The sequence below is a fragment of the Xiphophorus maculatus genome, chromosome 22 (genome assembly GCF_002775205.1).
Source record: "Xiphophorus maculatus strain JP 163 A chromosome 22, X_maculatus-5.0-male, whole genome shotgun sequence".
Lineage (NCBI taxonomy): Eukaryota > Metazoa > Chordata > Actinopteri > Cyprinodontiformes > Poeciliidae > Xiphophorus > Xiphophorus maculatus.
In genome coordinates this window covers 5,782,117-6,070,474 of record NC_036464.1, presented here as the reverse complement: position 1 = coordinate 6,070,474, position 288,358 = coordinate 5,782,117, and the positions used below count along the sequence as shown (strand labels likewise).

Genomic DNA, 288,358 nt, shown 5'->3' with positions numbered 1-288,358 from the left:
TGAACTGGCTGTCGGCTCCCAATCGCATCCCTGAGAAGATCAAACTGAAACATGCAAACAGGATTTATCCACCAGGTCCGACTGTCGAGCACGGCATTTTAATGATTCAAATTCAAAGTTTAATACAAATTTATGGCAGATTTTTATACAGCAGTCAGGATTTAAACTTGGAACCTGAGAAGAAGCAAAGAAGAAAGGACACAAGGATAAAAAGGAGGTAGGACAACAGGAAAGAAGGGAATGAAACAAGGAAAGAAAAAAGGAAGAATGCCTAAAGGAAATGAGGATAGAGGGACGGTCAGAGAAGAGGGAAAAGACAAGAAAGGAAAAATACAAAAAAATCAGGACATAAGAACACATGGGAGGATCAAAGAGAACAACAACAATGGATGCAAGGAAAGATGGCATGAAGACAGAAGGACAGAAAAATAAAGGAGGGAGGGAGGGGTGAAAGAAGGAGGGAACTGACAAGAAAAAAACAAGTAAATAAAGACAAGTAAGGGAGAAACAAAAGAAAAGGAATGTAGGAAGAAAGGAAGTAAGTAAATAAGGAAAAAAGGAAGGAAAAGAAGGAAAGAAAAAATAAAGAAAGGAAGGAAGGAAATATGGAAGGCAATATGAGGAAAAGAGGAACAGAAGGAAGAAAGGATCAACAAAAGGAAAGATACAGAATCTAGAAAAGGGGAGGTGTTTAAAGTCCAGAACAAAATTATTTTCCTGATTAATAATTTCTTCTCCAGACTAATACTGAAGTCAAATTTATTTATTTTTTTCCAGGTTGTGTCAGAAAAGTCAGAAAAAGTTCAGAAATTTCTATCAGAATTTTCAAAAACTGAAATAAAATGTCAAACTTTTCCAGATTGTGAAAACGCTGTGAGGAGGAAGACAAGCACCTCACTTCACTAAACTATGTCCACAAACTGGCGTAGAAATGTAGAAAATATTGCTACTTTGTGTTTGTGTGTGTGGATGCGCGGGGACGTGCATGTGTGTGTGTGTGTGGGGTGTGTGAACGTACTTTCCCTCAGAACTGTAGCTGTTCATGCTGCCATCAGTGGACTCCCTGCTGGCCTGGCGGTTCATGGCTGATCCTCCTCGGGGAAACTCCACCGCCATCCCCGTCTCCACGCTCCTCTGGATGGTGCTGCTGCCCGCCTTGCTGACCTTCTTCCCCGTCGGCGCCTCTGTGGCAAATACAGAGACAAGCTATTAATCCAGGAGCGTCTTTACACCGAGACTCGCATCAGTTATCAGGCCTCTGGCCACATCTGGCCAACACCAAACCAAACCAAACCCGTTTCCACCCAGCAGAAGCCCAACAGAGGTTTAGGCATTAACGGCTCCAACAGAGTTTTTTTTTATGACTTTATTGCAGAAATGCATTTGAAAAAGCCTGATAACTTGAGGCTGAGCTTATCTTCACGCAGACCAGCCCATGCAAAAAGATTTCCCCTGGTGACCTCACCAACATCTCAACAAATATCAAAAAATTTAATTATTAACACAGAAAAGGTCTTTGAATCATTTCCTTCTTCCCTTTTGTTAATTTTATTGATGAGGTCACTGAATGGAGATTAAAAAAAAAAACCTAAAACAGGGGCCCAGTCATTCTAGATGAATGCTTAGCAGGAATAAATAAATAAAGGGGTGAAAAAAATAAAAACTGTTGGGGGAAAAAAAGTAAATTTTAAAAAGGTTGCTTTCAAGTCTCTCGGATTTAGTTGGTATTTCACACCAAAAAGATCAGATTGAGTTGATTCAGGTTTAACTCCTGTACAGAACCTTGCAAAGGTATTTACGCCCTGTGACCTTTGTCATTTCTTTCCATTAAAACCACAAATATTAATGTATGCTATTGGGTTTTTATGTGGTAGACAAAAACAAAGTAAAGAAAAATTATTGATCCATTCATTTTCTATACCTACTTATTTAAACTGGGTCAATGAGAGAGAGGTGGGATACACCCTGGACACAAGTTTTTAAAAAGAAAATCCTTGCAAAATTGAAAATTCCACTTTACATTTATATACTATTTGTGTTTTGTCTGCCACATAAAATCTCAAACTGAAGTGTAGTCATGACAAAAGATGAGAAAGATCAACGGGTGTGAATACTTTTAAAAAACACCGGAGAACAGAACGGAGATGCGAGAGGAGGGTGGGGTAAGGGAACGTGCCAGAGACAGAGACCAGGAAGTTCTTTCTAACTACATATCAGCTTCCGCAAGTGCTCAATGTTTCCATGACTATCTTTGTTTACACCAGGTTACTAACGCTAAGTCAATAGCTTATAACACCCACACTAAAAAAACACAAAACCTTAGTTATTTGGGTCTAGTTTCTAGTGCAAACATCTTAATAAACTTGAAATAAGACAAAACTAACTTAAAAGTAACTCTTTAACTAGAGGCTTGTTTTAGGTCAATATTTCCTTAATATTGATGAAGAAGTACTTGCTCTAATATGCAGATTACTTCACTCATAAGACATTTTGCCCTTGTATATTGTGCTAAAAAGTTACTTGTAAGTCAGTTTTGTCTTATTTCAAGTGTACTAAGATATTTGCACTAGAAACTACACCAAAGCTTGGTAAGATTTTGTGTTTTTGCAGTGCATTACCAGGAAGTCTCAGAAAAAATGCTTTTATTTCAATTTCTAAATGTCCATTGCATGCACCATGCTGCATGCAATGTAAAATTGCATGCAGCATGGTGAAATAAAAGCAATACAAATGAACTGAAATGCTGTATTTATGATGATCTTATAAACTCCAAGTTCCCATAAACATCATCCCATCTCAGCTACTACTTCTACTCAACTATTTCTAAACTTCCTATGGTTGGACTTCCTTCCTTTTGCTTTACCTTTCTGTCTGTCCGCCGCCTTACCCGCTGCTTCTGAAATAACACAAAACAACAACAAAAGCAATAAACAACAACACTTCCACAGTTTTTTGGGATTTTTTAATGCGTCCTCATGATTTGGTGACCATTCTCATCATCCTCTAATTGACAAAAAATAATGCTTTAAAGACAGGAGAATAACATTAAAGTTAGAATTTAATTTTTAAAACCTTAACCTGGAGCTGTGTCATTTTGTGAAGTCTGATTGGTTGCTTGGAAATCAATTATGTCCATTTGTGCAAAACTAGATTGCTTCTCTGGAGCTAGCAACAGTTTCAGGTCAAATTTTATTATTACTCATTATAGGCATTAATGTCATATAAATTTTTAGTGATTTATTGTAGAACTAGAGAATTGGTAGTGCAAGTTTCAATTTATTTTAGATTTAGATACAAATTATTACAGACTCAAATATACAGTGCATCTATCCTCCTTTTATGTTCCTTTAAAAGTTGTCCTTCAAACACATTCTTAACCTAATAGCTTCTACTTACTACAGTTGTTTGCATTGATCATCTTTGAATCTACATTTGTTTAAAAATGGCCTCAAAAAAACTTCCTTAGCTCGTACAAATCAACGATTGTCCTTAGATTTGTACCAAGTTCTTCAAATGTTCACATTGTCCTGCAGCTGCACTCAATCCTGATCCTTGGCAAGTCAAATTAAAACAAGGAGATGAAAACTGGAGAACCATCATTTCCATCTCCTGATTTGTTTTTCATCTCACCTGTCGGGCTGAGCTGTGAAGTACTCCGGCTCCGTCTCGACGGCAGGATGGCAACGACCCGTTGGCTCAGACTGGAGCGCCGTTTCTTGATCCCGCTGCCCAGACTCCCCAGGGCCGTGTCCGACTGGCTGCCGTCGGCGTGCTCCATGCCGTAGATCTCACCGCTCACACTGGTGCTCTTCAGCATGTGGCGGCCCGACGCACGAATAGCTCGACTGGTGGGCGACATTTCAGAAACAGTCAGGGTTCGTATACCTTTACCAACTAAATTCAACTCTGGAAATAAAAGCAATACAAATGAACTGAAAATGACAGTTTCAATTCACTATTATATAATATCATTTATTACTCTTATTGATAATATCTTGTGATGGTAATTTTACATTCTGCAGCAGGGAGAAAGTCAATAAAATCTTACAAAATGTTATGTTTCAAAATGTCCCTCTAACACACAACCTATACCATCTGACTGGTCTGAGAACAAAACATTAATTTAAAAAAAAAAATCCCGCAATTTTGATAATATTGTTTAACATGAAACATAAGCCAACATTTATTTCAGTTACACAAATCAATAAGCTATTGAGCCACAAGGAATAATAAATATTCATTACAATAAAACAATCAAAACAAATTGTGTTAAGGTAAAGTACCTTCCTTCTCAAATTAAAAGTTTAAACAAATATACAAAGAATGTTACAAAAAACACTCTAGAAAATGTTGTCTCTAAGTTTTCTGACTTTTAGCAAATAGAAATAATTGTGGTAATTGCATCAGACCTAAAACAAAAAAAGTTTAGTGTGAATTAACCTCAGACAGCGAGAAAAAGAAGTCTTTTCATTGAATGTATGAAAATATTTGGCGTAAACTGTAAATAAAACTTTTCAAATGTAGGTTTTTAATCAAATATTACATTGTACTTTATTACAAACTGTACAGTTTGAGTAGGAAGCTCTCATAAGGACTGTACACAGAAATCAATCACTTTATAAACAGTGAAAACACCTGATTGAAATTAAAGGAATAAAGTCAAGTCAAACTTTATTTATATAAACAGCCTCAGCTGACCAGAATGCTTCACAACAAACACAAAAAAATGATCAAATACAAAATAAAATTAAAAATACCAAAAACTAATAACATGAATAAAAACCAAAACAATACTTAATTTCAGCTGCAGCAATTTTCTTCCCCCTCTACATTTTCTCTTTAATTGGTGTTGAATAGATGAGAATAGATGTGTTTTCAGTCTGGACTTAAACTGACTGAGAAAGCTTAAATAGGAGACTGTTCCTCAGTCTGGGTGGATTTCAAGCACCTGTTCAAACCCTGGTTAGAGCTTTATTGATGGCCAAGTATGTCGGTGTGTGTATGCGTACCTGAAACGTCCCCGGGGTCTTTCTGACTGGATGGACATGTAGCTGGTGCTACTGATGCGAGAGGCACTGCTGGTTCGAGAGATGGCTGACACGTCACTGACATCACTGTCTGAGGACTTATGGGATACATTTTCACTGCTCCTCCTCTGGTCCTTGTAGAGCTGAAGGATGAACGCGTTAGAGGAGACAAATAAATATTCCAAACTTCAGATTCAAGGGGAAAAGTGATGTTAAATTGTGGCAATTCTGATCTGACAAGCTGACTGACGTAAAGGCATGATTTAGTTTTTAAAAAATGCTCTTTTAGCTTGATCCAAGAACTTAAATTAAGATAGAAACCCTTTCTCTAAACTCCGTAGAGATCAACTATGCTGTTGTAAAAGCTAAACCTTTAATCAGATGACAATATTAGATATTTTTTAATGGCAGGGGTGTTCAAAGTGTGATCCTGGGGCCATTTGCAAAATGATTTTGAGAAGCAATGAACTCCAATTCAAGAAGGGAATTAATTTGTTTCTTTCAACTCAGGTGTTTACTGCACATAAACGTAAAAAATATTCATAAGGTGCAGTTTTCACTGGTCTTTCAAAAAAAAAGGAATTTCCAAACTAAAAAAAATTTATCTTTTATGAACCGTAATTTGTTTTTTATACATCAAATTTTCTTTGGCAGTAAACAAGATTATATTTCTTAAACTTGGCTTAAAAAGCAAGCAATAGCTAATAGTTGTTTGTGACAAAAGGTTTGGACACAACAAATTTAAGGCAAAATATAAGGCTGATTATCAACATAAACTAACATAATTTAAAGTAGCCATCAGGCCTGCCACATTCAGAGGTACCTCTGCATGAACATTTAACCTATAGCCAATTTTCACTTTGAAAATAGCAGCCATTTTTAAGACAGCAGCCATGAAAGTGATTTATTATATACACATAGAATACATCTATGGAGATGCTACTTCCATTTACACCTGCGCTATTTTACACTGAGCCTCAGGCCAAACAGAATTCCGGCAGCAGTGGCACCCCATAGAATATACAGGGAATGACAGAAGTCACATCTCTGTATCTCAATTTGCAATTAAAATGAATGAGTCTACCGACAGTGGCTTGGATTGTTATTCAAAATGTAAGAAAATCTAAGCTGGGCTGCAAACAGAAGCATTTAAACTTTTTTCCCATTTTACACAAATCAGCACATCCCCATCGACTCCTTTGCCATATAGCTACCGTTTAGGATCTCAGGATGCTAGTTGTGTGGAATACGAGAATATCTTAACACCTACAGTGAAGCGCAACAAAATAGAAACTACTGACCTCTCGTTTGTTCTTGAGGGCTCGGTCCAGGTCCTGTTGGCTGGAGGTGGTGGCAGCTGAAACCCGGTTAGAATGAACCCTCATCTGGAGCTGACGAACACGCTCCTCTGCTACCAGGGCTGCATGGGCAGAAAACACAAACAAATTATTAACTTCTATTGAACTATACACTTCAAAGTTATCGTTTTCTTACACTTCTTAACTTTTTAAAAAAATATATAAAATTATGATAAAACTTACATCTTAGGAAGAAATATAATGTTTAAATGCAAGAATTGAGATAAAACTAAATATGAGTGAAATCTGTGTTTCTGCAGTACTCAGTGCCTTTTTTGTCTTCTGTATACACATTTACTGTAGTCACCCTGTTCAAATGTCACAGCAGTTCAGTACTTCAAGCAAACAAAAAGAAGGCTTGTCAGAACTGAACAAATACCATTTACCTCAGAGTTAATGTTACACATTTAGAGTAACAAGCATTTTGGATTGCTTGCTTTGATATTGAAAAATTACGCATTACAGTTCACAATCATAGACGTTTTGAAATGTTCAGCTGCTCTGTACTGTTTAGATCTATGTGGACTAGTATTTTTTCTGAACCTGTCTTGCTTTAATGTTATTCAATGAAATGTCTTTAAAATGCTACCATTAAAGATATGAGTCATCTAAAGAAAAATAGAGCACAAATGCACAGCAAAGAAGCTGCAAGATTTATCTTGTTTAAAACTCTTAGCATTTTTTATGGGGCGGTGACGTTGACACTGCAAGAGTGTTGATAATCCTTGAACTTTTCCAAACTTTTCCACCTTTTTGGAAAGTATTAAAGGCATAGCATTCCAAATGAGTGAATATCTGCAAAAATAAGTAAATAAATAAACTTTTTTGATCATCATATTCTCATCAAAAATAAACCTGGAGTGTTGTTTTAATTCTTTTATACATGTTTGGTGAACTTAAAAGTTTATCACAGGCCATGTTAGGGGTGCAGCAAACATGTGGAAGTAGGTGCTTGGATCAGATGAGACCAAAATGAAGCTTTTTACCGGACAGAAAACTAAATCTGAGCAAACCACACCAATGGTTTTCTTTGGTCAAACTAAGAGATATTGCAGCGCGTCTTTTCTAGTACCTTGATCTACAGAGCTGCTCTGGGGTGGAAGCTGTGGCAGCTGCCTCACTCTCCGTGCCGCCGAGGCCGCCGCCGCCGAGGAAAGAGATGCACCACCGTGCAAATGGCCCCTAACATAAAGCCACACGAGAGTCACAGCAGACAGGGAGACAAAGGAAGAGTAGAAGAATGAATGATAAAAAGGAGGGAAAGTTGTGGAAAAGTTATACAGAATAATTCAATCAGCAGAAAACTAGATAAAAATCCCAACAAAGCAACTGCAGGTAATAGACAAAAAAAAGAAAAACAAGAAAAACACACTTTTATCAACACCATCATGTTCACAATGGAAAAGGTGAAGCTTGTTCACGAGTTGGGGGGGAGAAACAACACCAAAACATTTACAAAACCAGACACACAAACAAAAATGTCCACAAGAAGACAGAAAAACAACAGCAGCAACATCCAGCCCCTCGTTGGGAAATTTCAGACCAGTTCTCTTTCAGATAACACCGTCTCCGCTCACAGCAGGCCAACCGGGCCTCAAGAACCTCGCAGCGTGACGGCGGCCAACACTGTGGCTCAAACTCTACGGTCAATCAGTAGTGCACAATCACACAAATGCCATACAAACCCTGCAATCTTTAAGCAGCAGCATGCAAAACAAGAATGGAACGGAGAAAAAGAAGAAGAAAAAATAATAATGCTTAAAAATGTTGAATGAGATCATATGTAAACTTTTGTAGTGAGGTTTAACAATAGTGTAATGTAATGTAAACAATAGTGAGTTTACATTAAAAAGCCTAAGTCTCCTAAAATTACACTTTGTACTCAATCCATAAGGTTTTATGGGAATGCTTTGAATGAGCAATAAAAAGTAAAGACATACGTTTTGTTGAAATGACAAAAATAGGTGAAAAGAAGATGAAATTTTAAACCAGGCTCTTACATGCTACATTTGACAACACCATAATTTTCTCAACTTAAATATTCTGACCGCATAGACAATCTTCGTGCATTTTTCATTTAAGCTCAGTCTTGTACTCCATGCTTTTTACAGAACGTTCGAAAACTTTGGCTGCTTTTTCACCAAATTTCCGTCTGGTGTCTGTTGCCAGAAAAACATTTGAACTTTCACCTGCAACTGATTCAGGCATGAAAAAATTAATCATTGTTGCTTTTCCACATAACACACAAAAGGATACAAATCTCAAATAGTTACAAAGAGTATTCTCGAACAGAAGGTAATGCCTTGTTGCTGAAATGTGTCATACAAATAAACTTCATAGACTGAATGCATGACACAAGAATTTTTTAGATTTCTATATAGTATAGCTTGTTGCATTTTACTTGAATTGCCCATAAATAAAGACAGCAGACATCTAGAGAAAAACTTAGACTGGGCCGACCTTCAGCTGTCTGACTCATGGCTTCATATTTGCCTCTAAAATACTCTTCTATGACGCTGTGCATTACAAATTAACATCTCTATTTAGGTCTCATCTACAAAGACCCGTATTGCAGAAGTTATCTGGTTCATTCTGATGCAACTTTTCAAACCTAAGTTGTGCTGCCATATTGTCTTTAAAGAAAAAGGTTTTCTCCATCAGTTCTTCCAAACAAGTCAAACATGTTCAGTGGATTTAATTTGAAGCTTTTACTTTTTTCTCGGCACTACACGGTCTAATCCTGACGTAAATATGCTGGGATGTCCACTTGGCAGCTTTCTTAGATGTTTTTCCACTTTTTTATCGATCCTTTGGGATCAACAAAGTATCTTTGAATTTGAAGAATCTTGGAAACAGCTTCTAAAACGCTACAAGCTCGTCCAGCAGAAGCAAGTCAGTAACTCAATGCAATCTGCTGGATTTCCTTAGAAAACTTTTTAACCAACTTCAATAATGAATTGAACTTCACTGTTTAACATCTAGGATCAAAGTTAAATGTATGTAATTGACTATATACAGTATATGTTGCATAATCAAGTTTAATTTCCTTTTTTTTGTAAAGTGGCTTGAAATTATATTAGCTGCAAATTGGCATTGAAGTGAATAAACTGAAATGATTTACTAGTTAAATAAACAGGTTTGACATCTGAATTTATACAGGTCACCACTTCCACTCAGAAAAGACAGAAACTGTCCCAGCAACCTTCACAAGTTGCTTGTTTCAAACTGGTGGTGCTGTTGGGGGGGTGAGCTCGTCCCGTCTCTAAGCATTTCTGACATGTGCTGAGTCCACAGTACATGTCTTACCTGCCGCTGTCAGACCGCTTCCTGCCAAGAGTCTGACATTCAGGGGCTTCCAGGGTCCGAGGCTGCCTGGGGAATGGCCGACAAGCAAAGGAAACAACACAAAAAAAGAATAAAAACATGAACGGATGGATGTGTGGATGAGAGAAAGATTTAAAGATCTGTCCAGCCTGAAGCAGAGACATGTTGTGATGGATTGTGTGTTGGAAGGAATAAAGTTGTCACATAATCATGTTTCATCTGAGTTTGTGTGTATACGTGCGTGCTCATCGGTGTGAGTACCTCTTCTTTGTACTGAGCTGAATTAAAGTCTCTTGAGAGGGAAGTAGCATCCATATTCTCCAATCATGGACATGAAGACGACAAGGATGATGTACGTGGCACCACACACAAAAACACAATCACACTTATGATATGAATTATGGATGTCACATAATCTCTGAGCACAAAGGCTTGGAAAAAAAGCTAAACAAAAAGAAACCAAAAAAATAAATAAATAAATAAAAAAACAGCGACATTCTCAAAGATTGAGAGGAGCCGACGAGAACACAGAAGCTGCAAATTCCCAGAACTGAAAAAGTGAACTGTGGGAAGCAAACGCAGCGGGAAAGCGCACACCACAATCAGCTCCAGCGACGCCAAGATAAAAGCGGCATAGAAAGTCGTGAAGCAAAGAGAGAAAGTCAAAAGAAAACTAAAAACGACAATAATCACAACCAAAGGTTTCTGCTGCTTCTACTCATCCAACTACAAACTGAAGAACAACACCGGCACATTAGTCTGCACAAACATCCCTTCACAAATTATGAGAAGCACTTTCTAACTAAAAGAAAGATTAGCACTCATCTGTGCCTGGGAAGGCACAATGAGTTCAGCATTATGTTGCAAGTTCATACAGACTGCGCTGAGTTCGGCTATCACCTCACAGTCTACAGGAGTTCAAAAGTATAAAGAGTAGCTTGCAAATGTATCTTGTATCTGTCTTCTTCATCAATGAAAGAAGATACAAATTAGATCTGGAGCTTACTTATCAATTTTTAGAATGCATTGTCAAGTTATTGTGGACTAAATGTTGTGGCATCATCTGTCAACAGAGTGACTGTTGGATGGTTCGGGAGCTGCCTGACAACACAACCCTCCAACTTTTGATGCCACCACTTTTGCCCACCGTTATCTAAATGTACCAGACCCTTGCCAATTCAATTGTGTAAAATATTATATCCAAATCAGCTCATTCATTCTAGGTGATTAACACTTTTTTCCATTTAAGATAATGAACTAATTTGGACAGAAAAAGCATTAGATTATTTTTCCAAAAGAATATTTACCCCAAAGACTGAATGCGCAGCTAATTAATTGCTGCTATATTGTACTTTATGTATGGGATACAAGATAAAGTCACTCGCTACACGTTTATCAGAAAAGACAAATTCAGAAAAACATCTGGAAAGGTTTACTACAAGCTATTCACAGAGACATCAGTTCTTAGCAAAGGATTGGAGCAAACATCATGTAGAGCTTGACATCTGCCTGAACCCACTAAGGCCAACTGAACCAAAGAGATCTACATCCACTTTTAGCAAAAACAAATTGCATTTAAAACATTTAAAAGAAAAAAAACTACACAAAGTTATAGTTCTGAGAAAAGGAAGGTAAAACCAATATTTTTACCCCTTTAATGAAATTAAACAGAAAACCTTTTTAATCGTTTGGGTCATTCTGGTATCAGATTTTTAAGGCACAAGTCAAGCTCCGAAAGGAAGGAGAGGAGCGTCCACAAGAGGCTACCTGTCATCTTCAGGGGAAGCATGTTGGATAAGAATCCTGGGACTCGCTGGACGTCTTCGAGGCAGGGAGTGGGAGAAAGATTTTCTACATATACACATACAAAATATGTCATACAACATCAGAGTGCAAAGCTATTATATCATCAATAAAACAAAAATCTTGATTTGTGACATGGCTGCCAACAGGTTTGAGACTCAATGCAACCAGCAGAACAAAGAGGACTAGTGTTCACAGGTTTTTTGGGGGGGTTCATCAGAAGGTTTTTAAATACTGCAGAAAAAACATTCAAGACACTTTAAAAACGAAGACATAAAATGAACGTTAAATGTTAGTGCTCCATGGGAAGCATGAAAACAGTGAAGGATAGTGAGCCACAAGTCTTTTAATGTTGTCTGAAATGTAAGCAATGTGTGACAAAGTGAGATAAAACCAATCCTATATTCTCGACAAAGCATGATAATGTTAGGAAAGGTTATGTTGACATTAGGAGGGAGTGAAGCTCAGGTAACACCATGTCAACCAACTCAGAACAAGACTGCATCGTTTCTATGCAGTTTTTAAAGCAGGTGAAGTGTCATGTAAGTGCAGCTGCTTGCTATTTCATATATATCAACGTAACTAACAGCTCAGAAAACAGTTATGTAGTTTAACAGTTTTGAAACCTAACCAAGCCAACCACTGAATTGTATTTCTAAAAGTTACAGCAGTGGGAAAAATAAAGAACAACCCATGAATCAAAAGCTTGTGCAAATACATTTGGCACCAATAGCTTGAAGTGGTCACATTCTTGATGTCTCTTTCTTCTTTGTGACTTTGCTTCAGTATGTTGAGATTAGTCTTATTCTCCACAAATCTCTTAAGGCCTTACCATAGCATGTCAATCAGGTGGAGCTCTGAACACTGATCAAGTAGTTGCCATTGCAACAACTTAATTATTTTGTGTTGTAGATATGCTGTTGTTTTTAGGGATCCTTGTACTGTTAATGACCGAAGTTTGGGCCAAACTTACACTACTGGACACATTTGACGCTGTAATACTCTGCTATACATAGCGGTCCAAATGACTGCAAAGTATTATTGTTGTACACCAAGCCTGTATTACCGTCCTTCCTCTACCATGCTTGAGAGTTGGTATGAGGTGTTCGTGATGATTCGAGGTAGATTCTTCCAAACATGCATTATGGGCAAGCATACAATGTTCAATGACATTGTTCCAGAAGTTCTGTGGATTATTCAGATACAAAATTGCAAACTTAAACATGCTCCATTTTTTTTAAATAGTCACACTTGTTTAATGTTCTACTCACTCTCCTGTCAACAACACCCAACTATGGCCTGTAGAGTGTGAGATTGAGCTCTTAGTCTTTTTGTGGCCATTACTGGAACAATAGTGGCTACGCTGGAATGAGTTCATCCTATAATCGGTTTCCAGTTCGGACTCTGACTACGTCTGCCTCGGTCACTGTGTCCTTGGGCAAGCCACTTCACCTGCTTTGCCTGTTGGTGGTGGCCAGAGGGTCCGGTGACTTGGTACATGGCAGCTTTGCCTCTGTCAGACTGCCCCAACGGAGCTGTGGCTATCATAAAGCTTACCACCATTAGCGTGTGAATGTGTGGATGAATGGATGGATGGATGAGAATATAGTGCTGAACGTTTGGGGTTCCCTGGACTAGATGCAGCGCTGTATTAGCATTATTCTGAGCATTAAACCATCCACACTTGAAGAGAATTTGCTCGAGTATTTGTTCCTGAGAATCCTGGCAATGGTCTTAAATGTTTCCCCCTCCTGTATAATCCTCTTGATGTGATAAGATCATATTATCACATCAAGATTGATGTGCAGCAACAGTTGAATGTCTCATCATCTTGGCATTGTGGTAACACACCTGTATGCTCCAGACCACCCTATTTTTACAGAGTAGTCACACATGCTGATAAAACATTATTCAAGTTAATTTGAATGGCAGATCAGATTTTTTTTTTCACTCAAACTATATGGAAGCAACAAGGATATCCAAAGTTTTCCCATTGCTGTACTCTCTACAACTTAATATGCAACGTCAAGAATTGAGTCAATGTGCAAGAACTGCAAGAGAAATACAGAGGTGCCGAAAGAGTTAGGTAAGTGATAAAGGGGAAAATCTACAAATAATGTGTGGGATTTACAGCGAGGAGGGGACTACAGAAAGCAGGAGAAACTAAAGGGTACTACAAGGATGGGGTGGGAGCAGAGGCTGGTACCTTTCAGTCTCTGGTGAGGGGGCATGATTGTCTGGAGTGAGACAGTTGGTGCTAGCACTCTTAACCCTGTCCAGAGATGGCTGGAGATCACTAGATGCACCACAGCAAAACATGCCATCCAATGGAAGAAGAGAAGGAGGAAGGAAGAGGACACGAAAGGACAGGACAGAAACAAACAGAAAGAGAAACAATGGACAAACAGAAAAAGGTTTTTCAAAGAAAGTTTGGTTACATTCCAAAATGTTAAAGCTAAAGCATGACTGGAAGGAATAAGGATGGGAGCGTGCCTAAATTCTGATGAAGTAAAGCTGGGAAAAATGTCACTTGTCGTGATAATTATTACATTTGTGTCTTACCAAATTTTTAACGAAGCTCAAGATGGAGCACCATATTGCTCAGACCACCTTTGTTTTTATTGCAGCTCAGCTTTTGTCATGCATGAAGCGAAAAACTAGTAGCAAAACATGCAAACTATTCTACTGTACCAACGTGGCTGTGGAAATACTCACACCAAAGTTTAGACACAGCCTTCTGGCTCCTCCTACTCTGGGTAGGAAGGAGTTGCCCATTTTACAAAGATGCACAAATGCAATGAGGTGCAAGGATATGAGGCAGTTTCAGTGAAATCATCAGATAAACACCAAGTGTACAAATTAAGTTTAACTGGAACAGCTAGTCAGAATGGTCTTACAAGAAAAAACATTCTGTTAAGAGAACTTCTAAGTTTGGGTTTAAATTACACAAGTAAAGCCAATTCACCAGATTTCACTGTTGACCATTTGTGATTTTTACAGTTACTTTATAAATCTCTATTCAACTCAGTATGCCACATAAAGTTTGGGACAAGCCCAGATTTTCTATGATCCTGATATTTACATATTCTAAATGTCCAAGCTAGCCCAGTAATCTATATTTTATAGAAAATGCATTCAAAAGGGAAAACCTAAGAATCCCAACTCAACAGCTTGTAAAAACAATAACAATAAATAACTGTTCTCTACATTGTTTTACCAGTTTCTGATACTGTTGTGGTGGATTTTTTGCTTTATAGCTAAATGAGATTTGTGGAATATCTAAAGTTAACTTGGTAAGATGCCTCCTAGACACATGGGAAATCGGAAATTATCATTATTTATTGGTCTTGTTTATTTAAAGTACAAAGACCAGCACCGGATCGACCTACCTGCGAGTCTGTTTGAAGATACCATTGAACAAAAGCGTCACCTCAAATTAATAAATTACTGAGTAACAGATTTTCTAATGTGAGCATGCATGCAACAGATTAAAATATGCAATGGAGGAAAGAGTGTAAAAGGTGAGACAGTTGACAGGTGAAACATCCATTAAAAAAGTGTTTTGTATTGCATATTTTGACACAACTGATGCAGAGAAAAATGTTTTACAGCAAGGAAAGTTAAGTACTCTACAAGTAAAAGTCTTTTTTGAATATTTTTGTTGGGCCTGCCTATTGATAGAAAAGTTCACACCAGATGTCTGTAGAAACGCAAGTAGCACATATATAGATAGAACTAAAAAACAACGAGCCCATTGAGTAAGTTATGTTTGTTTATTTTCTTTCTCTAATACCAGTTTCCTTGACTTTGTCTTTAGGTTTCTAAATACTGGCACATTTAAGCTATTTTTCTCAACTTTCAAGCCCGTCTAGTTTCATTTTATAACACGAACAGTATTTATTTTTATCTCTTTGTATTGAGAAAAATAACTAAGTTCCCACAGATATCTGGAGTGAATATCAGGTGAAATCAGTGGAAAAAAAAAGTTTACGTGCACAAGACTTATTTTCCCCAAAGCAAGGTTGATATCTCAGAAATAAGGCATTTCTGTACATGCTGTAAAATACCCAGCATGTCTCTAAAGATGAAGAAAAATCACTGGCAAAGTCGGAGTAAGCAAATCAAAAGCAGCATACATGTCTGAACCTGTCAGACACGCATCTCCATCAAACACATCTGTGTATGCGTAAAGTCTTTAAGCTTCCTCATATATCTTCAGAAAAAAACACAGATGAGTTCTCAAGAAATAAACTTACCTTTCTGTCTTTTTGCTCAAAAACTAATATAAGATCACTGCACAGTATCTATCAGCAACAATGTTTTTGTTGATTAAACAGGGAATTGAATGCAAGACAAGATGTCTAATCTGGCCAGTAATCACCCAATGCTTCACCCTCAATGTGGTCTTGTAACAATACAATCAAAAAGCTTTGGTGCCCCCTTGTGGACTTGAAGCAGAAGAACAGCTAAACATCCCGGGGATTCCCTCTAATAATTATGGGTCTGGCTGTGCGTTTTTTTTAAAGAAGCCATTAGTATGTTTTCATAGATCCGATTTAAATTGGGCATTTAATCAGACATATACATTGATATATATATAACTGTCAAACCAATTCTAAGCAAGCATTATTTATCTGTCTGTGTGTCAAAATGTTATTGCTAGGAAAATATGTGCATATGGGCATTTTTTGCAAACCTATCAAACACAATCTTTTGTTAAATTTAACGCAGCATTACAACTTTAAAGTTTTTTAAAGAGACAAAACACAAAGCACATGAGAATGCAGCTCATCTGGAACCCATATGCCAACAACAGGTCAGGACTGGCCAGTTTACCTCGTGTGCAGGCACTCAGCACTTTTGCCTCGTATTGACTGGTGGATCAAGATGACCTCACTGTGGTTACCATGGGGATGGATGATACATGAGGAAATTAACAACAGTCAACAAACCAGAAAAGCAGAGGAAGAAAAGGATGTGAACAGGACAGTGAAACTGTGTTCAAACACATTCACAAATGGCACAAATCTTCATTAGCGACAGCGGGTTTTTATGTCTTTAGATAAATCGCAAAACCTTGCAATCACTTTACAGCTGCAGCACCAAAACACTCAGGAAATAAAGACAGCAGGCAAAAAAACAGGGCCACTTTTTTAAACAAAACCACATTCACACCTACACACCTGCAGCAGGCTCACAATCATCAGCCAAAAAATAAAACTTATTTGAAAAAACAAATAACCGAGCGCCCCAGTGGCTTCATTTAGTCTAACTATAGTGCCTTGGAAGGATTTTGCCCCATTTTAACCACAAATTTCTATGTATTTTTATGGAACTGTATACAATGGATCGTCAAGTATTTAGTAATTGTGGATTCATGGTTTTCCTTTTTTTTCCTTTTATTTTTTGCAAATAGTTATCTGAAAAGTCTGCCGTGGATTTGTATTCAGTCCCTTTTCCTCTTTTAAGATTAGCAATACAGCAATAACAACACACCATCTCCACGGTAAAATATGGCAGTGGCAGCATCATACTTTGGGAATGCTTTTCCTCAGCAGGTACAGGGAAGCTAGTCAGAGTTGATGGAGCTAAATAAACAGTAATCCTGAAAGAAAATTGGTCAGAACTTGCAAAAGACTTGAGAGGTTCACGTTTTGACTTTAAAGTCATTTCTCTGGGGGGTTGAATACAAATGCATATGAAAGTTTTCAGATTTTTGTTTGTGAAAAATACGGATCTTTTTGTCTTTTTCTAAACACATAAGCATTACTTTGTGTGCTTATTGTAATAAAATCCTGATTAGTTTGTGGATGCAACGTGGCAAAATGTGAGACATAAAGGAGCATGAATACTTTATGTCGGGGTCAGAGTGTTCACACATTTACACGAACCTGTCGTCCAGGTACTCTTCCCCCTGACGGCGGCCTCTGGAGTTGTCGCCGTAGCGGTTTGGAGAACGGGAGCGGCGAGAGTGAGGAAGCTCGTCGTCCAAACTCCTGAAAGACAGACGGACCTCGGTCAGGCTGATGGTCAGCCTGGGCTGCAGCAGCCGCTCTGCAAGCCTCATTTGGCTCAGCCTGTAAAAGCAGAGCTGGCAGCACTGCATGTTCTGCATCACGCTGTCATTTCATTAGCAGATGGACTCCACTTCCTGGCTTCCGACAAAATCCCATCTCTTCTTCATTAATTGTGGCTTTGTCGTATTAAAAGTGACCATTGACCATAGGGCAAGGTGTGAGATGCTAGTGAGAACATGAAAATGCAAAGCCTTGTCCGGGGTTCTGACCTCTGGGTGGGCACGTTGGGGGCTCGGGAGCGGATGGTGCGCCCCTGCTCCTCGCGGTGCGGGGACACGGAGCGGGAGCGGATGTGATGGGAAGGCGTTCGCTGCTGATTAGGAACCTCCAGGGTAGACGAGGGCTCCCGTTGTCTCTCTCTACCACGCCCGTCTGCTGCTGGGCACAACAGGATTAGGCACATGTGTCCAATCAGAGGTAAATCTGAAAAGTTTTCATATCATATATCATATATATTTTAAATAGGTAAAAAGTCTTTAAATTAAATGCAGTCGCAGACAATTAAAGTGATCTGATCAGTATCCTTAAGGATTTTGAAGAAAGTAATGATTTATCCTATGTTAAAATGAAAGTTTTCATAGAAAAGTCGTGGAAAACCCCTGAAAAACTGAAAAATGTTTGTGTGATTTAAAAAAAAAAAAACAAGACCATGATAAATCACTTCAAAAACTTTCCAACTTTAATGTCACACAAATTTAACTGAAAAATAAAGAAATCCGTCTGAAGGTCAAAATCTTTTTAAAAAAAGCAGTAAGTTGGGTGTGCACACCCTTAAACTAATACTTTGTTTAATCTGCTATAATTGACTTTTATCAGTCAGTCTTTCGTAGGAATCCATCTGCATGCCACATACTGACTTGGTTTTCCACTTATTTGTGATATTATTGCTTTCCAAAATTTTACTTTGCAGCCAAGACAACCCTAAATGTAAACAAATAAAAAATAAAAACCAAAAGCTCTGGGGGGAAGTGCATATAACCACAAAAAGGGTCCCCACCCACCTTTAGAGACTACTGCTGTATGCTCATCAAACTCAGGCTCTGTTACACGCTGAGAACCTAAACAGTCATAAATACACACACATGCACACAGAGATATGTAAATGCGCTACAGACATACAGATGCACGTTTTCCTGGTAGAAAGAAAGTATTAAGGAAGGCTGATAAAAACAGACAATAACACAGAGACATTTACACTTTGCTTAACAACATTAATTAACATGCACATTCACACACACACACTCAGGTGGGAAATATGAGCGTTATTTGTACATGTGAAGAGTTTGGCAGGCTCAGACTTACGCTGCAGCTTCTTGCCAGGTGCGTCTGTGTGTCGTCGGGGCAGGAAGGGGGACGGCCGGGGCAGTGGGATCGATGAGACGTCGTGGGTTTGGAGGGGATACCAGTGAGGCTTGTCGTCAAGTAAGGCCGTCTCCAGCTCAATCAAGATCTGCTCAGGTTGTCATGGAAACACACATAAGCTCTTCAGTGATCCTGTTCGTTAATTTGACCAAAGCCTTCACATGTTGACATACATGTCAGAATCTGGACTTTACCAAACGATTAAGTCCAATATCAAGTATAGAAAAACATCAAACAGATTCCTCTCTCCTTGTTTCATAAGATTCAAAAAGAAAAGTAGCTGAAAAATAAACTCTATGTTTGATCATTAGCTCCATAAAAGCAGGAGTTTTGGTTTTACTCTGGAGATTTCCAAACACCAGGCCAAGGAGGAAACTAGAAATTAGACAAGCAGCTGTTGCTGCCCATCAATCTGGGAAGACATGTAAGGCCCAAAGAAACTAAAATTCGTCATCCTGCAGACTTTTCACTAATTTAAAACTGACAGCATGACTGTGGTTCACAAAGTTGTATCTGAATGAACCGCAAGCATTTTCCTCAGGAGGATATGTAGCAAAGCCCAACTTATTAATGAAATAATTTACCTTCTATCACTAAATGGAGTTGCAGAGTTAGTAATAATGTTCTGTAGTAATGTCTTTAAGCTACCTCTCCCATAAAGGTGCTGTCCTCCTCAGGTGACCTGGGTTGGTCCCACACCGTCAGCTCCAGCATGTGGTTGCGGAAATCCCTGCGATGGACGTGGGTGTAGACGAAGGTCTGGTTCCACTTGGGCTCGCAGGTCTTCTTCATTGTTTTCGTCCTTCGTTTGCTTTTGTCACTGCATAAAACAAAACTCTCAGTTTCAGAGAACATCTGCTGCATATCCTCCAAGCTAAAAATAAAACTTTAACCAGTTTATATGCACTATCAGCCTGAAAGCATCAAAAGGAGACTTCAGAAACATAAGAAGTATGCTGTAAGTAAGTAATTTTAACAATGTAGGTCCTTTGAGACGGTTGGCTGGCCTACCTGCGGTCAGGGAGGAAGTACATCTTTACATAAGAACTCCTGGGGCGTCCATCGGGACGAAGAGGAAGCTCCGCAGCCTGCAGCACGTTGACTATTAGCTGGTGACCTACTTTGTCGTACCACAGCTTCACCTGTATGAGAAATGCGCATACACAGAAGTTCACGTCAGGACTCCAAAGCAGCCCGGGACAGTAGCAGCACACACACTCACCGATAGCTGCCCTGGCATCAGCTGAGGAGCATCTCGGAGCATCCCAGGACTGGAGGGAGACAGGACATTTAAAGATGGTCTCTCCATCTTCTGGGACTCAAAAGAACTGGAACCTGCTAGGAAAGGAAATTAAATGTTTGTAATCCAAGGAGAGGAAGAGCAGCTGTATTTAAGAGGAGGCACAAAAAGTACGGACAGATGAGAATAAAAAATAATAATAATTTGTATTATTAGCAATAGCTGTGCTGGAGGGACAATAGAGTTTAGCCTTTAATGATGATGGATGATATTGAATCTGTTTTACTTTAATTCCAGCAGGCTTGTTGTTTGGTGTGTTTTATACCACATTACAGGTTAAATGAATAAATACACAAGAACAACTGAGTCCTGAGTTGTCACTGCTGTCAGAGGAAATATGCATTAAAGATGATCACCACCCAAATTCTACAGATTTTTTATATTACTTTGTGTCAAGTTCAAACAGATAATATCCGAAGCTCTCCACACCAAAACAGTGCAAGAATGACACACAGGAGACTGAAATCCCACCTGCTTCTTATCAAATAGTGCTAAAAAGTTCAACTTTTTTCCAGAGATCTAAGTCTACAGTGGTGACTTATGGCGGTAATATGGAAATAATTCATGTGTTTTGTAACACTGCATCTGGTACTAGAACAGCTTTACACCAGGTGAGTGTTTACCATTTCATGTCTTTATTTTTGTTCAGATCAGGACAAATTATTCAGATCTATACTGACTTTTACTTTGAACAAGGTTAATGAAAAAAATATATCAAAGAAATCTTTAAAGTAGTGAAATATCTCTCAATTATTTCATAAAAGAACCTTTGTCTCATTACTTTATGAGTTTTTATAGACATAATGAGGTAAACATTACATTAAAAGTTGAAAGTTAGTTAAATTAATAGAAAGATTAGAAGGAAGAGAGAAGCATGTTAAAGCGGATACTTACTGGATTCTAATGGAGGGTGGGACGTGTCGGGGATTCTTGGGATATCACTGAAAAAGAGTTGAAAGCAAAACACCTGTCACTCACATTTTGCCTCCCCTAAACAGTTCAAAGTACGTCAGAAATGAAACTGACAAAAAGTGCATGCAGGCATTTAAAAAAAAAATAGCTGCACTGTAACTGAATTTTTGCGATGCTCAGATGGAAAGTATCATGAAGAAGCAGAGGGGAAGATGTGAGGCATGCTCCTGTTGTGACTGCATATTTCTGGAGGCCATGACGGGATCTGAATTAGGACTGGACTAAAACCAGCAGCTCGATTCTGTCAATGGCGTCTTCTGTCCCCTCTTCCATTACCCATGGGAAACATCAGTATTTACTGCACCCAAAAGGAAAACCAGCAAGCCGTGAAGCACTTATCAGTGTCAACTGATTGATTGTTAGATTCAATTTTTTAAAAAGGGTTAGATATGAGGCTGTTGGATTAATAGAGCCTCTTTTTCAGAAGTTTTGACATATGAAGCATGAAAAACAACAATTTGGACTTTAATGAGCCTCAGAAAACAAGATTTTATCATGCAATTGGTTAAAATACAGAAACATGTCGAAGAATCTCAATTCATCCAACTTTCAGTAGAACTATAAACCACCATTGCATAAATGGGCAGTTCGATCAAATTGATTTTGGCCTCTGAGTCTTTACAAAAGATCCATTCATATTTTTTAGGTATTATTTTGCAGATTTGCAGCGGAGCTTGGGATCACTGCCTTTTAGCAGTAATTGAAAATATTGGCTAAGTTGTTGCTGCACATCTGAGTTTAAAATATTAAATTAGGTAGACTCATGATAGAAATTCTGATATCAAGGTGTTTCAGTCTTGTGTCTAAACCATCAGCCTTCCACTACCATGTTTAACATTAGTAGTAGGGGTTTGTTTTTGACACATCCCAAGTCTGGAATGGTGTTTTTTTATTTTTTTTAATCTAAGGTTTAGTGTGAATTTTATCATATTTTATAGCCAGAAAACCTAAAAACAGAGAAATGCATGAGCCATAAACAAGTAAAAAATCAGGGTTTCTATTTTTTTTCTGATTCTATTGAAAAAATTAAGGAAATCAGAATCAACTTTATTACCTAAGATTCTGCGCACAAACAAGTAACTTGACTTCGGCTTCACTCACTCACAGAGTACACACATTAAGCATAAATATATATATTTACAGAAAATATAAGATAAAGAAACAATATGTGTATGAACACCCACAACATGGTAAACCACACCTCTATAAAAAACAAAGCATAGATCAATGACAAATCATTATGTAACAGCAGGACAAAACTACTACTGCCAATTAAAATAATTTCAAATATTAAACTGATAAGTGTTTCATGAACCATGAGCTGCTTCTGAGTTCATTCCAAAACCAAAATACAAAATAACTTAAATATAATAATAATTTTTTTTTAAAAAAGCTTGCTTTATGACTCCTAATGCTCCAGCAGAGCTCACCAGTCACAGAGATGTTGTAGGTGCAGGATCTGACTTTTCTGCACAGGCAACCTGAAATCTTGCAAAAGCATGGCTAAAATGATGAATGTTCCCGGTGGCCATTTTGGATCTCATGAAGTGAACTTGACCGAGAACATTTTATCTACTTTACTTAATGCTGCACACAAATATTCCGACAAAGGCTCGCAATTTCATAAGTGCTAGATAATATTCAGAATAGTTCATTAGGAGATACAAAATGGCACCTGTAAAGCCAAAATAGTTTCAGTGAGAGGATTAAAGATTCCTTAAAAAACAAAATTACTTACTGATATTTTCTATAAACCCTTCGTGAGTGTTTGGAAAGAAAGTATTAGATTCAAAATTTCAAATATTTTTCTTCTGCTAGTATATTAGGTTAAATCTAAGTCAGTGGGAAAAACATGGTATGTTGTGTAAACAACCTAAACAACATAAGCATTTATGAAAACTAACCTTCATTTATGTTTCTGTGGGAGATTTCTTTGGTTTCAGAGCATACATTCTGATAATCCAAATCCTTATGTACTCCACTAGGGATTTGAAAGTCAACTTCTACGTAATCAAAATGTATTTGATTACGTAGAAGATGATTTTATGCCTAAATGTAAAATAAAACTTCTTAGTTTTCAACAACTAAACTACAATTTATCAACTATTTCCTCAAATGCAAAGTAATCAGCGATGAAGTCCATTTAATTCACGTGTTCATTTTACATATTTAAGAAGATAAATACAGCAGTCAAGTATTTACATCCATGCAGCACTTTTACATACTTTTAGTCACTGGTCTCCAAATATTAAATGTATCTTTGTAAAGTACAGGTATGCATTTAAGATAAAAACAGTTGATACAGATCTTCAAGCACGACTGCGCACCAAGTCCCCAAGATAAAATCAAAGTGATCAATCATTCAAACATCAGAAAATTGAAATTTGAAACCATCCAAGAATCTCCAGAATTCACAAAATTGAGTTGGATAAACAGGAAAAAAAACTGATCAGCTCCTCCAATTATTGCCAGAAGAAAAAAGAAAGAGATTTGACCAAGGCGTTGATATCCAGAATGTCAAGAGCGGTTTAGAGTAGCAACAAAACTAAATATTTTTGGTTTTGATTTTTTTTTATTGCTTATTTGATGGGAAAGACAGAAGAAACATATATCAAGACAATTTGATGCCTGTTTATAGCCATAGCTACTTCGCAACATCAAAGACGACCAATAAAACAAAAGCATTTAAAACTTGATGAAAAATGTTTTAACTGCTCTCTGTTATACAATAGAGGCTTCAAAATATTAACTTTGGTCTTGACTCCACAGACTAATGTAAACTAGTGTCAGCAGTTTTTGTGTTTCTCTCCAGACTCACCCAATAGGCCTGGACACCACCAGCTCCACCTGAGGTTCGGCTTGAGACTCCAGGATGATGTTATAAACTTCCTTCATGGTCGCCCCTGGCAACAGCTTCCCGTTCCACTGCAAAACTTCATCCCCTGAAATCAGGTGTCAATGCCCACGTGATTGCTCATCATAACTATAGCTCAAATTATTTTTATGTCAGGTAGGAGCGCCAACTGTGTGTGTGCATGTGTGTGAAGAAACTGGGAGGTTATACAAATTCTTTTATGAGATCGTAACAGTTGAATCAGGACAGCGGAGAAGGTTTGGCATCTACCTGCTCGGAGATGTCCCACAACGTCGGCCAGGCTGCCCTTCTTGACTTTGGTGATGAAGGCACCTAATCTCCCTGACTCAGTGACCCTCCCTCCTACCACCTGGAGAGGTTAAAACACACCGAGGAGCTGTTATTCAAGCCCGAACTCCCAACCGCATGTTGCGCAGACAGCCTCTGACCTTTAGCCCGAGCAAAGCCCCAGCCTCCTTAGGCATGGTAGCACTTCTCTTGCTGAGGGTGATTCGTCCAATTAGATGGTCTCCCTCTTTGGACGGCTGCCAGGTTACAGGATGCTGCAGGATGGAGACGGCACACCTTAGACGGCAGTCTTTGATAATAATAAACATCTGGCAACATAAATCTAGTGGAACCTGCAAGATCATTTAAAAATGCTAGACTATAACAGAGATGGAAATAAAGCTTTTAGGATGTGCTACAGCAAGCTAGCTTTAGTTTAATTCAGTGTTTTAAAGGCACACTGCCCTGCATATTTTAGTCATTTCCCTGGTTCAGCAAACGAGATTTCAGTTGATATCACTCCAACTCTTTTTGTAAAAGAGTATGCAACATGGATTTTCTTGACATGTCTCAAAACCAAAGGTCATTGACTTCTTAGAGGTTATAAAAGATTATTGGACTGGCCAAAACTCAATCAAAAAAAAGTTTAAGGAACTCAGAGAAGATCTAATAAGACCTGAAGATTCACATAGGTTGGAAAAGTCTTTTGGAGCCTTATCCAAAAGCTGCAGCTGCAGATGAATTTGTTCAAACAGTTGTGCCTAATTATAAATTATCCAGATGTGTCAACACTTTGTTACCCTGTGTGGATAGGGGATTGTGTCCCCAGTTAATATTTTTTTTAAAATGATTGAAGTTGTTGTATCTTCATTACATCCTGAAAACAGAACAGTTCAAATAAACCATTAAAAGTCCAAACTTAACCTGCACCTCTGATAACCTGATGAGTTAACGCTCCCAAATTTAAATCCTGAACCGCATTGTGTTGACGTAAAATCTATCATAAAAGGAAAAACTAAAAGTGACTTACATGCCACCCTGTGGGGTCATGTGGATTGCACTCCCAGTCTCCTGCAACAAAAAAAAACACGATTTCACACACTGAAGACATAGGAGTTAGCTCAAGCTAGCAGCTCCTAGCCATGGCATCTGCTGACAGAGAAGGACAAGTTTATTTAATATTTACGTCTGAGATGAGATTAGAATGCATAAAAACAGTAAGACATTTTGAGTCACTATGAATAGAAAAACAAGACCAGATAATTCTCTGGTTTATTCTCTAGTCAATGAACCAGAGAAAGTCTAAAGCTGTTACTCCGATTATTCAAACATAAAACTGGTAACTATACTGATTAAATGATTTACAGTCAGACAGCAGGAGAACTGCATGAAATGAAGTTTTCTTCATCAAATTATGGTTTGGAAAAAGGTTGACAAAGTTTTAATGTAGACAAATAAATGTAAACCGGAGAACTGGAGCAGTTCGGTGACCGCAACGTGTGCAGAACTTCAGGAACAATGTTACAGAAGGAGTAAAACAGAACCAAGCATTGTCAGTAGCAGGGAAGCTGTGAACTTAACAAACTGCAACCACCATCAGTAATGTTCTGAAACCTTAACGATAATGCCTCTGCCTATAGATTATTATTGTTATAACTCAGGCATTATACTGAGTATAAACCTACAGGTGAGGATGGATCACATGCTAGAAGAGGCGTGTTTTTATGCAAATACATTCACCTTTCATCCCAGCTTGATTAAAGCTTAATCTCAAACAAAAAAAAAAGTAAAATATTCAATTAAAGAGCATTTATTGGGAAAAAGTTAATGTTAGAGAAAAACTACTTTAATAGTAACCACTGGTGCCACAGTTATTGGCACTCCTTACAATTTCTATAAGATAAATGGAGCAAACATTTTTGCAGTTTCCCCTTTTCCCTGGGCCACATAACCATTCTTCAAAATGGGAAAGACTTGTAAACATTGAAGTCAAGTAGACATTAGTCTAACACTTTTATAGTATGATAACTTTGACTAAAGATGCCACGGCTTCAGTTTATTTTCATAAAAATGTAAAATTAAAATCTAAAAGATTTTCATTCAAGACAGAAAGGCAAATGTTGTTGTAAGTAAAAATAAAAGCATGAAGATTATTACAGATATAACAATGTAATAGTATTCCAAACATAGCAGATAATGATACTGCTGGAGGCTTCTTCCTGTTAAAAGATGACTGCTTTTTTCCATTGCTACTATTTTTCAGCTCAGGAAAAGGGATTAGTTTGACATTTATGACAATTTACTAAGACAGACAAGTTTATAAACTGAACTTGTTTTTGAAGAGTAAGTGCAGAAAAAGGAGAAATGGGCATAGAAAACATTTTCTGCTATTTTAAGCAGAATCAAGAAAGCAAGACAAGAAGAATACAGGATTATCTTCCCAAAATAAAAGCCTTCTTTGCCTAAGTTTGGAGTTAAAATGATTACAAACATCTTTTAAGTAAAAAGAAAAGCAATATTTAGTAGTCAGAGCAATAACACTGGAGTTATTGTTACTTTTAAGCAGTTATAATCACTGTACTGGTAACATCTCCCAATCAATCTCACACAGAAAAGAAAAACATTCAAAGACAAAAAAAAGTGCATAGCTGGAGTAATATTTTTAGTAAAACAATACAAGAGTAAAAGTTATAGAAAAGATTAAGTCAGAGGTCATGTGTGTTGAATGTTTTATCGCTCCCTTCCTGTTGTTTTGGAGGATGTGAAGGATGTATCTGTGTGTGCACATATGCAGAAACACGCATGTACGTTTTCCAGAAATAAAAAAAAAAACAGACATGCTGTGCTGCGAGCGTCTGCATATGAAAGAATGAGTCTGAGTGTTTTCCTGCAGTGATCTTGCGAAGATTTACTTGCCTGGGTGCTTCTCTGCTGCCAGCATCCACATCTCAAAGCTGATCTGATCTCAGGCTGAAGATTAAAAAACAAAAAAAAGGCAACAGCTACTCACAGCTACAGGGGTGTATTTAAAACCTGGCCTGACCGGAATTTGGAGAGCCACGGTTAATGGATGTCTCCTGATGATGCAAGTGCATTTAGCATAAAACTGTATTAAAAGTTTCAGTTCAAACTCGTGTTAATATTAGACATGGATACCTTAAATATCCATTTATACCTCAAATAAATACACAAAGAAGTTTTCAAATGACAATTTATTAAGGGAAAAGAGCTATCCATACCAACCTAGACCTATGTGAAAATAGGCAGTTGTCCTCTCAAAATTTGTATTTACCCTGTTAGGTCTGTCTTTTAACTTTTAACAGCACAACTACAAATATAAAACATTAAAAACCTAAAACCTCTCAATCCATAACTTGTCACAAATGGAACAGATGATCTGACATAATTCCCAACATTTGAGAAACGTTTTATCAAAATTTAACTTGTTTATTTTTCAGGTTAACAAAATCACACTTGCCTGTCATGCTTCCCCTGCAAACCCTTCAACAGTGAGCATTAAATGCTCCAGTGCATTGTGGGATTTGTAGTTTTATTCACATATTAACTTTATGCCCACCAGAGTTGGGTAATAACTAGGAGTAGGATAAACTTGAGTAACTTTTTCTATTTATTAATATTTCTAGGAGTATTTTTACTTTTACTTGAGTAATTTTATTTAGTATTTAGTAGTAACATACTTCACTCGCTGTGAGTAACTTCACTGAATGCTCGATTTAACCAAAATTCCACCAGACACCGACCTATTATTTTTTTTGCTAAAGTTTCATATATTTAAAATTTTAAATAGAAATTAATTCCAATTTCTTTTGCCTAATTTTGTTAGTTTGTAATAACGTTATTTTGGTCACTAAAATAAAAAATTTCCACATAACTTTATATTTTGGTCTGTCTGATGATGTAATTTTTAAATATTAAAAAAGAGACACATCTTGTCTTAATAAATACACTCTACGGTTTAGTGCGTGTAAACTAAATTCAGCTTCTTCTTTGTCTATGATTTGAGCTGTTTTTCATAGAAACACATAGCAAGCAGCCCCAGTGGCTTTTAACAGTTGGTAGGACAGTGACATGACCCTGCTGAACCGAGCAAGGTTAGATAGTGTGTTTTAAAGCAAGCAGATGTACAGCTGGTTATGTGGAATGACATGGGGCCACATGGGGTCAACCCTGGGATTTATGGAGGCCAAACAGCCACCCGATGGCCATACTGCTCATAATGTTAGACCACGCCTCCTCTGGGCTAGGATGAGAACAATTTAACATGACAAATAATCAGGAAATGATTCATGTGCTAACATGCACTTTCTATAATAATACCATAATAATTTGACAAAAAGCCTATATTCACAACATGCTGGTTTTCGACGGGAAATATAACATTTTGCAGAGCCTGTTACCTTATTCTAAATCAATATGTTCTGATTGGTTGGTGGCAACCATACTGAATTAATAAATGAATGAAGAAGCTGCTGAGTGCCAACGTTAGAAGAACTCAGAAAATGCTGAGTCGCTGGTTGCCGTGGTGATTTCTGCCTCATCAATGGCACAGGGTGAATCTACAGCACCACTTTTTGTACGGCAAACATGCATATGATTTATCTCTCAAACAAGAAATATCCAGTGCATCTAAAACATGTAAACCCAAGAGATATTATAGGTTTAAAAAGTCGTTAATTCCAAGTTTTTAAATATATATTTTAGTTTAGTTAGAGTTTAAATATGACAGGAGTGAGTTAGAGTTTGGGTGCACACACTTTGCATTCTGTTGAGTTGAGAGAAAAAAAACATAATGGGGAAAACACTGGGTGAAAGTTGACAAAAATGCCATTGTTTTAGTGTGCAAATTGCACTTTTTGAAGTAAGCCAAATTAACTTGAGTATGTGGCATCATCAAAGTCTCAACTGAACATGCAATAGAAAGAATAAATCAAAATCAACAAACCTTAAGAATAAAAGTATGAAAAACATAAGAAACTGTCAATTCAGTCAGATAAAGCCCAACTTTTAGAGACCTACTTAAACTCATTCAAATGCCTCAGTTGTTGATAAAGAAAATTGTTGCAGTGTTGTGAAAATTTTGTAAACATATTGTTGTCAAGAAACACGTTGTAGCATTCATGAATCAGCTGTGACTTGTGTATTTTACACGTATGTTTTTCATAATCACAGAAGAGGGGAAAGTGAGCAGAAAGGCATTACTAAAATAAAATAAGAATCATAAGAAGTAAATCAGACGGAGTCAAGGTGTCGAGGGGATCCATTATGGTGGCCACAGGATCAGGTCTCTGCTGTCATTTTAATTAGCAGGACATCTTCACGACTCGAACCCGGATTAAGTGGAAGATAACGGATGGGCGAACAAATGGATGATGGAAATCACCACCACCAAGGTCAGAAACCTTTGGTTTTTGGTTTTATCAGAAGCTGCACATTCTCATTAAATGTTCTAAACTTAAATTCAGAAAGAAATGTGTCTATTAGTTTACAAAAATACATTACCATCCTTTTATGTTCTCAATTCAAATATCTGTGTCACTAATGGATGGAATATCAAGTCTACAATCACCTAAACAGTTTAAACAGATGACTCTGCAGGTTTGTATCTATAAGACGGATTATAACCAATCATGCATCCAACAAACCATCTGCAAACAAGGAAAACGAGATACGTTTACAATTTCCCCTGACTGTTCAGGTTGCAAACTGTTAGAATATTGGTGAAAGCTCTCTTCAAGGGAACAAGTTACAGCAATTAATAAAGTAGACACAGTTCACAAAAAATTAAAGGGGAGGAGTGGAGTAAAGTAAAACTGCTGAAAAGGCAAAATGAGAAGGCTTTGGTTTTTGCTTAATTTTTTTAAACAAATTTCATCCATATTATTATCAATTCATCAAACAACAAAAACAGAAATATTATGATGAACCATCTTTATGTTTTAGATAGAGTATTTTGTAGGATGGGTTATGACAGATATTTCATGTGACTAAACAGAGACTTTAGAAATTTTAACATCTCACCTCTCTCGCTTATGCTTTCGATCTCAGCGTCGTCGCAGCTGCTGTACTCTGGTGTAGTTCCACCTTCCTCCTCCGAACTGCTGACAGAAGTTTGTCTCTTCCCCCCGGCCCCCAGCCCTCGTTTGGACTTGTAGGGCCGTGGCGGAGGCGGCCGCAAAGATTCGGACTGGTCGGAGCTTAGCGAATCATTGCGCAGCATGCTTTCAGCCTTGTCTCGCTTGGTCCGTTTCACCCCGGCACCCGGGCTGAGACCTGTTTCAGGTCCCGAAACTGAAGGTACTCTGAGTTCAGGAGGAGGGGCTTTCTGTGAAACGGCCGGTGCCCCGCCCACCGTCCTCTGTCCAGGTCGAGTAGTGTCCCCGACCTCGCCTGACGCGCTCCCCGTGCCTCGACCCGGCACAGCCTGACCCCTGCCTCCTGAAGGGAAAGGCTCCGCTTGTCGAAGGGGACCCCCGCTGTTGCCCACCTGCTGATAACCGCCCTCCCCTGTCCTTCTAACGCTGGCGCCTCCTCCCACAGGGTCGTGCTCCAGAGACCGCCCCTTTGACAGCTGCCAGCCTTCCTTGCGCTCCCCTCGAAGGTCCCGGTCCATGGAGACCTGGGTCTGCAGCCTCGGATGGCCTGACCGCCGCTCCCCCCGACCCGTCCCACTGCCTCCGCGTCCATTTCTCCTGAGGAGCAAGTGACATTTTGTATTAACCAAAGAAACTAAACATCATTACTAGGATAACTATTTAACCCTCTAAGACACAATGTTGTAATATTAAAACATGTCTATTTCAGACAAATAAGTAAAATGCTGACTTTCAATCTAAAATATTGACTGAAATCCAATCCAGAACCACACAGCATCCTGGGAGATGTAGGCAGAGGAGAGGCTTCAGCTGCTTAAACTCTCATGGCCAGCCTAGCCAGGTTGGTGAAATCAACTAACTCACGCATGCTATAGTTACCTAGCAACTCACTCACTCTTTGGTTACCTAGCAACAACCTGTTGAGTAACTACCGCAGCAGTAGTTTCAGGTTTAGCCGCCATACCTCTTAGCTATTTAAAAATAACAGAATGGAGTGAAAACTGTGGATAAAACACTGAAGATTGTCCCACCAGTATAGCTGTATTTCCTATATTCAAAACAAAAAACTAATCAATAATTATCAATATCAACTGATATGAAACACTTAAATTTTAATATGTTTTTCAGCAATATAGTCCAGCCCTAGCAGAACAGATGGACCTATGTAAATTGGGTTTAGATCATCATTTACTGGCCATTTATTAAATAGGACCAAAATGATTATACTTTTTTTTTTACTTTATCACTAAGTTATTTCACATAAATAGCAGAAATTTAGATAATTTGTCACTGGCAACCAGCGTCATTTTCCTTAACCTCAGGAAAGAGGTTTGGAGATTGCAAAGCGCATTTGAGAAACTTCCTGACAAGTTTTATCTCCTGGAAGCCATAAGAATGTGTGGGAGAGAGGATGAATTAAACCCATCTTGTTTGACTTTCCCTACAGAATCTATTCCAGATATTTACCAAATCCAGTTTCAGATAATACAACAGACAAGATTTGATTGATATTTTCTGTGCATCCACTTCACCTATTGTTCAATTTGAGAGAAAAGCCATAACTCAAACACATAAAACCTAACATGCAATCCTCTCTGACACTTTTATTGGAAAGCCTCTCTCAGGTTTGGTCCTTTATCTTACCTGTCCCGAGGTGGCTCACTAAGTGACCGAGCGTCTGTCCCCGGCGCGGTCCCCAGCGTACTTGCTCGGTCTTGAATTGTCCCTGTTGAGCCTGTGGGTGCCTGGGAGCGAGATCTCAGTTTATCCAGAGACACTTGGCACACAGACGGCTCGCTGACAGCAGAACCGAGACCGGAGGGCTTCCCTGGGGGACCAGTGAACCAGTCGCCTGGCTTGGTGAGGATCTCCTGCTGCTTTCTGCAGTTATTGCACACCCATATCACCTACAAAACACAGAAGTCAGCCATTTGACAATCAGATCATATAAAGCAACATAAGGCACAAGGCCTTACAGAGAACTTTAGATAAAAAGGTGCTTCTGAAACTATGTTGTACTGCAGCAAGTGAAAACAGCCATTTAGTTTGCTATACACTCATCTGAGGCCAAGCCTCAATTGCAGTGAAACAGGAAATGGGACAGTGCACTTCCTAAAGACCTGCAGTGATGCCAGTGAGTCATCCTAGGGAAAGAAATGCTTTTATGGAAGCTTTTTAAGATTGAAATGATGGAAAGCGTACCAGAGAGCAGCTTGCCTCTCCCACTGTGGGCTGCCTTTGGCCACAAAATAAGGAACATGGAGCCAACTGTTAAATTAAAGGACAACAGGATTACTGTCAAAATAATATCTCCATTTCTCTTTCTAATTCTGTCATTGCGCATATGCACACCAACTGTACACTGGCTGCAGAGCACAGAGGAGTGTCCAAATTCGTATTTATTTTTTGAAGCACTTATGGTACTTTAATGGCTAATTTGAAGATGAAAAGATGAAATGTTTGCTGTGGGTCCACAATCTATGACAGAAACAGCTACTGTAAAAACACAAGCACTCCTGTTACAGTCATGGTAAAAAGTAAGAACAACGTCAAGGTTTCTGTATTGACCTGTTATTGTTTATTAAACACAAATGAAGATAAAAATGGAAAAGCTGTGTGTGGAAAATCAAATCCACCCCACAATCTAACATCCTGCAGAGGTTTGAGTTTATGTGACTCTCACATCGTTGTGGAGAAGTTTAAGATTAGTTGAGAAATGGCTGAAAAACATATCCCCATATTGGTTTCATATCAGTCGATAAAAAATTATTGATTCGTTTTTGTTTTAAATACCTGAAATCCTACCAAACCGGCGATTTGACCGTTCCTGTTTTAATCACAATTTCCTCTCAAACTCCTTTCACTCCACACCATTCTCTTTAGTTTTAAGTCATTATGAGGCACGGTGGAAAAACATGAAACTGCTGCTGCGCATGTTACTCAACAGGTTGTTACTAGGTAACCAAAGCGTGAGTGAGTGAGTTGATGACACCAACCTTTCTTAGCTGCTTGTGGATGCTTCAGTAGCTCCTCTGCCTACATCCCCCAGAATGCTGTTCAGTTCTGGATTGGAGTTCAGTGAAATTATTTAATATTTTATTGGACGTGTTATCTATTGATGCGTTTATCACAATATATGTTGTTATTGACTTCTTGTCCAGCACTATTTCAGATGTTGCTTCAGCTCATTGATTTGTTTCTGCAAAACTCTCTGAAGGTCCCATCTCACCAGTTTACTCAGATTGAGGTCTGGAATTTGACTTGATCATTGCAAAAATTATTATTATTTCTTCTTCAGCCCTTCTATAGCAATTGTCCTTGTATTTTTGGGATCATTAGTGACTCGGTTTGGACCAGCCCTCAGATGGCTGAGCTCCACAATATTTTGATAGACATTGGAGTCATGTTCAACTCAATGAGTGAAAGGCACCTGGGTCGCGTGACCACCAAATGTTTTGTCGTTTCTTCCCAAGCTTTACAGTTTTGGAAAGTAAAGTCGTGCAAAAAGCATGACTTTATCATGGGACATTTTTATCCTCTTCAAGTTTTGCAAGGCCGGCTTCCTGTGCATCACCATCACCATCTGATTGTTCTGCTCAGTGGACCTGGACGTATTGAAAAAAATGGAAAATTGAGGCTCAGAGATCTGTGCAGCTTTCTGAGTCAGTGAGGAAGTATAGATGGACTGAGGATGTGAGGTTGGGTGCGAAATAAAGATACTGAGAAGCTGAGCCTGAGGATGGGAGAATCAGTTCCACTCCTGCAGCCACCAGGGTTCTCATTACTCCTGAACACTCCCCGATGACTCTTTAAAGAGAGCTAAAATAAAATACTCATCTCTTCCTCTTTCCATCCCTCCTTTCTCTTTTTCTCCCTTTCTCACCCCTGCTTTCCCCTTCCATTTCTCCCTCCTCCAAATTGCTTTTGATTAAAGCTACAAAAGCCGAGGAGAAAACAGCTTTACACCAACGCAGCTATATTTATCCTGCCAAACACCCCAGCACCACCGGGGAGAGAGCGAAAACATGTGCATACACACACACATAGAGACACTCAACAAAGAAAGCAAAACACCACCTTATGTGGGACGTTATAGCTTTGGTGAAAGCATCCACCAATCTGTGATTTTTCTGCAGCCGGACCAACAAGGTGGAAGGCAGCCAGGCCGACAGAGAGGTGCGAGTCTACGGATGCAGGATACTGAAGGCATTCTTCAGGAATCAACTGGAGATTCTTTATGTCTGCTTTGGTGGTTTAAAGGAGCAAAAGTTACTCATCAACACATTTTGGGCTACAAAAACCATAAATCTCGCACAGAAACATGTTAATCTTCACTTTCAGCAAGTCTAAATTGACAAGAGAAAATGACATGGTTAATTCAAAGCACTGCAGAAAGAAACTGGAGAAGAGAGTTTTGTTAACTCTGTGATAGTGATAGTGATAGCCATCACTATTACAATCAGTGATGGTGATGACTATCACTATCACTGATTGTGATAGTCATGTTTTTATTATTTTTGTAAAACTAAACAAATCTATTTCTCTGATTGAATGTAAATGCTGATACTTGTAAACGATACTACTATCTTGCCAGGTCCCGCTTGAAAAAGAGATGTTAGATCATAATGAGGTTTATTATCTAGTTAAATAATGGAATTATTATTCCAGATTTTTAGCAGAACTTTTTTGCTTTATTTACAATTTCTGAGTAAAGAAAAAAATCTATCGCAGATCTGCCTGGAAATCTAACTTAAATGTTTTTGTTTCTGCTTAAATGTTGGAAATTTATATTTTTCAAATGAGAACCAAACAAAATTAAAATTGAATTTGTGAAGTTGAAGATTTCTCCCAAGCAGATACAATCCAAGCTGGCCATCAAAATTGCTGACTAAACAGAAATATTGCATCATAAGATTTTTCTATGTTGGAATGTAAGTGAGTTTCTCACTTTTATTTCCAAACTGGAATGAGGAGATCTAAATTGGGGGAAAGGTAAAGTACTGTCACCTTGTGGATGTGATGCTACAGTCAAGTCCTGAATTCTGACAACAACAAAAAATCCTATTGTGACTAAAACTGCAGTGACGAAGGAAGTGTGAGCAAAACACAACCTTTAAAAGGTGGGATGTGAATTAAGACTGAAGGTGCTAAAAACACAGAAATGAGCAACAGAGTGCCAGGTAGATACTGTATATGATGCATAGTTAAAAATAAAAATAACTAAGAAAAGGATGATTTGGATGTCCGCAATGCTCAAGAGTCTATAGTTGAAGATTGAACTTTGGTGCTTAGAAAGCACTGAGTGATAATATTTGGAGAGTTTTTCTGATCCAGTAGGAAATACAACACAAGCCAGAGCTAATATATTTTACCCTTATTGAAAGCTTTGTGATGTGACTGAACAAACAGGCAGAGATTTGAAGTAGTGAGCTGTTCCTTTGTTTAAGAGACTCACTTAATCTCATGGTAATCCTTGAATTAGATCACACTCTGATGGTGAAACAGAGCTGCTTGACAGCAAGCACACACACACGCACGCCCTACACACACACACACATACACTTAAACATATAAGCTGCTTCTTCACATAAACAAAAAAAACAAGTATGCTGTCAAAAAATATAAGCATATGGGCAATGACACATGCATCCACAAATCAAATGACTGCTTTTTTTCCAAACGTATAACATCTCCAACAGCAGAAGCAATGCATCACATGACCACAGCGGGACAAACCCCCCCCACGCCCTCTCGCCCCAAACCGCAAGATGAGTTTATGAGTGAAGGAGAGAACAGTGAGCAAGAGAGAATGGCTTCTCCACAGATGGAAACTAGGACACCGAACCCCTGAGTGTGTGTTTGCTTCCCGCTGCTTCCGCATGCGTTTGTGCATGTTCATCTGCGTAAACGTATCAGTCGAGGAGCATGACTGTGCACAGTTGTCCCATCGCTTCTGAGATACAAATGAATAATCCAGCAGTCGTTTTATAAAGTCTGTTTAGTTGTCTTGTTTCTAGGAAAAGTAGATCATTTGTGACTTTGTAGCAACAGAACTTAGGATTTAGTTAATTCTCTTTTGATGAAATGAATAAGGCCTTTATATCAGACAAGCACCTTTAGAAAAACATGTCTTTTAAAAATGTCTGCTGCCATTGAGAGTGTATTGAAAATGCAAGTCAATCAGAAAATGGTTTGGAAGAGCAAACCCTCACATTTTTGAAATATGTCACTTCTGATGCACTTCCGTTATAAATAGTACACGTGTATCAGGATCAGTTTTGTGGAATGTACAATGTTCCATCAGGACTCGGTGTGTAACCTTAGTCTTGATGTCACTGTCTTGTTTTATTTTCCTTTTTACCACATCGACTAATCAACTGATTGAGACTTTTCTATAGATGATAATTAACTCAATTAATTAGAAAGTAGTTGTAGAATCTCTGCAGTGTAGATGAGGAAAATAAGTTTAATAGTTTTTACCCATTTAGGGACAAGGCTTGACATTGCAAGTTGGTCTGTTAATTTTTTAATTAACATGAGTCACAAATATATTTACATCCTCTTGTGGTTAAAATTTTAAAAAAATTATTGAAATAAAAGAAAATCCTTACTTCTCACTAATAATTCTAATTTAAATTCCCCTGTTAACCACAGTCTACATTAACGTGCTATAATATGCATAAATCAGTCTTTTAAAGCACAATAATCAGATATTGTGTAGTTGCACTGTGACCCACTATCATTGCTATTAAGACACAAAGGTTTTGTAGCACTGATGCTTATTGTTAGAATTATTATATTTTGTCATCACTCTTATAGTAGTAGTTTATATTACTAGGCTGTTTTTCATTTAAAGGTGTAAATGAAAAGGAACTTGATGAATTGGAGAAAAGGAACTTGGTAAACTGGGTGTAAGACATAACTAACCTTTCCCTTAACCTCGAGCATGTTGTTGCAGGTGGTGTCTTAGGGTGTATTCAGTCCGGTAGACTCGGTTCGATTGGGGACTAAAATTGCAACATTTGGTACGTTTTCAGAATTGTAGTTCGCATTCAAACTGCACTGAGTAAAACGGCTAAAACTAAATGCACCAAGAACTACTGAAGGAATCGGACACAAAAACCTCTGAAGAGTGCAAGTACTTTTCTGTAAACAAAAATGGAGCTGCGAGGAGTTTTAGTAGTTTTAGGATTTCTATTTTATCTGTGGCCTTTACCTCCTCTTCACTCCACGTCTGACCACAGGCCTTTTTTTTTCGCTAATGGTGGAAACGCGTATTTATTTTGGTTGTATTTACCCAGAATGCCCTGCGCAGTAGTCCATTTCCTGCTTTTGGAACGGTCTATAGTCAGGTTGCATTCAGAAAGATTTTCTACCGTTTTAGAGTCCATTTCAAACGGACCGAGACCTAGGTTTTCAGGCGGATCAGAGTCCGTTTTTTCAGTACATTTTGGAATTCAAATATGCATTCAGACCTCCCCAAAAACTCGGAATTCCTAGACAAATGGATTAGAGTCTGATTCAGGACTCTAATTCTGGGTTGGTCTGAATACACCCTAAATCTTCTTTAGGAGATCTTCCTGAGATACTCCTTAGTTGTAAAACTGTCTGCGTGTAGAAATTAGTTTCTGTGTTCCCCCTTCCTTGTTTCAGGATAGCCCTCCCTGCTGTCAAGATCCCTCTCCCACATTCCATTCACTCCCTTCCCTGCTAATAAAAGACAAGCTGCTGCACCAGGATGGCAGAACGCACGGTAAACGGCTTGTAGAAGCTGGTTCTCTGTGGCTTCTCAGCTCTTGTAAGAGTTTGTTTGAAAACTAAGTAAGGTTGTTTGTGGTTCTTTTTATATAGGCTGAGAAAATAACTATCACTTATCAGATGAGACCATTCAATGCTTGTTTCAAAGGATGAAAGGGGACTTCAAAAGGGGCGGGATCAGACAGTAGCATCCGCCAATGGGAGCATGATGCATGGCAGCAGAAATATGCAGAAAAGTGCAACCGAGAAGATCCATAAATCTTGCACTAAGGATGAAAAACTGCCACAAAGGAGATTAGTGCCCACAGCAGCTAATGAGGTACTATATCAGCGCAGCTCAGTGCTCAAAGCAGAGCACACACGCACACACACCATATATATACACTCAACAACACAGGCTCAACTACAGAGAGCTCACACACAAACACAGCGTCTCAGCAGGAATACAGTCTGCTCAGCTGTCCCAAGCGGACAGTATTTGTACAGTAACCCAAGACATACTGGTCTTACAAAGAGCGGCACACATTTTCTTGCATGTCAAAGCTATCATACGAACCTCAGAAGTCATATTTACAGCTGAAGTGAGTAACTGGACCACTTAGCGCTGTGGTAATATTTCATATTCTTTACCGACAAAGAAACAAGTCATCAGCTCCAGCTTCATTTTAATGCTGTTTATCATTCTCAAAAAAATACCTATTTACGGACAGTGATAATTGTATTTGCAGATTTTTTTTCTCCTTTTAATAAATAGAACATGTCACCAGCTGTTAACCATAATGACATTTAGGGAAAGGCTCTCTTTGTTCACTTATTGAAGTGTTTTGGTTTCATCATCACTTTTTCTTCAAAAGTGATGATAGGACTGAGCAAAAGAAACATTGTCTGCAGTAATAACGGTGTAGTCCAGGTCAAGAAATAACTGATGCAAAAGTTGAGCTCTCAGTTTATTTGGACATCAACAGTCCAACTCTTACTTGTGGTCATCGGAGAAAAGATTATACTTAAACTTTAGCGGAATGTATAATAAAAAACATGGAAAACAAATCTTTGGGACATGAAAATGGGTAAGGATTTGACAAGATTCAACACAAACCAGGCGTATAAACACAGAGGAGGGTGACTACTGTGACAAAGATCAGGTCAGACTCATTAACTACATGTGAAAAACTAAGAGAGGATGTAATAGGAATGATACCTAACTAACCAAAAGTGAGCACTAAAAAAACAGCAAAATCCTAAATTAATAACAAAAAAATCACAGAAAATCAGAACTTGAAAGAAACTAAACTTCAAATCCAACAAAAAAGGCAAAAACTGTTACAATTACTATTCTGACATTGTAACTGCATGATGAACATAAGACTAAAGAGAAAAAAAAATAAAATTTGACAACAAAACTGTGGACATCTCACATCTGTGCACCACAGTCTGTTCTTTTCTGTGCATATAGATACAAACTGGGGTTTTTCTGTGTGCGTGCGTGCGTGCGTGCGTGCGTGCGTGCGTGCGTTGTTCTCAAAAGGGTGTGTGCAGCAACAACTGAGAGAGAGAGATGACACCCTTAAGGCTAGTCAATGAGAGACGGACGTGAAGACAGATACAGCTCGCAAGACTGCCGATCAATAGTAATCATGGAGTGGTGTGGCATTAACAGCAGATGACACATCGCCCAGCTTTTCTGCTGTGCAAAACCCTGACACAAAACGGCACCAAGCCATTAATCCCTCTGGACCTTGATCAATAGTTACACATTTACACAAGCATAAAGGCTATAGAAGCATGTTTGGGGATTCATTGCTCATTTATCTCATGGTTCAAGACTAAGTTTTGCCACAGCTGCCAGCAAATTGTTAAAAGCTCATCCTTTCACCCAGCCCTGCACTCCTCTGAACCAGCTGAAGAAAGCATGACAGACTGAGTCTCTGACCCCGTAAACAACCCCCAGGGGGCAAAGGTTGGGATATATAACTATGTTAACATGATGTCCAGTTAAGAAGATCTTTGTGATAAATGAATGGGTTAAACATCTAGGAATACTTGAAAGTAGGCGTTTACTGACAGAGCAGAAGTGGATAACGGAAAACTTATTGCTGAAAAATATCAATGTCGGAATAAACATTTTATTCTGCTGTCGAATGTTTCAGAAAATGTATCTCTTACTTGATATGATTGCTTAAACTCTCCATCTAGTAGTTTCATAAAATACAATTCCACTTATTTTTCAACTATTTAATGGATCGCTGGTGTCAGATTTGAGCCTTTCGCATTACGTGCATGTCAAATGTACCAAATCAGCACTTTTTAGTAGTGGTACTTTCTGCTTCCCATACAGACCTTCACAGAAAGGTTTAAGCTCAGGTCAAATTCAGTTCATGCTGCAGAGAGCCTACGTGATTTAGAGATTAGATGTTTTAGCAACCATGCTTCTGTGACATCAGTACATTTTATGATTAATTATTTCATTCAATTTCATTCAGTAAATTGAATTTATTAATGTCAGTACCATCTCAAATTAAAGAACTGTTAAGTGAGAGTTCGTTTTATTCTTTTAGCACAAATTCACTCAGTTTCTCACCACTTTTCATTACCATTGAGTTTAGTTTTTTTGCAGTGAAAAAAGCATCCTGAGCAACTTTTCAGCAGTGCTGCAAGGAACGATTAATCATTCCTGCAGTAATTTAATGAAGCCATGTCAAACAGTAAATCAACCTGTTTTGCTGTCTTGCTACGCGGCCAGAGCTACATAAGGCCCCAGTTCTGCCAAAACTATTCACTTTTGGAGCCAGTGATTGCTGTACCAAGCTTCAGCAAGGGAGTGGGACTGCTATGTACAGCACAACAAAGCAATCCTGGAGAGCAATGTTGTTCAAGTCGGGCCAGGAATCATCAAAGTGCCCATTTGGCAGCTCATTTTAAGGCAGGCAGCCAAGGCCAAGGAAGGTTCTCAACCTGACACAAGTATAGAAGTAGAGGAAGGTGTTAAAAGCATGTCCACTGGGTAGACTGCTCTACCCAGCGGTAGAGCAGGTTATTTGGATACTACGGTATCCAAATAATCCTGATGTATCATTTTCTTATAGTCTTGCTTAACCAGGGTGCAGCTGTGAGAAAAATATACACCTTTCACATCTGGGGTTTTCTTTTTCCTCCAGGTTTAGGTCAATTATTTAACCTAAATATATATATATATTTAGGTTATAGGTTATATATAACCTGAATATATATATAAGAATATATATTCAGATTAAGACAAAATGGAAAAGATACACATAAACAAACAAGTACACCAACTAGTAAAAAAAAATATTTGTAAAATTAAATCGTAAAATTAAAAATTAAATAAAAGCTGCCTGTTATCTTAGATTTTAACTGTTTTCTTGTAGATTTTTCTGCAGTTTGGGTCAATCTCCAGCTGTCAGCTAAATGGTTCCAAATTTGACCCAAGAATCACTTCCTATACAGAAAAGTTCTTGATCGACTGTAAGGTGCCAAGATCCAAGCCCAGATCATCAATCTTCCCCCACAATGTTTAATACTGTAGTTGATGTAAGTTTTCTTTTGTACTGACATGTTGTGTTTTCTTCTCTCTCAACATAATGTTGTAGTTCACTTAGAAACCATGATTGTTAGGAGAAAACAGACTCTCCTGTTCAGTCTTTCTGAACTTTACCAGTCAACATGCTAACTAAGACGAGTTCTATAGACATTTTTAGTACATAGTCTGTAACTTGGAATAGATTTGTTAGGATTTTCTGAGAAGACCAGCATTTGTGTCAAATGACGGTCACTTCTGAATATTTTCTGTGTACAGCAACTGACTTCAAGTTGTTTGGAAATTACTTTACAAACCCTTTGCAGATTAATAGGCAGCAACAATAGCTTGACTGTTTGATTAGCAGCAATAGGGGTGTACACTGTATTTTTTAATAAATGACAGTGATGATCTGTTGTGTGTTTTCATCCATTAGAGGTCAACCTTGTAGAGCCTTTTAAATACTGGATTAAACTTATCATGTTCTGATACCTAAAAACCAAGAACTGAAAGAGGGTTTCCTTTCCATAAATCTCTCTCCAGCATAGTAAAGACATTTCTGTAGCTCAATCTACTCAGATTTGTGGGATCAGGTTATCATCAAAACAAATAGTTTGCCAATGATGAGTGACATTTAGCCTTTTGCATTCACACAGGGAAAATAGCGAGGAACATGATTAAAATGTCAAAAGGTCAGATTTCGTTGCAAAAAATAAACTGTCTCAAGAGGGAAGTTAATTGATTAGAGGCAACAGCAAACCACCGGATTAGAGTCGTTGTCTCAGATCAATGAAGCAGTGCTAACCATGTAGGAGACCTCATTCTGCCCGAACCACCTGGATCTCCTGCCCTGCAGCGAGGATGACGGCGCTGTCGGACTAATCCTCTGGAACAGCAGAGTCCAGACAAACAGACTGCAGCCAGGAGCATGGAGCTCTCTGCAGCCACTACGGTCAAAGCTGAGAACGTTTGTAGCAGCGCTCTGAGGCTAAAGGATTCAGCTTTTAAAAGCCGAACTGGAAATGGAGCATCTTGGTCAAGAAAAGGACAACAATGATGGTCATCGAGTCTGAAACACAGAGCTGCCTTCTCTCCATTCAGATTTTATCCTTACCGCTACATTTAACGCAGACACATTCTCCTAGAAAGTCTCTCTAATAACAAACTTGAAGTTTAGCAAACAGCATTAAAAAAATAGCAATACCTTATTCGTCTGTACTCAAATAATGATAAAGTTTGAAAGGAAATCTCCTCTGAGCTCCTATCATGAAACCAGCATACTTTGCAACAAAACAAGTATTGCCATCAAATATTTCTGGAAGGATACATTTACAGTATATTGCTTGTAGTGAGGGCAATGAACATAAGAAGGGACATGGGTTACAATATACAAGTGAACATGTTCCAGGTCAAAGAGCCATGAGGTAAACAGCACTCACCACTTTGTCCTCCTGAAGCCCGGTCAGTCAGGCATGCAGAAAAAATAGAAAGAGAGTAAAAAATGTAAATAAGAATGAAATAAAAGCATAGAGAACTCTTACTTCCCCTGCCAGGAATGAACTGCGTAATATGGTGGCTTGTGAAACCATTCATACACATTTTGTCATGATACAGCCAGAAACCTCTATATTTTATTCTCATTTTTGCAACATAGCTGGTTTGGTCCATGTTAGGGTTTATCCATCTTCCTAAGAACAACTTCCCTGTCCCTGCTAATGAGAAGCATCCCCACAGCATAATTCTGCCATCACCCAAGTGCTGAAGTTTTTTTTGTCTCTCCATTCTTTCATAAAAACTGGATTGGGAGAGTGCCCATATGAATTTATACTGAAATTAACTTACGCACAGAAATAGATTACTTCCAAATTCTGTTATTTCTGACAGCATTTAGATACAATGGTTTTCATTTAGTGGTATCAGAGTAGAGAGGGCTGAATATAAATATCAGAGGTCAGACTTTGTTTTTGTTGTTTTTTAAATCAAGCATGCTGAATGTTGGAGCAGTATCGCTCCATTGTGGAAAAGCATCGCTGCTTTGCAGCAAGAAGGGTTCAAATCCCAGCCAGGTGTCATTCTGTAAATTCTAGGTACTCCGACTTCCTCTCACAGCCCAAAAAATTACTATTAAGTTAACCGAGTAAAGTGTCTTTAGCTATGAGTTTGTGTGTTTGTGTAATTGTTTGTATTGAATGTGTCTGTATTGGTGACCTGGACCCCACCTATCGACCTTTGACTTCTGGAGATAGGAACGACTCAACCAACAGAAGCGCTACCAACTGTGCCACCCATGAAATCAACACACTGTCACCACAGCAACACCTCATCCAGTTTGAGTATGTTTATTTATTTAGAATGAGGGACTTCAAAGAGTTTGTAAAGGACCTTATTACCCCTGACAGATTGATAGGTAACACTAATTGGCTTTGTGCTAACATACAGATTCTTGCTATAAGCCACCAAATTCTCTGCTTTTGTAGAGGTGACGATCAATTAGTCAAATGACAATCAATTAGTCAAATGTTTTTTAGTGACTGTATTCAGAATGATGAGGCTTAATTTGCCTTGTCTATGGTTTTATCTTCCTTGTAGGCGTGTTGGTTTGCTAACTTTACTCTCCCAGTGGTTGCAGCGGCTTCCTCCACCTGACCGAACCCCACAGCTGAACACTCCCGACAACTAATTAGGATGTACTTTTAGATGTGTGTGTTTGTGCCTTTGAGAGGTCATTAAATGCCACACCGGTAATGTGGGGAAGGAGGCCAGACACAGACCGTCACTTCTTTAAAAAGAAGACTCGCCTCCTGTTCACACACACACAAACACGCACACACCCCGCTGTGTTGCTTATAGGGCACCTCCGGACCCCTGGGAGACCAAGACAGAGTAGTAGACCACCCCCTCAGTCCAAAGCTCAGCCTAATGCCCAATTAACCTTTACCAGGCCTAGCTCGGGTCACACCGATTCATGCACAGCTCACACATGGGTGGAGGCATGCAGAAACACACACAGTTCTTGAATGTGGTATATTTTAACCACGGTGACACACATACCGCCACGGCTCATCACCTCCACCTGAGCTCCAACACCTGAGGCCCAATCCGATGTACAGCATTTTGATTTTGTGAACAGCTGTGTGTCTTTACAATGCCCCTAAAACAAAACAATGACATTTATGAACCAGTTCACCTTTTCGCTGTGTACTATATCCCAAGGCAGAATGTTTTTTTTTTCAACTTACAACTGATAAAAAAAACTACTAGTGTGTAAATCTTAATCTTCAACATTTCTAAATGTCGAAGATTTAGACAGACCGACAGGGCCGGCCTGACACGGCCGAAGCCTTTCAGGGGCCCTAAGCAGATTTTCACTTGGGGTCCCCCATACCAAAATGTCAATACCGGATTTTTTTGTCATTCTTGAACTACTCTATATGTAAGATGTCTATTAACATTAGCATCATTTGTAATTAGCTTACATGATTTTAACCTTGCAAGAATAGTAATCTAAAGACAAAAATATTTGGATTTTGAACTGCAGAGCAGTATTTAAGTGTGCCACATTATTTTAATTATTTGAAAATAACATCAGTTGATACACACAAAGTTTATAGTAACAAGTTAACAAGTTTGATATCTTATCCTAACAGTGGCAGTAGCCAACACCAGGAGGAGATTAACCTTTTATTTGTGTAACAACTATAAAAATATAGAAATTGTTTTTCAATGTGTAATACTAGCATTTTGTTTTTATAATTCAATGTCATTTTAAATATACATATATATATATATATATATATATATATATATATATATATATATATATATATATATATATATATATATATATATATCCATCCATTGATTTTCTGTACACCCTAGTGGGGTTGGGAGGGGTGCTGGTGCCTATCTCCAGCGAACGTTTCGGGTGAGAGGCGGGGTGGACCCTGAACAGGTCGCTAGTCTGTCGCAGAGCAACACAGACACAGACATGACAAACAAACAACCATGTGCACCCACACTCACACCTAGAGAGAATTTAGAGAGACCAATGTACCGAACAGTTATGTTTTTGGACTGTGGGAGGAAGCCGGAGTACCCGGAGAGAACCCACGCATGCACAGGGAGAACATGCAAACTCCATGCAGAAAGACCCCGGGCCGGGAATCAAACCCAGGACCTTCTTGAGTCATGGCAGCAGTGCTACCAGCTGTGCAGCCCTCACTGTCATGTTTTATACAAATAAAGTCAAAATAGAAAAGCAGTGTGTGAACATATAAATACACCCTGTAATCCAGGACCTTGTAAGTAACTGTAAGCCCTAAAGGAGGGTGTACTTTCTATAAGTGTATTTGTAAAATGTTTCTGTTTTTATATCAGAATGAGCTCTTCATATTATGGAGCTCCACAGTACCTTTACAAATTAACAAGACGCTCATCAGTTATAATTATTACGGGGGCTTGTAATTTGCAGCTTCACCACCAGATGCCACTAAATCTAACTTCCACTTAAATCATAACAGGTTTTGTTAAACAAATTATTTGCGATCAGAATGAAACAGAAAAAGCATGCAATGTTTCCAAGGCAAATGAAAATTTCAGTCAACTTTCATGGTGGTCATTTTCAGATCACAATAAAAGCAGCACAAGCAAAACCTTCTCTCACCGTATTGGACCGCAGGGACACTCTTCCCCCACAGCGAGCGCAGAACTTGGTCTGGCAGTACGAGCACAGGTTCCCGCAACCATCCGCAAACTTGGTCTTGTGGCAGATGCCGCAGGTTGGCGCGTCATCCCGATGAACGGCTGAGCCCGCCGCCGCCGTGGCCTGCCGGATCACTGTCTCCCGGTAGCTGGAGAGCTGCTGCTGGATACCTCTGGGAGAGAAAAAAACACCAGATAGAAGCATGAAGATTGTTTTATATGTGACTGCAGGATTTATATTAGAACTAGAAACACTCGATAAAGTAATGGTGCAAGTGTTTCTTTAACGTAAGGGTCGATTTAAAGGTAAATGATAATCTATTTTTCATTCATCTGTGCGCTTTCTAATGGCTAGTCCGCAAACAGCCGGATATCTGGGGAAAGAAATGCCCTTTTCGGTGTTTTGGTCTTTAATCCGCACAAAAATTCCCCTTAAAATCACAAAAAAAACAATTATTTCTAACAAATCCTAATTGTTTTGAGTGTGTGTATGAGAAAACAAAGATTTAGGGTCCGCCGCGTAACAATCTATCCACATACTTGCTTAGACATGACCCCACATCGAGATTGTACTGTGCCTTACAAACTTTATATCCTAACACACAACTTAAAAGTTCACTTCCTGTCGTCATTTACTAATTCTTAACAGGACGACATTGTTGTTTTTAAGCATTCTGATTGGCTGACGGGTTTTATCTTTGCGCAACACTGCCCCCTATGGGTTTGGTATGTTTAAAACAATACTGGGCGGGAAGTTTGTGTGGATTCATGTGGATGAAACTGGGCTCAAGCTTGTCTTCATCAGACTAAAACACACTCTCCTGCATGGTTGAATCAAAAGGTGGTCCAACAAAGTATTATTATTATTTTTATTTTCTTCCTTATAGTATATTTTGTTTTTCAGTTGAATTGACCAGGAAATAAGTAAATATTTCTGAAAAGTCAGTTTTGGAATGATTTATTATGGTCTCTCAAACACCTTCCATTTTCAAACGGGTGTGTACACTTTTGAGAGCTGATGTGAGTAACTTAATACAATATACATGCTAATATATTTCAATAAACAACAACAACAAATAACTGGAAGAGTGAATAAGACCATTTTTGGCAATTGTCAGTTCATATCTAAGTTCCATGCAATTAGTTCTGTGTATGAAATTGTTACAGGCCGCGTTGCCAGCACAAGAAACTCCTCAAATCGATATTTCAAAGGGGGGAGGAGGAGTATTGGTTTTATGTGGCGTTACAGTAAGCTGATTAATTGGATTTCACGCCGTGGAGATAGGAGAGTGAATACAGATGGGAGGAAAAAGAGAAAGGGAAAGGAAGATGACCGTAGCAGCAACTCTTCAAATTAATTACAAAAATACTGAGGCGACTAAAAGAGACTGAAGTGACTAAAAATCAGAGCTCAAGCCAAACTTTCTGACATGTCATGCAAAATATATGAGTCTGTTTCACTAATCTTTATTGCTTCTGAAACGATCTTTAAAATCACTTTAATAAATAAATAAGGCCAGATCTGAGTCATTCCATGTCATATTTAAGTAATGTTAGCTCAAGATGAGGACTTGCTTATGATTATAAAATAGAGAACTAATATAATTCAATGTTTGAACACATCAAGACCCCACTCATCTGAATGCAGATGGCTATAAAAGCTCGACTTTGTCTGAATCTCACAGTCGCCGTCGTTGTTGGGTACTTACAGGCTGGGGCTCTGCGGTGCCGACTCCTCGCCCATCAGCTCAGCCAATCAAAACTACAAATCCCAGCAGAGGTCAGAGGAAAGAAAATCCAACATCCAGCTGTTTGCTCCACTTTTCAGCATCGCTGCTGTAGTCATAAGAAGCCAAACCCTTCCTGTAAACGCAGCTTTCAGAGACGCCAAGAACCCAACGGGTAAAATACAAGCTACCCACAGAAGAGTTAACGCCTTACGTGGACACACACACAAACATTTGTTACACTCTTATATGACTAATACAGACACACACACAAAAAAAACCAAAATGCAAACCTGTAAAACCCACACAGGGATGCACGCTTCCTGGGAGAGATAAGGTCACGAAGAGGTGACCTGCTGCTGCAGCACAGCAGGAATCACTTCCTGATCCATGACTCTCGCTGAGTATTCCCCAACTACCGGCTCTGCTCTGCTGCTAACAGAGTTAACCCTCAGTAAACTGCAGGCCTGATATTTGGAACCTGTGTGATTGATTATATGTTAATGCTAAACTGACAAATATTACATGGGTTCTCCTCCTCATGAAAAAGCTTTGACCAGAGCTGAATCTGGTCCGTTGGTTTGTTGCTGTGAAGCCTCATACCTACTTTGTTGTCTCAGAGGCGCTATGCTGATGCCATGGCTTTAATCCAAAATGGCTTTTTCTAGTATTAGGCCTAATAAATCCACTGCGGCTGGATGTAAGTAAAGTCAGCCATAGAGGCAGTGAGGCCCTTCCTCAATGTCATTTTCTGCTTGGGTTCATTGAGTATGTTTATTATTTCCAAAACTATTTGCTCCATCTCTGCTGTTACAGTAAAACCCCTACTGAGAATAGCCATAAAAAAATTCACATTTACCAATAAAAAGTGTGACTGAAAAATGCAAATTGAAGCACGTTTGCACCTAAAAGAAGGGAGAATCTTTCCTTTAAAGAGGGAACTTCAAGTATTTTAATGTTTCATTTATAAATGATGGCAGGTTGGAGTGAGAAATGGATAACTAGCTAGATAGCTAGCAAACTAGCTAGCTGAATGAATGGATCAATCAATTGATTGATCAATGATTAATAGATACCTCACAGGGGCCTTTTAACACCTAAGGTTTTGATAAAACAGCAACTAAATAAATTAAGTTTGGCTTTGGCAAAGTTACGGCTAGAACAGGGGTGTAAAACCTGCGGCTCTGGAGCCACAAGTGGCTCTTTGGACCTTCCACAACAAGGCTTAATACCTCTGGCTTTGGAATCAACTGTTTTAAATACAAACTTATTAACTAATTTTAATTTAAGCTGTTTTTGTCACGTAATGAATTGGTTTTCCGAGACATAATGACACTTTCAGATCTATGTTTTTGTCATTAAGTTGAAAACAATGTACTTTTTTAATTTCCATTTGCCATAAACTTTCAATATCCCACAGGAGGGAATGTATCCATTTTCCTTTCTGCAAAAAAATGTTTTTTCTTCATTTCAAATTCTAAATACAGAAATAGAATGAGGTTGTTTAAAAATTACAACAAAAAGGCAGTAGCGTAGTTACTGGAACATCAGAATTTGTAAGCATTAAACCTTGGTTTAAATTGATCTAATGATTTTAAAGTAATTAAGGTGTTGTGTAAATGTTTGTAAATTCATTTAGAATGTTTGGTTGAGAGGCACAAGATGGAATATATGAATGCTGAATGTATTTTTATTATTGTGTCTGACCACAGATGGAAAGTAGATTTAAGCTAAATCTGGTGTGAAGCACACTAAATAATAAAACAAAACAAAAATGATTTGGAATACCAAAGTTGAAGGAGGGATAGCCTGGTCACCTCAGGCTATCATTAGAACATCTTTAGAAAGCCCAGAAAGACTTTACTTTTTAGATTACTTTTATACATTGTTATGCAGAGAGACTTCTGTTTTTGCTGCCCAGAAAAGGAATTAGGACAAATGTAGAATCCAGGAAGACTACTTCCAGAACAGGAACATTTAGGTTTTATTACTACTTAGAAACTGTGGAGTACTTTTACAAAATTAGAACATACTTAGAAAGTCCAGACGATACCTACTCACTTGTACTTTAGCAACCCAGAGCAGGGATTAGAACAAACTTAGAATCCAGAAATATTACCCAACCAACTCAGAACAGGAATCAATACTACAGTATTACATTCTCTTTCTTTTGCTCTTGACCTTTGTTTGTTATTTTGTTTGTATTTCCTTATTAATCCATGTACAGCACTTTGAGTTGCCTTGTTGCTGAAAATGTGCTATATAAATAAAATTACCTTACCTTACCTCACGGGTTAGCTGAGGACTCATCTGTAGGCTAATGCTATCAACAAGAGTCTATCCTGTCTCTTTTATCAGCTGTCTGCAGCTGGTAAAAGTCAACAAAATAAAACTGACAGAAAAGATATTCTAACACTGCGGCAAGTTCCAGTTAACAATGTTTAGTTGTGTAAAGGCTCTTTCCGATGCTTGCTGTCTAAAACTGACAGAAGCAGGAAGTACGTCAAGTACCTTTCTACAAATTAGTCAACCACAACAAGCCATCAAATCTTCTGCTGCAAGAAGCAGCTGGTTCTTGCAGCATATGCAAAAACCAGAAACGTATGGTTTGAGGGTAGCTGCAGATTTTAATTAGGATAGAGGGAAGGGAATGGAAGGACGGGGAAACGCATGAAGGCCAACATCAGAAAGAAAAATACACAGAGACAAAAAAACACAGAGCTCATTAAAGAAATTCAGAAATATTATATTCAAATGAAGCCACAACGTTAAAGCAAAGTGAACATAATTCCTCAGCTTCTTGCACAAGCATAGAAACAAACCTCATCATTTTTCCCAACAAAATCTTTCACTTGCTTGGAAAAGCTGCTGCTTTATATACATTTCAGACAAAACCTTCATGATTCAACATTTAAAGTGTAAAGAAGCTGGGAAAGTTTGGTCCGTGATGATGCAAAGTGGCGTGTGTTACAATCAGAAGATAAACTTTAACAAGTCTTCTGCATAGAAATTATATTCCATATTTGAGTGTTGTATTCTAGCTGGCATATTTACATTTTTGAATTGCTAAATATGTCTGAGAACAGTAATGCTGGATTTCTTTTGGCTTTTTGGAGAAAGTCAATAAATCTCTTAAACAAAGAAGAAACAAAATGGTTTTTTTTTTAGATTGCAGGAATTGGTTTACATTTTGCAAACCTAGCACTACTTAATATACAACTGAAACCAGAAGTTTACATGCACCAAATAAAAAGACATCCTCACTGATGTCACTTTATATTTACACCCATGGAAGCAATCCCAAGGATTACTAATTAAACACTGATCAATCTAAAAATGAAGGCAAAAAAAGGAAATTAAAATGATTTTGGCTACCTTTGCATCATATTATAGAAATCAGTGTGTCAGTGGTGATTTTGTTAAAACTATTTCTTAATGTCGGTTCTAAGCAAATGTTCTCTAATTGAAGTTTTGCATGTGATTATGCTTCAGCTACAAAAAATTAAACAACTTTGCCAGGAGTGCAAAAGTAAGGGTGGAGTCTGAGTTTGATGCTTCTGTCATTTACCTTTTAAGCTTAAGGCTATTTTCCTTTAAAATAAAAATGCTCAACAAATACTAAACCTGTTGTATAAAGATGTTTTCAGAAAGAAATAAAAACAGTTGCATCTATGAGGGACCACCTGAAGAAGCGTGTATTAATACAAGATGCCTTCTCCTGTCACTATTTACAATGGCACAATAGCATGCACAGCACTGACTCACTATAAACAAGTATGTTACCAAGAGAAAAAAAAAAGACCATTTACCCACTTTTTCTCGCTGTGACTCACTAGTGTGTTTTTAATGGTTATTGGATGATAGAGTTTGTGGCAGAAAGGAAAGAGATATATTGGGTTCAGGATATTAAGTGAGTTTGAGGGAAAAAATACTGAAGAAGATAGATAGAGATGCTGTGAAGAAGAATGGGAGAGCAGAGGGGAAGAGCTTCTGCAGGACGTTTATAGAGCCGTGACAGAAACTGCAAATAGCTGTAACTCAAAGCTGGACAGAACCGAGACCTTTTAGTGGCAAGGACAGGCCAAGACGACACACAGGGCTTTCACTGTTGTTATTTTATTATTTCAGACTTTCTCTTTCAGTCTTAAGTACTACAAAGAAAAAGATCTGAACTCTTGGAGTGTCTACTTTGAACCAATTATGGAAAAACAGCATTTAGTTTTTAAGTTTCACAAATCTGGAACAAACTTCCGGTAAACTACAAAACTGCTGAAATACTGAATTCATTTAAATCAGGGCTAAAAACTAATTTATTGAGCGTCACCTTTGATTTATAATAAGTGGAACTTACATTAACTTTTCATTTCTTCTCTTTATCTTCTTTTTTGTTTGTTCTTTGTTGATGTTTTTATCTTGCAAAGAAACTCAAACTGTCTTATTCCTGAAATGTATTATACAAATAACATGATTCTTGCCCATTATGATCGATCTCTCCCTGCTCTGCATCCATGGAGCCTCCTTTCCAACTCCTCTGGGATTTAAGGTCATAGTTCAGGTGTCATTTGTGCTTATGAGATGCTGCTGTAAAAACTGTAAAAAAAAAAACAAAAAAAAAACCTTGTTGCCATGGTGATGAATAACAACAACTGTCCAAAAGTGAGAATGTGTTGGAAATTAAGAGCAAAAATCCTTCCAGCTGCACAGCATCCAAAACCAGACGGAATAGTTGTCCAAACATGAAATTCCTCAATCAAGGACATTATGAACAAACTTCAGGATGCAAAAGAATTTAAATTTGGGAGGACAATACAATACAATACAATTACACACCAGACTAGAGATTTGTATTTGTTAAAAAAATTGGGGAAATGATCTAATTTGTGTTGACGTGTCAACTAAGTGTAAATATGGTCATACACAAATAAAAATGTTCCTCAGGTGTGAACATTTTGTAAATCACTATTTCTCACATTTGTGAAAATACAACAAAAAAAAATCATTCAAGTAATGATGACTTTGGCACATAAATATTTCTTTTTACTTCAGCTGGTGATCCCAGTTTGATGGAGATTAAACATTGCAATGATATGTCAAACAACCAGAAGCAATAGTTCAATTTGGACAGATTTTTCAACACAAACCAAAATAACCAGCTGTTTATCCTTTACAAGCTATGCGTAAAATATTTCAAAGATTCAAAGAACGTAGCTAATCCTTATTAGCCACCGCAGCGTTTAAAAAAAAAACTTTGCACATTGATTTGACCCAAGAAAAGTGCCAGCAAACCTTTCCTCCTTAGCTGCCAATTTACTTAAGTCTTAAGAACTGGATTTGATGATCACACAAGGACGCTGCTTCGGGCAGAGAAAAGATAATGATCTCACAATGAGAACATATTTCATACAATAGCCAAAAGCCATTTTTCACATTTATAAAACATAATTTAAGCTTCTATATTCCAGAACTAGCACGGGGTAACTCACTTCTAACCAAGCACAGTATTTGAAACATTAAAGACACGAAAGCAGCAAACATCGATACTGTACAATTTATTTATTCACTCAGCCAGAATCTAGCCTAAGTTAGTATGTTTTGTATGAACTAATATGATATAATTTGACACAATAAGTTGAGCCTATCTTTAATGATCATTATGGGACGAATTTGAACCAAAGACCTTCTTGCTGCAAGGCAACAGTGATGCGAATTGTGCCACCATGCAGCCCAGTTTGCAAAAATACTACTATTCTTGTCAACATAATCATTGTAAAAATCTTTATTACTGGCTTGGAGGAATCAAACTGCTCTTACTGAATGTTTCTACAGGTTGGAAGGACAACCAACCATCACCTTAATCTTTAGAGATCATCTTAATAAATTAATATTACAGGAAAAGTGTCAGGATCTGTGTTTTCTGTGTTCATTTAGAGTTTTTTGTGTCCTTAAGTCTCTTCGTTGTCCTGTCCTCCCCTTGATTGTTCCCAGGTGTGTCTCGTCTCTGTGATTACCCTCCCGTGTATTTAACCCCACCTGTGTCCCTTGTTCCTCGTCGGGTCCTCGTCAATGTAGCGTCAATGTTAGCTTCTTCGTCGTTCTGTGTTTCCTTGTGCCTGCTGCTTGTTACTGGACTTATTTACAATTAAATTCATCATCACATTCATCTTACCTGGGTCTACAGCGTCTGCCTCACCAACCCTCACCACACCTCATGACAGAAGGACCCGACCAGGACGAACGGTGAGGCACGCTATTTTTTAGTTTTACATCATGGACCCAGAAGATATAAAGGAGCTGACGGAAACGATCAGCGAGTATAAGGAGGCGATGGCCAAGCCGTACGCTGCCATCCGACGGCTCGGTTTCGCCATCCGCTTGGGGCTCCTGTTGGACTACTGGGTTCCTCGCTTTCCGCACCCGGGGTTGGTGGAGTTGCAGAGGGAGGCAGAGTGGGAGCGTATGGCGGCTCTAGCCGTCATGGCTGGCGAACCTCTGCCTCCCAAGCCGCACAGTCTCTCCGCCAGCCCGGATCCAGCTCCAGCTCCGGGACCAGCACCCCCAACCGGTGCGGCCGGCGCACCCGGGGCCGTTTCAGCCGGCGTTCCAGCCGGCGCACCCGAGGCCGTTTCAGCCGGCGTTCCAGCCGGCGCACCCGAGGCCTCAGCCGGCGTTCCAGCCGGCGCACCCGAGGCCTCAGCCGGCGTTCCAGCCGGCGCACCGCAGGCCGAATCAGCCGGCGTTCCAGCCGGCGCACCCCAGGCCGAATCAGCCGGTGTTCCAGCCGGCGCACCCCAGGCCGAATCAGCCGGTGTTCCAGCCGGCGCACCCCAGGCCGCCCGGAGACAGCGACGTGAGCCGCCGGTGGACCCGGCCCCTCGTCGCCTTCCGGAGCTGTCACCTCCGCTGCCGGTTCCCAGGCTCCGCTGCGGCTCGCCCCCGCAGCCGGTTCCCAGGCTCCGCTGCGGCTCGCCCCCGCAGCCGGTTCCCAGGCTTCGCTGCGGCTCGCCCCCGCAGCCGGTTCCCAGGCTTCGCTGCGGCTCGCCCCCGCAGCCGGTTCCCAGGCTTCGCTGCGGCTCGCCCCCGCAGCCGGCCCCGAGGCTCCGCTCCGGCTCACCTCCAGCCGGCGCACCCGAGGCCGAATCAGCCGGCGTTCCAGCCGGCGCACCCGAGGCCGAATCAGCCGGCGTTCCAGCCGGCGCACCTGAGACCGAGACTTCCTGTGTTCCTACCGAGACTCCCTGCGTTCCTCCAGAGACCCTGACCTCCAGCGTTCCTCCAGAGACCCTGACCTCCAGCGTTCCTCCAGAGACCCTGACCTCCAGCGTTCCTCCAGAGACCCTGACCTCCAGCGTTCCTCCAGAGACCCTGACCCCCAGCGTTCCTCCCGAGACCGAGACCCCCAGCGTTCCTCCCGAGACCGAGACCCCCAGCGTTCCTCCCGAGACCGAGACCCCCAGCGTTCCTCCCGAGACCGAGACCCCCAGCGTTCCTCCCGAGACCGAGACCCCCAGCGTTCCTCCCGAGACCGAGACCCCCAGCGTTCCTCCCGAGACCGAGACCCCTTGTGCTCCGACCGAGACCCCCTGTGCTCCGACCGAGACCCCCTGTGCTCCACCAGAGACCCTGCCTCGGGGGGCTCGTCGTCGCCGTCTGTGGGCGGCCCCCGGGACTCATCGCCACCTCCAGCGCCGCGGACGGCCGCCGGACCGCCTCCGTGGTTCCCGCCTCCAGCGCCGCGGACGGCCGCCGGACCGCCTCCGTGGTTCCCGCCTCCGTGATTCCCGCCTCCAGCGCCGCGGACGGCCGCCGGACCGCCTCTGTGGTTCCCGCCTCCAGCGCCGCGGACGACCACCGGACCACCTCCGTGGTTCCCGCCTCCTTTGCCTCCGCCCACCCTGTGGGTAGTTTTTTGTTTGTTTATGGACTCTTGGCCCTTCTTGTGTTTCCGCCCACGATGGTGGGTAGTTTTTTGTTTTTCTGGACTCTGGCCCCCCGTCCAGCGCCCCTCCGCCCACCCTTGTTGTGTTTTTGTTTTTTCTGGACTCTGGCCCCCCATCCGGCGCCCCTCCGCCCACCCTTGTTGTGGTTTTTTTTTTTTTTTTTGGGCGTCTGGTAGCCGCCCTTGAGGGGGGGGTACTGTCAGGATCTGTGTTTTCTGTGTTCATTTAGAGTTTTTTGTGTCCTTAAGTCTCTTCGTTGTCCTGTCCTCCCCTTGATTGTTCCCAGGTGTGTCTCGTCTCTGTGATTACCCTCCCGTGTATTTAACCCCACCTGTGTCCCTTGTTCCTCGTCGGGTCCTCGTCAATGTAGCGTCAATGTTAGCTTCTTCGTCGTTCTGTGTTTCCTTGTGCCTGCTGCTTGTTACTGGACTTATTTACAATTAAATTCATCATCACATTCATCTTACCTGGGTCTACAGCGTCTGCCTCACCAACCCTCACCACACCTCATGACAAAAAGTGGTTCACATCAACTCAATTTGCCTATGAATAAGTTAAAATGATCTTCTGGCAATCAGCATTAGTTTTATAGACTTCAGAAAGTAGATTCTGACATTTGCAGATCTGGTTTTTTCTCCCCCGGTTGGGCTTAATAGAGCACACCCATTTTCCTAATGTCTGGCTAACACAGCGCATCAAAGATACCACAGAGAAATGTTTCCCAGAGCAGCAATCAATCGATTTTTTGAGAAAATTTAAGATGAATAAAAGTGATCAGCAGTTGATTTGAGGCATGGCTCATGTTTTAATCTTAAGAACACAGAGATCACAAAAAGCAATGGTGATCACTGTGGCATCCCCAGGAGAAGGAAGGACTTCCCTCAAAATGAAAACCCAAATGCAGATTAATTTACAGCTGAAACTAAATCCACAATAACTACATTTCCTCTCACTTTGTCAGCCATTTATGAGGTAAATTAATTTGCAGTAAAACTTTTCTATGCAGCACAAGATACAGTATTACTTATTGTAAAACATTTTAAGCAGATTTTCCAGTTTATTGAAGACACTGTTAGTTTGAGCCAATAATTGTTACTGTGTGCCCACTCCATCTCACCACTTTCTAACAGGCTCACAATTAATTTGCTTTCCAATCTCCCAAAATAGCTTTGGACCCTCCTCCGCCACAGCTTGTCTCCTGCATTAAAGTGTGCACTTATGCTTAAAACACCTCCAAAACATTAAAGATCCCCCTTACTTGACGTGACAGTTAATGGGTCTAAAAATAAGGTAGATAAAATAGCTGAGTCCTGAAGTCCTTGAGCGTCGTTGTTGTTTTCAGGCCAAATGTTGGCGCTGCCTCTTCCGGTCCCGGCCACTCGTGAAGCAGAGCGGCACCGGGTTGGGAACGGGAGCCAGCTCCCTCTCTTTCCCTGTGGTGACTCAGGCCTCTTTGGCCGAGTATGAGTCACTCCTCCAGTTCCGGGATCGATATTCAAAAAAGCAGGCAGACATGAATCAAATAACAATGAGCAGTTTCAGAGAAAATCACCTCGCAGCCATTAAGAAATTAAGAGCTCCAACTTTTCCGTCTCATTAGCAAGCAGCAAGTTCACTTTTGTCCCCCTGCCACGGACTTCACCACGTCCAATTTTCAAACTTATCATGGTGTCAGCATTGTATGTTTCTTCCTACAACCTAATTTTACTCCGTTTTCCAATCTAGCACACACGCATATATATACAAACGCACACATGATGCGGACAGGTCATCTTGGAAATTGATTGAGACTCGCCAAGTGTCCCATAATAGATGAGTATTAAAAACGTTTCCTCCCTCTCGTGCTGTCTGTGAAATTGAATGGAAAGTAAAATGCGAGCCAGAATTAGAAACAGGGATCTGGTCTGCAGCAGCTGTGTGTGCGTACAGAAAAGGTGTTTGTGGAAATGCAATGCAGAGCCTCCTCAACTCTTTTTAACACCTCATTATTTGCAGAAAACAGTTTGTCGCCTCTGCAGGCTGATAGAAATCTTTGATGACTCAGATTGTTATTAAAATATCTCCCATACTGGACAGTTATTGATAAATGCACACCACACTCAAAAAAAAAACTGCTTCTGTCTCTTTGAGGTAGGACAAAATGAGTTTCTGAAGCAAAGAAAGTACAGTGCATTCAAAATATTACAAGGATATACCTAATTATGGTCACATAGGTTGGAAAAGAAAGAAAAATATATTTTTTTAACATACCTTTGAAAGAATGGACAAAAGGCCCTGAAATGTGTGTGATAAATTAATAGAACTAAAAAATTGATTTCAAAGAAACATTCCTCATCTCTTCCTTATTTGGCTCCTCAACTTTACTCTTCAAGTTAAATCCCTGAAAAATATACCTAATATACAACAACATAACAAAATAAAATAACGTTTCACCACAATGTAGCCATGACTCAACAAAGATAAAGCTCCCCAATCCTTCTGGTCAGTGAATGCACCACTACTAATTCCATCTGACTGTGTGGAAAAGCACCGAATCTCTCTGATCCAACCAAACTAAACAGCTGTTTATGGGAAACAGGGCTCACCACCCAGGGTGTTGTACAGTCTGAGAGTGGTTACCAAAACAACAGTCAGCACAAAGTGTTCTGTGGTACAAAATGGCCAAAACTACAGAAGTACAAGAGCGAAGAGAAATCAAATGACCATCAGGTCAGGACAATTCCAGTTGCCAAAACTGTGTAACATCCAGAAGCATGAAAATTATTCATAATGGCAATGAGTTTAACAATGAATTAAGAAAAAGCACAAAAGGAACATGTAGGATCATATGAGCTAGCACAAGCCAACACTGACCGTTATACTTCCGGCTTACAGTACCAGAAGCCAAAGTACGGTGTCCATTAAAGGACATACCACACCAACTGCCAAAACCCAAAGAACAAATATCTGCTGACATATTGAAGCCACTGCCCTATGCTCTCAATAACTGCACACTATCAGGCTTAATAAATATGGTTAAAATGGAAAAAGTGGAATTCAGAGCTTTAAAAAAAATTGTGGAAATTGATTTGCAGACACCTCCGAAATAAAATGCTTCTCTTATTACTGACTTTGGACAAATGTTGCTGTTTTCATGTACATGTTTCTGGTCGCTTCATTCAAATGTGCAAACCTCATTTGACATGAACGACTCGCTGCAATCAACTTCCCACCTCCACCACATGCTTACTCTGCTGCTGCAAAATCAATGACTGTGTGCAGTGGCTGTGCTTCCTTTTTACCAGTTGGCAATTTAAACTCAATTTGACACTGTTGGATTATAACTAGGATCAAACTGCTTCTTTAATTGGACTGTACTGATTTGATTATACATTTCTGGACATGAATTGGATCTGTTTATCTTCAGATGATGCTTCTGCAATTTGGTGCTAAATAAATAAACTGAATTGCATAAAATGAATTGGGGGTGGGAACTTAATGTATCATTTATCATTTATTGTGAAAAAAATTCCTTATCATGATAAGAAATTTGATTTGTCATAACATTGTCATGATACATTTCTGTTTGTGTATTGATGCACAGCTCCAGTATAATGAAACCCACATGTTTATTTAGACAAAGATTTCTGGATTAATATATTTCTCTTTCTTTCCTACAAGAAATGCTGCTTGCATACCTCTCCGTTTGTGCCTGCATGTGCTGCGACGTGGCCTGGCTGCTCACCATATGGGTACGGGGACATGCAGCATCTCTCACTCGCTAGTCGTCTCTCACTGTGCCAGAGCTCTGCTGCTTCTCCCTCATGCCACCACGCTGAACTGCCGGGGTGTACTCTCACCTCCCCTCTCTCTCTGCCTCCGTCCCACCAGCACTACCTCTTCCTCATACATCATGCTCCGTCTGACGGGTGCTACAGGTTACCGGAGAGGGGAGATTTGCCGTGTTGAAAGCACTGAGAGCTTTTCGCCTAGAAATCCAGTGCAGAAGAGCACATGCAGGATTCGGGGGAACCCCATTAGAAAAGAAACGTGATGATTCATCCCCAAACTGACAGCAGTAATTTCATACACAATAGCACAAGTGTACAGTGTGCTTCTTAGCTAACCATCTCTGTCATGTAGACTTTGCTTTTCTCCTCATTTCTCCCTCCCCTCTTCTCACCTCCCCCTTCCTCCCTTTCCTCTTGGTATACTTCTCTGACTGCCTTTCCACCCACTCACTGCTCATCCTTGCTTTTTCTCTCCCTTTCTCACTTCTTCCTCTCCCTCCTGCTCTCTCTCTTTCCCTAAACTCTCTCTTTTGTAGCCATTTCGATCCTAACATCAGGAAATGTGTACAAGTAGATGGTATTGTTAATAAATATTGAATTTAATTTAAATCAACCTTCTTTGTCACCGGTATTAGGATTAATATAACATAAACGACAATAAAGAAAAGCCCTTCATATGAGGGAAAGTCCAGGTAAAACATATGATTTTATGCGATGAAGAGAAAGGCGTTCCAGTCAGTCTCATTTTATCTGTTTTTTCTAGATATGATAATTTTATAATCAATATCTGCTGGAAGATCATCTGTGTTGAAACTTTCTTTTAAGTCAATACCAAAAGTACCAAATTAGAGAAGGTTTAAAAACTACTTTAGAAGCTGCATAAATTGAAATATAATTAAAGTTGGAGTAGATTTTCAGCTCCGCCAATATATTTTCAATAGATTAGAGCTGCCAGCCACTCTAAAACTCTAACTTTGTTGTGTTCACGCTACTTTGTAATCAGAGGTGGACAGAGAACCCAAAAATTATACTCAAGTAAAAGCAGTACTACTTCCACATATTTTTACTCAAGTAAAAGTAAGAAAGTCTATTCGAGTACCAAGTAACCGATCAAATTATCAATCATTTAATATTTTAAAATTACATAATAAGACAGACCAAAATATAAAGATAATTGGAAATGTTGGATTTTTAAGGACAAAAATTACAATAACTCCTATAAATAGCAAAAAATAAAATCATGCAAAAGGGAAAAAAACTTAACAGAAACTGCAGGTGTTTTTGTCTGGTGAATTTCTGGTTAAAACATGTTTGTTTTTTGTTCAGTGGGTAGAAAATCCAAAAATTTTACTCAAGTAAGAGTAAAAATACTTCATAATAAAATTACTCAAGTAAAAGTCACAAGTAAAAATCCTCCTAAAAGTAAGTTTATTCAAAAAAGTTAAATGTAATTGATAAATGTAACTAGTTGCTATGTTTGTAACTAATTTGGCTACATGTGTAGGATTCATGTCCATATAGAAATAGAATTTAAATTTATGTTTTCATTTCTGGACTGCTGTCTTGAGAAGTTTCTTCGTATTCCCACATGATACGACAACGAGCTTAAATCAAAGGTAGCCGGACTTTTGCTCAGTTTTACCCCAAAGACATTTTGATGCCTATCCAGGAGAATAGTCAGTTCTGGAGGATCGCAGTTGAGATACTCACAGTTGGTAGCTACATCTGGTTTTCCCCCCAAACAATCGGTGGAATCCAGAAAACCGCCAGTCATATGTTTTAATAGTCACATGAGTACCAGAGTCATTTTAACAAATTTTGCTGGATGATAAATTGTCCCAAAAGTAATTGAGATAAATGACAATATTGTTGTTCAGAGACAATTTTCAAGTAATATAATGGTGATAACATAATAATGCAAATGCACCCTCCCAAAGATCTATAAAATTTAATTTCTAATGAACATTTAACTCCGGAACTGTTAAATATCCAAATTAATAAACAAAACAACAAATAAAGTCTTTGTCAATAAAATAACGTGGCTAGTTGAAACCACTGCACCAAACTGAAGTCTTTTGTCATCCAAGTTTTGGTAGAAACAAAAAAACAGTCATGCAAATGGAAATTATTGATCTTGTTTTAATTTATTACATGATGAATTGATTTATTACTTATTGCAACAGACTTACTGACTCTAGTATGGAGGAAGCTCATTTCAGCCGCTTGTATCTGTGATCTATTCTTCCTTTTATGATCAGTATGCTATGGACTTAGGTGAGAGCTGGAACATGTATAAACTTGTAAACTGTGATCATTACTGCTAATCATTTTAATGAAAATTGAACTTTACACAATATGTTTTGCTTGGTCAAGGAGAGGGTTAGACCTTCAATGCCAGAGATTTGGAGATCCACAGGCACTGTGTAAAAGTCATTGAGACAACAATGGATCCCCAACTAGGCTTTTGAGTAATTATTGTCTCCAAACTCCCAATCTGGTCCTTCTATAAATAAGCCAGCAGCTGTTTAGGGCCAAATTAAATGTGCAGGACCAGATCTGTATCGCGGCAGCACTCAAAATGCACCGGAAACAAGAAATACAAAAAGAACGACAAGGAGAGACTCGACTCTGTCACTAATGCTTGCAAGCTAGCATATAAACACAGGCAGTTGTGATCAAACAGAAAACAGGAAGCGGGGTGTTGACGAGTGAGGGTGAGCAAGAGTGAGAAGCAACCAAGCTGCAAGAAATGGAAATAAAAGAAAAGGCGATGGAAGAAGAGATAGGAGAGAGAAGGAATGGACAGATGGAGAGAGCACCAGAGCCAACAGCAGAGCTAAGTGGGTAGTGTGCTCCCCAGACAGCGCTCCATATGGCCTGGCAACGCCACGCAAAACACATAGACACAGCATGTATATGCACAAACATGGACCCAAATATACCTCCACACAAACAAATGAAAGTTTCACAGGTAGTGTGTGTTCACACATTAATTACCATGTACCCACGGCTTAACAGAGTACAGTGTCCCACTCATTACATTTGAGATTGAAACAAATCCTGTTCCGTCTGTGATATCCATCCATTTTCTTACACCCTTGTCCCTAGTGGGGTCAGAAGGGGTGCTGGTGCCTATCTCCAGCGAGACATTTCAGGCGAGAGGCGGGGTACACACTGGACAGGTCACCAGTTCATCACAGGGCAACACAGAGACAGACAGGACAAACAACCATGCACACACACACACCTAGGGAGAACTTAGAGAAACCAATTAACCTAACAGTCATGTTTTTGGACTGTGGGAGGAAGCCGGAGTACCTGAAGAGAACCCACCATGCACAGGGAGAACATGCAAACTCTGTGCAGAAGGACCCCAGACCAGGAATCGAACCCAGGACCTTTGTGCTGCAAGACAACAGTGCAGCCCTGTCTGTGATACTGGCATATAATTTATAATTTTAAATTTATATAAATTTTAAATTTATTGTTTATTATTCGATAATCTGTATCTGTATTGGTTCCGATATTGAAAAAATTCTAGATCAGGTATCGTGACAATGTCTCCGATTAATAATAATATATCTATTTGGTTTAATTCTATGCGTTATGATATCATGCTTTATTATTTATTCAACATTATGTTTAAAACTCCTAACTGCACTTTCTGAACCGTTTGAAAGAAGGTTTGGTGCAGTTTATTTTTAGATTTGAGCATCATAGTTGTTCTTTTGTTTTTGTCAGTTTCAGTTTCTTTATTATTTATTTTCCATTGGTTGTTGGATTCATAATTGCACTGACTAAACAAAGTAAAGTTGGGTTGTTTTTACATGTTATCAAATATTTGTAATTTGTAATTCAATACATTTATGTCTGTGTTTTTAAAAAAGAAACGCATTAAGTCAGTTCCGCACTGCTTTTCAGATATCGGATACTAAATCTCAGATATTGGTATCAGAAGTGAGAAAAGTGGATCGGTGCATTCCTAATTTGAATTAAATAAACTTCACCAACAATAAACTCTCTTTTTAGAAATAACAGCAGATTTTAGATTGGAGTGCAGGGGGACTTCTGAAAACCTGTTTGCCCCAGTTGTGCCATCAACCTTTTCTTCATGGTTAGAAGCAATAATGAGAAGACGTGACAAACTGATCTAGGAGTCCAGTTGTCTCCTGGGACGCCTCATTGACCCAGAGCAGACAGAAGGTGCAGACACAGGCTGCAAGCCAAGACGTCATCATCAACGGTGGACATCTTTCACCCCCATGCTTGACATAACCGCACTGGAAAGCTACTCCAGGAACCGACTGCTGCATATGGAAGGCACTAAGAGCGATCATCCAAGGTCCGACCTCCCAGGAGCAGACCGGCTGTACATCTACAATCCTCTGCCTCCAACAGACAACTTGCAAAATGGAAAGTGTGTTCCAATCATTTGACCAAATATATTTCGTCATACACCATCATAGAAACCTGCTCATGCAATAGTCAGTTTTTAGGCATGACATTGATGAAACTATTGCCTCCAAAAAGTGGAGAACTATTTGCAGGTATCTTCCTTTTAGTCATAATTAAGTGTTTCAGATCAATATTTCATCTGGTTTTTCTTGAAGTTCAAGAAAAAATTGGACATAATCACACATTTTCACCAAAATAATTCATAAATAAATTACTGAATCACACATATGAGATATTGTATTAAATAAGAGGGGAGAAAATATGCATAATTGTCCAAAATGTAAATTCTCTTTTTCTGTAAAATTTGTGAAATTTATTAAATTAGGATAATTTTTTAACATTTTTATTGAACTACAACTTAAGACGGTGAAAGATCAATTTTAAGAAAATTACACCCAGTGAATAAAAAATAAAAAAGACAATGAGATGAAAAGTAAAGGAATTTAGCAAAAAATAAAAGATAAAAATAAAATACATGAATAAATAAATAAATTATTGAGCCCTTAATGTATTTTCTTTAATTTCGGTTATTACTATTTTTTACTTTTACAGTTTGGGTAGTTTGTAATTTGTAGCCATCCTGTGTGAAAAAAAATAACTTTATAGGATAATTTTCCATAATAAAAGTAAAATCCACTGGCTACTTGTCTCCAATAGATAATATCGATTAGTGGGAGGTTTCTAATATATTATACTCATTTTATTAGAAGGTTTTGACAACACAGAAACTCAAGCACAGCCTTTCGCCTCACTATCTGTGTTTCAACAATCAATTCATAATGCTTCCTGGAAAAACCATCCAATATTGGCCAAATACCCCAGGTTATGGTTATAGGCCAAATACGCTTAAAATAACATACGTTTAGATGATAATATGATATAATATTCAATCAATACATCGGTTTTCTACCCAGTGAAACCTAATTTCTGTCTCATCTAAAGACTAAATATGAAACTGAACCCTTCAGAAGAATAACTGAGAGTTTGGTCAAGTGTCTTCCAGATACCAGCTGGAGCAGAAACTCGTGGGAAGACCAGGATCGCAGCCAATCCCTGAAGGAAGGCAGGAAGTGACTCCTCGCCAATCCCAAGGCTCAATGAGGTTACTACAGGGCCGCTGGGCTGTCGCCATGGTACCCTGCTAACAGGGGACACCTGGCCAATCACGTTTGTTGATGTGAGGCGTAAACATCCTTCCACCATGCTACCCTTACATCAGAAGGAAGGAGAGGCATGGACTAAGATCCAAACATATTAACTGACCCATTTAATTATCCGGTTCCAATATGTTTTTAAATGTGATATAAAATAATTGTTTCTGAATGCATTGGCTTACAGCATTTTAGAAAAGCTCCTTTGATTAGTAATTATTAAGCCTGCAATCAGTCAATTAAATTATGTCTTTCAAAGCCTTTGTATGGAGATTAGCTAAAGTAACACTTGGTCTCGTACACACTGAAACTTCTGGAAGTTTTGGTCTTATTAAAAGTTGAAACCCCGCTGAGATTAAGTCCTAGAAGTACGCAGGGGTTAAGTTTAAAACAGGCAGTGTTCTCCGGCGGTCCTTTCAGACTGCCAACGGCTTAGTCAACAGATCAAAAGAGGTCCGCTTCTGTCTGTACTGAGCCGATCAGACGCACAAAAAACGCTTGGCAGGAAATGACCGTCGGCTTCCAGGTTTCTCTGCCCACATTATTTCTTACACATTATGAAGCTTTTAAGTGAATCATTACCAGACGTTGAGTAATACGCAACATATAGTGAAGGAAATAACTATTTGATCTCCTCTTGATTCTTTAGGTTCATAAGAAATATGAAGAAGTTTAGGTAACACTTTATTTTACAGGGTGTGCATAACAATGACATGATACTGTTAAACACCTGGCATAAAGATGAAGAAGTCTTCATGAATGTTTACGACTGTTGTCATGAAGTGTCATTCGATAAACAATGACACTTTTAATGAAAAGTTGCATTAAAAGTATCATTATTTGGTAACTAATAATACTTTTAATGAAAAGTTGCAATAATACTTGTATTAAAAGTCAATTAAAATGGGAAACTTTGCATTAAAAGTGTCATTGTTTACCGAACGACACTTCCTGACAACAGTTGTAAACATTTATGAAAACTCCTTCATCTTCATGACAGGTGTTATGTCACATTTATGACATTGTCATTACAGTCTTGTGCACATCAGGTCAAGTATAGTGTTACTGAAGTTTACATATCAGCATGTTACAGTGAAATTTGAAGTCTAACTCCAAAAAACTGGGTATGTACCAATGTGCCGCTCAGATTTCAGCCATTCAGTTCAAGATGTTTCAGAGGTGTGGCAAAATTTATTTTTTTATGAAAATTTTATAATTTGATTCAGGTCTATAACCAAAGTTATACTACTTAAATAACTCCTTATGTTCTTCAATTTACATTAAAATCTGGAGAATATTACTATCCAAAATCACACAAACAATAGCTACATTTTCAGATCATTTATTCATATTGATATTAACTTTGATGACGGTTCTGTCAGCTAAGTGATTTGTAATAGTCCCTTTTATTCAGCCAGCGGTCATGCTTGTTACTTTAGGATCAATATTTTTGCTGAACTATTTATAGATACCCATTAACCAAACAGTTATGGTTTTGGACTGTGTGAGGAAGCCAAACTACCCAGAGAGAAGCAATGCATGCACAGGGAGAACATGCAAACTCAGGCCGGGATTTGAGCCCAGAACAGTCTTTCTGCATGGCCACAGCGCGACCAGCTACATCCCACCAATAAAAACAATAAAAGTTGATCATTATTTATTTTTAAAGTGGAGTTTTAAAGTAAACGTAGTGAAATTATGAAATAATTTTTTTTTCACCTGCTGATGAAACAGAGAGAAGAAATAAAAATGTCAAACTGCTACAGAGTTTTATTCAGTCTTTCTGAATAAAAATATCTTAGTCTTTGATTTAAAAAGGCTCAGGTGAGTGTAAAGAGAAAATTTAGGAATATAAGAATTTTTTATTAAATGATTAATTGATAAATTAACTTTTAAATTATATTTGAATTAAAATTTTCAGGTATCCATTTTCTGAGTAAATTTGAAAGATATGGTCTCTTGCCTTTCCCATCATAAACAAGAATTGTTCTGAATTTCTATAAAAAAAATTAAAAAAGAAAAAGCAGTCAAATAAAAAAAATCTAAAATGTTCAATTTGACAGTATGCACCTAAAAAAGAAAAAATAATAATAGTTAATTCATGTTAATTAAAAACAGAATACCCTCATTTTCAGGCTGCAGTTCAGTGAACTGATCTCTTTTTTATGGAATAATATGAAAAACATTGTTTCTATAAGTAAATAAATACTCTCCACAAACAGATCATTTACTCTGAAAGACAACTCTTAAAAACAAACTATGAAATAATCTCTTGCATCTCACACAAAAAGAGCACATAAAATATCAATCTTTTATTATTATGGTGTCAAAAAACTAAATTTCCAGCTAGAAGAGTCATTGAAACAAAAAACAATTCACAGATGAGTCTTCAAACAGATCAACATCAAAGGATAAAAACGATTAGATTCAAGCAACCCTGACAAATCAAGTTTCCATTACTGACCATTGATATAAAAACTGCCTTAACGTAAATATGGTAAAGGACAGAGTATCACTGAGTGGTTCCATAATAAATAATTGCTTCAGACCACAACATCAAGCTTCTATCTCTGCTAATTGGAGCAAAGATGGAAGCTTTATTCCAGAGAAGGCTAAGAGCATGTTATTAGGAAAGTTCAGCTTAACTCCTAATTGCAAACTTTACATCAGACAGCAGCTTCTAAGAACAGGGTTTACTCTGACATGGAGGATTTGACTCCCTGTGACTTCATAGGCAAATAATGAATTTGAAAATTTTTCAGTTCTAGCTGACAACATTTTCCTTTTTTGTTTTCTTTGCTGCCCCCTGAATAATGGCATCCTGGATAGCTGCCTCAGCTGGCTTTGTCAGCTAAATAGGAAAATGTTCCTTTAACTTTCATAACGTTTGATTTAAGTATTGATCAGATTTTTTTTGGTATATGTCTAAGTAAAATGAACATTGTTCTTTTATTTTATGAACTACAGACAGCATGTCTCTGAAATTCCCAGCAAACATTTAGTATTTAATTGCAAAAAAAGAGAAATGGTCAAAATAAAGAAAAAGATGCAGTGCTTTCAGACCTCAAATAATGCAAAGAAAACAAGTTCATATTATTTTAGAAACAACAATACTAATGTTTTAACTCAGGAAGAGTTCAGAAATCAATATTTGGTGGAATAAGAGGTTTTCAATGGGGTTCGGTGCATTTTTCCAGAGCTGAATGCATGATATGTTGAACTTTTACTTCATTTAAAATGGAACAATTTAAAACTCAAACATGAATATTACCATCTAATGCCTTGTACTAAATCAGTCAAATGCAATATTTACAATCCAGAGAGCCATATTTGCTAAATAACACTTGTTTAGAGCCACAAATGTTGCATGACTTTAAAAAGAGCAACAGTATAAAATGTTTGATAAATATTTACTTCAGGTAATTTGTTGTCATTTTTAAAGAATCCAATTTTATTTCTGTTCTTAGGTTTTCTTTTCTGCTCTTTTGCAGAAAAGAACATGGATATACAGTATTTCTATGGAATGTTGAAATCTATGGAAAATTAAAATGCCAAAATGAACGTAACTTCCAACTTAATGACAAAAATATTAGATCTAAAACAATATAACTGATATTTTTTGTGTTATGAATAATACATTTACCACAGGAAAAAAACTGCTTGGATCAGAATTTATTGTTAAATTTATATTTAAAGCATTAGTTGGCTTTTTATTATTTTAAGCCAGAGTTAACAGTCATTGTAGCAAATCCAGCACTATATACCTATAGCATTTATATGGATCAGACATGCTATAATCTGTAGATTATAGCAATTAGCTTATTCACATTTACAGCCCCCAAATTTTAACATTTATTAGAGAGAGAGGAGAGGACAAGCTTAAAAGGTTTCAGCATTATTATTACAACAGCAGCATTATAAAAACTACTGGAATTCAGTTACAGCTTTTAATTTTGTTGTTCCCTCCGCCCCAGTTTTTGCAACTTTTCTTTTTACAACTTTATTGAGGCACCGCTGGTGCTGTGAAGCACTGTAAGGAAAACTTTTCCAAATCAGTTTCTTTCTATATAAAACTTATTAAACTTAGCAAAAACTGTGGGGCTGTGTGTAATTTTTGGTAAAACGTTAATCACCGTGAGTAGAGTAACCAGACATTTTTATCAAGTAAAAATAACAATAATAAAAATAATTTAATAATAATTAAAATTAGATATTATTAATTATTATTAACATGTTATATATTATTAATTTATAATTATTATTTAATAATATCATAGTAATAAAATTATTCAAGTAAAAGTACAACATAGCAAAAATACTCCTAAAATTACATGTTTTCCAAAAGATTACTCACGTAAATGTAACTGAGTAAATGTAACTAGTTACTGCCAACCTCTAGCAATAAAAACTCTAAGTTCTGCTTGCCTGGGAATCTAAAAGGCCCAATCAAAGTCTACCATCAGCTCACCAGGTAAATGGAAACCCCTCGTTTGAGATAAGAAAGGCTAAATATGGGAGGAAAAGAAGATATTACCAGCATTTAAAAGTTTAAAATTGTTGCTCAAAAGCATACCCCAACATTCACTGGATCTACTGAGAATTTAAAGAAACCCTAAAACTGGATGTGAAACAAGTTTCCAGCCAAAACCAAACTGAGTTCTCAGCCAGCGACTTCACAGCACAGGAAGGCATTGGACGTTTTGTTGATGACTCAGCAATACCAGGACTAGACTAAACTCACTGACCGTGTCCGTCTCAAGATGGACTCTGTGGCTGCAGTGTAACAGATGACAGACAGCAACCTGAACAGGGAAGTATTCACAGCGGGAGAAGCCAATCAAATGGTAAACCAGAGCAGCTTTCAGTGGATCTTTATCAGTAAGTCTCCTTTATAAACGCCGGAGGTGAAAATATTCAAATCGAACCGTCACATTACAGGCCTCATGTTGCGCTGATCGGAGGTGTAAAGTAGATTTCACAGCAAAGCTTCAGGTGGGTGGGGATGAAGAAGTTTTCCACTCACCGGACGTCATTTTGCGGTGGAGGCTTCGTCTGTCGCACCAGGTTCACTGTCCTCGCTTGAATCGGCTTCTCCTCCCTGAAACAGACAAATTTTGGAAAAATGGTTAGAGAGCCGATGTAAAATATGCAACATTTGGTAAAGAACCTAAGCTTTTAAAGAAAACAAATGTTTTCTTTAAAAAAAAAAAAAAACATCCTAAAGACATGAGGGGTTCTTCTGATTGCCCATAAATGTCCAAGTTAAAACTTTTTGACACCTGCAAGCATTATTTTATGCCTATATGAGTACATATTTTAAAAACTAGCGTTTGCTTAGCCCATATGTTTTCTCTTCAGCTCAAACATGGATATGGAAAGTTTGATTTGGTTTCCCCATTTAACAACTTTTCAACTGTGCTGAAATATCAACAGATAACTTTGTGTAAATGTACTTTTCATTTAGTGAGCAAACAGTCTTTTCTACATTGGCAATAAGCCGTTTATCTTTATTCACCTCTCAGTTTTTATCCATATTGATATATTAACAGCCCGACTCTGAACCCTCTCAATGTGGAATAACATCAGCTCTGTTTCCACCTTTCCCAAGCTGATGAAGCTCCTCTATGGAGCTAAACTGGGGCCATAAAGTTTGGGCAAAAAATATTTTTCTGAAATTGAAAAACAAAAAGATTTGAATCTGAAAAAAATGAACTGAAAAATAATATTAAAACTGAAAAAGAAAATCCAAACTTAAAAGCGATTTTCAACCTGAAATAAAAAGTTTGAAACTGAAAAAAATGAACTGAAAAATAATATTGAAACTGGAAAAACTGTCAAACTAAAAAACTAAATTTCAACATGAAATAAAAAATGTAAAATTGAAAAAAAAGTTTAAAGCTACTTTTCAGATTCACGTTTTTCCATTTTCAGTTATTTGTTTGAAGTTTGAAAAAAACTTTTTTTCAAACTTAAAACCCCAATTTAGCTCCATAAGCAACAAACCTTTTTCTGTGAAGATATTTTTCTGCTTTTTCTGATCAAACCAGAAAAAGCACACACAATACCGTTTGTATATTGCTAATAAAGCAGCTCTTCACCTTTAACCTTTCATCCATAATTGGATGCTTGTAAGCATCACTCCTTTTCTATGACATCTTTTTAACTTGTACCTGTTTAAGATTGCACAAAATGCAAGCCTGCCTCGTCCAAGTTTTCCAACAAAGTTTTTCTTGCCACTTCTTCAACGGTTCGAATCATGCCTCAAACTTTCATTTACTCTCTTTGATCTTATCGCACAGCTCGGACGCTTTCAGGTGTTGATGACAGGCCTCAGACAACAATCACATGATCTCAATATGTCCAGTGACACATTCACAGCGTGTTTCAAAACTCCCTCATCAATAAACATGAGCAGCGCGCTCTGATTAGTCTGATCACAGAGGGAACTCAGGAGAGATTTCCCTGCCAACACCCACGCTGTCTAAAACAGAAGACGTGTCTTTTCATTGTCAGCACTGTGGGTACCCCACTCACTCGTTATGAAACAATCTGAGCAACTTTAGACGTAGCAAAGGATTCTGTTCTGGGATTTTATACGGAGCTAATAAACTACTGATTACAGGTCAGTTTCACTGGTTTGTTCATGAAAAACACTCACTGTGCTACCAATAAAACATCTCTGTTCCTCACAGAGATGAGATGGTCAGCGCACAGGTCGCTTTGAACAAAGCCATGTGCAGCATGTCCATTGAAATATTTCACATATGTCATACCATGTGCAATGCTAACACACATTTTTGATGCTTACTGTGGGACAGAAGCAGCTACGCTGCAAAAACACAAAATTTTACCAAGTATTTTTGGTCTAGCGTATTGTGCAAATATCTTAGCACACTTGAAATAAAGCAAACTGACTTACAAGTAATTTATCAGAAATAAATATGAGCTTGTTTCATATTTAAGTTAATCATTCCTTCATATTGATGAAAAAATGCAAGTTCCACTGGCAGATTATTTCACTTATAACTAGGGAAAAATGAAATAATCTTACATTAAAACAAGGACTTTTACATCAGTAGGAATTACTGACTTAAAATCCTACTGTTACCCTGGTAAACCTTAAAAGCAGAGTTTGGTTTTAGCATGAATGCCACCAGAGAGAGCACTTCTTATCTACTTTCTATGATTTCACAAATAGTATAAAGATTTAATAAATCTTAAAATCAGGATAAAATATCTGTTTAGGTTTGCCAATGTAGGTATTTCTGATTTTGAACTAGAGCAGGTAAAATGCAGTTTTATCAACTATACATCTGATATGTAAAGCCATATTTTTATGGTGTTTTGTTGCAAGTACATGCTCCACACCCTGACGTAACAGTGTCCTGAGTTGTGAGCCATAGCAGCCAGACAGAAAGTTTCCAGTATAGCAGCTCCGGACAGAGATAGATGTAAAGTCGGCCATGTTGGAACACCAATCCATTGTCGTTCATTGACAGACCAAAGACCAGCAGGTTTCTCCGTCCAGGCTGATGCCAGGCACCATGAGAGCTTTAAACGTTCGTTGTGGGTGAAAACTGGTTTTCACAAATTCTGATCAAATTTTGATTTATCGTTCACATGATAAGTCTCAAATAATGATGTGTTAAAAACTCCTAAAGCTGCCCATATGGTCAGGATAATTTTTGCTATTTTTCTCCACTGTAATAACTATAAATAAATATGATCAAATGCAGTTACTGTGAGCACTTTAGTGACATGAATCACACTACTCTATGTGACTAGTGACCAAAGGAAGTATGTTAAAAATAGAGCAGTATTTGTGTTTGCGAGGCAACAATTGCTCTGTCATACAGTTACCTAAAAAGGAAGTAACAGTTCTTATCGTGACTTTTATCACTATCATAGTACTACCACAAAATATTGTGATAAAACTTTAGATGATCCCCATCTAAAGTCCACCCTTACTGACATCTAACCTACACAAACAGGGGAAAGGTGTTTGCCAGATTATGGTTTGATATATGGACAGACGGAAGGCCAAGCGTATTGTAATAACGTTTTTTTGTCAGATAATGAAAGACGTAAAGGTTGTATCTTTTCCTCGTAAAAAACCCCGGTGAGAGACTGGAAAGCTTTAGGAAACCAGAGATCAATTCAGGAAAGACCATCACTATGAACTGAGCTGAAAGTAAGGCCAGCTGTTCCATTTAAGACCATTTATTCGGTTCCCTCTTTCAACATGAAATTACTTTTTTCTCTCTCTAGAAAGCAAAGTGTGAGCATCGTGTCTGACCTCTGGCAGATGTGGCAGATTCAAGAACATCACTAAACCGTCCAGTCAAAAAGCAGCACTGGCTAGTGTGTGCAAAAAGACAAACTATAGCATCTTCTACAGGCTTATCTTTATCTAACTGCACTAGTTATCAAACAGCTAGCCACAGAGATTTTTTATGTAGAATGCACCAACTTATCTCAGAGAGCACACGGCTGTGTGACGTAGCCGAAGCCCTCCATAGTAAGCTAGCCCCACATTTTATGTAATAAAAACTGACCGAGTGTAGTGTAAACTCTGCCTCTCTGCATCACAGCCCACGCTACCATACAGCTAGTGTATTTGGCATGCATGTATTAGCAAACCAGTGCACCCTTTCTGTTCACACATACATCACTTCCTCTCAATGATCCCCATCTAAAGAGTGGTGACAGCAAACAGTGGAGGCACTAATGTGGGTTAGGACATGACGGCCTGCCTTATTTTCAGCTGCTGCGCTATGACATGACTACATTTAATGTATTAGTTGCAGTGATGCAGAGCTACTTAGAGCGAGAGCTATGTATTGGACATTTCCTTCTTTAGATGCAATGAATCGATCTTCCGTTCCAGTGCTGGGCCATCAGTCCGTACAGTGGGCTTAAAATAGAACAGGGACGTAGAGCTGGAGGAGCGCCTCACTAAGGTGGGTCGTTCTAGCTTTCTATCTGCTCATCTCTGCATGCAGCTTCTATGCAGACTGTGCAGAAACACTGAGCTTCAAGTTGATGGATTTTCTAATCCTGGAGTATACAGTGGTATGGCTGCAACTCTGCACATCAACTGTAAACCCTCAGTCTTCCCTACATGCATTTTTTTTGTAGTGTAAAAATAAAAGCAGATTCCACTGGTACCTCTTGAACCGCTGCTAACAGCCGACTGCTTCTGTAACAGCCTGTGAGATGTCTATTGCAACAGCATTGGCCTACATACGGTGTACAAGGCTGGGAAAGGCTCAGCCGCACCCCAGAGCTGAGAACAGCAGCTGTTGAGATGGATGCTGCACAGATAAAACCCAGCAGAGGGAAGATTTTACTTTTACTGTTCTTCACTCTAGCTGCAGCATCTACAGCTGAGAAATATGACAGGTATTGCTCAGTTACTCGCTGCCTGACTCAGGCACAAACTGTGCATGTAAAAGTGCAGATTAGAAAATTTGCTCCTCTTTTGAAATCTGTGGAGTAGTTACAGAGCGTCAGCCTCTGCTCTGTTTCCCAGCAGTCACTGGGAGTACATGAGGACCTGATTTCATCCTTCTGCCCCATGCACGGTTCCTCCTGCGCAGAGCTCCAGCCTATAAGAGCCTGTGAGTCAGTGAGTTCTGTGTGGAGTTTCCAGCAGGACGCACACACACTCACACCCCCACACGCACACATGCGTGGAAAGATCCAGTGTGGAAGTCCTAATGAAACATTCAGTCCAGAGAGATCTGAGGTGCTGGACTTCTCCAAAATGACATTAACACACACACACACACACACCCCTTCACACACTGATTTTTTTCCTCTTTTCCCTCCCTTACTTTAACATGGCCTCATCCTTAGCTTCCTCCTCCCGCTGCCGAGCCAGCACAGACATGATGATGTCCCTCTCCTCCGCCGTCAGATGGCTGAGGTCCGGCTCCGGGATGGCCGGAGCGGCGGCGGGTGGGCGCGGGCCGCCCCGAGGGCCCACCGAGGCGAACATCTTCCCTGCCACCACCACCACCACCTTTCTTCACTCCCGGCTCCTCTTCCTGCTCCTCCTTCCTCTCCTCCCTCCTGTCGGATCACGGATGAAAAACCCGCTGGAGGAGCCCACGGATCACGACATGGCCAACTGATGGAGCGGCGGTCGGAGCGGCTGATGTGGAGTTCCCATGGTGGTGGCGGGGGCGCCCGGGGTGGTGTTAGCTGCGGTGGCTGTGGCCTTAGCGCTTCGGTTCCCGTTGCCGTTTTCAGCCTCTCCTCCCTCTTGCTGCTCCGCTGTCTTCTCCCCCCACCCCCTCCCACCGCCCACCCGCCCGCCTCTCCCCTCCACCACCTCCGTTTTACGGTGAGCCCATATCTCCGGCGGTCAGTCGGGACGCTGGCGCACGGGAAAGAGGACCTCGTTTCCGTCCTTGTGGCCAGGCAGAGGGGGAGGAGGGCTCCCTGAAGACGGCTCTCTCCGGTCGGCGCGCTCGGCTGGCTCCTGTGGCTGAGGGGCGAGGCGGTAACTTCTTGTTTTCCAGCTCCGCCGCCGCTGCTGCTGCTGCTGATGCTGCTGTCAGGGAGACGGAACCGTCAATGGGACCGCAGCCCCTCAAGCGCGCTCACTTGCCGTGCCGCGGGAGCGAGCAGCCCTCATTTGAGAATGGGGGCTCCACTCGCCGTCAGGATGCGCGCTCTCGGCGGTCCTTAGCGCACACACACACACACACACACACGCACACACACACACACACACACACACACACACACACACACACACACACACACACACACACACACACACACACACACACACACACACACACAGGAAATACGTGGTTCCTCAAGGATGCACTGTGGCTTTACGAGACCACATGATGCTGATAATACCGTAAATTACATAAATTAGTATTATTGTTTCTATATTAAGCAATATATACCAATTAAAAAATCAGCTTTTTATCACGATTTCATATTAAATCTCTTAAATAAGCATTGCTGTTATTTACTAAGCAAAGACAAAGAAAAAATGGAAAAGTTACAGAAAAATACAGTAAAGTCATATTCAATAAAACAGAATATTGAAAAAGTTAATTTAGATATTTCAGGATCGAGATAAAACAATAACAAATTTTGCTGGACGATTAATTGTCCCAGAAATTATTGCGATAAACGATATTATTGATGTTTTGAGACCATCTTCAAAGAATATGATGGTAATGGCATAAGATTTCAAGAACACTCTCAAAGATCAATAAACTTTAAATTCTATTGAGGATTTGACAGTGGAACTGGAAAACATTTTAAATATCCAAAATAACTAGATAAATAAACAAAACAGAAAAGATAAATAAAATGATTTATGAAGTTTCTGTAAACAAAATCTTCAAAAAAGAGCTAGCTTTTCCAAATCATCAGACTGAAGACTTTTGTCATTCAGCTTAAGGAGAGAGAGAAAAAAAGAAAAACTATAAATACAAATTCAAATTATTACGCTCATTTTGTTTTACTATGCGATTAATTGATTTATTGCTTAATGCGACAGGCCTATTTATTTTATTTATAATGATTTTTCCTTTTACAGCTAATGCAAACAATACATTTGACATTAGAATATGACATTATATAATAATAAATAATAATAATAATAATAATAATAATAATAATTTAGTTTTATCTGACAAAAGGCACTTTCCAGTTCCTTAATGCATGGCTTAAGCTGCAATAAAACATTTCCAGCTGAATAAACCATAACAGATGAGACTGTCAGAAAGATATTTGTTATTTGATATTTATAAGTTGTTTCCATTTGGAGGAAACAAAAGCAAGTTTGTTAAATAACGTTATTACTGATGAAGGTGATTCAGCAAGCTAACTAAGCAAAGATAGAAAGTTATAAACTATGACATGGTACTTTAGGAAAATAGTACATTTAAGTGGAAATTTTTACTTTATAGAATTGTATAAATCTAGAAATTGTATACTATTTTCTTTCTTGTTACATAATCTGCTGAGAAACTATTCTGGAGAGAGCCTGAGGTTTCCTATATAACCACACCATACAGCTATATGACATTTACAGTATGTCACTGAGCAATATTATAATTATAGCCCATGATGGGACTGCTCAGTGGTTAGCAGTGGTCAAGTGCAAACTAAAACATGCAGGCGTGCAGATGCTTCCACAAACAAGGAGCTGGAGGCTGAATTCATCAGCAAAAGATTTTAGAATGACATCTGGGGCCAATACTTTAAATACTGGCCCCATTATTTATATTATAAATTTGATGAGCTTGCTTTTAAGAGTCTTTGAGCTACTGCTAAAATTACTGATCATATGATTGGGCAATGCTGTAAATTAAAAGTACAATCTGAAATCTGCCTAATTCAGCACCATGGTCAGCTCACTGCAGCCGAGAGGATGCTCCATAATCCAGCTTTCTAACTGCAATTCTAAGACTAATTTCATGAACATTAAACAAATAAACAATACTGGGTAATTCCCAACTTTTTGCACAAGAATACCTTTTGCTATTTTACAAACAAATATATTTGTGCCGATATTTAATTCGTCAGCTTTAATTAAATTAAGGCTAACATTTAGAGAAAACCACAAAGTGAAACTAGTTTTTCTAAATATAGACATTGAAGATGCCTATAAATGGCTTGCCGAAAATAATACATATTCTAATTTGTTGATTTGTTCTTGGCAAGTTTGGCTCTTATGCCAACATAGATATGTTTGGAAATCGTATTTTATTCTATTTTACATTAATCCAAACCACAAAACTTACTCAACCTTCAGAAATATATCAACAAACGCTCTTTACCTGTTTCAACTCAACTGATTTTCTTAAAATCACGTCTATTCTTCACATTGTTAAGCTAATTCTGTCAATTAACAAAATAAAAGCTGTGTCAGATGCAAAGGGCTTTTATTTTGAACGGCTCGTTGTGGAGTTCCGGATGTACTGCTGCTAGCTGCTAGCTCTCCTTCTGGTCACGGGGATATTCTGGTAAGAAAAAATCTATATTATTCCGTTTGTGTTAGCGATATTTAAAGGTTGTGTTGATGTAGATGTGAACATTTGGTGAGTTGCAGTTATTGCGATGCACGTCCTGCATTCAGAGAGCAAAAAAGGGAATTAGGTCAGTCTTTAGAGTAAGGTTTCATTGGAGACAGCAGTGTAATGCAAACCCTGCACTGCCTGCTGTCTTTTTCTCTGTGTCCTTCTTTCTCTGTTTTATGTATGCATTTTATTTTTTTTACATGGTAACTGTTTATCGATTTTACCTAAATAATGGCTTTAACGTTAGAAAATTCACTTGTTCTGAATTTGCAAATGTGCGTAAGTGTGGTTTACTTACGGTTTGTTGAATCAAAAGGCTTGTTTTGGCACAGCCAGTATAACCAGTGTTACCACTGTGACGAAAACAAAATTTATTCATCTTTGAAATTTACTAGTCTGTACAGGTGCATCTCTCTTTATTAAACTTTTTTTTTTTAAAAAGCATTTCAAAAAGGAAAACTGATATTTGGATTTATATGGAGGACAGACCCTGCCAAAATTATCAAAAAAAAGTAAAAATGCCATAAAAAAATTACTTGATAATGTAATTAATGTGCTCAATAGTGTATAAGAAATAAGAACTTTCCCATTTTTTTGTGATTATACAGTAACATAAATTGATATTTGCATATCATTTTCAACAGTATTAGTTTAACATATTACTTTTTTATTTTATTTTTAATCTGTCAATCTTAGTTTTATTAGATTTGATTTTTTAATTTCATTACTTGTTTTTTCTAATTTTTTCATGTTCGCATGTGACTTTTATGTTATACATTAATTTTCTCCTGTAGATTTTTCCTCTAGCCATTTAATTTTTTGCCTCCTGTTTTCTCATTTGTCTGTTTATTTACAGATTTATTTCTATTTTCTTTGTGTTCTCTTTTGTTTTTCTCTTCTGACTCTTTAGATGCAAAATAACAGTAGGAAAAGGAGGCTGCAGCGGGTCCTGGTGGGTGGGAATTCAGAGCTAGCTTCTCTCCTATTGGTCAACGTAAAGATCCAATCTCTGTTAGGAGGAGTGGGCCAAAATTGCAGCTAACTATTGTTAGAAAGAAACACCAAACGTTTAGCCCAAGCCATTTAGTTCAAAGCCAATGCTACCTAAAGCTAATTGTATGTAAACACCTAATTTTGAAGACATTAATAAATATTCTCTCTCTCATTATTGTGGGATTTACCAATAATAATAATTTTGCTAATTGAAACTGATCTAAAACAAGGGCAATTTGCACTGAATCAACTTTAGAGAGTGAGGAAAAAAAGATGTACGTGTGTGTTTTTATTCGGTGTAAATCTGAATAACACATTTGAGATTTGCAATGTATTTTTCCAGGGGACTGCCATGTTGCCAGTCGTGGTGGTCCATGGGGGGGCGGGTCACATCCCCAAAGAGCGTTCAGACCTGTCCACCTCAGGAGTGTGCTCTGCAGTGAGGTCAGCGTATGCACTCCTGCAGGGAGGGGGCAGCAGTTTGGATGCTGTGGTGGAGGCTGTTCTGCTACTGGAGAATAATCCATCTTTTAATGCAGGTATTGTAAAAATTAGATGGCCACCTAAAACTAGCTCCTGCTATACAGGATTTTTAAAAAATATATCTATGCAGCAAAAAGCTGTGTGGTGAGAATTCTCGTTGTCTGTAGAGTATTAGAGCTAAATCAAGTTTAAATAATGACTTGTGTTCTCATGTTCTGCTGCTAAGAATATTAAAGCTTAAAAAAGCAGTTTTGTACATTATTAAAAATATCAAGGAGAGAGATTATAGTAATTGTTGGATTGCAGAGTCCTGTTTCTACTAATACAGAGCTATCTTAAGCTTGATATATTTTTTAAGGATGTGGTTCAGTGCTGAATATGAAGGGGGAGGTGGAGATGGATGCCCTCGTGATGGACGGGAAAACTCTGAGCAGCGGCGCCGTGTCTGCCGTCCGCAACGTAGCCAACCCAATCCAGCTGGCCAGACTTGTCATGGACAAGGTGATACCATCTGGAGGCTTTTGTTTATTTTAAATAGACAATTATAAAACTGTTCAAAGTGATTCCGAAACTCGTTTTAAAAAGAAAAACATACAGTAGAAGGTAGCAGTATAGTTGCAGAAATGTTTGGACTCTCCTAAAAGTGTTCAGGAAACATTGACTGTGAATGTAGGTCACCAGTGCGACCTTTGATCCCTCCTTCAGACCAGCCATGCCTGTCTGACGGCGGAGGGTGCCAGTCAGTTTGCTCGCTCTATGGGTGTTCCCGAGGTTCCTCAGGAGTCCCTCATCACAGAGTATTCCCGAATGCGCTGGAAAAAAAACCTGGCACCAGATGCCAACCCTGTGGAGTGCCAAATGTAAAACTCAACACTAAGTAACTTCTTCCGGATTTCATTAAAGATTCAATGCAAAAACACAAAATCTTAACAAATAGTTTTGGTCTCATTTTTAGTTAAAATATCTTAGTGCACTTGAAATAAGACAAAGCTAACTTAAAAGTACATTTTTAGCAAGATATAGAGGCTTGTTTTAAGTACATGATTTCTTGATTTTAATGAAGAAGTATTTGTTACGTTGGCAGATCATTTCGCTTATTACAAGACATTTTCCCTTGTTTATAAGTTAATTTATTTGCTAATGGAACAAGTATTTTTTCATCAATATTAAGGAAGTATTTACTTTAAACAAGTCTCTATGTTTTGCTGGAACGGTACTTTTGAGTTAAGTGTCTTACTTCAAATGTACTAAGATATTTGCACTAGAAAGAAGACCAAAAATACTTGGTAAGATTTTGTGTTTTTGCAGTGTAGTAGTAATTGAGATAAATGATCTCTTTTTTGTTTTTTGCCAAAAGTGATTTTTTTTTTTACATTATTTCTATTTACATTTTTTCGTTGTTGTTTTTCACCACATTTTTTAGCACTTCCTAACCTGTGCTTGTCGCATGTCATGACAAAGTATGATAATCAGAAACATCTGCTGCTCTTAATCTTTGCCATCATGACAATAATGATGATTAATGAATAGTAACACTAATACAGAAGTTGGAGCAGATTATACTCCATGAAAAATGTTTCTTTACACTTCATTTTAAGAATCTAAGCTAAAAAAAAGACAAAATGTTTCTGAAATTATATATAGAAAGCTTTTGTCCATATTTGATGTTAATCTAAATTAATCTCTGCTGACCCGTTTCCTCGTTTAGGGGGAAGATGGGGACGGTTGGAGCGGTGGCAGTCGACACAGACGGCAACGTAGCGTGTGCGACTTCCACCGGAGGAATGCTGAACAAAATGGAAGGCCGAGTGGGCGACACCCCGTGCATCGGTCAGTCCTCACACCTGCAGCTGATGATGAGGTGACCCGGTTTTGGCCTAGCTTCAGCTGTGAGGCAGACGCACAAACATTCGACTCCAGAATACTTTGAGGATTTTGTGGTTCGCTTCATTACTGCAGAGTTTTGTAGATGCAAAACCTCATATCACTGGCCTTGCATTAACACACTTTTAGAGGTTATGAAGTATGAATGGATGATAGTTGGCATTTGGAGAGAGAACGTTAAGCAATAACTAAATGCATCTTTTGTTCTTCCTCTCGTAAAACAATAAATGAAGTCAGCTCAGAAGTTTTTATAGCAGAGTGTTCCTCTTTCTCAAGACTCTGTTAAACTTTAACCAGCAGATCTGGACTGTTGTTCTATAGGATTAGTTGGTAAACAAAGCAGAGTCACAGTTCAGCATGTTAAAACATGTCCTGTAACCTCACACTTATAGAGAAAAAGACACCCCATCTTTCATTTCCTAAACAGAATTACATATTACACTTTTCATTATGTTAGAAGCAAATGGCTCCAACAGTTCAATAGACTTTTGACTAAACAAAGAGTAAATATGAGCCTTAAACATGCGCCCATGTTGTTGTGATGTTTGTTTCAGGCAGTGGAGGCTATGCTGACAATATGTCAGGAGCCGTATCGACTACAGGCCACGGAGAGGCCATCATGAAGGTCACGCTGGCGAGACACATCCTGTTCCACATGGAGCAAGGTAACGCTCACATCCACTCTGAACAGGGAGCCTGTTCAAATAAATCAGTTCTGAATGGATGAACTGGGATTTGTGCACTGTGAAAAACGCAACAATCAATCAAACTATATTAACAGACTTCATGTCTATAGTTAAAATTAAAAACACAAACATGCAAAACAAAACAAGGAATATAAAAACATCTTTAAAATCCAAAATCATAAAATGAAACATGCTTTAAAGGATAGAAATACCAACATCTACAAACATCTGAGTGGCTCTTCCTCCTCTTAGCATACAATGATTCTCATCACATTCAACATGCAGCTTCTTCATGCTATGTTATTTGCAAGATGCCCAGAGGGGGGCAGTATGTAACAGTGTGCAATAAACTATGAAGCTGCAGAATGTAACTTTTATAAAAATGTTTTTCTGCATATTTGTTAAAATTGTCACTATGTTTTGATAGTGTAATATGAGACAAAATGTGAGAAAATTCTCCCAGAAACAACCAATCAGGTACAAGAGGAGGGTCTTAGCGCTGTCAATCACCCTTGTGTATGTGCTGTTAAGAGGAAGTCTTCCTGTTCCACTAAAACAAAAACCAGACTAGAGAAAACTAAGTGTGCGTTTAGCTCTGACTGGTGGAAGTGAACCACAGGATTGTCGTATTTTTTGTAACACTCTGCTCTCTCTGCCCAGGCCAGTCAGCTGAGGCTGCCAGTGATCTGGGTCTGGCCCATATGAAGTCCAGAGTCGGGGGACTTGGAGGGGTCGTGACCGTGGACCCGCAGGGCAATTGGGCCGCTCGCTTCTCCAGCTGCCAAATGGCGTGGGCCGCGGCGCAGAAAGACACGCTGCACTACGGTCTGTACACGGGAGAACACTTCACCCAAATCATCGAGGATCATCGAGCCTGACACCAGGCCCAGTTTGTGTCAGTAGAGCTGTAAACTAAGATAATACAGCTGAAGGTGGGCTTCAGGTAACCAAATAATGATTGATTTGGTTTAATGTTGATGCTTAAAATCAAATAGAAGACAAAAAGAGCAACAAAATTAATTAGTTTAGTCAAAAAAAAAACAATCAACTGTGCGCATATCTGAGCCGATCCAAAGAAAAGCAAGAAATTTCCAGAAACGCTAATGACACTCTGTGATTCTTTGTAATAATCATTTGAAAAGTCATTGCAGTGTTTCTGTCGCTAGAGAAACTAGAGCAAAATGATCAAATACACATCAGATATATAACTCGCTGCTCAGTTTTTAAGCTTCTCAGGAAATACTTCCTGAGAAGTGTTTTACAATATTTAATTTTTTACAAACTACTGGACAGTTTTATGCACACTGAACACTTTCTGATGATCTGCACAAAGTGTGTTTTTCTGTTCACATCAGTACTGGTGAGCAGCAGCTCATCATTTGCTGACTTTTGGTGAAGAAAAACCAAACCAAAAAGGTATTTACTGCAATGTGAGTGGCATTTTTGTCTTAATTTAGATGATTATAGTTTACCACAACTGAGTTTCTCAGATTGAAGTATTAAAAAGAGCCAATAAAACCATTTTTGTCAGATTGTTGGTGGTACATCTCACCAACAGACTCATTTTTCTTCTTGGGCTTTTAATTTACTGCAAGCCACAATAATCCAAGTTAATAGACATAAACACCTGAAATATATTGCACTGTCTGTAATTAATCTTTATTATTTGTAAATTTCACTTTTAGAACTTAATCACTCAAATAAATTAGTTTTCTGTCATATTCTGATTTATTGAGAAGCTCTTATAAGCCAGCATGTGTTAATCTGTTATGAACGCCATTTATGTATTATTCTGATGAGTAGTGTTGACCTGTCTGATCCACTAGGTGGTGCTGTTTTCTCATGCAGACAAAATGCAAAACTTGAGATTTCCTTTTCTTTAACTGAACTACTTCTAGGCTTGCGTTGTGTAATTGGTTGTAATTTTTTAAAATGTTTTATAGAGTACTTTATAATATTTACTTTAATTGTGCAATACCAGCCTTAATGTATTTGTGTCATTTTCTATAATAATTGTTATAATCTGTTTGATTTGATAAAGAATGTCTCGTTCATATATCAATTCATTCCTGTGTGCAATTGCGTTGTACAATAAAAACAATGCAGCTCAAGTCTCAAATCACACAATAAATTATTTTATTGGTAATTTTCACGTGGTTGCTGTAAACATTTCTTTGCAAAAAAAACAATTTAGTTGAACACAAAATCCATTATAGCAGCTTATATAATGCATATGCATTAAGATCTTTGTTTGTGCTGCCAAGATATTATTAGCACAGGTAAAGCTGTGAAAAGGTTCTTCAGAAATCACTCCTTTAATGTAATTAGGGATAAAAAAAAAGTAGACAAAAAAGAAAGAAGAGTCACAACTTTTTGACTTGAATATTTCCAAGTTTTCTTCTAGAAAATATGTGAAAATTTCTAAACTTGTGTCTTTTCTCACAAAATTTGTACTACGTGGCTCAGAAATCTTTTGGTTTTTTGTCTAGAAACTTTCTGAGGTTACTCTGGAAATTAGATTTTTTTTTTCTTGCAAATTTACGATTTCTTTCCTCATTTTTTAAAGAAAATTTCTGAGATTAATCTCAAAATTTCAGAGTTTTTTGGCTTATATTTACTGCTTTTTGTTAGCAAAATTCTTATGAATGTATTACCTGAATTAGCTACATCCTTCAGTCAGAGGCGTCTCCAGATTTGATGCAAGTCTGACTGCTACTGGCCGAGCTGGACAGTAAATAGTTACATTTACTCAATTACATTTACTTTATGTTTTTTTAGAAGAAATTTACTTTAAAGAAACTGATTTGGAAAAAAAATATTTTGTTTGATTTTGTTATGTTTTTAGTTACTTATATAAATTATTGTCATTTTTGTCCTTAAAATACCAAAATTTCCACTTAACTTTGCGTTTCTGTTTGTCTGGTTATGTAATTTTTAAATATTTTATTTAAAAATGAAATACAAGAAATTGCTGGTAGGGATATTGCAGTTGTAGGAAAATCCTCTAATTGAACAAGAAATTCAGCTTCAGTGGGAAAAGCTTCAAGACATCCAAGAGAATCCTGCATTGGCAGCAGAAAAACATCCAGAAGAGACTGAAACTCAGAATCATTCTGATTTTTATTTAAATCTGTAGAGAAAAGAGTCTTCATAAGTCTTATTTGGAGTCAATAATGGACTTCCTGATGTAATGGATTTGTGTGTTTTTTGTCTTTAGCTTGAAAAATCTCCAGTTAGTCCAGAGTGGGATCATGTAAGCTTGGTGTAATGTTGCAGTATACAGTATTTAGTGAGGGCAGACGGTAAAGGTGCTCCTTAATAATAAACCTAAGTATGTAATTAATTTCCACTGGCTCTACTGGAAACAGCTCAATATGTCGTTAGTGTGCACGTTGTGTAGGTCACCTATCTGAACTCTGTTTTGAGTGGTAACTCTCCACTTGTTTCCCACATCCTGATGTGCTTGGAGTGTAAACACTTTCAGGTGTTTTATCTAGACTCGGATCCTGACAATGAGGGGTTGCTGCTTAAGTTTGGACTCTAAACAGCAGCGATGTGGGTGATGGAAAATACCAGGCAGCCAAAATGAGTCCTCTCATTTAAGGCAGAAATCAGCTGCACTGTGTTTCACAGTGCAGCTAAAAACTCTTTTTAGGTCATATTATTTTTGGAAAAGAATTCAGTTTTTGTCAACTTAGCTCCACCTTTCCTCATATTATTAATGACTGTTCACTGTACCATAGTACACATAAGATGCTGCCATCTGGATGTTTTGTATTCTTTGTCTGAGAATCTTTTGTAACTTTTAATCTTTGCAAATGACCAAATAAATGATGCTAAAATGATGTCAAATAGGTTCTGACAAGTTATTATAACCAGGTCATTGAATCTTCTCTAAATTTCTAGTAGATTTGTTTTTCAGTTGTAATTGTTACTCTAAAGCATGTGTGTCCAACTCAAGGTCCAGGGGCCAAATCTGGCTGCCTCAGCTCTTCATGTGGTCCTCTAGTCTCCAGAGGAACGCATAAATAGAACTGTCAAGACAATAGTTATGTGCTTGTATATTATCTCATCAATCAAATCAAAGTAGTTTTATGTCTATATGCCCAAATTACATAAATCGGTTTCTTACAGTTTTTCATGACTCCATGTTTGTGGAAATTCACACAAAATCAACAGATTGACGGTTTTTTGTTGTTTTTTTTACTCGAATGCATAAGTGTAGTGCAAATGTCTGGGAAAAATTTAGTTTAGTTTGACTTTATTCAATGTAGTGTAATAAAGGAAGAAACAAAATTGAAAATAGATTTAAAACAAAAGCAAACAAGAAAAAAATGTCAAAAACATTTGGTTTAAAGGATTATAACTCTGCTCTGAAGGGGGCAGTATTCCTTCTACTGCACTGCTGTCTCAGTCTTACTTCATATCAAAGTAGCTGATGAATTTAAAGTCACTATGAGCGCAAATGTCACAAAATTCCTTGCAAATATTTCTAAATTAGCAAAAAAAATAAAAAATCACAAAAATAATTGGGAAATCCTGAAGGCAATGCTGAAAATCCTGGATTTTCAACATTATTTTATTTTAAGAAGTGCTACTGCTTACTTTTACAGCAATTTATTAACATTATAACAGTTTATTAATGGGTTTCTATCAATATATCCTGGCACAACTGACCCGTGGGAACATTTATGATCTTGATATGGCGTCCCTGCTCTAAGGATCCATTTTTCAGGGATCTGTGCGCTTTCTGAGATTCACTGTGAAACTGAAGAAGCGTCTTTTCATAACTAACTGTGCGCAGAAAATGAGCCAAGCTACTGAATCACTGTAAGCTGATCGATGCAGAGTGAAGCGCGCAGCTGACCTCCCAACAGTCCGCAGAGTGAAGGACGAACTGATGAAGGCTCCAAGGTGACATAATCTGCTCCGTATTCCTTCCTCTGGACCCGATCCTGATCATTTGCTTATTTATTTATTTTTTTGTTTATTTTTTGTGTCTGATATTGTTGCATGAAAAGCACAATTTGCATAAGAATAAGAGGCATCAGGCCTGTGGGTTGAGTGGACGTGTGTGACCCGGAGCGGACTCTTTCAAAGGGAAAAAGTCATTATTCTTTTCATTTGACGTCACATTGGAGTCGCATGCGTGTGCTTTGAGCGCGTGGGTTCTTTATCCTTTGGGTCCCCAAGGTGAGAATCCAAGGTGCTCCAAGTTAGACGCATCTCATTAAGCGGTCCCGGAAGTACAGCGTTTTCTTTCAAAATAAAACTAACAGTACCGTCAGTTAAAGAAAAAAAAAAAAAAAAAAAGTTAATAGATTTATAAACTCATGTTTTTTAGATGTATTAAATGGTAGCTCTGTTTCTAATCACTTCTAGATTTAACTTTGGATGAGTTGTCTCGTCATCTGCCAGGCGCGTTTGGGAAGCTGTTGCTGCGTAAAAGTAACTTTACGAATTCAGAGAGGAAATAAAAATGGGCTGGACTCTGTCCAGCGACAAAAAACCTCGACAGCTGACAGAGAGCAGAACCGTTTAGGACAGGAGACCCGCTTCTACGCTGAATACAAGAAAACTAAAAGAGGTAACAGCTTCCACATATATTTATTTTATTAACAACTTTATTGTCTCTTTCTTAATCCCGCTGTTTCAGAGAGATCTGCTGTGTGAGATTATCACCTGACCCTCAGCAGATCTCTTTACATTTATGTCACAGTTGGGTAAAAAAAAAAAAGCAGAAGTAAAAGGTGTTGCTTAAAGGTTTAAATCCATCTAGAAACCCAAACATGTGCAGAACTGAACCACTGGGAGCCACTCAGCTTTAATGCCGAACTGTGGGGGAAAGAAGGTTTATGTATATTTGCATTCGTCATAGAATAAATGCGTTAAATTATAAATAAAACTTTGCGAGTTTTACTTATACCCAATTGTTGAGACAGATCGGTTAGGAGGAACAGAGAAAAACGAGAGCAGACTTAAAACTGAACGAGAACCCTCAGGAAATAAAGAGTTCAGGAACTACCACACTGACAGATTGTTTGTGTTTGTTTTGTATCATAAAAATGAAAAACTGACAAAAATCGTACATGTTTGCATATCAAAACAACTGGTTTCATTTCTTTACGATAAGATTATCTGAAATCATGTAAAAATGCATAAATCTCAATCTGGTGGCACAAAATCATTGCAAAAAATTGTTTATCTTCAAATTGGCTTGATGTCACAAACATAGCTGCAATGTTTGGCTAATAGATTCATTTTGTATAGAAGTGAAAATTGTTGAGCTTAAAGTTGGAATAATGACCTGAAAGTTTCCATAAAGTCAGATTTTCTAGTAAGTAGAGATTTCTCACCAACAGTAGTAACACAAAAAAAAATATTGATTTGCTGATTTACTTATGCAACATACACTTTCTGGAATTTAAAAGGAATTTTAAAAATAAATAAATAACCTGATTTCAAAATAACAAAATCAGGCTGAAGAGGCACACACATACACACATATATGTATTATTTAAAGATTTTGATATCAATACTTATGTTATAACACTGCACAGTATATATACTGCTTATTATGTAATCATCTGACTTCCAAATATTGATGTGTTTTATTTTTACTTTAAAGTTTTACTTTGGAGAAATCAACTGGAAGTCAAAATGTGAAAAATCCCCAATCAGCCCCAACCTCAAAAGCCAAGATGGCTGCCGCGCTTATAAAACAGAATAACAGCCGACAGACTGCTGAACTCAAGCTGCACCAAATTTAGCTTCATCTCATAAATTATTTACACACACACACACTTAACTATTTATTACATAAATTACTTTGTTATTTTTTAATTTTATTGGTATATTACATTTCTTAATCTGGGACCTGAGTCCAAATTCCGCACCACAAACAAGCAAAGGTGGAATGACAATAAAAAATCCTTAAATCCTTGAACTTTTTAGTAATAGTTGCAGACACAACATGTTCCTTTGGTGCTTAAAATACAGAAGAATACACTGTTGTTGGCTTGTTGCTCATTATAGCAAGCATAAAATGCTATTTTAAGCTAATTACTGTTAACATAAAAGGCTAATAGTAGCTCGTTTGGTCACTTTGCTCAGGAATCCTACTTCTTCTGACTTGTAGCTGTGATACGTTTACGTCTACGGCACGGGTTGGTGAGGTTCAATTCATTATTTTCTCTGTTTCCATTGTAAAAGTTGCATCACATCACATGTTTGTCACAATGTTGGGCGTTTAGGTTAAACCCAAAGGTCCAGTGAGAACGCAATTGGTGGTGGAAACGGTCTCCTGAATACGCCAGGCCACAAAATAGCGTACCAAACCGTACCGCTCAGTAGGAACGAGGCATTAATGTGGCATATCTATCATATCCAACTGCCATAGTAATAGGTACATAAATTTTCTGCTCTCTTTCTTGTACAATGACAATTAAAGGAATTCTAATTCTGATTTTGGTGTACATTAAAAACGACATCTTGTTCAAATTTGGTCCAAAGGTTTTGAAAGATGGGCTTAGTCTAATCATCAGGAAGAAAATGATTCTATTTTCTCACATTTCTAACTTTAATATTAAAATTCTGACATTTTCAAAAAAAATTAGCAGAATTCTGACATTAAAATAATTGTGTGTTAATTTCTTCAGCGGCCGGACCGGGGGCGCGGAAAAAGATTACAATTTAGTGTAAACTTGTAAGATTTTCCACAGATCTCAATGAATTTGGATTGCATTTTATCATTTATAGCTCAAAATCTTAAATAGTTTGACTAATCGTACTTGAATACTTTGACCAGATATTTAGTAAAACACAATTTGAGATTTGTTTATTTACTTTATTGTTTACCAAAACAGAAGAAAATCATCTTTTTAGTCACTTTACACTTGAGAGAATTGTTGAATCTATATGATCTGTTTACGTTTAAGAAATCGGAAGCGTAGTCATATGAGGACAACATATTACATGCATGTTTTTCATTTATCCTAGTTTTTGTCGTAAAAACATCTACCCAGAAGTAAAACTTCAACTTTCCGGTTCTTCAGTAGATCACTTATTAAAAGTAATCTGTAATGGGTGTGTAAAACATAAGCTTTCTGCCTATTTGTGTCTTTCCTCCCCTGGGAGGAAAGACACAAATCATCTCCCCTGGGATGAAGGTCGCTTTGGTTCCCAGGCGGAGATGTGTGTGGCTGAGGAAAAGCTCCCACTCCGAGGAGAAGATTCACTCTGGCAGTGAAAGTTTAAAAGTTGGTGCAGCAGATTCAGCAGCCGATCGAAACTTCTGATGAATTTACAAGCTAATTTAATTCAGAAACAGCTGTTTGGGTGAACTGGTCCCAGTTAGCAGAGCTGTGAGAAGCTGGTGGAGCACCAGGCCGATTATCAGATCAGATCCCATACATTCCAACTGTGCATCTTCATGCAGCACTTTGAAAATATGTGGTTGCTATAGCGATTGTGCAGGAAATGCTTTCGTACGCGGAGTGGAGTGCAGCTCATGTCTTGTGACTGTGCTTGCTGTTGAGTGTGTATGTGTGTGTGTGTGTGTGTGTGCATTAGCCTGGTTGTTTGTGTTGATCTAGGCCTCTGAGCTCTTTGTGTTTGAGGAAGGGTCTCCGGCCTCTCTGGGCTGACCTCAGGGTTGCCATGGAGACAGCAGGAGCCACTTCCTGAATTCTCGGCCCATCCTGCAAGCTGGGCAGGGGACACGGAGTCAAACTCATGACTGGAGTGGAAACAAGGCAGGAAAGGCAAGCCCCCGTGCCACTTTAACCGACCCATTCTAAGAAATCTAGAATTGCAGTTAGTTTGCATCAAACTGAAGCAAAAGGGAAAATATTAGTTGTGTGGACACGACCAATATTTAATATTGTGTAAGGATTGTAAAAGCTTCAATTTGCTCATTGCAAAATTTCTACAATCAAGACATATTGAGGCTGAACGAGACGCAACGGGACAGACTTCTCTGTCCCCCGACGTCCTGATCCGGTTGCCAGTACAGTCAATCTGTGTGCTGAGAAGTTTACTTTCTGAGAGAAAATGGTACAAAGCGTCCTTCCATTGTGGTTTAAACAGCCATTAATGTCATCATTGTTGTCTCTACCTTCCACTGTTTTAAGCATTACTTTTATTGAAAATTTTAGTTATAGCAGTCCAGCGTAAACAGTTACTGCACCACTCATGAGTATTCTGTAGTCATTTTCACAGATGATTTATATTTTATCTACATTTGTTTCATCATAATTCCAAACTTTGACAGAACCTCATCTTTTCCGAAGCGATTGCATGATATTTTTCCACCATGAAATAGACGGAAGCTAATCACTGACACACTTTGGCATTATTTCTCTCCTGGTCTCCCAAAAGAGAAAGTTTGCTATGTCCTTATATCTTTTCAATGAGTCGGGTAAAAGTCCCAGCACACACAGTAATGCATGAGGGTTTAGCTGCTGTCCGATCACACTGCTGATCTACACCGCCTGCCAAAACTGTCGAATCTGAAACTGAGTTTCGTTTTTATTTATAATATTCAACATTAAAACATTCAATCTAAAGACTAAAATATTAAGTCTATAGAAAATTTGATTTAATTATTAATTTAATTTCCACTAAAAATCTCTAATCTAAAAACTTTTCTAGAAAAAAACCCACAAACTTCTGAGCTCCAAATGTGAAAAACTTGAGAAAATTTTTAGATTAATTTTAGAAATTACTAGAAAAAATCTAGGAAATTTTTGAGCTTCAAAAGTAAATTAAAATGCTTGAAAAAATGTAGCATTTTCCACTTTTGAGACACAGACATTTTCAACCTCAACATTTTTTTTCTAGGAAGTTGACAACTTTTCAAACTCAGAAATTTCCAAGCTTTCTCTAGAAAATTTCTAAAATTAATCTTAAAATGTATAAATTTTTTCTTGCAAATCTCCGACTTTGGGAGCTCAGAAATAACCCTGTTTTTTTTCTAGAAAATTTTTACATTTTTGCTCCTTTTTGTCTATCTAGAATGGCCCTAATACGCCGTTGTACTGCTTTACCAATAATCTTTGAAGAAAATTAATGGCGTTGCTAGATTGGCTACCCAGCAAACATTTGCCATTAGTGAGTCAAACAGCATTGCGCCTAGGTAGGCATTTTCTTTATAATATTTTAGGTACACATTACAAAAATACTTACAAATAGTTGAATCCGCAAATATTGAACCATTAATAGACAGGTGATACTGTATTTATGACTAAATTCTAACATTAGATTTTACCTTTTTACTCCACTTTCCCTTTAAATTTAAAAAAGTCAGACAGATGTAAAACATCCAAAAATGCTTGTATTTAGTGGTGGTTACTGATTAGGTTTTAGCTTAGCTGATCACAGGTAGGATACAGAGGTTTGCTGCCAAACAGCACTTAGTGCAGGGATCTTGTATTCAACACCCCCAGGACTCAGGGAACATTAACCCACAGATTTCATCCTTAGTGAGTCAACAGGGTTAATAAAAGGAGTTCTGGTTTCACGACCCATGGACCCTGTAAGTATCCAGGACTCTAGTTGGAGTATCTGTTGGTTTAAGATGTTAAGGAGACGGTAGCTCTGAGATACAGGAAAACTGCTGCTGCATACTGCTTATGAATATTAGAAGCTTGAAGAATGTATGACAAATACGTCTCAAAATCTCAAAATGTTGCACATCTGAAATGATCTGACCTTAGGAGAGACCAAAGAGAGCATGTCAATGTTAAACCCTCCAAGCTGAGCACTAACCTCCTGAGTTCATCTTGACAGTTCAGGAATGTAGTTACTCAGTCACCAATCTGTGTGGGGTTGGAGGTCCTCAGTGTCCACTCTGGTTGCTGTGGAAGCTAGCAATACGAGCTAGCAATAGGAGCTAGCAATGGGAGCTAGCAATGGGAGCTAGCAAGTCTGTCTGTATGTTTTGAATTTTACAAAGAAGCTTTTGATATGCTGTAACGTTATGATCATTTTTGACACTTCCTTTGTGACTTATAGTTGTGGGAAAAACTAATTTTCGTTGCTATGTGGCATTGAAGTTCTGCTAATCAAATGTACTTGATCATGTTGTCACCAGTGAGTGTTAGCATCTCAATGAAAGCAGAGGTTTTTCCACTTTGCTGCTCTGAAGCACAATTGCAGAAGGAATTTTAGTCCATTCTTCTTTACATCATTGCTTCAGTTCATTTTCACTTATATTTCAGTCAAGTTGATGTCTGAACTTTGACTATGCCATTCAACATCTTGATTCTTTTCTATTTCAGCCATTCTTTGTTAGTTTCCTTGAGGTGTTTCTTGTCTTATTGGTGACCCAGTTTGGACCTAGCTCAAGATTACCTCACAGCTAACTATAAAAAACTTTAATTTACAATTGACTCAAAGACTGCAAAGGTATAAGTATCAAACAAATATTTACTTAGGATCGATCTGATACTTAGTAAATCCAGCACTAGTATCTGTGATACTGGTGCTGATACAAATACTTTTAATTCAAGGTTGATATATCATTAAACTTTTGACTTTTTGTGTTTTTTTCTTTCATTTTCATTGTTAAAACCTAGGACAGAATTTGGACCAAATACTTTAATAACATCTTGACAAAACAAATAGAAATATCTGAACACACACACATGTTCTTTAAATCTTAGCTGTAAATCTGTGTTGATGCCCACTGAAACTGGATTACAATAAAATCCCCCCAAAAAAGAAAATCAACTGGGGACACACATCATTCAACCAGACATAAACCTACACACATATTTTGTTTTCAAACTCCACTGAAGTTTATTTCACACTTCAGGTTGCAACAAAACAAACTACAAACCATCTTTACACTGAAACACTTTTGTGTAACTGTTTTTTTTTCCTTTCAATCATCCATACCTCTTCCTGCAATGGCATTGCATCCCCCCAGGGGGCGCGCCCCACATTTGGGAACCACTGCAGTAATATAACACGAACACAGGGACTCCTACTGGCTTGCTGTACATTTAAATAAAATCTAATTTCGGCTCATATAGAACATACAGTATAACTTCAATATAATAACACGGGGAAAAATACATATCCCCACCTATGAAATGGTGAATTAACCAAGAAAAATGTTTTACATCTGGACCGATAGTGCTGCACATCTTACCTCCTGCTAGCCCAGCGCAGCATTTTACTTCCTCCACGCGCATCCGGCTACATGATTACGCTACTGAGGTGCGTTGAAGGGCAATAGGAAAAACTAACTCCTCTCTTCAAATAAGTACTAATAAAAATAAATAACTATTTTACATAACGAATAATGACTGATTTGGTTGGAATTCGAAGCTTAACTTAAAAGTTATGTAATTAACTTGTTACATTAGTAAGGTCAGTTCCTTGGCAAACAATAACTTTATTTTTTTTATGGAACTAAAAGGAATGTTTTGTTAAATAAAGAGCAGCCACAAACAATGCTCTGGAGAAAACAAATGCCTTTTGCTGTTTGCTAATCAAACTTCAATTGTTCACCCTTTTGACGCTTTGTAAATCTTGACTTGACTTTTTAATCATGTTGGTAAATTTGTGGTGTGAGACAAGTGACTCTTTAGGAGGTAAAAAAACAAACAAACACTGAGACGACCAATCATTTTCAAAGCTTGCTTTGTAGTAATTGTAGTCATCTGTATATCGGCTTTGACCGCTAAGTCACCTCTGTTACCACACAGAGCTGACAATAGCCTTTTTATGCACTGACAGATTTCATGGAGAATGAACAAATTGCTCCAGACGTTTTTCATGGTTTGTGGCGGAGAAGCATATTGAAGCAGGAGAGTGTAAGAGAGTCAAGACATTGTGCTACAATATACATGCTTACAATAAGTTTTGTACAAATACTTTATGACGTTTATTAGTGAAAAAGAAAAATATTTGCTTCTCTGAAAAAGGCTTAAAGCTACCATTGTTTATTTGTTTGAAATTTTACTTTATATTGATGGACTCTTTAAATTATATCTCAAGCTAATTTTTCACTCAGCATCTTTAGTGATGCCATAACCACAAAGTTTCATCTCAAGCTTGTTGAGATTTTAGGATGAAAAAACATGTAGTAAACAGTTGTGAAGTGGTGTGAATATGCTTTCATTTCCTTTTGTTGATGCTCTTAAACAAGAACTACAGATTGAAGAAGTCACCTTAGTAGATAAATAATAATAATAAAAAGTAGAAGAAGAAGATTAAATAATTTAAGTATTTAAAAAATTCACGCAGCGCTATGCAACCCTTCATCTAGACATGAACCTCCACCTGAAGGGGCAGTGTTATGTAAAATTTACTTCTTTGGAAGTCTGGTTGGACCTAGCTCCGCCTTCGAAACACAGCTCCTCCTCAGAGCTGCAGTTTCCAAGCTTCTGCATCACAGATCAGCTTTCCCCTGCAAATCCCCCACTAGGCTCCTTCAGACTAGCCAGGAGTAATTAGAAAATACCTGGTAAAACTGTTCATCTTCTGAGCTCATTATATGATCTACTTCTCAGTGTAACGCTGGTAAGAATGTTGTTAAAGGGTTAAGGGTTATAGTAGAGGAGTCATATTGGGATGACTTCCTGAAGGTGGAGTTTCAGAAAGCCCGGAGTTTTTAAAGAGACAGAGGCCCAATTTCAAGGCGTTAAATTACTAACTAAAATTCCTCTTAAGTCATATTTTATATGTATAACATTTCTATAACGACTAAAGTTAGCATAGTGACTTGATTATGCTACAAAATTGAACTATGTGCCCGGAAAATCAGAGGAACTTCTGCGCAATTTCTTGGAAACTTGATGTTCACAGAATTTCCTCCTCCACTCGAACTGAGCATGAGCTATCCTGCAAACAGTGAGGTAAATTTCAGCCTCTTCAAAGCTGATAAAGACAGCTTCAACTTCACAATTATCCACTAATTTCCTGGAATTTATTGGTACCACTTCAATAAAAATACACTGAAGTTTCTGGTTGTAATGTGACAAAATGTGCACCCTCCTATAAAAACGTCTTCCTGTCCAAATCCTGGACAAAGTTCAAGTAGACGGAGCCTGCGAAGCTTGAGAAACTTATTGTGCATCCTGTGTAAAGTTTCTGCTTCTTTAGTAGTCCTGGACAAAACAAAACGGGTTCAGTTCTGTGGAATTTTTGCCTTTGACAGTTTAAAGATATTTTAACATAATCAAAGAATTTAAGAGCTGAAGGAAACCAGTCGTTTTACCACAAGTACATCTCTGGGAGAAATTGAATAATGTAATTATTCTCACACTCTGTCCCTAACTTCTATTCACCGCCTTGTGAAAAACCCTTCAAATGTTCCCTTCAGTCAATCAAAGCTCAGTTTAAAATTTCCAGCTTCCTCATTGAGAGTTTATACTGAAATCTTCAATTTGTCTGAAACAATTCAACCCTTAAAAATAACCTAATTCTCCAACACTTTGCTACTTGAAGAGATTTCTTCCCACCAGACTGCCACAGCCGTTTTGTCAGCCAGTTGAAATCTTATGAAATCGGAGTCACTCGTGAAGGTGAACACTTTTTCTGATAAGCCTGAAGTTGTTGTACAGATTTTGAATTATTTTACCCTTTGAGTCTTTGAAAATTTTCTTTAAAAAATGCATTTTTTTTCTCACTTTTACAAGCAATTCATTACCACCCTATATAATTATCTATTAATAAAAGTTTTTGCCTCTTATGATTAACTTCATATTGTTCCAGATTAGTTGTTGGGGTTTTAACCTCGAGGTTTTTCCAGTTGTTTTTAGTGTTTTTCAAACGGTGAAAATTGCAAAGTAGCCAACACTTTATTGTTCAGACGTTCTGGGGCTGAACTTTGTTGCTAGATATAGGCACTTGTATTAAGTAAATCATTCCTTAATATTGATTAAAAAAGTACTAGTTCAATTGTCAGATTATTTCACTTAAGACATTTTTCCCATGTTGTAGTTAATTTATCTGCCAATGGAACAAGTACTTTTTCATCAATATATCTTGTTTCAAGGTTACTTGTAAGTTAGTTTTATTCTTATTTCAAGTGTAATAAGATATTTGCAATAGAAACTAGACCAAAAATACTTGGTAAGACTTTTGTTTTGCAGGCTGACTAAACTTTTGGACCACCCAGAAAGAAATGAACACATTTTTACAAAACAGACTGGCAAACTGTTATCTCAGAGGATGCTTTTGTTTCCTCTCACATGCTGCCTGGCTTTTTAGGCAACGCTGCAGATTCCTTTCAGACTGTATGAGGAAAGAGTAAAAGCGAGTATGTACACCTGCTTTTATTTGCCCTCCCTTTCTCCTCCCTCCGCTGTCTTCCGCTTGCCTTCCTCCTCCTTTTTCTCTGTCCGCTCTGTGTGTTAGCTGGTTGCCAAGTGCTAGGAATCTGAGGAATGCAGGATTGCAATGTCCTGATAAAGTTTGCTTTGTTCCCTAAGTGACCTGGAAGAGAATAGTGCCCAGAAGTCTACATATGATACACAGCACACGAGTGTACATTTCTTTTTTTAATAAAAACTCACGATGTGGGCGGATGCCGAGAGGAGACTCACAGTAATTTAATAAGTGTTTGAATGAATTTCTCGGGAATCAACAATTGAAAGAGTGAGCGGGAAGTTGGTTGATTATTTGGAGTAAAACAAAACTTGATGAAGGTTTTAGATTTATTCATACAAGGGAGAATTTACCAAACACTAAGAAACTGGTGATTATTTGTTTTTTTGTAAGTGGAGTTTTGTGTGGAGTTTATTAGCCGTTAGTATCTTCTCTGCAGTAGAAAACTCTCAACAGCTTCAATTTGTATAAATATAAAGAAATTTTGACCAAACAGATGAGCTAACAGCCGGGTAGCCACCCTAGATCAACACCACTCCACCACCAAGCTTGACAGTTTGAATTGGGCTTCTGTAAGGTTCTGCTGAGACCGTATGAACAGTTAATATCTTCTCTGCAGTAGGTGACTCTCTCAATGATTTCAGTTTGGATAAAACTAAAGAAATCCAGATTGAACGGACAAGCTAACATCCCACCTAACTCAACAGCAGTCCACCTCTGTGTGCTTTACAGTTGCTGTGATTTGTTTCTACTGATTTGCTGCATTTGGATTTCTCTACAAAATGGAAAAAGTGGAGTAAACTGAAAAAAATCTGAACTTTTCTTCCTAGGGACATTTATTCAAAGGCCTTTGACTGGGTGCAAACATAGCTTGAAGAGGGGATTCTGTGGGGAGCATAAGGGCAGTTAGCATCTTTTCGTCAGTTTAGAGAAAGTCTGGCAAAAAAGAAATTAATAAGATTTTCTTATTTATTCATAATAATGCAAATTTTTTGAAGGCTCAGGTACTGGCTATAATTTAAGAAATAGAATTACTTCTAACTATATAAGCAGAATAATTTTTTATGCAGTTCATTGGCGTGTAAATGTATAAATAAGAGTTTTCTTTTGACTCGTTGCTGCTTTCCACTCTTTGATTCACAAGTTATTTATGCTATTAGTAACCCCGCCCTAGACGAATCTCTTTCTTAATTTTAAAGCTTGTCATCTTGTTCTGCCCCTTGCTTCGTACACGGTGTCCTGCTGGCAACACTTCCAGACTGAAGTCATTTTTCTGGCTCAGCGGCTACTTCATACTCGAGTTCTTTGTAAATGAAGGCTTCACTGCCGCGAAGCAGAAAAGAAATTCCTAACTTTATCTCAGCGCAGAACGCACATGTGATTACATGCTCTCTATCAGTCACACACGCATTTTATCTCTCACTTCTGCTATCTCACACGTTCTGAAAGCTCACACAGCTGATTGTAAAGCTGCGCCTTTTTGCTTTAGAGGAGAGAAGAAGAAGAAACAGGAAGCAAGCATTTAACTTTTGGGAGGAGGGTCAGGCAGGGCAAAATGGGAGACCTCCACACTCATTTGCGTGTGAAGAAGTGATTATGTGTGTGTGTGTACATATGCTGAGCTGTGGGAGTGTGTATGATGGCTAAACAGAAGGGCCAACTTGTGTTTACATGGTAAATGAGTGAATGTGTGTGTATGTGTGTGTGTGTGTGAGTGAGTGTTGAGGGAGTTAAGGTTGTGGAATGTCACATGCTGACACGATGCTTACGAGACAACAAAAACAGTTAAAGGAAACATGGTGGAAGTCATTAACGATGCTGGTGGCTGCTCAGCACTTAGCTGTATGTACAGTGAGGTTGCATTCACAACAGCCACGTTTAATCTGCTTTCATCGAACTCTAGTCCATTGGTCTTAAAAGTCCGGTTCATTTTGGGGAGGTGTGAATGCGTAATCAAAGCGCCTAAAAACCTCGGTCTCAGTTCGATTGAACTGAGCGCTTGTTCGAATGCCTATGTGAATGCCAAGCAGACCGAAGACTGCTCCAAAGGCAGCAAATAGGCTATAGTATAGGGCATTCTGGGTAAATGGGAACTAAACAAACACAAAAGTCTAATGCTAAATGGAGAAATGGCTTTTAGTATTTTTAATAAAGACAGAAAAGAAATCCTACAATCACTAAAGTCTGACGCCACTCCATTTTTGTATGAGGTATGAAAGCTAAATGCACCAGCCGAATATGTATAAATATGTTGAACTGAGTGGTTGCTGAAAGGAAATCATGCCCAGAGTGAAAAATGGCGGTGGCAGCATCATGTGATGACATTATTTCTCAGATAGAGCTGAGATTTTTTTTGTCAAGGTGGAAGAAATCATGAACATTTCCTAAGTTAGTTAGTAGATGTCTAATAGAAAGGTGAAGAGTGATTTCAACTAAAGAGACATAATGAGAATAAAACAAAAGCAGAAGATATGTGTCACAGTTTTGTACTGAAAGCATTGATTTTTAAGTTTTATTTTAATACTTATTAAACTTATTGGCACTATTGTCTGCAAATAGTGCTGGTTTTCATCTTTTCCTTGATCATTTATCAAATGTTTACCCCAAATACAAAAGAGGCGCCATCATTTCCTGTAATTAATCACAGGAGCAACGTGAGCGGCGTCACCGAGTAACTCACTTCTCCGTCAGCAGGAGACGCCGTCATTCATTCATTCATTCATTCATCTCAAAGAAGAATGACACAGTTTGATTACAGGCCAACTATGAAAATAAACAACATTTTTAAAAGAATCAGTTTGTTTTTACTCCTGTTTCTCTTATGCGCCACATGTTTGCAACTTTGATAAATAAGAGCTAACAGAACTGTGTGTTCACAGGTGCTGCGTCCCCTCGGGCTCGGTTGGCAGTCAGGGCTACTGTAAACATCCTTGACTGGAAGCTGGTGTTAAGTTTTTGGGCTTTCAGTCGGATGTTTGCAGCAGCCAACTGCCCTTACCATCTCAGGAAGGTTTCCACATCGTAGCATCATTTAACTTTACAAACAGAGATATAGGCCAGTTCACTCCTCTGACTTGAATAAGGTAACTGTTTTACTAACAATCTTTTCCCTAAACCTTGTTTTCCATGAATTGTTCTTGTTGTAGTTCATTTTCACAGTCTGCAAAACCAGTTTTGTGCAACGAATGAAGCCTGGCGCCATGACAGTTATGCATGTAAACAAGAGCTGTGTTTCCACTGAACACAAAGTAAAATTACGAAAATAAATTCCCTTAAGGGAAACACGACAATTTTGAGAAAAATCATGTTTTTTGATAAAGCTTTTGCGCTAGGATGAGGTAGTAGTAAAATAAAGTTTTACTACTGGCAGAAAAGAAAAAGAAGATGACAGGAAGTAGTAGGAGAATTTTTTTTATGGCTTATAGCATGAACAAACTTATTCACGAGGGATTTTAATTGTGCTTCTTATTTAAGGAAATTTCAAAATGTTGTTTTTTTGACATTGGCGAAGTATCACTAAAATTTTGCACAGGTTTATAGACAGCTACTGATGCTCCAGAGCACTAGAAACTGATCTTTCCTAGCATGCTATGGGATAGACTTAAGTGTTTTCCTGAAAAATGTCTCCCTATCTTTCCAGTTGTAGCTTCAGTCTAGGTTTGACCAGTCTTTGTATAATGGTTTTCTTGCTTGTCTCAATCTAATGTGCCCCCCATTTTCAAGAGAATTGATACAGATGGTATTTACAGACCAGTTTTCAGCATTTTTCACCCGCGTTCAATGTGATTCTGCTACTTCACCTAATGATGTCACTGCCTAAAACTTGCTAAAAATGTTTTTTTTTCTAATACCTTTCCTCAACAAGACCTTTTAAGATTGTAGATATATGCTCATTATATATGCTTTTACTCTTTTTATATTTGTTGTCATTAAAAAAGTGGGGCACAACACCTTTAAAAGAATCTGTGTTCAGTATAATTTGTTAGCTAGCAGTGCTATATAGCTAAAAGCTTTTAAAGCGCTTACCTTGTGCCCACTACTAGACACTAACCGGACATGCAAAGAAGCAACAGAAACTCATTTAAAGTGCAACTGACACCTTTTTATTGCTTAAAAGTTTGAGAAGGTGCTGTTTTGGGAAAACTGCTCCTCCTGAATAAGTTTTCTCTCCTCCCTTCAACAAAGAGAGCCAAGAGGAAGCGGGTGTAACACACACCAGAGGGCCACAGACAAGGAAGGAAGGAAGCATTTCAAGATCACTCCCTCCTCCACCCCTACATTCATCATCCTATTAATAAAAAACAGGCTTGTTGCCTGAGTTGGGGATTAAATATCAGCTGTGTTCAAGCCATGAGTATAAAACATTCTGATGAAACGAACAGATTAAAACCGGTGAAATATTCCAAGCATAAATATTTGACTAATCTGAGTTTATATGCTGATATTTAGAAAGGAGGAGACCAAAATTAATGCTTCACATCATAGTTCAGGTTTTCATCTAATGTCGATCTGAGATCCAGGGAATGTAAACACCCTACACTCTCGGCGTGCGCCTCCTGGTGGCCGGGAGTGGGACTGTTTGCACTGCTTGGCTCAGGAGCACATCCCACAAAACCTTCACAAGGTTATAAAAACATAATTTGTCTGAACAAATGAATATAATGTACTTCGTGTTCATTCTGGAAATAAAAAGATATTGACAACAGTTGCTTTTTGGGTCATTTTGTTTCGAGATCTATTAAACTTTTTCTGTGGAAGAAGGCAGCAGCTGTTATATTTAACTCGGAGTAAATGAAGATCTATTTTCAAGCTGAGAAGTTGTGCTCTTCCTCTGACATCCTGAACGGGACTGCTGGGGACAGTTGGCCATCCGGGAAGGAAATGAGGAGTGGCTCTATTCTCGGTCATGGTTGTCCCACTGGTGCTCAAACCCACACACACACACACACACACACTAATCTACGCTCAGGAGAAAAAACTGCGCTTTCCTTTCTTTTTAAGGTTTCGTCCATCGGAACATGTTAAAAATCTAGTCTGTATTATGTTCTGAACTTAAAAATCTATAGTTTTGCTGCTTCTACTCTTCTAGGACTGAGTAGGCAGAATGGTTTGAGAAGTTTATGTAAGTTGTTTTATGCAGTGTCCTATTTTCTGCATGTTCAGATAACCTATTAATCTAAAATTAACTAAAAGTTAAGAAATAGTTCAAGTTTAAATACAGTTAATTAGTTAAATATGCGGTAAGACAACTAAACATGCATTGTTTTGTAGCATAAATAACCTAATAAAAAAAATCCCCAGCCTCTGACTTACTTTAAACCCATTGTTCATGAATTGAAAGGAAAGCGCCACAAGATGGAGCCAAAGTGTCACTCCTTCATTTACCATTCACTAAGATTATTGCTTCATAGCACAAGAACTGCAGCAGAAAAAGACCAGATCCCAGTTTTACCATCCAGAACTGTAAAAAAGTATTTTATTGGTTTATGAAACATTCTTTTGGTTCAGTCTTGAATGAAACCAAAAATATAAAAATATCTTTAAAGAAAAAAAACAAACTGTCATATATTCCATCTAACAGCTAAACAAAAGGCGATTGAGAGGATAAAAAATACCTTAAAATTGCAAATAATTCATCTCAACACTACAAAAAACAGAAAAATATTTAAAAATTTAAGATTAAAACATGTGAAGCAGAATTTTGTCAACCAAAAAACAAACAAATAAGCATACAAAGTCAACATGCTAATATAGTTGGAAGGCAGATGTGGTGAAATATTGTCTATAAATGACAGTGAATTAAAGTGTTAATTTACTATACGAGTGTTTAGACTGTTTAGCATCATGTGATCTGTCCAATTTAAAATTTAGGAACTAAAATTTTAAAAAGCCCAATACTCTAAGGCTTTTTAAAATCCAAAGAATATATAAATTCCCTTCTCACCCACCGCGGGTGGTTCTTATCCTCTGAGCTCGGGTCCTCTACCAGAGGCCTGGGAGCTTGAGGGTTCTGCGCAGTATCTTGGCTGTGCCAAGGACTGCACATTTCTGGACTGAGATGTCTGATGTTCTTCCTGGGATCTGTTGTAGCCATTGGTCCAGTTTGGGGGTGACTGCCCCGAGGGCCCCGATGACCACAGGCACCACTGTGGTCTTCACCTTCCAGGCCCTCTCCAGTTCCTCCCTGAGGCCCTGGTATTTCTCTAGTTTCTCGTGCTCCTTTTTCCTGATGTTGCAATCGCTTGGTATTGCTACATCTACCACAACGGCTTTCCTCTGTTGTTTATCCACTACGACAATGTCTGGTTGGTTTGCCATTACCATTTTGTCTGTCTGGATCTGGAAGTCCCACAGGATCTTAGCTCTGGCGTTCTCCGCCACCTTTGGGGGTGTTTCCCACTTTGATCTCGGGGTTTCCAGTCCATATTCTGCACAGATGTTTCTGTACACTATGCCTGCAACTTGGTTATGTCGTTCCATGTACGCTTTCCCTGCCAGTATCTTACACCCTGCTGTTATGTGCTGGACTGTCTCAGGGGCCTCCTTGCACAACCTACACCTTGGGTCTTGTCTGGTGTGGTAGATCTGGGCCTCTATTGCTCTGGTGTTTATATATATATATATATATATATATATATATATATATATATATATATATATATATATACAGTATATACTGTATATACTGTATATATATATTTTTTGGCAATAACATAGTTGCTTTATTTTCAGGTCAGATATAGGACAGTTGCATGTAAAAGAAAAATAATAACAGGTTCTGGTTCTGGAAACCACAAAAAGCAGAAGTTCACTTTTATCTCAGCATGAGTTTTGGCCGAGACTTTACTGGGAAAGCCCCCGAAACCGATACTAAGTCCAGCTGTTGCCTCCCATTGAGACTGAAGCGAAACTCCGTGCAGAGACAGAAGTTGCCCAGCATGAAACTGGGGAAGGAAACTGTAAGCAGTAGAACAACAACACATACAGTGTGTGTATCAAAAAACACTCCAGTGTCATTCTGACACTGGATTACTGAAGCATTTAAAAATCAGCAGCAGTTACTAATACATCAAGATAATGAACCTTTCAGAAAACCAAATTAAGAGCAAACTTTAACATTTATATGTAAGATTTTAAGGAGCTGGCAAGTTTACTTTGTAAAAGTTCGAAGAACAATATTCATAGTTAAATTGTTTTGTTACCATAGCATCAATCTGATGCTATGAGTTAAATCTTTTAGTTTGAGCTTTGTTTGTTCACAAATACAAATTAGTAAACTGTGAGTATAACTTATTGCTTTTTAGGTTGGCCAATTAAACTACTCCCCCTCTCCCAGATTTCACTAAATCTAACACAGAAGCTGTTAGAGATGCTGATGTTTTTAGCAGTAAGAGGAGCCCATAAGTCAAATTCTGCTCCAGGGATCATACAGCCTTGGACCGGCCCTGCATGATGAGTTAAATCCGCTGCACAAACAGGAGATTTAATTTAATGCTGCTCATGTGGCTTTAGTAGCTCTTCCATTTTGTGTCTGTTGAGTTTTTAACAAGGGGACACAGAAACTATTTTGGTTGGTCCAGTTTATGGGACGAGTTTCTCAGATCTCCGCGCAGCCGCGTGCATTAACTCTGGCTGGACAAAGCATTTGATATGGTTTGATGCATCATGTAACTGGAAAAATAACAATAAAAATAATAATAAAATAATATAAAACCAGCGTGATGCGTGACTACGAGGCGAGCGCGAAAGCTCCTCACCAGGCTGAACCTGCATGATGAGGTTAGCACTGGTTCATTAACCACTAACTCTCCGGCCAACCGGGAACACATACATAAACTTTACCAGCATAGACAAACACAAAGCCACACGCTAGGCAGCGTGTTGATTTGTAAAAGCTGCACAAAATTATTTGTCCATAAATAGAAATTATTCTCATCGCTTGCTCAATATGCACTTCTGAAATCGCCACTACAAGTTATTCCTGAGGTTCACGTAGAGCTGTGCCACCAGAGCTAACGCAACGGGTTTTAAACTCTTACCTTGATCAATAACTCTGGAAAGAAACAGAATTCCTCACAGGGGGTTGATGTAAATATCCATACAGGTCAGCCTGTGTCCAGTTTGAGTGAAAGGAGGCGTGCGTGATCTGCGCTGAGGTAAACTTAAGACATCCAGCTGCTGCAATGCGCGAGGCAACACACAGAGGCGCCAGCGGTGTGATTGGTCCGGCTTTAGATGCACAAACTATAAACCTATCTTCTATAAACATATCTTTTAGCTTTTAGGAATAAATCTCCTTTGACAGTGAAACACTCAGAGCAACAGAGACGCTTGCAATACAAATAAAAAAATTTAAAAAAAGACTTCTTTTTTCCTAAAAGCATTAACAAGAAAGGCTTAGCCTGGCGGTGGGGCTAGTAAAGCATGGCGGGCTGCCAGGCCTATAATATACTTGGGGAAACCCTCCATTTCCAAAATGGAGTCTGGAGAAATGCAGCCTATCTCTTGTTTAGTTGAATGAAACTGTGATCGACCGCAACTACCAAATGTTCGTCTGTACAAACGTAACTGGTTGTAAACATCCAGTTTTTTTGTCAGAGCGACAATTATTGATAATCAAATCAAAGATCAAAAAGTGAATGTAGTTATGCTTGATTTTATGTGAGTAAATTCAAATGTTAGCTCTATGGCTGCATGAACACATGCTGCAGTAACTGTTGTATTTACATGTAAACACCTTTTTATGCTAATGTTTATTTTTTAAGCATTTTCCAGAAGGCAGATTTTCACAAGCCAGTATTATTTAAGTTATTACTCACCCGCTTTCTGTGCTGCAAATACGTCCATCAAGACAAGCGTTCACACTCACATCCATTGAAACTGTTTTCCTCTGGCTGAGAAAAACTTGGGCTATAACGTTGATTTCTCCATTGAATCCCGCAAATAACCTTTCAGACCTGATGTAGGACTCCTGAGAATCGTCTTGCCTGTTGCTTTGTTCTTCTTGTCCATTATTGCGGATCACAGGCAGGTTCATACCGCCACCTACTGTACAGGAGTGTAGCATCACTACTTTACATCCATCAAATATTATTTGTCATCTTTGCCTCGGTGTTGGGTTATAAAACAAAAATTACTCAAAAAATGGGTTATGGTTAGATCAGCTTTCTGACTTAATCTTTCAAGCCAATCATGAGCAAAAAGGATCAGTTTTCTGTAAATAAATAAATAAATGATCAAACAAACTGAAGCAGTAGTGTGTTGAACAACCTTTGTCTTTAGATTTGCTGTAATTGAATGAGAGCTGGTAGCCATTTCTGTGCCATCATTTCTATAAAAGAAATGAAAGAAAAACATTTTTTTTTAAATGTCACTTTGAAAGCATAACAACGTTCTCTGCACAACCCTGCATGAGGAACTGGAAGACAAGAGACAGGAACCACATGGAGACGCCATCTGTTGTTGGCCAACACTGCAGAAAAGGTGCCAATCTGCAGACAGACACATATAAACACCCACACTGCACAGAGAAAATGGTAAACAGGAGAAAATCACAACACAGAATATGGCAACAAGAAAAAAAAACAAGAATTCAAAAAGATGAAGAGTTGGTTGCTTGTATTTAAAGCCAGAAATTCAACAACAATTCCTTATTATTCTAAAGCAACATTAAATACTTTTGTATACACATTTATTTATTCTAAGTTTTATCTCCCTCCTTAATTTATTCAAGAGGAGACATTGTTAGTTATACAGTTTCAAATTGTAACTATTTATTGGCTTATTTATTGATCTCTTTTTAGTCTTAGCAGATCTGTGAAAGCTTTAAATTACACATTTTATGTTTTTTACCATCCATTGGTGGTAGGAGTGAAATTTAGGGCTACTCATTTTAGTTAAATATTAATTGTTGTTTTAATTGTAACTTGATATTAATATTAATTATCACTTGTTACATACATAAAGATCTGACTGAATTATTCAACTATTAGAGCTGTAAAAATGTTGTCTATGGTGATTATTTATATTTATTTTATTGTCCACAGGCAAACACAATCAGCTGTTTTACTGTTTATTACCATTTTAAGCTATGAGATTGAAAATTAGTTCACTAGAGTGCTAGCAGGATTTTTTTTTAAAGAATATTGTGATATTTAAAAAAAAAACAAATGTATACAGTGGTAGAGAACATAGGCAAAAAATATATATATTTTAGTAGTATTTGTTAATCCGCTTTAAGTGACTATTTTTGCCAGCTGTTCTCACATTTTTACTTTTTTTTTTGCAAGACTTGACCAATACTTTTATTGATAAAAGAACCAACATTCAGAAGCTGCAACCCGACTTAGCCGCTGTTTTCAGAAGACGACAGGCGTCTTTATGCTCAGGCGACATCTGTTTAAATTTTACCTCATGAACCGTCTCCTGGTTTCTTTGCAAGGCACAGTTGTTTAAGTTTGTATTTCAGAAGGTGCATCTCTGTCTTCAGCTCTTTTCTCTGAAGGCTGTAATCCAATTATTCGGCTGGCAGATCAGCTGCAGCAGATGTGTTCTCTGTCCTGGAAAATTGCACTGGATTTCTTTCCTGGCGTCTCTCAAGAAGCTCCTGAGATTGTTGTTTAAGTCACCCACAGGCAAAAATTTTAGCATCAATAAAATGTCAATTATTTCAAATGATTTTAATCATATGAATACATTTGTTAGGCTTATTTCTATTTTTTGTGTTTATTTGTCATTATTTACCTGTCTGAGAAATATGCATTGAGGAATTGTAGGCTGAATGGCTTATGGGTTTATGTCAAAATGCACCGATTCACTTTTCACACTTCTGATACAAATATCTGAGGTTTGGTATCGGCCTATACTGAACCAACACAGAAAAACAGTTCTAGATTGAATTGAATTTTAAACACAGACATAAATGTACAGAATTACACATTTATTTCATAAGTCTGTACATGTACAGCACACTTAAATACACCAATGGCTTCACAAGTTTAGTTAAACATGTAAAAACAACCCAACTTTAATTTATTCTGTCAGCGCAATTAGAAATAAAACAGCCTGTGTAAAAATAATAATAAACAGAAAGTGACAAAAATAAACTGCAATTAACCTTCTAAATGGTTCAGACAGTACAATTAGGAATTCTAAATATAATGTGAAATAAATGATTAGACTGAATATATCTGCCCTTATTGATCAGGAACATTGTCACTGATACCCATTCTGGAATATTTTTCAATATCAGATTGTTGGATCTTTAATTTTATGCATCAATGAATGTATTCTGCTTTAGATCATAAGCAGTTAAAAATCTAAAAATATGCAAATTTATGAAGGCTTAATTTGATTTGTGAAAAAAAAGTGATTTTAGTGTTTGTTTGGCCTTCGGATTTTCTAAACTAGCACAAAAAAACATAAAAAAGGACATTTTCCTACCCTTTCTGTAAAACAGTAAAAAAAAATGTTTTTAAACATTTAATCTTCTTTTGAAGGAAAAAAAAGGTAATGTTCTTTTTTTTATAACAGAAAACTTGATCTCTACACCAAAGGAACAAAATCACAACGCTGAGGAAATATTCTGTAGAACAATCACGTTTTATTGCAGAAGCCAGATACAAATATTTGGAATAACTTGTCCTCTATAGTGATTCTTCCTAATAGGTTTATTCCTGCTGTACATTATTACCCATAGAATATATGATTACAAAGCAAACAATAACTTAAATATCAAAATGCTGTACAAAAATCACAATGTACAAGAAGTCGGTGTAGACACTACGCTCAGCATACAGGTATAAATAAAACATACAAAAGAGGCACTTAAGAATATTAGAGATACCTGCACACACACACACACACAATACTGTATGTTTACATATTAATTTCACAAAAAGTCAACATACTTGAGTCCATGTTATCATACAATCTACCTGAAAAGGTACTTTTACAATTATATCAGATACACTTGGCTGAAGAGTGATGTTGAAACCTTGTCAGCAGGAAGAAAATCTGATTAAGTCAGGAAGAACTGCTTAACCCTTACATGGCTTTTAATTTCACAGATTTCTATCTATTGCAAGCAGAGAATATTTAATTAATTACACTAAACCTGCCTCCAAGATGAACAACTTCAACATTTCCCTCTATGGCACTACACACTACGTCCTTAAATTATTACAATATTTGTGCAAAATTATTATTTTAAATTAAAATTCGTATTTATTTGAGCAAAAAGAGCATCAAACTTAGCCCTAAAGAGTGGTTTAAAGTCAAATTCACAGGCTTAAAAACATGGTCAAAAACCTACGCATGAGGTTGGAGTTCACGTTTTCACATTAAGGTAAATTATGGCACAAGTTGACCAGGTGTTGTGTTTATGATGTGCAGCAGATCAGAGAAACCTACAGTGTATCGACTCAGGAAGACAGATTGTCAAAAACATCAAACATACACATTTCAGTCACAATAACTTCAGTCAAAATCCATTTTTACTGTATTTTTGTTTTTGATTTAAGAACAAAAGGCTTATAGACGACAATACATCCTGTGGCGGCGGCGCTGATAATCTGTTTTCAGTCACAAATGAACAAATAAATCCTCCTACACTAAACCTCACCATTTCTGGAGATGTGTAAAAAATGTTTAAATTATTAAATTTTTATTGCAGGAGCACAAAAATTCAACTTAGCGCCTCATCAAATCTTCTTAGTAGCATGTTTTCATTTTCAAGAGTAATAAAATATGAATTCATTTGCAAAAAAAAAAAAATCTGCATTACTTTAGTAGCATGTTCTTATCTTTTTCTTATCTTATGTTTGAAAAGTATTAAAATATATGTTCACCAAAAAATAAAAAATAAAAAATCTAATGATGTGGAAAAACTTCACATGCATCCACAGTAAGTGAATGGAACTGAAGCTTTTTTATTTTATTATGATTTATTATTCATTATTATTTTATTTTCATTTATTGTTTTACTCTTGCCAATTACTTTTCAGTTAGGAATCAATGACCTCGTGTTTCCCTCCGGTATGAATATAATGAAAACCAAGGGCCATTACTCTCAGCCGCTCTTCAAAATGGGAAAGATGAGAAAACATGCTATTAAAGTAAAGCAGGAAATATCAACTTGTCCGTCTCTGCAGTCAGAGGCAACAACCGAAACTGTGAAAAAGAAGACCTGACGACATCCTGGGTTTATCATTAAAAATATTGCCATCATGTTGCCATGACAACCATTAGAGACAATTTTTCTCTCCTACCATCACAAATGCGAACTTTTGCTATTTGCTACTCAGGGACTTTAACTGGAATTGTTTGATTTTAATCAGACGAGATCAAGGTGGAGTTTTTCCCTGCAACAAACACTCCATGAAACAGGGGACAGACGTCTGGAAAATCCCCTCACTCACCAGAAGACTTGAACATTTTCCAAAATATTTGGAAAAAGCAACAGAGAAAATAGTTCAGCAGACGCATAATTTACCTTTATATGTGGAAATCTCAAAAAAATTGTAAGAAAAAAAAAACACTCATATACGTTAGGTTCTTCTACATATTTAAGTGTGATATTATGCTGCTGCAATAAAAAAAAATATATTTATACAAGGGGTTTTTACATATCTGTACCAGGGAGGACAATAAAGCACAGAGAGGCAAATTATTTATAAACCGTTTTATGTCTGAAAATGTTTATACGCTTGAGGTTAGATTTAATTTAGAACCTGACAAAGACTGGATCACATTTCAGACATGTGACTACTGTCTGTATACCACCAAAAGCCTTTCAATAATTTTCTTTTTTATTGCAACCCAAAGGTTCGTTTTTCTCCTTCCTTTTCAGCTGAAACAGTAAAAAATACAGAGTAGATACAGTTTTATTTGATAAACAGAAATGAGGCTCTTAGGTCAATCTAAAAAACGTTTTCAATGTATTGCTCGTCTTTTCCCAAGATGTAGATGCACAAACAAAACTCTGTGTTCATTTGTCTATTTAACAATGTTTGCCTTCGCATGTTAGCTTCAGAGTAAATCAGTATGTAAGGCAAACATCTCCCCCGTTGTTTCTTTTGTTAAAAGTACAGTCTTTTAGACAAAAGTAATATATTGTCTCTACTGGTCTGAATGATTTTGAAAAGTAATCAGAAGCTAGATTAAAATAAAAAGGCATTATAATCCTAAATATGTGTAAACTGTTTTGCAATTAATTTCTAAGCCCTTAACCTGAATTGATTCTAATCCCATGTTTATTAGTTAAAATGTTTCATTGATGTCTTCCTGGGTTTCAGTGTCTTATACGCTGCAAAAACACAAAAAATTACCAAGTATTTTTGGTCTAGTTTCTAATGCAAATATCTTAGTACAGTTGAAATAAGACAAACTAACTTAAAAGTAGCTTTTCAGAAAGATGTAGGAGCTTGATTTAAGTCAATTATGTGTTAATATTCATTTTTTTACTGGGAGATTATTTAACTTGCAACAAAACATTTTCCCATTTATAAGTGAAAGATCTGCCAGTGGAACAAGTACTTTCCTTTAAATCAATACTATTTACTTAAAACAAGCTCATATATCCTGCTGAAAAGTTGAGTTTTGTCTTATTTCATGTTTACCAAGATATTTTCTAGGGGTGCACCAATTTATCGGCCAGCCGACTTATTGGTTTTGATTTCCTTAATTTTGGGAGATCGTCGATCGGCTGATTTTCACACGTGAAGCTGATCTTATACTTCGATCTCATCTACCTTGGCAAAGGTCTAAACGTCTTTGACAGACAGACCGGCCCACCAGGTCATGTCTGCATGTTTACAACAGTCACCCCACTGTTACTAACTCTGTGACTTTCCCTCTTGCTATATTTGGCGACATTTCAGACAAAACAAATTATCAGCCAAAATCGGAATCTGCAAGTTTTTTAAAAGATCTGTAATCGGCGATAGGCCAGAAAACGGCAATTATTGCACCCCTGATATTTTCAATAGAAACCAGGTAATTTTTTGAGTTTTTGCAGTTTCCTCTCTGAAGGAAGAAGCCTAGCTGAACTCACTCCTCTCTCTTCTCCCGCTAACGAGCATCAGCTGCCCCGGCACCCCGGCCTCATAAGAACCAAGGTCCGGGAAGCCCTTAATCCCTCCACCTACCAGGTCCTGGCACATTATGGCATCATGGGAAGACACATTGATCCGGCTACTTGCTGTGTTCTCCTCCCCCCTCCTGTGGTGCTCTGGTGTGGGAGCAGGAGCTCTGATCCCGCTGCTCCCGCCGCCAACACCACCGCCGCTGCAGGCTCCCTTCTTAGACGGCGGCCCCCAGAGGAAGGCGTGGGCGGGCCTGTAGTGCTTGCGAGCGAACCGAAGCAGGCGTCGCCGCGTGGCCGGCAGGCGGATGGTGTAGACGAAGTACTCCAGCACGCTGTGCTGCATGTTGGGAAGCGTGCCGCTGCACAGCGACTCCTCCAGGAAGAGGCGAACCAGCGGGGCCTTGAACGCCTCGTAGCCGAGCTCACCGAGGGACTTCAGGATGCGGGTGATCCTCAGGTAGTTGTGGTGGGATCTGAAAAAACAAAACGGGAGGAGAATGAGTTTGGTTGAGGCGAGGAAAACATGCAAATGAATTATTTGCTTTCCTTCTGCTGGGCTGAGAAACAAAGTGGAAAGTGCAACAATCTCTGATTTGCTTGGGAATTTTCTTACTATTCTTTATTGCTTTCAATATTGCCTTAAAGATCAGTAGTTGCTTTTCCATTACAATTTCCACAAAACTCCACCAATGTCAAAAAACCACAATTACTTTATGCCTATTAATTAAGAAACGCACTTAAAATCCTACATAAATAAGTTTGTTCAAGCAAAAAACAGACTGCACCATCATCCTCCTACCATTTCCTATTGACTTTTTTGTCATTTCTGCCAGTAGTAACATTCGGTTGTTGATCACATGACTCGTGTGACGCAAAAAGTATTTCTATTGCAGTTTTGCAGAACACACTAATTTCAATAAAGCCAAAAAACCACCTCACCCTAACGTAAAAACGTATCAAATTTTTTTTTTTTTTAAATTGCTGTGTTTTCATTGGGCAAATTTATTTTCATAATTCCCATTTGTGCAGTTATATGTAGTACTTTCTTATTTAAAGTACTTCACAGTCAGCGCTACTGTGTTCAAAATAGTCTCGTTCCAACTAACTGACTGGATTATAAATCAGTTAAATTAATAAGAAAATAAAAGTCAAAATGTTGACCTAATATGTTGGATAAACATTACATAACGGTAAACCTTCATATAACACCAATACCAAGAATCCAGATACTTATTCTATTGATAAAACTTTATTTTTTTCCTGGTGCTTTTAACGTTTCCCTAAATAAAATCTGAAAGACTAGTCCGCCACTTGAAGAAACTTTTGCATATTTTGCCTCAGAAACAACAGATAATTGTGTTGCACATGCAGGTGTTTGTTTCTGGAAGTAAACATGATGACATTTTACACTCCATGAAACAAACTGAATCTCAAAAAATTTAAGTCTGTCTCTTGAATTAAAAACATGCTGCTTCGCATTTGGCTCCTGACGGGGGAGCAATCAAGATGCATCCGAGTTAGAACCATTACCTTCCTAAAACATGGAAAACACAGCAAACGGCGAGCCAACGATGGGCTTCCCTGCACAAACTCAGCAATCCATCACCCAGCGCCTGCTGCACAGCGTGCTTTGTGGGCGTGTGGGCTTACTCATTAAGGTGCTGGAAGCGTTCCTGCCAGTTGGGGGCCCGAGCGACGTTGCCGCTTTTATCTAGCAGTTTGACGCCATAAAAATCCAGCATCATGGAATAGGCGGCCAGGAACCTCCGCTTTGCTTCCCGAGTGCTTTGGAATTCCTGATGGGTTTAAAGACAGCGGGTCAGACGAGCGCTGCGTTTTGTTTCACAGCAGCTAATCGAAACAACGAAAACGAAAATGGAGCTACTTACTTTGATCTCCTCCTGAGTCAGTTCATGTGCGTAGAAGTTGAGCCCTTGTTCTCTTAATGGGAACAGCCTGGGACACGAGAGGAAAAATCCAGGTTACAGAAAGTGGATGGGAAGATGATTACTTAGGGAATAACACTGGTAATTGGTTGGAGTGACGCTTCTCAGCACTTTTTATTGCTGTTCACTGTGGAAGGAACAAGATTTGCTCACTCATCCTTTACTAAGGAGGCAACTGCAAGTTCATCTTTTAAAATAACAAACTCTAAGAGTCACATCTCACATATTAAACCACCAAAGTTTGAACCCTAATCTGAGGTAGATTTTAGTGATTGAGTTACCTTAGTTACAAGATAAGTCATTTTAATTACCTTGTTAAATGTTAGTGGGTACTATGAAGCGGCTCATGAGTGGCAAAATCTTTTTTGAGAACTTTGCCACGTTTTATTTTGTGGTAAAATTTAAAGGGTTTTCCACTCAGGACTGAACAGCCGTTACAATCTAATACTTTTAAGAAAAGATATACTCGCTCTAAACTTAACTGTCTAAGTTTAAAAGTTACACTTTGACAATTTAAGCTTCAACCTGCCCAAGAAACTCACTCACTTTCTGGTTGCGTCCCAGTTTGATAATAGATAAATGCCCAACCTTAACTGGGAAGTGCTGCAGATTTCCCTAAAACTACGCACAAGTAAACGGTTTTCAACATAAACATAAAATTTATTTTAATTTCATGTTTTTCAACATAATCAACAAACATAATCATTTTTTCATTTAACAAAGCTCCACTCACCACTGAATGTAGGTGTGATTGTGCTCCAGTTTGTCGTAGTCGCCTCTCCACTTTGAAAGAATCTCCTCGATGTAAATACCTGAGAAGAGGAAGAGGATGAGCAGCTGTTGCACGCGTTTCTTCATCGCTCACGTTTCTGCTGCAAGCCAGAGTCAGTCTGCTAACCTGCCGGGCTTTTTAACCTTTAAACCAAACAAAACTCAGTAAGTTCACAGCTTCTTACCATCGGGCACCAGGGGGATCTTGTTCATGTAGAAGCGCAGATTTCGATATTCGTTGGGCTGCCGGGACTTTCTAAAGTTCTGAAACAAACACATAAAAACTGGATGTCTACATGCGTATGTGTGTAGGAAGAAGAAAGGAAAATATATCATCCACGTTTTTTGGGAACATGCATGGGTGTATGAATGTACCGGGTAGCTGTGACGGTATTTGTAGAGATCCCTGGCGGCGTAAAAACTCCTCTTCATCTTCGGAGCAGACTCTGGGGAGTCAGTCAGCTGAAAGAGGAAGACGGAAAGGAAGACGATGAATAAAATAAAGACCAAATGAAAAAAGACAGTTGAAAGAGAAAAGTTTAAAAAAATGCAGGTCCAGAATAAAATAAATAAATCATTCCTTGTTAGAGCAGATGGAGGATAGCTCTTATATGCCGTTCAAATGATTTAAAAGCATTTGCTCTCTTTTGAGGTCAAGTGCTGTCATCATTTATCTGTTTCTCAACAGCAAAGGAGGCCAACTCATATCAGTGCCGCGCTGAAGGCCCCACAAAAAGATCCTGCATGTGGATTATGGGCGTATTTAACTACTTGAAGGGATTTACTTAGCTGAAACCTGTTAATACTCTGCAAATCATCAAGAAGTGACTTTGAACAATACTTTCTCTGATAGATAGGGTATCTGCGGACTGGAGCAGTGGTTTTCTTAACAAGAATGGGTACCAGAAGAAGGCTGACCTGGGTGTTTTATACTTTTTTAGGTTTTCACTGGAATTTTGTTTGAGTTGGAAATGTTTACAGCTTTTCAGAGTCAATGTAAAATTATTCTTTTCTTAATAAATAAACTCGTAGCAACTGGATTTTTAGTAACGCTAGCTGCGCTAGTCGCCTATATAATTAAAGAAATCCTACTACTAGATAAAAAAAACTAAATGTGTACCCAGTCTAACAATAATAAGCTGTTTTATGACAACTGCTCTCTCATACATGTAGCATGAAATTGACTCTGGTTTGCAGAAAACAAAACTCCCTCAAAATACTCTTAATTATGGTACATACATAAAAACTAAAACTTTCCATAAAAGGATGGAATTAAGTGACAAAATAGTAATTTGTGTTTTTTTCCCCACACATCCCTAAGAAAGTCACTTATATTTATAATAGCACATTAAAATTTTATCAACATTTTTTAACAAAATTTACTGTTTTTGTCATTTTTTATAAGTGAAAAATATTGACAGCTACCTTTGTGTTCAAAGAGACTGTCTGACTTTAAAAATATAAAGTTCTCAATAAAAATTATGGTTATTGTGTTAATCATGTTGGTAAACATTATTAAACCTGAAAAAATACAGTCGAAATTAAAAGGCAAAAAAATAGCCTATGTGTTTTTGTCTTGTACATCAGGAAAACTAATTACTGCAATGCAATGTTCCAAGTCTTGACTGCAAGTTTTAGCTTCGCAGCAACTAGGAATAAGCGTAGCACAGATCTCAAGAGCAATTTCTGAGTTCCTCAGAATTTGAATGCATGTTATTCAAAATGTAGTATCATATCAAACGCCGCAAACATGAAGATTGTTATTCAACATAATTGTTGCCATTAACTTTGCTTTTCTTTCCCTCACACAGTGTGGTTCTTTCTTCCTGTTAACACTATATTGTTGCTCTCCACAGTCCCCCCATGCTTGGATTGTTTTGTTTTACAAATGTAATGAAAATCCAGACATTTACTGTCATCGCATGGTTCACTAAATCAGACTGAAATTAATAGAAATGTCAGCGCTAAATTATCTGAATCATCAACCGACTCTGAACTGATCCAACTACGGTTACATTTAAACCATTATTCTATGAATAATGAAGTTTGCCCTCAGCTTGGCCTTGTCGGAACACAGTGCGCGGCTGACGGGACACACGGTACCGCACCGTAACCCTCCTACAACCCCACCGCCTGCATCACACTCCCCTCCGCTTCCTCCGTGTACCTGCAGGGCAGCGTCCCCGCTGTGTCCCGCGGCTCGCTCGCTCTCCGCCGGGCTGACGGAGTCGGAAATGCCGCTGTCGTCTTCAGCCGTCGGCTCATCGCTCTCCGAGTCCGATCCCCACGTCGAGTCGCATTCCTCAACGGTGCTCGGCTCCTTGAAACGCCAGCTGCCCACCAGGTTTCCCATTGACAACACATGCAACTCCTGCCCTCTCTTATTGTCCTTTCGCCTGCACAGGACGCTACATCGTTGAGATTAACGCTGCCTCGGTGCTGGGGCTTCAGTGCGGGGCTTTTAAACGGCATAAAAAAGGGGGAAATTCCACATCGGCAGCTATGATGCGCGTTTCGGTATGGGGGGTGATTAGTGCCGCCGAGAGGAAGGGGGAGGTCTTAAAGCCACAGACGTCACTAGCCGATGAGGAAGAGAGGGCCAATGAAAATAGTAGACTAGAAGAGCTGCAATCTAATAAATAGGATATTAATTTATTATTTGAAAACATTTTGAATTAAATGAAACTTTGTTTAAAATATTTTGCATTAGATATGTAGGTCAATGTTAGAAATGTGAATTTATTATAAAACTATGACCCATAAAAGAGAATATCAGGTTCATTCTGAGGATGAGGGGACAAAGATTTGTTTGTAATATTGAAGATGAGGCTTTCAAACCTTAAAGGGCCAGTGTTATTCCTTTTTATAGCATAATCAAGGACCTATGTTACCTTCAGTTGTTATAAAAATAATATATATACAGCTCTGGGGAAAACAAAGAGCCCACTGCACTGAACCCCATTGAAAACGTCATGGTTATTCCATCAAATATTGATTTCTGAACTCTTCCTGAGTTAAAACATTAGTATTGTTGTTTCTAAATGGATATGAACTTGTTTCTTTACATTATTTGAGGTCTGAAAGGACTGCATCGTTTTCGTTATATTGACCATTTCTCATTTTCTGCAAATAAATACAAAATTTTTTTCTTGGAATTTCAGAGACAGGTTGTCAAACATAAACATATAAAAGAGTAAAATCAGAGAAATTGATCATTTTAAGTGGTCTCTTAATTTTTTTCCAGAGCTGCACATACTGTATATATCTTATCCCTTATGCGGTCTTAAGAGATGGGGTCATTTAGACCCAGTGGGATAGCACTGACCTTGTGTGCGTCTTTACAAGTTTTTTTGTGTGTGTGTGGTTTTGGAAACTGGAGGTCTGACGGGACAATGCCACCACTTCCCCACTGTCCGACCGTAACATTTGCTGCGCTCCTCCTGAGCGTCGCATTAAGCCCACAGGAGAGTTGAAAGAAATTTTGCTCCATACTTTAACGCTTTGAAATTTGGCCTCTGTCTCTTTAAGAAAATCATCACTACATTGCTCCACTATTAGCGCTTTAACAGTGCTAGTCAGTAGCAATTAGCAAACACCTGGTGGAACTGCCCATCTGCTGAGCTCATTGTACAAGCTACTTTTTAGTGCCGCATTGGTAAAAACATAGCAACTGAATTTAACATTGTTACTTGATTCTGCTATAAGATGTCATTATGTGCCTGGAAAACACATAGTAGTACCTCTTTAATATGTAAGGTTCTGTTAAAAGGTTTATAAATTGTTAATATTTTACCTGCATTCATGTAAAAATTCAAATTAGTGATCTTTGGAAAACTAAATGGGGCCAAATTCAAAATGGATCCTTTTAATTAATGGTAATTCTGAAAAACGTCATTGTTGTTAGTAGAAAATTATATTTTAGTGTTGCAATAGCTTTCTGTCAGATACTTTGACCAGAAACATGTAACATGTTTCCTTCCCAGTCGATGTGTCATAGAGAAGGTCAATGGTGTTGCATCAACTTCTATGTAAATTTCTCATCTAAATAATCATGGGACTTTATTGTATATAAATAAACATCTAATCTTTAATCTGACACCTTAAAGTTGTAAGGATTTCTCATGAAACTCTTGAGAAAAAGCTGGACAGTTTTACTAAAGATAGGGAGATTGGTTGGGTTCGCCAACGATTCCTTAGTAGAAATCTGACATACTATCAAAGGCAAGTTTGTTACAAATCAGACTTTTTGAATCAACCTTGAAAAGTACCCAAGAGCTCAGCGTAACAAACATTTTTTTTGTAGTTTAGCCAACCTGGAGGCTGGAACGAGGCTTCACCTGTAGGGTTGGACTGTGGCAGTTGGCAGACTCAACCTCTAACATTGACGTGACTTTGACCATAAGGTCTGTCTGGCCACCCTGCTGCGGCTTCGGACGCTGCTGTGATGAGAGAAACTAAGTGTTTTCCTGAAGTCACAGTACAAACTTAGCTTGTGTTAAGGAGAAGAAGAAGAGTCTGAGAATTGTGGGAAACCAAGTGAAACTGGGGAATGAGACAGTCGAGACTTGAAGGACCCTAGAGTATCATCGGAGTGGTTTTTGTTGTGTGAGCAAATACAGGAACTGGAGATTCAGGAGTTTTGCTTTTGTGACTGTTACAGGAAATTTCATCTGATGACACTAAAACATGAAGCAGTTTAGTAAGGAACTGTCATTTTTAACAAGATAATCCACATTTATCTGGTTTTCACAAAAAAAACATACAATAAGTCAGTGTCATTTCAATAACCTGCGGCACTGCACATGTTTTACTGCTTCAAATGAGCCGTGAATTAAACGTACAATAATTTAATGTAGTAATGTATTAATTTAACACTCGGTTGAGGTAAAGCAGTTATTTCCTTTTTTATGTTCTGATGACCAGAGGATGGTACAGACAACATGAGAACATGAGAGCACTGCATTTAAATGTGGAGATCCGGATTTGATTGCACAAAAGTAAACTCAGCCTGAATTTGTTGAGATATTGTGAGAATTTTTTCAAAGGTTTATGGCCAAGTACAAATCTAACAAAGTATTTCAGAAAAGCAACAGGGTTGCTTCACTTGTTTGAAGTGAGACTGAAATGAACATGAAGGAGCCTTTATGAATGTTTATGACTGTTGTCATGAAGTCTCATTTGGTAAATAATGACATTTTTAATTCAAGATTTAATTAAAATTGTCAGCTTTGCATTATTCTGTAAATGGCAACACTTTTAAAGCAAAGTTGCATTAAAACTTGCATTAAAGTGTCACTTTGCATTAAAACTGTCATTTTTTATCATTTCTTCACAGCCATAAACATTCATTAAGAGTCCTTCATGTTTATGACAGTGTCATGTCAACATTATGCTAACCCCTTCAAATAAAGTGTTAGCAGCAAAGATAACTGAACAACTAAATATTAGATTTATTTTGGTAGTTTGATGATCTCTGGTAGTTTTCAGAAAGCATTTATGGCTTTGATGCAAAGTTCAAAGCCATAAGTGTAAATGTTTTGTTTAACATATTCCATATTAAAAGTATTATTTATAGTCTTACCACATTAAACACACTAACTGATCAGATTTCATTTTACATATATTTGAGGTCATTGCTCTCCAAGTCAAAACCAGAATCTAAAATTGCACTTGATAATGAACCAATCAACCAATGAAACTGTAGAGATGTAGTCAGGAATCTAGCAACAGCATAAAGCCAGAGAACTATAATTTACAAGTTATTACAATCTAAAAATTTTGCTAATATCAACAAAAGGTATAACAAACACTATATATAAATATTAAGTCAAATCATTTGAAGCATGTCTGATAAACTTTGGTTTTTTATTTTTTACAGCAGTTTTATTTCACATAAGAGCAATGTGTCAAATTTTACAGTGTTGAAACGTCAAAGTTTAATTTGACCATCAAAAGTTGAACTTTAACCGAATGAACTGGTGTTTAGACACCTTTTATGTATTTACACAAACAGTTTAAGCTTTATTTGTCTATAGATTTTACTGCATAATACTCATGTTATTTAAATCCTCTGAAGGTTGTAAAAACAACTGATGTAGTAATTATAACTCTGATTGACTCTATTTATTTATATTTCATCTAAATGTTTCTAGCTTGTCTTCAACAATGTACATAAATGCAAATTATAGAAATGTGGCCATCAAAACGTTTTGGTAAATTCAAACTAAAGCAGTTTAGTAAAAATTAACAAAATTTCACAATTATAAAAACTAAAATAGCTTAAAATGACAATATTGCAACATAAAGTTGTTGAATCTATAATTTATACATTTGTTTCATACATTATCTGCAGCTTGGCTTGTTTTTTTAATGATTAGTAAATTTATTTATGATGTATCATGTAGTTTTTGAAATTCATTAAAAATATAGCCACCTAATTTTAGGATTTGACTGGGATATGCATAAAAACATCTATGAGGGAAATTTAAAAACGACAAAGATTACTTATATTTTAGCACAACAGCAAACAATTAGGCAAGAAAGTAAACACATTTAGAAATTACATAAAATAGCTACTTAATTCTAAGGTTTTATGGATCAGAAGATTATTAAAATAATCCCGTCTTTACCAGGTTAGAAATAATTATCGCACAAAGACGATGTCAAATTGGAAAAAGGTTTTCCACATGATTTAAGAAGACATATGCTGCGAGTCAAAATGCATTGATTAACTTAACTATTAATATTATCTCTTTGACAAACACATTCTGTCTATTTGCTTTTCTGAACCGAAGTGCAAAGCCTCAACATTTCTATCTCTGTAGGCCACAGTTTGCATTTTAAATGTTACGTTTAATCTGAGAATAACTAGAAAAAGACTGAATATGTATGTTTTGAAGGAGAAGAACAACATTAGTTGCCATTTTATCCAAAGAAGCTAATTTTACAACATCATGGTACAAGAAGACTCTTCAACTTTAAATCAAATAAATAAAATTTGGTCACAACTGATTATTACAACAGCAGAAGTTGTTTTGGAAAAGATAAAACAGTTTAGTTTTTAGTTTTTTATTCATTTACTACGTCTGAACCATAGGTCTATGCTTATTCTTTATTGTTTTTATGTATTTTCTATCTTTGTGCTTGTGTCACTTTGCTGCCTTGGCGCAGAATTTTTCCCTTTATTGGGTCAAATAAAGAATATTTTTCTATCCTATTGCTTTAATGTTGCACTTACCCCGTTCACCACAAGAGGGCACTGTTCCCATATGCTACTGTCAACCACATTGTGTTAATTCTTTGATTGTATCAATTTTGCAGGATTAAACTCACCGCACAGTGCAGCCAAAAAGTAGTAGCAGTTAAAAATAAGGATACATTCATGTTTACGCAGCACCAGTTCTGAATACTGTTCGCTAAAAAAAAAAAGCAAACAGATAGTTTATATCTTATTGAGTTCTTTTTCATTCTCAATCTGATCAGTAACTTTCATCCAGGAAGGAAATTTACACAGAAGCAGCAGTCCAGGGGTACAAAACAACATTTCAGAACCGACACTGCAGCAGTTTATTTCCACAGAAGGTTTATGATAAATTTCTTGGACATCTCCAATGCTAGTGATTTTAAATGTTTATGCCATCTTAGGGCAAAGATCAAAGCCTCTTTCGTTTAAGAAATTTTACCTTTTCTGCGGACAATTGTTTTATTTTTATCCATTTTTTTTAGCTTCATTCACACCTGGGATATATTTTAACACAGAAATAACAGATGTGAGCCTTTCCCACCTCGTTTCACAGAGGGTTAAGACTCACTCAAAGCAATTATTTCTCTTTAGGATGAATTTTTGTTATTCATCCTAATAACAAAAATAGACTTGAAGTGAAACATTTCTGGAATGTGTTTTGCTGCATCATTCTAGAGCTGGTTGGGTTTATCTTTAGTAACTTCACTGCAGTGGATAAATACGAGGTGTTTCAAGGGGTTGCCTGCGTGGCTCTGTGTGTGTGTGTGTGTGTGGGTGGGGGGGGAGGGGGGGGGGGGGGAGGGAGAGTACGTGTATGCGTGTGTGGGTTTGAAAAGCTCTTATACTGCTGCAGCTGAGCTGGCAGTAATAAAGCAACTTAGAACATAATTACCTGGCATAGTATCTGGTGAGAGAAGCAAAAAAAAAAGAGCTTTCCTGAACCTCATGGGCCACAAATCACAACTTAGCCTTTTCCCATCATGCTTCTTTCCTTTTAAGTTTTGATGATGTTGAAATATTTGGCAAGGCCGTTGTTTCCCTTTAATCATTTCCTTTTTCTTTGCATAATGAAATGCTTTCTTTGGTGTTTATTATTCCAGATTGAGTCTAAAGAATCAAGAAATATCACTTTAAATATCCCAATATTTATGTTAGTTATTGTGTGTCTGGCTGAGAGTATAATAACATTTATCATGTTGTATTTTACTTTATTTCCATACCAGCCATGTGGATTTCAGATACAGTGTTCACACCACAAAGACACAAAATATTACCAAGTATTTTTTCTAATTTCTAGTGCAAATATTATTAAACTTGAAATAAGACAAAACTAACTCACAAGTAACTTTTCAGCACTTTTACTTTTACACTGGCAGACTACTCACTTATAATTAGTACTTTTTCATCAATATTAAGGAATTATTAACATAAAACAAGCTCTGATATCTTGCTGAAAACTTACTTTTACATTAGTTTTTTTTTCTTTTATTCTAAGTACTAAGATATTTGTATTATAAACTAGACCAAAAAGACTTGGTAACATTATGTGTGTTTGCAGTGCACAGAAGAACTTTAATGGTGTTTGCAACCAGCAACACTAAAAACTGTAAAAATGGTAAACTGTAGACTCTCATAAAGCTTCATAAATCAACTTCCTCCTGGGGGCGGAAAGCAGCTCCTTTTAAAAACAAACCAAAGCAACTCTACTTCATCTTTAAATTAACTTATGTGAGTTTACACCAACTCCTGTGAAAATATTTTTGTTTCTCTTCATTCTCTGAAGCAAAGATCACACTACACATCAAGTGTTGCATTTATGCACTTAGTTATCAGGTACAGCGTGTCAGACTACATGTTCTACTGTAATTAAAAAACATGTAGAAAAAACTGAAAAAGCCGGGGAAAATAAGTTATTATTATTTTATATTTTTTGCAATTGTAGCACTTGTAAAATCTGAGACCAGCAGTAGAAATGATAAACTAGCAACATTTAATTAAAATATTAACATACCGTACAACGAGGACATTTATTGGATATTTTTAATTATTTTTTTTTTAAAAAGAAAAGAAAAAGTTTCATTATTTTACAGATGCAGCGGGTCCAGAAACTAGCAAAGTGTGGCTTCATTCTAGCGTCAAACTACTGCATGAGAACCTGAGGACTCTTGGGCTCCCTCTGCTGGCCAAGAGGTTCAAAGTAAGACGCTGCAAAAGCACAGAAGTATTTCTGTCTAGTTTGTAGAGCAAATATTTTTGTAACTTCAAAATGACTTTTCAGCAACATATAGGAACTTGTAATTCCTTAATCTTGATGAAAAACTTCCTGTTCCACTGGCAGATTATTTCACTTACAAGAGGAAAATGTTTTATCATTAGTTCAAGTGAAACTAGTACTTTCTTTTAATAAATACTAAGGAATTATTTACTGAAAACAAGCTCTTATATCTTCCTGGAAAGTTTCTTGAAAGTTAATTTTGGATTATTTCAAGTGTACTAAGATATTTGCACAAAAAACATAAACCAAAAATACTTGGCAAGATTTTCAGCATAGTTTTCTGACTCTGCGTAGCTCAGTTTCTAGTAATTGAGTCAATACACCTGACACAATAAACAATACATTAATTAACCGCAAAATAAATTACAAAAAACTCGATAATTTTCATTTGCTTGACTCATCGGTTTTCTGTTTTCTGTTTTTCTACCAAAACTGATCTTCAATCTGGTGCTTTTGTCTCAACTATCCCTTTTCTTGAGAGAGGATTTTGTTTACAGAAACTTTATAGTTAATTTTATTTGTCGTTTCAGTTGTTTTCTTTATTTATTTTGGATATTTCAAATGTCCTCCAGTTCCAGTGTTTAAATATTCAGCAGAATTTAAAGTTTATTGATCACTGAGAATGTTTCCTTGCATTTCTTGCATACTTGAAAATACTCCCAAGATAATATTATTGTTCATCGCAATAAGTTCTGGGACAATTTATCGTCCAGCAAAATGTGTTATTGTGACAGGCCTGTGGGTGAATAATTTCTGAATGTTCTCCAACAGCTGCTTCTCTAAGGTCATTGCTGTTGCCTTTCCGTCCTGGCGTTGTGCTAACACACATGCTTGTGCTTCATGTTTCTACAGAGATGGCCAAAGTCATCAACTGTGTGACTCGCAGACATTTAGCTCATTTAAAAATTTGCGTTTGAAACCAAAACACATATTGACATTTTGTGAAGCCAGAGTGGGCAGAACTCACCCCGCCGCTGTGTTTCCAAAGGGTTTGTTTATTATGCTAATGACGCTTCATGTTGTCAGCAGTTCAAGGTTAGTTAAGCTGCAGTTTGTTTGGCTGCTGGGTGCGCTCAAGAAGCTCTCCTGTCCTGGCACAGTTACGAACATCAATGTCACTGCAAAGGCTGCATGATGTGGACTCTGAGCGTCCAGGCCGAGTGTTGGGTTTTCTGCAAAGATAAAGTCAGGCTGAGAGCCAGCAGATATCATGCCATACCTTTAGATGCACACATATTCCCACTTTGGGAGTCCTGGCAGCCGTTTTGTCGCTTTCAGACCCAGTCTCCATGTCCCCACAGCTGCTCCTAGATTAAAATCACCCAACTACTCTCTCTCAAGGTGTGTGGGTGTGTGTGTGTGTGTGTGTGTGTGTGTGCGTGTGTGTGTGTGTGTGTGTGTTTTCACACCTCTGAACTGTATTGCCTCCATAACTTCTTTTTTTTCAGTTAAATAAATCAGCTTAGGTTGCGTCAGCTCTCCCTGAAAGAGAGCAAATAAACAAGATTAATATCAAAGGAAGGAGGAAGGGGAATGAGATGGAACGCGGAGGGGGAGAAGATGAGCCTAAAAATCAACAAAAGGAAAAAGAAAATAAAAAGCAGAGAGAGATGGGTAAACAGGAGATAGCCAAAATATCTTTATAGAAGTTTTATCTAGTCCAGTCGGAGGAAAAAGAAGGGAAACTTTTTCTGGAGGTTTGGAGTAAATGTAGAGTTTACCCCTTACTGTTTGCTTGTCCTTTCCTCTCTTTAATAAAGGTAAATGCTATAATCTGCAGATTGTAGCATGTATACTCTACATAAATGTAACAACAAATGCTGATTTAAGCTGTTTTTTTCAGTTGTACGTTGAGTTTTCATGACAGAATGACACTAAAAATATCAGTGATATTGTTTCAGATCTATTTTTCTGTCATTAAATTGGAAATCATGTTCTATGTTCCATACATTTCAACATTCAACAAAAAGAAACATATCCATGTTGTTTTCTGCAAAAGAACAGAAAAGAAAACCAAAGAACAGAAATAAAATGCAGGATTCCCCCCAGTGTATCATAAGCCTGGCGTATACATATACATATACCCATAAAACGTTAAATCTGAGAAACTGATAACTTTGCAGTGGTCTCTTAATTTTTTCCAGAGCTGTATATTCCCATGAAAGTGGAAGCTCAGTATGAAATATAAATACCTTTTGGTAGTTTTTGTTTTCTCTAAGTGAGTTGAGAAACTAATCTTTTTATTTCAGGTTAGATGTTGTGATATTGCAGGGTAATTTTAGGTTAGAGTTGTTTGTTAAATGCAATGCAATGGTTTAGATCAAACTATATTCACGTATTAACATGTTCTAGTCAAAGTCTTGCTTTAAATCTATGCTAGAGACCTACCCCAAAAAAAGCAAATTCAGACATTTCGTATAGTTTCACTCTAAATACAAATTCCTTGTATTTCACACAAAAATTTCCCTGAAGCTTGCCAACATGTTTAAATGTTACAAATAAATTTACAAAGCTTCTTCAGACCTTGTCCTGTCTGGACGCCAGACATCGGAAAAGCTCATCTGCATCCCAGCAAAATGCGCAAGTCCCACCAGAGGGGGAACTATAATTAGAGTTTGCTTTCTGTGTCCTCGTTTTGACACACCAGACTCCAGTGGAGCAAATCAAAGTGTTGAAATGAAACTGGAACAAAGTGATGAAGCACCAAGATGTCTCCTCAGAGTCCCACGGACACACTGTAAAACATCTGAGCTGCATTTGGTTGTATCTACTACCTTCTACTCTTTAAGTCAAATAAAATAAAGATAAACTTACAGCAGTTAATTTAGTCAAATCTCCAAGAGCTGAATAAATAAACTGGAGCTTTTAGGTTAGCACTTAAAAAATGAAAGAAGAAAAAGACAGGAGTGGATACTATTTATCAGGATTTTAAGGCAAAGGTTCATTTTAATGTCCTGTTCACACTAAATGTTTCTGAGCATAATTTATTGTGATGTTTAATAAAATTCCTTATCAGATCAGAAATTTTGTTCATGTGATTTGAAACAAAATTTAAATTATTCTAAAATAAAATAAGTAGTAGTTTTAACTTGATATTGTGAGTGAAAATAATAGAGAAATGTGGCTCTATAACCAGGTGAGGCCATATTTTATAGCAAATTGTGAAATATTTGGTTTAAATTGCAGCATTAAGTTAAAACTCACAATTCAAGATTAATTAACCTCAAAAACTACTTTTAGACTTTTTTTCCCTTATTGTTAAATCAACTTCATAAAGTTTAATTTCTGATTTAAAAACCAAAACAATTTTTTGTTGACTTGAATTACATTTTGAAGGCAGCAGGTGGACTTTCATTTTCAAGTTAAACCACCTTCAAATGTTTTACAGTGAATGAAAATCTGCCAAATTATTCAGCAGTCCAAACTTCTCACCCGGATTATGCCTGAAAGCCGTTAATTTGCAGTGAAATTGTTGTCTTCTTGCAAGTTACAAAACTATTTTGCTCTCATTACTTTATTTATTTAGCACTTCTTAATTGGGTTTCACTCTTTTCAAACTGCATTTGTAAAATAATCATTAAAATACGGCATGAAATGTATTAAACATCCATAATCTGATGTAAAACAGGAGCAACACATTCTGACAAGAAAGATCAGCAACTAGAAAGAAGGGCAGAGTTTGAACGTAATTTTGGTCCCTAATCTTTGACTCCTGAAGGTTTTTGTTTGCGTTATGTCGAAGAAATTGCAATCAGTTATGAGCCAAAGGGAGTTAATACAGATGGAAATATTGAGCTGGCTGTTAGAGGGCTATATAACTGGTTTTATTTTTTACTGAGTTTACTTTTAACTTGATGAGTTTAATCACAAAACCATCAACAGCTGTACTTTTGTGCAAACGCGAGTTGAACTGAATTAAATTGCAGATTCTGAGGAAGCAGAAAAGAAAGCAAACAAGATCTCCCAGCTGCCTTCTTCAAAAGCCAATTTCTCCAGAGCCGACTTTCCGCTGGCTTTGGGTCTGAAACAATCTCACGCTTTGAGTGTCCTTCTGTGGATGATTGGGCTTTGTCAAAAAGCTTGAAAATTGAAAGAAAAAAAATTATTAAAAGACTTGCGTATCAAGCAACCCAAAGAGGCTGAGCTCCTCTATTAAAATGTGAGAGCAGGAATGAAAATGAACTCATACATGGAGAATAATTACTTTATCCGATGCAAATTCTGTATGTTTGCTAAGCTGGGGGAGAATTAAGCAGTTTGTATTTTTTATGGAAATGTTATTTCAGTAGAACAAAAAACCCCAAAAACCATTAGAAACTGCTTTGCATGTAAATGAGTTAAAAAAACATCCCCTTCCCAATAATTATGCAGATGATACAAAACTCTACATTACAATGTCACCATTTAAGCACCGAGTGATTTGCCAAAACTTTCTTCTACTGAATAGAAACAAAACTAAAGTTACTATTAGATACAAACAATTTTATATTAACACACAGCCTCAGTTATTACAGTAAGAAACTAGAGATCAGGAGTAAAATCTGAGTGCAGTGATGGACTCAGATCTGGACCTTCAGAGACACATAAAGACGATTACAAAGTCGGCCTTTTATCACCTGCAGAAAATTAGAAGGATTAAAGGACTAATGTCGCGGCAAGATCAAGGGAAACTCATAAACAGCTCTCATCTAAAAAATTAAGAGCCCACTTCACTGAACCCCATTGAAAATGTCCTGGTTGTTCCACCAAGTATTGATTTCTGAACTCTTTCTGAGTTAAAACATTTGTGTTGTTTCTAAATGAATATGAACTTGTTTTCTTGCTTGAGGTCTGAAAGCGCTGCATCTTTTTTGTTATTTTGACCATTTCTCATTTTCTGCAAATAAATACTAAATTTTTGCTTGGAATTTTGGAGACATGTTGTCAGAAGTTCATAGAATAAAAGAACAATGTTCATTTTACCCAAACATATACCTATAAAAAGTAAAATATGAGCAACTGATTTTACTCTTTAAGTGGTTCCTTAATTTTTTCCAGAGCTGTATGTGCTTATCTTTAGTCGCATTGATTAATGCAACAGCGTTTTTACAGATCTGTCTAAAAAAATCCATCCTCCAGCTGCAGCTGATCCAGAATGCTGCTGCTGGCATTCTGACTAAAACCAGGAAGATAGAGCACATCACCCAGTTTGAAAGTCCCGGCTCTGCATCACCAGAACTAAACATGGAGACACAGCATTCAGCTTCTATACACCAAAACTCTGATACTTTTTTTGTTATTACTGCTAAGTAATAAAAAAGAAAAAAAAATCTATTTTACGTTTTGGTTTTGTTATGTAACAGATACAACACAGGGTTTTTATTTTTTGCAACGCCTCATTAAATACGAAGACATTAAATGTCAGGATGTTTGTGTGATTGACATCCAAATGTCAAAACCATTTCTCTGTCGGCATTATGAGCCATAAATTCAGTCAAATGCATTCTGAGGAAGATCCATCATTAAGATCTGTATTTAAGAGAATGTCAGGAGTCAGAGGACTGATCAGTCTAACATCTAACAGAGTATTAAACTCTTGACTTTTTTGAAAGCTGATGCCATCAAATGTCAAGCGTTGCCTCTGGACTGCGTCTCATTCCTTCTCAGAGTGGATCGTAACTCGGCAGCCTGCAGAGGAGCTGGACTGAATCTTATTTCTATGCTAATGGTGTTGACAAATGTGTTGTGATGGCGTTGCCTTTTCTGAGTGGATCTGAATAGCGCCTCTGAATTGAATTGTACTGTGAATTATCATATAATTGCATTTTCGGCTGTGATTTATGTGTGTGGGGAAGCCGGTGTGCACCACTTTGTCGGCCGTGGCATTTCTGCAGCTGCTCCGACTTGGAGGTCTGTAGGATGATTCTCAGCTGCTAACATCCATCTATACCAACACCCCTCTGCTCCACTTTCTCCTCATGCACCCTTCTTTTTCATTCATTTGTTCTTACTGTCGTGGTTGCTTTCATTCAGTCATTCCCTGTGTTTTACTCTCAGTTCTCCTGCTGGCTGGGCTTTCACTTCCTCCTTTGTAGTTTCCATCTTCAATCATCCGTCTCAGCGGTGTTTGAAGGAGGGCAGCAGTGAGGATGGTACGGCGCATCTGCATCCTTCGGGGCATCATGAACATATTCTTCTTTCAGTCTCAGTTTTTCTCTCTTTGCTCCGACACATTCTGGTTCAGTGTGATCTGCGTTGAGCTAAACAGGAGCTAGTCCTGTTATTAGCAAAAGCGCACTTAGATACTTTAGAATATCGCTGAAAAGACCTTTTATTTCTGTAATTCAATAAAAAAATTACAGTTTCACTACACACTGAGGTTATTATAGCTAACTAAAGTTAATAAAATAATGAAAACTGAACTTGAGAAAACACTTTTATAAGCAGAAATAATAAAAACGGTTATTAATTAGAAAAAATTATAACAAACTGGAACGATTGACCAATTGCAACTACGTCACTTAATCATTAGAGGCACCATGACGTTGATGGGAAGTGAGCGACATTGAACAGAGCAACTGAAAATGTTTACCAAGGTTGTTTTTCCAGTTTATTCACGGTTCCTTCTTGTTCGAGTCGAGCTAATTTGTCAGTGAACGTAACACAGCTGGTAGGAGCTCATAGACGGCGGTATTTACAAAAGTTGGAAATAGCTAGCTTAGAAACCGACCCATACCTCCTCCCTCTTGACGTGTTGATCAAATTACCGACTTTGACTGAATTCACACCACGTTATTTACATCACTATGTCATAAACAGCGGGTTTTATAAATGCATCTAAAAGTGTACTTTCTTAGAAAATGTAAATATTGCATAGGAATAAAAAAACATATTTTTAATACAGATTGTTCTTCCTGCTGAGAAAACGTGCTTTACAGTGCATGCATCCAGTGAATTTGGTTGGGGTTCCTTTTGCATGAATTGCTGCATCAATGCAGCATAATCTGACCCTGATTCCTGGTGCAGAAATGCAAAGTGAAAAGAAACTACTCAGAAATACTAACCTGGTTCATGTGAGATGTTCTTAAAAGCTTTGCACTTTAGACTTTTCTGATTCTTTAAAAAAAAAAAAAAAACATTATAATTTTTCTTCCACTGTGCAATTATGTGGTCAGGAATAATAATGGAAGTAAATCTGGATCCGGGAGTCATTTTTCATGGCTTTGGTGGAGGTCATGCAGCCTCAGAGTGAATTTACCTGCTGCTCTTCATTAGCTCAGGTCTAATTTCACACTTTAATGTCTGACCACTGAACCTTAATGATGCCTCCAGAGTACAGAGATATTAGCATAAAATAATTCCCCTATATGTCAGCTTTAATAGTCAGAATGCAAAAATATCTTCAAAGCTTCAAGGTTTGTTGAAATTTTAATGCTGAAATTAAGTTTTTCAGCTTAATTCTGCACAGTTATAAGATGTTTTTTGTTATTATCATTCAGTGTTGCTTTATTAAGACGCTCGTCTATTTTTAAACATATAATTTTGTAATGAAGCTCATTTGACAGTCAAGATTACTAACTGCCTCTGCATGGAACAGCGTTGCTTATATAAACAAGGTGACTGGGGAGACAGTTTGACATCTGACTGACAAGAAAAACAGCGTGACAGCAGGCACAGATGGAAAAAGATTTCCACAAAACTTGACAGTGAAGGCAGGAGATTATCATGATTAGTACAACTTCTGATACCTTCAAATAGTGCAGCTATAGTCAGAACCATTCCTGTTTTTCACATTTATAAGAAAAAGTGAAGAACAAAGTAAATGTTTGAAGGGTTACAAAGATTTGGATCAACTTCTGGAGCAAATCCTGACTCATTGTAAGACATTGTGATGTACCGATTAAAGTTCACTTCCATTTGAAAACAAACCCAAGATTCCCAGGGGAGTCGAGATTTGAAGTAAAGAGCCAAAATGTTTAATTTCCAGACTTTATCAGGGTGGTTTATTACACTGGAAGATCCTCAGCTCATCATCAAAATGCTCCTAGAGTGTTGTAAGACGCTACTCTTTATTCATTGCTTAGTTCATGAACAGAAATGCTAGAAGAAAAATCACAACCTTAGCATAGACAGGGGTTCTGCACATGGTTTGCATCAGGATGTTTAGCTGTTTTATGGTTCCCTCACTTCAAAACATTGACTTTGTTCTTCATAATGGTGCAGTAATAGGTAAAATCAACTGTTTTGAGCTTTACGTCATGTGCAAGTAAATCAGATCACTGATCAGTATCTGGTTTCAGCAAATATGTATTATGCTGCATCTGATCACTGCACAATAATCAATACAAAAGTTATAGCTGCACAGTTTGCAAAATGTATTTGTTTTTCTTCCAAAACTTGATGCCACTAGTTGTTAGTTTGCAGAGCAAGGTAATAATCACTACCTTTCTAAAGACACTAGAAAAACTTTGTCAATATTCCGCTAATGTCGCAAAAACACAATTTTATAATTATGGTGTTTTTCATTAAATAAAAAAATGCAATTTAAGTCAAATGCGAAAAAAGTTTTTTCATTGCAGTTTTGCGAAATAAACCAATTTCGAAATGGTTTTAGAAAATCTTTTTATCAGAAAACGAGTTTTTTTTTTTTATGGCATATTTCCACTAAGAAAATTTATTTTCAAAATGTCAAATCGCACAATTATATGGTCAATGGAAATGCAGCTAATTTTCAATTTTTATGTTCAATCTTAAAGGCGATCAATCATATCCATTCAAAGTGCTGTCCCTCTTCACTGCTGGCTGCTGATTCAATTTCAGCCAAAATTTTCTTCATTTGAACCAACATCTCACCTGATTCATCATCTTAATCCCCAAATTGTCACATCTGAACAGATGGAAGAACGTGCAATCAAGTTTGATAAAGCATGACAATGTAATATTGGGCTGGAGCCCATTAAGCCCCCTGCTATCGTCACACCAGCCTACTAAAAGTGATTTATCACTGAATAAGCCCATTATTTGGTTTTCACCCAAATCACAGAGCGTGAGATTGATTATGCTTCCAAAAGTTATTTTGCTTGAGGGCAATGTAAAACCGTATAAGTGTCATTAAGCCAAACATATTGCAAAATGTTGCTTTTAGCTGCTGGCCTCTTCTAAAAACTCACTTTGCACTGGAAAAAAGAAAATCCCTGCCTGCTATCTGGTCCTCCCAATCAATGGTGTTTTCATGCTGTGGAATTATGAGCTTGTTTTCCTGCAATTAGTTTGGTGTGAACCAACTCTATTAGGGTAGCTCAGTGACTTCTTCTCGCTTTTTCTCCCAACAGATCCCTTGATCCGTGTTGTGTGCATAATTACCCATCAATGATTAGCTTCTCGGCTGAAGTGCAGAACCACCATTAAGAGAGAAAGCGCCGCAACTTCATCTGTGTCAAACACCCAGAAAGTGTATCTCTAACTCTATTTTCATACTTTTGTTTAAGATTAACCTAATGTGTAAATTATGAATCTTTTCCCAAACAGCAACCTTAATTATTTATTTTAACTTGCAGGAACAAAGTTCAAGTTAGTGCTAATATTACAGAAAAGTTTTTACTTTTATGACGTGGGTCAATGACACAAGGCAAGCGGCTATCCGCCATCGTTACGTCTGTTTGGTTGTAACCTTTATTTAACCAAGTGTTTCTCATTGAGATTAAAAATCTCTTTTAAAAGAGAAGCCTGGCCAAGAATAGCACACAAACAATTAGAAATAAGGGAGCACCGATTTATCGGCCAGCTGATTTACCCGCCCTGATTTCCTTAATTTTGGGAGATCAATGATCGGACGATACTTATATGTGAATCTGATCTTACTCACCTCAGCAAAGATGTAAAAATCATCCTCTGTACTTTTCTGCTCTCCAGTGAGAGTGGTTTGACTGACAGATCGGCCCACCAGGTCATGTCTGCACGTTTGCAATTAACAATAGTAACTCCACTGCTGCCAACTCAACCACTTTTTTGCTACATTTAGCGATATTTCAGAAAATAAAAAATGGCATCGGTCAAAATTGTAATCGGCAGGTCAGGCTTTTCAAAGATCGGTAATCAGAGATCGGCCAAAAAACTGCAACCCCGAATTACAAACTATAAAACTACAGATATCAAAACCCTAATGAAATACAATATGGATAGTAAAGGAGGAAAAATAACAAAGAGCAAAGTAGAGATGCACCGATCCACTTTTCTCACCTCTGGTACCGATATCTGAGATTTAGCAGATAGCGCTGAATTGACTTAAAACATTTCTCTTTTTTAAACAAACACATAATAAATAATCAAGAAAATGAAACTGTAAAAAATAAACTGGATTAAATTGTGTTTCTGATGGTTCAGAAAATGCAATTATGAGTATAATGCAAAATAAATGATAAAGCATGATGTCATTCAGAGCTTAAACCACAGAATTAGACTAAATAGGTATGTAATTATGGATCGGGCACATTATCACTGATACCTCATTTTTTTTCCAACATCGGGACCAATAGAGATATTGATATTAGATTGGTGCGTTTCTAGAACAAACACACCCATAAAAGTAAAAATACAACTTGAGAAAAGTCAAAGCATTTACAAAGAAAATTATACTATTTACAAACTGATTAAGAGTGACCTTAAACCCATTAAGAGACAATTTCCTTCAACTTTACGTCTTTCTGCAGTTCATTAGAGCATAAAAGTAAATACGATGGAATGATCCTATAAGGCAAGACTCAGATGGCAATTGTAAAAAAAAACATACAGAAATTAACTAAATATGACAACAAAGAACGACAAATAAAGAAAAACACAAAACCAAAACATTCTAAAAATAAATCATGCAAAAAAAATAATAATAATAATTATATGACCTTTAGAGTCGTTTGGATTTATTTATAACACGCAGGTATCATATTCCTGTGTTTTTGTTTAATAATTCATCCCTGACAAGTGCCGCCTGAGCAACACAAGCTCCTCTCTCTATCAGCTGCGTGAACTCTCAGTGGACACTGAAGCTTTCTCTCCCCTCCTCTTCCTCTTCTTCCTCCTCCCTCGCCTGCTTCCCTCCAGTATCCCGGCTCCCTCTCCTCTCCTCTGCACCTGCTCCTCCCCTCCTGCCTCGCTTATTATCCTCAGACTCGGATCTGCGCTCCATCCTCGCCAAGTGATGCTCCTCGGTGGGGCTTCATCGATGCACGGAGCTCCGCCGCGGTCTGGTTTCCTCCGCGAGGAAACGCGCACTGAGCGGCGGCCGAACATGGGGATTTGATGGGGGGGTTTCTGGAGGAGTGAGCCGGAGGAGGGAAGGACGACGAGGAGGCGCAGAGGTCCCATCAGAGAGCGGTGAAGGACTTGGAGCAAGAGGGGGAGGAGGAGGGAGGACTCCGGGGAAGCGGGACGCAGAGGATGGCTTACAAGCTTTACATAGTTTGATCCGGATTTCGGAGGAAAAAATTAGATTTCTTTTTTATCTTGGAGTTTCTGGATCCTTTCTCTTTGTGATGGAGTGATACAAAGAGCGCGCTGTAAGTTAAGATCCGCCATGAAATCAGTGTTTTTCAGTCGCTTCTTCATCCTCTTGCCCTGGGTCCTTATTGTCATCATAATGATCGACATCGACAGTAAAAGGGCAATCCGGGCTCCGGCGGCTGGGCGGACCGGCAGGGCGCAGCGGAACCCCCGCTCCGGCTCACCGGGAGCCGGCGGCGCCCAGAACCAGTCATCGCTGCCCATCATCTACGCCATCACCCCGACGTACAGCCGCCCGGTGCAGAAAGCCGAGCTGACCCGGCTGGCCCACGTCTTCCGCCAGGTGCCCCGAATCCACTGGATCGTCGTGGAGGACTCGACCTCCCGCACCGACCTGGTGACGCGCTTCTTGGCCCGGAGCGGCGTGCCGTACACGCACCTGCACGTGTTCACTCCCCGCAGGTTCAAGCGCGCCGGGATGCCACGCGCCACCGAGCAGAGGAACGCGGCTCTCGCGTGGCTCAGGCAGCACCGCGGCAAGCGCGACTCCGGCGTGGTTTTTTTCGCTGATGACGACAACACGTACAGCCTGGAGCTTTTCGAGGAGGTAACCTCTTACCTGTTCATCAGCTCATCTTCATCATCCATCACCAGAGAGGGGATACTTTAGTTTTAAATTAAAGATTCAAAAGTTAACTTATATCTGCTTAAATAATAATAAAAACCCACCAAAGTTGTGTTTTTCACTTGTTTAAATCAAACTAAACTTAGAACATTTGAATTTTTCTTAGAACAAAATATAAATTATTTCTAATCAACTTAAATATATTTTAAATTGGATATATTTCTCTTAAATACATTTCCATTGTTACCAATTGGATGTACTTTTTAATATATTCAAAATTAAAATTTTTTTTAAAAAACATGCTTCTACTATGTCAACTTTGGTGCACTTTATTTTAAAAATCTATTTTTCTAAAATATACTTTACACTTAATAAGCTTTAAATGTATTTCTAAAATTATACTTAAGATAGTCCTTTTTAAAATACACTTTGCATGTAGTTTAAAAATGAAATTTTTAAATGCACATTTTAAAAACATTGCAAATATACTTTTCAGAAGGTATTTGAAGTGTGAAGATGTTAATTTGGAAGACTGTTGACTTAACAGTTGTCCAGCAGACAGTTATTGACGAAGGGATGTTATTTCCATACATGTTTATGGAAAGGTGAGTGGAAGGAAAAAGTTAGTTGAAAAATGTGCAGGTGCAAAGAAGAAAATGGTTGGCTGGACTGTTGCCTGGTGGTCCAGTGTTCTCTTCTGAAAAAATGAAGATGAATTTTGCTTTTATTTTTAAAATCAAGGTCCAAAAAATGAACAGAAATGGAAAACCACAGAATTAGAGTTCCTGAAGTTTCCATTTTGTGAAGATGTCGTAGTGCTGATCTACTGTTACACTATCAAGCTGTATGGGGATTTATTTTCCAGCACCTGCTTATGGCTGGAAATAAAACATTGATTTTACTGTTCTTAATTTGGCAGCAAATCCAGGCAGAGTTTGTTTAATAAAAGGAAACTGACACAGCATGCAACGAGAATTCACGAGATGAAGGCAGATATTAAAGTAACCTGAGTTTTCTTTAATATCTTAGCAAAACGAAATCAGCTGCATTGATGCACAATTACTTTGAGGGGAAAAATGCAATAAATTTCACACTTTTTTAGTCATATTTAACCTGCTTTATTCTATATAGAGGCTACAAAGTGAAGCTGTCAGATAAAACTGAATGCCGAGTAAAAATGTAGAAATGTTAGAGCTGCTGGGTCTTCCCCCTGTGATCCTGATGGATTTTCACTGGAAGACTGCAGAAACGTTTCACCGCCCCGTAAAGCGGCGCCTCTTAATAACGTAGTATGTTCACAGTGAGAAACGGCTGATGGATTTACAGTAAATGCATCAGAAATTACTGTAGAACCACAGGACAACAATTTTTATCATATTCTATTGAGTACAAAACACTTACCTAATTGTGTTATTTCATTTTATTTATTCTAGATTTTTTTCTTACCCACAGTAGTAACACTTTCATATATTTATATGTATTTATAATCACACTTATAGTTTTTCAGTATTTTATCTGTGTAGCCAAGCAGCAATATTTTGTTGTCAAATTCACTGGTGTCTTTTTGCAATGACACTAAAGACAGTCTAAGTTTCCTATGTTTATTATCTTCCATAAATTATGAAGAAACAAACTGGTTTCCAGTTTAATAGTGCTTATTTGTATCTATTTCACCAATTTTTGGCATCCAGAGCAACTTATTTTTGCTTCTACTTCCAAACCTGAACATTTTAGACTTCTAAGCTCGATTTTCAAAATTGAAATATGTGAACTTTCTGGTTCCAAAAACCAAACAGGAGTTTCTAGTCTGTATTTGCTGACTCAGTCTCTGTCAGTCACTTAAAAATCAAAACAATCAATGACATGGAATTGATTTAAAAGTAAAGTTGTGATGTTGGAAATCAAAGTTAAAGGATTCAATCTAAAATCTTTTCAAAAAGTCGTTTATAATATCTTTAAATTTGTGAAAATCTCCTGCATATCAAGTAAGGATTAAAGTCTGCAATCTCAAATATTTCATTAACACTCAGTTTAACTTTTTCCATACTTTTTTAAATCAAACTCTATATTTTTCTGACTTTTCCAGATTTCATAAAAAGCCAGAATCACTGCATTTACACATTAACGTAAAACCAAAATGTACAATCTTACTACTTCAAACGAAAAAGGAGCAAACATTGTTACTGTAGCTAAAACATACGTATTATTTACCATTATTTCTAAGTTTTCTCTAACATTTGCTTCTTTTTTTGACTCTCTTTACAGAGAAACATCGATTTTAGTTAGTTAATGTGTTATAAAACAATGTTTTTAAACAAGAAGCAGGATGCTCCTATAGTTTCCACACCATAACTGCTTATGTTTGTAGTTTCCCGATTGCTGAAATTGTCTGTTTTGATTCTACCAGCTGACCAACAGTGTGCAGCAACATGTGGGGGAAGGATATGCTCCATACAGACTTGAAAAAATTCTCATTTTAGTCTAATTGAAACGACGGTGCACCACTGATGCCAAAAAAATTCTGCTGTTTTGAAATCGCAACTTTTTAAAAATTCCATTTAGTTTGATATCAGTGACCTTCCTCTGCATAATTAATCATAACACTGGATGTTAAACCCTAAAAAACATCTTTACAAACATTAAACCATGCTGACCATCTGCAAGCTGCATGATGCATCAGTATCGATCCTGCATATTGACAAACAACACCATGTAATCAACGCTTCAACGGAGATGGTGTTCATGCGTCGCATGTTTATGCGTCTAAAACGTTTTCACAGCGTTGCTGCAAAGCTCCTTCCTTGTAGGTGATGATGTGGGGTCATAAAGCTGCAGCAGATGCAACAAAACAATCTTCAGGCTCTCTTGGTTGTATAATCTGGAAGAATGGGGTTGATTGCTGATTGCTCCTCACTCTGATTGCTGCCTTTCAGCAAAAACTGCCTCTGAACATGGAACAACTTTCATCATCCTCATCTACACAGAGATTTCTTTTCTTTTCTTTTTTTAGTTAAATAGGCTTTTAAAGTTAATTTGCTACATTTGCTGCTCTTTTTATTCCTTTCCATTGCCTGATGCAGAGGAGAAAAAGCAAAGATGTACTCATATAAAGTTGATTTGATTATGTGTTCCCTGAGTTGAGGATGTGTAAATCATAAAAATGTAAAAGCTCTGTAAATCCTAAAGGATCCCTCTTTTTTTCAATTGCAGTACTCAATACTTTTCAACAACGAATAAACCTCTTAAAATATAGTAACCCTTTGTTCACATTATGATTATCTATAATTAAACTAATAAAACAGTTGCTTCTATCATTTCTACCAATTTGTTTCAAGCCACTTCCTAACTTCCTATTTATGGATTTTTCTGTGTAAATTACTTGAGGAAAACTTGGATATTTCCAAATTTTTTCATATATTTGAACAAAAACGCAGCTTGGGAAGCTTAAATTCTTAGCCGCAGTGCAACTTAACATGCTATTGACTGATCTTTGCCAAGCGACCAATCCAGCACCGGCATTTATTTATCTTGTCGCTGATTGGCTGAAACTTCAAAAGATAAGGAAGATTGTAGCTATTGGCTTCTGCAGCAGTGCTAAAATGGTATATTTTATGTATTTTCTTTGTAATCAATACATTTGCTAGTGCTGAGGCTACCACTACTTCTAAAATTGTTTCAAAACTACAGTTATATTGATTCTTTGGTAATAATTATCCTATATAGCACAATAAAAAATAAATAAATCTTTAGGTAAATTAGTTTATATTGTGTTTTATGCCTGACATACACATTATTAGGAGTGCAATTCTCAAGTGTTAAACAGGATTATGCTAATTGAACATGTGGCAAAGGAAACATCACTTCCACTAGTGATCAGGGGGATAAACATTGATTACTTCAATCATATTACAGGGGACTTTACAAGACAAATAAGCCCAGTTTTATCCAGAGAATTACAATATGATCCAGGCAAATAACCCAGACATATAGTTGGATTTAAATTACAATGCTCACATAGTGTGTCCCCATTTTATTTAAAGTCAATATAGAGCTTTCCAGTAACCTCATACCAAGATAAATGCTGTAATCAGAACTGTTAAATATGTATTGCTTATATTTATAAATTCTCTTTTGTTGAGTTATAAAGGACAAAATGCTAGGAAACTGGGGTAGTGATTTAAAAGTGTTGTGATTGATGTTGTCTATGGAGCCCTTACATGTTATTGTTTACATACGGAAATTTTGCATAATGCTGGAGAGCAAAAAGACGATTCTTTTAAATGCAATCCTCTGCTGTACTGCTATTATTAATTTAGTGTAGCGTGCCACAGCAAATGGAAAAATGAGGCAGAGAAATCAAAAAAGAACAACTCAAACCCAATTTTTTTCTCGATCTCTGTGTCGGCTAAGCTACACAGACTTGTTGCCATAGCAACTGACAACAACGCCATTATATGTTTCAGGATTCATTAGGTTTATAATTTCAGGCTTGATGTTTATTTTGTGATTATTAGTAAGTGATCGCTGTGGTATTAGCTAGTGCTGCTATTAGTTAATCTACCACGGCGGTGGTAGATTAGCTACTACTGCTATTAGCTAATCTAACACGGCCGTGGTAGATTAGCTACTACTGCTATTAGCTAATCTAACACGGCATGGAAGATTAGCTAATTTAAACACCTGCTCTACTAATGATCTGTCTGGTGTTTTATGTTGCCTTTTTTTGCATCTTGTAACTGAACCAAAACACACCGAATTCCACATCACATCTACATGTTAAGGTTATCATAGTCAAGCTAGCATTATTTAACCTCTTCCTTCTCTCTTGCTATTTATTTTTCTTAATTAAAACTTTTTCTTGACCTTGTCAACTAGTTGTCTCAGTGTTGACAATTAGTAGCACAGCTCTGTCCCTTTTTCTTTTATAGATCAGGCTTACATTTAAGATTTAGCTTGTTATTATTGACAACCAAAACCAGAAGTGCCATACTGGGTTAAACTTTTTGATTACTGATTCAAACCATCACCTTCAAGGTCATAAATGAACAATAAAACCAGTCAATGAAAGTCCATCCTAGCCTACAAACCTGTTGCTTCCCAGAATGCAACTCTTCACTAGAAATCTTCACCACTTTTCCCTCACAGAGCTGCAGTCTACTCTGCTTTGACACAGAGTAGCGTTAAATTTGGTGTCTGCGGCTTAGCTTAAAGAGCATCTGTTTGATTTGTTGATAGGACAGTGTCTCCTCTGTGTCCTCCTTCCTATTTCATTACCCTGCTCCTGTGTGCAGGTAATGGCCTGTCATAGAGCGATAATAGGCTGTCACATGGTGGTAATAACCTGTAGAAACTGTTTGGCTGCCTTTAGAATGATGAGAGTAACTTTGCTTGCAGTGGGAGGAAACATCACATTACTGGCTCATATCATTTTAGAAAGAAAACATTTAAGGAAAAACATTGGGAAAACATTTAAGCAGGAAAGCTACTAAATTAACTTGACTACTTGTAAGTCATTGAGTCTTTATTAGTGTTGGCAGCTGTTGTTTTACTCTTATAAACTGGTGTCACATCTTGTAAACCCATGACTATGGTGAATGTTAGGGCTCCTTTGCACTGGATGAACATCCTGCTGCGATTAGCCAGGAAGTGGATAATCTCACCCGTCTCGGGGGTGGGGGGGTTCAGGAGAACTGAGAACAGATTACTAGATGTGATTATTATATTAGATGTGATTCACTATGGAGGGATCTGAAGATGGAAAAACCCTGTATAGGAACGTGGAGCACCAATGATTTGGGGTAAATATGCACCAATCTGATATTAATATCTGTGTTGGTTCTGATATCAAAAAACATTCTAGATCTGGTGGTATTAGTGACAATGTTCCCAATCCACAAGGATTCAATCTATTCAGTCTAATTCTATGCTTGGTGCTCTGAGCGAAAAGCATTAAATCAAACTAAATCTTCAAAGAGAAAAAATGTAATTCAACTGATTTATTGTTAGTTCTATATAAACAATATAGGTTGGTGTGTAATCAACACCAACCTATGTGGCTATGAGAGACCTGCCCAAATGTTGCACCAATAACCTGACAATAAGGTAACTTAATCTCATGCTTTGATATGCTGACACTCTGTCTGCGCTGACGATTAAACTCAGCTCTGGATGCTGATGGTAGATTCAGTTCTGTCAAATCTATTTTATAGCTGACAAACTTTTTTTTAAAGAAAATACTTTTATTAATTCAAATCCTTGTGTTCCTTCACCACCTGATGAACATTTGATAAAAAAAAAACTTTTTAAAATTCATTTTATCTAATATAGCAAAATTAACGTTACATGATAAAATAACAGAATTATTGAACTGAAAACATTGGCAGAATTCAGATAATGGATCAGGGACCCAGATTACTACAAAATGCATTGCATTAAAAAAAAAATCTACATGTTCTAAATTTTGCAGTAACTCATATGGTGTGACTAGTGTGTTATTGTATGAGGAACTGTTACACACTGCTTTGGTTAGCAGTCGAGGAATAATTACAGGTATTACAGAAATAAATGCTACCCTATGCCGACTGCATAAAAGGCGCCTGAGTCTTAGTGAGGAAAGAGAAATTAAGCAAGTAATAACCTATTTTAATCACAATAAATCCCAAATGTATTTATTACTGTAATCTGTTCAAATTTTAATCAACTCTACAACTAGGTTAGTGCGGATGTGGACACAATATCATTTCTTAAATTGAGTTACCTGCTGAATGGGCCTTGAGGGAACGGTGGGATGACTTTATTGCATCCAGTGCACTGCTCTGTTGTGTCTGTGCGGATGTTTCCAGATCCTTTCTGCAGCTATAAAGTTTGTGCCGCAGGGAGCAGCTACTCACAATCAGCCATAAAGTGTGTTGGATATAAGTTCGCTGTTACACCATGTTCACTGACTCTGAAGTGAAAATAAAGGTCCAGTTTGATGCAAAGGGACAACGCTGACCCATCATCCCACTTAAACAGCAGTTTATTGTTTCAGTTTTTAGAAACTCTGTTGCTGAAAAGGTCAGAGCTCCAAACACGTTCACTTACAGGGACACTAATTACGAGTGTGCTGCATGTTGCCTGGATTAAACCTGCTGGCATTTAGAAAGTGCTTGACTTGCATGTCCGGCTGTAGAAGGTTGACTTCTTTCTGATTTGCAAAACAATGTGGATACCCTGCCTTTCTCAGTATTCCACTCAGTTTTAGCTGCTCACCTTTTCTCACATCTGGATACAAATGAGGGACTCAGCCACAGTTCAATCATCCTCATTCTGGCTTGTTGATTACATCTGAGTTATTGTCCAGGTTGTTCAGACGCTCAGAAATCTCTACCACAAGGCAAGGAACAAAATGTATTAAACCAGTCCTACTTTTCCTGTGTGTGAAATAGCAAATGTTAAACAGGCCTCTGTCTTCCTGATGTCTTTCTGCTGCAGTAGAGCCAGTGATCAAACAGATGCATTTGTAATTTCTGCACATTAGTCAGTACAGCTCTCAGTTTGGCATAGTCTATCAATTGCGCAGCACATTTTTTCTCAGCTGCCTTGCAGCGCTTAATGGAGTTGCAGAAAATGCAGCAGTGCTCATTTAATCCCACTCATGCAGTTACATTTTGATTGCCCATTAGCACAGTTTGTGTTGCTGACTGCAGAGATTTCAGATATATGCTTTTAGCAGCCGCCAGCGGTAGCCACCTTAGCAAAGTGATTATGCAGTTTCAATCGCAATGTTTTGTTTTATTTTTAAAAAAAAAACAAATTTAAATACTTTGGCTACATTAAATTATACTTTAAGAACTGCTAAATCAGGCAAAATATGCCCATAACCCTTTGATTTTTCTTTGGAACACTTTGGTATCAGAATAGTTTAACAAAACCTAAATTGTAATCGAACAGTTTGGGTTTTGTTCAGTCAATCAAGTTTATTTGTGTAGCTCAGCAGCAAGGCAGTTCAAAGTGCTTTACATCATATAAACACAAAAATCAACAGTTGAAACATTACAAGTAAAAGAACCTTGCCTCATTTAATTTAACTTTGTATAATTTCACTTTTACTGAAAGTAGGAGGCAAATTATATGGATACCAGGCGGTTGACGTCTTTCCTGAACTTTAATCAACTTTCTGTCATTAACAATTTTAGCAAGAAAAAAAAAAAACTCCTTTTAATTGTAATATCTGCAGATCAGGGCACCATAAAACTAATTTGCACAAGAATTAGAATTTTTCTGGCTTCAAACAATCATATGTAGTTTCCATTTTGTTAAAGTACATCTGAGCGCGCTCCTTTAAAGTTGCACTATCTAACTTTTATTTTTTTTTTATTATTTACACATATTTGTTAAAATTGTCATTATGAAGTGACAGTTTAATATAACACATATAAACTAAGAAAACTACACCACTCGGTCAGAAACAACCAGAGAATCTTAGCGCTGTTAATCACTCCTGCATAGCCCGTCAGAAATGTTAAGGCTAGTTAGCTTCACCACTGATGATGGCGGGTAAACGGTTTTCCTGTAATGGTAAGTTGTTTCTCTGCAAATTAACAAATTTAGGAGTGCGTACATGAGGATGATTGACAGCACTAAGACCCTCCTCCTGGCTCTGATTGGTTGTTTTTGACTGGTAGCAGAGCATTTTTGCAGACCACATAAGAAGAAGGTGGTGAAGCTTGATTTTTTTTCACGTATTATCTGTCTCATGTTATACAACATGGTGACAATTTTAACAAATATGAAAAAAAAATATTTTTATAAAAGTTACGTACTGCAACTTTAAGGTTTATTTCAAATTCTAATTAAGAGGAATTAGTCCCCCTCTTTTGTCTGTTCAATCTGAAACATTCCACAAAATGAATTTTGTTGTTTGCTCATCTTTACATTTCATTTCTCCGTCTTTTAACTTCTTGGCACAGACACTTACACTCAGCTTCGAAACAAGCAACCAGGAAAAATTAAACCCTTCCAGTTTAGTTTCCCTCATATCTCTTGAAAACCTGAGTGTGGAAGTGGATGGTTTTCCAGCTGAAGGCAGAGCTGTTCAGCTGCAGGAGTCTGTTCACTGGGGAACGCTTTCGTCAGAGCTTCTCTGAATAAATGAATTCCCCCGGCTCTGAAAGCTTCATAAAAGTCACGGTGACTTTTTTAGAGACCAGCTACTGTGGCGAATGATCTTTCGCTCAAGTTTTATTCTGGGACAACTTCATTGGATAGAATCATGAAGGTGAAGGTGATTTGTTTGGTCACTGAAGTCAGATTAATCTTTTCAACCAAAACATTTAGCACATTTAGTTCTTGATGAAGGTCTAGGGGTTCAGATCAGCGAACAGTAAGATGATGGAGGGTTGATATGGAGAGAAGCAAGAGAAACAAAGGGAGGATGGTGAAATGAAAAAAAATATTTTTTGAGAGCAGTTATTGTAAAGGTGTGGAAAGAGAAGCGATGGGCTGTAATGTCAGGGAAGTGAAGCAGAAAGGAGAAACTCCTGACTGAGAGAAATGTTTACCATTCAGGGCAGGGGGCAGATAACAGTGGGGGAATAGTGCTGGGGTTATAGAAAGGCCGGGGGCTTTTAGGGGCAAGTGTAAATGCAAAAGTGCTGTTACACACCACAGCTCTGTGTTTCTTTTTAATGGCACTTTATTAAAGTATTCACATACCAGAAACTTCTTCATATTTTGTCACATAACCACAAACTTTCATCTGGATTTTATTTTGGGATTGGATGGAAATGCAAGAAAAAACATATGTAGTTTCACAATATTTATTTTACAAATACAAATCTTCAAAATGTGGCATTTGTGTTCATCTTTCAGCTGAATACTGAATACTCCAAATATGGCCGCTAACCATGAGGCCAATATTGTTTTGTTTTGTTTACAAACCTGTATTTGTTACAGGAAACCCAACTTCACATTGCCTTGAAAAAAGTGAAACACGGTGGTGGCTGCATCATCCTGCAGGGTGGGGGTTTTTCAACAGAGACAGGATAATTTGTCAGAATTTGTGTGAAAATGGAGCAGAAATACAAGCTAATCCTAGAAGAAAACCTGTTAAAGGCTGTGTGAGTTGCAAACCCTTAGCTTAGATCAAATTATATTTGTGTGCTTAAATGGCCTAGTCAAAGTCCCCAGCTAAATCCAATTGAAATTCTGCGAGATGACATAACTTGCAAAGCTCCCCATGTAAGTTGGAACTTTTTTTGCAAAAGTGTTTCCACCCAGATGTGGAAAACTTGCAGCTGTTACAAAAAAAAGTTATTATTTTTGCAAGGCACTGCTCACTTTAAAGAAAATGGAGTTCCAGATATCTGAAACCATTTTTATTATTCATTAAATAAAAATGTATCACAATGAAACTCAAATGTTTTCTTTTATTCCTAATAATCTTTTACTCTCTCTGACATTCTGCAGCTGCATTTTTAATCATGTATATTCTTTATTAATTGAAGAAACCAAACTGTTGAAGCTTGCTTTGCTGGTTTTTTTTCTGTTCTCAGCATAGTTTTGGTTAAATCTGCAAACTCATAAAAACTTACATGAAAAGAATGACATCAAAGCACTGGAAATATATTTCTAAAAATGATATTTATAAAAGAGTGAGGAAATCCGGAGCATTTGAGCGGCATAATTAGGATATGTGTTAGAGAAAAACTGATATTCACAGATTAAAAGGGTGTTTGGTTGACTGACTTGACATTTTAATACCTTTTTAAAGTTTTTGCACAGTTTAAAATTAATTATTTTCAGTATAATTTTAGCTTGAGAGTGAGATCATGTCGCACACATTAAAATTTTCTATTAAAGCTGGCTTATTATGCTTCTTTGATCAGGTTATGCTAGGTCTCTGGGTTATGCGAAACATGTTCAGCACATTTTTGTGCACAAAATCATTCTTAAGATCTTAGTCTGGTCAATTCTACCTATTTTGATCTACTTTCAGAATGAAATGTTTTAGGGCCTCTGTGTCTTTAAATCCAAATAAGTTGCTGCTTGCCCCCTCATCCCCCCCTACTCAACGTTTACACTACCACATGAAAATGGCTGCAAAAAGATATGCAATTATACAATTGTAGATCTTTGAAAAGCACTAGTAGAGCCTCCTACACAACCAACAAGAATGCAGAAAATGGTTTCTGAATAGTAAGTGAATAACACTTGTCTCTTCCAGCAGCCATTGTACAGCACATACAGCGGAAAACCAGCTGACCAAGCATGTTGTAGATCAGCTTGGGTTGCTAGGTGACGGGTGGAACTCTGCTGGGGTTGCTAGGTAACAGTGTGCTGCACGTCAAATGTTTTCCAGACACCAAAAAACATGAGCTTATTGCCAAAAACCGACTGGATGGTTTTTTAAGCACTAAGGCTGTTTTTAGAAGAATTAGAAAAATAAATTGAAGTATAAAAGCTTACAAAATGTGAATGTCCCCTTTTAGGAAAATAGTCCAGAGTGGAACAACTACATTGCCTAATCATCTCAGAAAGCCAAGTACAGACATTCAAACATTATTTCAATTTCCCTGCAAAAACGATGAGAATCACCATAGCAATCTGTGACTTATAATTTTTTGTCACTGGTTCCTATATTGCTCATATATTGCTTTCAAATATTGGAACTGAGTTTTGTTTTAATAAACATACTTATTAATTTTGACCCGGGAAATAAAAGCTGCGGACAAAAGTCGGACACTTTTAGCTTTCATCGTCTTTCTTACTCAAGCCCAAGTTTGTTCTGCAGTGAAAAGCTGTTATGGAAAGTTAAGTGGAGTAAAACCTGATATCTATTTAACAGGCTTCTCCTCTTCATTCTCCAGTCGGTTCAGGCTGAACAGCCAAGTCCGACGTGGCAAACAATCTTTGACGTGAATTAAAATAAAATAATTTCAGACTCAGCTGAGCGCATGACAGCCTCCAAGTCCTGACAAATTACGGCGCCGGTGGCTCAGTGAGTAAAGGCCCGCTACATATTTACAAGTAAACAAAATAAAAGCTTGGGGTGAAAAATACGGAGCTGAGAGGTTTCGCATTTTTCATTTGACTCACAGAGAGGACCCTCTGTCTTGAAGCGACTCCCTTCTCTGGAAACAAAAAGGTGAGAAGTGAACCGTGTACACACAAAGACATTCTTAATGATGAAGTTTATGAAATCCATTATGGATGTTCTCGTTTCCTCGGAGGAAGAGAGGAAGAGAGGAAGAGAGGAAGAGAGAGACGTCACTGTTGTTTTCTCTGTGGGACGAGAGTTTGTGGGGCCGAGTGTGATTTTAATCAAGCGTATTTTTATCTCTGAGATTTTAATATGCATGGCACAGGCAATCAGTCAGAGAGGGACGAAATGAGCAGGGGGAAAATGAATGAATCAAATTAGTGGGGCTGCGGGAGGACGGTGAAACTGATGCAATGGTGCATGATATGTGTGCAGGCTGGAGCTGTTAGGGGTTTATGTGAGAAACGAAATAAAAAGATTCATGCTGAGATTATGAAGAAGAATATACAAGCTATACATCACCCATCTCAAAGCTCTGCAAAATGCCTGAACTGCACTTGTCTATGCCAGAGGCGATGGAGGATTGTTTCAAAGTGGATGAAGTAATAAAGAAGAAGAACTGCATCTAAATTTTCATCTCAAATCAAATATTTGATCGATTCTTTCCCCAATTTGGTACTCCAAGAAAGTAATCCAACAAATACATTTAGTTAAATTTTACTAGCTTTCATAATGAGACATTCTACGTAGTACATATTTGTTTTTGCAGCTCGAGGCGTGTTTTATTTTGTAGCAGCGGCAGAAATAAATAATGGACCCCTGAGATAGTCGTGGTCTGGAAACTGACTAATTTAAATCAAGTCTATCAAATATGGAATAAAACCGTTTTCATCCAATTATGCCAGAAGCTTGTTGATGATTACAAAAATATTTAGAGATTAATTTTTATATTTGACTCTTTATGAGTGGCATATAAAATCCATCGCAATAACAAACTTGTTCATCTTATTCTCATTTTGTAAAGCAAGTGACCTTGAATTTTCTGACTGAATTGGAATGACTTGTGGAGTTTGCATACAAATATATACAACTCTGGAGAAAATATTATTATTATTACAGTAAGAAACTAGATATCAGGAGTGAAATCTGTGTGTAGTAATGGACTCAGACCTTAACCTTCAGAAACACATAATGACGATTACAAAGTCGGCCCTTTACCACCTGCAGAACATTACAAGGATTAAAAGAATAATGTCGCCACAAGATCCCGGGAAACTCATAAACAGCTCTCATCTAAAAAATTAAGAGCCCACTTCACTGAACCCCACTGAAAACCTCCACCAAATATTGACTTCTGAACTCTTCCTGAGATAAAACATCAGTATTGTTGTTTTTAAATGAGTGTGAACTTGTTTTCTTTGCATTATTTAAGGTCTGCAAGCACTGCAACAATTTCTTATCTTCGGCACATTAAATTTTTGCTTGGAATTTGGGAGATATGTTGTCAGTAGTTTATAGAATAAAAGAACAATGTTCATTTTACTCAAACGGTAAAATCAGAGAAACAAATAATTTTAAGTGGTCTCTTAACTTTTTCCAGAGCGGTAAACTGGTTGCAGCTTCTCGATTGAAGAATTGCAGTACAAGTTTTGATGTTGTAAAGGTTAAAACTCTCCTTTTATTCCATCATAAAACTAGACATTTGTTTGAAATGTGAAGATAAAGCAGTTCGTATTGATTTTCTGATTCCTCTCATTTTTTCAGGATTATTTTATCTGCACACGCAAATGGTATGTTAAAAAAAACCCTGAGTTTTTCAGTAATCACTGTGCAGCTTTTTATTTAGCGATTTAGACTAGCTGGCATTTCAAGCAGCTGGAAGTGGCCGCGCAGCACCAGAAAGCATGAGATAAAAGCAGCAGTGGTTCATAAGGGAGACACTCAACCTCTGCTGCACAACTGGACTGGAAATAAAATGAATGTGGACAACAGCCAGGAAGCAGAGAAGCCAAATTACTTGTTAGGATTTAGGCGTGGAAAGACCAACTGCACATCTGCAGTAAGAGCTGCCAGGTGAGGATAAAGTGTGGAAGCTATTAAAAAGCAAATTCCTGGAGGAAAAGAAATAATCATTTTGAATTTGTGCCATTGTCAACACCAATTTTGCTGGGATTCCTCATGGGTGGTGTGTTTACTGCAGCATAAGTCTTTTATTTAACCAGGAAAGGCCCAGAAAGATACAGAATCTCATCTGCAAAGATACCCTGAGTAAGATGACAGCACATACATAAACATTATAAAACACCAACAGCAATAAAAAATGTAAATAAAGAGCAAAAATATAAAATACGCATCCGGTTTCTTGTTTTTCAAAAAAAAATCTCACTCAATGAGTCAAGTTTGGTGAAATGTAGCTGATTGTTGAGCTGCTGTGTTCTGCAATAGCACAAAATCTTACCAAGTATTTTTGGTCTAGTTTCTAGTGCAAACATGAAGTAAGACAAACTAACTTAAAAAGCAACTTTTAAGCAACATGTAGAGCAGGGGTCTCAAACTCCAGTCCTCGAGGGCCGCAGTCCTGCAACTTTTAGATGTGCCTCTGCTGCACCACACCTGAACAGAATAATTAGGTCATTAAGGCTCTGGAGAACTGATCTACACAAGCAGGAGGTAATTAAGCCATTTCATTCCAGTGTTTTGTACCTGTGGCACACCTAAAAACTGCAGGACTGCGGCCCTCGAGGCCTGGAGTTTGAGACCCCTGATGTAGAGGCTTGTTTTAACTAAATAATTCCTTGATATTGAAGAAAAAGTTCTAGTTCCGTTGGTAAATTACTCCACTGCGCCGTTACCTAGCAACCAAACCCAAGCCCAGCCCGTCGCCTAGCAACCCAGTTCTAGTTCCATTGGCAGATTGTTTCACTTATAACAAGACATTTTTCCCATGTTATAGTGACATATGTACTTCTTAATTAATATTAAGAAATTATTTACTTAAAACAAGCTCTACATATTTCAGAAAATTCACTTGTAAGTTAGTTTTTCTTATTTTAAGTTTACTATATTTACATATTTGCACTAGAAACTAGGCTAAAAATACTTGGTAAGATTTTGTGTTTTTGCAGTGTGAATGAGTAGAAGGTCATTTTCTTAACTCAAAAGAAAGATTAATGTAAATTGTGAAAATAAATTGAGTGTTTTTTATCAGCTGCTTGACGTTAAACTTGAAGAAGAGAGAATAATTAATCATACATAACAGATAATAGGAGTTCAGGGTTAAATTAGAGAACGACAAGACATCTTGCTTTAGATTTGCACAAAATCTTAATTTCTCTTTTCCCATCATGTCTAGATGCCCAAATGCAATGATTTGCCTTTATGAAATAATTTGTGTTTGCAGTCAGCAGCAAATTCCAGAAATTATTTAGTGTTTATGTCATAATGTTTCGATTGTGCTGCTGGTCGTCAGTTTCAATTAAATATTTGTACAATAAAAAACAGTTGCTGCTTTTCCATTACAAATGTGCAGAAAACTTTGTCAATAATGTTAAAAAAAAACACAGCCAACACAAAGTGACATTCTCATTAAATACGAACCACAATTAAAAACATGTGAAAATTTTATTTGACGTGATAAATCATTAAAAAACATGATGTGTCATCATTCTCCAACTACTTCCTGTCATCGTCCTGTTTGTGGTTTGCTCCAGTGACATGTCATGTGACTTTTGTGATGAGGAAGAAAGGGTTTCCATTTCAGTATTGCAAAATAAGCCAAGATGTAAAAAAAAACAACTTTATCCAAGCATCAAAACTTTTGACGTTTTATCAAAATTGACATGATTCCAATAAGCAAATTTATTTTCAAAATGTCAAATTGTGCAATTACATCATCAATGGAAACGCAATTACAAGCACAACATAATTCCTACTGCAATAAGGATTTATTTTGAAAGTAGCCACAGTTACGCTGAACCTGACCTGGTATTTTATTCGTCTCTATCTGTCTTCCCGTTTTTATTTTTTGCTCTCCGGAGCATTACATTTTGGCGGGATGCACTTTCTTTGTGTAGATAAAGCTCTCTGTAATGAGTTTGTGCTGCAAACTTTTCTGCTGCCACCCGTAATCTGCAGACTGCGGCGTGAGTTAATGCAGCCGCCACGAGCCGGATAATGCTCCATCTGTTGAAACCCTGGCACCCCAGAGCTCTGCCTCGCTCCCAGCAAACATTGTGACATTGAATCGTTGTTGATAACAAAGCCAAGATGTGCTGGGTCACCAGGACGTTTACTCTCTCTGTATCAGCCATCAGAGAAACCTTCCTAATCTGCCGCTGAAGCCTTCTGTAATATTTTTGAGCCGAACAATGCTGCAGCTGATGGTTGGCTAACATCCGATGCATACCTGTGAAGCCTGGATGTCTTCCAGTAGTGATGAATAATTGAGTGGCATAATGCAACAAGTGGTAAAAGGCCTCGCTGATGCTTTCTGACACCACCCACCTACTGTTTTTATTTATCTCATTTAATGCAACCGATGTTTGCCTGCAGGCGTTTATGTAAAACAGACGCATGGCCTATCTAACACGCCTCAGGTTTCACAAGAAAGTCACTTTTTTGTCCACAAAAGAGGGTTTCACTGCAAAAACGTATCTTAATGAGTGTTTTTTTAAATCTAGTTTCTAGTGAAAATATCCTAGTTCACCTGAAACTAACTTACAGGTAACTTTTCAGCGTGATATTTGTTTTCTGTTTCCTTAAAATTGATCAAAAAGTACTCGATCCACTGGCAGATTATTTCACTCATAACATGTGAAAAATGTTTTGTTATAGGTGAAAAAATTTGCCAGTGTCTCTACAACATAGAATATATTAAGGAATTATTTCCTTAAACAAGCTACTATATCTTGCTGAAAAGTGCATGTAAGTTAGTTCTTATTTCAAGGATTTTAAGATACATGCACTACAAGCTAGACCTAAAATATTTGGTAGGATTTTGTGTTTTTGCAGTGTTTCGTGTCAGTAAATGTTTTGACTAGGTCACTCCAAAACCTCAGGTTTGCAAATGTATGACTGGATGCTTTTCACCAGGATTTTCTGCTAAAGAGAAGAATTTATTAGTTGTAAGTTGTTTCTAAACTACTAATGCAAATCAGCCTCAGACCATCACACTACTATAGTTTATCTTTAATGTTTCTTTTCTAAAATGCAAGATGTGACAGAATAACCACTAAACTTCCACCTTTAACTCGTCTTTAGGTTTGTCACAGCAACAAATTCTGCTGGAAGATAAATTGTCCCAGTAATTATTGCGATAAATGACAATATTGTTGTTTTGAAACCATTTTTGAAGTGATATATTCATAATAATGATATTAATAATGCAAGTTCGCCTTCCAGAAGACAATTAAACTTTAATTTAATACAGTTAAAGTCTTTAGTTCAGTTTCTGAAACTCAGAGAGATTTCAAATATCCCAAAATAAAACACGACAACCAAAAGCAATAAATAAAATGGAAATTAAAAAAACATAATTATCAATAAAATTATGTCTGTAAGCAAAAAATTAAATATGAACTCAAATTGAAATTGAAACAATCAGATTAATTGTGATTAACTGATTATTCAAAAAAAATTGTCAACTAATCTAATAATCGATTAATTGTTAACTTGAGTACAAAGGCTTAATAAAAACAACATATATATATATATAATATATATATAAATAATATATATATTATTTTGCAGTTTGGTTTGTGCCAAAGCTCTGCTGGTTTTCAAAGTGAGAGTTTGTTCTCTGTGTAAATCCAGTCAGAGATTCGGAACATGTTTGCATGCCCTCCAGCTTCTTTCCAACACTTACTAATATTGTGTCAAACTGTGCTGGGCTGAGAAAAGACGGCATTCAAACCAGGGGATCATTAGCAGTCAAACTAGGACTTAACTGCTAAGCCAAAATAACGATCGCACTCGAGGACTGAGCTTGGCACACATTCTTCTTTTCTTTCTCTCTGCCGCTTTTTCCCCTCTTCACTTTTGATTCCACGAGACAGAGGGGCTGACATCTTTGAAAAATGACCTAAAAGCGAAAGCGCAAGGCAGACAACAGGAAAAAGAGGAACAAGGGGAAGGATTTTAGCACCACAAGGGGCTTCAGTATTAGCAGGGAGGAAAAGGCTTCAAAGCTGTCAGTGATGCCCAGGGGCCCAAACGGCAGAGCGGTCGGGATGCAGAGCAGGAAACACGATGGAAGCGGGTCGGGCTCCAACGAAATGTTTCGTTTATCCACTTCCTCTCGCTGTGTTGAATGTAAAGATAAAGTCACCTGTTGATGAATGTGTTACAGCTATCATCTCTGACTGTGTGATATAAATATCTGGTAATTTCCGGGTCTCTATCAGAGCCGTACGGCAGCAACGATTGGACCTTTTCTACCTGCTGGTTCCTGTCTGCAGCCGGTCAGAACCGCCGTTCTGACTGAGCTGAGAAACTAATAAATTCAACGCAAATGGTAGTGTTGAATTAAATACGAAAAACTATGCAGATTGAAACAAAATTTTGCTAATAAATAGGGCTGAAGCAATTAATCGTGATTAATCGATTACTGAAATAATTGTTAACTGGAGAATACAGACTTTTAAAGTGCTTTGTTGCTGTACCTGCGTAGGATTTCCACGACAAAATGACACAAATGGTACAAAAAATGTTTTTTTTGTTAGCTCTAAATTCTCTTTTTAAAAAAATAAGAAAATTCAATAAACTATCTTTTTTTTTTATTGGGTTTTGCAGCTTTTGGCAGATTTATTTTTGCTCGACTGAGTGCAAAAATGTCTTTTTCAGAAGCTTGATTACTTCTGATTTAACTGAATTTAAACATATATTTTGGACGATATGAATATTATTGACCCTGTGCGAGAAAATCACCCAGGTCCTGTTTAAACACGAAAAATTAAAAGTAATATTTACACCTCTGATGATTTGGTTGTATAGTACCTAAACATTTAAGACCCCAGCATGTTTAAACCATTTATTTTCAAATATTAGATTAAAAATGCTCCTATTATTTTAACTCAATCACTACAACAATAAAGTGGTGTCTGAAAAAAGATAATAACACTAAGCTTGTTTGGATTTGTTAAGCCATAATTGATACGCTGATAATAAATTATTGGGTTTCAGTGTGATGTTTTAGGAAGCTGAATCTTTCCCAGCTTACCTGACTCACCTGAGTTCAGTTTTATTCCTGATGCTGTGGACTGAATAGCTACTTTGCTGGAGGCGCATCGTTTCATTAGCCTGTAAATTACAGACTGAGATCATTTCCCAGTAATGCTTTAACCTTTCATTGACCTGAATGGAGACATAATACTTACAGAGCTGTCATAAATCCAAATGCTACAAAAATGGGAGACGATTTAATAAGGCATTTAATTACGTTAAGGTTGAGATCCAATCAACCAACTTTATTACATATAAAAAAGATTACAGATGCCTCAATTAAACATATTTACACCTGGACCAAGATTATTAAAAATATTAATCCATGAAATGAAGAATTAAATGTATAATTAATCATTGAAAAGACTCACAAAAGGTAAAAATGTTTTCTTCTTTTTCTCTACAAACTGTTTCTAAAAGGCTGATGTTTTGAATATTGCAAATACCTGAACTGATTAAAACTCCAGCATTAATTCTGAAGTTTAATCGGATTTTTAAAAACACAAAGTAAACGGTTTAAATAACGTTATCTGATTCAGGCTGGACTTCCAAATTATTATCTCAGCATAAAGAAGGTTTCTCTGGATGGTGGGTTGCTGGAAAATATGCTTTCAGATGTCAATTTTAATAAAAATTTTATATTGAAATACTATTTAGAACTTGATAATGTTCAATTATTTATCTTTACACATCATTGGTACTGAAATTCTGCACACAATCACCTGATTATCAAAACAGGTTAATAAAAAATGAGCTGCAGCAACTTAAATTGCAAGTTATTATAGCTCATTTTATTGTTTTAAGTCTCAAAATAATTTAAACCAAGTTCAGTTTATTAACTCATTTTGTAACATTTAATCAAGACTCAGAAGCTTCATTAGCTTATTAACTTTTTAACATAATTTTCAGCAAAAATAGCACTAATATTGACACTTTTCTCCACCCCATTATTTGAGAAGCATTGGCCAAAAGAAAGTTTCTGAGTGAAATAGCGTGAGGTTTGGTGAACAAGAAGAAAAAAAGCGGCAAAACTTACTAAAGAGTTTTAAAAAAGCGTTCAATTCAAACTAAATGTTTTTATCTAAACCTCTGGTCAAAACGTCTTGGTAGAGCAAGACGTTATGATAGGTTTTTCTTATTGAATCCACCCAGCTTGGCTCTCAGAGAAGGAGGAATCAGGAGGGACTGATCAACCAATCAGAGGGAGAGTTGAGGTAACATAATATCTAGGTTTGGTGTTTCAACATTTTACCTGGAGAAAAGAGACTCTTGAGTCTGTGCGTCACACACGTATTTATATTTGTTTTCAGTGTTTCAGGCGTCAGACGGTTGTTTGGGCGGTCGACCAGATCAGCGCCGTAAATCCACGTGTTGTGCTTCATTTCTACCCGGCGATGCAGGGCCGCTGTCTCTTTGTCATGAGCGACAGCCTGGAGGCGGTTTGAGTGAGAGATGAGATGCGGTGTCTAAATGACTAAATCTCGAGGCGGGCGGCTCAGACTGGAAAATGGAATAACACACACACACACACACACACACACACACACACACACACACACACACACACACACACACACACACACACACACACACACACACACACATAACCTACTGATCCCACACAGTCCAGCCCACCACCCACCCACTAAATTTGTGTCTCTCGCTCTCTCCTCGTCTCATTTTCCGTTGCGCTGCCGGTGGCTGTGTGCAAATTCACTCACTGTGCAAATGGAAAGCAGATCTGCGCCGTACAGTTTCATTTGGTCTCATATTCCTGCTGCAGGAGAGTCTCTTCATGCTGCTCTCCAGCACGTTTCAGATTAGATTAGAGATTATTCATGCAAACTGATGCACAAACAATTCATTCCAGACTCGCTCTCGCTGCTGCATCTCACTATCAAGGCTTGTGTCGTCCGCTTTGGGTCGGATGCTGTGCAGAAACTTCCACTGGAAGCTGAGTTGGAATATTCAGAACATCATATTTACAATTAAATCGGGTTTAGCATAAACAAACGTCTTCTTCCCAGAGGAAGGCGAATAGATAGAGATTTTCTTTTGGTGCTATTTCTGAATAAATCATAAATGAGAAATGTTTTTACTTTTCAGGAAAACTAATTTTCAGGACTGATTGCTTCCCGTTTTTCTCTCCTTACAGATGCGAAGCACTCGAGGTGTTTCGGTTTGGCCTGTGGGATTTGTGGGTGGCCGAACATATGAGCGCCCCCTGGTGTCTGGGGGGAAAGTGGTTGGTTGGTACACTGGCTGGAGGCCGGACAGACCCTTTGCTACTGACATGGCAGGTAAGAAGCAAAATGGAGAGATAATGAGACTGACTTTTTCTGCCTTATTGGAAGAAAAATGTCTTGTGTTTCAGGTAACAAGACGCTAAGAAGTGATTATATTTTCAATATCTAACCTCAAATATTCAAAATAATTCCACACAGTTAAACTTTTTGCAGCAGTAACTCTCAAGGTGCATTCACACCAGCCCTGTTTGATTCGCTTTAATCAAACTCTGGTTCGTTTGGCAATGTGCGAATTCGTAATCAAATTCTGAACTCTTGCCGCCCAAGTACCTCGGTCTCGGTTCGGTTGAAGTGAAACTCTGGTGCGGTTTGACTGCAGATGTGAACACCAAGCGGACCAGAAACCGCTCCAAAAGCAGGAAGTGGGCTACAGCGCAGGGCATTGTGAGTATCTACAACCACAACAAACGCGAGAGTCTAGCACTAGCAGGAGAAATGACTTGTAAAGCAAATATTTTGGCTTTTATAAAGACAAAATTCTCCTTTGTCATTACAAAAGACAAAAGATAAATCCTACAACCCCTAAAATTGTACGCCATTTTCGTTCACATTTTTTTTAAAAAACAGAACAAAAGTTCAATTTTTGGTTCCACATCCAATCAGACTATCAGGTGTGAAAACACCCTCAAACATGGTTCTGGGAGAATTTTGACCCACTCAAGCAATGCTGCCATTCAGGTTTCCAACAGCCCAATAACAGCATCTCAGTCAGTTTTGCTTTGATTCTTTTCTTTTCCGTAATAAATTTCCAGCTGTGCTTCGTTTTATCTTCCCATTAATGATCCAGCTTCATTTGCTTCCCATTCGACTCTAAACACTGTGAACTCCAATGGCTGCTGAAAAGGACAAATGTCCATTCTTGTTGGTTGTGCAGGAGGCTCTACTTATGCTTTTCAAAGATGCACGGTTGTACAATTTTGCATTTGTTTGCAGCCCTTTTCACATGTGAGTGTAAATGTGGAGTTGGGGGGTGTGGCCAGCAGCAGCTTATTTGGATTTAAAGTGACAGGAAGCCTTAAAGCAGCTCATGGGAAGAACTGAGGAGAGTAAAATCTCATTACGTAAGAATGATTTGGTGCAAGCAATGTAGTAAACATGTTTGGTAGACCTATCCTAACCTCTTCAAGGAAGCATAATAAAACAAAACCATTCTTTCTTTTTCAAGTTCTCAGGACTCGTCGATTGAACAGCTGAAATCAGATTGAATATTTTTGATTTGTTTGCCGCCAGCTGGGGAAAAACAGAAAAAGACACTGAGTTGCGCTCTCTCCTTCCAAGCATTTCCACACAAATCACGCTGCTTTTTACTGAGCTGCAATTTTTTTTTCATGGATTAATTTGCCATAAAATGAGATCTGATCTTTCCAATTAAATGTTCCAACTGTTACTCCTCCACAGAGGAGCTGCTGCGAGTCTTTGCTTCATAGTTTATTCCTCTGATAAATCACTAGGCGGGATTCAAGAGCCTCGTTTAATAAAACGGTGCTGATAAGCGACAGAGTAAACAGTTTCAGGATAACTGATTGTGAAAAATCCAACACCTGATCACGTCTCTTGCTTTAGCGTTTAAAAATATCTCACCAAACACTGAAACGGTTAGGAAATATGTGAGTTTTTGAATAATCTTGAACAAATTATCACATTTCTAAACAGTTTACAAGAATTTCACTTGAATTTACAGATTTAAAAAATGTATTCAGGAAGGGCTAGTTCTAAAGTTTAGCAGATGTGTTTGGTCCTCCAGCAAATTTTGTCATAAGGTTTGTACACATTTCAGGAAATCTTTTGGTCCTTTTTTTGTTTTCTGCACTGCTGCTTTCCAAACCAAAGCTTCAGCTCGCTGCACAGATCTACAGGATTGATGTTTCTTTTTTAAGCCACTTATTTGTTGCCTTAGTGGTGCATCTTGAGTTACTGTCATGCTGAAGAATCTATCAAACATGTTTAGAGTTTGGAAGAGTTCTGGGTCAGGAAGGAAGATTTTACAGTTCACAGTCCCGTCTATTGGTCTCTGAATGCTGCATCCTTCCTGTTTCCTTGGCAGGAGAACAGGCTCAAAGCATGATGCAGCCACCTCCGTGTTTGAGAGTGGGATGGGTTTAAACTCAGTATTTATATTCCTTCTAAAGCAGTGGGCTCAGCTGATGCCATAAAGCTTGAAATTGTATTCTAGCAGGAGTACAATTTCAAAATATCTGCCCCAAAATGTATAACTTTCTATTAATTGGTCTTTAATCACATTTAAGCTTTTTGCAGATTTAAGATCTTGTACCTATTATGGCATTTTAAGGCCATTGCAGATTAAAAAAGGAGCTGCCAAAGGATCATAGGCACATACAATGGCATATTGGGGTAATTGTAGAAAAAAGGAGTGAATTTCAGCCAAAAAATTATGACATTTTGAGAATAATCTCAGAAGTTTTCTATATAAAAAAAGTACATTTCTGAAACAAAAAAACGGAAATTTTCTAGAACAAACTGGGAATTTCCTGAGTTTCAGAAGTCGAAAACTTTTGACATTTGTAAATTTTCGGAGCTTCAAAACTCTAGCACTTCCCACCTTCGAAGCTCAGAATTTTCCAAGTTTCTTCTAGAATTTTTCTGAGATTTATCTCAACATTTCTGAGTTTTTTTTCTTGCAAAATGTTGACTTTAAGAGCTCAGAAACTTCCGTGATTTTTTTTTCCAGAAAATTTCTGAGATTATTCTGAAAATATTTATGTTTTTTGGTGGAAATTCACTCTTTTTCTTTCTCTTTGCAATGGCCCTAATATGCCATCATATGTACCTGCCATCCTTTGACAGATCTTTGGTTTTGTTCTCAGCAGTGGAGAGATTAGAATGAGGAAAAAAAAAATCTTCTCAGATCAGAAGTATCTTTAATCAACTGATTGGTTGTAGTTTATGTTTAAAATGGGCATCTGGCTTAGAGTTCTGGGACCAGAGACTTTTTGTTTCTTTTTACATAAATGTCTTTCATATATTTTTTGTTATTAAAAGTGTTTTGGACAGATTTAAGGGTGTAATCATTCTTTTTAAAATAGCATCAAACAAATAGAAAATACATTTGTGACCACAAAACTGTACAAATTTGTTTATTTACTAATTAGAGAGATTAATTATAATACAGTAGTTATTTTCCTAGCTTTCGACATAAGAATCTAATCAAACTCCCTAATACTTTGTAGCCGGAGCAGACATTGCACACAGTTTAAAAAAAAAAACTTTACTTACAGTGTTAACGACCAAAGGAAACGATGAAGCACATGGATCCATCAATCTGTTTGCACCTCCTTTGTAAAAATCCAATCAGCTTCCACAGCCTCACCGACCTGGGAGAAGGTAATTCATCACACTGACCAAATAACAGCGCAGCGTCCGTCGCCTCTCGTTATTTCTCCTCAGTATGGGTTTTTCTTTTTTGAGAGCAGTGGATGGTTAGAAAAACTAGAGTTGAAAAGAAATGAACATGACAGAGCAGCAGAGGTGGATTCAAGCGACTTAGGTGTGTTTTTATATGCATTTTCTTACCGCATTTCTTATCCCTCCATTTTATTTTAAATCGTCCCTAACCTCACAATGTGCACCGTAATGATGCCCTTTTGTTTTGCACTGCTTTGTGTAATTACATAGTCAATTTGCTATGCAAGGATTTACTGCTGCGGATGCATTAAGATTTTTGTCTTTCCCTCCTTTTTTTTTTTATTTAAATTTTGCAAAGACGACGTCTGCGAAGAGCAAACAGCCCAAACTTTATTCACTCCTAAATTATTATTCATTGGATTTACAATGGGGTGTCTGCAGAGCCCTCAGCGAGTGCCAGTCCGTGTCTTAATAGCATTGTGTTATACAACGCTGCATTGTTAGGAGACCACTAAAGCCTCCCATCCACTGCTCTGTCTCATTTGTCCAGACACAATGGAGCCTGCACAATTACAGTGTGGAGTACTATTCACCTCAGTCTGTGTGGGTTTCTCTGATTGTGCACACACACACACACAACAGAAGAGACGCTAATACACACCTGCAGTCACTTGAATTGAGACAAGAGGAGCGGGCTGATTGTTCCAGGACGCAGACATGAATATGCAGAAAGCATACAGTTAAATAAGAGCTTGTTTTACTGCTGGAAACAACAGTGTAAAAAGACGGAGTAAAAACAAAGCGCAGGTTTTGTGCAGGAACACGCACGGCAGCATAGAGAGGTTTGTACCTTCGTTGAAGTGCTACTTGTGCCCTGGGAGTGCTTTCAGGGATAGGGACATGAAAGTGTTTAACCCTGAGTAACCCCAATGTTTATATCCTGATGCTGCAATGGCAAGACAGCAGGAGCAGAGAGCAAACTGTTATCAAAGTAGGAGGACAACTTAGCAGAAAAACAACATCCATGGGTCAAAACCACGTGTCCTAATGTGTTTATTTATTTTTTATTGTCCACAGTTTGAGGCCCTTCAATTTTAGGGTGTGATAAAGCAATACGTTTAGAAAACATGCAATAGTTTGGGATTTTGTTTATTTCCAGCTGCTTCCAATTTGAAGTTAGCATCTTTTCTGCTGTTTCCTGAAGGTGTTTCATTTACAAAAACACAACAACATTTAACTTCTCAGAATAATGTGAAGCAATACTGTAGTGTTGGGAGAAAATCCTTAACCTGGTTGCTCTGGTACTTGTTAAATCCTGCAGAACATTTTATTTGTCTGTCCTGAGTCACGGCTGTATGGTACTACATAGCAGACAGAAAGCTTTACCGAGATTCAGGACAGCAAACACATTGTTGTCGTTCAGTGGGATCTGATCTGCCACCAGCAAGGTCAGTCCTGCCTGAATCAGGTCATTTTTGTTTAAAAAAAGCTCTAGTGAGGCGATGGGATGTCTCCATCCCTGTCCTCTGTCAGGGCTGTTGCTAAAAACCTTTAACTTCTCACCTGATTTTCTTACATCAGGAAACGTTTGGCCTAAATGAGCTTTATTTAGCTTCACCAGGTGAATTTAAGTCAGATTGTGCAGATGTGATTGACAGATTCCTACTTCTTAAAACAGCAGGTTATTATTTATGTCCAAAGAAATGAATCACTGTGTTTGGAATGTGCTCTTTACCTTTTTAATTACTTTCTTTCTTCATTTCTTAATGCATTGCAGTTTGTACATAATATGAATGATGAATGCTGGATGCTGCCACTACATTCAGTTTCTAACAGCTGGTCACAGGGGGATCAAGTGGTGAGTTTTCCTGAACTCTGGCTTTGTTTCTCTGCTTGATTTTGTTTTAGCTGGTGATATCTGCACGGTTTCCATGGAGATTTGTTTTTATGTGTTTTTTCTTTTTTGCCTCTCTGTTGTTGCTTGTCAGTCACATTGACGGTTGGCACATGACATTTTTCTCCATGGATTTCCTGCTGCTGTTGTCGCTGTTTCAAAAACAAAAATAGCGAAAATGGATCCAGTTACCGTCCGTTCCTTGGATTGTGTTGGAAGATTTTCCTGAACTGCAGGAATGGAATCACTGTTGTGTTGAATGACACCATCACACAGGTTACACATGTGGAGTTTCAGGGGTTTCCTATGCGGGGCTTGAAGAGCATCTTTAAAGGTGACCTATTATGCTTCATTGGACATGTTAGAATTGGTCTCTAGGCAAAACAAAGCATGTTCTTTACATTTTAACACAAAATCATTCCAAGATAATGAGATTTCAGTCTGCTCAGTTCTGCAGTTCTAAGCTGTTTTAAGGCCTGTTGTCACTTTAAATCCAAATAATCTGCTGCTGTTCAAGCCCTCTACTCAACATTTACATTCACACGTGAAAATTGCTGCAGACAGATGAGCAATTATACAACTGTACATCTTTGAAAAGCATAAGTAGAGCCTCCTGCACAGCCAACAAGAATGCAGCAGATGGTTTCTTGATGGTAAGTCAACAACAAAACAAAACTTTTCCAGCAGCCATTGTACAGTGGTTAAACCAGTTAGCCAAATGTGCTGGAACTCAGCTTGGGTTGCTAGGTGATGGGCGGAAGTTAGCTTTGGTTGCTAGATAACGGGCCGCCTTCTCTGTGGTTACTAGGTAACGGGCAGTGCCTGCTAATTTGTGACGTTACATTCTGAAAGTTTTTAAAATGACTCATTTTCCAGACACCAAAAAAGTTGTTGCCAAAAAAATGCCTGGGTGTCCTGTTTTTAGAAGCAGTAGAGACACAAATGGAAGTACAAAAACCTGAAAAATAAAAACGTCTCCTTTAAAATCAGCAGTAGAACATGTCACTCTGAATAGATTAACTCTTGTTTTTTGTATCAGCTTCTGAACTAAAAACTTATCAAAGCTCAATAACCGAAAGGAGGTAGAGAGGAGACAGAAATGAAGACTGGCTGCTGCTGTGCATGTAAATAAAGAGGATAACAGAGAGATATCTGCTGCACTGAGGCCTTAAGCATCGGGTTACACAGCAATCAAGTTGAGATCAACCAGCAAAGCCTGTGAAGATGTGCCAGGAAATATTATTACCCCCGGCAATCACCTTGTGTGTTCATTCATCTGTACTCTTTAAAATGAAGTGGTATTCATAATCATTCAATGTTTTTGAATGATATATATATCATCCCATATATCCCATATATATACTGTACATATATATATATATATATATATATATATATATATATATATATATATATATATATATATATATATATATATATATATATATATATATATTCCACCAAATATTAATTTCTGAACTCTTCCTGAGTTAAAATATTTATTAGTATTGTTGTTTCTAAATGAATATGAACTTGTTTTCTTTACATTATTTGAGGTCTGAAAAGCACTGGATCTTTTTCATTATCTTGACCATTTCTCATTTTCTGCAAGTAAATACAAAATTTTTGCTTGGAACTTCAAAGACATGTTGTCAGTAGTTCATATAATAAAAGAACAATGTTCATTTTACTCAAACATAAACCTATAAAAAGTAAAATCAGACAAACTGATCATTTTAATTAGTCTCTTAATTTTTTCCACAGCTGTATGTGTATGTAAAACTATACTAACTACTACTACTTTGTTTGTAAAGCACTTTAAAATAGCAGTTATGACAAAGTGATGTACAAAATATGTCAAAATGTGGAAAGAACTAAAGAAAAAAGGCAACAATAAAATAAATAAAACGCTAAAACAGACGTAAGAAAGACAAATTCTTAAAGTGCATTAAAGGCAAAGGAATTAAAAAAAATGTTTAAGGAAGAGTTTTAAATATCGATCTGCGAAGAGGTTAATGTGTTTCTGGTTCTTCGGGTCAGACGGTGTTGGTCCGGAGTAATATCTGCTTCTTCAGCGTCTTGTTTGCTCGCTGGTTTCAGATTAGCAGTGATCTGTTTCATCGCAGCTGCTTCCAGGTGAGAAGATGTTTATCTTGCAATTGCTCCTGTATCTATTTGCTCCACCTCTGATGCATCGTATATCTCTGTGACAAACCTGCAGTATCACACCCAGAGCAGCAATAACCCTGACACCTGCATGGCCTAATAACGCCGTGGGTGTTACACAAGTTAGATTTGTATACATGTAACCCCTCTTTGTTCGTCTCAGGTCCAGTAGGTTGACTTTACGACAGACACATTCAGGTTCACTGTATTTATTCTAACAAACAGGAAATTGAGTTGGTGGTTTGCTTCAATCCAGAAACTTCTGCACATCAATAAAATAAAATAAATAACCCCAAACAAACTATTAAGCAATAGCTCCCTGTGAGCAGTTATCAGCAGCTGACAGCAGTTAACATTTTGTAAAATTAAACATAGTTTAAAACAGTTAAAAACGTATACAAAATGTATATACATATACACTGTATATTATCAAATTTGTCTAAAACATATGTTAAAATATAATACTTGTCAAGAATACATAGAGCTGATTCTAAATACATACCACAGTTACCAACTGACCAGACAAAATAAATCCAAACAAACAAAACAAATTTTGACATACTTTACATTTATAATATTGTTAAATTACAACAAAAAAAAAACACTTAAGTTCAGTCAGAAAAGGTCGAACTTAGTAACTAGTAATTTCACTCTTAGGGTTTCTTTCCCAGTCGATTGTTGCAGCTGGAGAGATGTTTCTCAGAGGGGGGGAATTTAATAGCTGATGCACCAGTTGCAGCAGCAAGCCACCCACCAATAATCTGCATAAATAAATATTCTCTAATTATGCTGATACAGTATACTGATGCTAGCTGCTGTTTGAGAAATATCTACAAATAGACTGTAGTAGTAGTGATGTTCTGAACCAGACGCTTCAACATCCATGTTCTCCTGGAAATATGGAGCTGAATAAATTATTTACCTTAACCAGAATAATTCAGTATTTTCTGCAATAAGAAAATACACTTTTATCAATAATTTACTAGAACTTGACCAATAAAGTCCTGTTATATCTCTTTTTTCTTTATTTTTATTCACCAGTTAGCGTAGACATCAAAGACTAATAAAAAAAAACATAAAAAATAAAATTATATATATATATATATATATATATATATATATATATATATATATTTTTTTTTTTTTTATATAAAATAATAATAAAAATAACTAATAAAAACACCCATTACAATCTTCTATAACGCTTTGAAGAATCTAAATTAATGAGTTAAAACAACATTTAATTTTCCTTTGGGATTGATAAAGTATTTTTGAAATAAATTAAATTTGAAAAAAGAGGTTTGAGCTACAAAATCAATAACTTGGTAAGAAAATGAACAAAAGCAACAAAAATAAAATAAACAAACAAGAAACAAAAGCAAAGCAAGCAAAATGCATACATTTTAATGCATATATTAAAATGTGTACATTTTAATGAATACATTTTAACATATACAAAACACAGAACATAATCAAACGGTGTCACAACAAAAACAATGAAATTGTTTTTCATATGTGGGTTGGAATCTACTTTATTTTCCTTTAATTTAGTTTTTTCATGATTTGCATTATTATTAAATACCCACATATTTTGGGTAGAAGTGGAAAAGAGAGAGAGAGAAAGTAAGTAAATAAATAGATAAATAAATCAAAGTATGTGCTAGAACAAAGAATAAATGAGAATACCTAATAATAAGATCTTATCCTTTATTTATTTATTCTTTGCTATGTTGCATCTCTTCAGTTTATTATTTTTAGTTAGTAGTTCATCTGATCAGTCAATTTTCTGTTTATCAGAACTGAACATTAAAAGCCTTTTCTTTTAAACTCAGCAGGTGGTTGGCGGCTTAGCTTTGTTTTAAGACGGTCCTTTGGGGTTTCACTGTAAACAAACGATGCTTCTGTTTACATCTTATGATGCATAACGCAAAAACTCCTTCTGAGAAATGGATTCGATCACTTTCCCTTCTTATAAACCACAACTAATTCTTCTCAGGTGCTCAAAACGAAATCGTTTATTTTCTTTTTTTCCTGCTGTTCAGTTTAGGGTTCACAGTGGATCATCTGCCTTCATCTCACCCTTATAATTCACCAACTCTCTGCTTATCCTCTTTAATTTCACCATCTCTTCCTCTTTACGTCTCCTCAGACATCTAGAAATCAAACATCCTTTCATTTTATACAAGCTGGTGTATTTACTTACACAGAAAAACCCAAAATTGATCTGATTTAGCAAAGTTATAGCAACGTCAAAGGGGCAGTATTATGTAAAATCAACTTATTTGTTAGCGTTACATCAGGTTATAATGTTATTCCTTAATCAAAAGATACCTGGAGTGTTGGTTTGATTCTTTAGTGCATGTTTAAGAAATCCTTTGATCTCCATGGCAACCATTCAGCTGTGTAAAACGCCTGGTTGGACCTAGCTCCGCCTTCGAGATTCAGCTCCTCCTCCTCAGAGCTGCAGTTTCAAGGCTTCCACCTCACAGAGCAGTTAGCCCTGCCCTTTAACTTCCACACTCAGCTCCTTCAGACTAGCCAGCAGCAATTAGCAAACACCTGGTGGAGCTGCGCGTTAGCTAAGCTACTTGTCAGTGCAACACTGGTAAAGACACTGTTAAAGAGTTGATAGAGGAGCCATGTTGTGATGACTTCCTGAAGGCGTGGTTTCAGAAAGAGCATGAGTTTTTAAAAAGACAGAGGCCCAATTTCAGGGCATTAAATTACAAATAAAGTCATATTTGATATAGTCATATTTTTAAGATAAAATAGTTACTGGATTGTGCTATGAAATGGCTCTATGTGCCTGGAAAATACATAATCAGTTCTCTTTAACAATGTTTTTACCAGCACTGCACTCAGAAGTAGCTCAGCACCAGGTGTTTGCTAATTGCTGCTTGCTAGTCTGAAGGAGCCACACATTACACCCAACAGCAGCCTGAATTATTTACATGAGGCAGGATGGATACACTGTCTGAATGTGGTTGTAAACTGGAGTCATTACATGGAACCAAAATCTGGAAACACGACAAATAAAAAATAAAAAGTACATCAGGATGGTCCAAAAAAAATCTACTGAAACATCTCAGTTAACAGCACAGCCTTAAAGTCTGGCTGTGAGCTAAAGATATGTAAAAGAGAATCAGCACATGTAAAATTATAACTTCTGGCCTTGAGGTCAGCCGACACATCTGATGTGTGAAGGGCGAGTGAACATGGTGTCAAAAGTTACTGTCACGCCGGAAGAACGGTCAACTCAGAATTACTTGCACGACAAAAAGACCCTGTAATTTCTAAAATAAAAACTGAAAATCACAAGAAAATTACAACCTTTTTACCAGTTCAGAAATAAGCTGGCAAAGCTGCTTTAGTAATTTAATTTAATTTAATTATCAATGTAATGTATTATTAATAAATTACTTAAATTACTTCAAGAATTACTTTGTTTATTTAAAAAAGTCATTTGACTTTTTGTAAGAATGGGAAATTTAAAATAATTTTGCAATATCTAACATTTTTTGGAACTCACTTAGGAGAAAACAACTATATAAATATAAAACATCCCAGATATGAAGAAAAGTGTCATTTTTGGACATAGTGTATTTGGCCAAGTTTATTAAATTAGTAAAAAAAAAGACTTTGGTGCACAGAAGTTTGCTTTTGAGTAAAAATCACTGAAATTTCAAATAAAATTTCTTTCTAACGTTTCAAAAATGTTCAGTTACAAGAACTTTAATTTGTTTATAATAACTTTGCCTCAAATAAAAACAAAAAGTCACTTTTGAGTTGTAGTTGGGGGCCAAAGAAAATCCGTCCACAGGCCACACTTCGGAAACCCAGAGGAGGTGGAAAAAATGTGCCTTTTTTCCTCAGTTTGTTTCCTTTAATTGTGACTCTAATCTCACTAATTTAATTTTAATTCTAATTTATTTCTCTGCCTTCAATTATATCCCTGATGGTGATTTCTGCCCAGTCATTTCTGCTCCCTGGAGTAGTCGATGCTTCATCGTGCCCTTTGACCCCGTCCCCGTCTCATCTAAACCACAATTATCACAGGAGGACGGCCGACGCCTTGCTGTAACTGAATTTCCCGTAGGAACATTAATGAACATCGTTTTCTGCTGCGATCCTAACGGGCCTGTGGTGTTCTTTTAATCCAAGATGGCTGACCTCCTCGCTCTTCCTCAGGCTTCTCGGTGAACCTCCAGGTGATCCTGGCCAACCCGCGGGCGCTCTTCAAGAGGCGGGGCTCCCAGCCGGGGATGCAGGAGTCCGACTTCCTGAAGCAGATCACCAAGGTTTCCGAGCTGGAGCCCAAGGCGAACAACTGCACACGGGTCAGTAACCTCTGTTTCCACGGCAACAGACTTTAACGGCGGTTTTGGATTTCAGGCGTTAATGCAGGTCAGGAATCCTGACGGATGGAGTCAATAAGCCTTTTTCGTTTAATATTGGAAAAATGTTGAGGCACACTTTCTTAAAAAGAACTTTAGTAATTTATGGATCATCTTGAAGCTATTTTACATTGGATTTGGAGAATATTTATATGTAACACAAAGGGCTAAAACAATTAATTGGATTGATCAACAGCTAATTTAGTTAGAGATTAATCATTAAGTGCAGAATGCAAACTCAAAAAAATTTATTTGCTGAAAGAACAAAACACTCAGAGGAGTAATAAAGCCAAAATTGTACAAAAAATATATACATTATCCATCTAAAATAAATTTTCTTTGTCTGTAAAAATGTTTTACCTAAGATTCTTCATTTCAGCTACACCTGGTTAATATTCTGTGGAAAAAAATCTATTAAGTACATTTTGTAATAAAAAAAATCATAATTAACACATCAGCTCTACACTGTATTAATGTTGAGTTGAGCATAAAGGTCTGACCTTTTCAAATGTTAGAAAATTAATCCTTTGCTACAAATATTCACTAAAGGAATGTTGTTATCAATAAAATGTTTATTTTCTTATTTAATAAAGAACTGGAATTATTTGCTTATTTGTATTTTTGTGTATTTCTAATATATAAAATAACCTTTGGTGGTTAAATGGATTTTTTTATTCGATTAATCAATTAATCGTCAGAATAATCAATGATTTGTGAATGATTTATTACTGAAGTAATTACTGGTAACATGTGTTTGCAGAAGTCTGTCTTTTCACCTGCAGCATCGGTTATTATTCATCCAGATGGATCGTTTATTATTTCATCTGAGCTGATATGACGTTAGCTCAGCATTCTGTACAAAAACACAATCAAAACAGGTTTTTGCTTTAACGTTTTCAACTAATATAACACTCTTTGCATTAAATGAGTATGCAATCTGATCAGCTTTAGAAGAAAAAAAAAAACGTGTGTCACTGCCAAAACTTCAGGTTTAACATGTTTCTGTGCTCTGTTGGCACTTATGGAAGCGCAGTCATAATAATGGCAGCGGTAACCAACCACTGGGCGTCTCTCCTCACTATTGACAGCGTGAGTCATGCTATGAGCTACTGGCACAATCTAAACATAGACCCACACCGGCTGAATTGGACAGAAATGGCATTGTGGCTCCATCAATTCTTGTTGTGCGCTCAGACAGCTTGGATCGATGCAGTTCATCTGAAGTCACCACAGGCCCTGTTGGCACTTGGCTTTATAAGGCCACTCATCCTCTTGACAGCCATCACAGAGCTGACTTAGAGGACTGTTTGTGAGAAATGGATCCCATTATGGCTTTTTTTTTTCTTTCAAGCAACAAATGAGCCATATGTGATGGCTGCCTGCTGCTGCTCCAAACGTGTGCTGAAGCTGGGAGATTAAAGAAAATGCTGGATTTCTCAAGATATTTCATTGTTTATTCAAATCTTACTTCAAATTCCAAGGAAAAGCTAACATTTTCACACAAATACTTTCAATACTAACTGCAGAAACAACCAATCAGAGCCAGGAGGAGGCTCATAGCGCTGTCAATCATTTGCTCTCTTTCACGCTACAACTGTTTCACCACAACATGACCTGCCACAAATGCTAAGGCTTGCTAGCACAGCCACAATAAACAGTTTTCTTGGACCGGTAAATTGTTTCTTTACAATTAGCACGTTTATTAGCGCTTACACAAGGTTGACTGACAGCGCTAAGACCCTCCTCCTGGCTCTGATTGGTTGTTTTTAACCAGAAGCTGTGTATTTCTTCAGACAGCAATAGCAGCTCAGGGAAAAGAAAGTTAAAAACTGTATTTGGTGACCAAATGGCAATAGATTCCCCACAGTTTTAGTGGTGCTGCGGGCCACAGTGTGGACAGGACGAGGATCCGTTCAGACATGATGTAGAGTAACGCTCCAGCAGTCTGCGTTTGGGGGCTTTTTGGGGAGCAGCAGTCAATTACACAGCAGATGATGTTCCAGGTAGTTAACATTTCTCAACCAGCAGGCCGTCTTTGAAGAAAAGCATGTACGGACTTGATATTTCATAGATTTTATGTAAAACACATACTTTTGTAAAATTTACGTACTGTAGCTTTAATCACATTCAGAGAGAGGAGTTCTGCTGCCAAAAGAGAACTAAATGTGCAGGGATTGCTGTTTTAAGAGAGGAAAAGGGTTTGTCACCTTGTTTCTGTCTCCATCCTCCTTTACCAGCACCTGTCCTCCCACAATCTACAGGAGGCAGCCCTTTGTACCACCAATCACAAAACGGAAAATCAAAATTTCCAGGTTCGCCGTAAGCGCTAGCAGGACACACTGTAGCTCTGCAATTTCCTGGGTGGTTACCAGTAAACGTTTCCTGCTGGAGATAGAATAAAGACCCCCGGAGCTGCTGGATCATCGTTTCCAGCTGGCTGCTGAAAGCATCGCAGAGATGCTGCTGAGTCTAATACAGGCTAATAACACAACGAGTCATTAGCACACAGGAGGGATGCATTCATCAGATCACAGATAAAACAGCACGACATCATTTGTGTACACATGTAAGGTAACACCTGTTATTATTATTTATTCAAAGGTCCAGGAACACTGATACTGCATCCTGATCTAAACTAAATAACAGATAAATTGAATTAATTCTGTCAGTTTTTAGTGTCTTTACACTTTAAAAACGTCTGGTTGACAAAACATCCATCATTCCGCTGCTACAATGTACTAAGTGATTTAATTAATCAGTAAAATACAATTAAATATTCAATTAATATTCTAGCATTTCATTGGATGGACGGACGGACAGACGGATGGATGGATGAACGGACGGATGGATGGATGGAGGAGGGATGGAGGGATGGATGGACAGATGGATGAAACCTTGCCAAAGTTTTATGTCTACTGATTTGGGCCTGAATCTCTTGAACTTATTAGCCTTTTTGATGCCTGAATAATTTCTGAATTGAATCTACTAACAAAATAAAAGTTTTCACATAAAAACATTTAACATCCAGCAAATGGAAATGAAAGCAAATGAGTTACATTATTTAATAAACAGAAACGTCAAAGCAGTTCCAGGAAACTTCCTTGGATAAAAAAGGTTTTGGTTCTTCAGCGTTTCAAAGTTGTTTCTCTCAAGTCATTTTTGCGTCTTTAACTGTGTGAATCCAATAACATGGCACTGCTACCTGCAGCTACAACACGCTAGCTCAGAGCTACCTGGGTTCGGATCAGAGCCTTGAGCCCGACCTTGACGGTGTCGGGCAGTGAGGCTCATCTGACGGCCGGGTCGGTCTCCGGGAGACGGCTGACAAGAGCCGCGATGTAGTTAGAGCGGGACAGTAATGGCAACAGACAGCAGTGACAGGACAAGAAAGGAGGGGGCAGGCAGGAACAGATGGAGACAGATGATCCCACAGGATGGAGGTGCAGAAGCTTGAGCAGGGATGGAGAGGAAGGAGATAAAGAAAGGGTAAAAAGAAGAGAGGGAGAGGAGTGAGTCTGCCCTCCTGTTGGTGTCTCAGTTTTCTGCTAAGCCTCATTTTATTCCACTGGTGGAGCTAAATGGATCTGTGGCCAGTAGCTGGTCGGGTCTGGAAGATCTGATCCGCAAAGCAGCTTGAGTGCTCTTCCAAATTACGGATTAGATGTGGTCAACGTCAGGGGACATTTTACTCCACTGTAACTGAGACTGAAGTTGTTGGAATCAGCAGAGACCACACAACATTAAAACGAGGGTTGAAACTATCGATTATAAGGTACCACTTATTCTGACGATTAATCGATTATTCTGACGATTAATCGATTATTCTGATGAGTAATCAAGAAATTAAGTGATCAATAACACTAAAACAATGGCTGAAACCAAAATTTAATTATAGATTAAATTATTGTTGATTATTTTGACAATTAATCAAATTTTCTGACAATTAATCAATTAATTAAGTGATCAACAACATTAAAACAAGGCCTGAAACTAATAGGTTAAATTGTCGCTTATTTTGACTATTAAATTAATATTCTGACAATTAATCAATGACATTAAAACAAGGGCTGAGACTAACAATTTAGGTTAAATTATCACTTATTCTGACAATTAATTGATTGTTTTTGGTAATTAATCCAATTTTTTAAATGGCACATTTTGCAGATTTTTTATTTAATCACGTTAAACAATTTTCAAAATGCATGAATAGATTTTTAACAAATAGCTTAATTTGTTTTTTAAATAAATTTTAAAAAAAATCTTTTTTGCCTAAAATGCATTAACATAGCAATCTTTTAGCTTGGGGTGGCAGTAAAAACAGGAGAAATGTGTGAGCTAATTTAAATAGTTTTTCACAGAAATTGTTCAGAGTAAATTTGAAGCTAGAAGTGGAATTTACCAGAACGCATGTCATCTTGAAGGGAAAAGGTTTTTCCTACAAAATCCCCCTTTGATGGGAAGTAAAAGTAGTGACCTCCCTTTGCAGAATAAAAAAACTCGGCCAAGCTTTTTGTCTCCATGTTGCCTGAAGGTGAAAGAAAAAGATAGAACAGGAAGGATGACAGCAAAGCCAGGAGAGGAAAAGTGAATGTGATGAATGGAGAAGGAAGTGTGTGCTTGTGTTAGACAGGCGAGCTCTGACTGCAGAACCGACCCGAACGCCGTTTCCCCCCACAGCTTTGGATCAGCGCCTTGGTAGCTGCTACATTAGCCTCATTAGAAATGCAAAGCAGGCCAATTAGCAGCAGAGAGTGCAGGAAGTGACACGTTCCACCTGAAGAAGCCCACAGAACAGACAGCGTCAGTGTCCGCAGCCTGCAATAAATCACGCCTGTGTGAATCTCTGCACACTTTTATGGGCTCATTAGTTATAGCTGAGGGAAAAAAAACCTGCAGATTTACATTTGAATCCAGACTGAGTGAAACTCAGAAACTCTCCAGTCTTTCTCACCAATGTATTGCTGTGAAAATGGTTGCAAACAAGTGTGGTTAGTTTTTGATTTGATCCGTTTCAGGAGGTGTCAGACTGTTTCCCTCTGATACAACGCAGTCTGCGCTGAGCGTCTTTTATTTGACAGATCCAGAGTTTCATCATCGTATCGGGAAAGAAAGAGAGTATCTGATTCAAAAGAATTTGAGTGGAAAATATACAGCTGCAAGAATATACTAACTTTATGCTGTCTCCTCGGTAATATCGTCACAGAAACATGTCGTTTTCTGGGATTTGGATCTTTTTGGGATTATTCAACATAAAGGCATCTGATAGGTATTTTCCTTTCGAACCTAAATAAAAGAAAGAACCACATACAACGTATATGAATTTTAAGTTGAGCTTTTGCAAAAGGGAAGGCTCTGCCAACTTTTCCTCCGAACAATTCACAGAGCGTTCTGATCTGTTTTCACCTGAGCTCCTGTTTTTATTGTCAAAGAAGAACAGGCAAGGGGGCAGTCAGGAAAAACAACAGAGGTCGTAAAGCTTCTAACCCAAACATCTAACAACCCAGTTCCAGATGTGATATCTGATCAAAAGTCTGAGCCCGGTTCAAATCTCGGTCAGTACTGTCAAGAAAACAAAATACGACTGTTCACAGGTAGTTACTAAATTAGGAGGTGTTCTTGCAAAAGGATTTAAGGTCTGAGAAACTTAGTGTTAACTATTTCTCGTAAAGTTGAACAGACAGTAGTGACCTCCAGGTCAGTTAAAGAAGAGAACACTTTAAACAGAAAATCACAAAGATCTATAGGCTTAATGTGAACTAAAGTAAGAATAAAATGATAATACCAAAAAATCTCTAACAGCATCTCTTAGTGAGTCGGATATCTCAGGCAGCAAGTGACAATATCTTCTCAAAGATACGGAAGAGGATTAGGGCCATTGACAAAACGCTTACTTTTTCTTCATAAATCTGGCTTTAATCTTGTGGGATTTAATTTCTGGGGGGGAAAAAAACAAAACAACTCAGAAATCTGAGAGAAAAAAAATCAGAATCCTGAAAAAAAGCCAGAATTTTGAGAAAAAGAGTTCTGATTTTGAAAAGTCAGAATTTTAAGATTATAGTCAAAATTCTGGAAAAAGCAGACAGAAAAAAAAAATTCTGAGAAAATAGAATTCCGAGAAAAAGTCAAAATTCTGAGTGAATTGATCTCTGAGATAAAAAGGGGGAGATTTTTGTTGCAAAAATCACTTTTTTCCCCCCATAAAAATACTCTTAGGAAGGTGACAACATTGTTCTCAGGTAATTAAAACACTTTCTCATCACCTTTTTTTCTTCCACTTGCAGGTTCTGGTTTGGCACACTCGCACAGAGAAACCGCACCTCGCCAACGAGCCCAAACTCAAAAAAGATATCGTGGATATCGAGGTGTGATGCTGTCACACCTTCAACTTTGGAGTGAGCGACAGTGACCTGCTTTCTGCCCAGAACAGGCGGAGACGATCCGAACAGCGGGCAAAACTCTGAGGGTCTGCATGATTCATGACTCTGCCGTCCATCAGAATGTTGCTTTTGGGAGAACTGGACTCGTCTAAAAAGAGCTGCAACATCCTGGACTTTTTGTGTTCGTCCATCCACATCCTGCTGATGTAACTACAAAACGTATAAATGTGAAACATTGTGCTGCTAAACTGAGAAGTGCCATGTGTGTCACTTTGATTCATCGTGTTGTCGAACTGACTGTGGGACGGCGATATAAAGAGGTCAGACGGATAATATGCGACTCTGTTGTCTGTTTTCAAAGCACATATTAATAATTAATAATTACACCGTCTGGAGAATGAGCAATCACTACTCTGGGAAGATGTTCGCTCAGTTTTTTTAATTCAGAAAAAAATATGCACACGTATAAACCTATAATTATGTTATTTAACAGATGAACAAAGTGGGAAATAACTTCATTATCACCAAACCTACTTTGGATTGATAGATTCTCCATGTTTTAACAGAATTGACTAATTAGGTCTGGCAGTTAAATAGTTCCATACATTTATCTTTAATTTCATTGGTTATGCATTTAAAATGTATATATATATTTCTGCAATTTTTACAGCCTCTATATTGTGTCTGAGTAACATCATGATGATGATTTTTTGACAACACTTAATTTGTATTATCACAATATCCCAAAATATTTTGATTATAGGTACACAGAAGATCCAATGTGGGAAAAAAAGAACAAAAACCTATTATAACCACACCTGAAATACTCCAGCTTACCAAAACTTACATCCATGACTATTAGGATTCAGTTTTTAAGGTGTTTTATAAAACCAGTACAGTTTCTCCATAAATATTGTTTCCTTTCTGCAAAGCAACATAACTGCTGCATTTATTGATTCAATATTGCTGCAGATGTGTTTCCATAGAAAGCTGCCCTGTTGTATTACTGTCTGTATTATTGAAAGCTGTATTATTGTCCACTTGTTCAGTATAAAGTGAAAAATAACATCGATTTGAAAGATTAGAAGAAAAATATGTCCCCAATTTTGAATTTGAAACCTTTGTTGTCAAGTTTTAAGTAGTAAACATGTACCAAGGTTAGGAGTTACATAAATAAAAACTAAATAATGAGCCGCCGCCCCAAGGAACCCTGAGTTTTATACGGTAAAAATGGGATTTTTATCCAATCCCCATCGTCTCAAAGTGAATTCCTTTTATTCCAATTCATGTCTGTTCTTCTGGATTTCCCATCAAACGGCTCAAATGATCATTTCGGGTCAAAAGTTTCTTTCAGTCATGAAGCACAGTAAGATTAAAAACAGAAAACCTGAAATTTTGGAATAGCAGAAAATGACTTCCTGCTTTAGGACCGTAAAACTTAAATGAGAAGACAAGGACGAAAAATAAAAACAGTAAAAAGTTTAGGATTTCAGAGTCTTTATTCAAATTGAACCTCATTAAATTTGAAAGAACAAAAAAGGAGCAAACAATTCAGCGGTAGAGTTGAAGGTCAGACAGAGATAAACACAGGATCCTTCCACTATATCATTGTTTTTAATCACAGAATTCACCATTTCTCTGCACTTAGGCACCAGAAATATTAATCAGACCACAAATAAACCTGGAGGACTTTCATTTTATTGTAATGTTTACATAGAGTGCAGCAGTTATTGCATGGCAGAAACGGATAATGACCGGACCCATCCAAAGGTTTCATACAGGTCCTTCTTTTCAACCTCTGATTGGTCATCCAGGTTTATTTGTAGCAAACTGTTTCTCTTGCACCACACACGACAAAAAGCACCACAATAAAGACGGCAGAGAGATCGCTTACTGGGGACGAAACGCTGCAAGAGTCGCACCGGTTCTGAATATCAGAAAAGTTTCAGATGGATCCGAGTTACCAGGACAACAACACAGCTGGAGATACGCCCCGTGGCCTGTGATTTCAGCAGGGATTGTGGAGGAGAAAAATGGCTCATTTTAACAACAAACTCATTTTATTCTTTTTTTTTAGAAAATCACAGATGAAGTAACCTGAAACACCTAGAGGAACAGTGGATGGCTCAGCAGTTAAAATGTAACATCAACATTTTGAGGTTTTAAAGCACCAGCAGTTTTAGTGTGCGATGAGAGTACACACCTCTCACACAGACTACGACCCTGCTAAAGACCCTGCTGTCTCCTGGGACGGATTAAAAACTCATTTGTCTCCTTATCGTGTCAAAACAAACAGTGATCGGTTTCAGAGGCTTTGAAATAAACGTTTGGACAGAACTGAACCAGATCTGCGGGAGGCTACTGTCTAAACTAGCTGTCCTTTTCTTACTGTGCTGCCATGAACTTTAAAGGCGACATATTACGCAAAATTCGCATTTTGAACGTTTTTGTATTTCCGTTTGGTTCTGAAAACAATCCAAATGTTTTTTGGCAATAATTTTTGTGTGTGTGTGTGCTTGGAAAATGAACAGTTTCACAAACCTCCAGAATGTAACGTCACAAGTCAGCAGGCACTGCCCGTTACCTAGCAACTCCAGTGTAGGCCAGCCCGTTACCTAGCAACCCTGATCTGAGTTCCACCACATTTGGTGCTGGAAAAGACAAGTGTTTTATTGCTGATTTACCAACCAGAACCACTTCAAGCAGCAGGAGGCTCTACCTCTGCTTTTCAATTCAATTCAGGGAAACTTTATTGATCCCAAAGGGAAAATAAATGTTGTTGCAGCTCATTAATTCAGATTCTTCAAAGAGCTATTGAAGGCCGTTGGCAGGAAAGCTCTCCCTGTAGCCGTCTGTATTACAACAAATCTGAAGAAGCCTCTGACTGAAGATACCCTGTTTTCTTAGAATAGTCTCATGAAGAGGATGGTCAGGGTTGTACATAACTTTCTTTATTTTATGAAGAATCCTTCTTTGCATAATCAAAGATGTACAAAGATACAAAAGTTTATCTTTGTACAAAGATGTATAAAGCTGTATGGTTGTATACCTGCAAATCTGTTTGCAGCCATTTCAGTTTCAGGTTGTGGCCAGCAGCAGCTATTTAAATTTAAAGTGACAAGACAAATCAGTTCGTAGGCAGAACTGACCAGACTAAAATCTCATTATCTAAGAATGATTTTGTGCAAAAAAATATTTTATGAACATGTTTTGTGTCGCCCATAAACCTATAGCATAATAGGTCACCTTTAAGCATATTTTCATTAGCAGCTACTTCCCTTCTTAAATCTTAAATTGTGGAAACTTTCTTTCCCCTACGGTCAGAAGGAGCTCCAAGAAGTGCAAATGTTTTATTTTGTTCTTGAAGTGAAAATCAAAATCAATATCTAAGAACTGCTGAGTTGCTCTTATGTTCACTGATATATTTGGGCACAGGAGGATTTGCTCACTAAATAATCAAACAGAACCTGCAGTGATTGTAATATTGCTTCACTTGAATGCTTTATTTAATTTATTTTACAAGGGAAATTGTTAAAATCTGTAACTACATGTGGAAAATGACATTTAAAGTATAAACCTGCAGCAGAACCTCACAGAAATGCCAGACTTATCCCCCTCTTCTTTGAAAATGCAGGAGTTTCTTATCGTTTTCCATAGAAATGCAGTACTGCTCAGACAAGTATCTGCTGTGTGCTTCTGTTGGCCCAACAGAGGGAGTCAGGGAAGAGAGGAGAGTTCAATGTACATTACCGAGGAAAGGTTGAGGCAGGAAGCATAGACCAACAACAAGATATCCATATCTACTGTAGGTACTGAACCACGATTCACTAACTCTACGTTTCTGTAATGATAAAGGCTTACGTTAGCGTTAGCAGCTTCCTGCTTGTTACTCTGTTGTCGTTTTTCAGACAACAACAAAAGGAGACGGATCAGAGGAGGAACATTTGGAAAGGCGGGGAACACACAGCTGCCGATCTTTCTTAATATTTTTTTAAAGTTGTTAAATCATTATTAGTAGTTGTAGCAACGTTGTGCATACAGGAGAGTAAGTCAGTCTGATGCGTCCCTGCCCCCCACCGCATCCTCTGGACTCGGTCCAGGTTACTTCCACAGTTGAGTGCTGAGGGTTTGACCCGAAGCTGGTGCTGGAGAAGCGGACCAACCGGTGGTAGGCACGGCGGCGGCTGGTCCTCCGCCACCCAAACCCATGCTAGACATTTGCTGTGATTGTGGGGGGGGAAAAAACAAACAAAACACCAGAGGAAATTCAGTTTTTTTTTTATCCTTAAGAACAAACGCAGGTTCTAAAAACACCAATACAATAAAGGTCGACTCCTTTTCCCTGTGGACATGGACTAGGCTGGTGTGGGTCAAGTAAGAAATATTTCACTATCACGATATTAAAAACACTTTTTTTCAACCTGTTGCTAACATTATACATCATTAAGAATATAATAACTTCAATGAAATCTGTTGTTAGTTGTCTTTCCATTGAGCATAAAAGTATGCAATTTGACATTTTAACCAAAATATGTAAATTTCAAAAATATCTATTTTTTTGCTAGAACATTTCAGCACTAGGATGAGGTGTTTTCTTTTGCCATATCAAAATTGGTTTATTTCATAAAACTGCAATGGAAACAGGAGTCAGATGATCAACAACCGGATGTTACTACTGGCGAAAACCACAAAGAAGACGACAACAGGAAGTAGTTGGAGGATGAGGGCTTAGCTTGTTTTTTAATGACTTAACATATGAATTCACATATGATACATACATACATTTTTTATTCAATGGAAATATAGCAATTTCTATTGAATAAAATAATTTTTGACATTAGCAGAATATAGACAAAGTTTTGCTCATATTTGTAATGGAAATGCAGCTAATGTTAATAAAATTTGAATTAAACAAACTAAGAGTTAAAAACGTGTAAAAATCTAGATAAACTGATTTACAGATTGGCCATTGCCTTTTTATGTGGTTCTGTTTGATTCTCATCTCCTCTCAGTGTTCTGTCCGAGATTTCATCCATTGAGCTCAATTTCAACCAGGCTCAGAAGAACAAAGATATTACACTTCTCTGTTTACAGCAATAAGAATGGGTTTTTAATTTCTGAGCAATGAAAGCAGTCATTATTGTCAGAAGATTGCAGCAAGACGAAGGAACGGTTTGCTTCAGCCATCGTTTATGTGCAGAATTATGATGCATATCTGACGTTAATGATGTAAAAGGCGGATAAAATGAAACATGACCGTTCAGACTGCAGTTCGGACTTGAAAGCAATCAGATATACGATTTAATTCCACATATGAAGGTGGAACAAATTGGATTTTTTTGGAGTGTAAAAAGATCGGAATTGGGCCATTCAAACTGCTGTGAAAAAAAAAATTAATCGGATATGGGTCGCTTTTACCTAACAGAGTCAGCTTGCTCTACTTGTGTTATTCTGTAAAGATCAGAAAAACAATGAATGGACACTTTTTTTCACATCACACGAGTTACATGATCAACAATAGGATGTTGTCACTGGCGCAAACTATGAAGAAGACGAACAGGAAGTAATTGGAGGTTGATGGTGCGTCATGTTTTTTAAATTACTTAAACTTATTCACATGTGATTTTAATTTAGTTTCTTATTTAACAGAAGCTCTGCAATTGCCCCCCAAAAAATCAACATTAAAAGAAAACAGACAAAGATTTTCACACATTTGTAATGGAAATCTGTGACATATTTACTGAGGGATATCGTAGTGTGAGACGCTCAAAACGGCCGGTGCGCACTCCCCATTCAACATCCACCTTTCATTCTGTCTTATCTATTATAAATGTTCCTCGCTGCAGCCTCTCTTATCTGCTCACCTGAGTGCTGTAGGGGTGTGTGTGCGTGTGTGTTCTCTGACATCCCCTGCAAAAATGGTACACACACATATATCCTCACCCGCACATCTGTACATGTAGTTCTGTGAGAACTAGTTTGACAGCTATATGTGTTTCTGTGCTGCCTCATCACAAAGGTGAGGTTGGGGAGAGAAAGCAACAAGAAAAGCATCTTATGGCAGAGCTGGTGTCAAAACGCAGGGTTTTTTTTGGACTCCGGTTTTCATTGGCGGCGTTATTTACCAGCAGCAGACTCTAGATTTGCTGAACATCTGGTCCAAAGTGGACTGAAAAGCTGCCAGGTAAACAATCTCATAGGAATGCCAGAGCTTCCTTATTTCTCTGAAGCTCTTTCTTTTTTTTCTTAACAGTTTCCACAGCTCTAACTAAACGTACGGCTCATTACAGCGGGCAACAAAGAGCTGCTAAAATCCAGTTTTTTGTCAGTCTGTTAGGGTATCTTCCTTTCCCAGCTGCCAGCTCCGACAGTTCGCTTCCAGCTAATTGACGGCTCTTCATCCGAGAATCTGATTTAAACCTTCACTCCATGCTGACAGTTCATCATTTCACTTCTAAATGATCATTACAAACATTAAAACTATAAAATTATCACTGTCGCATGCGGCTATTACTGCCTTGTTTAACATTTACCGTCTCCTACCTTAAGTTGAGTGTTATTAATTATGGAATATAAACTCATTTGAGTCAACTTTAAAATTTAAAGCACAATATTTAATATTTGGTTAAATGAGTCCCATCTAAGGCTACAAACTTAAAATCAACGACATTAGCCTGCGTTATTCAGTCTAAAACTAGTTTGAATTTGTTTGGGATCTTTGTCCTGTTGAAACAAGTTTCATTTATGGGTTATTATTTTATAGCACATTTGAGTAACTGTTACTTTCATTTATTGTTAATTTTGTAATTTGACATCTTGAAATTGGGCTTCTGTCTCTTTAAGAAGCTGCTGGTTTTTCTAACACTCTGCTATTAGCAAGTAAACACAATGTTTCTCTTTTATGCTGTTTATAACAGTTTTTATTGGCGTTGCAACAGAGAAGAAACTCCGATGATGAGCTCAGTAGGCGCGCAGTTACAACAGGTGTTGCTAATTGCTGCTGCCACTAGTCTAGAGGAGCTGGGTGGTGAAAGGGGAATCTGCAAATACTTGATACGCCCTCTAAAAAGTCTATTAACTAAACTTTTTTAATAGTTTAAGCACAAATTATACCTCAATATGCATTAATACACAGAGTGGAAACTGTCCTATCGTAACCACAGAAGCTGGCATCCAATGAGCAACAAGAAAAATTTATGTCGCTTCTGGATTTGCTGCTTTGCAAAAGCTAGCCAATATCATGTCAGGTAGCTTTGCTTTGAGATATTTCAGCTTCACAAACTGCATTTTATTTTGGAAAAAATAAAAATGTGTCCACTCTAAAAGTAGAAACAATACTGGAAGAACGCAGAAAGATAAATGAACGGATCAAACTAGATGGCAATGCAAAAAGTGAATTTCATGGCTAAAGGGAAGCTTGAAGACTTTAAACATAATTGGTTACCAGTAGCACATCTTGTGACATGTAAACAGAGGTGTGTTTATTTTCTACGTCTGCATAATACAACATTTCTAATAAAATATTTGTGATCAAATCTACCATACTGTTTTCAAGATAATGAGGTATAAAGATTTACAGACTCTAGCAAACAAATCCCATATAGAATAATAATTATTCAATTAACTAAAGTTAAGACTGTAATTTTTCAACTGTGCATATAAAAGTTAAAAACAGCAGATTAGAGCTGCTGCTGTGGAGGAGTTGATGAGGAGAATAAGTCCTGAGCTTTAGAGAAAAGGGAGGACAACACAACACAGGGCCATGAATCGCCTGCTAGGATAAGCATGACCAAACTGTGACACTGGATTTATGAGATTTAAACTACTAAAACAGCAAAGGTGTGCTCTCTAGTCCACCAAAACACAGAGGGAACCTGGATTAATGTCCTTATGGGTTACCTGGCTCATGTTCCACTGTCCCTGCTGCGGCTGCTGCTGTCCTTGCTGCATGTTGTAGAGGTTTTGTCCTTGGCTGGCCGGCGTCCCTCCCAGGTAGCCGCCGTTCGGCAGCGTCACGCCGGACATCGATGGACCGCCACCCATCACGGCCGTGGTTGGGAGGCTTCCTCCCATCGCTGGAGGGAAACCTGGTGGGTTGAACTGCATCTGGGGCTGGCCCAGGTACGATCCTGCTGGGGGAAACGACACAAACACAAAAGGAGTGGGAAAATATTCAGGGTTATTAATGATCATGGTAAAATTCCAACATTTTAAAACATTTTTAAGGTTAACTTTTACATCAACATGTCTGGATATAAAAACAAATTTAATTTGTATTGAGGAAGGAAGAATGCATGGACGGACGGACAGATGGATGGATGGAAGACGGACGGACGGATGGATGGAAGATGGGTGGATGGATGGGTGGATGGACGGATGGATGGATGGAAGACGGACGGACGGATGGATGGAAGATGGGTGGATGGATGGGTGGATGGACGGATGGATGGATGGACAGATGGAAGATGGATGTATGGATGGATGTATGGATGGATGGAAGAGGGATGGATGGATGGATGGATGGATGGATGGATGGATGGATGGATGGATGGACGGACGGACGGACGGATGGATGGATGAAGCGTCTTATTCCTCTCATTCAGAATGAAGCATCATAAAACTCCCTTCATCTCCATTTCTGATCCTAATCATCTCCCCATCAATGCAGCTCAATAATCAATAATCAACATGGCCTCCACTCTGGATCTGCTGACTCTCCTCCACTTCGCTCAAATCGAATCCCAAACTGCCGCTCGCTACTTGTGATGTGTGTACGTACAGTAGGAGCGGCGCCCACGCAGCACAAACACAAACGCTGCTGACGCTTCAGTCTTCACATCTAATAAGTGTGAGATAACTCCGCAGACGCTCCGCTCTGCTCACGCCGATGCTGCGATGCCCCGCTGAATGCAGCAGAGACTGGAGTTGGCAGCATTTCTGCACGCTGACCTTTCATCTGCCACCATTCTCTCTCATTTTCAACACGCATCACTCCTGGAGTGCACCAGTGTGTAGACGTGCGGCGCCTTTTCTTCACCGAATAAACACACGTCCTCACCAGGCAAGCTGCAAATCAAACCCCACCTTCTTCAAATCTAACGGGATTGGTCTCAAACATTTGTGCTACTTTTGTGCAGCAACATTTTTTGTTTGTGCCGCTTTCATTTTAAGGATACTAATAAATGTTCCCATTTCCAACTGAGCATTTCTTAATATCTTTAAAATCATAGCAGCACAAACAAAAAATTTTGCTGCACAAACCAGCACAAACGTAGCACAAACGTTTGACACCAATTTTGTTTAAATTTTGTAAAAGGAGGAGGACTGGTTGACTTTTTGACCTTTAAACTTTCATTAATATCTTCAAAGCCAGAGCAGCACAAACAATTTTGTTTTGCTGCACAAAAGTAGTCGAGTTAATTGACACCAATTTTGTCTGATTTGAATTAGGTGCAAGGGCTGGTTGACCTTTCACGACCTCTGGCAACATTTCTTAATATCTTTAAAACGATAGCAGCACAAACAAAAAAAATTTGCTACATAAACCAGCACAAACGTAGCACAAACGTCTGGCACCCATTTTTTTCTGATGTGAAGGAGGTGGGGGAGTTTCGACAATCCACAGCAGCTGAAAATGTTGCAATTCTGATCCTTAGTCAAACCGAATCTACCGAAGGAAAAAGTGTGATAAAAACTATTTTTTTACTGTGTAATTTCTTTTCTCAATGAATAAATGTCCTTAAATTAAACATTTTTCATTGTGGGACAATGCTGCTGCCTTGAAGGTCAACATACCCGCTAAAAAGCCTGGAGGTTTCTGTGAGTGCACTTCTGCAAAAAAGAACCAAACTAAATAAAATCACAGCTTTAGGAGCTGCTACTATGTTTACCAATTAACAGGAACTTCATCTGCTGATCCCAGTTAGATGCAGAAGGAGTTTTGGATGAAAACACGCCCATATTTGGTATAAAATAAGGCCTTATAGGTAGCTGCTCACAGATAAAGTGGGATTTGCTCCTGTCTGCAACAATAAACCCCTGCAGAGGTTGTGCAGCTTAGAGGAAAACACAACACCAAAAGGGTTCATATTCCAACAACTTCCATTAGCGGTAAGAACCTATAGTTTAACAGATCATATACCGAGCCCCTATAAATGCAGCCAGAGTTCAGAGGAAATGGTTATAAATCCCGTAAAACTGGATGAAAGTGCATAAAGTGTCTCTGCTGGAGCTTTGGACTGCAGAGAGAAACAGTAAAAGTCAGCTGACTGAACCTGGATAACAACTGGATATTAAAAATGGATGGCGGCTGATACCTGGTCCTCCGGCAGCAGGCTGTGGCTGGCTCTGCGGCTGACTGCCCACTGAGCTGCTGCCATACAGAGACAGGATGGAGTCCTTAGATAAAAGCTTCTTCTCCTCCACCTTTGTGGCAGTGGAGGAAGAGGAGGTGGAGGAAGTGGGGGGTTCCACCTGTGTAGGAGCTGCACTGGAGCCTGACTGAAAAAAAACAAGATGTGTAAATTTAGCCAAACATTGCAGATAAATATTTCTATAAATCTACAGTACACACTGCTTCAATTATACATGCTTAAAGGGCCAGTATCATGTATTTTCCAGGCATTTATAGCACAATTAAGTAACTATGCTAACTTAAGATTGTATAAAATGCTATATACGGCTCTGGAAAACAATAAGAGACCTCTTAAAATGATCAGTTTTACTCTTTATAGGCAAATGTTTGAATAAAATGAACATTATTCTTTTATTCTATGAAATACTGACAACATGTCTCCGAAATTCCAAGCAAAGATTTTGTATTTATTTTCATCTATCTAAAAAGTGACTTATAGGAAGATTTAGAGGCTTGTTTTAAGTAAATAATTCCTTAATATTAATGAAAAAGTTCTAGTTCCATTGGCAGATTATTTCACTTATGATATTTTTCCCGTGTTATAAGTTAAATAATATGCCAGTGAAACAAGAACTTTTTCATCAATATTAAGGAATTATTTACTTAAAACAAGCCTCTATATATTGCTGGGAAGTTCCTTTTAAGTTAGTTTGTCTTATTTCAAGAATACCAAGATATTTGCACTAAAAGCTAGACCAAAAATACTTGGTAAGATTTTATGTTTTTGAAGCGAATGCAAAAAGAAAAAAAACCGCAAACTATAACATGTAATTGTTGGTAAATTGCCTCTTAACCCTTCCCAGATTGATGTGTAGCAGCAGTTGGTTCTCCAAGATTGTTGCTGTTATTTTCCCAACATGAATTGCCAAAACAAACGGTGTTAATTGATCGGGATCGGTTAATTGAGTGTCTTCTTCTCCTCTTTAATCTTCCAGAGTGTACTTTCTTCTTCAACTTTGTGTCGACTCTGCTTTCCATACTTTGAGAGATTGTAATTATTTCCTTATCTCAGCACATTCAGGCGAAGTTTCATGAATATTTATTAGCTGAATTTAACTTTTTTTGCTTCAGCGTTGATCCCACGTGAGCTCAGGTAATGACGGACACATGGCGCAGTTTTACCACATATAACCTGGGATATAAGAAAGGAAGCAGAGAAAAGATTGAAAAACAAAGAACAAAGAAACAGATGAGCAAAAAAGAAAAGAGGAGAGGCCTTGTCACAGCTAAGTGAGACGGATTACATTAATTAGGCTGCTGCAAATAGAGGCAGACATGAACTCAAACATGCACTGATTTATTAAAAAAAACAAAACAAAACAAAAAATGGTGCAGCTGAAAGTAGCCAAGATGAGTTTGAGAAAATCTGAGTAATGGGACGGGGAATGGAGGAGGATTCACGAGTAACACCAGCAGAGACAAGTTGATAAACAGCTGCTCCTGCAACACACTCCCCGCTGAATAAACGCTCTGAAATCAGCGTCGCAAACATCCAAGAGTGTGTTGGCCTCTGCTGGTTAGCAGGCAGCGCTGTGCCCCTTCGTCTGGCCGTCCAATGACAGGAGGGAGGAGATAAAATGTAGAGCAAATGAACATGGGGAGGAAAAACAGAGAGAAATGTGGAGAGAAACGATAAGTAAGAGAGTGATGAAGAGGAGGAAGACAAAAGGAAAGAAGGAAGTGATGGTTCGCGCTGCATCACAGAGGTGAGTCAGGTGTTCAGAGGAAAGATGGAGCATCTATTAATAGCAGCAACACATTTGCATGAATCCTGCTTGGAGGAGCAGAGAGATCCTCACCTGAACCGCTTATATCAAGAGAAGAAGAAGAAAAGGAGAAGAGGAAGAAGAAGAGTGTTCGCAGAGTTAATGGATATATTTAACAGTGCTGAATGTAATTTCTGTTTCACTTTTACACCCAGGTGAGGTCTACAGGCGGAGCAGAGGCTCATCGCTGCATCTCAATCTGAGTGAGACGAAACGTCGTCCAGGTGAATTTGGAGATTCTGGGGAATTCAGGGTATTTCTGACAAAGCAGGTGATTCAAATTCAAAAAAACTTTATTGATCCCACAGGGAAATAAAATGTTGTAGCTCATTAATTCAGATTCTTCAAAGAGTTACTGTAGACAGTGACGGCTGTTGGCAGGAAAGATCTCCTGTAACAGTCTGAATTACTGCGAACCTGAAGAAGCCTCTGACTGAAGACACTGTTTTCTCAAGACAGAAGTGAATGGTCTTGATTTTATGAAGAATCCTTCTTTGGATAATCATCTTATGAACATGAACAAGTGTTGTTTTTCTTTTTAAAAAAAATTATAAGTAAAAAATCAAACGTATATGATGTAATTGATGTAAAGTAAAAAAGTTTTGTTGTGTTGAAATTCAAACAAAAAGGATCCATCAGATCCACAAACAGTGGCTGAGTAAAAAAATAAAAAATTCAAAATGCCTGATTGAACTACGTTCATGACCAATAGCAAAAATCTCAAATCTTATCAATCATTGTTGGTTTGGTTTCTAGTGAAAATATTTTCATACACTTGAAATGAGCCAAAACTAACTTAATAGTAACTTTTCAGCAAGATAAAGGAGCTTGTTTTAAGTAAATAATTCCTTAATGTTAGTGAAAAAGATATTAGTTCCACTTGTATTTTATCTGATAAGACACTACAATAAACTACATTATATCAATCAGTCCCTCCAGTTTCTTGAGAATTATCGTGGAAATTCACAAAAAATCAACAAATTATTATTATTACTTAATATTAAGAATGAATTGATATTTTAGCAGTTTGTGAACAGATTTTATTAATACATTCTGGCACAACCGGCCCTTTAAGAGCCTTCATGACCTTGATTTGACCCAAAACGAAAATGAGTTGGACACCCCTGAATTACACCAATTACATCCAGAATGGACCACTCCAAAGCTGCTCACTAAACATCTGATTGCCAGATACTCCAGAAACTTTAGATCCCTTTGCAGAGAAAGAGCGGCGGAGCAATCAGACGATTTCTCGCCACAGCCAACCAGGTGGCTGACGATGTAAGATGCTCTCACTCCTCTAAGCGACACTCGCAGCGCCGCTCATCATCTCCGACTCTTCCAGAGAAGCGAACAGCATCATGCACTCCATCCACATAGTGTGTGATGCCTTGCAGGGCTCCTAGCAGCACATTGTGTAATAGAAAACCTCTCCAACAAGGCTGCATTCTTCTCACCCTGTGTTTGTGCTGATGGCTGCAGCCGGAGCACTGAATTACTGCTCTGACAGCCTTTTCCTCACTGTCGCTATTCATAGACCTCTACAAACACACACACACACGCACACACACACCTTTCTTTCTTTCTCTCCACGTTTTCCCATCATGGATTGAAAATACCCATACACTCCCCTCTGACAGACCATCTGTGGCTTTAAAGCCACGCCACGTTTTGTGTAGATGTGTGTGTGCGCCGCAGATTTTGTGCTAATTTTCTAAAAACAAAAGCAAAGCTTGCCTTGGAGAAACTGAATTATGGCGTGCCAAAGAGGAACAGCATGAAATGGAGACCAAAATAAATCAAAACAAGGGGAAACGGATCAGGGACTCAAAGAAAGAGGAAAAAAAAAAACAAGAGGCCACTGATCACCACCAGTTCTCTGTTCTCTCTGCGACTTTTACATCTATACATAATTCTTGTCGGGATTGAACATTCATAAACAGGGCTTTAGACTGCAGCCAGAGCTGCCTGACAAGTTACCAGTACTGACCCTTTGCACGTGACGTCACAGTCTGCAGAACTCCGCCCACTCCGCCATGACTGACGCCAAAACAACCAATGCGCTCCTTTAAAGCTAGTCTAAAAACAGACATCTGAACCTAATGTTGCTTCTATTTAGTTTATTTCACTGTAAAAATGGTCACGGGGTGCTGCGCGGTCGGCTGCACAAACAGACAAGGATGAAAACCAAACTTGTCATTTTATTGTTTAACTTTATCGAGGAAAGAGACGGCGGTGATGTAGCCAAGCATATATGGAAAAAACTGATTAGCATCTCGTCTTTCATATGTTTTTAAGGCTGCTCCGGCGTAAAGGGGAAACGGTGTTTATGACACAGTGATATAAGTAATGTGGTGTGAATTAAGGCAAAGTCAGTAATTGGATCAACACGTCAGGAGGGAGGAAGTATGGGTTGGTTTTTAAGCTAGCTATTTCCAACTTTTGTAAATACAGCCATCTATCTGCTCCAACCGGTTGTGTTAAATTCACTGATAAATTAGCTCGACTCGAACAAATAGAAGCTATGAATAAACGGGAAAAACCAACTGTGGTAAACATTTTCAGTTGCCCTGTTCAGTATTGCTGTCCCTCACTTCCTATCTCCGTCATGGTGCCTCGAATGATTAAGTGACGTAGTTGCAGAAGGTCAATACCAACAAGTGATAAAACTGTTGCTTCCACAGGAATTGGTGCCCATCAACAGCAGCCTTGTTTAGTCTGATTTAATTGAGCTCTTGTTTGTCTAAAAATTCAGGTTAATTTGGGAAGGTGTGAATGTGCAATCCATCTCTGATGTGAACCAAAGAAGCAAACTCTGGTCCGCCTACAAACCCAGGTCTCAGTCTCACTGAAGTGAACTCTGGTGCGGTTTGCTTGCATATGTGAACACCAAGCAAAGCAGAGACTGCTCCACCAAGTGGACTACAATGCAGGGCATTCTGGGTAAATTCAACTAAAACAAACACGCTAATCTAGCACTAGCTAAAGAACTGATGTGTGCTGTTTGGGCAACTACTAAAGAGAAATCCTACAACCACTAAACTCTGACACCACAGTTTTGTTTAGATTTTTTGAAGAAGGAAATTGTGCTCAGTGTCTTCTTCAGAGGTTTCCATCAGTGGTTTTTGTTGCAGCGCCCCCACAGGCGAGGGGGGGAACTGGTTTTTCAAACAGTTTGATTTGTTTCATGCAGTGAAAGTCTGAAAGCCAACAAAACCAGCTCAAAAATGTAACAAATGTTGCGATTTTGGTCAGAAATCAAACCAAGTCTACCGGACTATCAGGTGTGAAATGACCCAGAGATAAATAACAACCAATACTCTAAACCAATATGGATTGTGATAAGTTATGCAATAATAAATAAATGTTATGCATTTGAGCTTTCTATGCCACTTGAGGCTTATTTCGTAATGACAAAGACTGCAACATTTTAATAAAGTTGTTTAGTTTTCAGATGCTGAATTGACAAGTGACTGTCAACAGACAGGGTAAACGTTTGCAATGAACCCAAAGCAGAAAAACTGTAAAACGGTTAGTTAAGCAATTCTCTGTTTATTTCAAGTCATACTGCCATTACAGCATTCACCAACAATAGTGCAGGTTTTCTAAGTTTCATGCAGGAAAACCTGCATGTTGATTGAGACCAAACAGTCGTGCTTTTGGACTGCAGGAGGAGGTTGGAGTACCCAGAGAGAACTTGAAAACTCCACAAACATATTTGAAGCCAGGATCTCGTTGCTGCAGGGCAGCAGTGTCATGCAGCTGTGAGTGGAAATCTGGAGATATATTTACATAACAAATAGCAACTCTTTATTTAAAAAGAACACTAAATGTATTTGTTGTAAGTAACAAAGTGTGGATCAACAAATGCATTATTTACTTAACTACACAGAGACTCTGTAGACTATAATTCAAATTATGTACAAAGAACAGAACAGTCAGTTACTGGCTTGTATCCAGAAACTGTTAAAACAGGGAAAAGAATAATTTTCTTTGCAAACTGTACCAAAAATGTCTTTCTGGATCTGTTAATGTGTTAAACTGTGAATCTGTTGTTGTTTCAATAACCTACTAATGTGCTGTACTTTAAAACCAATTAAAAATATGCATAGAAATGACAAAAGTGCTAAACTTTGACACGTTCAAAAGCAATTTATCATAAATAAATCTTCTACTATATCATTCATTACTTATTTTGTTCTCAGTTCATCAATTTATTACAAAAATGTCTTCAACTTGTCTTCTATATGGGTGATATTTCTAATAAAAGTAAAATAAAAAGTTAAAATCAATCATAAACATAAATGTTTGTTTAAATGAAAAGCTTTTTTATTTTTAAAATTGGTCATAGCAAACAATAACGATGGGGTAGCTTTTTTCTTAAGATGTTTTACTTTTTAAATAAAACAAGTCAAAAATCAACTATAAAGTGAAATATTTGTTTTTGTATTTTAAAATAAATGTAATGGTAAAAGCAGAATCAGCCAGAACCCAAAACGCAGCCACAACAAGAGGATGGTTAACCAAAAAGTTTTATTACTAAAGTAAATGGTGTAGAAGGATGTGGTCACACTAGTGGGTCAGGGACGAGGAATCCACAGGGGTCAGGAGTCCAGCCGGGGGAGGGGAGGGTGAATGGACAAGGGGAGATCTGTGGGAGTCTCAGGGGACAAACAGACGACAGGGGCAAAATCCACCAACCAGAGGCTGAGTCGTGAAACGGTCCAGGGTCATGCACGGGAGGGTCTCAGGCAGTGAAAATCCAGAATCCAGAAGGCAGGAGGCAGGGTCAGAAACAGGCAGGGTTCAGCAACAGGACTTTCAACAGCAAAAGGATTAGGCAAAAATCTGTGGTCAAAAACAGGCAGGATCAGAAACCAGAAAACACTTTGAAACATGAGACAAGGCTTGAAAGCTGTGACAGGGGCAACAGACGATCTCGCACTGAGCTGGTGACGAGCAGCTGATTAAGTAGGGACCAGCTCAGTGCAGGTGAGGGCAATGAGCAATCAGCACAGCCAAGCCAGAGCTGAAGGGCTGGAATCATGACAATAAAAAGTTTTTCTTCGTGTGGAAATTCAAACAAAAAGGCAGCAGGTCCACCAGACCACAAACAGTGATTGAGTAAACAAAAATATAGACAACAGTTGTTTGCTACATATGACATAATCATTTCACAATAAAATACTAATAAATAAGTCGTTAAAACGCCTGAATGAACAACATTTATGATAAACAAAATCTTCCTTCGTAATTTTGGTCTAGTTGATTGTGAAAATACTTTAATACATTTGAAATAAGACAAAACTAACTTCCTAGTATCTTTTCAGCAAGATATAGTAGCTAGTTTTAAGTAAATAATTCCTTAATATTAGCGAAAAAAATAAGATAAGACACCTTCCTCCTGTTATAAGTGAAACTAGTACTTGTTTATTAATATTAAGGAATAATTTACTTTAAAAAAGCTTCTATATCTTAATGAAAAGTCACTGATAAGTTAGTTTTACCTTATTTCAAGTGTACTAAGATATTTGCCCTAGAAACTAGACCAACAATAACTGGTAAGATTTGTGTTTTTGCAGTGCAAGATGAGGATAAACTTTATGTTAGGAGGCATTAAACACGTCAATAAGCAGGTGAAAATAAACGCTTCCTCTAAATGTTTTGGTTGCTTTTGTTCAACATGTTTGTGACTTTGTTTGCAGAAGAGAGAGAGAGGAGGAGGAACGCTGGGGATAACACAAATCCATCCACGTCTCCAAAGCTGTAATCACATTTTTTTTATAATTGACATGCACGCAGACGGAGAGGCGTTCCTCAGCGCCTGTTAATAGCTGCTGGAATCAGAGCGCTGCCAGCTACCCGTACCTTTAAATCCCCAGTTAATCAAACTGTATTGTTGTGATTAGCTGGGTGTGTGAAATGCTGCAGAGAATTATCCAGCTGCTGAATCCAACACTCAGCCCCCCTGCGTGCAGGTTTATGTGTTCAAGGTGTAGGAACAGAACATAATTTCAAAGTCAACAAAGAATTAAGACGGCAATAAGTCACTGGTTCAATCACTTCTTCAGTCTGAGCAGAATCTATTAGTTTGTAAAAGTCATGGGTTACTTACCAACAAACAAAGAAAGCTAACCTTCACACCAACGCGGAGGCAATTACTGGCCCCTGCACTGCCAGAAAACTTTCAGGTTGAAATGTTGCATGAAATGTCAGTAAAGTGGAGAAGAAGAAGAAGAAAGAGGGGGGGATTGATCTGTTTTAATAGAAAAGATGAATAGACAGACTGATCTCTGTTTGTTTGGCAATGTTTGATGTTGTGAAAAAGGAACAAAATGTCATTTTGTGACTTTAAGTTATTATGGGTAACTGTGTTCTTCTGTTAGAAATCTTTACCTGGGGGTGGTCACGTGATCCGGACCAGTATGGACGCTTAGGAGCTTGCTCTGCCCCAGGACCTTATTAATTTTATAACTTTCTACTTTTGACATCTGCATTCTGTCTGTTAAACGGTCCATTGGAGATGCCGAAGTCGCAGCGTGACAAGGAATTCCCTATTTTTTCATCGACGGGCAAAAAAAGACCCACTCAACAGAACACACGTGCGGCTAGCGAAGCAGAGCTAACTGTTGCTGGCCCTTCGGAGCCAGCGGCAGCTAACCGAGCTACTATGGAGCAGATTCTGGCCGAGGTCAAATCCGTAGCCTCCCGGGTAAATGGAATGGATGAATCTGTCGGTGCCCGTCTCGATGGCATCGATGGCACTTTGAGTGAGATAAAGATATCCATTACCTCTGTGGAGGAATCCTTATCGTCTCTGTCCAACCGAACGTCACAGCTGGAGAAGCGAGCGGAGGAGGCCGAGGAGAGGATTTCCGCTGCGGAGGACCGTTCGGAGGACCACAGCTCTCGCTTAGCCGCCATGGAAAAAACAGTGGAGCGTCTTCTACTGAAAGTTGACGACTTGGAGAACCGCAGCCGCCGCAACAATCTGAAAATCATCAATCTCCCCGAGGGGGCGGAGGGCTCTACCTCTTTGGTGGATTTTCTCCAGTCCGCTCTTCCAGCTCTGGTTGATCTTCCTGCCGATTTTCCTTCGCTGGAGATCGAGCGGGCTCACCGAGCCTTGGCCCCCGCTCCCGATCCGGGCAAACCTCCGAGGAGCGTTCTGGTTCGGTTCTTAAGATTCTCTCAACGGGAGGCTGTGCTCAGGGCCGCTTTGAAGAAACGTGATATTCGACATGGCGGCTCCCAGCTGCGCTTCTACCCCGATTTGTCCTCTGAGGTCCTGCGTAAGCGACGAGAGTTTGATGCTGTTGGGAGAGCGCTGGCTCGGCTCAACAAGTATCGTGGATTTGCTTACCCGGCTCGCCTCCGTTGTCTGCATGAGGGTCGGATTCTCCTTTTTGACACTCCGGAGTCAGCTGCTGTGTTTTTGGACTCTATAAAGTGAGGTATCTCTTTCGCTCTCCATTGCTGTTGTTTTTGTTCTCGATGGCGCTGTAGAGAGTCTGACTGTTCTCCGAGTCGTTTCTGACCGTTTCGTTCCTCTCACGCCAAGTTTTGGACTATGAAAGCGTGACTACACTACGAACAATTTCATTTTGTATACTTAAGGTGTCTTGAACTATTGTATTGTATCTAAATATTCATTCTCTCTTCTATTAGAGAGAACGGAAACGAATATAAGCAAGGCAATGCATGCCAATATTGGTCTGTAATTCACTTATTCATGTATCAATATTATTTCACTTTTTTACCAATATTATTACATTTTATATTTTCCAATTTTCTATGGAGGGAGGATTGTAGGTGGTGTTCAATTTTCGTCCAGGGGCACTGATGCGGTTTCTTGTTGTCCTGTTTGTTTCTGTGATCACACTGTTTAGATATAGTATTGTGAAGTTATATTTAGATTTTTTGGTGACTTCTTTTGGGATGTTTCTTTCCTGCCAATTGGGGGCAGGATTTGGGAGGGTATGTGCTGCTTGTCAAGGGGTTTTGTCTTGTTCTTTTTTGTTTTGTTACTCCACAACAATTTTGGTTTTCTCCTCCTCATGTCTCTTTTTGATTTCAGTATTTCATTCATCTCCTTTTAACATCATTTATAATACCTTCCGCCAGTATGCCTCGGCCACTTAATCTCATTTCCTGGAATGTCCAGGGTTTAGGCCATGTAATCAAGAGGAAGAAAATTTTGACTTTTTTGAGGAAGCAGGGAGCTGATATTGCTCTTCTTCAGGAGACTAGGCTATCTAGGGTAGAACATCTGAAACTCAAAAGAGACTGGGTGGGCAATGTTTATTCTTCTTCTCATCCACAGAACAAAAAGGGCACAGCCATCCTTATTAACAAGAATCTCCCCTTTACCCTCTTACATGAGGAAAGCGATTCGGAAGGTAGATTTAGTCTGATTAAAGGTTCAATTGCTGGTCAATCTATAACCATACTCAATGTCTATGCCCCTAATAATGATTCACCTAACTTCATTTCGCAAGTAATTTTATTGTTTAGTCAGTGTTGTGACGGTTTTGGCTTGCTGGCTGGCGATTTCAATTGTATAATGGATGCCGGTTTAGACAAATCCTCCGCGGCACATGTGTCCAACCCCAAAGCTTCATCTGCTCTTAAAGAATTGTGTTCAGACATTGGGTTGATCGATGTGTGGCGTCAGCTGAACCCCAAAGTAAAGGACTACTCTTTTTATTCACATCCTCATAACTCATATTCTAGACTTGATTATTTTTTTATCCCAAAATCCTACCTACATTCTGTTCTGTCTTGCTTTATGGGTTCAATTGCCCTTTCAGACCATGCCCCTATTTATTTACAATTTGAATCTTCATTTAATACTGTGAGGACTCCCATTTGGAGATTTAATACCTCGTTCTTGAACAACAACTCTTTTTGTACCCTTGTTAGGAATAATCTCTTACAGTACTGGTCTGATAATGAGTCTTCTCCAGTTTCTTCTGCCATGATTTGGGATGCGGCCAAGGCCACCTTAAGAGGGCAGCTCATTTCCTATAGCTCTTTTCAGAAAAGAGTTTTGGAGGAGAACAGAAAAAAATTGGAGAATGAGGTGTCTAGGTTGGAGCATATACATAAACAGTTTCCTACATCAGGGAATCTCAAGGCATTAGTTGCTGCTAGGACCAAGCTGAATATGGACTATACTCGCCATGCCCAGAAGCTGTTACTCTATACTAAACAGAAATATTACGAGTTCGGTAACAAGTCAAGCCGTCTGCTTGCCTATCAATTAAAGAACCAAATCAACGATCGCTCTATCAATATGATAAGAACCTGCAACGGGGATGTTACCTGTGATCCATCTGTTATTAATAACACTTTCAAAGACTTTTATAAATCCCTTTACACGGCTGGTAAAAGAGAATCAGATATTGTTTCCTATTTAGATGGTGTTCTCTTACCCTCAATTTCAGAGGAGGCTCGCTCCGCCCTTGATGCTGCTTTTACACCTGAGGAGGTTTGGGTGGCAATCCAATCGATGCCAAATGGAAAATGTCCTGGTCCTGATGGATTTCCACTGGAATTTTTTAAGAAGTTCTGGCCCGAGATCCATCCCATCTTTTTACCTGCTATAAACGATATCTTAGCAGGAGGTGTGCCTCCGTCTTGGAGTTTTGCTTCTATTAGCTTGTTGTTGAAGAAAGATAAAAATCCCCTAGATTGCTCATCCTATAGACCTATTAGTCTCCTTAATGTTGATTACAAAATTGTTGCTAAGGTGTTGGCGCGGAGACTAGAAAAAATTCTTCCAAAGATAATAAACCCCAACCAGACAGGTTTTGTAAAATCTAGATATGGAACAGACAATGTGCGTCGTGCTCTAAACGTCATTCATTATCTTAATCAACATAAAGACCCTGCTTTGCTTATCTCTCTTGATGCAGAAAAGGCCTTTGATCGGGTAGAATGGCCCTTTTTATTCCTAGTTTTACAGAAATTTGGCATGGGCCCTAATTTTATTAACATGATTAAAGCCTTCTATTCCAGTCCAGTAGCCATGGTAAATACTAACGGTTTGCTGTCAGACAGCTTTTCTGTTCAGAGGGGTTGTAGACAGGGGTGCCCCTTGTCTCCTTTGTTGTTTACGTTGTTCATTGAACCTTTAGCTGTGGCTATTAGATCTAACCCAGACATATCTGGAATTAGGATAGGTGAAGATCACCATGTGATCTCTCTTTTTGCGGATGATGTCCTTTTATACCTGAAAAACCCAAATAAATCGGTCCCGGCTGTATTTAGTTCCATAGATAAATTTGGTGCTCTTTCGGGTTATAAAATTAATTTAGGCAAGTCTGTCGCTTCTCCTTTCAATATCCCCCAAGATATGATGCTACAACCTATTTTTCATACATCTAAAAGAGGTTTCAAGTACTTGGGCATTTTTATTACCCCTGATCTGAAAGACCTATTCCCATCAAACTACTCCCCCTTAGTTCAGAACATTAAGAATGATCTGTCGAAATGGTCTACTTTACCTATATCACTTCTCGGTAGGGTTAATACAATAAAAATGAATATTCTCCCTCGCTTAAACTACCTGTTTCAAAACCTTCCTTGCTATTTGTCCCTTACATTCTTTAAATCCCTTAATTCTCATATTTCTCGTTTTATTTGGAACAATAAGCATCAACGAATTAGGTTCTCCACTCTTACTAAACCCAAGCAGTAGGGAGGTTTATCTTTACCCAATTTGCAGCTCTACTACTGGTCTGCTCAGCTTAAAATGATGTCTGACTGGTTTTCTAGTAGAGACACCTGCTTATGGCGGGGCCTTGAATCTTTTTCATGCTGTCCTAGAAGGTTAAGTTCTCTCCCTTTTATCAATAACTTAGATCAATTGGATTCATTGAAGGAAAACATGGTAGTTTATAGTACTTTGTTAGCTTGGCAAGACATAAGGAAATACTTGAATATTCCCTCCTTTATCTCAATTAGATCCCCCCTGACTTTAAACCCAGACCTACCAACTTCTATTAGAAGTATTGGCCTATTGAGCTGGTCTTGTTCTGGTCTGAATGATTTCTCTGATTTGTTGATTTCCGGTGCTATCAAATCATTTAATCAAATCAGGGACAAGAGCAACATTCCTCAGAAAGATTTTTATAAATATCTTCAGATTCGACATTTTATGGATTCGTTATTTCGGTCCAATGCATTCCGTAGCGAACTGACAGACTTAGAAAATGTTCTGGTTTCCACCAATTCTCCTAAAGGTCTGATTTCCAAATTCTATGCATCCTTACTCTGCTCTGTACCATCAAGCTTTGACTCTGTCAAGCGGTTGTGGGAGCGCGATCTGGAGATGAAATTCAGCCCTTTAGATTGGCTTAAGATTTGCAATGGAACCTTTCCTCAATGCACTTCTATTTCTATAAAAGAACAGAATTTCAAACTTTTCTATAGATCCTACTATACCCCTGTTCGTCTTCAGAGAATGTTCCCCAACCGTTCCAATCTGTGCTGCAAATGTTTGAGGCACAGAGGCACTTTTCTCCATCTATTCTGGTCATGTGATTTATTAAGGACCTTTTGGAGGGACGTACATTTGGTGATTGAAAAGGTTTTGGGTGTTCGCTTTTCTTTGTCTCCTGTGTTCTATCTTCTAAATGTTTCCCCCAATCATTTCGATGCACATTCTAAATCCTTGTTTACGATTCTTCAATTTCTTGCCAAGAAATGTATTTTGTTACAATGGACTTCTCCTTCTGCCCCCACAGTAAATATGTGGCTCACACAGATATCCGTTATCCTTCCTTTGGAAAAGCTGACCCATGATCTCAATCACAAATCAGATAAATTTTTGACACTTTGGGGTCCCCTTGAGTCTTTTCTGCTTGGTCCCTAGGATTTTATTTTATTTTTATTATTATTATTTTTGTTTTATAGCTCTATTTATTCTTGCCTGCTTTTGTTTCCCCACTCTTGATGGCTGAGGGATGACGTGGACTGGAGGAGAGGATTGACACCCTGTTTCTCGTGCTTGTGGGGTATTTTGTTGTAGATTTTTTTTTTTTTTTGTGTGTGTGTGTGTTCGTTTGTTTGTTTGTATGTGTGTGGCGGCACAGGTTTCTTCTTTGTTCTTTATATTGTAACGTATCTAAAATTAATAAAAATAATATATAAAAAAAAAAAAAAAGAAATCTTTACCTGAAAGAAAAACCCATCCATATGTTGGGTTTAAAGCAAAAATACAAAATGTTACCAAATATTTTTGGCCTAGTTTGTAGTGAAAATACACTGGAAAAAAAGACTAAACTAACTTATAAGTAGCTTTTAAGCAAGATTTGAGAGTTTGTTTAAGTAATTAATTCCTTAATATTGATTTTAAACAACGTAATAATCCCACTGGCAGATTATTTCTGGACAATAATTTGATCATGTCAGCTATTTTTTAGTTATTCTTTAGTTATTGTGCTTCCTTCAATTTTTATTTCCTATTGTGAAAAGGTATTATTTACATTTTCAAAATACATAAATAAAAGAAAAGAAAAATTAAGTTATAACAAGATATTTGTCCATGTCATAAGTGAAATTATCTAATCAAATCATCTAAATTTAAACAATTTATACCTTTTTTTTTAAATGTCCAAAGTTTTTTGAATAGATGAATTTGACAAAAAAAAAAAAGTCAATTTTTTTGACAAAAATTATTTTTTTATTTAACTTTTAAAAGATAGAAAATGTAAATTGAAAAGTTTTTTAAAGCATTTGTCAATTTTTTTAAATGAGATTAAAATAGAAGTAAGCACTGAATCCTGATTTTTGTGTACCGATTTTAAGTTTTAAGCCCATTTTATTAATATTGTACTTTAAGGTTTTATGATCGTTTTGTTTCCTTTGGAAGCTACAGAGCCCCTAGTGGTTACCTCGCAAAAGCACTTCAGTCCTACACAATACTTCAGCATTCTTTAATCCAATAATATATTTACTTCTGTCTTTCTGCTACAATATAAGGTTTTGTAAGATGAAGTTTTATATCTTTATCTTTTGGGAAAAAATATGTGCAAAAAAAAATACATCCAGACTATTTTGAGTATTTCTGAGTTATTTTGCCAGGTAATATTGCCATCTGATGGGTCTATTCGTTGATAAAAAGTTGTTTTCCCATTTTCACCAAAAGACATTACACAAACAAAATTGAACAACTGGTTCAACCACCAAATAGTTAACAGGAATTTTAAATTGACATTTTTTATTATCACAGTGACTGTAAACAAACTAAACCCTGGTGTATTAACGCAGAAACAAAAAGAAGAAGAAGAAGGCTGACCCCATGACCTACTAGATAAATGATAAATAAAATGTGTTTCCTTTGGTTTATCTCTGCACGCTTTCTTGAAAGACGCTGGTCAAATTAATTCAAAGAGAAGGATTTTATGACAGTTCGCTTTGATGTCGATCCTCAGAGAGTATGTGTCGCCACGTAGCAGAAACATGGCCGCTTTGTGAATTCACTCCTCTGTGTGTGTGTGCTGTGTGTGGGGGTGTGCGTGGCGGCGTGCGCATGTGTGTGTGTGTGTGTGAGGACTCCCTCAGTGGCAGCCTGTCTGAGGTGATAAGCAGCTGATGAAAGTCACCGTGTGCATATGTGTGTGGGGGTGTGAGTGTGTGTGTGTGGGTGTGTGTGTGTGTGTGTGTGTGTGTGTGGGTGTGTGTGTGTGTGTGTGTGTGTGTTTAACTACCTGATCATGCTTTGTGGTGTTGGGGGGAAGTGGGTTGGACACCATCGGTCCGAACAGATCCAGCTCATTCCCGCCGGGACCCGTTTGATCAGAACCTTTCCCTTCTCCCTCTGGAGCATCTGGAAGACAGGAAAACAGAATTTAAATCTGAGTTTCAGCTTTAAAAGAAACAAAAACCACTCAGAAGGTGGGATCCAAACACCTGGACGAGCTGGAGAGAGAACTGATAAAAAATAATTTTCACAGAATCCCTACTGATTTAGTTTTAGACTTTGTGGAGCAGTAACCTCCCTCTTATTTTTGGATTTGTCGTAACTCTAAAGAAAATGCAGCTTTGGAAGCTAAAATGCTACTTGGTACGCTGGTGTTTGCAAAGCAGCCAATCCAGGAGCCGCTTTTGTTTTCCTCTGCGCTGATTGGCTGAACCCCTAAGAGCAGAAATAAGGAAGACTGAGAATGTTAGGTAGTGCTAAAACAGTTTCCTCTGTATATCTTATTCAATCAGATGGTTACAAAGTCGGGCTTCATTCACCTGAAGGACATTTCCAAGATTAGAGGACTAAAGTCTCAGCAAAATCTAGAGTAACTCATCCATGCGTTTATCTTTAGTCGCACTGATTACTGCAACAGTGTCTTCACAGGTCTGCCTAAAAAAATCAATCATATCCAGAATGCTGCATCTGGAGGTCTGACTGAAACCAGGAAGACACAGCACATCATACCAGTTTTAAATTTCTTGCACTGAAAGAATAGACTTTAAAATATTGTTAGCATATAAATCATTGAACAGCTCAGCACCACAACACATTAAAGATTTGCTGTTGTCATAGCAACCTTCTAGACCTCTCTGGTCTTCTGGTTCTGCTCTGCATCCACAGAACCAGAACCAAACAAGGAAAAGCAGCATTCAGCTTCTATGCACCACAAATCTGGAACAAACATCCAGAAAACTGCAAAACAACTGAAACACTGAGTTCCCTTAAATCAAGACTAAAATCTCGCCTGTTTAGAGTCACATTGAGATAATATTGGTTCATAAAAAGAAAATGTTAATATTATATGATTAAGAGGTCATGACAGACCCTAATTTAAGCAAAAACACAAGAAAATGACTCTAGAGCAATATTTAGTTGCACTGAAAGCATTAAAATAAAACACTAAAATAAATCAGAACACAACTTGCTGGACTTGAATTCTGTGTTTTTTAGCTTTGACCCAATGCTGTGCTCAGTCTGCTATGACTCTGGTGGATGAGCCCACGTCGCTCATGGAGGGAAAGGAGAAATGCCTCCACAGGTTGTTTACTTAAAATCTGAAATCTGTCCAGTTCTTTCCCTCAAGGTGTTAACCTCTGCTCTAACTGGGCCTGGATCCTCTCTGCCTTGCAGTTCATTGGTTGCTTCAATCATGTGATCACCTGGGGGACACCTTCCAGGAAAGAAAACAGATGAGAGAGAGAGATGGCGGTGTTGTTTCAGCCAGACCTTTTTGTACGTGGGAGTTTTTCATGAAGCTGATTGCTTGCAGTAACTTCCTGAAGGGCAGGAGTTGTCTTTGGCCCGGGGGCTGCAGGAGGTTGGTGGAGGTCTGAGAAACATCCTGTTTTTACCACGCATGGTGATTTTTATGCTTTGAATGCACAACATCTCTTTTCTACATGTTAATTTCTTTAAATAAAAAGGGTCAAAATCATAAAAATAAACCAAAACACACAGTTTCCACAGACCTCTCGCAATAAATCAGTTAATCACATGATAAATTAAAACAACCTCCATAATTTTCCAGTTGATTTAACATTTTTCTCTTTTTTACCAAAAACTGGAAGATAAAACTCTTCAGTTTGGTGTTTTGGTCTCAACCCGTCATTTTTTGAAGCACAATTTCAGAGTCGGGTAGTAATTAGTTACATTTACTTAGGTAACTATTTTGAAAAAATGTACTTTCCCCCCATATATTTATATTTTCTGTTATACAGACACACAAAAACATGACAAAATAGACACAAATTAACATTCAGTGCAATTTTATTTATTTTGGATATTTTAAATGTCTTCCAGATCTAGCATTAAATGCTCATCATAATTTAAAGTTTAGATCAATAAACTTTAAATTATGAACATTTATCGTGACAGTAGAGTTTCTCATGAAAATATATAAAAATGCCTTTTAGATAAAATAAAACTATTCTGAAAGCAAAAAGGGTTAAAAGTTCTTAATAATTAAGCTTTAGAATATTACTTTTTGGTTTTCTAATGTGTTTTCTACCATTAGCTTTTGTTGTGTGGGTGTTATGTCCAATCACATTTGGTAATAAATGGACACGGTGAGTTTTAAATCTTAACTTTTGACTTAAATAAAATATGCAAAAACGTTTATGTTGGATTCCACAAAAATTTAGATTTTTGTACCTTTATTGATAATTTGGTAAAAAAAAAAAAAAAAAGACAGCAAGAAGTTAAAAGCTTTGTTAATAAAGTCTACATTGAAGAGTTCATATGAAAATGAGTGGATTTTTGAAAAGATAATAGCTCTGCTGCAAATCTTCAACTTAAACGGAAGTTTTAATATGCAGACTAACAAAGAAGCACTGTTCTGATAATTTCACTTTTTTCATTAATTCATCCATTATCTGATGTTAAAGGAAGGGGATTTAAGTTCTTAATGTCTCTCACTGAAAATGGAAAGTTTTTTGAATCTCTAACGTTTATTTTATAAAACCCAAGTCATAAATGTCTGAAGAAAAGTCTTTATTACTTAATCTTGACCAACTAAAGTCACATATAGTGGACCCATATTCAAACACTTTCATAAAGCACTTCTTAAACTGAACAACTCATGTTTTGCATTGTATTTGTATTTTTATTTTTCAAATACAAAAAGAGACATACAGAGATGTTCAAAGTGCGGTTCGGGGCAATTTGTGGTTCCTGAACTGATTCTGTGTGGGTCCCCAATGGCAATTCATCAGGGATAAAAATTAGTCCTGCCAGCTCAGGTGGTTGTTGTAGACAGAGTTTATTAATTTTTTAATTAATAAAAATAGATACTTACAATGAAAAATGTTTGCCACAACACAAAATATGAATTAAAAAAGAATTAGCAACTAGATGCCTTTTGAAAAGCAAATATGCAAAGCTTTTTTAAAGATTTTTGTAAGCTTTATATTTGTCTTTCCTATGAAATAAACCAAAATACACTAGACAATTGGTATTTGTGGTTCCAATAAATATCTAAGATCTGAAAATACTTTATACCCCTTCTAAAAATGCATATAGCTACCTGTTTTAATAGTTCAAACACCAACTATGCAACTATTTGATATGGACAGTGGAATCCATATTTGCACTTCCTCTACTAGCTCTTTGGGGAACAGCCAATCAGCAGCAAGAAAAATGAAAGACGCTTCTGGATTGGCTGGTTTGAAAACGCCAGCCAATGACATGTCAAGTACCAGATATTTTAGCTCCTCAAGATGCCTTTCCCATCAAATCTTTTAGATATACTTTCAGCAGATTTGTAATTTCATTTTTTCTTTTTTAACTACATACTTTTAGGCCTCACATCCTTTTAATTGACAATTTGTTTGGACATCCCTGTTGTGTTGTGTTGTGGAGGAGATGGATTGTTGATGAAATTTGTTAACAATCTGCCAAATCTTACTGCCTCAGTTGTCCTCAGGAGTGCAGTGGTTTTCCCAACTCTATAAATGTTTAAGTTTGTTGATGCTTCTGGCATCTTCCAGCCTTTAAGATGAGCATCGGTTTCCTTGAACACAGGATCTATAAAGATCACTGCAGACATTTAGCTGGAGGAAACTGTCATATAAAGAAGTGGGTCAGGATGATAAGGGCTAAACTATTTGTGTTAATAAATATGTTCTAAAAAAATGTGATAAAGATTTTAAAGGGATATAGTTTTATGTGTCCTGAGACCAACATTTATGGAGCGCTATGAGGGATATGGAAAATATTTTTCTTTTGCGTTCCCTCGCAATAAATTGGCTCCGTAAAAATTCAACCAGACATTTAAATTCACTCTTTTTCTAGCAACACAAGCTACAACTAGAGCATGAAATGTAGTTGTCAGATTCTGACATGAAGAATTGCAGGAGTCAAGAAAGGAGCTAAATCCCATCTGGTCACCAAAACTTCTGTGTGGTGGCAAAACTAGACAAAAAATATTTTATGTTGGTTTATTAAAACTGAGAATCCTTTCTGTTTCATGTCACCACATGATGAGTTGGTTATGAAATGTGGTAAAAGTTAATGATTAGTGAAGTCTACTGCACTAAAAGTCAAAAACACATGAAAATAGAAAGTGGAAGCAAGCTCTGAAATATATGTTTGGTTTAAAAGAAGATTCTCTGGAGTCTATGGGGGGATACCAGTGTGTTCTTCCTTTCCTACCAACTGGTATTAAGAAGTCGAGACTGTGCCCAGGACACATTAATCACCCGAACTTCCAACAGAAGGCTGTGCTGCTGACAAAAAGCTGGCTGGGTGAGCAGATTTATGCTGAAGAAAGACAAATTATTATCCTTCTACTTGAATCCACCAGCAGCAGCAGAAATTCTCCAGGCTGGGTTTTGCTTTTGCAGCTTTCAACAGTTCAGTGAGGGTGAGGGTGAGGGTGAGCCTGAGCCGACTGTAGCATTAGATTTCTGTTGGGTAAAAGTGTTTCTCTGAATTATTGTTGCCTTCTTTTCTAAAGCTGCTGTCAAACTGTTGCTTATTACGCCATGATTGCTGGTGTGTCAGAGAGCTGGTATGGGTCTACCATAAGTCTATCTTTACGTGAGGAAATTAGGTGCATTTAGTGGTGCATTAGGTCCCGTCACATCTTTATAGAAACACTACACTGCCAAAAGTATTCGCTCACCTGCCTTGACTCACATATGAGCTTAAGTGACATCCTATTCCTGATCCATGGGGTTTGATAAGACGTTGGTCCACCCTTAGCAGCTACACCAGCTTCAACTCTTCTGGGAATGCTGTCCACCAGGATTAGGAGTATTTATGTCGATGTTTGACCAAAAAAGGTCACATACTGATGTTGGACGAGAAGGCCTGGCTCTCGGTTTTTCGCTCTAATTCATCCCTAAGGTGTTCCATCGGGTTGAGATCAGGACTCTGTGCAGTTCATCCACACCAGACTCTGCCATCCATGTCTTTATGGACCTTGCTTTGTGCTCTGGTGCGCAGTCACGTTGGAAGAGGAAGGGGCCAGATCCAAACTGTTCCCACAAAGTTTGGAGCATGGAATTGTCCAAAATGTCTTGGTATGCTGAAGCATTCAGTTTCTTTAGCTCAGCTTCTGAAAAACAACCCCACACCATAATCCCTCCTCTACCAAACTTTACACTTGGCACAATGCAGTCAGACAAGTACCTGGCAACCGAAAAACCCAGACTCGTCCATCAGATTGCCGGAGGGAGAAGTGATTCGTCACTTCAGCGTGTTGTACCCCACTGCATCTGACGCTGTGCGTTGCACTTGGTGATGCATGGCTTAGATGCAGCTGCTCCACCACGGAAACCCATTCCATGAAGCTCTCTGCGGTCGGTTCTTGAGCTAATTGTAAGGCCACATGAAGTTTGGAGGTCTGTAGTGATTGATTCTTCAGACAGTTGGCAACCTCGTTGCTCTATAAACTTCAGCATCTGTTGACCCCGCTCCGTCAGTTTACGTGGCCGAGTTGCTGTCGTTCTCAAACACTTCCATTTTCTTTTAATACGGCCCATTCTTTCACAAATGTTGGTGAAAATAGCCTGCATGCCTAGCTGCTTCATTCTACACACCTATAGCCATGGAAGTGATTGGAAAACCTGATTCCAACAATTTGGATGGGTGAGAAAATACGTTTGGCAATATAGAGCAAATATAGGGGGATGAAAGGTACATGGTGCGTTCATACCAAACCAGTTTGGAGCGTCAGGTGCATCTGTTTTACATTCAAAGTCTATTAGGAGGTGCGTCGAGGGCCGTTCTGGCGAGTTTTGAGTTTTTAGTGTGGCACGATTTGAACCGGTTGGAGCGTGTTGAGCGTTTGATACGTCGAGTGCGTCCAACACGTCCGATATTCCACGTAGACATTTGGTATGAACGCACCAAAATGCACACGTGTCGAATTTGCAGCGTTAGACACGTTTAGTGTGAACGCACCAAAAGAATTCACACTGCAAATACACCAAATCTTGCCAAGTAAATTTGGTCCAGTTTCAAGAGAAAATATCTTAATATGCTTGAAATAAGACAAAATAACTTACAAGTAACTTTGTAACAAGATACAAAACTATCTTGTATCTTGTTACAGGTGCTTGTTTTAAGCAAAGAAAGTATTAACTCCATTGGCAGATAAATTAACTTATAACATGGGAAAGTGAAATAACACCTTGTTCAATCTATGCAACAAAAGATTTGTGGAAGTTTTAAAGTAGAAAAAGGGGTTTAATTCAGTAAGTTGGGATGCTTGTGCTGCAGACTTATTGACATGTTCGAAATATTTATGGCTTTGGCAACTTGTGTGGGAAGGCAAAGTGTTACTCGCTTAAAGCAGCGTCTTCCTACACCACTGAGATGTAAGGCGGATACACAATAGAGGAGCTGTTATAGACTCTGGAGACAGTTGTGTTTAAAAGGTCAGCAATTTCTATCACTGAAATATCCTGAAACATGTTAATTTTTCTTTGCAGTAATCCCAGAACTCCTGACCTTTACATAGAGAATATTAGGGGTCACACTGCTGCTGATTGTATTAAAAGCAAAGAGTGATAATAAAGACTTTGATTGTATAAAAAAGGAATAGTTTAACATAAATTCATCCATAGTAATTCAATTTAAACATTCAAGCATTCTTATATTTAATGGCTTCCTCAGGATGGTCATAATCCAAACCAAAGACTGGAGGAGAACTGGAGTAAGAAAACTCCCTGGGGTAAATTTAGGCCCAGTTTTTACTCTCGTGGCAGCACTGCTGCACCAACTGAAACACAAAGCAACCTGATCTGAGAGAGCGCATGGTTTACTGACAACAGAGGAGTAGCATTCCCTGAGAGATGGAGCTACAGAGGGATTGATGAAGGAGATGCTGAAGGCACACTGCCGTGTATTTGAGTTATTGATTATGTGTGAAATCTCATCCACCCAGTGTAGCTGGAAGAGGTGTAGTGTTGGTTATTTATAGTAATCTCTCTCCTCCATGCTGCGGTTGGGAATTTTTGATCAATGCTGTGTCCACGGGGCTCTGGCTCCTCTGCCAGCACCTCATCCGCTCAGCTCGCTCCGGCACAGTGCAGCTCCGTAAAGGAGAACAACTGCATATTAGAAATTCACGAAGAACAAAACTTGAAGCAACCCGGTCTGTCTTTTTACTGCACCGCTGCCGTTTAGATTTAGGTCAACAAGCGCGGAGAACAATGCTACAATGGTTAACCGGCGAACCCACACTCAGGGTAGTCAAAATGTCACAGGTTTGAATCCAGTTCGTGACATCGGTTTAATTTCGAGCCGCAGTCATTCTGATGTCATGTTCATCAATAACAACACAAATACCACAGAGGCAATGACTTATTTTGAGGGGTGAGCACAATTAATAGGCATTTTATTTAATATAAATACATAAACAAACATATGACTTTCAAATAGAATACCCAGAATAACTGTACAAATTACATGTAGAAAATGCTGAGTAATTATCTATAAATGTTAACTCATATATTGCAGAAATCTCAGGATCTAATGTTTAAAATCTCTATAATTTTTTTAAATGCAAAACCAATCCACTCAAGAGTAGCAAGAGTTCATGCTATTACTGTTACTATTAGTAAAGTGGATTAAATCTACTTCTACACCTTTCCCCCCCCACAAAAAAAGTTACTGAAGTAAATGTAACCACTACTACCCACCTCTGCAGACAGACATCAAAACTAGCTTATTAGCTAGCTAACATTTTCTGAATCCAACAGCATTACTCTACTTACTCGGTTTGTTTAGAAAAAACTGCACAAAGATTTTTGCCTTTCATTGGTTTTGTGCCATGATTCTAACACACTGACATGCAGCTCCGCACAACAACATGTCTGTCACTAACCCACCGCCACTAGCATCTCAACGTATATGTTGCATTGAAAAGCGGCTTGGAAAACCGGTTCCGGTTCATCCATAAAGCTACTCTTCCGTTAGGTATCAACTACAGAACAGCGGCCTGCACTGCAGTTCGCTCTGAACCAGCCACCAGGCAGCAGCTCTGACTGAGAAAGGCTGCCGCACTCCAGTGAGAGCGATGTGCAACGCAAATAATCACCCAGCCAGAACACAGTGCGCTAAATAATAAAACATAATTTAACAAAACTTCCAGGCATATAATTTTCCTTAAGGAATTTTAATAATCGAGGTACTTGAATCATTCGAGGAATCGTTGCAGCCCTATTTATAACATTTAACACAAAAACATGGCGGGCCACTGGTGGACTGCCCTACCACTGGGCTTCACAGGTTTTCTGGTGGAAACCCTGAATACCATTTAAATCCCAGCATGCAGGTGATAGAAAACCTTCTGTTCACACAGCAATCTGACAAATGAAAATGGTCAGACAGTCCCTAACAGTCGGTGCGTCACCATGAGGAAGTGTGTTTTAATTAACTCCTAGAGGACACATCATTTTCATAACAGACAATAAGATTAATTTATCTCTTACTGCAGGAGCATAATCACGCTAATGCCTTTATGCAGTGGGGGGGAGGAACTCTCACGTCGAGAGATAAAATTATTACACATCCACTGTTAAGACTTTGCACTTCGTTTAGTCGTCTCCTTGAGTATCTCACAAGGTTGGAGAATAAAGAAAGAGGGATCTATGACTGTTCTTTGGGCACAAATGCAAGTCAAATATACGCTGTCCTTGTAAATCAGATACAGTAGTCATGAATTGAGTTTTGTGACCTAATAAAATAAAATGGCTGAGCATTTGTGCTGTGTAGATGTGTAATTAGTAATGTGTGTGTGTAAAAGAATCCAATTAATATATATTTTGTGATTCTAAGTCTGAATGTGTAGTTGTATTTAAATGTTGCCACTTTGTCAACCAAAATCTCTGAGAATGTCACTTCTGTATCTATAGATAGTTTGAGTCTATAAAAAAAGATTCATACTTGTTAAAAATAATGTACCTAGCATTATTCATTAAAATGCAGTATGTAACTTTTATAAAACTGTCACTATGTCATGACAGTTTGTTATGAGACAAATAATCAGTGAAAAGATCGATCTCCTCCTCCTGAGGAGAGCAAAAAGCTGCTGGCTCACGATGACTAGTTTTGACTTTACCTGCTAAGCTGTCAATATAATGTGCTAGAGCTTAAATATAAGCCTCATATATAAAATAAAAAGGAAAGCAATGCTTTACTACTAATTGTTAACACAACAACAAATAGATAACATCAGTAAAATGTTTTAAGAACAAAACATTTTAGAGTTCAGTTATGCTGAACAGGGAGAGTTCAGTTATGCTAGCCTCCCTTTGACAACCTTAACATGTAGATGTGCAGTGCAAATCATTGTCTTTCAGTTCAGTTACAAAACAAAAAAAGGCGACCTACACACTAACTGACAGATCATCGGTAGAGCAGGTGTTTAAATTAGCTAATCAAAAACTGCAGTGTTAGCTTAGCTAATAGCAGTGGTAGCTAATCTACCTTAGCGATCACTTATATTACGAATCTAAAAGTAAACATTGACGAAAAACATAAAACTGTAACGACCTGAATGTTTTTTGGTGTTGAATCCTGATATGTTAGCAACGTTGTTGTCGGTTATTTTCCCTTCCCTGTGGCGCATTGGACTAAATTAATACCTCCTACATCTCCAGGTTTCACTTTGCTAACGGAGTTGTTCCACCGCGGCAGCGCAACAGTGGATGGCATTTAAAAGAATCGTCGTTTTGCCCTCCATCGTTGTGCGCATGTGTGAAATTTCCGGATGTATACAATAACATGCAAGGTGTCCATAGCAATCTCAAGAAATGCACCGCTCCCGACCAAAAACAACCAATCAGGGCCTGGAGGCTTGGCTTAGTGCTGTTATTCGCAGTTATGCTAACTAGCCTGAGCATTCAGAACAAGCTCTGCTATCAGGAAGCAGCAGAGAGCAAAGGTAGGTGGGAGGGAGGGAGGGAGGGAGGGAGGGAGGGGATGGGGTAAGTGGCACCACACGATACTGTGATTGACAAGTCTAAGACCCACCTCCTGGATCTGATTGGTTGTTTCTAGCTAGCGCTGTTACAACTGTTACAACAAGATCACTGCTGACTGCACCAAGTCCGTCCGCCATTATTGTTTTCAAGAGAAAAGACTGGCGTTGATGCTGCGTGGCACCTCTGGACTGCCAGCTTGTTTTCATCGACTTCACTCTGGAATTGTGAGGAAACTCACAGGTGGCTCGTCTTTTAGGGGTTCAGACAGAAATGTCTTATGAAAGAGAATTTGAATTACAACCTAGAGGCTCTGATCAAGTTAAAAACATAAAGTATGACTCAAGTAGCGCTCCAGTCATGTTTATTTAATAGGAAATGAAAGTAGTGTTCATTACTGTCACACTGGTGATTTGATAAAAAATATTTATATTTCTCAGTATGGATTTGTTTCCCTACTGAATAAAAGGACTGAAATTGATTTTTTCAGTGAAAATATGCGTCGATTTATTCATTTTCAGGTTCTTTATATAACCTTGTCAAGGGCATTGATGAATGTTGAGGGCACTTCTCTCTTGAGCTTCAGCGACCCTTTAAATTTTCTCCCAGTCAACCACATCTTTTTGCATACTGACAGACCACAACGTTCTTTCAAAGAACCATTTTATGAATGTGGAATATGTTTTGGTCTGTGCAAACTACAGAAAATTAAAACATTTAACAAATCTGGACTCGGAGCTCTGCAGGAAAACATGTAAAAGGAATTAATTTGCAACCAGCGAGGAGGAAGATCAGCAAATTTCAGTCTTCCTGCACCATGAGGAGAGGTCCAATTATGTACAATATGTGAAAATACCCGGGTGTGAACAACATCTCACCACGCCTGGCTGTGCAGGGATCACAGGAAATGCACTGAAATGCTTGTCAAGTCGACTTGTAGCCGTTTGAAGACGCAACAGGAGAGTGTTGATTTGCTTTCCGATGATGCAGCTGAGAGCTGCTCAATTAATGTTCTGACAGGAGTACACACTCCTGGTCTTTTCTTACTCAGTTATTTATCATCCTCTTCTGTGTCTTTGCTTCCCATGAACCGTTTCACAGCTAAAAAGTTTAATTGGCTCCATTTCTTAAAAACAATCCCGCAGCTTTTGACTTGCTAACAAAACTCCTCAGATAAACAACTAAAAGGTTTCATCACTTTGTTGGAATGTTTCAAAACTTTCTTTACTTTTGCCACTTATTTAGCTGGTTTAGTCTACATAAAATATAACAAGTTATTGTAGTACTAAAAAAAAAAAAATGGGTGGGCTTTTATTAATTTGTTTGCAATGTATTATGAAAAATATCTTGCCATGATAAGAATTGTGACTTAAAATCACTATAAATTTCAGTTAATGTTAAAAAAAAGTACTATTTTCAGCACCAAAAATATGAATAAGTAAAAGAATTTAATAATTAAATTAAGTTATGTGCAGTTTAGTGATATGAATCACACTTATTTATGTATATGGGTCCTAAATAAGCTTATATCAAACAGGAATGTTTTTGACGCTATGACTAACATTTCCCTTTGGCATCAATAATTTGAATTTGAAAGCTGTGCCATGCAGTTAACTAAAAAACCAGAAATGATAAACAGTTTTTCATCATATCGTTGTCTTAATAGCACTAAATAATATTGTGCTAAAATTCTAAGTCCTTATTGCCTCTACTTTAAAGGTAAAATGAGGCGTCTTACCGAGCCCTAACAGGTCCACAGCCGGTTCTGTGCTTTTCTTGGGGCTGGATCTGCACTCCAACTGCTGACACACACAAAAAAAAAACAGAAAACACAAATTAATACAATTTATTTTTACAAATAAACTTTCATTGGATGATAAATTGGAACATCATCATGTTCCTAATTTTTGTAGGATCGAAAAAGGTCTTAAACTCTTAATTATATTTATAGATAAGAAATAATACTCAAAAACGAGTCCTTCAGCTGCAGGCCACGGCGAGTGGAGATTTATTACACTGTTCCACAGATCATCTTACAGTACAAAGTCAAATCTCCCCAAAATCTCATCGTATTCTCAGAGTCAGTCTGTTTTATAGAATCTCATTTTCATTGGTGTAAGTTGGTAAGTTTTGACCAATAGCATTGCTGCCCGTGTTTGACGTGTTTCCTTACGTAGGAATTTCATCAGCTTTTAAATGAGCGTGTATTGGAGTTTCTTTGGCAATATTCAGACCTATTGACCTCCAACATCTGCTCCATTTCAAAGGTGCAAAACAAGCCAATTATTATTCTTATCTATCCAAACAGTTTATTTCCCAGACATTCTTTCCGTCTCACTTTGGCTTCGCACTCAAAGGGGAAGTCGGGAACCAGGTCGATTTTACCTTCTATGGCGCCAGATTTCCTCAGTAAAAAACAACTCCATAAAGAGTATTTCCGCTCTTACATAATCCCAATCCATTTGACACGATACATTTCTTTTAGGTTGAAACATATCTTAGTGCGAACCCACCAAACAACATAATTTTTAACTATTAATATAATTATATTCCTCTACATATGTCACACTATGGTGACCTTTCAAGTTAACTTTATTTTAAATACAGCACCAGATTATGGCAAAAAATGAATTTACAGCAATGGCAAACAAAATGTACTCAATAAATATATGTGTTCAATAAATTAAAATATTTGTCTTTGTGAGTCTTGTTTGTAATAATTGAAGTATCTTTTGAAAATAAAAACTTTTAAGTTTAAGGTATTAAACATACTTTTCATTAACTCCATATTTCCATCATTAAAAATAGTATCTTTTTATTGGTCTGATGTAATATCCTAATTTTAAATGTCATGTTTTTATGAACTGTAAGCAAAAAATATCTAATTAACAGAAATCTGTGTGTAATTAATCTATAATATGTTTCGTTTAGCAATAAAGTTCCTGAAATAAATAAAATTTTCAATACTTTTGAATTTATTGAATGGTTTGGATCCATAAATACATTGCTCCTAGTAAAAAGTTGTCTAGAATCACATTCTTTCTAGAAACAATCAATGTTTCAAAAATTGTGGGCATCACTCTTTCAAATTTCTTTTTTTTTTTAAGGGAATGATTTAATTATGATTTGACTTAATTGGTGCAGTTTTTAAAAAATAAAATAATCTCTGGTGTACTTTCAGAGCTACACTACAAAGCGATAATATTCATAAACAGCATGGTCACTTAAACATTTCTGCTAAATCTAGTGGATGCTAATTCCACTAGCTCTCTGTAAATCTAAAAAATATTATGTTTATTCCAGGTAAGCCTTTTAAGGAATCAAGAGCAATTTTTCCTAAGTTAGAAAGTGTAATCGCCGTGATTAAATATTTGGCTCAAGTTTCTAAAAACTCCCACAAGCTCGACAATCAGGAAAGCAGCAATTCATGTAAAATAAACCCCAGTTACAAATTTCCATTTAGTCTGGAGTGACTCTGCCTGACTTTTAAACCATAACTGCTATAAAACAATCAGAGATTATGCCATCCAGATGCCGTTTACATGAAAAAATAAATTGGAACAAGGTTTCCCCCAGAAGACTTGCTAAGCCTGGTGGTTGGTTGATAAGGCAGTCATTCATCCAGCGACCCGTCGTGTTTTTTTAGTTAAAAAATGTTTAATGTTGACAGGAAATTTAAAAATATCATTTGATAACTATGTGTTATTGGTAGATTGGAAGATTAATATCTGAACAACAACTACAAAGTCTAAAAAATGCCAACACTAAAGGAAAAAAAACAATTCAGTAAATAAGCAATGCTAAGCCTGGTGGGGGCACAAGTAAGGCCTGGTGGCCCGCCAGGCTTATGATACACAGGGGGAACCCTGTGGAAATAAAGCTGTGGTTTGTGACCAAAACTACTTTGAATACCAAAGCCAACAAGAGTTCTTTTTACAACATGGAGTCGTTACAAATGTTATTTTTATCGTCTGTTTGCATTTACAAATGCCTCACATAAAAATAAACACAAACAAGACAAACTGCAAAAGAGAGTTAAGTTAGAACAACAAAAAAGCAAAAAAGACGGTGCAGAATGAAGAGAAACATCAAAGTTTAGAGGGGTTAACACATGATCCATGAGGGATCTACAACGTTGGTAACAAACCCAATTTCCCTCCGAACAAAAAGATCGATGGACCACATTAGCTTCAATGTCGTTTCCATCCAAGGCAATGAAAACAATTACCGTGTCCATGCCTAATCAAGGATGCTGGGGCTGCGGGTTGATGTGTGTTGGCCCTGCAGCAAAGCTTCGACAACAGCAGCACGAACTGCAGCAGGAAGGTCATTTGTGTTCAGCAGTAAATTTTTTGTTTTGTGCTGCGGTCACAGAAATGGATAAAGCAATGCAGAAAATTTTACATTTGCAGAAAGAAAAGGAGGAAGAGCCTCAGCTGAGGAAGGGAATTTGTAAGAATAGATTTTAATTTAAAGTTCATGTAGATTGAAAAGTTTCAAGGTTACTTTGTATAATTATTCATTGAATAGGAAAGCTTCAGCCATCTTTGTTTAATTGAAAAATATGCGATTGTTGGAAGTGAATCCTTAGCCTTGACCAATGACTAATGTGAGAATTGCACATAAACTGAATAGGATCTATATTCAGAAATATCCTGTAAGAAAAGCTGAATAAATCTGGCAATACTGCAGGCTGGGGAAAAAGTCCTTTACGGCTGTCGACTTGATTTACAGTTTACATAAATTGACATCAGACTCTCACTCTCTGTGCTACAACCCACACAAACGCTAAGAAAGGGAGAAAATTCATTAGAGAAAATCCTGAATGACACTTTGATAAAAAGCTCACACCGTACAATGTTGTTCAAAAAAGATGCTGACAGATGTAAAGCAATATTTTAAGTCAGAGAAAAACTAACATTCTTCTGGTGCCTGTAATATTTAAGAGAGGAAGTAGCATTTAGGTGTTTTTAATTATAACTTTGGCAGGCTTTTGGAATGGAGCACAAACATTTGTAAATAATTAAAATATAAATGATTTAAAAGAAATAAAAGATGTGTTGAATAAGTAAAGAATATGGAAAATTAAGAAAATAAAGGAACATAATCAAAACAATACAATTGGAAATAAAATGGAAAATTAAATGGTTGAAAATGATTATTACTTTATATCATTCTGTATTTTTAAATACATTGGGAAAGTTCCTTTTTCTTTATAGATAGATGTGACATAGACATAGATGTGATATTTGCCACAATAATCATTTATGGCGCCATTTATTTAGATATATTTTTATTGTTGATTTTGGCAGGATTAGTCCTCCATACATTTCCTCTTTGGATCGAGTCTGCGTGTTTTCAAGAGCTTTAAATATTAGGTTTCTTTCTGAATTTGCCTCATGTTTCCTCTTCACCACAATTGAATGAGAAACATTAGCTACCGCACAAGGCTAATATTTTGTAGCATTAGCATTAGCTAGCATAGGGTACAGTAATGTAAGTTTTACAAATTGAGCTCCAGCACTGTTTATTTTTGTTTTGTTTTCTTTTGGAGTTTTTGGCAGCAGGATTCCCTTTACCCATTATAAAGTTTTAATGAGCAGCTCATGTTTTTATTAGCTTACAGTTAAAAGCGTTGAATCTGAAAATTGTTGGATTTTATAGAAAGAGATAATGGCGCCACTTTAAAGCGAAAAGAAGAGATCGCGTCAAGCCTTTAGCAGTTCTTCATTTTCACAGCTCAAACGTAAATGTTATATTTTTTACACAATTCCCACATTGTAAGAACTAGATTTGCGGAAATTGATCATCATGATATAATGGATTTAGTGGATTTCATGTGTTCTCTCTTTCCCAGCTTCAGTTTACTCAACCTGTTGCTTCGCTGTGCAGAATTCATAAAAGCTTAATGTCAAACCTCTGTCAGCATGCTCTCTGTGCTGTTTTGCTGATGAGATGTCAGCCAGTTTTGTTCATCTGATAAATTTTGCATGCAAAAGCTAAATGCCAAATTCAAAACCTTCTTTTAAATCTCACCTAGCTCTTTTCATAAAAGCATCACTTCTTGTCTTTGTGTTCATCAGATGAGGCAGCTGCCAGGTGGATCTTGGCTTTTTGGATCCAGTTTATTTTCTTGATTATTTCTTGTAACATTGGTTTCTCATTATTAATGTTAAATGACAGCAAAACAAACAGCAAAAATTACTAATTAAAACTCTGTGAAAGGCTACTTTACCAAATTATATACATGCTATAAGAATGAAACTTTGCTAAGATGGTTTCCACTCTGTGTACTGATGTATATAAGGGATCTTTTGATGTTTGAACTTCTAAAATAGGCAATTACAGTCACTTTTAGAGGAGATCTCAATATTTGCAGATTTTAGATATTCCATATGTGGCTGTAGTCTCTAACCCCCACAAATACCAAGAGTCCACTACGATCCAATAGTTTGTAAAGACACATTTAGCAGTGATAACTCTCAGTAGTCATTTTCTGCCTGACTTTACTAGTCTCTCACTTCAGTGTGGAGAAATGTTGGTTCACATTTCTTTCCAGTGTTGCCTCAGTTACTGAAGTTTGAAGATATTTGCTTAAAAAAAAAAAAAAAAAAAAACTTTCTCCATGTTTTTGTACTTTCATTTGGGTTTTTACTGCTCCTAAAAACAGTCCAGGCTATAAAAAATAAAACCTTCAGCTGCCTTGTAGCAACAAGTAATTTTTTTTTTTTTTATGTTTACCCGGCTAAAATCTCATTATCTGAGAATAATTTTGTGCAAAAAAAAAAAAACATAGTGAAACTGTTTTTTATAGCCCAAGCTTAATTTCTTTAAAAAGAAGAATAATGTGTCCTCTTTAAATACAAAACCCACCATAGCATCAGAATCAGGAGGGCTCTGGACTTTGACTGAGCCATTGTTAAACCTTGTTGTTGTTTTTTTTCAGTCATTCTTTTGTAGATTTGCTGATATTTTGGGGATTGTTGTCCTGCTGATGACCTAGACTGGAGTCACATTTCACTCTAGAACAGGGGTGTCAAACCCATTTTCATTTTGGGCTAAATCAAGATCATGAATGCTCTTAAAGGGCCGGTTGTGCCAGAATGTACTCGGAAAATCTGGTCACAAACTGCTAAAATATCACTGAATTCTTAAAATAAATAATGTTAATGAACATCTTTTCAGTTCCTCTAGGATTTCGTGATGCTTTTTGTGATTTTTTGCAACAAAAATCAAAACATTTGTGGTATTAATTTGGAAATATTTGCACTTATTTATGACAGTAAATGTGACTTTTTATTACTCGCTGTATAGATCATGATCTATAACCTGACATCAATTAAGGCTGAGGCAGCTGTTAAAGTTTTTAACAATTTTTGAGAAAAATCTGCAATAAATTTCCAATTATGCATTGGCATAAAAAAGTGCAGGGATTTATTGATTTTGTGTGAATTTCCACGATAATTGTGAAGAAACTGGAGGGACTGATTGATGTAATTTGGCAGTAAACAGATAAAAACTGCATTGATTTGACTTATAAAAAAGTTATTTAAGCACACTTGATGTTTAGTCTAGAATCTAGAGGGCCACATAAAAAGCTACGGTGGGCCAGATTTGGCCCACGGGCCTTCTATTTGACACACGTGCTCTAGAATATGTCATACAGATTATTTCATCGTCCGTCTCATGACGGAAAACAAGGTCACATGCTTAGCGATTGGTATGAGATAATTATTTTTGCATACCGTTTTTCTAGCAACAAGGTTCTTTGCATTATGAAACTTTGCTACTCCTTCAAAACAAGCCACATACTTGAAATGTTTTTATTGTCGTGTCATAAACTGAGGCTGAAATTGAGCCCAGGGTGTCTCAGAGTCTGATATTGAGCTGAATTTGCTGGGACATTCACTCCTTCGAGGATTGGCAGCTGTCCTAAACGTTCCCCACTTGTCATTAATGTAGAATGATGAACTTTAAATTGTTTGTAAATGGGCTTTTAACACTTCCCATATTGATCGCTAGGCAGAGTTGCTTCTCCGGGGTCATTGCTGATGTCGTTCCACCTTAGCATTATGTTTGCAGACACATCAATGCTCCTGATTTACAGAGGTGGTCACAGTGACAATGATTAGTTAATCAAATGCATTCGAGTAGATTGATTAGAAGCACCGGTCTGATATTCTCCCTCCTAGATCGTATTGAAAGAGCAGATCCTAGCTTGTTTCTCCTCTCTGTGTTACTAGGGAGAGGGAAATATGTGGGTAAGAAAGAGTGAGGAGTAAACACAATCAGCAGAAGATAAAAGTGCATGAATGTAGATGGGCGGAAGGTAAATACAGCAACCAAGATTGAAAAAGATGGCGGAGGAAAAAATGACAAGAGGCGAGAACGGGCAGCTGACTGAAAGCAGGAGATGGAAGTGAAGAGAAAGTGTGCTGAAATTGCGTTACCAATGCTCACTGCTGGCTATATCCAGAAGTGTGTGTGTGTGCGCCCGTGCGGGGGCGTGAGGGTGTGTGTGTGTGTGTGCTACACCCCAGTTAGCTGCACTGGTGCTGTTTTCCATCACTCAACAAGCTCTGTCACTCAGCTGGTGACACACACAGACACATCTGCACAATCTAAAAGCTTTTGTCACATAGGGTAGATCTTACACGTAAGCAATTCTTCGTCCCGTTTCATCCATGTGACACACATTATGCCCTCTGAACTGCAACCACGCTGGCATACACAGGTAAAGAATACTCATGCATATCAACACTGCGTTTCACACAATGTACTGGATAATACACTGCAAAAGATAAATAAATGGGAATGTCTGGTAATTAATTGAATACTTTGTAGAGTTGTCTCAATACTAATGGTTCAAACTAAAAAAAATACTCGATACCATAGTAACATGTCTTGAGGCTTCTTTCTAGTTAAGAGTAAAACATATGACATTTTAACCTCTTTGATTAAGGCAAATCCAATAAGTAGGGGATAATCTAGCTCTCATTTATAAAATATACTGTCAAATTTCAATTATCAGGACAAAACAGGAGGAGGGAAGGAAGATGCAATTCATTCAAAATGCTTCTGCTAGTCCTCGCAAACACACTTGCAAATCTGACATGTGGAGAAATTATTGGTTTCCTTAGACCAGCAAAGATTATTTAATCACATTTTAGCAATTTATCTTAGCCATATCTCTCATCAGCCGAAATGTGTCACCAACAACACGTTTACAAGCCAGCTTTGCGTACCGTGACTCTGCAATACTTTTGCGCTATCTGAAAAATCCCAACGGTTTCTGAAAGAGGAGACGTTGCACTTTCCAACCAGTGTCGGGTTATTACGGTAATTTCACTCCCGCCGTAGCAGGAAGTGATATTAATCTGATGAAACACTCTTTTAATAGACTGTACGTTGTAAATAACTGCTCCTGTTATGGAGAAATGGGCAAAAATATTTACTTACAGGCCATTTTAAAGAACTTCATACAATTAAAATAAGCAAAAATATCCAAGCGGAGATTTAAAATTTAGAGCTCACAGGATTAAACATAAAATCATTCTTAGACAATGACATTTTGGTCTGCTCAGTTCTGCATATGAGCTGTTTTTGGGACTCTTGTCATTTCAAATTTATATAAGACGCTGCTGACCAACTCAACGTTTAAACTCCCACGTGAAAATGGCTACAAACTGGTGCTCAGTTATACAACCGTACGTCTTTGAAAAGCAGAAGTGGAGTCTCCTGCACAAGCATCAAGAATGCAGCAAGTGGTTTCTGGATAGTAAAATCGACAACAAAACAGTCGTCTTTTCCAGCAGCCATTGTACAGTGTATACAGCGGTAAAATCAACTGACCAAACACGCTAGAGTTCCGCTTGGGTTGCTAGGCAACAGGGCTGGGCTCGGCTGGGGTTGCTAGGTAACGGCGCAGCGGCCGTCGAATGTGATTTAACAACATGGGGAAATTTGAAATGGCTTACTTTCTACCAAAATATTAACAGGTTACGTTTGACATTATTTTCTTTACCTTTGTTCCTTCATTTTCCTGATAAAACACTTTAAATTCCTTCACAAATAAACCTGCATTTCCTTTAAAGGCAGCAAACATAGTCCAGTAATTCTTGCCCACTCAAACTGGTACCTAAACACATGCAGAGGCTCGAAAGGCAAGCATCCACAGGGACACAAACACCTCAAGCACACACACTTGGGTGATTGTGGAAGGTCACGCTGCGGTCTGACGCCTGATGCGTGACGGCGGTGTTCAGGGAAAGAGTAGCTAATCAAATAAAACCCCGTCAACAAACACAAAAACTCACACACGCTCCAATTTAAAGCAGGTGTTTTTAGAGGTGAATCTTATTTGTCACTAAGCAGGAGAGCATTCTGAGCGTTACGAATCTCGTTTAGGCTGCGGCTGTGAGAGTGACAGCCAGCCTCGGGTTCGGGATTAGCTGGTTAAATTTAATGCCCACCTGTGTCGGAGCAGAAAATCCAAGAATATTTTCAAATTCAAGGAACACACACAGCTGGATTTTTCTTCTTTTTCCACCTTCTACTCTTTCAGTCGTACACTTTCCCCCTCGAGTTTTTAACAGAAGAAATCAAAGCTCTATGAGCATTTGTGCATCCGTGAAATGTTCTGGGCAATTCCGCGATCACAAACTCAAAGTCTAAGCTGATTTGAGCCATGAAGGAGCCGGATTGATGCTCACATTGTTACCACATAGCTCAAAATAACTTTTTTTTTTTTGGATAAAGTAATTGGATTTACGGTTCTTTATGAATGCTTTTTCTGGTTTCACTGAGCCAGTGACTTTAACAGCCATCATAAATACAAATCTTGAGTGTCTATTCAGAAAGAAAGAAGTTGGCAGCACTTCAAGAGACGATTCAGTCTCTGGATGAGTTTAATGAGAGGAAAAAATGTAAAATCAGCAGAAAACTTTCATTTATTTTATTTAGTTTTGTAAACAAAGGCTCAGACGGATAAAAAAAATGCCCACAGACTGTTCTCTTCTATTAGCAATTACCAAGTTTGGACCTTATTAGCTTTGCTTTTTAGCTTGAAGTAACGTTTTAGTAACTACAGGTTGTCAAAAAACTCACTGTAGGCGGACAAATAGAGTTCAAACTACTGAGTAAAACACAAACTGATTATGAGTAGAAAAGTGGAATAAAAACAGCCATGGCATAACTTGGTCACATAAAACTTGCTAGTTATTTTTAGCTACATGCTCGTACACAATTGAAAAGGGAAAACTGTTGGAGTTAAACAGTTGAGTTAGAAATATGTGTCTGGAATTAGGTTGAAAATGCAGCACAAAAACAAAGAGCGGTGCTCAATCTCAGCAGACGTAATGCGCTCTGTACGGGTGTTTGTGCATATCTGAGCTAAATTTGGGCGTGCATTCATCCTCACCCCCATCTCTGGTGTATGTGTGTTTCCTGGCTAACCTGCAAACCGGACTCTTTCCTCCACTAGAGCAAATCCGCCTTATGCACCAGCTTCTTCATTGCTGCACTATTGATCCCTTGACTGCACATACGTGGTGCATGAAGAGTGTGTGCGTGTGTGGAGGCATGTGTGGGGGTGTGTGTGTGCGAGGGGGGGGTGCAGGCGTGTGTGTGTGTGTGTGTGTGTGTGTGGGAGGGGGTGTGCCACTCTGTTACACAGCGCTGCTTCTTTGGCTGTCCTTCACACCTTCCGCTCAAACCAACTCCAATCGACCGTGGATATTTTTTTTAGCCTCAGTAATTCCTCGTCCTGCTGCTGCTTTATGTGTGTGTTCTTCAGTCACACCCAATATCATGAGTCTGAACGTACAGAGCAGGGTTATAGTAGCTTTGGGTTTCTCATGATAGGTTGGTTTTATTTAATTTTGACTTTTTATTTGTCAATTTCAATTAGTTTTAGGGTATATTTGGTAGTTTTAATTAGTTATTATTAGTTAAATATTGTTTAATTTTAGTTTAGTTTTTATTAAATACAGCTCAAGAAAAAACATAAGCTGCCACATCACTGAACCCCATTGAAAACCCAATATGGATTTTTGAACTCTTCCTGAGTTAAAACATTAGTGTTATTTCTAAATGAATATGAATCTTGCTGAAAAGTCCCTTTTAAGTTAGTTTGCCTTATATTAAGTGTACAATGATATTTGCACTAGAAACTAGACCAAAAATGCTTGGTAAGATTTTGTGTTTTTGCAGTGTTCAGCTTCCATCAGGAACCACCACAAGTGACACCATCGTCCATGCAGGAAAGCAGGCGCTTGTTGTTTTTGATGATTTATTCATGAGTTGGTAGACAAAGACAACATGCAGCAGCCGTCTGACTGGGTGACAGTAATTCAGTGTTTGCCACAGACGCACAGAGAGTTAGGAGAAGGGAAGCGGAGGGAGACAGCGGTGGGGACAAATGAAGGAGATATGGAGATGAATGAAGGTGAGGAGAGAATGAAAACAACTGGAGTGATAATAAGAGTCTCCCCCTGAAAATCAAGGAGTGTTTTTGTAAAAATACAAGGAGGGAATACTCAGCGTCTCAGTAGAGATTTGCCATCGTTGTCAAGGTTATTTCACTGGATTAAATAACTCTGAAATCAAGTCTAAACAAATTTGACCTAAATAAAGTGGCCTGACTTCCTGGTTCTCTAGGAACCCATAAGCTGATTTTTCTTTAGCGTTCCAACTGATTAGAAAAAGTTGTAAATCGGTTATCTGGTGCAAGTTTTGTTCTAAAAGACTGCGCTTTTTGGCAGCAAACATTTCAGGTGGAGCTAATGTGAAACTCTCTTCTAAAGGGGAAAAGCTGCTTGCCAGCAGGTGTTTAAATTAGCTAATCAACCACAACTGTGTTAGATTAGCTAATACTAGCGGTAACTAATCTGCCACCGATTTACTAGTTTAGCTAACAGCAGCAGTAGCTAATTTAACACAGCTGTGTGAGATTAGCTAATAGCAGTGGTAGCTAATCTATCACAACAATCACTTATCAATAATCACAAAATAAACATCAAGCCTAAAAACATAAAACTGTAACGGACTTAATGTTCTGTTCTTTGTGTGGAAAACGTTTGAGTGTTTTTTTGATGTTGAATCCTGAAACATAAAGTGGCGTTGTTGTCAGTTGCTATGCCAACAAGTCTGATGTAGCGCAACTGACACAGAGAACGAGAAAATAAGTGGTTTTGACTTGTTATTTAGCAGTTTTTCTGCGTTATTTTTCCATTTGCTGTGAAGCTGCACTAACGTATTAATACCTACATCTCCAGGTTTCATTTTGTGTTTTTTATATTGTGATTCAGAGGGTGCGTAATAATGCGATGCCATTAAAAGATTCATTTATTGTAGAGGTCCTGACATATTTTTACCAGTTGTTAGATCTGAGGCCGTTTCTACATCCTGGTTACCATCAAACTGTTTCTACAGGCTGACGTCTGGGCCGGCGGATCCCTGAGCAACTCCTAATCTTTTCATTTTTTATGTTCTGTGCAGCGTTGGGAACCATAATAGCAACAAAGGGGCCACTTCAACATTAGGTGGGTGATCAGAAAGTGCTGACTGGTGTACAGCTCCAACGTTAGGCTTTTAGCTATAATTACAACAACTCCAAACAAGCAAGGAGGGTTAACAGCTTATTGATCGAGTGCACCCAATACTTTGCCATTAATGTACCTTTTTGTTCATTGCGGGCTAAATAAAAGCAGGTTTTAACATTAAAAGGAAGGACATCAGAGGAGAATATTGGTCATTTTATCACGGTTTTCCACATATAATCTCATTCAGTGTGAAAAATATAGACATCTAGAAGTCCAATCCTTCCCGGTAATTAAGAATAAGATCACCTGAAAGCCAAACGCAGGTGAATAAATCGTGGGTTTCTTTTGTACCCAATCTTTTTGAAGCCTTGAGTGCAAACACATCCTCCAAGATGCCAGCTTCCAATCAGTGCTGCAGTTTAATTATTGCCTGCAGGCACTGGATTGGAAGTAAGGAGAAAGACACAAAGGTGAGCTCTGGCAGTCCCTATCCAGCTGGATAAAAATAGTTCACAGAAGAGCAGAGAGAGAAGAAAGACAACCACTTGATATTCTACTTTCAGAGCCTACTTGTATTACCAGTATGTGTGTGGATTTTCTTACTGTAGGATTGAATGAAGAGTGTATTTCACATCTGCTGCACGTCTAATAAAAGAAGACTGAGTTGAAAAGTCAGTGGTACTGACTAATTTCCACCTATAGGCATAACACATCTCTGTTTATACATCTACATACATTTATACAAGTATCTATATACATTTATCCATCTACACGCTTCACATGCATATTAGCATTCAGTTGCTAATATGAAGGAGTTCAGTTGAAAAGATGCTTGAGTGACTAGTGGAGGTCAACGATCAAGAAGCTATACTATTGAGTAAAGAAGAAAAATGCCACATGAATTACTAAAGGGGGGAAATAAACTCATTTCAGCTTCAGTAAAGGGAATCTGAACCAGAAGGTTTTTGCTTCCGACTGTGGGTCAATGGAGGTTAGTCTTATTGAATGGTAATACTTTACTGTGGGTGTGGGAATGAAATCTGTTTAAACTGGCACTTTAGTCACAATATTGCAATTAAAATACTTCGTTAAAGACAAAAATTTGTCTCGTTATAACAAGTTGCAGCAGATGAAAAATTATAGTTGTATTTGGGTGTTTTCACACCACAATCCAGTAGATTTGGTTTGATTTGGGGGGGAAAATCTCAACATTTGTTACATTTTCAGATAAAACAAACCCTTTGAAAAACCTGTTCCCTAACTCACCCGTGGTGGCGTTGCACCAAGAACCACTGAAGGAAATGACACAAAAACCTCTGAAGAAGACACTGAGCACAACTTCCTTCTTTGTGAAATGGAAAACAAAGATGGAGTGGGGTCAGATTTTAGCGGTTGTGGGATTTCTTTTTTTTTTCCGTTGGCAAACGATCACCAGACATTTCTGCCGCTTGTGCTAGACTGTTGAGTTTATTTTGGTTGTATTTACCCAGAATGCCCTGTGCTATCATCTGCTTCCTGCTTTTGGAGCGGTCTCTGGTCTGCTTGGCGTTCACATATAAATTCAAACTGCACCAGAGTTCACGTCAACTGAACTGAGACAGATTTTTAGGCAGAGTTTGCTTCTTTTTTAAAAATTTTTTAGTTAAAAACAACAATGCTGGTTGTAGATTCAAATCTTAATGCTTGGTGTTGTCATAAAAGCTCAAAGATGTCTACATGTGTTTGATTCAGGATGAATATTAGTGCCATGCCTAAACTCAGCCAAGAAATGAACAAACCGAATTATGTGCTGACTGATCTGAAGCTTGTAGAGATCATACAGAACAGAAAACGCTGCACAAGCTGCTCGATGTAGCAGATAACATCACACACGCTCTTCAACAGGGCTGGGCAGTTCTGATCCTCAGGGTCCAATATTGTGTCGATGTTAGTTGCCTCCCTGCTTGAACACATCTGATTTAAATGTACGGCTCATTGACATGCTGCTGCAGAACTCAGTGGCGTGCAGAGCAGCTAATTCAACCATCTACATCGGGGGTGTAGAGCAGAAACGCATTAAAAACATGAAGGCTTCAAGATCTCGAGGAACACATTTCCCCAACTACGCAACACAAACCCATTGAAAACTTCAATTAAAGTTTTCATCTGCTGTGATAAAGACAAGTACACAAGTTGGTGTAAACAAATGCTTCCTGTTGTTTATTTAAAGGAGACCTAATAAGCAAAATTCACAATTTTCACGATTTTATACTTCCACTTGGGTTTCTACTGCTTTTAAAAACAACCCAAGCAATTAAAAAAAGCAAACACCCAGCCATTTTTTGTCAATAGGTTAATCTTTTTTTGGTGTCTGGAAAATTAGCCATTTCAAAAACCTCCCAATTATTGAGTCGCGATCGATGGGCACTGTGCTGTTACCTAGCAACCCAAGCTGAGCTCCAGCATGTTCAGTCAGCTGGTTTTACTGCTGCATGCACTGTACAATGGCTGCTGGAAAAGAGAAAAGTATTTTGTTGCTAACTTACCAACTAGAACCCACTTGCTGCATTCTTGTTGGTTGTGCCTCTGCTTCTCAAAGATGTAAATTTGTATAATTATTGGATTTAAAGTGACAAATCAGCTCACTCTGGAAATAGTTCAAATCAGGCAGAACTGACCAGACTAAAATCTCATTACGTGAGAACAATTTTGGGCAAAAAATGTTCTGCATAGCCTGTAGGCCTATCCTGAACTGTTTAAGGAATCATAATAGGTCACATTTAATTTTTACCTTTGGTTTTGGATTAACTAGAACAATCATATTTCTCATGTTTAGCATAGCAGCACTGAACCAGTAACAAATTGTGTTATATTCTGTAACACTGAACCCCATAAAACCCTCGGTTAAGAAAAAATCCATTCATTAATGATATAAATACACAGCCTGCATTATCAATCATTACTACTATGTGACCAACTCTGTGTTACGTAATGACTGTCTTACTTCATTTTCCTCGATCTGTTTGCTCACCTGCAGTTGTACAACCTTATTGAGTGACGACAGATGAGCTCCCCTGCAAGATTAAGGTAAATATGACACTGCTGCCATAACAGCAAAAATAAGGAGTGTCATTATAAGGGCCTGAACTGATTTAAGGAAAAAACACAATCTTCTTAAACAGGACATGCTTAACTATATTTCTCAAAATGTCATGATTTCTTTAACCCTCATCAAGATCAGATGAGGGTTAAAGCACAGCCGCAGATCTACTTACTGAAGTAAGTATCTCTGATGTTATTTTAATCCAGTCTTTCTCAGACTGTGGTCATGCGAGGTAGTGCATGAGATGAGCTCAAAGTGTGACGCTATAGTTAGCTTACCAAAGGATAATAATGGATAAATGGCCGGGTCACTAAAACGAAGATAGCGGTGGAAAATTTCTCAGGCTGAGTTGCAGAACTTATGGTTTTGAGCACTATTGCCACAGGCATGCAGATCTAGATCTCCGGCTGTGCTGAATGCAATATGATTGTGATGAGGCGGTGAGCAGCGCTGCGCCCCACGCTGACTAACTGCATTTTAACATCTAAAATAAAATTATTTATGTTGGACTATCTACTGGCTGAAAGGAAATATTTTTGCCAGTGCAACTCAAGTCTATTTCTTTTATCATGTTTTGTGCACACAACACAGAAAACGTTTTTGATACTCATGTGTTTTCTATCATATAAATAACTCTACTAGGCTTGTTCATAGTTTTTTTGTGGCCAGTCACATTTACAAAACAGCGCCACTCTTCACATTAGGAGGAACAAAAGCAATGGGTTCAGAGATTAATCTTTTTGTTTCAGGTTGTTTATAGTAAGATGTTCTGTTATTGCAAGGGCAATTTCAAGTTAGGTGGTCTATGAGTGTTTGTTAAATATGGTAAGTGGTCCTGAAAAAGTTTGAGGAATACTGTTTTAATCAATAACACTAAGGTTATTGATTAAAATGTGATGTTTGGAGGAAGTTAAGGAATAAACTGTTAATGGTTTGCCCCTCTTGAATGTGAAAACAGTCTTTTTGTGTGTACTTCATCTCATGTACACGTTCTGATGCACGATCGCATCGTGTCTCGATAGTACAGCAGGTCTCTGCTTCAGGGGCAGGAAGAGCAGAAATTGCACACTCCAAGAAGGAAAAAAAGGGGAAAGAGAAAAGCATGGCTGTCAGCATGTTCCCCGCTGCACCAAAGATTAAACAGCTTTCAGCACGTCAGCATGCACTTGGACTAACAAGTCTCTCCTTCTCTGTCTCTCCTCTGCACTGACACACACAATCTAACACACACGGGGAATGTCCTCAAACATCTCCTTGACACGGGGGCTCTTCAGCGGAGTGAGAACAGCTGATAAGGAGGAGAAGGATGAAGGGCAAGCGAACAACAACGCGTATCGCTGCCAGCACATGAAGAACCGTTTGTCCTCTTACAGTCTTTCTACTTGAAATTTTGTCCCACTTGAACGTTTCAGATCATGAAACTAACATTAATATCAAACAAAGGCAACCTGAAAAATACACAAAGCAGTGATTAGCTATGCTAGCTGACCTGGCCTTACATGGAATCAAATCATGAATGAACTGTGGTTAGCTAAAGAGGAAATATTATGCAAAATTTACATTATGCACATTTTTATACTTCTATTTGGTTCTCAAATGCTTCTAAGAGCAACCTAAGAGCTTAAAACAAAAACCCTAGCCAGCTTTTGGTAAAGCATTTCTAGAAAATTAGTTAGTTCAGAAACCTGCAGAATGTAGCCTCACAAATCAGCAGGCACTCCCCCTTACCTAGCAACCCAAACGAAGCCCAGCCCGTCACCTAGCAACCCAAGCAGAACTCCAGCACATTTGGTCAGCTGGTCATACAATGGCTTCTGGAAAACTCTATTTTGTTGTTGACTTACCACCCAGAAACCACTTGCTTCACTCTTGTTGGCTGTGAAGGAGGCTCTATTAATGCTTTTCAAATATATATTGTTGCATAATTGCGCATCAGCTTTCAGCCATTTTCAGGAGCGAGTGTAAACGTTGAGTTATGGGGAGTGGCTAGCAGCAGTGGCTTATTTGGATTTAAAGTGACAAGAAGCCCTAAAGCAACTCAAAATAGGTAGAACTGATCAGAAAAAAATTTCATTATCTATCAATGATTTTGTGCAAAAAAAAAGTAATGAACATATTTTATATATCCCATAGAGCTATACTAACCTGTGCAAAAAGCAAAATAAGTCCGCTTTAAATATTTTGTTCAGTTTCACAAACCAAATAAACTAGCTACTGAAAAAACACAATTTCGTGTTTCCATCAAATAAGAAATCCAATTAAAATCAAACGTAAATAAGTTTATTAACATGAGAAATTAAAAAACATGCAGCGCCATGATCCTCCAACCACTTCCTGTCGTCGTCTTCTTTGTGGTTTGCGCCAGTAGGAACGTCCGGTTGTCTAACATGTGACTCGTGTGATGTGGAAAATTGTAGTTGACCTCATTGTAGTTTTACATAATAAACCAAAAAACCCACCTGAACCTAGCGCCAAAACATTTTAGCAAAAAACAAGTTGTTTTTTTTAAATGCCATTTTTCCATTGAATTTACTTTCTAAGTTGTGCACTTATTTGGTAAATGGAAACACAGCTATAGATAAACAAGAAAGAAAGATTGATCTGTGTGAAGAGTGGAAACAAATGACGGAGATATCAGGTTTTTCTGTCAGTTGACACACTTGCGTATTGCCCATATTCTAGCTCCACACAGAACAACAAGAAACACACACACACAGAAACTCAAACTGCTGGGAGCAGAACTAATCCTTTTTTCCTTCACAGGTCATAGAAACGCTCTGAATTTACCAGAAATGACCCAAAAATTTCTACCTTCACTGCCCTGATAGCACTCTAATTATACATATACATACAATCGCTTTACATACCAGCTGTAGCCTAACGAGCAGTCAATTAAAAGAAAACAGTGAGCTTAGATTTCATTTTGATGTCATTTCTTTCCATCCAGTGACATTGATGGTTGACTTTCGCTTACCTTTACTCCCGTTTTCTGTCAAAATATTGGGGCGTCTTTTACCAGTGCTGATCTAATGTAAGACACAAGCTAGACATAGCTAGAAATAAATACCAGCAGCAGTGTCTGTACTTGTGAAGCTAACAGGACAAAACCAACATTTACCACGTCAGAAGCCTGTTTAAAGCAAACCGAGGTCAATGCGTTGGGATTTTTATGCCACTGTGCTTGACTGATGCAAAAAAGCATCTGTGAGCAACATGAATGATGATGAGGACTTCCCCATGAGGAATCAGGTTGACCTTCCTTTTGTCACACATCATCAATTCATAATGCATCACAGGCAGCAGCTCTTTTTGCTTCATTCTAGTTTACTGCTGCAATATGTATGAAGCTAAATCTCTGCCAACTGAGAGTGTACTCCTCTTTGTGTCAGTTGGAAGCCAGATTTCATAATTAGCACTAAGTTTAGGAACGTTAAGGTAAAAAATCCTGACATGGATTTGTGTTAAATATGTTGACAGAGCTAAATTAAGATACTCATGCTAATATGTTAGGCGTAAAACCCACACAAAGACTCTCTGACAGATCATCAGTAAAGAAGTTGTATAAATTAGCTAATCACCAACCGCTAGTGTTCAGACAATCACTTATTAATAATTACGAATTATAAATAAAGCCTGAAAACCTAAAACTGTAACAGACTGATTGTTATGTGTTGTAGTTTTTATGTCCTGTTCTTTGTTGATTCTCCTTATAAGACTTGAATGTAATTTCTACTCTGCCAGCTAGTGGGGCTGTTGTCAGTCGGTTGCCATGGCAACCTATGTGTGTGGAGTAAGGCCAACACCGAGTAAAAAGAAAAAAAAAAGATTATACAAGTGGTTTTGAGTTGTTTTTCACTTTTTTGTGTGTGTGTGTGTGTGTTATTTTCTCTTTGTTGTGGCGCACTGCATCCGCTGTAACTTCTGCAACTTCAATAAATGACCAAAACTGGACTGGACTTGTTTCTTTGTAGAGCACCAAAATATTCATAACAGTTACCATGTAAGATAAATATAAAAAAAAAAAAAAACACAAATGTCTCCTACAGTGGCGATTTTGTAAAATTAATTTAGTTGTCCAGTAAAAAAGAGAAATTCATTTAATCCTTTCTTGTATCTTGACAGAAACCAAACTGTCTATAGATTTTTATCTAGAGAGAACACAGGTATGAATATTCTCAGCTTTAAATAAGTCACATTGTGTAGAAATCTGATAAGAAATTAACTTTTTTGTGCAGATTCCTGTTCATTCGACTTTGGAATAGCTTTGTTTTGAGCACCACTAGCTCTAGCGGCTAATAGGCGCTATGCTATCCAGTAACATGGATGGTCCAGAACTCTTGTGGTTAACTTATGCTGCCACTCTTTTTAGAAAAAAGTAGCTTTTCTCTTCAGCACTTCCATACAACTCATAACTATTCAGTGGTTTTCTAACTACTGCCACAAACCTTTAATATATGCTAACATGCTAACAGAGGAGGAACTCTGCTTTTATTTATTGTTGACGTCTTTCCACTTTGTCATTGTGTTAAAACACACTTATATGACCCAGACTTGCTTTTCTATTGGTGGTCACACTTACTGATTATTAATTAATCGAGTGGATCTGATTAACATCTCCTGGATGTTACATAGGCTAACTAGACATCGTGGACATTGGTTGGAACGTTGAGCAATCAGCAGGCAAGATGATATTAATACTGTACATAAAGGGCTTAAGAGTTCAGATTATTTATTTAATTACACTTCAACAAGCCAAATAAGATAACTTTTCTCGAAAACCACATCCTATGATCACTATTTGGTGTAAAAATAACACCATCAATTCGACTCCGATCATAACAAAGTGCGATGTTTGACAGGAAAGCAAAATGAAGGCACTTTTCTTCCTCACCAGCCCATCTAACGTCCATTATAACACCGCACAGGGTGAAGCTACAGCCCCCATCACAAAAGGTTTGCTGTAAGTAAGTAGCATCTCCTGGATGGTACTTAGGCTAACTAGAAATAGTGGACATTGGTTGGAACATTGAGTTATCAGCAGGCGAGAGCATCAAGAAATGTTTATTTCTACACAGTGACTGTTGAGATTGGGGAGTTTGTAAAATTGCAATGTTTATATTTGCCTCTTCACATAATAGCCGTCGTGTTTGTGAGTCAGTGGTGTCACTGCAGGAAACACACAAACAAATCATCGTTTTTCCTGTAATGTTGACAGAGGGAGCACAGCCACAGCCTTTGTTATTTTTTCTTTTACAGATTTATGAAAGTTTAATATCTGAGTCAGGTTCTTTCATATTTGTGATTCGATGGAAAATGTTTCTAAAAATCAAGTGACATTATTCAGCTGAGTTATATCCCCTAATGCTAAAATGTAGCTGCCACCATGCAGCATAAAAACCACAAAAATGTATGTTTCAAGAATTTAAATCAGAATTTTAATTAAAACTGGCGATGTTTAGCTTGGTGTTTCCAACTCCAACTTCATTTTTGTTTTTGTCAGCTGGCTGGTTGCTGCTGTGAAAGTGTAAACGGTTAAACGGTAATGCCTGGTCAAACTGACACACTTCTGGATTATATCGACTGAATCTTTGTCCCAATTGTTCAGTTTTATTGCTGAAATTTTATATTATTTGTACCTTAGAGTTGCTGTGTCTTTCCACTTTGTCAGCATCCTTTTCTTTCTTCTTCTCCTCTTTCTTCTTGTCACGCTCCTTCTGCAGACGAGAAAGAAAATATTACTCCCCAAAAAATTAGAAAAGAAGTCCAAAGTCAAGATGGGAAAACATAACTTGATATTTAAGATCCCAAACCTAAAAAAAAAATGTAGTTTGGAAATATAAAAATTTTATGTTTTCTACCTTGAATTTAAAATTTTATTCCAGGACGTACAACCCTTACTACTCTTTGAACGGCCCAAAACACTACTTTTACACCTCTACACCTGTAGGTGGCGCTAAACAAGGAGTATGGGACATAAAGCCTCCATGTGAGGTTAGCAGTAATTAAGAAATGCAAAAGAAAGGTGAACAACAAAAACGTGAGCAGCTGCTGTGGAACGTTTAGTGCAGTTCTGCAAACAAGAACATGAAATCTGCCATTGTTGATATATATGACATGTTTGGGGTCATAGGTCAAGCTAAAAGTCAAGCTAATGTGTCAGCATTTTTACAAAATGGCAAAATTTTCAGTCTGTTTCCCCTAAAAACAAGACATGTGGAAATGGGACACAAAAGGTTGCAAACGCTCCTGTTTTAGAAAAAAATAAAAATAAAAATTCCTGTGTGGGCGGAGCCTGAATGGTGGTGAATAAAAATGCACTTCTTAGGTTATTAGTAATATTGTTATTCTTAGGCTGTAATGTGAAATTCACTCTAAAATTACACTCTATGTTTATATATCACACAAAATTCAATTAAAGTTTGTGGTTGTTTGTTTATCTGGATCACCGTTAGCCGTTGCAACGGCTACTTTTAACTTTGGTCCAAATCATAAAACCACTTTTACTGCAGTTACTGTAAAAACAGTTACACACGCTTAATATAACATTAGTAACGCAACATATTAATTTATTTAAAAATGTCCAATTATAACACTTTAGATAATAAAATAAATAGGATTTGCTACATTAAAATATATATATAAAAAAAGGAAGTTTAATGTTTTCATTCCTCTAAAAAAGACACTTTTGTCCAGCGTTGCTGTTGCATTATGGAGAGTAAAACAACCTTTTAAAGCATGTGTTACATTTATATTTTAAATGTGATTATACAAATAGACATTGAATAGCATAGTTATAATATGACAAAATGTAAAAAAAAGTTAAAGAAATATTAATACTGTACATAAAGGGCTTAGGAGATCAAATTATTTATTTAATTACACTTTGGAAAAGCTAATTACACTGAAGCTACAGCCCCCACCACAAAGGTTTGCTGTACGTCACATCTAGGACTAGATGTGCATCCCTAATGTGATATTAGTGCACTAAGTGTGCAGATTTAACACGCAGACATCATCCAGCAGGACAAAGCTGACGTACTTTTTCAGGTTAATGCTTCTCTGTGCTGTGTTATGTGCAAATGAGGCTGTGTTGATTGCCAACAGGGTTTAGGTAATGGTTGCCAGAAAGGCTGCAGTTTAGCGAGCGTAGCCTATAATCTTGTCATTATAGCGACAGTAACTCTCAGATGCCTCCGCTCTCCACTTGCTGCTTAGTTGTTGGTATTTATTTATGTGGAGAGGCTGATATTTCTTCTGGGATCTTGACGAGCAGAGGAATGTATGGATCAATATTTAAGAGGATGGAAATCAAACCAAACAAGGGAATCTGCTTTGACTACAGCAAACTTATTATTATTAACCTTAAATTATGCTTTTTGTACCTCAACCTTTTTAATAAAAGCAATTTAGATAAATCTAATGTGATGAAATTTAAAATGTATTTGCCTCTTTCCAAAAAATGTTCTGCTTTTGTTTTTTGTTTTTTGTCTGAATTGAATGCTTCAGATTAAAGAAATATTGGATTTTATTTTATTTTGACATTTATACAGGTTGTCTAATTGAGATGCAAGATTTGATTTACAAGAGACATATGCTTACATAAAAATAAAACAAACAAAATTAAATCATAAATATTATATCTATAACTATTACAGAGAATCCTAATTAATACAAAATTAAGTTCTTAAATGATGCTCTTTGTATCTTAAACATCCTGGCCTTGTTTTAAAAAAGTAATTTGAATTGATTTGAGATGATTTCTACAAATCCGGAAGGGATTTTCCACCAAATAAAGCAAATTATTATTTAAAAACATCATTTTGTGTTGACTGATTAATGATCTTAACTGACTGGCATCATCACGGTTTTGTAAACATCTATTAGAGAGTGTGAACATATTATCTCCAAACCTCTGTGCCCCGCTCCAGGTCTCTGACTCCATTACCTGGGAGCTAATGATGCTAGCATTACCCAATTTGTTTGTGCAGCATTAGATGGCCATTACACTCCTATCTGATCGCCTCTAATAAAACAGAAAACTGCAGCGGCGTTCACTCCTTCACAAATAATGCTGACTAACACCTCAACGCTTACGTTTTCAATCAGTTTCTGTCTATTTAGCCAGCAGAACTCAGGAAAACTGACCATGTGAATATGACTAAATAAAAGTATCAGCAGACTTTAAAAAGTAAGAATGGGATCAGGAATTTGTGAAAGGAATTATCAACACAATTGATATATGAAACAACTTATGGTCTAAAACACAATTCTTAAAAAACTTATGAAACAATATTTTAGCAGTAGGGGTCAGAAGGACAAGAGCAGAACTCTAAATCTCCTCGCAGTCTAACGCTGCAACACAGCAAGGCAAAATAAACGTTTTTGCAGGATAAAGAAGAAACCCACACCTCTGATCTGGTCTTGTCAGCCTGGGAGGAAGGCGAGGTGGAAGGAGCAGCCGCTTCAGCTTTCTGCTGAAAGACAGAAAATCGGTCGTTAGACATGAAGACGAGAAAAAGAAAAAAAAGACAGAACATTTAGACGAGCATGGAAAAGGGCATGGTGACAAGAGAAAAGTGGAGCAGAGAGAGCAGAAAGTTAATTAGGAGTAAAGGAGGATTTGCTTCTTGTACACAGTAGTGAATCTTAAGTCATCAAAGTTACGGAGGCTTTATTAGCCGCTGCTGACCTCTGGGAAAGACTGAGCATGGCTGGACCTTTGTTCTGGTTGTTTCACCAAGCAGTGGATTTCTGAATTCATAACTGAATTTTAAAGCTCTTTTAGATCAGCGATTCTCAAACTTTTCCAGGCCGAGGATAATTTACCTCATTTTACAAACAGACCAGAAATTTCCCCCGCAATAACATAGTATCTTAATATACAACCTGAAATGAGTTGTTAAAATGCAGTTAGTCAGTGTGGGGCACAGTGCTGTTCACCTTTCAACCCTAACCCTTAACCCTAACCCATAACACCTAAAGTAAAAAAATTAATGTAGATGTCAGCATGTCTACTAGAGGCATTTTGAGTCATCTACAGATTCTGAGAATATGGATTCTAAGTTTTCCAATGATGGAAAACACATGGAAAGCAAAAAAGTTCTTTACTGCAAGTGTTATGTGCACTAATAACATTTTAGGGATATTTGTAATTTAGAAGCATAATAAAAGAAAACAGACTTGAGTTGCTTTGGCAAAAATATTTCTTTCAGCCAGATAGCGCAACATAAATAATTTTATTTTAGTTGATAAAATGCAGTTAGTCAGCGGGGGGCGCAGCTCTGTTCGCCACCTCCTCAACATCATATCGCATTCACCACAGCCACAGAGATCTGCATGTCTGCAGCATGCTACATATTGTTATAATGTTCAAAAACATGTTTTGCAACTCACTCTGAGAAACTAGTATTTTCAGGTTTTCTTTTTAGTAATCCCATCTAAAACCATTTACCCGTTGTTATGTTTAAACACAATCGTTTGGTAAGCTAACTGTAGCGTTGCACTTTGAGCTCACATCACAGCAAATAAACGTATGTTTACATGCAGTACCTCATGGACCACTAGGGGGTGCACACGGACCACAGTTTGCAAGTACACAGAGGCAAATCATACCCACATTTTTTGGTCCTGCACAAAAATCGAGGATGATCTGGAAAAGTCGATTTGGGGTCTTAAACTCCAACAACCTGCCATGTTGTTATTGCTTGGAGCCATTCCTGAGGCACTGGAGATCAGTGACAAATACTTATTAAATATTTTCAGTAATACAGACAAAAAAAAATTGGTCACTCAAAAATGACTTCATCTTGATCCACTGATGCTACAGGACTGGTTGGATCTGATGGAGGAAACCCACAAAATGGAAACATTCACACTGAAACTGGAATCTGAACTTTACTAGAAGAAGATGGTGGAAATGGATTAGATTTCACGAGAACAATCAGTGAAGTACAGTAGTTCTCTTAGTCTTTGAAATGATTTATGCTGCTTCAAAAATTGGAAATTAAATCTGAATGTTGCTTCATACCTGTAACTATGTCTATCTTTGTTAGAAATTAAGTATTGCCTCATGTTGACAAATGTTCTGTGTTTGATAAAAATGGAAAACGACCAACAAAAACACAGTTTCAAAAAGAGAAGAAGGAAAAGCAACCAGACGGCACAAGTTGCTCAAAACAAACACAGAAAAACCTCAAGGGTTCGTCTATAAACAAAAACACAGAACATCTGGCAAGTTTAACAATTTATCCACCTATCCTTGGTTTACTAATTTTTAAGGGAGAATATTAGTTAGAAATAAGTAATAATTAGTGCTTTAAGCAGTTCATCATTTAGACAGAAATAAATGCTGTTCTCCTATAACCATAATACAATTCAAGATGTTTTCATCTTACACATTAATTTAGTTTTTTGTTTTTATCTTATTTTTAGATGTCATGGTGGTACCACTGTTTTAAATCGGTCTGAACTATTCCTATGATCTGTTTATGTCTATCTTATTGTGTCTGTATTCTGGTTTTTCACCCGGATGCAGAGTTGTGTCATTGTAACCAATAGGAAATTTTAACTGCAGTAGCCACAGTTCAACCAAAAGAGGGCAGCACTGAGACTGTTTTAGACCAAATATTGCAGAATTAAACTACTGTTTGACAGAAATATCAAAATTTGCTAAGTAACATGAAGATAGTAACACCCCTAAGGTTCAATATATACATTTTATCTTTAAAAAAAAAAAGTTAACTTGGGGTTTAGCTACTCTTTAAAGTGAACTGAAAGCATGTTGTAAACAAATCAGAACAAGGAGAAATGAGTTCAGAAGGGATTAAAAATATATATATATATTTGAACTTTAATAATGCTGATCAGAGCAGTCCACACTCAGGCTTACATTGACATTATGGTGCAAAACATCGTCCTTCTGGTCCAATGTCAGGCAGCAAAGCTCACAATGTGGCTCTGCACATACAGAGGCAGATGAATAAAGGATAAGGAGGAATAGCTAAAGACTTTAGGGAGAGACGGAAAGAACAAAGTAAGGAAAGGTTCATTTTCATTTCTCCATTTGCATGCACGGCACTTTCATGTTCAGGACACTCCGGAGACTTCAAACCAAGTAAGTGAAAAGAGCTGCTAATGCTTTCAGCCGCCTAGTGCCCACAAAATCTGTCATAAAAGCAGGTGAGCAACAAGAAATGAAAGCGCTACCATCATTACTGCCATTCTCAATCTGTCGCCGCGACCCGTACTGATCCACTCCCATCAGCCGCACAGAACTTCCTGCAGCTCTTCTGCTGACAGTTAACAGATTTAACTTCTGATGCAACCGTGCCCTTGTCTGCATCTCGCTCCTATTTATGTTTTGCCGTCTGGATGTTTGCTCCATTTCTCGATGCATCGCGGCTTCCCGGGAGATTTTCGCCTCGTCTAGCTTAAGCTTCTTCTCAACTGCGTGTTTCAAAAATGTGCCAAGAGTTTTAAGGTCAAAAGGACGGAAATACAGAACAGAGCCGTGTAAAAAGCAGAGAATTTCATAGTGTTTTCTAGAAGGTGAGAGATGATTTTGATACAAATACAAGAGAATTTGTATCAAGACACAAAACTGTGTCAGGCTGGAGGATATTTTTAAATAATCAGTTTATTCAGTTTTACCAAAAAACCTGGGCAACATTAATACACCATTTTGTTTGTATTGCGAGCAATGTTAATCTTACTAATACTGTTTGCCTTAACCTTTAACCCCAGATGAAAACAAGGCAAATACTGGATAAAATTAATTTGGAAAAACTAAAACTACAGTTAAAAGTAGAACAAATTCAAAATGGTTTGTGTCCAGGATGTGTGGGGTCCGTTAAATTTCTAATTTATGCAACGTTTCATTCTTTCGTCTGTGGAGCAAAATAACACAAAAAATGAAGATTCAATCAGCTATTGGGTGGTAAAGCAACGAAACAAACTAGTGCAACCACCCAAGACTTCAATCTTCGTTATTAGTTTTGCATATTTGAAATGTTTTCCAGTTTCAGTGTAAATGTTCTTAAGGAATTAAAAGTTTTTTATCTTTAAAATGATATACTCACATTAAAACGCCATTTTTACTATTACATGAGTTGAAGATCAAGTTATTTTGTTTTAGATTGAAACAAAATCTTATTGTGACACAAACTCAAAATAAACAGTTAGGATAAAATAAAACTTAGTCAAAATTTACACCCTTCACATTTACATTTATACTAAATTTTATCTTGTTTACTTTATCCAAACAGGAAAGTCACACTTGTAATTTTTTATTATTTTTTTTATGAAGGATAAATTGTTCAATACTTATTGGTTTTGACCTAATTCTGGAAGTTAAAATTTTAGTAATATTGCAATAAATCATATTGTACTTTTTACTCTCAACTAGAAAGAAGTCTCCTTTATAAAAATGCTCTGCATTTTTCTTAGTGTCAGTAAGTAAGAAAATAAGAAATCAATTGCATGATAAATGGATCATTTCCATTCTGATTATTAATTTAACAAAGGATTATTAATTTTACAAAGGCAGATTTAATAATTCATTTTATTTATGGTTTTAATTGCATGTAGATTTTTATTTCTGTTTAACTTGTTATTATTTTGGGTATTTAAAATACCTTACAGTTCCAATGTTTAATGTTCTTTAAAAAAATTAGTTTATTAAATGTTCACAGGACGAACTTCCATCATTATCCCATTACTTGAAAATTATCTTATAATTTATCGCAATAATTACTGGGACAATTTATTGTCCATCAAAATTTGTTATCATTTATATTGAGTTTGAATTTTTTAGCAATAACTCTGATGTCTTATAAGCTCTAACACATGACTGAATGTCTTGCATCAGAAGCCTCTTTATTTTCTCCTGCTGCAGATTTTTTTTTAAAAGAGAAAAAAACACCTTTCGGCCTCTAATGCTAAAACCAGAAACATTTCCAAAAATAGGTGATCCAGCAAACATCAGTCCTCCTCCTCTCTAAAGCCCCTCAGGCAGAAAACTAATGCTGACTACTGAGGGCAGGACACAGAAACGTTTTCATCTTTCTCCATTTACATCCGTCTCCCCTATCAACTGTAAAGGCATCAAACGCTCTCGCTGCCTGTGGTGCTGAATTCACAACATTTTCCACTCTCTTCTCTGGCTCTGTTGGGGTCTTTTCGGGTTTTACCCCGCTCCCCGAAGTTTCCTTCTCCTCTTTTTTGGACTTCAGAGCTGCAGGAGATGTGAGCCTGGCTGTAGACAAGCAAAGACAGGCCGTTGAAGATGATAAAGAGGAAGAAGCTGGAGGGTGAAGAGAGACGAGAAGAAGAGTAGAGAACAAGGCGACTGTTGAGTTGAACTGAAACGGAATAGATTTTAGGACCACTATAAGTAAAATAGAGAAAGAGTTGACAGGTATTAAGCCTTTTCACGTGACGTCATGCTCTCCAGACCTCCGCTGCACAAAGAGAAGGATGCAAACCAAACGTATATTTTTATTTTAGAACTTTTAATGAGAAAAGATGTGGTGATAGATATCAGCCGTCAATCATAGTGACTGTCAGCCCTCGGTCACTTTTTACAAGGTAAGAAGACCAACGCTCATGTACTTTATAAGTAAATATGATTAGAAAGATATAAAATATCGCATTATGGGGAAGGTGCGTCTAACCATTGGTTGCCATGGAGACAATGCCGCACCATCATTTAGCCTAGCATGTATGGAGAAAACTGGTTAGCATCTCGTCTATTGTACGTTTTTAAACTTGCTCCGGTTTAAAGGGAAACTCTGTTTATGACATACTGATATAAATCATGTGGTGTGAATTCAGTCAAAGTCGGTATTTTGATCAACACGTCAGAAGGCAGGAGGTACGGGTCGGTTTCTAAGCTAGCCATTTCCAACTTCTGTAAATACCACCGTCTGTGAGCTCCAACCAGATGTGTTACAATCACAGACAAGTTAGCTCGACTCGTACAAGTAGAAGCCATGAATAAACTGGCAAAAATAATTTCAGTCGCTCTGTTCAATATTCCCGTCCCTCACTTCCAGCCAACGGTCGCTTAAATTCTGTAGCCCATCTACATGTTAAAGTTGTAAAAGTCAAGCTAGCATAGCTTACCAACTTCCCTCTTCCTCACTATTTTTTTAATTAAAACTTTTCACTAACCTGTGGGATGCGACACCCTTGGACCTTATCTTTTCATAATGCTGACAATTACTAGCAAAGCACTTTTTCTTTAATATATCAGGCTTAAGATTTAAGATTTAGTGCATTATGGTGACAACTTGAAAGCTAAAACTAATGGTGGTCATCACCTGTGAGCTGGAGGGTGTCACGCCACGTCTATAAATCTAAAAAAGGCGCCTCCTCAAATAGCTTCAGTGATAACAGAAATAGTATATAATCACTGATATAAAAGGCAAAAAAACTCAGAAGTACTCTGAGAAAAAACTCTCTCGCTGCAGGTCCTTTAATGTCAGAGGATTGGCAGTTAACAAGGTTGCCATGGCCGAGGCTGTGGACACAGCAGGCGGGACAGTTCAATGACTAATGCAGACAAATAAGGTTGAAAATAAGCAAAGTCTCCCCCAAGGCAACTCCGCTGCTCTCTTGTGACATTTTTAGGCCACTCAGTGGAGTCATCACAGAGGGTTGGCAAGATGCACTCTGAAATAAGACGCACACACACACAGAGCTACTAATTCACCCTTGACACAACAATGAACCGACGCTGCAGGAGCAGGGGAAATGGAGAGCATGCACTCATGTACTTCGGCATGAATAAAGTCCTCCGAGCTTCTATTATCTGCTTCACCGTGACTCATCTGAAAACGCAGCCGCTGAAGCATGAAACAAACACGCACACAGCATAAAATATCTAGAGTCATTCATTTCAAAAACAAACTTGTTCTGCACAAAAGTTTTGAAATTAAATGTACAGAAAAGGCTGACTCATTTTTCTGAGAATGACCATATTTGGTAATAATCACATGACCTGGAGATCCAATCAGAAAGTGGCATTAAAGTCTTCACTTCAATGGTTCTCATATACAAGTATATAATCTATATTTAGACAATATAAATATAAAGCTTTATTTTGTTTCACATCTACACAAGATTTCTGTCTCCTCCGCACAACATTTGTTTCCTCAGAGATCATAATTATTGGAATCTTTTTTTCATCTAAAATGAATTTTCAATAAATTTGGAAAATCCATACTTTTGGACAATTCATACTTGAAAAACATTAACATTTATTTGAACATAAAGTTTTCCTTCACATAGGAACTTGCAAAGTTACAAAAAAAACAATAATTATTTACTCTTTATTTAGCCCAGAATCAACATTAGCAACCTCAACAGACCAAAAAAGACAATAGAAATAGTACAGTGATTTAAATTAAATAAAGAAGTTGTTTATTTACTTCCAGATCTGACTATAAGAGGATCAGCCAAAGGTCATGAACAAAGGTTGTTGTTAGTCGCTTAAAAATTTATTTTTTTTAAAAGTCATAAAAGGGGTTTCAAAAGCCGCTAAAAATTCAGCCAAGTGGCTAAATTGTCAACTGTGGCCAGAAAATGGAGACTTTTCAATAAAAGAGCATACAAGCTAATTTGCCAAGAACCTGAAACTCCAAAAAGATAAATTTCATACATGGATTTTGTTTTTAACGCTAAAATTGATTAATTGCAAAGCCTTAGCACACACATAAAGTGGACTGTTGTCTGTGAGTTTCACTTTTACAACTAAATCACAGAAATTAATTGAGTTTCATTATATTTTATTGCACATTTTAAGAAGTTAAAATGTGATATTTCACTGACTGTTCAGAAAAATATCAATCAGTAGCACATTACGACAATTCATGGGCAACTTACTAGTGGTATTGTATTTTCTGTTTTGACTGATAAAACAATACAATAAATCAGAATAAATTTAAAGTGTAACTAACTTCAAATTATTATTTTTTTCCCCAGATAGACTGTCTAAAGGCTCCTAAGGGTGCTAACTTTATGTTTCGGTGCAAATTTTGACTCGCTAATGACAAAGTAGAGCTGCAGGCCTAAATGTCACTACAAAAATCACAAAAGCAACAAAACAAAGGCACTAGATTAGTCGCTAGTCACTTTTTTGAAAACAAAAACCTGTTAGAGGATCTGAAAAGTTGTTAAATATAGCGACAAAACTGATAAGTTAGCAAAAGTGTGTCTTTCTTCCTGCCCTCTGCTCTGTTTTAGCCCCTCCTCTCAACCCACACTTGACCACGCCCCTTGTCTCCAGGCCCCGCCCACTTTGGTGGAATTTTTCAAAACTTGTCCGTTAAATCACAAGTTTTACTTTTCTTACACCAGACAACCTGACTCATTATTCGGTTCCCAACTCAAACTGCAGCTCAGAGTTGGCGTCGTCCGCCCTCTCCTCTCCCTTCACCATCTGTGTGAAACTACTTAAAGTAATAATGAGTTGTTTTTAATAACCAATTTGCATATAAAAGCGAAGACGTGCATGTGGGCAACCAAAACACATCCTGGATCACAGTCTGGCTGCTGGCAACGCCTCAGAGAAACACAGAAGAAGAGAGAGAGATGTCTCTGATGAAACTGTTCATCAGTTTCACAGCCTTTGCTGAGTTCGATTTAAAGTGTTTTCACATTTTTTTTGTTTGTTTTCTGGCTCCTAGGAGATGCAAATTAAAAATCTGGGAGCAAGAAATATAATTATTAGTGCGACTCCATTACAGGGTAACGTGTTGTGTAAAATAGAGACACAAAGGATTAAAAAATAATATTTCAGATATATTTTGAGCAGAACATGATAAATAAAACATTTATTTTCCTCTCATTATGCTATGCTTGGTGGATTTGGACCAGTGACGTGCGGTTAGGGGAGGCAGGTGAGGCAGAGCCTGTCATAATGAAAAGATAATATATAATGATAAAATAATTTATATTGCTATTTTCAGCCTGTGGTTTGAAATATAAAGTACCAATTTTTATTTAGCTTAACCAATTCTGATTATTTTTTCTTCAAAATCTCTGAATTTTCACATTTTTCCATTCAAATCTTCGGAAGCGAAGCCAGTCAGGCAGCAGCAAGCTGAGCCTCACCTGGGATTGTGCAACCTCTTGCTAACTGCACTGGCTGTCATTCTTTGAGAGCATGCTCCTCCTGTCTGTACATGGCCAATAAAGTGGTTAAAAACATTTATGAACTACAGTGTGTGTAACGTGATTCTTTTGCTGAGAAACGATCATAAACGGCAGAGAACAGATTCGAGTTGAGGCAGGCAGTTCTCTTGCCTCATGGCAGGGGGCGCTCATGATCCCAGACATTGTGACTCCTCAACTGCAGAGTAAGATACAGCAACAGCAAGCTATCCATACAGTAAAGTGCAGCGATATATTTATAGTTTTCTCCTTGTACTTTAATGTTTTAGGCCTACTGCAACAGACTGATTGCTCTGCTCTTTGTGTGGGAAATGGTTGAGTGTTTTTTTTGTTTTGTTGTTGTTAGCTGCTATGGCAACTAGTCTGCCCGTAGCTGCGCTGATAAAGAAGGCGAGAAAGAAGTGGTTTTGAGTTGTACTTTAACGGGTTTTTCCCGTTGCTGTGGAGCACAGCAGGAAATTAATAATATCTACATGTCCAGGTTTGATTGAGTTAACGGAATTATTCTACGGCGGCAGCGCGGCTTAGCATCACATGTAGAAGAATCGTCTTCTTGCCCTCCAGCTTTCTCTGCATGTGCGAAATTTCCTTATGTAAACAATAACATGCAGGGGGTCTATATTTGTAAATCTGATTATGATTAAGTCAGTGCCTCACCAGGTATGAACCTCACCGCACATCACTGATTTGGATCCATACTTTAACCTACCTTAAAGAAAAAAAGCTGACTGCTGATTATTATGTCTTAAAATCCTGTAGGCAATCCCACAGAATGATGCAGCCACCACCACGTTTCACTGTGGCTATGTACTTTCGATGCTGCTTAGTGTTGATGATGGGCCAAAAATACAAATACGGCTAAAAAAAACATGAAAAAGTTTAACATTTTCCATCAATCATTTAGAAACTAGAACTCATATTTTGTATAAATTAATTACACATAAAGTAAAATGTTTCAAATCTTTATTTCTTGTCATTTTAATTATGTTTTCAATGTTTTCCTGAGTAATTTTGGTCTTGCCTTTACATCAGTTTGTGAGAAATATTTCAAATACGGATGCCTGTCTACTTTGCAATATTTCATACCCTTCTCCTGACTGATACTTTTGTGAAAGAAGACACTTTGTAAAATCTCTGCAAACTACGACTTGAAAATTATCAATGTTGCTGAACTCAACAACACTGAATGCTTAAACTGGACCTCAAGTTGCTTCAACAAGCTATTAAAATAACGATTTGCAAACTATTCCAAGTTGTTGTTTGCCATTTTTTACAGTTTTGGAAACGAATCTTCTCTCACAGATAGAGACTCTGAGTCTAAACACACAGAATTAGGATGTCTGCTCACTCTAAACAGACTAAAAACAATTTCAAAAGTTATCATTAACTGGGTTTGTAAAGTCTTGGCATCTGTTCTGGCGTTGTTTGTGCAGTAATCAGGCCTGAAAGGGCTTTCACTGCCTTTAAAGGGATTTAAAACCAGAAAATGTCATTATTACTGTAGTGGATCTAAAGAGAGAACAGGTCAGCAGAACCAAAAGCAAACAGTTTGTTGTGGGCAACATCAAGTCTGATGAGAGCAAAACTCAGCAAATGCATTCTTATGAAAACAGCAAGTGTTTCTGGTTTAGTTTTAATGCAAATATTTAATTACACTTGAAATAAGACAAAACTAACTTAAAAGTAACTTTGTAGCAAGATTTAGAGGCTTGTTTTAAGTAAATAATTCCTTAATATTGAGGAGGAAGTACTTGTTTTGTTGGCAGATTATTTCAATTATAACAAGGGTGTGAAACTCATTTTCGTTTTGGGCCAAATCAAGATCCTGAATGTTCTTAAAGGGGCGGTTTTGCCAGAATGTATTGATAAAACCTGTTAAACTGTTAAAATATCAATGAATTCTTAAAATTAAATAATATTATTGAACATCTTTTCAGTCATTCCAGGATTTCGTGATTCTTTTTGTGATTTTTTTTGCAATGAAAGTATTTGTGGTACTAATTTAGAAATATTTGCGCTTATTTAGGACAATAAATGTAACTTTTTATTACTCGCCGTATAGATGATGGACTATAATCTGACATCAATTAAAGCTGAGGCAGCTGTTTAGTACAAGTAACAAAGTTTTTGACAATTTTTGAGAAAAATTTGCAATAAACTCCCAATTATGTATTAGCGCTAAAAATTGTGTAAATTTTTTGATTTTGCATGAATTTCCACAATAATTATCCAGAAACAGGAGGTACTAATTGATATAATTTAGCAGTAAACAGATAAAAACTGAATTGATTTGATTGATAAAATAATATTTAAGCACACTTAGCGTTTAGTCTTGAATCTAGAGGGCCACATAAAAAGCTAAGGCGGGCCAGATTTGGCCCACAGGCCTTGAGTTTGACACATGTGACTTATAACAACACTAATTTACAAGTTAATTTAGAACAAGCGCTTTTCATTGTTTAAAAGGAATTATTTACTTAAAACAAGTGCGTATAAATTGCTGAAAAGTTACTTTTATGTTAGTTTGTCTTATTCCAAATGTACTAAGGTATTGTGAATAGAAACTAGACAGAAACACTTGGTAAAATTTTGTGTTTTTGCAGTGGAGCCAAAAGAAGTTAAACATCTCAGCCATTCACAATCTAATTTTAAAATTTCAAGAAGTTCTGAATGATTAAGAATTACAAATATTTCATTATTTTGAGTTTGCTTTGAAAAAATACATTGAAGTCGATTTCGCTTCAGCGAGGTGGGAGATTTTCAACAAAGAAGGCGATAGAAAATCTAAAGGGAAGGAAAAAGTTGTCATTTTACATAAGGATGATTTCTGTCCTCTGCCTGTTTGGGCCTCTAACAGCCCCACAGCTACCAGTGCAGCACAGATTACATAAAGCAGCCTCCAACCACTGCAGCTGTAACAATAACATGTAGTGACTGAAAATGGAAAATACAACTCGTGCTGGTGATACTCACTGAGGCTGCGGCCAAGGCTTCCTGGTCGTAGTACTTCTTCCTCTCGTATTTGTCCCGGATGAAAACTTCCACGGCTCTAAAGCTTGGAGTTAAGGACTGGAACTGAAAACAAGTCAACCGCACTGCAAAAACACAAAATCTTAACAAGTATTTTTGATGATAAAACTCCTCAGTTTGGTGCTTTGGTCTCAACTAGCCCTTTTTTTTTTGAAAGATAATTTTGTTTACAGAGACTTTACAATAAATTTTTTGTCGCTTCTGTTTATTTAAAATGTCTTCCAGTTCCAGTGTTAAATGTTCATAAGAAATAAAATGTCTTGATCTATGAGAATAAGTTCTTGCATCATTAAGCCATTACCACTGTATTACTTGAAAATGGTCTCAAAACCACATTATCATTTATTGCAATAACTTCTAGGACAATTTAGGACCAAAGACTTTGGTGCCAAACTGAGTTAATAACAATAACAAGAATCTATAACATTCTGATTAACTTCAGATGGTTACACACAGATCTAATGACTTGTTTGAGCTATTTATTTTAAGATTGAGAGATTTAAGCTCTTCTTGGAAATGGTCAATTAATTTATATTTGTTGGTTTCCCCCCTTGCTCTCTGCTATACTGTACCTAGCATAACCAGTGCTATAGCTAGTATACTCTTCTATGCTAGCTACACTGCAGCTAGCATAGCATTGGTGTTAGTGCACTACCAGCTAGCTAGAATAGAATTGGTGGTAGCTAGAATTAGCTGCACTGTAGCTACAGTGCAGCTAACATAGCTAATTAGCCTGAAGAAGTCAAGCTCCTCTGTCCTCTTTAGTGCTGTCAATAATGGTTGTGTATACACTGCTCATACCCAGAGCCTTTCTATCTGCTACGCTGCAGCTGGTTCACCACAACATAGCCTGTCCTGAACGTTAAAGCTAGTCAGTTAGCATAACCACCATTGACGGCAGCTAAAAGGCTTTCCTGAAACGGTAAGTTGTTTCTCCACCATTAGCAAGTAGAACAGCCGTACACAAGCATTATTGACAGCGCTACGACCCACCTCCTGGCTCTGATTGATTGTTTTGGATCAGCTGTGCCACATTTCTTAGCCCAGGTAGAATGTGGAGGAGATTTTTTTAAATCAATTTATCTGTATCATAACATACTGTCACAACATGGTGACAGTTTTAAAAAATATCTAAAAAAAACATATTTTTCTCATAAATGTTACACACCACAACTTTTAAACACATGTAGTTCCAAAAATAACATGTTAAAGTGATCAATTTGATCAAGGTTTATAAAGATTTGGTTATTAAACGGTTCCTACAACTGTGACTGTAAAACTATATTTCACATATGCAAGTCTGGGCACAAACTCTGAGGCTCCCACTATATTCCAATCCACAGCATCACAACACAAGCATTAATCCCAAACCTCTTATCTCCCCTTTTCAGCAGCAATGCTTCTGTCAGATCAGTAATAGACCTCAAAAGATTGAGGAGCGATGACCACCCACACGGGTGGAGCTAAGCGATAGGATGGAGGAGGCCTGCATCTCAAATGCAGCCTTTATTTATCATAGTGGAGTGGAAACAGCAGAGCAGATCGGACGCAATCCACCGTGCCTCACAGAATAGAAAGAGAGAAATGACAGAATCATGTGACGGCAGGGAAGCGTCCGATTAGGTCGGACGCCACAACTACAAGGGAGCAACAAAACGAGATTTAGGAACAAATATATCAAAAGAAACCACTGACAAAGTATTGCACATATACAGAAATAACCAAACTGACAAACAACAAAAAATATGATTTATTCATGTGCCAGGAGCTTGATTTTTTCAGATTATCTCATATTATACTGTCATTACATAGCGGCAGTTGCAACAAATATGTAAAAACATATTAATTTTCAAATGTATGTATTGCAGCTTTAATTCATATCTTTAAAAATTTAGCAGGAAGAATGTGAACGAAGATGGGACCATAAGATAAAATGTCAAGTGCTAAAAAATGTTTTTTTGTATTTATATATAATAGCCGAATCAAAAATAAATTCAAGTGTTTTTCTCTTCTTTTTATTTAGTATCAAAATATTTTTTAAGTGTCAACTTCTTCAGTTTTATTTTTCAGTATCAAATTTTTTGGTTTATATTTTCTTCAGTCTAATTTTCTGTTTGTTTGTTTAAATTTTTTTCAGTTTCAAATCTTTTTTATTCCATATAAATTTTTTGTTTAATATCAAATTCTTTTTTTAAGTCTCATCTCTTTTCAGTTTTATTTTTTCTCGTATTATACTGTCATGACATACTGGCAGTAGTCACAGATGTGTGAAAAACATGTTAATTTTTAAATGTATGTACTGCAGCTTTAATTCAAACTTTTACAAATTAAACTGGAAGAACATGAAGGAAGATGAAACCTTAAAAGATAATAGATTAAGTACTAAAAAATGTGCAGAAAATGTATTTTTTGAGTGTATATAAAAGCCAAATCAAAAATATTCAAGTGTTATTTTATTTCTGTTGTATTTATTGTTTTTTTTATTTTGCATATAGTAAATATCTTCCAGTTCCAGTGTTTAATGTTCTTTACAAAATTAAAGTTTATTGATCTTTGAGGGCGAAAATTTGAATTATTATCATTTATTGCAATAATTACTGGGACAATTCATCATCCAGCAAAATTTCTTATTGTGAAAGGCTTACAGGATACAGAACCATGCAAACACTTCTACTTAGGAACAATTTAGAGTCATAAATTAACCGATTCCTGTGGGAGGAAATCAGAGTACCCAGAGAGGACTGACACATGCAATGGGAGAAAACACAAACTCCCAACAGAAAAACCTCCAAATGAGATTTAAACACACACACACACACACACGCACACACACACACACACACACACACACACACACCCCAAGGCGGTCGCTCTGCTAATCCCAGGTCTGTTATCTACAGCTCACAGCCAGCGCCGCTGCTGTCAGAACAACTAATGAATTTCAAAAGAATGAAGAACGATGACCACCCGCGCAAATGGGCCCTGCCAGATCCCAGATACTGCATTAGAGCCACATTTCACACACACGTTATTTATTTCAGCCTACTGGACTAAAACATGAACATATCCAGTTACTGTCATGTCTTGTATCACAGAAAAGGGGGGAAACTAAAAGCTGCTGCAGACGCCGCTGGAGGCGTCCTGAGGAAAATAAGTGGAATGATAGTGATGTGGCGAGGCTGTTATTTAGTAATGGAAATGCTTAACAAGAAAAATACGTAACGTCTGATTGTGTTATTTCAGAGTTGGAGCAGCTCTCAGCAGGAGTGGCTTCACCTGCTCAGTAGAAAACTGAAGCATTAAATATTTCAGATTCATTTATTTTTTAGTATCAAAACTTTTTTGAAGTTTAAACTTTCTTTTGTTTAATTTGTTAGTATCATATTTTTTGTTTATATATATATATATATTTAAATTTTACTTTATTTTTTCAGTTTCAAATCTTATTTTATATATTTTAAGTTAGATTTTTTTTCCATTTAAATTTTTTTCAGTTTAATGACTTTTTAATCCTGTATCAATTGTTTTTGCTTCAACTATTTTAACTATAATTTTTTTTATTCTGTTTTTAAGTTTCAACTCTTTCAGTAAAATTTTTTGATATAAATTTTTTTTGTGGTCATTTTTGTTTTAGTTTCATTTTTTTCAATTTCAAATCTTTTATATTCCATATAAATTTTTTTTTGTTGTTTTAGTTTAATTAATTTATTTATTTTTTTGCAGTTTAAATTTCTTTTCTTTTGACCAAACTTTTTTGGCCCCAAGTTAGCTCCATAATGATTCACACAAATAATTCTTAAAGTGTTAAAGATAATATTTAAATATCTTTATTAAGACGCTAGCTTCCTGCTGGCTGTTGAAACCCAACTATGTGATTTCATAATGGGATCTGTAAATAACCAGTATGAGAAAGCAGAGGGAGGATACTGGTCTGTCTGTGGCCTCCTGAAGCTCTCTGGTAGGTGAGCTTCATACAGCTGGCGGGCTCTGGTGTTCCCCATGTCCACCATACTCTGCAAAAACAGTGAAAAAATAACATAAATACTTAAACAGAAAAGGCGACATCAGAAATGATGGTGACTGGCGAAAGGAACGTCCCAGTGCACAGCAGGTTCTTTCACGCATCACATTTGCATTCAGCTCATTTTGCCCGCCGACTCCTTTGCATGCGTACACGCACAGCGTGAAAGGACACACTGGCTGTATGCAACAAGGCCAAATTAAGAGGAGGGTGATGGATGGGGTGATGATAGGAGAAACGGAGGAGACAGAGTCGGAATAATCAGGCATCCAGAATTAATTAGTCACTGAATACAGTGATTAACATTCTTAGTGAGACGCTCCTCCACTCATACACAGCTGACAGAGAGGCGAATCCAGCTACTTTAACACACACACACACACGCGCACACACACACACACACACCTAACAGCTGAATCTATTAACGACTGAATGATTTAAAAAAAGACTGGTAGGTTTGTATACGTCTGATAACACAGGATGGACTGTGAGGAAAGTAAACAAAACGCTAAGCTAATCACAAGAGGCTAACAATATATCCATGTGTTCCTATGACAACAAGAAAGATGGATGGATGGAAAACGGATGGATGGAAAATGGATGGATGGATTGGATAGATAGATGGATGGATGGATGGATGGATGGATGGATGGATGTGGGCACACTCATATATAGTGTGTATATAGTGTATATATATATATATATATATATATATATATATATATATATATATATATATATAGATCTATAGATGTATATATATCTATATCTACATAGATATAGATATCTATATCTAGATACAGTATATGTCTATACCTAGATATAGATATATAGATATCTACAGATATAGATATCTATATCTATATCTTTATATAGATATATATAAATCTATATCTATAGCTATATACTGTATATAGATCTATATCTATATATACATATATAGATATCTATATATATAATACAGTTTAGACCGCAGCACACATTCTTCCTTGCAGTAGTGAATAATTCCTCTGGTTTTAGATCTGAATCATCTTTGCTGCTTCAATAAAAGATTTTCTTTTGGGCTTAAAGGCAAACGACTCGAGTTGTTTTCAAACGACACAAATCCTTTTTTCTCCCAACTTCTTTCATTAAATCCCCATCTTCCTTCTTTATTTTCAGAAATAAAAACTCCACACGTCTAACCCAGCAAATGAATGAATAAGATAGAAAAGGTATGTCTACTTCAAGCCAAATATTGATTATCATGTATGGATCATATTGTGGTTCAGATACCTGGATCTGCTCAGGTGTCCACTGGTCCAGGTTGACGGATTTGACCCTGGAGATGTGGACGCCCAGGTTGCGGTGGATGCCGGCGCAGCGGATGCACATGAACACCCCGAGGTTCCATGACGCCCATCGAGGTCCTTTAACAGGAAGAGGAAGAACACTTTCACTTTAAAAGATTCCATGATCCAGAACTATAATTAGGCCCGTCGCAATAAACAATAAATCAATTAATCAATTAATCGTAAGATAAACTAAAACAAACTCAATCATTTCCATTTGGATGATTTGCCGTTTTTCTCTTTCTATTGGATGACAAAAGTCTTCAGTCTGGTGTTTTGGTCTCAACTATCCATTTTTTTAAAGGACAATTTTGTTTGCAGAGACTCCATAATTAATTTTATTTGCTGTCTATTTTGTTTTGTTTATTTATGTTTGACATTTAAAATGTCTTCTAGAGATTTTACATTACAATATAAACTGTTCTTATTGATTAAACTAGATTTGGGGTGTCCAAAGTGCGGGCCAGGGGGCCATTTGCAGCCCTTGGAACGATTCTGGGCAGCCAATGATCACAGTTGTAAAATAGCCTAAATGTTTTATTTGTTCTGTTTTTTGCAGTTCGTGCAGAACCAAATTTTAAAAAACAATATTGGGGGGAAAGTTTCATAGATCCCAGGAAGGGGCAACACAAAATATTCATCCAGGTTTTGGCTTTTAATTTAATTTATTAGTAAAATATACCAAAACAATCCAGTGACATTTATTAAAATGCAACCCATAAATAAAATAAAGCAAAATAAAGCAAGAGTGAGGGATATTCTGTTCTTGTTGCTAAAAAGACATACTAAAAAACAAAAAGAAAAATCTAGAAAATGATGTGAAATTTGGGTTTTAAGATGTTTTTTGTTTTAAATCTACAATAATTAACACCCCATTTCTGTACAGTAATCTGACTGCTTTGTGTATTTTATTTTTTTTAAATGTGCATTCAGTTTATTTATTTAGCAGATAAAAAAATATACATATACAATTGATTTGCTGTTATATTTAGAAAGAAAAACAAAACATTTTGAGGCCACCAGAAAATGTTAACTTGACATTTTTGGTCCTCATGCCAAAAAGGACAACACTGAACTAGATCACATTACATGTGGTTTACATGAAAACAAATTAAACTAAAGAGAAAATATGCTGTCTTTCTGGATTTCATGGACAAATGTGTCTAATTTCAAGCAAAATCCTACAAAATGTGTAAAGATTTCCATTTAAGACTTTAAAAGGTTTCCTTTTTTAACTTTAGCCGTTCTCATTGTCACCTGATTAATAAAAGCTGTAAATGAACACCGCTCTGATTGAAGACCAAAGACTTTACATCAAAGAAAAATGCTTTCGGCTTGTTCAAACCTGCCAAGTGCTATGAATCTCAATAAACTACAAAAAGCTGCCAGATTATTCATTAATATGCAACAACGCAGACCTTAAACACATTCTTCCACAGGGAAAGAGTTGACTTTAGGCCAGGCGTGTGCCATATTGTCTTATTTACAGTAAAAACCATGGATTTTTGACACTGGTATAAAAATGTATGTATCAAATGACTGAAAAAATGGAAAAAATTACAATGAACAAAGTTCCTAATCAATATGAAATTGAAATCACTTACCCTGCATGGTAAATGATTTTAAACTGTCTTTTGTTTGCCAAAATTTGTTTACATTTATATTTATTTATCTATTTTATATTGTTTTTGACACACTATATATATTTAGGAGAGGGTGGTCATGTATATATTTATATATGAATATATTTTTATTCTATTTTTTGTTCTATTTTGTTTAGGAAAAGAAAAGAAAATTAAGGTAAAAAGAAAAACAGTTTGGATGTAACATATTTATGTTTGGCCACATCAAACCCATCCCTTCTTGGCAACAATATAAGCATTTTATTTCAGTCCGTATCAATAATTAATTTTCTGTTTAAAATATCGGAACTACTTCCAAACTGGTGACATGACCTTCCCTTCTTTATCCACAGTTTTCACTTCACAAAGTTGTTTTTTTTATTATTTTTAAGCAGTTATGAGGCACAGTGGCAAAACCTCAAACTCCTGCTTCACAAAATACTCAACAGGTTGTTGCTAGGTAACCAAAGAATGACCGAGTTGCTAGGTAACCAAAGAGTGAGAGAGTTGATTCCACCAACATTGCTTAGCTAATCCTGAGCGACTGAGCGGCTACAGCCTTTTTCTCTGCCTACATCTCCCAGAATGCTGTGCGGTTCTGGACATGAGCTCAGTGAATATCCTACATATTGAATATTATCTGTTGAAATTGGTCATGTGTCTATCACGTAATATATAATTGATTTATTTTCCAGCCCATCTTGGGTTTAAGTGGTCTCCAGTGAAATCTGTCACAGGAATGCAACAACCAGCATGTAGAAAGAGACAGAAAATTACTCAGGCTCAAACCAAATCTCTATGGGGATGAAAAGGAGACGGCACAGAAATGACAGTGAAATTATTTTAATGGGCTGGTGGCTGCAATCCCGCTGCATCACTCATGCTCCATCCCCGTCCAGAACATGAAGCTTACTTCTGACTTTAAACACATAAAGTGCAACGGCTTAACTTTTATGGATCCAGGCTACATAATGGTGTTGCAGGAAGCCTAGTGGGCTTGCTGGGTTTGACTAAGAGCATCATCGTGCTAATGCAGTGGCACTAATGCGCTATCCTGCCTGAGGGGGCATTAAAGCAGCCGAATGAGTGTTAAGCCTAAAATCAAGCAGCTCAGCCATTGTAAGCTGGACTCTATCTGTTGGAAATCTATCAATATCTATCAGACTTCAGCTTGGTCTGCTTTCAAATCATCTCTGCTTTACTGATAATGTGATCATATTTACAAACTTTATGTGTCCATCTTATCGGAACCACTTTCACAAAGTGTGGTGCTCATCTTAAAGGGGTTATAGAGGTGAAAAATGGGTTTGATAAACTATCCAAATTTTAAAAAATAAGAAAAAACAAATACATTTTCACTAGGAGTGTCCTAATACAACTTTTTCACTTCCAATACAACAAATATATTGCACCTTATCACAGTTTTTAACAAATTCTGTAGCTTTTGGTGTATTTCTAAATCTGCTCCATAGTCGCTTCTTTTCGAGCCTGCTACTGCCTCTAGTGGCATGGAGGTGGTATCACAATTAATATAATTACATTACTAAATCAGTATACCACAAAGGCTTTATTATTAATTTTTCATTTTTCATTTTCTTAAGAATGTAGAGCCAATTAAATGACCTAAACAAGACCTCAAAGTGGTTCCAGTTTCTCTCAATGGCCAACTTGTTGAAACTGTAACACATTTTAAATACCTTGGGTCATTCCTAGACAGTCAGCTCAACTTTGCTGAAAACACTGGCTATATTCTTAAGAACTGTTCTCAGAGACTCAACCTTTTAAGAAAACCCAGTGATCTTGGTGTCACCCAACTAGAGGTTGTGTACAAGACAATGTTGAGTGTTTTAACTTTTTATCTCCTCGGCTGGTTTGGTCACATGAGCTGCAGACTAACAAACTTTTAAGAATACTTTCAATGGCATGTAAAGTAGCAACCAAACCAAAAACAACTCTGTCTCAACTGTTTGCTGAAAGAACATGGAAGATGGCAAGGAATATTTTAGTAGCATCCATCTTGTTTTTTGTCAGTTTGAACCTCTGAGCTCATGAAGGCATTACTGTGTTCCTCTGGCAACTAAGAACATCTATTAAAAGTCATTTATTGACAGTGCAATAATTATTAACCAAACTAAATGATAACATTTACCCATAGCATGCTAGGAGTTTTGCTCTATGCATAAATTGTTGATATTTTGAATTGTTGATATTATGAATGTGTTTATTTTATTATTTTCAGAGTCTATCCACCTTGATAGACTAAACAGTTTTATCTTATCTTTTCCTATATATGATACTCTACCAACAAAAGATCTCATTATAATATATATGGCACTGTAAAAGCACTACAGGCAATAGCAAGCCCGAAAAGATCCGACTTTGGAGCAGATTTTGAAGTACACAGAAAACTACAGAATTTGGTAAATAAAAGAGAGAAGTCCAAATATGTGCTGAGTGGAAATCCTTCCTAAACATGAGGATGTTTCACAGACTTCAAAAGAAAATAAAAAGGTGTACTTTGACTCCATCGGAGCTCTCACAGCATCGCACAGTTGGTAAATAGTTGTCATTCGTATGTGTTGAAAACTGGCAGTGATGCTTACCGAACGTTTTTTTTTTGTCAACCGCCAATAAAAATCAAAAAGAAAAAAACGCCGCATACGTAGCTTTTCAGTCCAACGGCTGAATAAGATGCTAACGCCTCCTCTGATGGCTAATGTTTACATCCATCGCCGCCATGTTTTTTACAAACTTATATCGTGTGAACAAGCTTATTCACACGTGATTTCAGCATCGCTTCTTATTTAGGCTAACGGAAACACTGCGATTTTTTTTTTTTTTTCGACGTAAGCAGCTAGTGTCATGTCCACCGACGGCACACGCATACAAAGTGAAACACGGACGGAGACGGACAAAGCGAGGCGTCCCAGCACATTGAGGCAGAGGCATTGAGAAACACCCAGGAGCCTTGATGAGTGACAGCTGAGCTTTCAAACTGACAAGAAGAGATGCGGAGAGGGGGGCAGCTAGCAGAGCATGAAATTAAAGCCCTAACTGTCAACTTGAGGACAGTGAGCAGAACAACTGGAGGGCGGCTGTGTTGGGAAGTGTGCGACAGTGGCAGAGAGGAGGAAACGGTGGCTGCACTCCTTTCACAGCCAACCCCTTTTAGCTGAGACAATGAGCTGAGCTCAAAGCTGAAATGTTTCAAGTAAACAGTCGCATGATGTTCAGAGTGTCGCTCCGATGATTGAAAGAGAAATTTTCTATCTGGCAGGAAAAACAAACACCAAATGAGCCTAAATATCTTTATGTTAACTGCAGGGCATGGAGGTGGAGGGCTGGTGATTTGGGCTTGTTCAAAAGGGAAACTACTGTGCAAAATTCACTTTTTGGACATTTTTATATATTTCCAAAAGCATTTATCTGGAAATATGTTACACACAGAACTTCTAAGGTGGCATAGTTTTAGCTTCACCTGATTCAAATTCTGTAATATAAAAAATCTAATTAAGCACCTTTTGCAATGCAATTATTAATTGGTTAATTGAAAAACAATCTGCAGGTCAGCTCTGCACTGTTGAATTTCCTAGCAACAGACGATTAACCGTACACTAGGGGCATGCTACGTTACTGCATTTTAGACAAAAAAGGAATTTAATTATTGTTTATTTGTATTTTTAATGTTTTATAAAATTGCCTTAAGTGGTTAAATAAAAAATCTGCAGAATGGCCTTTTTCTTTTTAACTCATTACTAAAATAATCATGAGCTGCAGCTCTAGTTTGGTTACAACAAATAATATTTTTGGAGCGTAAAGGGGGAAAAAAATTATTTGCTAATGTAAACTTAAATCAATTCCGAGAAAATAAAAGACCATTTATTTTATTAATCCAATATAAAAAGGAATTTATATTTTAAATAGATTCAAAATCAATTAACTAAACAACCAGAATTTGATTTGGATTCTTTTTAATCTCAACAATTTAGTTATTCCTGCTTCTTGTGCCTCTTTTTAAACCACGTTTTCCTTCCACTCAATTTTCCATTAATAAAGATGGATGCAGCACTATTTGAACAACTAGTTTCTTTAGCAACAAACCTTTCTGTTTTTTTCTAGTTGCTCCCCTTTCTCTGCACCACAAAAACCTGAGCAGACAGCTATACAAAAGCATTATTTCATGTCTTTATTAGTCTACACTTTCACATAATTTCTCCAATAAAACATCCTAAAAATCTCCTAATATTCAATATACATCTAGCCAAGATAGTGTGGTTTATTTTTTATATTTTATTTATTTAATTTTTTGAAGGAAACCATTAATCTTGGGTTAAGAGGCTGAGTGCTGCTGCTGCAAGCAGGAAAATAAACCATCTCTGTGCTGAATTCTCCTTTACTGAAGGTTAACAACCTCCATTTGCTAATTAATACAAATTTCCCTCACTGTAAATTACAGAACTATAGTGTGGAAACTCGAGTGCTGGAAAACAACGGCAGCGTAGAGAGAACAAGACTCCTATTTGGGTAAAACACAGCAGCTCTGTGCTGCCCCCTGCTGTTTTTCTGAGGGAATGCAGAGCCAAGAAATCTGAAGAGAAAAATCTGAAGAATATAAATGTTATGAAATTATGAACACTCAGAAGCAGTTATGAGATAAACAGACAGATAAGGAAACAAAAACGCGAGAAATGTCTTCATTTATAATGTATTGTAAACCACACAGTTATAGATGCAACATCTGCTGAAAAACTAAAAAGGCACCAAATGAGACAGTGAAAAGACTTCTCCACCTGCTGGCAATAAACGGCATTGCAGGAAGGATTTAAATTACATCCAAAATTATTCAAACCCCTAGATTATTTTAATTCAGCCGAGACGTTTGTGTGGATATGAGATAAGTGTCTCTCAAAAGATATGACAATGTAAAAGGAATACCAATTTCTGATCTTAGGCCATTTTTAATAAAATGTAAATGTTAAAAGTTACAATAAGAAGTTTGTTGAAGGAAACCCCAAAATGTTTGACCCAACTCATACGTTTTAAAAGACAGTTATATCTGATAATGACCAAATCTGTGTAGACTTTTTAATTTGAGAAAAGTTACAAGAAAAAAAAATCTAAAAATAAAAAATGTTCTAACAAGAGATTGTTTTAAAAATAAAATATAACTTCAGACCTATATCTTTAGAGCTCAACTTTCAGTCCTAAGTCAAATTTTTTGTTCAGCGACTTAGTAGAACTGGAAAATATGGCTGAAAAATGTTTTGCAATACTGTATAAGCTTTTTGTGTGAGTCAATATGAATAATTACTGATTTGTTTTTGTTTTGAATACCTTAAACACTGCCAAACCAATGATGTGATGTTTCCTGTTTTATCCAGATTTCACTCCATGCTGTTGTTTTTTATTTTTAAGCAGTTATGAGTCACAATGGTGAAACTTTAAACTGCTGCTGTGCAAGCTACTCACCAGGTCGTTGCCAGGGAACCAAAGAGTGAATGAGTTGCTAGGTAACCAAAGAACGAGTTAGTTGATGCCACTAACCTTGCCCTACGATTTATCTTTCTTGCTAACTTTGAAAACGTTTAGCCTACTTACTTACCTTCCCCTAAATTAATTTTCCCAGATAAATTTTAAACTGCCAAATTACTTGTCTGTTTTATAAACTTTCAGTTCAATAAAGATTGACAGAGATTGCCTGCTTTTAAGAATTTTTGAAGTGGCTAGATGTTTATATTCATGCTCTTATTTTGGAGTGGTTGAAAACTACGCTGCAGTTCCATTTCCTGTATGTTCCTCACTCACAATAAGCAAATCATGTTTATTCTGCACCCATAATGCATTTCTGTAGACAGTTTAACATTACTAATAATTTAAAAAATTGCCACAGGGTTAGTTTTATAGTTGTTGAGTATTGCTAACAAATTTAATCTTGTTAGAAGCAACATAAGAACGTATCAACATGTTTAAACTTAGCGCTTTAGCATTAGCTTCCACTAAAAACCATGCTAGTTTACCACTTTAGCATTAGCAGAACTAATGGTTATGATTAGTGCTTAAGGTTTAGCACAACTAATGTTTTAGTTAGCAGTATCCATCACTGGTACAGTACAACAAATCTTTAATTTTGTTCCTTTAATGTACAAATGTAGCATAATTAGCATAAATTTGCCAATTTAGCATAAGTAAAAAAATTTTTGTTTAAAAAAAATACTTTTTTTAGACCTGAATAAATATAATGAAATAAAGATATTTTTTTTCCCTAAACTGTTCAATGTTAAGTTGGCTTCTGCAGTAAAATACGCCTTTATTTTAAAGCTGTCCTTGTATTTCACACATCTGACAGTGAACTGCTATCAAAAACAGGTCATCAAAGCAGCGAAAAGCCTGACGGCTATCAGCTAAGATTTGCTGAGGTTGCACAGAATGTGCCAACCAGGAAAATTCATAATTTCTAACCAAACTGATGCTGACATCAAGCTAAGAACTGAGACAGCTTGTGCAGCACTTGATTCACATCTAGGCTGAACTCTAGTAGACAAACACAATGAACGAACGAAACTGATATGAGGGAGAATCTCGTCTGTCATGGATCCACATGGAGGGAAAAATGTAGGGCAGTGTGTGAAGACAAGCAGGACAGAGGGTGAAATTACAGCTCAGAGGATGAGATGAATCAGCACTCTGCAGCGTTTCGTCATGTAGCCGTGCAGCCGCACCCCTGACACGCCGCCTGCAGCTGGCAGGAAACAACAACTACATGCAGTGTTGCTCCAAAGACTAAAAGAGCTGATCAACGGCAGCAGAGCTCAGCACTCTGAGTCTTTGTCAGCAGCTGCATCAGTTCCTTGCCATGGAAATCTCATCCTAACTACAAAAAGTGACAATTTGCATTATACCATATGCCTAAGAACCAGATTTATACCAATTTTGGCCACACAATATTATTCCAAGGGCCACAAAAAGGCCCCTGGGCCGCACTTTGAACAAACCTGCAGAGGTGTTCCACTAATTAAAACAACACCCTTGTATTTTCCAAGAATGTGTGCCAGAATATTCAAGTTTTCATTTGTGATGAATCTATGAAAAAACTGACTGAAAATCCACCCAGTTCTAAAACGATTCCTCAATTCCAGAGAATAAGCAGAAAGAGAGCCGATAGATGAATCACTGACTCGCTGATTGCAGAAGAGGCGCTGCAATTACGCAAAAGAGACGTCATCTCACCCAGAGGTAACCCCCATATCTGCCCTTTACAACCCAATTTACTCATTAAAAATTGCATCCTTTCACACTGATATGCAATAATCGCAATACCTGATTATACAGCAAGATTTTGTTGGAAATCGTAGCACAACCATTGATTTAAATGCGTACAATTTCTGCACAGTCTACATAATAATCACTTTAATTACATCTGAAATATGCCGAATTAAGGAAGCACATCTACGCTTTTATCGCACATATTTGCTTATATTGTATTTTATGATTTTGTGCAAGAGAATGATAAAGTTTCGTTTTTTCTAATGGAGTCTGGTGAAGATGCTGCAGCAACAGAATGCCGATGTGGAGGGTTTTTTCCTCTTTTTTTTTTAAACAGGACGCAATCAGAGAGTCAAGAACACCTCAGATTCCACGCTGCTACACGGGACACGCACGTTTTCCGCTCATTAATAACCCAGTCAAGGACACGACATCGATACTACAGCCTCAAGTTACCCACAGTGAACCCACTTACAACCGGAACAAAGAGGGGTTCAGGTACATAATAAAAGAAAGGCATTTAAACTTCATTTAAACAGAAAATAGAAGACAATTATTTTTAAGGAAAAAAATAACGAATTTAGCTCAGATACACAATTTTAATTTTAAAAAAACACACATTTTTAATGATAGGAATATAGTACTAACTTTTTTTGTGTTTTAATTTGAAAATATTCGGCGGAAGTTTTGTCACCCTATTTATTTTTAATTCAATCCTACCTTAAGAATAAAAAAAGACATTTTCTCTTTGTAAATTTAATCCCTGAGTGATTAAAATGTATTAATGAAAATTACAAATATGTCAGTGTAAAATCCAGCAGAAACATGCATTGCTGTGCATAGTGGGCAATGTCCACGCGTGTCCCCTGGTCACTGTGGACGGTGTCCTGCCTACCTTTAGCCTCACAGTCTGCACAGTACTTGTTGTCCTCTTCTCGCAGCAGTTTGGTAAGAATGGCCTGATGCTGCTCGTTCAGTTTCTGGGCTTTTTCTCTCTCCGACCGGGTCGTCATCTCGCTTTCCGCGGTGGGGCGATGAGTCCAGCTGGGTGGGGAGCCGTGGGAGTCCTCGGTGCCGGTTAACGAGGGAGGGACGTCCTCATGATGAAGCCGCGCCGCCCTGAACTCTCCGGTTAGCTATCAACCTGCTAGCAGCGGCAGGTTGGATGGATGTTGAGGTATCATCCCTGCTGCGTTCAGGACTGTGGGAATTTACAGTGTAACGCCTGATTCACAGACGCAAATTAAAGCGGGGAGAAAAGTACGACGGCGGATTACAACCAGTATAGACAGCGGAGGGGAAAACAAAACAAAAAAGAAGAGTAGATTTCCGCAAAAAAAAAAAAAACAACTCAGAAACTTTGAGTTGAATCTCAGAAATTTAATTGAGAAAACATGGAAATTTCTGAGGTTGAAAAGTCAATAATTTGCCAGCAAAAACTAAATTTTTGTAGATGTTTTTCTAGAAAATTTCTGAGGCACAAGAACATTTCTGAATTTGAAAAGTAAAGAAATTGCTATGAAGACTCATTTTGAGACGAATCTCAGAAATTGTCTAGAAAAACAAGGACATTTCTGTGTTAGAAAAGTTAAAACAATTGCTAGCAAAATCTGAAATTTAGAGATGAATGCCAGAAATGTTGTACAAACAATTACATTTCTGAGTTTGAAAAGTTGAAAATTTGCTAGCAGAATTTTATTTTGAGATTATTCTCACAAATGTAGAAAAAACATGGGCATTTCAGAGTTTGAAAAGTCAAAAATGTGCTTGAAAAAGCTAAAATTTTGAGATGAATCAGAAGTTTTTTCTAAAAACTTTTAGATTAATTTCAAAATGTTCTTGTTTTTCAGAATTTTCAGGGGGGAAAAAGTTAAAGAAGTCAGGAAAAAAGTCATAACTCAGACTTGTGTGCAACAGCCCAGTCCTTTTATAGTAGTTTTTCCTTCCACTCAACTTTCTATTAATATTCCACTTTTTATTAAAGTCCATTTGTCTTTTATCTCCCATAAACTGGATGCCTGGTAGTCTGATTTACGACTACCAGGCTTATTATGCATGACATTTCTCTTTTAAAAATAATTTTTGTTGTTTTTCTATGTAATATTAAAATTTTCTGAAAAAACATGACTTTGGGTTTTCATCAGTTTTAAGCCATCACCAATTCCTAGTGGAAGTTTCAGTTTTTGAATTGAATTACTAAAATTAATCAATCTTTCAAGGATATTTTTGAATTACATCAAAATAAATGATTAATAAATACACCACTCATGTCAAAAACAAAAAAGAAAACATCTTTAATGAAGACAGGCAGCAGGAATAACAGCAAACAGCTGTACAATGTTAGACACAGACATGTCACAGGTAGCATAGCAGTCATTTTAAGCACTAAAAATAAGAGCAAAAATTACTTACATTCTGTTTGAGAGGAAAAGTCTCCACAGGATTGAGGCTATAAAGTGTGTTCTTACGGTAGAAACATTGAAAACTGAGGGGGGTAAGTGTATAGTGTTAAAAAAAACAAGTAAAAATGATTCATAAAAGTTAAACAAATCACAATAAATTATCAAATATATATATATATATGGATATAAATTCCATGTACCACGTAGTCGTACAACTCAGTGTGAGGTTAATTAATCTGATATGTCTAATGACTGACACATTTCTTCATTTTTTTTAATTAAAGCAGACATTTGTGACATCTTTACTAAATGTCCACATTCCCAAGAGTCCACAAAAAAAAAAAAACTCACTGCAGTGGTTTTCACAGAATACACAATATCACATGAGCAAGCACTGGATCAGAATCACCTTCCGCTTCTTAATGTTAAATAACATGAATAAATAGGAAATGTTGCTTTGCACCACAGTATTTTTTATAGCATTTTCACATTACAGCCACTAGAGGGAGGCAGGGGTTTATTGGTCAAGTTGCAGTTTTCAAAGAGAGATTGTAGATTTGGCACAAACGACAACAGCACCAGATTATTCCCTCCAAAATAATCCAAAAATGAAAAGAGCACGCCGTGCAGAAACGTGGGGCTCACAAACAGCTGAGCTTTAAAAAAGAGGAGCAACAATGTCAACAACAGGAACTGATTTTCATTTAAAGAAGGATCAACCAGGCAGAGTAATAAAAATATGCAAGAAAACAGACAAGCTAACTTTTCCATACGACAAGGAATCAGGGCGAGGATAAGAAAAATAAAGTTATGAGAACAAACGTATAATATTACAAGAATAAAGTCGCACGAGAATGAAGTCAAAAATAATACAAGAAAGTTGTATTACGAGAATAAAGCCATAGTAGTACAAGAATAGATGCGAATTATACGAGAATAAAGTTGCAATAATATGAGAATAAAGTTTTAATTTTACGGGTATAGTCATATTACGAGAGTACTAGAATAACGTCGAAGTAAAACAAAAATAGTCAGATTAGGAGAATAAAGTACAAGATTAAACTCGAAATAATGCGAGTAGTCATTTTAAGAAAAATAAAGTCATATTAAGTTGTACAAGAATGAAGTCAAAATAATACAAGAAAGTTGTAGGATTACGAGAAACTAGAATTCATTTGAGAGTAAAGTTGCAATAATCTGAGAATAAAGTCATAATATTACGAGTATAGTCATATTACGAGAATAAAGTCGTAATATTATAATTATTCTCATGATACTACAACTTTATTCTCATATTATTTCGACTTTATTCTTCTAATATTATGACTCTATTCTCACAATTTTACTTTTTTTAGCGTGCCCCTGGTACTCCGTCGTACAACCAATATTAACTAAAGTTGGTAAAAGTCAGATTATAGGATTATGTGACACGAACGCACCAAGCCATATTTTTGTCACCATGTTTGGTTTTTAAACCAGACAAATATTATCGATAGCATCCTATAATGTCCAGTGTAGTTTAACAGCACAAAAAGATAAAACAATAGACAAAAAAATAATAATAATTATGTGAATTACGGCGTTTTGGTCCAGTGTTAGAGTGTAAACAGAGGGAGAACCTTTTATTTTAGTGTAACATATTTTCAAAACAGCCACCATTTTTTTTATCTGAGCGAAAGACTGGATCGCTTTTGTGTCGCCAAACAAAACAAGGTGCACCGATAATTTGCTTGATGTCAGATGAGATCCTGTCAGTATTTGTTGGAAAGCATAAACAGCGCTACAAATTTCACAGAGGTTTTTGATAATTAGTAGAAATTCTGCATTTTTACTGTTACTTAATTATGTAGTAGAGTTGTAAAGGTCAACATTGCTCACTTTAAGCAAAAATCTGAATTTCACATCTATTTTGATCCCCATAATTTTCTCGTCTTTTACCAAAAGTACCACAAATTTGCCAAATAACTTTTACACTTACAAGAATTTAAATTAAACTACAATATATTAAATAAGCAATATATAATTACTTCAATGTTTCAATTTATTATAACAAATAATTAAATGTAGAAAATTAAAATTTGAAATTATAATGTAAAAACAATTATTTCAGTATTTATTGAAGTACATGATTGAAACATTTAAAATTAGCATTTATTTCTTCATGTATGCATTTCCAGACTTATTTAAATTGCATAAACAAGTATTTTTCACAACTTATTTGTGTACTCAATTGTGGAAATCTTTACTAAAAATGACTAGAAAAAAAAGAATAAATACTGTAATATTTATACAGTCATTAAACAAATTTATTTAATGAAAGTGTTCAGCATTTAATTGTTTTCACTTAATGAAACATTTAAATCATTAAATCACTTAATGTATATCTTTAGAAGAAATTATTATGTATTTAACTTATTCACCATTATAGCTGCCATATTGAATTTAAAAATGGCTGCCAAATAAACATGTTTTCACTTATAACTGCTTTCGAATAACTGAACTGTACATTAGTGTTTCCACACAGTCAGCAAACATGTAATTATTGTCAAAATTTACATCCATTCCTTTCCATTCTGTATTTTTAATGTTTTCATTTTTACAGTGCTCTTGCTAGTTGTCTGTGTAACCAGGAAGTAGAATTACATAACAAATGGCACCCAGATTTAAATACAACATGGTGGCCATGACAGGGGCCATTTTGGTAGTTTTTGTGTCTTCACAAGTGTCAGGTTTTTAGCAAAAAGTGAACAATTACAGTAAAACCCATTTGATTTAACTGCTACATTATGACCCTTAGATGTCAGTTAATGTCCGAATATATAAAAATCACATTTTTAGTTATGCTTACAACTTGTTTTAACATAAAGTCTGCTAACTAAGGCAGTTTGACTAAAACTTAGCTAAAAGATGAATGCTATCCTAAATTAACCGTTAGCTGAATGTCAGCACTGCTTTAGCGGGTTAGTTAGCTAGCATACTCTACAAATTTGTCGCCAACATACTTTCCAAAAGTTTTTAGCAATACAGATAAAATACATTATAACAAATAAATTTAAAGATCAAGTCTGAAAAGAAAATTAGGCTGATAAGTTATTAAAAAGCAGCTAACATTCATTTGCTGCGATACCAGGCTAGCTGAGCTAGCAAGCTTGGTGAGCTAGCTGAGCTTTAAGGTAGTTGAGGTGTTAGTGTTTTTTTAAACCTCCTACAAAATTGGGAAATCAGCCTGAAAATAGGGAGCAAGCATCAAATCACTTTTTTTTTCCATGGTTTCAGATATCTGGAGATATACTTTTCACGATTTGGAGCCAAATTCAGCTGCAAATTCAACTCCATCTAATTATGAAACAAAAAATAATCTGTTATTTTCACTTGAAATAGCAGCTATCATCACTGTTTCCATCACACATGATCAAGCGATGGAATGTATAATTTACTCAAAACAATGTTGATAATTTCATTGCTATTCCTTTAAGGTCAATGATGGTCCTGCATTCTTCTTTTTGATGGTAGATACAAATAAAAGAATCCATAACGTTCAGAAAACAGAACATTAAAGGCTGTTTCTGTCTTTACTCTGCAGTGACTCTTAAAAACGTCCCCATCCATGTTAAAATCCAAAGTTTATGTGTTAATATGGCACATATACTCTACAACTGGCTGTAAAACAAACAAATCTGTTTAAAAAATAATAAAAGGTACAATAATCCAGTTGTATTTGTTTGAACCAATCCTTCAATTTTGATTCGCATTTTTGCTGATTAATCTAAGATGTAACTCAATTACAAAGAAAGAAAAGTAATCCCAAGCCATAATGCTGCCACCACCATGTTTGGCTCAAGCTAATCGATTTTTTGTGCTAACCGTATAGCGCAAAAAGGTTAAGTATATTGTATACCTGCTTTCCAAATGTTCCTGGTTGTTTCATCAAACTAAAACATCTTCTGCCAGTTACAGACGTGGTGTACAAATATTTAACACTGTGGATGTTTTTACACTCTTCTCCTGACTGATACCTTTGTGCAATAAAATCGTTTTGATGCTTTGTAACCTCTCTGCATTCTGTGGCTTTAGCAGAAGGATGAAAATGTGCTAATGTCAAAAAAACTAGCAGGACTTTATTTTAGTTTCACTATAAATAACTGAATCAAAAGTTTCAGGGTGTGCACATTTACTTTACACTTCATGTGGAAATAACTTTTAAATGATATATTAAGGAGTTTAAAATTAACATACTAAGCATTTTAATACGGTTTTGTGTAAATTTTGAGAGCTACTGTAAGTGAAGCAAACCAACCTTGAACATTTGTCGGAATGTTTCTGGCCTATTTTAGAGTTAATACGAGCAAAAAACTAAAAAAAAATGAAACCACTAACCGCTTATGCCGAGTATTTAATTAGAAAAATATTTCTGGATTGCATTATGTAATATCCTGAATTAGAATCCTGGATGCACTGCTGACAGACTCTTGATGACGTTTTCATTTTACCTTCATAGTTGTAAACTTTCCTTCTTGTTTTTTTTTTTTGTTTGTTTTTGTTTGTTGTTTTTTTTTAAAGGACATCGGGTCGCACTGATGCCCGATCAGCAGCAACATCACACATCTCAGGTCAGACGGTCAGAGAGAAGTCTGTCTGGGTTCACAGGACAGACTCGATGGCTTCGGGCATTCCCTCAGGGACTTTGGTTTGGCGCATGACAAGCGGCGATGTCTCCTCCTCCGCCTGAACGTTTGCCACAGATTCAACCTTGACTTCCTCCAGTTCCTCCGCTACTTCCTGTTGGTGCTTTTTCATTTCCAGCTGGTTGATGTGGTGGAGGATTCCTGCACCCAGAGCGTCACCCTCCACGTTCACCACGGTGGTGGTGCGATCCCTGAGCACAAAGAGGAAGAAACATGTATATTATTTTAAAAGCATTCTCAGTAGAGCTGCAAATAGGCCTACCACAATAAATTTTTCTGGATGGTAAACTGACCCAGAAGTTATTATACTAAATAATGTTGTTGTTTTGAGACCATTTCAGTGATATAGTGGAAATGTCATAATAAATGTAATAACACATTCCCAAACTTTACATTCAAATGAACATTAAACACTGAAACTGGAAGATATTTTAAATATCCAAAACAAATAAACAGAAATAACAAATAAAATTCATTATTTAATATTTGAATCATTGAGCTTGTTTTAATTTGTCATGTGATTGATTTATTGCTTATTGTGACAGGTCTAGCTCCAAATTGATATAAAATATTGTCACATTTCGTATATTTTTATTTAGCCACATAAACCACAAACAAAAAAATGCAAATGAATAATTCAATTTAATTGTACTGTCAAAAATGAAACAATGGCGTTCTTTTTTTTTTTTGCATTAACTAATTAATAATTGGACAGCAAAAGGTGCTTAGTAGGAGATATATTTGTATTTTTATTTATTAATTTGTTTCCACAATTTGAAGTAGGTGAAGCTAAAACTGACAATTGAGGAATTCTGGGTAAATAAGTAACAGACAAAGGTTTTTTCTTCCCCATTTTAAATGCAAATGTATATTTTTTGTAGAGTTTTGGCTTAATTACTGGCATTTAACAATTAATCAGTTACTAATTGTGTTGATTATTTCAATAATCGATTAATTGCGATTAATCCACTTAATCGTTTCAGCCCTAATTCTCTATGTTCTCGCTTTTTGATGTCATACTCCTCCTCTAGGAAGTGAACTTTTGCTCCATTAATGCCATTTTACTCCTGTTGTACTCAGAACTGGGAATTTCTGACGACCTAGTCAGAAAAATCAACTAGATTTCCTTCCAAAGTCAGAGTTCCCATTGGGAAACTGGGAGCAGCTTCGACTACCACAACTTATTCCTTGTAAGGCCGACTTCCAATATGGCCGCTCCGCTTCAATAACAGCAATATCTGGTGGAAGGATGTTTATATTACAAGACACACAAATAAGAATGCATCAAAAATCAATGTTACATGAAGCGTCTGAAACTACAAAACAGTACAAATAAAAAATTATGTTTGCTTATTGAAAGTAAAGCTTTAGATGATGTTTGCAAACAATGTCTATGGGTGCTGCCATGTTGAAATTCCAACTTTCAACTGGAAAGCAGCAAAAGAGTTGGTTTTCCTCTGGGAAAACTCTAGAAACAGCATTCCCTGCCTTACAACGTTGGGTGTTTTCCAGGGTGAGAGTAAATTTACTCACACAATCCAGTCGACGGCCAGCATGAGGGACAGATCGTTGGTCGGCAGGCCGATGGCCTCCAGGATGATGGCGATGGTGATGATGCCACCAGCCGGAATGCCTGCGGCGCCAACGCTGGAGGCTGTGGCCGTTACCCTACAAGTAGTCGCAACATGTAATGTAACCGTTTCAAAACAGATTAAAAACACGTGGAACCTCAGAATTAACGCTCTTAATTTTTCTCATATGTTTATACTAAAATAATTGATGAACCACGTGCAGGCATTTACATTCCAACGGATTTCACTACAAAAACACAAAATATTATTATTTACGGTCTGGTTTCTAGTGCAAACATCTTCGTACATTTGAAATATGTGAGTAATTAAGTCAGTAATTCCTTAAAATTGATGAAAATGTACCAGCTTTTAGTATTAGCAATTTTTCATCAATATTAAGAAATTACTGACTTAAGCTCCCGTTTCTTGTTGAAAAGTAACTTGTGAGTCAGTCTTGTCTTATTTTAAATATTTGTACTAGAAACTAGACCAAAAATACTTGGTAATATTTTGTGTTTCTATAGTGGTCAGAAGTCAACCAACTACTAAAAAGGGTTCACCCATATGTGATTTAATCTCAGAAAACATTAGTGAACAAACAGCATCATGAATATACAGTTATGTAGAAGTTTAATGGGTTCAATGGGTATTAACCGTTTCTGCATTGTAGTTTCTTAATAAAACTTACAAGATGGTGAAGATCTGTCCAGCGTTCAGCTCAGTATTGTTGAGCTGTGCGATGAAGACGGCAGCAATGCATTGGAAAATGGCTGCTCCATCCATGTTCACTGTCGCTCCAATGGGTAGGATGAAGCGGCTAATGCGCTTGTCCACACCGTTGTTTTCTTCCACACACTTTATCATTGAGGGAAGAGTTGCCGAACTGGTGAGAGGAAAAAAAACTTAGATGTTTCCTACATAGTTGATGTTGAGGAAGTCAGATGTATCAGTGGGTACCTGGAGCAGGTGGCGAAGGCGGTGGTGAAGGGTGTGATGAGGCCCGAAAGGAAGCTGAAGGGGTTCTTTCGGGTGAAGGCAAAGTAGATGAGGGGAAGAACAATGCCTCCATGGATGATGTGGCCCAGGATTGAAGCGAAAATGTATTTCCCCAAGCTAGTGACCAGAAGAACCACATCTTCCATTTCTACGATCTTACTCCCCACAAGAAACATGATGCCAAAGGGAATATACCTAAAAAAAATTAGAAGAAGTTACCATGAAATAAGATCGTGGTCAAGCTTTAAAGGAATAGAATAGGTCTATGGGCGGAACAAAACATATTCATAACATTTTTTGCACAAAATCATTCTTGGATAGTTAGATTTTAGTCTGCTCAGTTCTGCCTATGAGCTGTTTTAGGGACTCTGTCACTTTAAATCCAAATAAGCTGCTGCTCGCTCAGCTTGGGTTGCTAGGTGACTGGCTGGGCTTCCGCTGGGGTTACTAGGTAACGGGCTGGGCTTCCGCTGGGGTTACTAGGTGAAGGGTGGTGCCTACTGATTTGTGACCTTACTTTCAGGAGGTTTTTTTAAACAGCTCACTTTCAAGATACCAAAAAATATGAACTTATTGAATTTTTTAAGTGCTTGGGCTATTTTTAGAAGCACCAAAGATGCACATGGAAGTACAAAAAACGTGCAAAAAGTGAGTTTTGCATAATACTTCTCCTTTGTCCGTCCATACTTACCACATGATCCAGGACACCAGCACCATGGTGGCTTCGTTGAAGGCGTTGAAGAAGCGAATGAGCTCCTCTCCCTCCTCTCCAAGTATCCGAAGGGCAACGCCAAACACCATAGCAAACAGCACCAGACCAAGGATGTTCATACCATCGGCTTCAGTTCCAATCGGCACCTAAAACGTCCAGAAACTGTAAGAATCTGTTCAAACTTAGCAGATGTTGATAAAAACTGTGAAAGATTTCAATTAAAACATACACGAAAATACTTTAGCATGTTTTGACAAGTTTATTTGGAAGATTTCTAGTCAATTTTCCCAAAGCCACCCAGATCATTGAATTTTATTTTCTGACTGGATCATTAAGCCAGCCTAAAATGCTGTAAAGAGGCAACAAACTTAATGTTTGCAAAATATTTCAATATAATTCAATACTTGGGTGCCCAAATAAAACTGTACAATACATATATATATATATATATATATATATATATATATATATATATATATATAGCTATATATATATAGCTTTTTTTTCTTATTCAACTTTTGCAATCCAGTTATCAATTGGTTAATCTGAAAATAATCAAAAGATTTCCCTTGCACTGTATTGATGTCAAGTCGAGGGGAAAGGGCTGAGCTTTTCACATGTTCATGTATTTTTATAGCTACAAATACAAAGTGAAATACCAGTTAGCTACACACAACATGGCAGCAACATGTATGGACCAGGACTGTATTTTTAAAAATGTTTCCACAACAGCAGTTGCTCAGTTAGTCTGAGCCTTTTACGGCAAAGTAAACTCGTTGAACAGGAGTTTATCCAGCAGGCTGTAGTTTGTACAACGCCTCCTACTATAGAGAGAACGCGCATGGTTGCACAACAGCCATCAGGTCTGGGGCATCAGGGAGGATTCAGTGAACTGGGTGATGGGAATCAATGAGGACAGAGACAAATCCTGAGTTAAATCCCTTCACAGTGTGCTGAGCTCTCCCACAGCCTGACCATCTCTGTCCAGTCCCACACTCATCCACCAATGCCAAGACCAGTTTCCCCAATGGTAAGCCAGGATGCAGGGATTTCGAAGAACATTTTGTTCAAATAGAAGAAAATTAGAATTACTGTTGTCAATCAATTAAAAAATCTAACCAGATTAATCTCTTTGTAACCTTAAAATATGGCCCCTCTTCCTGCCGCACTCCAACCAATTAAAATCCAAACAATTACCTCATTTTCTTTAAGCAGAAAGCAGGTAGTGTAATCTAAGGGAAACTTACTCCACTGCCATGCTTACAAGTAGTAGCAAATGTGTTTAGAAGAAAACTGACTCATAAAATATACCATATTTTTCAGACTATAAGCTGCTACGTTTTTCCCACGCTTTGAACCACGCGGCTTGTAGTCCGGTGCGGCTTCTCTGTGGATTTTTCTTCAACCAGCAGGGGGCTCTATAGCAAGAAGTGAATCATTGGAAGTCAAAATTGGAAATCAAAGAAGAAAGTGCTGATTTTCATTTAGAACAAACACATGCTAGCAGCAGGCACGACGGAGAAATGTTTTTAAACTCATACGCCCTCATCATGGAAACAACATGAAGAAGGTCATACGATGGAGCTTTTAAGTTGAAGATTATTGATGTGGCAGTACAGGAGGGAAATAGAGCCGCTCCACGTAAGCTCGCCGTGAACGAAACCATGGTTCGGCGCTGGATAAGCAGAGCTGCGTCCTTAATAGCAGATTTAGTAAGGAAAACTGAGAGTGGCGGAGACACCAGCGGCTTAAAGCCCTGTGCGGCTTATATATGTACGTTTCCAGTTTTTGGGTTTTTTTTTACTTTGTGGGTGCGGCTTATAGTAAGTTGCTCTCTATATTCCGGAAAATACGGTATTTTATTTTGTAATTCTCAGGTACCCCACCCTCTTTCTGATGCCGCCCTGGGCAACTGCCCATATAACCCATCAAAAACCACCACATTCTAAAAAGAAATGTTTTACTGTCTCAAACCAAATATTCTTAGTTTTCCAGATTCTTATATTCAGTAAGGCTTAAAGGAGGTTATTTTGTTTTATACGTTAAGAAACTCTCCATTTATTTCCAACGGGATTTGTGCGATGAGGCGACAGTTGCTTGTCTTCCTCCAGCGTAATTCGTGCACACGCAGGCTTGCAACGCAACACAAAAATGTTGAGAAATGTTCAACTTTTGTCGCCGTCTGCTGTCGTGGAAACCGCTCATCGCTTCCCAATAACGCGCCGCTATGAGGCCTCTGGCTCAAAATAGTAGTTAGATTAATCTGAATTATTTAATTAAATTCAATTCAAATTAAGAATTGCTTTACTGAACCCAAAGGGAAATTAAATTTCATTGTAACTCATATGAAGTCAAATTTTTCTACGTAATTGTAGATAGTGATGGCTGTTGGCAGGGAAGATCTCTTGTAGTGAATTTGAAGTAGTAACACGTAATAATAATTACACGTTAAAATTTTCAGATTAATCGCATGTGTTAAAGTTGACAGCCCTGTTAGAAATACATTTATAAAAATGCAAATAAATGATTCAATTTCTTTTTTTAAATAAATAAAATTGCCTAAAATGCAAGAACATAGCATTCCTTTAGTGTACGCTAAAGAAAAAAATACTTCAAACATCAACATGTGTAAAGTTCAGGCCTTTCTGCTTAACATAAATACAGCGATATGTTTTTGGATTAACCAATTAATTACTGCTTAGCAGAAGGTGCTTGATATGTTTTTTTTTGTTTGTTTTTTTTTTACAGAATTTGAACCAGATGAACCTGAAACTAGGCCACTGGAACATATTTACAGATTTAAATTACAACACTTAGGACTGCTATGATGTTCAGTTGTAGAAACATTTCATCACCAGCCTTGAACCTACTCTCCCTAAATCAAGTCTTCCCTTGGTGCGGCACGAATTGCTTATTCAGCGAGTCTGCACCACCGGCAGACTCACCAAGTGGTCACCAAGCAAACAGAGATAAGCGTCTGAAGTGTGTTTCAGAAACACAACATCTGGCATTTCACGTTCAGGAAACATGATTTCAGTGCTTACCTTTTGATACAGGGTTGTTCCATTGGTGTCGTTCCCCACAGCGACCATTTTGTAGTCCGTGGCATACTAGAACATAAAAAACAAAACAAAACACATTGTGTTACTTAAAAATTAAGTCCATTTAGACTCATTTGGGTTTGTTTTATGCACTGCGGATAAAGTCATTGCAGCATGCAAAAATTGCAATAAAAATTTATCTGGTCACTGTTTTTTCTCAAATATTTAAAGAAAATGCAGCTTAAGAGAAAATATTTTTGTCACAGTGCTACTTGATGCACTATTGGCTGGCGTCTGCAAAGCAGCCAATACAGGTGCGCCATTCATTTTCCCTCATTCTGATTGGCTGTATCCCCAAGAGTTAAAATAAAGCAGAAACTGGCTTCTGCTGTGGCGCTAAGACTGCTTCTATTAGTGCATTAATCAGGTATATTTGGTGCTTGGACTATTAAAAAAGGCACTTATAAAATTTTTTAGAGGATGCATTTATGGATTTTAGCGACCTTTATGAATGCCAAATATCCACTGTAATGGTATTTGATAAATTAACCAGCACAGGCAACATTTGTTCATGTAAATTCTCCTCACTTAGTTACAGAGTACCTCAGTTCACTGCTTGGCCCAGTTTTCTAGACAGGATAGAATACATATCCATGATTATGCCGATGACACTTTGCTATATTTATCCAATTTGGATTAACTCTACCAATCTTGTTGGTGGCTACAACAAGAAATTTCAACTTTAACATTTATATAAATATATATCCTTAAATTTTTTTGTAGCTTTTAGCAGGTTTGTGAAAATCTCCCGTCTTCACAAACAAAGACATGTTGTTTAACCCACTTTTGGCCCCCTTCCACTGTGTTTGTTAGTAGGATTTATTCAACTCTGTGCTTACTGACCAGTGTGTGAGTTTATAATTCAGAGACGAATTCGAATGACCAACTTCGAACGCTTTGACAGCTGTAATTGGATGCACTTTGCCTTGAGAGTGTTTGTGCTGCCATTTTGCGTCTAACATCCTTAAATATTGAGTTTTCCTTATTTTTGTTTAGCTTAAGCAAACAGCAAACATAATTACGTGAAATGAAGCAGGCACAGTTCCAGAGAGGGTTGCTAGGATAGCTGGAGCTAAATTGTTTTGCCATGGCAACGATTGCTAGAGAGAGCAAGGGTAGTTAAGGAAAAAAAAAAAAGAAAGAAGTTTGCACGAGCAGGAGCGACCAGCTGGGCCTTTGAGTGGTTTTGTAAATTATCCTGGAGTGGCATCCACGTGGTTGTGGAAATAAATTAGGACAAACAATCCAACACAAGCAATTAAACAAAAAAAAAAAAAGAAAACCAACAGAGAGGAGACACTTACAGAACGGAAAGCAGCCGCCACCAGGTTCGATGGAAACAAATTCCTGAGAAAAGGAAGAGGAGAAAAACAAATTAGAAGTAGATAAAAATCAGAGCCGTGGTGATGCAGTTTGTCCTGAGTCAATGGGTTTAATCAACCACAAGCTGAAGCGACTAGAAAAGGAAAAGGCATCAGTATTCCAACCGGAGCCTCAATAAACGGATCCAAACATTAGCTTTTCCATCAAACTCCCTAAAAACAGCCAATTTTGGCGCTTCATTTCACATTTATTATTATTATTTGATCATTCTGATCACACTGGGAGAAAACCCAGAAATCAGGTGCCCAGTTATACATTTAAAAGGAAACTGTGTTCATTTAGATCCTAATTTGTTTTGTTGTTTTTGTTGCACTAGTAGTCTTTATTCATCAACAGCTCAACAAGAACAAGGATCAAGAAAGAAAAGACATGCAGCTGAGCCTGTTCATGATCATTTCCAAGTGATATAATTGTAATAGTGCAAAAAAAAAAACATTCTCAAAGATCAGTACATTTTAAATTTTATTGAACATTTAACAGTGGAACTGGAAGACATTTTAAATATCCAAAATTAATAAACAAAAAACACAACAAATAAAATGAATTAGGAAGTCTCTGTAAACAAAATAATCCTTCAAAAAAATGAATAGTTGAGACCAAAACACCCAGACATAATAAATGAAACTCACTAATATTTTGATGTGTACTAATCACACTTTGCTAAATGTAATGTTAGATTAATAATCTGATTTAAAAAATAATACAATTTTAACCCATTAGCAACTAAAATCAGAAGGTATGAGGCACCATTTATGCTAAATTAATTAAACAATTATTAAGTAGTAAATAAAGAAAAAACATGTAAAATTCAATGTTTCTCTACATATTCAGGAGAACATTTCTGGAGTTTTCTCCTGCTGAGTTTGTTATCAGGGCTGTAAGATAAGCATACTGGGAGTATTGGAAAGGCTTTCATTCCTCCATTTGTTTCCAAGTTTCTGAAACTTCATCTGCTGAGATCGCGCTTTCTTGTGCAAGAAAGCAGACACTGTTCATGTTTGTTTCCACCGTCGCTCAACAGCCCGGCAACTGGGGTCACCTAATAATCCCAGTAAACTTTGCCCTCAGTTACTGGGCTGAATGTTGATTCAGTTCATTCACGTCCTCAGCTGCAAGCCTTCCTCTGCTACCTGAGGGGAAATGTGAAATTCCTGCAGGAATAATGTCAGGTTTCCCTCTCATCACATGACGGCGGTGGATTTCCAAAGCTGAGAAGCGGCATGTTTTTCCCACAGTGCAGCGAGATCCGGACAGGTTTTCCATTTTTTCCTCAAGGTTGTCACATGTCGGTTAAAGCTGAACATCATATAAGCTAAAATTTATAGGATTTAAATTCATTCACTGCAGAATCTAGAAAAATCAGTCAAGGAGTTTTATTTTAACCTTAAATAACACCTTATTTGGTTATAATCTGATAGAAATATGATAAAATAGAACCTTTAGCAAAAATGTAACCACAGCTTTTTCAGGACATTAATTCTGGATTTATAAAATGTGCCTAAAAATAAATCCTAAATAAGTTTCCAAAGCGGAAAAATATTCAAATTTACTTTAATTTGCAGTATAAAAGAATTATATAAATGTAAAGATGCAGTAACTTTTAAGTATATACATATTTTTTTATATATCTATTGAAACTGCCAGCATGCCGTGATAGTAAAACATGAAAAAAAAAATTACGAAATTGAGCTCCTCTACCTTCTCCCTGCTATCCTGGAGCCAGGAGGCCGGTCTTAGCGCTGTCAATCATGTCCGTGTGCTGCCACTGACACAGGCAGCTCTCTGCTATGCTACAGCCTGTTGTGAATGCTAAGGCTAGTTAGCATAGCCACCGATGAGGGCAGATAAACGGTTGTCCTGTAACAGTAAGTTGCTTCTCCACCATTAGCACATTTAGCAGCACGTATGCGAGCTTGATTGAAAGTGCTAAGAATCTCCTTCTGGCTTTGGTTGGATGTTTTAGTTAACTAAAATAACCTTGCCTCCAAAGGAAGTATTTCTAAATCTTTTTTCACATTTCTACTAGAAAGTCCTTAACTTTTAGTTTGGTGTCCAAACTAAAATTTTATTTGTTTTCCCCCAATTAAAAAATAAAAAATATTACTGTACATTTTTTCTCTTTTACCTGCACAACAATAAATGAAACATGTAATATTTTATGTTTACAGTTATTGAACTTTTTAAGGCTTATTATTTTCCATTTATTAAGTCTATAAAATGTTTTTAGTTTATTCCCAGCAACAAAAGTCCAAATTTTCTTTCATGACCTTTGCTGTAATGGATGGTTCTGTTTTTGAATAAAAACATGCTTAATGTTTGTGGCACAACTAATAATAGTAAAAGGCTAAATCAAGAAAAATTAAGATATAAACTTACCATAAAAAATATCCTAAAAAAAACACGTGTCAGGCAATCAAATTTGTGCCCTTCTTTATTCTTTAATTGTAGTCAGTGGCCACAAATGGCCGCCGGGCCGCACTTTGGACACGGCTGCCTTAACCAGACCTGTTTTCAGAGTGGAAACCAGAGGCTTAGAGGAGGTCAGGGGTCACCAGAGTTGTTCGGATTCATACTCTGGGAAGAACACATGGTGTAAAGAGAGCAAATGGTTTTCTTTCTGGTGAAAAAAAACTCCTGAAAGATACAAAATTACATCCGAGATTTTGTTTATGGCTACTTTGTGAACTAAAGCTTGGTGAAAACCGAACTGGTTCAGGTCTGAGTAGAATAAATGTGATGAAACAATAACACCGAGAAAGATTTGACGTGGACGGATTCAAAACTAAAAATGTTGGCATCAATCTCAGAAAACAAAAAGCTTCTAGGAAATCGAGTCCAGTTCTCCGAGTGAGTTCAGAGGCGGTTCGACCCGCCTGAGGAGTTCGGCTGGGAACTGGACTCAGACAATGCCTTTGCTGTGATGATAAGGCAGAAATGCTGAGAGCAGCAGGGTTCAGTTTGTTCTGCAGGGAGCTAAGATACACTTTCCTGCTGCAACAGCTGTCAGCCTTCCCTCACTGTGTGGGAACTTATTATTAGGGCACTGAGCAGACTCGTATTAGTAACCCGAGGCTAAATGAGAATAAACTCACTCTTTCAACTTTTAAATACCAACATTTACTTTTGTAGTTCTCAAATTAAACACTGCAAATGACACAAACCAGCTGTGTTCCTCATATATTTATATAATAAACTGCTAATTTTATCTTGAGTTAATCTTGTGAATCTACATGAAGTTTTTTTATTGTAGTTCATCTTTATTTCTTTGTGACTTTTTGTCTAATTCGGTTAGTTTTAATTACTTTTTGGAGTGTGTTTGCTAATTTGTGTTGACCCTTCTGGACCACCGCTAACACTAAAATTATGCTAACACAAAAGCTGTGCTAAGAAGTTTAGCACAGCTTGTGTGTTAGCATACCTTCCATTTTTTGTTATGAAGTGGTTTTTACTTTGTTGACCCTTCCGGGCCACTGTCTGGTAACTGTGGGTCAAGCAGTTGTCAGGCTGAGGATCATTTACCCCATTTAACAAACACCCACGGACCACCTAACTTGAGATTTCCCCTCCAGTACACAGCATCTTAATATATACAAACTGAAATTAAAATATTACACTCTTAACTCATTGTCTTTGTTTCTCCTAATGTGAAAGGTGGAGCTGTTTTGTAAATGTGATTGGCCACAATAAAACCATGAACACGTCTGTCTACTCAGGGCGTTTTGAGTTATTTACAGATTCTAAACTTTCCAATGACAAGTCGAAATCAAAAAAGGTCTTTACTACAAGTGCAGGGTGCACTAATGGGGCTATTTGTCATTTAAATAGCCCAGCATAAATAATTTTATTTTAGGTGTTAAGATGCAGTTAGTCAGATGCAGCTCTGTTCACCGCCTCCTCACCGACATGAGATCTGCACGCCTGCAGCATGCTGTGTATCCTGACGCTTTTAGAAAACAAAAGTCTTGCAACTCACCCTGAGAAACTTTCCACCAGTTTTATTTATAGTGATCTGGTCTCAAACCATTTATCCATTATTATTTTTAAACACAACCCTTTGGTAAGCTAGCTGTAGCGCCACACTTTGAACTAACGTCATAGCATATAAATGGATGTTTACATGCAGTACCTCGTCGAACACCAGGGGGCGCCCGCGGTCAGTATTACGGCAAAAGAACTATGCAAATTCTGTCCGTTTACCATTAATGTATATAACATGAAATTTAGCCAAACAAAAAAAGAAATGTTTTGTAAATCCTGTCAGCATTAATATTCCTGCTTCTTTAATTGTATTTATACACTGAAAAAAATTAATTGGAGCTCCAACTTCTAAAAACTGAGTTAATTTGTTGCATGTAATCAAATTATGTTTGTCAAACTTACTTTATTTACATTTGTTTGAAATGGCAACTTAATATATTTACTTTGGTAAATTAGACTTTTTTTACTTGTAACAAATTAACTCTTTTTTAAGTTGCATCACTTGTTTTCCTTTATCAGTGTAGAAAACGCCAAGCAGAAAATATAATAGATGCGATGATCCATGAATCTCAGACGCAGTTGTGGGATAAAAATAAATAAATCAAAACAAAGACAATAAGAAAGTAAGTACCCTGAATTCAACTATTTTATGGCTTATTGTTTTATCTAATCAAATCCAGTGTCATGACTTGAAAACTTTTTGTCTGATCCATTAACTTTTTAATAACTTTTGATTCTTATTCCGAATAAATACAGTTTAAAAATAGGCATGTCTGTTCACATTTTGTTTCCACTTTTTTTCTTTTTCAAGCTAAACACTAAAAATTGCCTAAATAAGTTAAAATTTGCAAAGACGACCCGGAAAACCCAAAAGCAGTGACCATCCGGAGTCTAACTGAGTGCAAACTTTTTCATGTGACGGCCAAGCAGGGCAGAGAGCCCCTTCTTGATTTGAATTGCAAATCAAAGCTGTAGTTGCACAACACTGATGGGTCCACTCCTGAAAGGGGAGATTAGATTGAACGACCACCCCTCTGAATCCTGCATGACCCAGTTAGAGCGCTGCTGACTTGTAAACTTCAGGGTACCGTGACCCGCACACCAACGGTCAGTCAGGTGGATTTAGTAGCTCATTACGACCTCTAATGTGGTTTAGATGCTGCTCCTCTTCCTCTTTTCCTCTGCGGAAACTGAGCATTTCAATGACCCACAGCGACTGATACATGCAGCTGTTAAAGCATCAGTAGAAACCGTTTCTGGGGCGTCCTATTGTGTGTAGAGCATAGAGTGTTCGCCTCGTACAGCCATATAGGTCGAACCCGACCTTTCCCTCCTCTCTCTGCCCAGGTTCCGTCTAATTATGGCCAAGAAACGCCACAAAGAAATATGCATAGAAGAGTCCGTCGCTGCTTCTCGCAGCAAGACAACTGTAGCTTGAAGAATTAAGCTCCATTTTATTCCTTTTAAAGACGCAGTTTAATCCAAAATCGACTATTTTGAGCTTCACATAATGTTATTCCATCATCAAAAACACACCTGGAATGTTGACTGGACTCTTCCATTCATATAGAGAAATCCTTTAATTTCCATTCAGCTGTGCAAAAAGCCTGGATGGACTTAGCCCCGCCTTCGAGACGCAGCCCCTCCTCAGAGCTGCATTTTCCAATCTACGCAGCTTGTCAATGTTAGAAAATATCTGAGATTAATCTCAAAATGTATTAAGCTTTTCTAAGATTTTTTTTTAGATTCTTCAAACTCAGACATTTTCTTGTTCCCCAGCCCCCCAAAGAAAACGCCAGAAAGATTTTGAAAGAAAAATTTGCAGGCAATGTTTTGACTTTTCAATCTCAGAAATTTCCAGGTTGTTTTCTACAAATTTTCTGAGCTTAATCTGAACATTTCTGAGTATTTTTCCTGGCAAATTTTAGATTTTTGGAGCGCGGAAGTTTTTTTGTTTCTTCAAATCATGCTAACACGGAAGTTATGCTAGCAAGATTAGCATAACTTCCGTGTTAGTTAACTAGCATAACAACAAAGTTACATAACTTTGTTGGTATGCTAACAGAAAGTATATGTTAGCAGAACTTTTTGTTAGCTTTTTGTGTTATTTTTGGTGGAAACGCCAACAAAGTTTTATATCTATACTCCTGTAAGTTTTGTTTGTTTGTTCAAAGTATGTTGTATTTAATGTAGAAGGATTTTCTCCAACATGTCTGATAGAGCAAAGCGGTGAAAGATCCCTTTCCCTCAGCGTGAAGTAGCGGGGTGGTGGTGTGGTCGTACCTGGCCAGATCCAGGAAGGAGTCGGTGGTCTCCTTGTTGCTGCTGACGCTCTCCAGACCCAGGCTGTTGGTGTTCAGGGCTCCGGCGCCCACCCCCGGTTTGATGATGAAGGCCAGCGCCACCCCGATCCCGGAGGCGATCAGCGTGGTCACTAGGAAGTAGGCGACTGCGATGCCGCCCAGCTTGCCCAGGGAGCGGGTGTCCAGGCTAGCGGCGCCGGACACCAGGCTGCAGACCACCAGCGGCAGGATGATCATCTTCAGCATCCGCAGCAGCATCTCTCCGGGGAAGGCGAAGTGGCTCATCTGCGCTTTGCTCAGGTTCATGCCGCGGACCAGCATGCCGAGCCCGACGCCCACCAGGACGCCGGAGACGGTGAGGATCACCAGCAGGTTCCTGCTCAGGAACCGGGTCAACCTCTCCTTGAAGCCCCGCTTCTTCTTCTTCTCCTTCTCCTCCTGCTGCTGCTGCTGGTCCTCCTCAACGGGCTCCTCGCTGTTCTCCAGCATCCGGGCGGTGGACGCGGAGCTGGGCATGGCGTGCCCGTTGATCTCGCTCTTTTTCTCCATCTTTTTTTTCCGAGCGGCTCCACGCAGCGTGGGTCGAGTGCTCACAGACGGAGTGGTCGGCTGTAAAGTCTGAGCGCAGAGGGGGCGCGGTTAGCCAATGGAGAGGGGGCGACGACGCACAAAGGCAATGGCGCATGCGCATTTAGCCCACTTCTTTATGGCAGGAGCAAATGATGCAAGAGCTGAGGAGATTGCTAGGGTCTCACTGTGATCAATAAGATGGATGATCAGCCCAATAAGTACCAAGAAAACTCTAAGACGTGCGCAGTTTGCGTCAAAACTTGTAACCAACAAGTGTTTTATGCAAAGATTAAGACAAGAAGAACCTACAGGTGTGAATTATTGCATATTTTGGTATCTATCCTTTAAGAGAGGGGTGTCCAAAGTGCAGCCCGGGGGCCATTTGTGTTCCCCAGCTCCATGGACCTTACCAAGCTCCGTGACCGCAAGTCTCACAAACAAAGCCTTGGAGCGTTGTTTCTATGTAAACATGACTGGATTAGTGCATCATTTCTACCGGATTTTCACAATATATCAGCTACTACAATGGACAGAGGAACTAACAAGTTCATGTCATCATCTGGGAGGAGGTTACTGGTTTCTCAGTCACAAGCTGGTTGCAAACATGAGGCCAGCAGGTGTCAGTCAGTTATGGTAGATCTGAAATTTGGTTTGATGACGTCAATATGAGAAGCTGCAGACTGATAGGAGGAACCAAAGAGCTCTGTAAAGGCAAAGGCAAATCTTCTGAAGCTGGGATATAATTAATTTAATTTCACATAATTACCGCGGTAGAAGCCATTTGTTTGCTAAAATGTTATGAAATATATTTGTTCTATTTGATGTTTGTTGTGAATGACGTAAACTCACAAATGAACGAGGTAATTAGTCCAACGTTTAGAAACTACAGCGGCTGTAATGAGCCACAGCAAAGGTAAACAAAGGTAAAGTAACCCGAACAGGTGATCAACTCAAAACCACTCGAGCAAAGATTACGTTAAAAACATAACATTCAGTCCGTTACGATATCAAGTTTCCAGGCTTGATATTTATTTCTCGATTATTAATCAGCGCTTCCCTGAACACAGCGACGGTTGATTGACTAGCTGTACTTGGTGCTAACGTGGCTAACACGAGTAACAGTTTAGTCCAAAGCCTTTTCTGCTAAAATAAAATCTTTAGTGTATGTCAGATACAGACACATTGGATATTGATCTGTTTAGCTAACGTAAGACTGTGTAGCAGACAGGCTTCAAGGTGTAGAAGTTGTATCAGTTCTGCCATTATGCTGTACTTAGCTAACGGGAAGCTAAGTGTGTTTGTGAGACGGCCACGCACGTGACCACGTAGAATGGGCATCAGCCAATGAAAAGCGGCCCCTCTGGTAAGGTCCATTTCAAGAAAGATCTAAATTTGTTTAGCAAACATTTTAATTTTTAATCAGTGTAAGAGTAATACTGACATAATTTTCTTGCTATGGAAATGGCTAAGTACAACACAACTATTAGTCTTTTTAGAAGCAAACTTTTGTAATAAGTAGATGCTTATCCAGAGATTTTTCCTGAAAAGCTGGCTTTGCTGCATCCAAATCAGATTTAGTATATTTTAATTAGCTTGGTTAAATATAGCGAGCATTTTGAAACAGAGTGACCCAAATCCTGATCTTATAACTGATAATAACCTTTTTGAAAACTGGATGCTTTTAACACAGAAAACTTGCAAAATCTTTTTAAAGTTTACAATCTAGAATGAATAGCATCCCTTTACTAAAAAAAGAAGAAGCTATTTGCTTGACTTTTTTTTTTTGCATAAACAAGCCTTTGCCATCCTTCATGACAGAAATGTCAAAGTTTATTTTATTCAGGTGGTTTGCTGCAACAAACAGGCTTTTATTTTTCCCCATATCTTCAACAGTGCTGGACTGAAGTCAGGTTAATTCAGACGTTTAATATTTCTGCCATATCCATTCCAAAAACCGGTTTTGATGCTCATCCGGGATCATATACTTTCAGGAATATGCAGTATTGTCCATGCATCAACCTCCCTCTGTCCACCCATCTGCCATTAGAACTCAAATTAGAACACAAATGGATCCTAGGTGTGGGATCGGACCAAGAGCTCATGTTGTTGTCTTCCTTTTGTCTTCCTGTCCTGTTACTGCCTGGATTAGAACCAGCAGGAGGTTCTGATCCAGAGACAGACGGACTCACCTGGAGGAGGAGGGGGCAGAGCTGCATCCACGTGGACAATGATGATTGTGTCAACGTCCAACATGGCTCTCTTCCTGCAGGTTGTTCTTCTCTGGACGACTCAACACTCGTATGATTCAGTTTCCTCAGGACTGAAGACATGTCTCTGTCCCTCGTCTGTCTGTCCTGCAGGTCCACCCGGGCCGTGTGGGGCTGGTGCTGGAAGGCGAATTT

At 37.6% G+C, this 288,358-nt stretch overlaps 6 protein-coding genes across 31 annotated transcripts in view; 2 read left to right on the top strand and 4 right to left on the bottom strand.

Moving 5' to 3' along the window:
* Positions 1 to 76,258, bottom strand: part of LOC102236806 (regulating synaptic membrane exocytosis protein 1) — an 82,266-nt gene extending 6,008 nt beyond the window's left edge. For 2 of the 22 annotated variants that reach the window (XR_002752226.1, XM_023327934.1), the window contains exons 1-32: positions 75,349 to 76,258; positions 70,536 to 70,610; positions 46,435 to 46,645; positions 43,211 to 43,222; positions 32,681 to 32,746; positions 32,123 to 32,385; positions 30,405 to 31,075; positions 25,396 to 25,436; positions 24,527 to 24,640; positions 24,348 to 24,447; positions 24,042 to 24,165; positions 22,962 to 22,979; positions 21,146 to 21,192; positions 20,174 to 20,289; positions 19,963 to 20,093; positions 19,600 to 19,771; positions 18,892 to 19,039; positions 18,591 to 18,647; positions 17,799 to 17,967; positions 17,404 to 17,508; positions 16,349 to 16,408; positions 13,719 to 13,808; positions 11,477 to 11,560; positions 9,971 to 10,027; positions 9,692 to 9,757; positions 7,458 to 7,567; positions 6,329 to 6,447; positions 5,010 to 5,170; positions 3,631 to 3,845; positions 2,864 to 2,896; positions 1,019 to 1,184; positions 1 to 44 (exon numbers count right to left, since the gene is read on the bottom strand). The exon at positions 1 to 44 is cut by the window's left edge and continues 69 nt beyond it. Coding sequence is in view for 21 of the 22 variants with exons in the window: in XM_023327934.1 (XP_023183702.1) it covers positions 1 to 44; positions 1,019 to 1,184; positions 2,864 to 2,896; positions 3,631 to 3,845; positions 5,010 to 5,170; positions 6,329 to 6,447; positions 7,458 to 7,567; positions 9,692 to 9,757; positions 9,971 to 10,027; positions 11,477 to 11,560; positions 13,719 to 13,808; positions 16,349 to 16,408; positions 17,404 to 17,508; positions 17,799 to 17,967; positions 18,591 to 18,647; positions 18,892 to 19,039; positions 19,600 to 19,771; positions 19,963 to 20,093; positions 20,174 to 20,289; positions 21,146 to 21,192; positions 22,962 to 22,979; positions 24,042 to 24,165; positions 24,348 to 24,447; positions 24,527 to 24,640; positions 25,396 to 25,436; positions 30,405 to 31,075; positions 32,123 to 32,385; positions 32,681 to 32,746; positions 43,211 to 43,222; positions 46,435 to 46,645; positions 70,536 to 70,610; positions 75,349 to 75,512 (4,009 nt within the window). In the remaining variant the exon portion in view is untranslated. Of the gene's footprint in view, positions 45 to 1,018; positions 1,185 to 2,863; positions 2,897 to 3,630; positions 3,846 to 5,009; positions 5,171 to 6,328; positions 6,448 to 7,457; positions 7,568 to 9,691; positions 9,758 to 9,970; positions 10,028 to 11,476; positions 11,561 to 13,718; positions 13,809 to 16,348; positions 16,409 to 17,403; positions 17,509 to 17,798; positions 17,968 to 18,590; positions 18,648 to 18,891; positions 19,040 to 19,599; positions 19,772 to 19,962; positions 20,094 to 20,173; positions 20,290 to 21,145; positions 21,193 to 22,961; positions 22,980 to 24,041; positions 24,166 to 24,347; positions 24,448 to 24,526; positions 24,641 to 25,395; positions 25,437 to 30,404; positions 31,076 to 32,122; positions 32,386 to 32,680; positions 32,747 to 43,210; positions 43,223 to 46,434; positions 46,646 to 70,535; positions 70,611 to 75,348 lie in introns of those variants that run through there. The other 20 variants (XM_023327936.1, XM_023327935.1, XM_023327939.1 and 17 more) reach the window with 20 other exon arrangements.
* Positions 76,259 to 77,020: 762 nt separating this feature from the next.
* On the top strand, positions 77,021 to 85,408 carry LOC102237752 (isoaspartyl peptidase/L-asparaginase). Its single transcript, XM_005795151.3, is given in 8 exon segments — positions 77,021 to 78,472; positions 78,474 to 78,513; positions 79,904 to 80,099; positions 80,402 to 80,544; positions 80,749 to 80,903; positions 81,752 to 81,873; positions 82,482 to 82,592; positions 83,274 to 85,408. Coding segments are annotated over 8 exon segments (1,038 nt in total). The 5' UTR covers positions 77,021 to 78,419; the 3' UTR covers positions 83,492 to 85,408.
* Positions 85,409 to 112,528: 27,120 nt separating this feature from the next.
* Positions 112,529 to 118,289, bottom strand: ogfrl1 (opioid growth factor receptor like 1). Its single transcript, XM_005795234.2, has 7 exons — positions 117,922 to 118,289; positions 116,130 to 116,216; positions 115,940 to 116,018; positions 115,717 to 115,795; positions 114,927 to 114,993; positions 114,688 to 114,833; positions 112,529 to 113,510 (listed from the first exon to the last, which is right to left on the bottom strand). The coding sequence occupies exons 1-7, from the start codon at positions 118,105 to 118,107 to the stop codon at positions 112,991 to 112,993; spliced, it is 1,164 nt and encodes a 387-aa protein (XP_005795291.1). The 5' UTR covers positions 118,108 to 118,289; the 3' UTR covers positions 112,529 to 112,990.
* An 18,131-nt stretch (positions 118,290 to 136,420) lies between these two features.
* b3gat2 (beta-1,3-glucuronyltransferase 2) lies at positions 136,421 to 178,303 on the top strand. Its single transcript, XM_005795152.2, has 4 exons — positions 136,421 to 137,354; positions 158,768 to 158,912; positions 170,530 to 170,678; positions 177,017 to 178,303. The coding sequence occupies exons 1-4, from the start codon at positions 136,821 to 136,823 to the stop codon at positions 177,101 to 177,103; spliced, it is 915 nt and encodes a 304-aa protein (XP_005795209.1). The 5' UTR covers positions 136,421 to 136,820; the 3' UTR covers positions 177,104 to 178,303.
* Positions 178,304 to 180,291: 1,988 nt separating this feature from the next.
* LOC102238269 (stromal membrane-associated protein 1) lies at positions 180,292 to 265,436 on the bottom strand. Of its 5 annotated transcripts, none has more exons than XM_023327850.1 (11): positions 265,151 to 265,436; positions 255,315 to 255,448; positions 253,946 to 254,031; positions 249,962 to 250,037; positions 238,225 to 238,290; positions 235,453 to 235,530; positions 214,932 to 214,995; positions 203,008 to 203,126; positions 187,429 to 187,612; positions 185,012 to 185,244; positions 180,292 to 181,333 (listed from the first exon to the last, which is right to left on the bottom strand). In XM_023327850.1, exons 1-11 carry the CDS (start codon positions 265,266 to 265,268, stop codon positions 181,214 to 181,216), a joined length of 1,278 nt encoding a protein of 425 aa, XP_023183618.1. In that variant the 5' UTR covers positions 265,269 to 265,436; the 3' UTR covers positions 180,292 to 181,213. The 5 variants fall into 5 exon arrangements, with proteins under 5 accessions (XP_023183618.1, XP_023183619.1, XP_023183621.1 ...); XM_023327851.1 differs by having other exon boundaries at positions 185,012 to 185,241; XM_023327853.1 differs by having other exon boundaries at positions 214,932 to 214,992.
* A 1,089-nt stretch (positions 265,437 to 266,525) lies between these two features.
* Positions 266,526 to 286,057, bottom strand: LOC102216463 (neutral amino acid transporter A). Its single transcript, XM_005795154.2, has 8 exons — positions 285,367 to 286,057; positions 279,027 to 279,069; positions 277,666 to 277,731; positions 274,601 to 274,767; positions 273,871 to 274,104; positions 273,602 to 273,796; positions 272,876 to 273,010; positions 266,526 to 271,533 (listed from the first exon to the last, which is right to left on the bottom strand). The coding sequence occupies exons 1-8, from the start codon at positions 285,933 to 285,935 to the stop codon at positions 271,299 to 271,301; spliced, it is 1,644 nt and encodes a 547-aa protein (XP_005795211.1). The 5' UTR covers positions 285,936 to 286,057; the 3' UTR covers positions 266,526 to 271,298.
* Between the last annotated feature and the right edge of the window lie 2,301 nt (positions 286,058 to 288,358).

Bases quoted from the DNA above. Each gene is read 5' to 3' on its own strand.
- ogfrl1 (XM_005795234.2), bottom strand. From the start codon at position 118,107: ATGGGAAACCTGGTGGGCAGCTGGCGTTTCAAGGAGCCGAGCACCGTT. The intron at 115,796-115,939 runs GTAAGAAGCTGT...TCCTCTTCTCAG, and splicing joins GATCCCCCTGGTGCCCGATG to GTATTTACATCGAGGAGATT. The intron at 114,994-115,716 runs GTGAGTGGAGCT...CTCGTGTCCCAG, and splicing joins AATCACACCTACATTCAGTG to GCTGTTCCCATTAAGAGAAC.
- b3gat2 (XM_005795152.2), top strand. From the start codon at position 136,821: ATGAAATCAGTGTTTTTCAGTCGCTTCTTCATCCTCTTGCCCTGGGTC. The intron at 137,355-158,767 runs GTAACCTCTTAC...CTCTCCTTACAG, and splicing joins GCCTGGAGCTTTTCGAGGAG to ATGCGAAGCACTCGAGGTGT. The intron at 170,679-177,016 runs GTCAGTAACCTC...TTCCACTTGCAG, and splicing joins AGGCGAACAACTGCACACGG to GTTCTGGTTTGGCACACTCG.
- LOC102238269 (XM_023327850.1), bottom strand. From the start codon at position 265,268: ATGACGACCCGGTCGGAGAGAGAAAAAGCCCAGAAACTGAACGAGCAG. The intron at 255,449-265,150 runs GTAGGCAGGACA...TTCCTGTTAAAG, and splicing joins TGCAGACTGTGAGGCTAAAG to GACCTCGATGGGCGTCATGG. The intron at 238,291-249,961 runs GTGAGTATCACC...TCTGTCTTTCAG, and splicing joins AAGCCTTGGCCGCAGCCTCA to CAGAAAGCTGAAGCGGCTGC.
- LOC102216463 (XM_005795154.2), bottom strand. From the start codon at position 285,935: ATGGAGAAAAAGAGCGAGATCAACGGGCACGCCATGCCCAGCTCCGCG. The intron at 274,105-274,600 runs GTAAGTATGGAC...AATTTTTTTTAG, and splicing joins CTGGTGTCCTGGATCATGTG to GTATATTCCCTTTGGCATCA. The intron at 273,011-273,601 runs GTAAGTTTTATT...GACTACTTGTAG, and splicing joins GGACAGATCTTCACCATCTT to GGTAACGGCCACAGCCTCCA.